The 243,319-nt window shown below is 42.8% G+C and overlaps 35 protein-coding genes across 48 annotated transcripts; 15 read left to right on the top strand and 20 right to left on the bottom strand.

The window, feature by feature from the left end:
- Nucleotides 1-429: 429 nt before the first annotated feature.
- Nucleotides 430-1,046, bottom strand: LOC6545028 (U6 snRNA-associated Sm-like protein LSm2). The gene is made up of 3 exons (XM_001972488.3): nucleotides 967-1,046; nucleotides 838-905; nucleotides 430-770 (listed from the first exon to the last, which is right to left on the bottom strand). Exons 1-3 carry the CDS (start codon nucleotides 967-969, stop codon nucleotides 554-556), a joined length of 288 nt encoding a protein of 95 aa, XP_001972524.2. The 5' UTR covers nucleotides 970-1,046; the 3' UTR covers nucleotides 430-553.
- A 723-nt stretch (nucleotides 1,047-1,769) lies between these two features.
- LOC6545027 (LIM homeobox transcription factor 1-alpha) lies at nucleotides 1,770-8,641 on the bottom strand. Of its 2 annotated transcripts, none has more exons than XM_001972487.3 (3): nucleotides 7,591-8,641; nucleotides 2,651-3,529; nucleotides 1,770-2,527 (listed from the first exon to the last, which is right to left on the bottom strand). In XM_001972487.3, exons 1-3 carry the CDS (start codon nucleotides 8,396-8,398, stop codon nucleotides 2,256-2,258), a joined length of 1,959 nt encoding a protein of 652 aa, XP_001972523.1. In that variant the 5' UTR covers nucleotides 8,399-8,641; the 3' UTR covers nucleotides 1,770-2,255. The 2 variants fall into 2 exon arrangements, with proteins under 2 accessions (XP_001972523.1, XP_015013929.1); XM_015158443.2 differs by having other exon boundaries at nucleotides 2,651-3,526.
- A 15,125-nt stretch (nucleotides 8,642-23,766) lies between these two features.
- On the bottom strand, nucleotides 23,767-27,199 carry LOC113563978. Its single transcript, XM_026978173.1, has 2 exons — nucleotides 27,006-27,199; nucleotides 23,767-23,842 (listed from the first exon to the last, which is right to left on the bottom strand). The coding sequence occupies exons 1-2, from the start codon at nucleotides 27,197-27,199 to the stop codon at nucleotides 23,767-23,769; spliced, it is 270 nt and encodes an 89-aa protein (XP_026833974.1).
- Nucleotides 27,200-42,425: 15,226 nt separating this feature from the next.
- Nucleotides 42,426-47,526, top strand: LOC6545025 (LIM homeobox transcription factor 1-beta). The gene is made up of 6 exons (XM_001972485.3): nucleotides 42,426-42,774; nucleotides 45,450-46,170; nucleotides 46,384-46,598; nucleotides 46,657-46,844; nucleotides 46,913-47,183; nucleotides 47,241-47,526. Exons 1-6 carry the CDS (start codon nucleotides 42,738-42,740, stop codon nucleotides 47,444-47,446), a joined length of 1,638 nt encoding a protein of 545 aa, XP_001972521.2. The 5' UTR covers nucleotides 42,426-42,737; the 3' UTR covers nucleotides 47,447-47,526.
- A 10,236-nt stretch (nucleotides 47,527-57,762) lies between these two features.
- LOC26526949 (inositol polyphosphate 5-phosphatase E) lies at nucleotides 57,763-61,620 on the bottom strand. The gene is made up of 5 exons (XM_015158880.2): nucleotides 61,512-61,620; nucleotides 60,985-61,031; nucleotides 59,389-60,914; nucleotides 58,399-59,313; nucleotides 57,763-58,344 (listed from the first exon to the last, which is right to left on the bottom strand). Exons 3-5 carry the CDS (start codon nucleotides 60,606-60,608, stop codon nucleotides 58,236-58,238), a joined length of 2,244 nt encoding a protein of 747 aa, XP_015014366.1. The 5' UTR covers nucleotides 60,609-60,914; nucleotides 60,985-61,031; nucleotides 61,512-61,620; the 3' UTR covers nucleotides 57,763-58,235.
- A 374-nt stretch (nucleotides 61,621-61,994) lies between these two features.
- LOC6545024 (spermine synthase) lies at nucleotides 61,995-67,604 on the top strand. Of its 3 annotated transcripts, none has more exons than XM_015157688.2 (4): nucleotides 61,995-62,391; nucleotides 65,156-65,264; nucleotides 65,623-65,745; nucleotides 66,239-67,604. In XM_015157688.2, the coding sequence occupies exons 1-4, from the start codon at nucleotides 62,107-62,109 to the stop codon at nucleotides 66,820-66,822; spliced, it is 1,101 nt and encodes a 366-aa protein (XP_015013174.1). In that variant the 5' UTR covers nucleotides 61,995-62,106; the 3' UTR covers nucleotides 66,823-67,604. The 3 variants fall into 3 exon arrangements, with proteins under 3 accessions (XP_015013174.1, XP_001972520.1, XP_026833325.1); XM_001972484.3 differs by lacking the exon at nucleotides 65,156-65,264 and adding an exon at nucleotides 64,056-64,167; XM_026977524.1 differs by lacking the exon at nucleotides 65,156-65,264.
- Nucleotides 67,605-67,794: 190 nt separating this feature from the next.
- LOC6545023 (delta-aminolevulinic acid dehydratase) lies at nucleotides 67,795-69,257 on the top strand. Its single transcript, XM_001972483.3, has one exon. It carries the CDS (start codon nucleotides 67,916-67,918, stop codon nucleotides 68,897-68,899), a length of 984 nt encoding a protein of 327 aa, XP_001972519.1. The 5' UTR covers nucleotides 67,795-67,915; the 3' UTR covers nucleotides 68,900-69,257.
- Nucleotides 69,258-69,445: 188 nt separating this feature from the next.
- LOC6544598 lies at nucleotides 69,446-71,750 on the bottom strand. The gene is made up of 2 exons (XM_001972482.3): nucleotides 71,589-71,750; nucleotides 69,446-71,490 (listed from the first exon to the last, which is right to left on the bottom strand). Exons 1-2 carry the CDS (start codon nucleotides 71,607-71,609, stop codon nucleotides 70,042-70,044), a joined length of 1,470 nt encoding a protein of 489 aa, XP_001972518.1. The 5' UTR covers nucleotides 71,610-71,750; the 3' UTR covers nucleotides 69,446-70,041.
- An 863-nt stretch (nucleotides 71,751-72,613) lies between these two features.
- Nucleotides 72,614-134,796, top strand: LOC6544597 (palmitoyltransferase app). Of its 4 annotated transcripts, none has more exons than XM_026977522.1 (11): nucleotides 72,614-72,989; nucleotides 74,394-74,689; nucleotides 102,028-102,049; nucleotides 121,312-122,634; nucleotides 126,262-126,422; nucleotides 127,014-127,198; nucleotides 128,762-128,873; nucleotides 128,937-129,091; nucleotides 129,315-129,436; nucleotides 129,501-129,702; nucleotides 130,029-134,796. In XM_026977522.1, exons 4-11 carry the CDS (start codon nucleotides 122,444-122,446, stop codon nucleotides 131,169-131,171), a joined length of 2,271 nt encoding a protein of 756 aa, XP_026833323.1. In that variant the 5' UTR covers nucleotides 72,614-72,989; nucleotides 74,394-74,689; nucleotides 102,028-102,049; nucleotides 121,312-122,443; the 3' UTR covers nucleotides 131,172-134,796. The 4 variants fall into 4 exon arrangements, with proteins under 4 accessions (XP_026833323.1, XP_026833322.1, XP_026833321.1 ...); XM_026977521.1 differs by having other exon boundaries at nucleotides 72,614-73,003; XM_026977520.1 differs by having other exon boundaries at nucleotides 72,614-73,139.
- Nucleotides 134,797-136,635: 1,839 nt separating this feature from the next.
- LOC6544595 lies at nucleotides 136,636-138,062 on the top strand. The gene is made up of 4 exons (XM_026977078.1): nucleotides 136,636-136,727; nucleotides 136,780-136,895; nucleotides 136,958-137,145; nucleotides 137,206-138,062. The coding sequence occupies exons 1-4, from the start codon at nucleotides 136,666-136,668 to the stop codon at nucleotides 137,995-137,997; spliced, it is 1,158 nt and encodes a 385-aa protein (XP_026832879.1). The 5' UTR covers nucleotides 136,636-136,665; the 3' UTR covers nucleotides 137,998-138,062.
- Nucleotides 138,063-138,236: 174 nt separating this feature from the next.
- On the top strand, nucleotides 138,237-138,637 carry LOC113563902 (adenylate kinase isoenzyme 1-like). The gene is made up of 2 exons (XM_026977081.1): nucleotides 138,237-138,397; nucleotides 138,450-138,637. Exons 1-2 carry the CDS (start codon nucleotides 138,257-138,259, stop codon nucleotides 138,594-138,596), a joined length of 288 nt encoding a protein of 95 aa, XP_026832882.1. The 5' UTR covers nucleotides 138,237-138,256; the 3' UTR covers nucleotides 138,597-138,637.
- A 324-nt stretch (nucleotides 138,638-138,961) lies between these two features.
- LOC6544594 (adenylate kinase isoenzyme 1) lies at nucleotides 138,962-144,474 on the top strand. Of its 2 annotated transcripts, XM_026977079.1 has the most exons (14): nucleotides 138,962-139,048; nucleotides 139,105-139,239; nucleotides 139,296-139,430; nucleotides 139,487-139,621; nucleotides 139,678-139,812; nucleotides 139,869-140,003; nucleotides 140,060-140,194; nucleotides 140,251-140,385; nucleotides 140,442-140,576; nucleotides 140,633-141,068; nucleotides 142,863-142,946; nucleotides 143,227-143,349; nucleotides 143,697-144,074; nucleotides 144,139-144,474. In XM_026977079.1, exons 10-14 carry the CDS (start codon nucleotides 141,066-141,068, stop codon nucleotides 144,235-144,237), a joined length of 687 nt encoding a protein of 228 aa, XP_026832880.1. In that variant the 5' UTR covers nucleotides 138,962-139,048; nucleotides 139,105-139,239; nucleotides 139,296-139,430; nucleotides 139,487-139,621; nucleotides 139,678-139,812; nucleotides 139,869-140,003; nucleotides 140,060-140,194; nucleotides 140,251-140,385; nucleotides 140,442-140,576; nucleotides 140,633-141,065; the 3' UTR covers nucleotides 144,238-144,474. The 2 variants fall into 2 exon arrangements, with proteins under 2 accessions (XP_026832880.1, XP_026832881.1); XM_026977080.1 differs by lacking the exon at nucleotides 142,863-142,946 and having other exon boundaries at nucleotides 138,964-139,048.
- Nucleotides 144,475-145,728: 1,254 nt separating this feature from the next.
- On the bottom strand, nucleotides 145,729-146,986 carry LOC6544593 (collagenase). The gene has a single exon (XM_001972477.3). The coding sequence runs from the start codon at nucleotides 146,833-146,835 to the stop codon at nucleotides 145,978-145,980; it is 858 nt and encodes a 285-aa protein (XP_001972513.1). The 5' UTR covers nucleotides 146,836-146,986; the 3' UTR covers nucleotides 145,729-145,977.
- Nucleotides 146,987-151,088: 4,102 nt separating this feature from the next.
- Nucleotides 151,089-152,329, top strand: LOC6544592 (THO complex subunit 6). The gene is made up of 2 exons (XM_001972476.3): nucleotides 151,089-151,298; nucleotides 151,363-152,329. The coding sequence occupies exons 1-2, from the start codon at nucleotides 151,186-151,188 to the stop codon at nucleotides 152,300-152,302; spliced, it is 1,053 nt and encodes a 350-aa protein (XP_001972512.1). The 5' UTR covers nucleotides 151,089-151,185; the 3' UTR covers nucleotides 152,303-152,329.
- On the bottom strand, nucleotides 152,270-154,131 carry LOC6544591 (esterase P). Its single transcript, XM_001972475.3, has 2 exons — nucleotides 152,693-154,131; nucleotides 152,270-152,634 (listed from the first exon to the last, which is right to left on the bottom strand). The coding sequence occupies exons 1-2, from the start codon at nucleotides 154,086-154,088 to the stop codon at nucleotides 152,387-152,389; spliced, it is 1,644 nt and encodes a 547-aa protein (XP_001972511.1). The 5' UTR covers nucleotides 154,089-154,131; the 3' UTR covers nucleotides 152,270-152,386.
- Nucleotides 154,132-154,183: 52 nt separating this feature from the next.
- LOC6544476 (esterase 6) lies at nucleotides 154,184-156,044 on the bottom strand. Its single transcript, XM_001972474.3, has 2 exons — nucleotides 154,594-156,044; nucleotides 154,184-154,543 (listed from the first exon to the last, which is right to left on the bottom strand). The coding sequence occupies exons 1-2, from the start codon at nucleotides 155,987-155,989 to the stop codon at nucleotides 154,296-154,298; spliced, it is 1,644 nt and encodes a 547-aa protein (XP_001972510.1). The 5' UTR covers nucleotides 155,990-156,044; the 3' UTR covers nucleotides 154,184-154,295.
- An 825-nt stretch (nucleotides 156,045-156,869) lies between these two features.
- On the bottom strand, nucleotides 156,870-158,299 carry LOC6544475 (inositol oxygenase). The gene is made up of 4 exons (XM_001972473.3): nucleotides 158,187-158,299; nucleotides 157,946-158,120; nucleotides 157,156-157,732; nucleotides 156,870-157,098 (listed from the first exon to the last, which is right to left on the bottom strand). Exons 1-4 carry the CDS (start codon nucleotides 158,202-158,204, stop codon nucleotides 156,990-156,992), a joined length of 879 nt encoding a protein of 292 aa, XP_001972509.1. The 5' UTR covers nucleotides 158,205-158,299; the 3' UTR covers nucleotides 156,870-156,989.
- A 2,407-nt stretch (nucleotides 158,300-160,706) lies between these two features.
- Nucleotides 160,707-164,137, bottom strand: LOC6544474 (carbonic anhydrase 2). Its single transcript, XM_001972472.3, has 4 exons — nucleotides 163,831-164,137; nucleotides 161,921-162,393; nucleotides 161,634-161,861; nucleotides 160,707-161,523 (listed from the first exon to the last, which is right to left on the bottom strand). The coding sequence occupies exons 1-4, from the start codon at nucleotides 163,886-163,888 to the stop codon at nucleotides 161,275-161,277; spliced, it is 1,008 nt and encodes a 335-aa protein (XP_001972508.1). The 5' UTR covers nucleotides 163,889-164,137; the 3' UTR covers nucleotides 160,707-161,274.
- Nucleotides 164,138-168,526: 4,389 nt separating this feature from the next.
- Nucleotides 168,527-179,510, top strand: LOC6544471 (opsin, ultraviolet-sensitive). The gene is made up of 4 exons (XM_001972469.2): nucleotides 168,527-168,973; nucleotides 175,167-175,729; nucleotides 176,251-176,576; nucleotides 176,940-179,510. Exons 2-4 carry the CDS (start codon nucleotides 175,491-175,493, stop codon nucleotides 177,836-177,838), a joined length of 1,464 nt encoding a protein of 487 aa, XP_001972505.1. The 5' UTR covers nucleotides 168,527-168,973; nucleotides 175,167-175,490; the 3' UTR covers nucleotides 177,839-179,510.
- Nucleotides 179,511-179,906: 396 nt separating this feature from the next.
- On the top strand, nucleotides 179,907-186,682 carry LOC6544470. The gene is made up of 3 exons (XM_026977789.1): nucleotides 179,907-180,267; nucleotides 184,087-184,642; nucleotides 185,409-186,682. Exons 2-3 carry the CDS (start codon nucleotides 184,208-184,210, stop codon nucleotides 185,766-185,768), a joined length of 795 nt encoding a protein of 264 aa, XP_026833590.1. The 5' UTR covers nucleotides 179,907-180,267; nucleotides 184,087-184,207; the 3' UTR covers nucleotides 185,769-186,682.
- A 50-nt stretch (nucleotides 186,683-186,732) lies between these two features.
- Nucleotides 186,733-197,131, bottom strand: LOC6544469 (neurexin-4). Of its 2 annotated transcripts, none has more exons than XM_001972467.3 (12): nucleotides 196,652-197,131; nucleotides 194,729-194,845; nucleotides 192,311-192,507; nucleotides 191,402-191,543; nucleotides 190,163-191,341; nucleotides 189,977-190,102; nucleotides 189,580-189,783; nucleotides 188,591-189,520; nucleotides 188,352-188,531; nucleotides 187,944-188,288; nucleotides 187,746-187,883; nucleotides 186,733-187,686 (listed from the first exon to the last, which is right to left on the bottom strand). In XM_001972467.3, exons 1-12 carry the CDS (start codon nucleotides 196,755-196,757, stop codon nucleotides 187,496-187,498), a joined length of 3,855 nt encoding a protein of 1,284 aa, XP_001972503.2. In that variant the 5' UTR covers nucleotides 196,758-197,131; the 3' UTR covers nucleotides 186,733-187,495. The 2 variants fall into 2 exon arrangements, with proteins under 2 accessions (XP_001972503.2, XP_015013928.1); XM_015158442.2 differs by lacking the exon at nucleotides 192,311-192,507 and adding an exon at nucleotides 191,701-191,897.
- LOC26526418 (L-aminoadipate-semialdehyde dehydrogenase-phosphopantetheinyl transferase) lies at nucleotides 193,343-194,444 on the bottom strand. The gene has a single exon (XM_015158788.2). The coding sequence runs from the start codon at nucleotides 194,305-194,307 to the stop codon at nucleotides 193,438-193,440; it is 870 nt and encodes a 289-aa protein (XP_015014274.1). The 5' UTR covers nucleotides 194,308-194,444; the 3' UTR covers nucleotides 193,343-193,437.
- Nucleotides 197,132-197,405: 274 nt separating the features above from the next.
- LOC6544795 (eukaryotic translation initiation factor 3 subunit L) lies at nucleotides 197,406-200,072 on the top strand. Its single transcript, XM_001972466.3, has 4 exons — nucleotides 197,406-197,579; nucleotides 198,260-198,738; nucleotides 198,799-199,771; nucleotides 199,829-200,072. Exons 1-4 carry the CDS (start codon nucleotides 197,547-197,549, stop codon nucleotides 199,961-199,963), a joined length of 1,620 nt encoding a protein of 539 aa, XP_001972502.1. The 5' UTR covers nucleotides 197,406-197,546; the 3' UTR covers nucleotides 199,964-200,072.
- A 73-nt stretch (nucleotides 200,073-200,145) lies between these two features.
- Nucleotides 200,146-204,785, bottom strand: LOC6544794 (rho GTPase-activating protein 68F). Of its 5 annotated transcripts, none has more exons than XM_026977783.1 (6): nucleotides 204,691-204,785; nucleotides 203,510-203,696; nucleotides 202,148-202,273; nucleotides 202,039-202,074; nucleotides 201,785-201,980; nucleotides 200,146-201,716 (listed from the first exon to the last, which is right to left on the bottom strand). In XM_026977783.1, the coding sequence occupies exons 2-6, from the start codon at nucleotides 203,544-203,546 to the stop codon at nucleotides 200,681-200,683; spliced, it is 1,431 nt and encodes a 476-aa protein (XP_026833584.1). In that variant the 5' UTR covers nucleotides 203,547-203,696; nucleotides 204,691-204,785; the 3' UTR covers nucleotides 200,146-200,680. The 5 variants fall into 5 exon arrangements, with proteins under 5 accessions (XP_026833584.1, XP_026833582.1, XP_026833585.1 ...); XM_026977781.1 differs by having other exon boundaries at nucleotides 204,497-204,771; XM_026977784.1 differs by having other exon boundaries at nucleotides 202,039-202,071; nucleotides 204,497-204,771.
- Nucleotides 204,786-205,025: 240 nt separating this feature from the next.
- LOC6544793 (NADH dehydrogenase [ubiquinone] 1 beta subcomplex subunit 5, mitochondrial) lies at nucleotides 205,026-206,068 on the top strand. Its single transcript, XM_001972464.3, has 4 exons — nucleotides 205,026-205,275; nucleotides 205,339-205,568; nucleotides 205,681-205,787; nucleotides 205,848-206,068. Exons 1-4 carry the CDS (start codon nucleotides 205,191-205,193, stop codon nucleotides 205,984-205,986), a joined length of 561 nt encoding a protein of 186 aa, XP_001972500.1. The 5' UTR covers nucleotides 205,026-205,190; the 3' UTR covers nucleotides 205,987-206,068.
- On the bottom strand, nucleotides 206,063-206,732 carry LOC6544792 (autophagy protein 12-like). Its single transcript, XM_015158712.2, has 3 exons — nucleotides 206,532-206,732; nucleotides 206,333-206,469; nucleotides 206,063-206,274 (listed from the first exon to the last, which is right to left on the bottom strand). The coding sequence occupies exons 1-3, from the start codon at nucleotides 206,605-206,607 to the stop codon at nucleotides 206,152-206,154; spliced, it is 336 nt and encodes a 111-aa protein (XP_015014198.1). The 5' UTR covers nucleotides 206,608-206,732; the 3' UTR covers nucleotides 206,063-206,151.
- Nucleotides 206,733-206,880: 148 nt separating this feature from the next.
- On the top strand, nucleotides 206,881-209,853 carry LOC6544790 (protein KRI1 homolog). Its single transcript, XM_001972461.3, has 4 exons — nucleotides 206,881-207,104; nucleotides 207,179-208,680; nucleotides 208,743-208,906; nucleotides 208,972-209,853. Exons 1-4 carry the CDS (start codon nucleotides 206,987-206,989, stop codon nucleotides 209,744-209,746), a joined length of 2,559 nt encoding a protein of 852 aa, XP_001972497.1. The 5' UTR covers nucleotides 206,881-206,986; the 3' UTR covers nucleotides 209,747-209,853.
- Nucleotides 209,781-211,489, bottom strand: LOC6544789 (differentially expressed in FDCP 8 homolog). Its single transcript, XM_001972460.3, has 2 exons — nucleotides 210,634-211,489; nucleotides 209,781-210,581 (listed from the first exon to the last, which is right to left on the bottom strand). Exons 1-2 carry the CDS (start codon nucleotides 211,385-211,387, stop codon nucleotides 209,869-209,871), a joined length of 1,467 nt encoding a protein of 488 aa, XP_001972496.1. The 5' UTR covers nucleotides 211,388-211,489; the 3' UTR covers nucleotides 209,781-209,868.
- Nucleotides 211,490-211,813: 324 nt separating this feature from the next.
- LOC6544787 (larval serum protein 2) lies at nucleotides 211,814-214,152 on the bottom strand. The gene has a single exon (XM_001972458.3). The coding sequence runs from the start codon at nucleotides 214,139-214,141 to the stop codon at nucleotides 212,036-212,038; it is 2,106 nt and encodes a 701-aa protein (XP_001972494.2). The 5' UTR covers nucleotides 214,142-214,152; the 3' UTR covers nucleotides 211,814-212,035.
- A 905-nt stretch (nucleotides 214,153-215,057) lies between these two features.
- On the bottom strand, nucleotides 215,058-215,437 carry LOC113563945. The gene is made up of 2 exons (XM_026977787.1): nucleotides 215,363-215,437; nucleotides 215,058-215,299 (listed from the first exon to the last, which is right to left on the bottom strand). Exons 1-2 carry the CDS (start codon nucleotides 215,390-215,392, stop codon nucleotides 215,081-215,083), a joined length of 249 nt encoding a protein of 82 aa, XP_026833588.1. The 5' UTR covers nucleotides 215,393-215,437; the 3' UTR covers nucleotides 215,058-215,080.
- Nucleotides 215,438-216,152: 715 nt separating this feature from the next.
- On the top strand, nucleotides 216,153-218,069 carry LOC6544664. The gene has a single exon (XM_001972457.3). The coding sequence runs from the start codon at nucleotides 216,153-216,155 to the stop codon at nucleotides 218,067-218,069; it is 1,917 nt and encodes a 638-aa protein (XP_001972493.1).
- A 309-nt stretch (nucleotides 218,070-218,378) lies between these two features.
- Nucleotides 218,379-221,943, top strand: LOC6544663 (nuclease-sensitive element-binding protein 1). Its single transcript, XM_026977786.1, has 4 exons — nucleotides 218,379-218,880; nucleotides 220,020-220,757; nucleotides 220,847-220,944; nucleotides 221,405-221,943. The coding sequence occupies exons 1-4, from the start codon at nucleotides 218,706-218,708 to the stop codon at nucleotides 221,450-221,452; spliced, it is 1,059 nt and encodes a 352-aa protein (XP_026833587.1). The 5' UTR covers nucleotides 218,379-218,705; the 3' UTR covers nucleotides 221,453-221,943.
- A 328-nt stretch (nucleotides 221,944-222,271) lies between these two features.
- Nucleotides 222,272-223,512, bottom strand: LOC6544662. The gene is made up of 2 exons (XM_001972455.3): nucleotides 222,959-223,512; nucleotides 222,272-222,891 (listed from the first exon to the last, which is right to left on the bottom strand). Exons 1-2 carry the CDS (start codon nucleotides 223,445-223,447, stop codon nucleotides 222,481-222,483), a joined length of 900 nt encoding a protein of 299 aa, XP_001972491.1. The 5' UTR covers nucleotides 223,448-223,512; the 3' UTR covers nucleotides 222,272-222,480.
- A 387-nt stretch (nucleotides 223,513-223,899) lies between these two features.
- LOC6544661 lies at nucleotides 223,900-225,329 on the bottom strand. The gene is made up of 3 exons (XM_001972454.3): nucleotides 224,929-225,329; nucleotides 224,634-224,857; nucleotides 223,900-224,540 (listed from the first exon to the last, which is right to left on the bottom strand). The coding sequence occupies exons 1-3, from the start codon at nucleotides 225,238-225,240 to the stop codon at nucleotides 223,973-223,975; spliced, it is 1,104 nt and encodes a 367-aa protein (XP_001972490.1). The 5' UTR covers nucleotides 225,241-225,329; the 3' UTR covers nucleotides 223,900-223,972.
- Nucleotides 225,330-225,672: 343 nt separating this feature from the next.
- LOC6544660 lies at nucleotides 225,673-227,585 on the bottom strand. 2 transcript variants are annotated; one of them, XM_001972453.3, is made up of 5 exons: nucleotides 227,512-227,572; nucleotides 227,175-227,431; nucleotides 226,424-226,830; nucleotides 226,229-226,356; nucleotides 225,673-226,163 (listed from the first exon to the last, which is right to left on the bottom strand). In XM_001972453.3, the coding sequence occupies exons 2-5, from the start codon at nucleotides 227,403-227,405 to the stop codon at nucleotides 225,772-225,774; spliced, it is 1,158 nt and encodes a 385-aa protein (XP_001972489.1). In that variant the 5' UTR covers nucleotides 227,406-227,431; nucleotides 227,512-227,572; the 3' UTR covers nucleotides 225,673-225,771. The 2 variants fall into 2 exon arrangements, with proteins under 2 accessions (XP_001972489.1, XP_026833515.1); XM_026977714.1 differs by having other exon boundaries at nucleotides 225,674-226,163; nucleotides 227,175-227,435; nucleotides 227,512-227,585.
- Between the last annotated feature and the right edge of the window lie 15,734 nt (nucleotides 227,586-243,319).

The raw sequence follows: 243,319 nt of genomic DNA, 5'->3' as shown, positions 1-243,319 counted from the left end.
GGTCGAGGTCCAGAAATTAAAAGCATTCCGCCAGGCTCCTCCATTTTATTGCGGATAAAAGGTTGAATTCGAGGGCCGCACAATAATAGCAATCGTAAAACGGGCTGCAAGTACATATAGTACATATAATCGTGTAACATAGCAACCCACTGTGGAAACCTTCTATGACTCCGTGTATCCGGTGATGTGTAGACAAGCCATCCAGCCATTCAGACATCCAGACATCGAGTACATCGTTACAGCAATTATACAAATTTATGGACCATTATCAACATGACACAAACTTGGCCTACAATCCACATGCTCCATTCAAGCGTGGAGCGATAAAAACAGGGACAGTGCGTAGGTGGAGGGAGGAGCACCCACGGAAACCTCGGGACTGACTCATCGAAACCTGATGGGCCGTAAATAACGTAAATAGCGACTTCGTACGGGGATTCCTCTTATTGGTTTTTGCTTTAACAGAATTTCATTAGTTTTTTAGGGCAGATTGCTTAAAAATGGATAGATCCACGGCAGTTTCTATAGGGTAAAGGTTCTGGTTCTCGGCTCCTTATCTCGTGCTCACAACAGCCTCCTTCCGTGCCGCATCCTGCAGCAACTGGGTGTCCACCTCGTCGCCCGGCAGTTGCACATAGCGCACCACGGAGCCCCGGATGAAGCAGTTCTTGACGCTCAGCATGTGGGGATACTTGTCCGGGTCCGTGACACTGATGTCCGTCAGCTTGATGTTCAGGTACTGATCCACCGAGTGCAGGGTGCCACATATACTGTTTGTTATAAACAAAATATTGTAAATTAGCTGCCTCGTTTTGCCGGCAAACAAACGCAGATCACCTGAGGTCGTTTTTCAGTTCCACCACAACTTCCTTGCCCACCAGCGACTTGAAGAAGGAGTAAAAGAGCTGCGGATTACACAAAACGTTCAAGTTAATTGTTAAATTCCAGGCAATTCCCATTTTATACCATTGTTATTGTTTATTGCGATTTTGCCGAACGCGTTGTTCTCTTAGGGATGTGCGATATAAAAATAACAAACTATCGATATGTCACCATACCGCTATATTGCATTACCCAAATATGGCAGTAGCATTAATTTAGAAAAGAATGGGCTCATAAAGTGTTACGTAGTTACTAATTTATAAAAATAAACTCCAATAAAAACTTAAAACTGTGGGACTAAAATAAAATTTGGCCGTGGAAGAGCTGCCATGGGTATAATATTTCTGTCCATATGGCAACGCCATGTATCTGCTGTTTTGCGAGTTTCGTAGAAACCAGCCTTGTACAGGAAGCCTTTTTGGCGGAATAAAAAAGTTTTGAAAATCGAAAATAACAACACAAATTTACGAAACTTTACTGTTCAAGGTATTTATAGAATTCAATAATCCAGGAATGTGTAGAGCCCCCAAAATGTAATTTCGTCAAGAAATTGCGAATATATTTCCAATAGGTGCAGCAAAACATAATGAATTTTAACCTCATATTATGAGTATATTTACTTTTATTATGCAAGACCAGAATTTTGCTAATTCTGCAAAAAAAAAAAAAATTAAATCGAAATCATCCTCGATTTCTTCCTTAATTCCTTGCTTAAATAAGTTTGAAATAATTAAAATATAAATATATAAAATAATAACTGCAAAAGATAAAAATTAAGCATATCATGCTAAATAATATTAAAAATAAATAATATTAAAAACTAACAAGCCGCCCACTTTTACATAACGAAATTTCAAAGATAGGAATACAGCCATTAGCAAGAATTCGGTTAAGATGTATATTTTAGGGGAACAGATTAAATTGCACTTGCTAATACAATTATTGACTTTTAAATTACATTTAATAACAATTTTCTCGGGTGGTTAAAACTATTTACAAACATAAGGGGGCGCATAGACCACTTTACCATTTTTCAAGAAGTTCTACATTTATTCTGTTTTGCCTCTAGAGTCTAGACCAACAAAAAAATGTGCTGCCCGCCCCGTTTTCGCCGCGTTCAAATCGCCAAGAATCTTAAAATTTCAATTAGCTTAAAAAAATCACATTTGATGTATCTTGTATCTGGTTCTACGACTCCAACTTAATGCGCCGAATGCGGAAGGTGCCAACTACGCGCTACGTGTAAAGTAACAGCAAGGACCTCGCGTCCTTTTTCGATCGGATCCTGCCACTCTAACGCTAATAAATTCGTCTCTATCCCCCGATCGCCTCGGTGCTCCCACGTCTCCCATGTCTCCCATGTCTCCAATGCCCTAATGCTCCGAGCTGAAGTACGAGTTCTGCATGAGATACAGCTTGTCGATGGGGTTTATCAGGCTGTTGTTCAGGTTGGCCAGCATGTCGTGGGGATTCGAGTGGGAGTGGGAGTGCGAGTGCGAGTGCTGGTTGCCCGAGGAGCTGGTGGACTGCAGCTCCAGGTTGTTCAGCGACAGCGAGTCCGCATCGTCGTCCAGCTGGTCAAAGTTGCTGCCATCCAGCGAGAGGTCCGAGCTGCAGAAGCTGTCATTCGAGTTGGCCGGATAGTCTGTAACAAATCGGTCCATTAGTATTTGCAGTTGGCAGACAGAGTAAGACTTGACTAACTAAAACTTCAAATCACTCCTTGACAATTGTTTTAGTATATACAAGTATATGATGTTACACTTACCATCCGGTGAGAAGGGCAAATTGGGATTCAGTGGCTGGCTGGCGAAAGTGCTGTCCAGTCCGCCCAGATAACCAGAGCTATCTCCGCCGAGTTCCTGCTTGACGCACTTGTCCTCCTTCTCGTTGGTGTCCTTATCGTCGGTGGCGCTGGAACTGCCCGTGCCACGCCCGCTGCCCGATCCTCCGCCGGAGCCACCATTCTGCTTGGCCTTGCGCTGAATCTTCTTCATCTTGGCGCGCTGGTTCTGGAACCACACCTGCACCACACGCACCGAGAGCCCGGTGTCCTTGGCCAAGGCTTCGCGCACCTTGCGACATGGCTTGGGTGACTGATCGAAGGAGGCCTTGAACTGTTTGCGCTGCTGCGACGTGAGGATGGTGCGTGGTCGCTTGGGACCTCTCCTCCCGTCGCGGGGCCTCAGCAGATCCTCCTCATCCAGGCCGACGAACCCGCAGTGCTGGGCAGCAGCGGCCGCCAGGAACATCTCCTTCTCCAGATCGTGGCGGTAGCAGAAGAGCTGGCCATCCCGCAGCATGAACTGCTCGCCCTTCTGGAGCGGCAATCGGCAGGCGTAGCACACGAAGCAGGGCAGGTGGAAGACAAAGTTCGGTATGGGTCGCATCACCAGCTCCTGCGGCAGGATCGCATGGCAGCAGGAGGAGCACTTCACACCGAACAGCCGGTCGTAGTCCATCTTGCAGTAGAGCTTCGAGTTGCGCACGTAGCAGGTGTGGTGCAGCTGCATGCCGCAGTAGCAGCAGGCCAGGCACTGCTCGTGCCAGTTGGCATCGCCCACGTTCATCAGGAAGCGGTCGTGGATCTTCTGGCCACAGCCCTCGCACAGCTCGAAGTTCTTCTCGCACTTGATGTGGCCCACTTCTGGGGATGAAAGAAGCGAAAATGGGGGAAAGTCGCGTTAGTAAGTCGCAGAGTCCATTTTGAGTAACTTGTGCACTGAGGTTAAAACCATAACAAATTGTAATAAATTAAATATTTTATAGAACAAAGTCTAGCAAAATTAACATCATTTTGTAACACAGCATACTCGTACATATATTTGATTATTCAAGCCGTACTTGGAAAATATCTCAAAAATGTCTTGAGAACAGCAGCTCGCATCCCAACAAGTTCAGCAAAATACACAGTAATGTTTCCCAGTGCAGCTCAGCTCATTCGTCACTACGCGTAGCCTCCTGCGATGGGCGTACGTGGCGTATACGTGACGGCAGCACATGTCGCTGCGAAATTATCATGACATGTGCTGCCAATGGAGCAAGGAGCGCGCTGCCAATCGAATCGTGTGGAAATGCTTCAACGTCTCTCTTGTTTTTCCGTTCGCTGCTTCGCACTTTCTGTTTGGGGGGAAAAACAGAAAGGAAACTCTTCGCACGAAAAAATTATCTGTCGCCGGTCTGCAACAGCTTGTATTGAAAGCTTATTGATGCGTAATTGAAACGTAAAGTTTTCTGTATTTGTTCGCTTATTATTGAACGGTACCATCTCGATTATCAATGCATATAAACAGCCCAAAATGTGGCTCAGTTGATATTGCATATGCCACCGAACCTAAGCGAAGTCCCTTAAAAATGCTAATCTCCCATTGAGGAGCTGCTGGATTTCAGCGTGCCTTTCCCAAAATAGAACGCACCTAATCCTCCCGTAGACGGAGCTCTTGAAACTGTAAACCAGTCATAAAAAGTAGTACCCGAAAAACACAACAAAAGCTGCCTGCAGTAAACATAAAAAATATATGACGACCGCCAGCGAAAAATGTATGGAAGCATTTGAAAAATGAGCAGCGAGCTGGGAAAGTGTGGAGGGAAAGCGAGGAAAAGTGTGAAGGGAGCTGGCAATGGCAGTGGAGTGTTATATTATATGGCTGTGGCTCAGTGGCAGAAAAATGTGCATGATTTATGGTTGGCACAATGGCCTGCCCACACACACACACACACACACACATACACACGCAGTCGCCATATCTACGCAAATGTGCATGTGTGGGTGAGCAGGGTCTGGGAATAGGGACGAAAATCCCTATGTAAGGGGTCGCTAAGCCAGTGCAGCGGAAAGTTGACAATGTCCTCGGGCATTTTGGCATTCGTTTTTTGTCGGCTTGCATTTCATCCTATTGTGCAGTATCCATATCCAATCGCATGGGCGATAAAGGTTTTCGCACGGGCCGAGCAAAAAATCGAGAATGATTCATTTGATAAGCCCCAAAGGGGCGCTGCGTTTTGAATTTGGCCGCTGTTTTAGAGCTTTGAGCATCGATATTGTGACGGGACTTCGTTTGTGTAATCTAATCGAAATTTATGGCATTTGCTGCAGTTTTATGAATGGCTTTTTTCCAATTCGCTGCATTGTTTTGGTCAACAAAGGACTCTTTATTGAGTGTGTGCCTTGGGGCTTGAATGGCGGAGCCTTGGCGAAACTTGTCCAAAAATCAACAAACAACAAGCGCAAACAGTTGGAACAAGTGCGGCACACTCATGTCAAATACATAGATTAAACAGCAGATAAATCCAAAATCAACTCGACGATAAACATAGAACTAATAGGGCAAAGTGTCCTCGCCGTTATCGGCGATAAAGCGGCTTATCTGCCCCAATGCCCCTCGATTGTCGCACTGTATGGTGCATTTATTGACACATTGACAGCAGGGCGGCGTTATATGGAGATAAATCGGCAGACAACTCCAACTTCTGGCATTAATTCGGCCACTAACTGAAGTCCAGTCCACGTGCCGCGCGGATTTTGGCAGCAGTTCGTCGTTGACAGACAGCTCATAATTCGACAGCCTTCATTTCGGCTGACAAACTGGCCTTTTCAAACTCTTTCGTTGGCTCTACACAATGGAAATTGGGCTAAACTATAAACCTATTGATATTAAGCTTACCATAAAGGATGCAAAAGTTGAAAAACCAATGACCTATTAGTATAAAAAATAGCACGGACTTCAGTAACCAATGACCATTTATCAGTACAAGATACAGATTTGATTACTCTAAGCAGACGTACTACAAAATATAAAGACCTTTGCAAGCCTCGTCAAATGCAATAACTCTCGTTAAGATAGTAAGTATCAGAGTTGTGTTTCAGTGTAGGGATCTCAACGCAGAGTGACACGGAGCTATGCGTATGGCGCATACTTCCGCCACACAAATGCACACCTACTGGCGACTGAAGGGGGACAGGAAGTCGGGGAGGCGGGAAGACGGGCGAAGTTGGAGCCGCCGCAGAAGCCAGATATGTATGCTGATACGCTCGGTGGAATACCTGACACTGAGTGTGCTCATTTCCGTGGTCTGCCCCCGAGAGCACACCTCCCAACGGCAGCCCATTCGAAATTCCTCGACCTCTGCAGAGTGTGGGCCACCGATAGTAGTTTAGCAGTCGGCAGCCAAGTGTTTGCCGAGGAAAATGGAGTTTTGGAAGGTGGGGGCTTGTGGCACGGCGCAGCGGAAACGGAAACTATTTGCTGCCATTTGGGCAATGGCAAACGGCAATGGCAAGTGGCAGAATGCGAGCATTAATAGAAATTTCATAGGCAAATGCTGAGTTGGCCATCAGGTGAGCAGCCATTGTGGGCGAGTGAGTGGCGGATGAGGGGCACTAAAAAACCAAAAACACAATCCACTTAGACTCGGACGAGGTCTGGCCTGCATATGCATCACACACATTGTTTGCACACTTTGCATTTCGGAGGGAAATTCGCAAAAGTTTCCCCAGCAACACTTCCGTTGCAACTCAGCTGAAAAGTGTTGCCTATTTTGAGGCTGTCATACATGCGAGCGTGTGTGTGTGCCTGCATGCCAACGCACCAGTGTGTGTGTGTGTGTGTGTGGGAGAGTGGAGGCAGTGCGGCATGCCTTAATAGCCTTTTATTGGTCGAGCCACGCCCCTTTTGGCCGTGCCGGGCGGATGTCAGACAGGTTCATTGTCAAAATTATTTTGTGGTCAACTTGCGTTCATACTTTTGGAAATACTTTCGCCCTGCATGCCACACAGCCGACCACTGAACTATCCACAACATGTGTGCGCCAGCACATCTACAAATTCATAATTTATTGTCCTCTGTCAATACGAGCGTACGTGTTAGCCGGAAATTGTGCATTTGCTTTGCCTGTTTTTATTTAAATGTGCAATCTACCTCGGGCTTTTGTAGTTTGTAGTTGCATAAAAAGTAAATCCAACTCTTTGAGAGCGATGGACATTGAGTTGTAATTAAGTCCCAAGTTAAACATGGCCTTACACTAATATAGACAAAATATTATTGACCTCTGACCAATCCAGCATACCACATTTTTAGGCCTATTTGTTTTACCAACATAAAATGCAAGAGCTAACAAATAAAAACTTCTCATTCAAACTTTCAGTAATTTATATTTTTTCAACGAGTATTAATTCAACGTAATTTTTAGCATACTACAAAAATGAATATGAAATATAAATATATATGAAATATAATTTCTTGTGTTTTACTTCATACATATACTGTCATACTTCAACTTTAAAACTTCATTTTCATTGACTAGCGGCCCTTTGAATTAAGTGATACAAAATCGACAAAAAATATACGTATAGTGAACTTAAAGAAAAGTTGTAAGAACAAACACCTTACTTTATCCGCAAGGAAAAACAACGCAAATCTATATATTTCCCCTGGAGGTGCATTCCTTTGGCCCCGAAAAGCCGAGCACATCGCACGCAAACTGCCGCCATACTCAGGTGTGGGTGGTCGAACACAATCTGGAGCCCCGTCCGACCAACTTGGACTCACGGAGCTCCGGACCCGGACACGGATGCGGATGCGGATACAGATACGGACCCGCAGGCCGGGCACACGCAAGTATGCCAAAAACGAAAAGCGTGAAAACCCCAGAAGAGGAACGAGCCGGTAAATTGCTCGACTGCCGGTGCAAAATACTTTTGGAACATACCTGTGCGTCCGCTGCAATCGGCAGACAATTTGGATGCCGCTGCTGCCGAGGCCGTTGCTGCAGCAGCTCCATTCCCAGTTCCACTTGCACTGCCATTTCCATTTCCATTTCCGTTACCGTTGCCACTGCCATTGCCACTTGCATTTCCGCTTCCTGCGGCCGCTGGGCCCGTCGATGTTGCTGTCGTCGCAGCGGCAGCCGCAGCAGCAGCAGCAGCAATCGCCGCAGCAACTGCTCCGCCTAATTGCGAGGTGGCTACTGAGGTGGCTGCTGCCGATGGAGCTGCCGCAGCAGCGGCAGAGGCGGAGGCAGCGGCAACAGCAGCAGCTGTTAATGTGTTGCAGGCAGCGTGGAGGCTGCTGCTGCTGTTGTTGCCGTTGTTATTGTTGTGGTTGCTGCTGCTGCTGCTGCTGAGGGGGCTGTGTCCTGTGGGCGTGGGGCAGCTGCTAATTGGCACTGGCGTGCTCGAGGCAGCGTGTTGCTGCTGGTGTTGCTGATGCTGCTGGTGGGGATGTTGCTGCTGCTGATGGTGCTGCTGGTGCTGCTGGTGCTGCTGATGCTGCTGATGCTGCTGATGCTGCCCCGTTAATGAAGCCGTTGCCGTGGGACTATTGTTGCCGGAAATGCTTGCTGGCAGATTGTTGTTGGTGCTGCTGCTGCTGAGGTGCAGGGAGCTGCCGCTGCTGGCGGTCATGCTGCCGGGATTGGGATTGTCCAGGAATCGCGCGCCGCCATGATTCTGCTGCAGCGAGTACAAGCTGCCGCCGACTGGATTCAGATTCGTGGGCATTGGGTAGAACTCCAGCATCTTATACAAGTTGCCACAAAACACCGCTTTACTTTTTAGTTTCGAGGCGCCGATGAAGTCACATGCAACACCGCACAAGAACACGCGACACACAAGCAAAAGGGCTCTCAGTTTCAGTTGGAGTTCGGTTCGGTTTCAATGTTTTCAATGGCTTATTTTTCCGCTGCGGAGCGAGGACAACCAGCCGCGTTCGCTGTCAGTTGGCGTGTGATCGAACCATCAGCGGAATCAAAGCATTTCACTTTGCCCACCCGAAAAATCCCAGCTGAAACGTACCCCCGCGCACTGCGCCTGCGCCTGTTTACAAAAGCAACGGAGCAGCGGAGCAACGGAGCAGCAGAGCTGCGGCGCAACAACTGCCACTTGGGCCGCTTGGCCTGCGGCAACAGCAGCGCTTCGTGCTGCACGTGATGCCGGGGGTTGTGCCGGTGCAAGGGTTGCAGCAACCCCTCTCTGCCGCGCCACTGCGCAGGTCTCAAGTGATTATTGGCAGCGAGGGAAATTCTGGCGGAGAGCAAGTCCCTCGCGAATCGCTGGCCACACCTCAGCCGCGCTGCGATTGGCTGTCCATTTCCCCGGCGTCCATTTTGCGGCACGGCGCATGTGCGCAGGGGAAGTGCGATTTTTTCTGTTTCCTGTCCTTTACTTCTTGGTCTTCTTATATTCGCAGATGTCTTGGCTTTAATGCTAGACCAAGTTGGCTTGTGGGCGTGTGGCAGCTGCATGTTGCTGCTGTTGCTGCTGCTGCTGCTGCTGCTGCTGGTGGGGCACAAAGACATACTTGCACTTGCACTCGCGGCAACTTTGGCGTGTTTGCCGCTCGACGGCGACAATTTCCTTGAGTTGTTGCTGCTGCTGTTGGCGCTTTGAGTGGCACGACTGGACCAGAATGCCAGCAACAACAATGGCAACAAACACAGCTGGAGCTGTGGCAGTGCCAGTGGCAGTGGCGGAGGCAGAGTCGGAACAAAACAATGGCCTTGTCGTTTTTTACGCTTTTTTGCACTTGCATTTTACTTTTTGCGGGTGCAAAAAGTTGGCAATAAACAAGCTGGGAACGGGTGCCTCTCAATAGCTTGGGCAGGTAATTTAAGGACCTAATGTCTCACAGCAAAGGTTTTTTGCAATTCTTGAAGGATTCCTCCTTTATGGGTGAACTAGTTTCGACTTCTGTATATTGATTTCTACAACATTTTATTTTATTGTCTTCAGCTTTGAAAGTTAATGTATTATTATTTAATGCACATAGTATATCTGAAGTAGAATCTCTTTATTATTGATTTTTTTTTGCACTTCCCTAAAAAATTATCTTCCTCAAACGTTCAGCAGATTTAGGGACATTTTTGTGTGTTATTTAAAATAAGGACTATGGTGTTAACATATTTGTATTATTTTAATGACTGCTGCATTTCAGAAATGAACAGTTATCAAAAATATAGGAAGTCATAAAAATTAGTTACCTTGGTTATATACTTCCACACTTAACAAATTGCAAATAAATGAATAGAAGTTCATTTAAGCTTTACTCATGTGCATGTCCCGCTTTTTCCCTCCGATTTAAAGCGGAAGTGGTAATGTCACCCTGTATGAGCATCAAAAGCCCACCGACAACTGGGAGGCAACCCCATTTCCGGCGCCCCAACTATCCGCCCCACAAACACGCACACACTGAAGCACAGACACTAACACAGAGAAAGGACGAAGAAAGAGAAGCCCGAGCGGCAAGAAGAAAAGCGGAAGCTGGAAAGACAAACCAAACATGGTGCTGTGCATAAAAGTTTGGCGCTACTTCTGGAGTCGCAGCTCGAATTCTTGGCCCCCTTTTGGGCCAGTTCCACCTCCACACCATCTCCTGGCCGTAACTTCATGTTTGGTCCTCGGCTTAAGACTAGGCTTTGGCTCAGCGGGCTGCCAGGCGTGGAAGTCCTGGGCCAAGGAGTCGCCTCCGCTGGATATGTGCTCCGTAGCTTAGCACGGATACCTGGGAAGCAGGCGGAGAAGCAGTTGGTTGCCAGTTGGCCAAGTGGGAGAGTGTTCGCAAAAACTTGTTGGCATCGAGCAGCGGCACTTGTGCAAGGAATCGGCATGGCTCGCTGCTTTTTGCCCTGTTTTTCCCGCTTGCCAGTTGCTCTGGTTCACTTCACCTCTGTGGATTGTTGTTGCCGCCAGTTTGTGCAACTTTGAAAACTTTATTTACCGAATTCGACTGGCACAAAGGCCACCGAAGCAGGAGCAATGTGCGCACTTGCTGCGGAATTATAACAAAGGCGGCGAAAAGTATCTGCTTCTGCTGCACGAATTTCCCTCAATTCCCTTCAGATGCTTTCCTTTTTCATATCCACAGAACCAAGTCGCTGCCAAGTGTGCGCTGAATTTAAAGCAATTATTAGAAGTTTAGGACGGCAGCTTTCGGCATCTGAATCCAAATCGGTGGCATCAACGGTGGCAAGAACTAGGGGGAAAGCAAGTCGTTTGAAAGAAAATAATAAACGTTAATATGATAACAAACATTATCCAATAAATTCTGCCACCTTTAAGCAAAAAACAAATGGGTGTAAAATATATACCACAAGTTAATAGATTTAAGATTGCCACACAATTATTATAAACTTAAATTGAAATAGACCTTTTCAATTGTCTGTGGGATGGTACCATAGGTAATGCTCTATGATAAAGTAAAATGTCAGTGGACAACGCTATCCACCGATAGCTAAATAAAGCATTTACGGCTATTTCACGGCAATCACTCAACTTATTCGTCCAAAGTCCACCTCCAAATGACTGACTTTATGACGCCAATAGACCAAAAATTCGGAGGCGTGTGCATAATTAATCCTTGGCCGTAAAACCCCTTGGACGGGGATCGGTTGGCGATAAGGTTAATGGCCAGGGCCAGGCCATCACTAGTATCCTGGCCACTGCTGTGGCGAAATTATGGTTTACTGGCCCCCCAATAAAGATAGTCACGAGTAGTTGGCTTATATACGAGTGTGCCCACCATATCAGCTAGATGGCAACAGGAAAACGCGGCTGAGCGAAAATTCAATTAACCTTGACAACTGGCGACTGTGCGCCAACCCAAACCCAAACAAAAACCAAAAACCCATCCACTAATCGTGGTATCATAGTAATGATGACAACATTATGCACTCGATAAGTTGGAAGAGCGGTAATAACATCAAATCGACAATGGCAAAAAGTGGAAATTGTCATAAAACTCGACGCAAACAGGATTTCGAACTGGGGAGGATAATACCAGGGCACTGGAAACAAATTTAATAAAACATCCGAAAACAAATGGCAAAGGGTAGTGCTCGGGTTGTTTTATTTTGGTTTGGTTTGGCTTGGGTTGGGTTGGGTTGCCATTTAGATTCTGATTCGGGTTTGGGTTCAATGCATCCATTGTGTCTATGTACCGCTCTGCCCCTTTCATCAATGGCAAGCGACTGAGTTATATTGAATAACCACAAGAACAACAGCAACAACACCGAGGAGAGCACGCTCGGAAGCCTGAGGATAAATAGTTCTTCTGTGGCCCTTCAATTACCATTTGAGCATGATAAGCGCTAAAGAGGCACAGACATTGGCATTGGAAAGTAGTAAGTGGCAAGTAGTGAGTGGTAAGTGGTAAGTGGTAAGTCGCCGTGCGGCAAGAAAGAAAATCCAGCCGAAGCAACCGCACAACAGCAACCGACTCCTTGAAAATATGCCTCAGGACCTCGAGGAGGCCAGGACCACCATCCCAGCAGCAGCAGGGGCAGGAGTTAGGGATAGGGGTCATTAGATGGAAACATTTACTCCAGCTCAACAGCTCGACTATTGGCGTCCAGTCAAGGGGAAAGCGCCCAGATGGAGCGGGTGGTGTCATTGTTTGTTTTGGCAAGGGTCGCCAGTCGGCAGGACCTGGTCCCTAGGCAGATTCATAGTTCATAGAAGGACACCGCTGCAGCTGCTCAACCGACACTGAGCCTCTGCGTAAACTGTCAACACTTCTCGCGCCTACTACACGGGGCGAAAATATTATAAAATAAATGCATATAAAAAATAATATTCCTTGACTTCCTTGGGAAATGTTCGTAGCATCTGATGGAAACTTCATAACAAAGGTATTTACCATTCAGGCTGAATAAGGCAGTTTAACTACTATTTATTCAATGTGTACCTACTGCCGCCACCAAGCATGTAGTGTGTAAACAATGGGCATGAGATATGCTGCACTGCACCCGCCACGAGAAAGGAGTCCTGGGCGATGGAAGAGCGGCAAGAGGGAGAGCGCGGAGGACGCGCAGCAGGATCGACCCTGAAGTGGGCTAATTTGACGGTGCCCCGCGTGGCAAATGCAACCCCAACAATGGGTTGTCTAGTGTCCAGGCCGAAGAAAAGTGTTAAAGGATTTATGCGCGTAATTTTGCAGATGTTTAGATTTCGCTCTCCACTCGCTGCAGCGCAAATGCACTGAGAAACAGTTCTGTATTACTTGCTAGTATTGGGTTAAATTAAACGTACTGCTTAGAACAAGTAATACGATTTTAGCACACGTCTCTAGGCTTTTTTGTATAGTGTTGCGCTGGAAACTATTTAAGATATATGTATTATAGGGCAAACTAAACTAAACCTTAGCTTAGCGAAATCTTCCCTAAGCCTGTTAAACTACCCACAAATGTGTTAAATAAACTCTTTTTATCAGCAGCTAGTTTGAAATTGTTTTGAGCACAGCCTGCGATTTTTTCCAGTGCATCGCAGCGCAATAATTTTGTGCCTGGTGCGCCGATCTGTGTCAACAACCTTCGCCCCCGCCCACGTCCACGTCCACGTCCATATCCATATCCATATCCAGCCTCTAACCCCCGGATTCCAATCGAGAGTTCGGCTTCCGACTCTGACAGACATGAAGTCTCGCCTCACTCATAACAGGACATGCAGGACCTGAAGGACACGCAGGAATGGGACTCAGGCCAAAAATGGACCTGGGACGAATAAGTCAGGGCTCAAGTGGATCTGGGACTGTGAAGGGGCGCAGCATGTGCTCAATTTAGTTTTGAATATCGTCTGTCATTTCGAATAATATTCCCTGTTTGCTCAATGTCCATTTCAGTGCCCACAGCCCAAGCTGCCCGAATCCAAATCCCTGTGTACGAGTAATTACCATGATGACTCCCACTGATTCTCCGTTTATTATTGGCTGTTGTGGTTTATTTGTCTTTGGATTTTGCTCTTAGGCATTGTTTATAATCGGGAATCAAACGACTGCAGAAGATGTTTATACGAAACTCTGGCTTAATTTTAATGAGGCTGGTTGGTGTGTGGATGTGAGTGTGAGTCAGAAACATTCATTTCGCAATAACATTCGCAACTGCATTCCAGCGCAAAAACAAACAGTTGTGAGATGGTGTGAAATTTTGGAATTCTGTAAACTCCCATCTGTGGCCAAAGTGAGGTTCCAAATCCCTGATTCCCAGCTCTCGTTTCCCCAAATATTTAAGCGCCTGTGGGCCTTCGTCTATAGCCCCCTATTCTGTCTGTCAAAATGAAAATGATACTTTGAAGTTTTCGGGCAACGACAAACGCCAAAGACAAATACAAATATTGGCAATACGCTAAAGCCAAAATCAAATAGAACCCCCAGTTGGCCAAACCGAAACCAATATTCATTTGGCGTTCGCTGGAGCGGCAATAAATTGCTCAGCTGCCAGTGACCGGCTACGCCGGAGATTTCCAGATTTTGGGGGCTGGTCAAAGGTCAGCGGGCGGGGCATCAGCTGGGGGTTGAGGATTTCGGGGGAGGGAGGGGGCTGAAAGGGCGGGTGCGCTTTTCATACGCGTGTTTAGAGCCGCCCAGCATAAGCCATAAAACTTATATTTCCAAATGGCCAACGTCAAAAGCAGTCGAGCACTGTGATTCGCATGTTAAACTGTCAAACAAAAATTAAACAAAATTTTAAAAATATTTATTTCTTCTAATAAGGTAATATTTATGTACTATATATTTTACTTGTTGCTTACTTATTTACTTTGCATAGATGTAATCAGAAATGCAAGACTTCTGCACGTTGAAAACTGCTGATTATATAGTCAGAAAATAGAAATACATTTATTATGTGTCTTTAAAATTACTTTTTAAATATACTTGTGTAAATTACCAAACAAATACCTGGTAAAATAAATTCTTAATATACACCTAATATGATCAAATATCTTTAGTTATTTTTGCGTACTTAAAAATGATTAAAAAACTTTTTTTCGGTATATTTCAAATACCTTCAAACTGTGTATTCAATTGTTTGGTCAAAAATAGTCGATGTTCATGAAAATATTATTCAATACCATTCAGTTTCAGGGCTCTATATTTTCGGTTCATTTTACAAAATAATTAAAATCTATTCAGAGCACTGTTCTCAGCTGAATCGATGGCCCCGCAAATTGTTTGCGTGCTGCTTCTGCTTGACTATTTTTCATTTTGCTAGTCGCCGATCCAGCAGAACTGCCCCTCCCACCAACTAGCAGCCCCTCCCTCTGGTGGGGCAGAATTTTCTTTTTGCTTGCCAGCACATTTTCCAATTTCATTTGCGTTGAGAACGCGGAATGTGAGCGCGAACGGGCTTTTGGACGCATTCATCATTGGCAGGGCGCCATCATCAGTTGCAGGCTTGGCATCATCGCCATCATGGCCATCATCGTCACCCCAGTTGCTATCCCCAACCCCGACCCCAATCCTAACCCATCCCCATTCGAAACCTCCATCTATTTCGAAAAGCTGGAGCGGAGCAGCATCATCATGGGCAGCCAGTTGGCCGTTTGAAAAAGCAACATTTCAGCCATATTTTTCTTGCTTTCAATTTGGCGTATCGCGCTTTGGCCATTTTTCATACGGGCGCTTTGATGCGTAACCCGACAAATGCCCTCCAGCCGCCCACTTTGGCCACCCACTCTTTGGATCTCCATCCGTGCGTTCTCTCTTGCTGATACTTTTTTTTTTTTTGATTTTTTATCCCGCTTCTGGCCAAAACGCAAACGCATAAAACGCGTCCTTTGAGCGATTTGAAGTCAAGTGTAAAAAGCGTTTATGCCAAAAAGCGGAGATCAACAAATTCGGGCGCTGCAAAGTGTTTTAAGTTTAATTTGAAAAATATTTGAATTTTGCGCATTTCTTGGGTCAGTGGTCAGTCAGTCATTAGATGTACCCGTGAATTGGTTGGTGTGAATTTTCGTCACTATCCATTGACAGAGGTTATCGGCTTACGAGTGGGAAATCTACTGCGATACAATTCACTCGCTTTGGGTAAATAGTTTATATCGCCCTGGGATTAATGGGCGCGTTGGCAAACAGCAGGGCAATTTTGAAAGTTTCACAGCCCAATCCTCCCCCAAACTGCCGCCCTATTCGGCCTTTCTGAGTTTGCCAACTCCAATCAGCCGCACAATCTCTGATTGCGACTCGTTCTCAGCACAAACGATTCAATATTTACACAAATTGCCTTCATAGGCATTCCCATTCGGATACGAATCGCATCTGTGTCCGCCCAGCCGTTAACCGTACTTCATGGCCAATCTGCGATACTAAAAGTTGTCATTTCAATCTGTCCCCGAATGTGTGTGATTCGGCCCATGGGAACGATTTCGAGGTTTGTTTAGTGTGGAATCAATGAGGAGGGAAGTAGCAGGGGCACGTTTCTCAAAACAATCCCCATGACCATGGGTGGCACGATCTTCTCAGATGCAGGATATGACTGTTAGTCTCTTGACAGTTCATCTAAAGCAGCGCGATTCCAGCTAGTACTGATTTGATGTTAAAAATTAAAAATCGTGTGATTCCTTACACTGTAAATGTTTATTTACTGATTATTTCGAAACCGACATAATCCCTTTGTTAAATTGCATAAAGCAATTGGCAAAGCCAAACCGTCTGGGGTTCTGCAAATGTGGCCAATGGCTAGGCGGCGTTTATAGGAGCAAAACCAGCTTGAGGTCAGCATGAAAATCCGAAGGCATAAAAATTCTGCCCAAGAGTGAATAAACAATAAAAAAGGAAAAAATAGCGTCGCAGTCGGTAGTGGTAGTTTTCCGTTGGCCGTTGTTACCACTTGTTGTGGTTGTTGGAGTTGTTTTTATTATTATTCTCAGTGCAAAGAAGGCAATGGGGAAATGGCCAGAAAAAATACCAATACATGGCTAACACACATGCACACACACACACTGCAAGGCTCCATCTCATACATATTCCGTATACGTAGCCCGTTCGTTTAACTGTTGTTTTTATGCGCTGCAGACAAATATTTGCTTTCCGACAATAGTCATAAATACCAAAAGCTACATGCTCGGCATACTTAGAAATACTCTGGCACACACGCTCACTACTGGCTAACACACACACTCAGGCACACACACACCAACGCTCGACCGCCTGGGGCGCAAATAGAAATCGAGGAAAGCAAATAGCGCACAGGATATGGTTTTGGCAGCACCAGGATAGTGGCAAAAAGGAGCAGGACGAAAAAATGCGATGCCAGCGAAAAATGCTTGCGACTCGATCCGAGTCGAGTGCCAAAGGGAAAGGCGGCGGAGCAAATTCCCAAAAGGGGCAGGGATCCAACAAAATGGCTGCGCCAAAAGCGGCAGCAGTCGCCAAAAATATTAGAAGGAAAAAAGTCCGCTGGCCAAAATGGCAGCGCAGCCATAGTGGTCACACACACCAGCGAAGCCAAACGAACAAGGCGCTACATCCACAAAAGCAACACAGTAATGGTCATAAGGACATGCCAAAAGGTTGAGCCGAATGGCTAAAATGGAGACTACAGTGGCTGGTTAGGGCGAACCTTTTACTTATGAAGGGTATTTAAATATTCTCAATTATTTATAGTTAACGTATTTAATTTAGTTAATTTAAATAAGAATTCCATTTCATTTCTAATCTAATCTAAACTAATCTAATCGTATGTAATCTAGGTATCTACGCTGTTGAATTATTATTTAATTTGTTATTTTATACGTATTCAGTTGGTAGCAGAAATGTGTTGCTCGTGTAATTTAATGTTTACAAATGAAAGTAAATTTTTACTCTCCTTGTTCGGGAAACTAATTATGTTTATTTACGTTGTGAAATGAGATGACTCAATTGAATTTCTGCCCGTCATTATTAAATAAATGTAATTTGTTGCTCAGTCAGATAAGCACTTTTAATAAATCCAGAACAAGTCCCCACTGTACGATCGATTCCAACCAACTTCAGCGTTCCGCAAAGTTTTGACCTCCGAAATGGAAACAAGAAATGGGAAATTGTGCAACAGCAAAGGCAGAAAGCTTATCCATGTGAAAAATCTGTGCCGCGTGTCCTGAGCACGCGCTCCTTGTTGTCGGTTGTTGCCTTTAACATATTACACCTTTCCAATCGTGGGCACCATAAAAATCGGGAAATCACAAAATCGAGAAGTGAGGAGTGAGGAGGAGCGGCTGGCCAGCCAGTCCGGCGAACAAATAAACAAACAGAGTGCTCACGTGCCTCGCCGGAGATTATCCGCGCATCACAATCGCAGCAGCAGCAACAAACAAACAACCCGCGGCAGAGGATGCGGATCCGCATCGCAGTCCCATCTGAAGTTCCCAGTCCCAATCCCAGTCGCAGTTCCATTGTGAGGACCTGTTTGACTTGGGAAGACCACACCCCGCTTTCGTTTAAACTCCCCTCGCTATTCGCTTTTTTCGCTTTATGCGATGCTAATCTCGGCGAAATGTTACAAAATGTTTAACAATTAAGTAGCGACACGCGCTGCCACGTTTCGAGTGTGTTTGCCTGCCCCTGGGAGTTTTTTATTGGGAGATATCACTGCACAGATATGGGCTCGCATAAAGGATTATTGATAGAGATACCCGCCACTCGATGCTCGATTGAGCGGATGGCGTAGATGCTGATCGCAGCGATAAAAAATGCAAAGAGCTAATCAAGAGTTCAAGTTGCGCGGCGCTGACATGTGTAGTCCTTGAGGTCCTCGAGGACAAGTGCCCCAGTATATCGAGGATGTGGGTAGAGGAATCGTGGGGGAACCGCGAGGAGACAATACCACAATGGCATTATGCATGAGCCACTTCTCGCATTTGTATTCACTTTCAAATCGCACTTATGATGGGCACAAGAGCAAGTGGGTTTTCGAGCCATTTATGCATCGGAAAATAACCAATTCGATTTTACCAAAACTTGTATTATAACTCTACTATCCAAGTAAGCTAGAAGAATAATTCATGACACATCGGATGTACGATTTTTAGTTTAAACAGGGGTAGCTGACACAAAAGAGCACCAAAAAATGTGCCATCGCTTGACCAAAATTGATTTTCAGGATCCCGAAACATATTAAAAAACGGAATGCTGAAAAAACCAGCCAAACTACTGGCGCAGCCGCAAGAGAAATAAGAAAAAGGACTCGAGCACAAACAAAGGAGCCAGGATACGCTGGCAGGATGACGACGAGGACGACAAGGAAACGATAAAAGACCAGCGACAGGCGACAACAAAAACGAGAGCATCGACGACAAAGTGCGGGAAGTTTGCACAAGGACATTGCATGCACACCACATGCATGCACACAAGGATATGAAGGTCCCTGCACACACACTCTCGCACTCACACACACACACAAGGCACACCGATACGAAAGCACTCGTTGAACCGCATGGCAGGCAAATGACACAAACAACAACCCAACGGAACGAAGTGTAACCAGTGAAAAAAACCAACATGGCTTCACTGGAAAATCAGTTAAACGGCCATGGCTTTTTGCCTCTGCGTGGTTGGGTGTGCGTGTGTGTGTGTCCTGCCGGCAGGACAACCAATTGAGGCTCCACTTGTCATGCACGTACGGACATGAAAAGAAACACCGACACTCGTGTGCGTCCCATGTCAATATGGCTGGTTACATTTCGGCATTACAGTAGCAGGGGCTCCAGGACTCTGGATTCAGGATTCAGGACCCCGGGAGCTACTCCATCGCCCACTCGAAGCCCCCCACCCATCCCCACTGTCCACTCGTTGGCCGCCTCACTGCCTCCAATGACAAACCAAATATGTTTCGTGGTTTTTACGCAAGACTCGTTGCCGACCATCAGAACGGATATGTATTCAAGCCAAATGTACACCGTCAACGTACGGCATCCCTTTAAACTAATGTGTTAATGTTGCTGAACGGGATGCATAAAAATTGGTATTATTTTATTAAATAATACATAAAATGCAACCAAAGATAAATGTATATTGCCTCTTTTATACAGCTGTCCTTACTTCATGCAATATATATTTCGGCATGAACAAATAAATAAATAAAAAATACTCCAGCCAATAAATAAATGTTAAGATTGCGGTATTGAAATGATGTACATTTCGGCTTATTTGTTTGAAATTACGGTTACATCCTTTTTTCTCGGTGTGCGGACACGCACTCGAAATCAATCAAACTCTGTGCGCAGGACATGTTCCATGAGCGCCCAGCCCATCGGCATCATTCAGTCAATGTAAATGTAAATTTGCGCCTTTTTGTGACTGCCACTGCGACTGTGGTGAACTCCGTACTCTGGATCCGGGATTCTGGACTCGGGACTCTGGACTGTGGACTCCGGTCCGGAGTCGTGACTCCGCCGTGATGAAGTGCAGGCATGACGTCAGCGGGGGCAGGCACAGAGGAAGGGGCAGTTGAAACCGTTAGCCATTGTTGACATTTCGACGTTTGACCACCGGCCGCCTGACAAGGACACACATATTTGCTCCTGCCACGGCCACCGCAGAAAACTGGGCGCATGCAGCATGGTGCATGGTGCATGGGGCATGCTGCGTGTGGCGCAGGCTGCCATTCATGTCCTATGCCACTTTTACGGCCACTGCAAGTGTTGCAAAGTTAATTACCAACTGGACTCCAGATTCGGTTAGTGCAGATGCACCCGCAGGTTGTCAAAGGACTTGCAAATTGCTGGCCATTCGTCAGAGCCGGCAGGATATTATGGCATCGGAAGTCAATCGTTCATGCGCCCAATTGCTGTTTGCATTGAAATCGAACGAATGGAGGGTTAAGTTAAAGATTCCACTTTAACTATTAACAAGACTCTAATAGACTATATAATGCAATAAATTTCGTGAACATTTTATATAAAGTCAAAACTATATAAAAACTTCGACAGATTGTTGTTTTAAAATGTTCCCTAGCGGCCAAACTTCATCACACCTCATTGTCATCAAGGATGATACTTAGGTGCTAGCGCGAAGTGAGTTCAACTTTAGGAGCTACTTGCTACCTGCTACTTTCTGTCGTAGGAAAACACCTTGGTGCACGCCACACGTTCCGCAATCCAACACTTATTAAAATTCATACAAGGACCGGAATGACTCGGAAAAGCCCTCCGTTCAGGGGAAACCCCCAAAAGCCTCCTCGAAGGAAGTCAACATAAACAAAGGAGTTGCCTTGGCTCGACGCAAAGTAAACATAAATAAGAGCAAACGGAAACGGGAAAGGCAAAGCCCACGGAGCTCCGATTAAGCAAATAGGAGGTGAGCAAAGGAGTCGCTTCAAAGGATTCGGGGTGCCAGGACATCTTAATGATGATGTCATGAATAAATTAGTTGGCATGTGACTGCCTGGAAAACTACAATCGTGTCCGGATGGGAAGTTAAATCATCTCCACGTGGCGGGGCGTTACTACTCGTACATACAGAAGTTGGAGAATTGCCGCAAGTTAATGACAAAAACGAAGTGAACCGCAAAAGGTGGCATTGCGGTTCGATAAAGGGGCGTGGCAGGCTCCCAGCTCGAAAAATGCGGCACACGTGTGAAAATACCCAGAATTCAATGTATTCCATTTAACCTGATGAATCCATTTAAATTAAGTTGCAAATTATGCAAATGTAGAACGCCAAGCTCAACCGCCTTGCGCCCTGCTAAAAAAGGGAAAGGGATCGTCCTTTTTGCAGGTGGCCACCGGTTTGACATCATCGAGGCAGCCACGCCCCCTGCCACACCCCAAACTGTCGGTGTCGCAAAATTAATTAGTTGCGCCTATTTTGGCGATCAATCATTCAATTTTCTGCGCCATAAAATCTCGCCGACAAAAAAAGAACAAGGCTCTCCGCAAAACAAGGACGCCACTTGTCCAACAAGCTGCCTCATCGCCCCCGACCTTACAGCTCCGTTCCGCACTGTCCCTTTGGAAACAGCCTCGTCATTTATGCGCTACGCTTTTTACGATGCGAAGTGCAACCACCCGATTTCGAATTTTCGGATTTTTGGCTTGGGGTGGCGATGGGTTTTCCCGGGTGTTTCAGGATGTTCCAGGATGACGCTGAAAATTGAGCCCGAAATCAGACTTGTCAGGCGACGCACTCTGTCACCAGCGGAATTGTAATGAGCAGAAGGGCAGTCATGATTTTCTATGGCAATTCTAAAAAATAATGTATTGCTACGTGTAATTGATGTGACATTCGAAAAGGGCAAGAATTATAAAATATAAAATATAACATAAATATATAGTGACTATAAAATAAAATTTAAGCCGAGGGTAACTGATAATAAAAATCTAGTCAAATTGAAGTATTTTTTAAGAATAATAAGATCACAGAGTGTCGTTTTATTAAATTAAGAATTATGTGTTTTAAGTTGGGCTTTACTGTTCAGTTTTTAAACCAGTTTGATTGTCCTCTTAAAAAGAATCAATTAATTTGATTAGTTTTTAACATAGTAACATGCTACTATTTAAGAAAAATGCAATTATTTAACTTTTTATATGATTAAATGTACTTGTTACTTTTTGCTTTGTATGTCTTGTTATTAGCAGAACTCATTCCTATCCAAGAACAGTTCTATACAAATTCATACCTCACCAAATCGAGGTATTTTTACGGAAAATGTAGACCTTTGGTAGCAAATTGTTGTATATAGAATAATTCGAAATATTCGAGCCCGCAGTGAAATTAGCCAAATTAACACCTTGCTAAGTCTGGCTGGGCTTAACCCGGCAAATAATTGAAATATTTTTTGCTCTAATAAAAGGACCCAAGGTCGAGAAAGTTAAGCCGGAGTTGTGTGGCACATTTAAATGAATTTGGGGTAAAAAAGGGGGTACGCTGATGTGGGTGCATGCAAAAAAGTTGACCTTTTGTTTCTCCCCGAAATCCCTCACTCAATTACGACGGACACGCCGCGGGATTCAGGATTCAGTATACAGGATTCAGGATTCAGGATTCTCTGATCCCGACCAACTTGGCAACAGCAGTCTATTTGGGCGAATACTTCGAGCCATTTAAACAATTTCCATTAACAAATATGCGCAAATTGCCCATCGGCGGTTTTACAAATAAATTTCACAGAAAAATATTTGTCAAAAATGGGCAGCACATGAACCGGAATACATGCTCAATCTTTTTCCAACCCAAATGCACCAAATATTTGTACAAATTATTTTTGTGCACTTCATTAAATATTTCAGCAATTTGGAAGCCCCCCAGCGTGGAAAGCTGGAAAAGCAGCCTGGCGCACTTTAATCAACCGTAAAATGTTGACCTTTTTTTGTGGCCCGGCCCGCAACATGTTGTCGAAATTTCTGGAGCACCGAATGGAGGTCCTTTGGGTGGGCGGGTGTCATGTGATGTGGTGGGGTGTGGTGAGGGTAAGGATTTTCCGGCGGGCAGAGCGTGTGGTGAGCCTAATGGACCGTCGACCTCCGACTTGCACTAATAGTACGGATATATGCCATGCCCGGATTGAGGCAGCTCCCCCAGTCGGCATTTACATAATTTATGCCGCCTGGCGAAAGGCGAAAGGAGTGGCGACTGGAGAAAGCCATATCTCACTTTATGACATCCTTCTCATAATTCTCATCATTTCCACGTGGCGACGGCGAGTGACTTTGAGGTTTTATGGCCAAGTCACTTTAAATGAGAAACATTACAATATGAAACAGCGCGTTCGTCAGTGGGCATTGTCAGCGCTAAATGGAATATTTAACACTTAACATTTATTTATGCGCATATAAATGCACGGATATACTCGTATATTCAATGGCCATTCGCTGGCACATGCATTATTTATGCATTTATACGTGCCACAAAATTCATAAACATTTGTTGTGCAAACTTCCCTGGGATGTTTCTCACGCCCTTGCGCTGTCCACCACCCTTCCAGAATTCGAATTTCGAACCCCATTCCATTTGCACCTCCTCTCATCTCTGGCGATTGCCAATAAATTCACATCAAAGGTCTTTATTTGTATTTGCTTAGCAGCGAGCCCCGAAAAGGATGCTCCCAGGACTCACAGCCAGCGGCCTGGTTGGCCTGATTGGCCTGGATGGCCTGTGCAAATATCATTTTCGTTTCAATTGAGCATCTCGGCTTAGGGCATTACTCCGTCTCCATTCCAGGACCTCCAGCGACACTGCCGTCATCGGCTAATCCCGCTGCTCCTGCTGCCTGGCAACTGGAAAATCATTTAGCAGCAGCCCACAAGGATACCAATGCGAGCACATCCTCCACGATGCGGCCGACACGTGTCAATTGAGCGAACCTGAAGGTCCTGTTGCACTGACAAAAATGCCCACCACTTCTCCCTTTTCCACTATAATTTTAGCCCGCAACATAACAACTGCATACGGAAAAATAAATGAAGAAAGATTTAACTATGGGCAAACTATTTTATTTGCACAGTATGGCACAGCTTCTAGAAAAAGAAAATTATAAATTTAATTAAGGAACATAGCAGTCTATACTAGAAAAGATGTCACAGATTTCAAGTATTTCTTAGTTATTCAATTTATTCAGATACATATCTATAATCTTTATGTACAGCATAGATACTTATTCAGTATTCTTATTAATTTCTAGCTACTAAGTTCATAATCAAACCCTCAGCATGTAGCAATTATTATTTTATAATTATTTAAAATTTGAGTATTTATTGCTGATTATACTACCATTTCGTATTATGATATTTTTTCGAGTGCAGGGGTGACTGGGACCGTTCCGAAAATTGTCGCAGGCCCTGCATTGCAATGAACTCAACACTTGAGCCGCCGGACTGACAAAGTAACTCTCGGCTTAAGTCGAATGACCGCCAATGGATTTTTAAATACCCAGCACACGCTCCGAGGAGCGTCCTTTGGTGGGCGGTGGGCGGTGGGCGGTGGGCGGTGGGCCGAAATGAAATGCTCTGCCGCCCTCGGCGAAATGATGCCCAAATAAATAACTCAATTGTTTTGTTGACATTTTATTTGACACGTGACTTTGACTGGTTAAACACACGGCCCTGCTCGCCCCCTTTTTTCGGCCCAGTCCGCTCTGAGCTGGGCTTAATGCTTTGTTCTTTTTGCGGTTCATGTGGTCGCCATAGTCGTTACTTGGTCGTAGCCGGGAGCAATTAATCTGGAAGGTGTCCATTAAGGCAGACACGCGTTCGCCGGCTGTGAAAACTGAACATACAGGTAAGGTGGTGGCCGCGGAGGGGGCGCAGGATTTAGTGGGCGTGGTGAAAGGGGAGGCTGCTGCGAATGGCCGTGTAATAGTGTCAATTTGGTATTTATGGCCTTTTGCCGGCTGGCCCATTCAGTGATTTGTGTTCACTCCTTAAAGCGAAGACATCCTCGGCATTCGTAAAACAGAGGGTTGAATGCTGAGAAGTAGTTTTAACGAGCGTTCTTATAGCTCAATTAACTAGGTATTCCAGACAAAGACTAACCACATAATGCCATTTCCTCTTAATAACTATATGCAGTGCCATATATGTAGAAAGACATACTTAAGAATTCTAGATCATTTGCTGATTTTTAATAGATTTAATAGATTGTTCAAACATATATTGCCCAAAATTATTATGATACAAATTCTAGATTCACACAATTCTCAATTTTTTAAATGCCTTTGATATTCTGTTTACATCCTAATATAATATAATAATAATATAATATAATGTGCGTGAATATAATATACATAACAAATGATTGAAATAGTTTTAAATGCTTATATTTATAAGCTTTCTGATTCTCTATTTAGGATCCTTAAAGGTCCCAAATGATTCCTTCGCAAAGGGTTTGAATATCAATCGGGACCTGTTAAACGATAAATGCGAGAAGGAAGTGTGGTTTTTCCTGCACCGAAGAAGTTTTCAAGTGAAATATGTAAATGTGCGCAGAGTTTCCGGCAGGACTAATGTAAATTTCCTCAAAATAACCGACAGAACATGCGAGGCAACAAAAAATTAGCATACGTACATAAGTGTGTGTGCGTACTTGTGAGCTGGAGCTTTTGCACTTGTATTGCCAGGCAGCGGAAACGGAAGTGTGTAGCACTCTCACTCACACGCGCACACACACACGCACACCGGCGTATGGCAACCGCACACAGGCAAACAGATACACACGCACAGAGCGGGGCCGAAAAATGTGCAGGACTTGTTTAGTTTGAAAAAGTTTTGTCCGCCCGAGCTACCTATTTGCCATGCCGCCCATCTTTCTTGTTTGTCTGCAAGGACCTTTGACTTTCTTTTAGAACAATTTGGCTTTGTATGCCTCTGTTTGTGTTCACCGTATGCGTGTGTGTGTGTGTGTGCGTGTTCGTTCGTGTGGTTGCTGACACAAACCAAATTTTAAACAAAAGAAAGCTGAAAGCATTCGCCGCTGCTCATATGAGACAAGCCAACTTAGGCTGTTGGCTAACGGAAACCGCACTCACACACATGCCCCGCAGACTCTCCCGCTCACACACACACACACACACGCACACATAAACATATATCCCTCTAGTGCTAAGTGACTCTTGGGCTTTGTTGGTCCTTTGAAGCGGCAGCAGCTCCGCACGGCACTGAAGTATATTGTTAACAGGATATATAATACACAAAATAAAGTTTTCAGCCAAAGTTACACAAAAGTATTTTACAAGTCCTGCCGCCCGCCTTCTTTCCCTTCATTCCCTTCTGGCTTCTCCCGAATCCCGATTTCGGTCCTGCCCAGGACCCTGAAGATGGAAACGTGCATCACCTTTCAGTCGTTTTGTGTGTTTGATTTTTGGTATTGTTTTACTTTTGTTGATTCTACGTCCTTGCCCGCAGAAAAGCAAAGTCGAGTTGGATCAAATAAAAAGAAGAAGGTCTGTCCAGCACTTTTGGGGAATTTTCAAATGGAAGTATGCAAGCTATCGTTAAATTTGTATTTCTTCTCTGAAATTTTAGTTTCGAAACATATAAAGGGGGTTTAATTTTGTAATTTAACAGAGAAAGTAACTTAAATCACATTTAAATCACATTTTTTTGGAAGTTCCTTATACTTGCTTCTATATAACTCGAGTTACGATCGTGATAACTCGCTCGTTTGTTTTATATTTATGATGGTTCCTCCAACAGTGGCTTACATATATTGCGAATAGAATGGGGACAGCAGAGGACTCCCATTGGGATCCATTTGTCAGGATACACTCCAGTTCCAGAGGATGGGCAAAAAATAAACTGGCAACTGGCAAGCCTTACGTATTGAAGCATTCGTACGGGCCAAAAATAAATGTTTTCAAATGTTTGACGCGCACTGACAACAAATAAGCACATCCTAGTGCCTTGCCAACCCCTCACCCACACAAAAACAAAGACACGCACACACTCTTTTTGGCAAGGATGGGTAGCTGAGTGTGCGTGTGTGCGTGCGTTTAATGTCTGTAATTTACCGTTAAGTAGACAAGTATTAATGGTAGAATACCAACGGAATGCGTAGCCGAACGCAGCTCCACAAACATACAAAACAGGGCCATAAGAGTCACAGACAAGACGAGAGCAGTCAGCAGTCATGAAAGCCATGGAAAAGCGGCAGTGCACTGAGAGAAACTCAATATACAACGGGATACAATCTACTGATGGTTTTAATAAATCATAATCATAATCACAATCATAAGCACAATCGAAGGATAGAGTAACTTCGCAAACTCCCTTTACTATAAATATTCGAAGCTTGTTTAGCAATTTAGCTGAAGGGATAGCTTATAATTATTTTTTATCATTTGAAATGAAAAGAAACTAATGGCATTGGGAACTATTTTCTATAATTAAAAAAATCTAAATAATATTGCCATATTTCACTGATAAGTATATATGTTTAAAGAAATACAATGGTTTGTTTTGCAACTTCTTAAATTGTTTGCAAAGTGAATGGCAAGAACAGTGCAGCATTGTTCAATATTTCCCTGTGTGCCATTGGCAAAAAACAAAATGGCGACTAGGACGGGGACAACATTCGTTTGACTTGACGTTGAAGTTACATGTTAACTGTGGCACTGCCACCCCGCCAGCAGCAGCACCCTCCCCCTCCCCCTCCCACAGCAACCTCTAACCAACCACCCACACACGCACACCAGCACAAATAAGCAATTGTCATTGTGGCGCGCGCATGTTGCCTCCCCAGCAGAGATGTCAAAAAAAGGAGGAAAAAAAGAAAGCTGAGCCACGCTGGAGCAAAAAAAAGCGGCAAGAAATTCCAAAGAAAACTCAACTTTGGATTGTTGGCATTTTTGTTGTGTGCTTTGAATGCCAAAGGGGGTGGTACTGGTGGGTGGCTTGGGGGAGGTGGGGGCTGGGGGCCATTGGGAAAATGGGGGCTCGAAAGGCAGAAATACTTGAGCGTTAAAATAGTAGATAAGGCGAATGACAAGAGGAAACGACGACAAAACAAACGCGCCATTTTCCCTGACGTTTTGCAATTTGACATTTTACGTGATTTTGGACCGGGGCCAAGGATCCACGTATTTTTTTTTTTTTTTTGTTAGTCTTCTCTGCACGACTATGTGACTTGCCATTTGCCGAAAATTACAAACTGCCAAACTGCTGGCTGCGCTTATGTAATTGAGTTCGAAAGCGTCCAGCTCAACCACTGAAGCAAAAAAAAAAAAAAAAACAAAAGAAAAGCGTAAGAAAAGCCCACCCACAAGTCCGCCCAGTCAAAAGGAGCTGAAGAAAGAAGCTGGAGCACATTTTTCACAATTCATTTCATTTAGCGGCGTTCGCTGCGAGGCAACATTATTACAAAAAAATATTGCTCAAAATAGAAGAAAGCTGTGAAAGCTGCAGAAGGGAAACAAAAAAAATGGCAGCATAACTTAAGGCGCTTTCGCATAAAAACACACAAAAAATAAGGAGCGCTTTAAACACAAAAAAAAAAATGGGAGAATATAAAAAACTGGAGCCGGGCGAACAAATGCTTCAGAATAATTTCGTTTTTTGTTTACATTTGCTCCGGCAACATTTCAAAGTCCTCGTTGTCGTCTTTCCCATCCCCATCCCCATTCCCATCCTTATCCTTGGCCATATCCTTATACCCATGCTCATCCGTATCCTTAGTGGATGTGACTAGACTAAGATGGATTAAGCCCCAAGTAGAGCACCCAGGCCATTATTCTCTGGTAACTGGAAGCTCAAGAGTGGAGCGAAAGAACTAAACAATTTTTCTTGATTTCCCCGGCTTTTTTTTTCTTGCCTTCGTTTTCATTTTTTGTTGTACGAGTATTTCTTTCGCCCAACAGCCATCCATTTTTTGCCTTCGGTGCCTGGCTTTGTTTGTGTCTTCGAGCATTAGAAAATAATATTTTATTCGCTTCACTTACAATTTTTCTTGTAGTGTTTGCGCTTGACTGCATCTTCCTCTACTTCTTCCTCTCACATCGGGCGAAGTTGCAAACCGGAAACGCCGCCATATTGCGGGAGTTGTTGATGTTGAAAAATGTTACATGCCAGAAATTGCTGGTTACCCACATGGAAATTACGTTGCATGTTTCATTGAGGAAGCCCAGTCACCAGTCACCAGTCACCATTCTCCATTCACCCAGCAAAGTGCAGCTGTTAGCTATTGGCTGGCACTTTTTACACGACTTCCAAAGGCATTTATCGTCTGGCATTTCAGCTCGCAGTCGCCAATATGCAGCCATGCATTCGAGCTACTAACATTTTTCGGGATGACATGGCGTATACGTGACATGTGTCATGCCACGCAAATTAACAAAACTATCTCCGTGCATTTGCCATTTCTAATCTACTTTTTTTAGAATGGTTACCCTCATAATACTTCTTAATATTGTTTCTTTCTGTATCTATGCATATGTGTATATACAAATATTTAGGTTCATCACTGCAGTGCGAAAGAAAACATTTTGGAATTGGTGTATAAAATAACACAATATATGAGAAATACCTATTCTATTTAAATTCCCAAAAATACTTTACTACACCCTAATATTTTATTTTTTTCTTTATATGCTTGTACTTTTTTAAATAATCGTTTGAGAAAATGTAAGGTAATTCCACGAATTACGTGCACCTGAGTGAAGCAAAGCGAATACGACTAATCCGCATACCGGCGAAAGAATTTGCAGCCGGGGCAAACATTTCGATCACATGTAGCCCTCATTTTGCAAGTGATTTTGTTGGGCCGCATAGCTCGGTTAGTTGTAAACCTTTTTGCATTTAATTTTCCAACTATGCATTGAAGCAAAAATTCGCAATATGCGCGTGAACGCAGGCCTCACACACACACACACACAGATATACACCCACACACGCTCAGTGTGGTGTAAGCCAACAAAAATCAATTTTATTTGAATTTAACAATTTAACCGTAAAACCACAGCAAGCATTTTAAACGCATTTTTAATAGACTCAAATATGTGTTGCATAAAACGCGGATCCCGGGATCCGGCAACCGGAAGGGGCGGCTGCCAGCGGAAGGGGCGTGGACCGCTGGCCACGCATCGATACTTCCGCCATTTTGTTTTATTTGTTACAAAATTTGCGCATTTACAAAGCGGCCTTAAAATATCGTTTGTTTTTCTCCTCCTGGCATCAGAAGCTGCAGTCCCGTTTTTGCCGCTTTTCCGCCACACACACACGGACAGTCTTCTCTTTTATTTTGCTGGGGAAAAATTAGTTTTTCCAAACACACACACACACATAGACGGATCTACGCGCGAGTGTGTTTGCACATTGTCTGCATACTTTCGGCGCTGGCACAAAGTCGCGTGCCTTTTTGTTTGCCATCCTGTACGCGAACAGCAAATATTTGTGCAATAAAAAGCGCCCACCTACGCACTCAAACTAAGCGGCTTCCATCAGCAGCTTAATAAGCGATTCGTCTGTGGTGCCCACTGGAACTATGTGGATAGTGGGTAAGCACTCTATAAGTGGGGCAGCCAGTTTGTATTTTGCTACTTAACTAAACACCAGCTTAATAATAAATCAGATATTTGCAGCTAAGAATATTTGGGTAAAGAGTATAACCTAAACTTCCATGGTTAAAAAGATGCAACATATATCCTGCCTTTTAATAATCAAGCATTTATATTCACTGAAAATATTTTCCTCTCTATTAAAATTAATATGTATGTTAATTAATATTTAATGTTTACGCTTGAATATTTACACTATTATTTCCATTTTAATATGAGTTTTTATTTAGTCTGATTAATCTGACGTTAACATTGAGCCATGTATTTGTTATCATTTTTTTTGAACCCATTTGCAAAGGACCTTCTCGCAGGGAAATGGATCGGGTGACATCCACAACCGCCCAAACTGCAAACAATCGCATTGGGCACACATGTTGCTCGACCCGAAACCATAATGCCAACTGACCATGAAATGAAAGTGCATAAAGTACTTCAATGGCGCTGTTTCTGCTGACAATTGCACGTTGTGCGGTCGAATAGAATGGAAAACAATCGAGGCAAAGACGAAAAAGGGGAGAATGGGTTCTGGGTAGCCAGGACAACCTAGGCAGTCCTTGTGTCAGGAATGCGATATCAAAAGCGGCGAGAGCTGTAGCTAGGGTGCACCCATCACCATATCCGAATCCACACTCTCATCCTCACTTTGTAGCTGGGGAGCTGACGAACCCCAAACTCGCCTTCTGCCCTGACAATTTCAACATAAATTTCGTCAATTTTTACTTGCGACAACTACGCTGAACGCTGGGGAAACATCTGTCGCCGCTTGCAGTTCAATGGAAACATATTGGCAGCTGGGTCGGACTCTGCGTCACTTCTATATAAATACTTTACTATATAGCACAGTACTGGGGGCCAGAGCAGCTGGAGAACACCATGTCAGCACCACGGGATGCACAGGAGGCTATCGACGCTTTTAATTCCAGTCTAAGCCTGTTTTCTGTACAGGGTTTTATTTCAAAGATACAGTACTGCAACCTTTCCTGAGAAAAGCATAAATTCACTGGAAAGGTTTGCAACTAGAAAGTGCTGTTTCGGTTATATGTGGCTGGAAAGCAGATGTAAGATTTTATATTAATTCTATCAATATGCTGTCTAATCACCCTGTTTTGCGTAACGAGCACACTTAATATGTAGCTCAAGTAGCGGCCCAGGAGAACAGGACGATCCCAGAGGAAAGGCAGGACGTTCGGCGAAAGGCAGCAGGTATACGGCAATCCAAGAAAATGCTACAAGCTTACACACTGACACTTTGACTTCTGGCTGCGCAGCCGGACTTCTGTGCCATTTCCATTTTCTACGTGCCAGCAGGTGTGTGGCGGCCAGTCCTTCGTCCTCCGTCCTCCATCCTCCGTCCTTGGCCCCTGGCCCAGATAGCCAGGCAGTTGGCAGGACGTTCAGGACGATGGGGATGGGGATGAGGATGAGGGCGAGGATAACAGAGTCACGGCAGAGGCACTGGAACTGGCACTGGCACTGGCGTCACGTGGTCACAACATAAAAACGTGATGAAATTTCACAAAAATAAAAGCTCTCACCCATACGGTTCCTGGCCGACAAACGACTCACGACCCCGGAGTGACAACCAGAATGGCCAATAGCACACGGAGAAATGACTTCCTTTCAATTCAAAAATGTTGTATTAAACAAATCGTTATAAGAAAGTGGATGGTTGGGAAAGTACAATCCTATTCTTACATACTATTTCTAATAAATTGGGAATTACTAATTTATATGTATATTCACAAAATAAAGTAAATTATCATAAAATATCATAATAATTTAGCTATAAAATCGAAAAGCTCATACAAATGCTTAGATCCTATTTCATTTTGAACCTGGTGCGCAGTTTCTCTCTGTGCACTGCGTTATCGAATGGGGGCGAGGTCTGGGCTTTTACGACCTGGGCTATGCGATTGCTTGACACGGCTAAATGCCCGTAGTGGCGTAAATAAGTAGTAAAAAATTTATAGGATTTGCGTTTTTGGGGCTCGGCCAACAGCTCCAACAGCTCCAACAGCTCCAACAGCTCCAAGAGCTCCAACAGTTGCAGACGCACAACACGAGCTGGGGCAATTAATAAAAAAGAATCGCAGGCATCACTTGACTGGGGAGCCAGAGAGCCACATTGCTTGGAGCTGCACAACCGCGACATGATAAACAATTAGAAATGTCCCATGGACGAAGGGAAGGGGGACGAAGAGGGGACTATATACAGCTGAAACCATAATAACGTAAGCTGGAAATCCACGACCCATAAGCGCAGCTCATAAAAAGCCAAAGGCAACAAACAAAATAGCAACACCAAGAGCCCAACAGCGAAACTGAAAAAGGGGAAAGAGTGCTCCGTGCGGGTTCGTCCATTTTTATAATCGCATTTTTATGATTAAGACGCATTTTATGGGATTTTAACTGCTATTATTCTCGCTTTTAACTGTCACAATAAAGTCAAACTTAAAGACAGCAAAAGCTGCACACAGACTTCCTTTGTTTATGCGGCCCATCTAAAGACCCTCGTCCCCTGAATCTTGGATCCCTTGAATCCGTTTTCCCCGGGAATAAATGCCTTAAATCCGAGGAAGGCACTGAAAGTTGAAAAGAATAAAAGCTGCATAAAGCAGACGATTCATCTTGGTGGAGCAAAGTTTGCTATGCAGATTTGAAAAGCGGTTTTCGTCGAGAATTGCGCCTGGTGCGATTTACTTATGCCCCGCATATTGAATGGAGTACTGACCTCAGGAAAAATATCAGTCAGTTCCTATGTTTTATACAAATTATGAAGAAAATGCACAATAAAAAATTAAAGAAATGATGTAATGCACTAATGTTAATAGTGACTCCTATAGAGTTTGTATTTTACTTTTCCGAAGTCTGGAGAAGCGAGTACCCGCAATTAATGCTTTTATGAAAAGACCGTTTTATCTGCTCCGGTCGAAGCCAAAATGGTAAATAAATATTGTTGTAAAATTGATGTGCACTTCGCTGCTGACTGCTCCACATTAAAGTTAACGGCTGGCCAGTTAAAAGAAAATCCGACGACGAAATGGCCCAAATGGCCGGCGACTCAGTCAAAATGCTGCGATATGAACTCTTTTTAATGAGGTGCTAAAAATGCAGTTATTGTTATGACAGCAAGGAGGCCATTCGCCGACCGCACAGCTCGAAATCAGTCAGGACATTAAAGGAAACTTTTTCCGAAAAGGGATGCGAAGCCACTCGGGACCGTTTAAGTTGTCTTTAAACATCGATTTGTAAATTGTTAAATGATTGCCGGCTAAATGCGCGTGGCTAATGCTTTTGGCCGGAACAACCCCCTGGTTTTTCCGACCTTGTATTTCCATTTCCATGCTTTTCCCCTTATCCCTTTTTATTCCGCTCAGTTGGCAAGGGTTGTTGGGATCCGTGAGACTGGGTTTTCGCATCGCATTCCCAACATTTTCTTGCAATGCGCTCGCATTTTTTCGAACGTTTGCGAGTTTGATTTTGCGATTTCGATATCGCAAGTGGGGTTCCCCATTTCCCCATTTCTCCATTTTTTCTTCGTATTTTACAACTCTCGAAGGGAGATTCTTAAGGTCCTCGGTCCTCGAGTCACTTGCTGGGAGGAAGCGCTCTTGGCGACCCCAAGTGCTACTCCAAGTCGAAGGGCGGAAGTCGGGCATTGAATATTCAAGCGGTGGAGATGGAGCAGCGCCTTGTTTCATTGGCGGTTTTTATGAAACTTTCTGGCAGCCATTTAGTAAAAATGTTGTCCACTGGCAAATTGAACTGGCCATTTTCGTGGGATTTCATCTTATTCCGTTCCACATTTTTCCATTCCCTGACAAACAAAACACTTTGCAGCCGTAGCAGCAGTTGGCAAACAAATTTGAATTTATATTAATTTATTAGCATAGGAAAAGCGCAGCTAAGTGTTAGCCGTAACTTGAATCGCCGCAGTTGACACAAAAAGTTTTAGCCACCGGCGTGGCTATAATGAAAATGAAAAGTAATTCCAGAATTCTTAGCAATGAACTTGCTAATTTGAAATGTAAATTGCCGTGCTAAGCGGCGGCCAATAAACGAAAGAAATGCCCCAAAAAGGCAAAGTAAGCCAAATGAATGCACTAGAAAAAAATTGCAGTTGAAAGTCATTTCAGCTGCATATGCGAGACTAGAAATGAAGATGGATATTTCAGAATTATACACAAGAACTTGAAGAAACTACATATTTTTTGAATGAAAACAAGGTCTTTTTAAACTAGATTGTTCAATGTTTATTAGAAAAGATTATTATCTATCAATCAAATGGTTTCAAATATTCAGTTTAAACATGTTTTTTTCACTGTTTTAGCCCTGCTAATGAATTTTCTTTTTGTGATTGCTTCACGAAATGGACGACTTTCTGCACATTTATTAATACACGCATTTCTCACGTCGGATTTGCATGAAGTGGGGTCTTAGAGAACCCAAAGCAGCGACTTCATTTTGCGTTTTAAGTGGTCCCCAAAAATATGCAGCACTTGTGTGAAATATGCGCCACAAAGCCAAAAGTGCCAGCTAGCTATGCAAAATTATGCTAATGCCAGGTGGGTATCCTGGGATCCTTGCTGCCGCCTCCTGGCTGCTGAATCCTGAAGCTGCGGGGGCATTTGGCCAAATGTCAACCGTTTTGGCAACAGCATGCAGTTAGCAGTGGAGAAACGACCCCAGGTGCAAACACCACGAACTTTAACACGCCCATTTGCACTTTAAAGCCCTGCCCACAGTCGCACCCCCAACATTTTTCTCGGGCATTTCCCCAACTCCTGCTCATTTTCCCGCTCCAAGCGAAGCTTTGCTCACTCATAAAATGCGCATTAAACACACGCAGCTCGGCGCTCGGCAGCTCGGCAGCTCGAAACTGTTGCCGGCTTGGCCAAATCCAAAGGATTTAGTTACGCCGCAGGAGGCGGTTACTTCATGCGCCATCTTTGCATACAGACGCCCAGGGAACCATTGGAGCGTCTAACCAGTTGTACACCCATCCACCCACTGGCACACACACTCGGTGGCAACCTTTGCGCCCCAGCTGGTAACATCAATGGCTTTTTCATCCATCAAACATGGCGTCAAACGTCACGGGCTGCGAGCGCAAAAAGGCGAGCTATTGTCGTCTAATACCGCAGCGACAGCCCGGCATCCGCATCCCAGCCCGCCTCATGGCGCTGGCCCAGCAGACGGATCCCCGAACTCCGAACTCCGAACTCTACACCCAACCAAACCCAGCCCAACCAAACCGTAACTCCGGTCCCAAGCTCCCGGCGGACCGCACCCCATGCATCACATCACATCACATCACTTCCGCTGCCTGCTGGCACTGCCGCTGGAGGCGAGCACTGAGAAAAATCACCGTCTTACTTCAGCTTAATTGGGCTTATCATAGTAATTACTAACAATTACTGACCATTCTTGCAGCGTAATTATAGCTGATATTTGATATATTTGATATATTATAGCCATTTATTTGTTAAATTACTTTCCGTAAGATTTCTTATTTTTATTTTAATAATTAAGATTTTTAAACAATAATATTTAATGAAAATATAAGACAAGTGCCAGCATCTTTAATAACCCTTGTTCTTAAATATACTCGTATCTTTCACTGTTTGTTATGAGTAAATAGTGTTTATCGCACTACTCAGCATTTCTTGTAATCACTCATAGTAGATTCGAACTATAATTCTGAAGTTTTACTCTTACCATTTACTGTCACTATTTTTTGCGAGTGCACGGAATGGGTGCGGCTGCCACCGCCGTGGGCCACATAATCTTGCCAGCTTAATGTGTGCTGATGACTTGCTGAGCCTCGAAGATGGAGATGCGAATGGGCGGAGGAGCAGGGCAGGATTGGATGGAGCAGGATCTATGGCCGAGGTCGGCCTGTGGTGCACTTTGTTGCTGCTGCTCCGAAAGTGCTGACTCGGATTTTGTGCCTGGCCGGATTTGCTGTGTGGCTCGAGGTGGGGGCGTGTTGCTCCGGCTACCGTTTGCTATTCCAGTTGGCTCAGCATGTTGCTGGCGTCTAAATACATGGACACACACACACACATACACACACACATACAGACACACTGGCACTTGCATAAGCATTCATATAATGCTTGTAATATTTGCGCTCAGCCTTTGGGGGATTCGTTTTGGCCCCCAAAAGCGGGCTACACATATACTCACCGCCCCATCAAGTCGCTGGCTGTCCGGTGGGGGCTTGCTTTTTTGCTCCAAGTGTCCTTGGGGCCTTCAGTCGAGTTCAAAATGTTTATTTTGTTGTCCTTAGGTTAGTCGTTTGCTCATTTTGCGCCCTGCCATTCTGCCATTTTGCCATTCTGCCGTTTTGCCATTTTGCCGTTTTGCCAGCTTGTTTGCAGAAATGTTCGCTCGCATGTTGGCAGCTAAATGTGGATGTGCAGTGCTTTCCCAACTTGGTTGTGTGCCTGTGTGTGCCTGTGTGTGTGGCGTGTGTTTGTGCTTGTGTGCTATTTGATTGGAACTGTTTGCATTTGGCGCTGTTTACATTTCTCAGGAATATCTAGCCCGTGCCTCTGGTAAATATCCTTGATCCATTTGCAAACAGTAGCTAGCAGTCCAGTTCGCCGTTTAAAGTTTCCTCTCGCATCAAGTGAGTCCCAAGTTGAACTTATGGTCTTATTTGTTGGCTGCAGCCGGAGATTACCTTGTCCGGAGTTTAATATGAGCTATAGGTATTTTCTAGGTAAATTCTCTTAAAAGAAATGCACGTAATATTGGGAAAAGATACCAAATCAAACCGTTAACTAAGCTAAAGCCAAACATATAGAATTGCTAACAGAATTTCACAATCTTACTGAATGAATGTTTCCAAATATTTGTTACTAATATTTTACCACGGCTAAGTTAATTAAATTTATGAAGCATGCCAAGTAAACAGTTAAGTAGTTACTTATTAAAGAATTCTTGGCAAGCACCTTTGTTAGGTTTCCTAAGTAATCGTACTAAGCCAACTTTTAGTCGTCCAAAGATTTCTATTTAAGCCCTTGTACCCTAAGTATGTCGTGTTAATGCTTTGCTCTAGACTTTTCTAAAGTTGAAGAAATTGAAGAACCAAAAGCCCCTCCCATCTAAATGCAGATTTAGCACAATCTACAACCAGGACATAAATCGCCTTTAAGTGTCCATATCCCCCAGAATCACTTCTTGGGCAGCACAATGGAAACGGCGCAATCAGCAAACAGTTTTGAGCTCAAAAAAGATTTGAATGTCCGTCATACTCATAGCCATAGTGGTAGCCAAATGCCGTGTAATATGAAAAGAGTGAGCCACATAAAAGGAGCACAATGCTGACGCCTCATTCTGATTCAGATTCTGATTCAGAATCTGATTCCCGGCATGGGATGCCCAAGGAGCTGATGCGGATGGTGATGGTGATGGTGATGGTGATGCCATCCTGACGATGATGAGCGCAGAGCACAAAACGATGATGCACAAATCCTTTAAGAGCGGATTTGGAATTTCAGCGAGCTGGTAGGTGGGTGCGGACTTCCTGGGCTGCGGAGCTGGAGCTGGAAGCTGCCACACAAAGATGAGGCTTAATCGGAGTGGGCGAACGTGGCAATATAAGAATGGGGCGACAGGCTTTAAAGTATTGTGAAATGGATGCCATCCAAGATCCGTATAAGCCGCCCGCTGGGAGCCAGCGGGACATCATTGCGACTTGGTTGCGAGTCCATGTTGCCGATATGATATGAGGTCTCCAGCGCCTCAAAGGAAGTGTTGTATTTGTAGTGCCGCAAACTATTTGTTTTAACCCGCTGTGCGGCGCTGCAAGCGAAATGCTTGCCAATCCGGGCTATCAGCCATTCGTAATGGTTATTGGAAACGCAGCCGAAAATGGCCATCAAATATTGACTTTGTCTGGCTAGGTTGCTATTTGCCATTCGGCAAATCTGGTGCACAGAGAAAAATGCAGCAGTCTTGTTCAGAAGTTAGTTAGAATAGGGCGTATACAATGTTCTTAGTTCTTAGTGCCAAAAATAAAGTCGTATCATTAACATCGCAGTTGTGTTTCTGCTTCATCAGCAGAATGTAAACTCCTTATTTATCACTCGTAATTACTCATTATCCATTATAATTTCCAAGTTAATTACATGTGCCAAACGTTTACTTTGGCAAATACTATGTTTTGTGCTATAAAGTGTATAAAATTAGTAAAGTAGAGTGCCATAGATTTATTTTTGCACTGTGTGCTGACGACAGTAACCCTGGCAACTTTGCCCATTTCTTTCACTGCCAGCCATGAACTTTTATTATGCCTGAGGTAAATTGCGTTATTTATTTTTTAGGCCTGTCGCCAGCCACACAGCAATGAAACAGTGTCGCCAGCGGCGCAGAGTCCTTGGTCCTGGCTCCTCCTTTCTGCGTCCTGGTCAACGCATAATTCAGCGTTACTTCGTTGCCACAAGGCCACACAGCCACCCACCCACTTCCACCACCCACTGAGCATACAGCTTCCACAATTCGCATCCCTTTCGGCCCAAACGGCCAACAAAAAATCGCAACAATTTGTAATGCCAAATATTTTATTCATTCTGCGTTTGCCGAGCCGCCTCCTTGGGCCATATAAATAAATACATATTTGTGCATTTATTTATTTATTTTGGCCCTGTCGGTCCGATTGGCTCAACAGGTCAGATCCGGAACTGCGGGTGGTACTTCTCCCATGTGAGGACATTTATGGGCAGGCTCTTCCTGCATACAAATGCAGCCGGGAAAAGCGGAAAAGCGGAAAAGTCGGGGCACAGAAATTTATCACGCCATTAGTGGCGCACAGTTTACCGGAAAATATGCACAATTTGTTCATGTCAATTGGGTGTGAGCTTTTTGCTGTCAGATGGTTAAATAAATGTAACCTTTATTGCTATTTAATTATTTATTTATAAATATAATTTCTGCTTCCATGAAGTTTAATATCTGCAAATTGGCGTTTGCAAAGTACTAAGTAAATGTTTAGTTTTGGATAGTTCTAATGTTGTTATTTACACAAATGTTCCCATTTATTAATTTAAATTGGAAGCCACTTATTGCATAGTTGCCCACTTTTTTCACTTTTTTGTAAAGTTTTATAGATTTGCCAAAAACTTTTTGCCACGCCCAATCTAACGCCCACTTTAAATTTTAAGTTTTTTTTCAATTTTTTTATTTTTTTCCCAATTTCTACCGATATTCCATATTGAAATTTCTCGTTTGCACTTCCACTAGCTGAGTAACGGGTATCTGATAGTCGGGGAACTCTACTATAGCATTTTATCTTGTTTCTACATATATAAAAATAGGCTAGCAGTGAAAGAAAAACCCCCCTTTTGAGTGCTAATTATGGAACTGCTCCCCAGATGGTCCATCAGTTGCGAGATTTACGACCTGCGAGCTAATGACGCTATCTGGTCACCAAAACAGCGAGTGCCACTTTGCAGTGGGGATTGCAATTGGGACTTCATAAACGCATCGGCACGGTGGCAATTCGAGCATAATGAACTCAAAGCTGGGGCGACGGGTCATTTGTCTATTATGGCGCATTGATTAGCGCCTGACCCCCATTTCGCAGTTCACACTTGCGGGTCGGATCGCCCCACCCCGCCAACAAATGCACGCAATGCCACACATGTCGTGTTTAATTAACCCCGAACAATTTCAGTTTCCGCTGCACGCCGCCAAATTCCCTCCGCCAGTGGAAACCTACACACACACACACATCCACACATGCACTTCGGCTGCACACTCACTCATGCAAAAGGCACGCGCATAATATCCATACATATGTGTAGTTTGTGCCCTCTGACCCCTATTGTTCAGCCAAATCAGCCGGATCCCTCGCAAATGGCCCCCATATCGGAATACCGTCGGAAACACAGTGACCCAAATTAATCCTCGTCATTAGCAGGGGCCAACTGCAAGTGTCGAGTGGTATGCGATCTCCAGGCCCCTGCAAGGCGATGACATCGGGACTTCGGGATGGATATCCATCCATAGAGGAATGGAGGAGGGAGGAATGGAGCCGCCCTCGAGTTTCCCTGTCTAGGCTCCGCGTAGACCAAGTGCCAAAAGTTGGGAAGCCGCTGAGAGATGAAGCTGAAGGGGCAGAGAAGTTTACTTTCAAATTTAAAAATCACATCATATTTCAAGAAATCTGCAACAATCTGTCCTCATCATCATACATGTGTATTTTCCAAAGTTTCCATAAATATTATTAGCATTGATAAGACGTCATTTAAATTAGCAACTAGAAAAATATCAAAATTTATTGCTCAATAATCAAAATATGCATTTTTTAGCTAACACAATTAAATTGCCAGAAGATGGCAAAAAAGTATATTATTTTAATATTCAGTGGCATTCAAAATTATAAAAATAGAGAATACAGCTTTCGATTTTACAAAATTAAAATTTGTACAAAAATATATTTGGAAAACTAGTCAAAGCTTACGTACCAATAGTTCTCGGTATCAAAATGTAATGCAAATGGTTTACAAGTGCCAAGATTTATTTTATAAAAATAACTTATTATACCTTTATATAAAAGAGAAACCACAAAAGAAGTACCCATCTAAAAATCCCCAGGATCAAGCATTTAATGTAGCGCCTTTGTCCTTTAAATTCCCTGCACATCCCCCGTGCTCCGTGTACTGATTATGAATCGCAAAGATTACCGCACATAATTATTATCATCGTCGGAGTTGGGAAAGTGGGTTGGGAAAGCGAAAGGTGGCTGGCTGGCAGTTAAATGGTCCGCCCGCACACTAATTGTGAGTAACACGTTCGCGTTTACGAAACTTTTCTGGGAATTTTCGTCGGAAAGAGGCCAAGAGCCAGGAGCCAGGAGCCAGGAGTTTCGGCCAGACAAGTCCTCATCTCGCCAACTGGTAACTGGCAACTGGCAACTGGGAACTCTGAACTGGGAAGCTAGACATGCAGTCAGCCGGCAAAGTGCTTAGACATTAAAGTTTTTGGCGCCCTGGCTTAATAGACCAGAAAATTCATTTCGGCCAAGTTTAAAGGGCCGCTGGCCCCTCATTAACAGCTAGCTAACAAGGTAGCCCGAAATTCTCCTGGACATGGGACCCAACCCCTAATTAAAGAGACGGGACTGGTCTTTAAGCTTAGTGCTTTTTATAGCGTTCGAAAATCAATAAATTTAAAATGTACAAGCCACTGCGGAAAAAGGGAATAAAATCCTAGGCAGCTCACACACACACGGCGAAAATAAAAATAAGAAAAGTGGGCAACAAAATTCCAGCCATTGAGGGAGAGTCCTGGTTTTTTTTTTGTTTTCGGGGGATGTTGTTGCTGAGGCGACAAAACCAGCCAGCAAGAAATCGCCGGGCCAAACATCCTTTTATCAATACAAAATACGTACGTACAACAAAACAAATAAAAGTGCCCACGAGCAAAGACAAAGACAAAAGTCAAAAGTGCAAAATGAAAAATCAAACAACAAAAAAACCAGCAAAACACAAAAGCCAAAACAACTCAGAAGCGCCACCCGGATTCGAAAACGGCATTAAGCGGATGAGAAGAGATGAGATGAGATGAGATGAGATGGTATGATATGGGGGTTCCGATCAACGCATGCGCCAAAAGCTGGCGAATCTCACGGAAGCTGGGGAAAGCAAATGGCTGGCTCTCAATGGTTTTCACGGGGATGGAGCCAAAAAGGATATGGGAGCACAGGATGTGCCGTAAAATGGCGCACACGCACACACAGACACACACACACACACACGCACGCACATTTCTCCTTCGGGATGGAGAGAATTTCCTATCTCGGCAGCAGATGCTTGTGCATTTGGCCAAAGAAGAGCAAATGATTTTTAACAAATTTCATTAACATCAGAGGTCCGTAATCATTCAAGCATCGCGTTTCGTAACAGGGCCAGGTCAGAAGTCCGATACTGGCCGCCCCAAAACAACAGTTGCCAACTGCATTTCGAGTCCCAAAATGGGTCCTTAGGCGTCCCTAAAGCCGTGCTCGCAAAATGTGCCAAGATACGCAGGAAAATCGCGTGAAAAGTCCTGAGAAAATTATATAAATGCCTGTGAACGTGATTGCATAGTTTTCCTACTCCGAACTGAACGACTTCAACATGATCGACGAGCATCATCCCATGCAGATCGGAATGTGTAAGTATGGGCAATCCCAAGGAATAACAAGATTCCAATAACCGACGGCTTTCCACGTCCAATAATCCCAATCCCGTCGGCATTTTTTCAATAGTTTGTGATTTATGTTATAGATTGTTCTTTATTTGAAGGGAAATAGGTATTTTGAAGTAGAAGAGTAAAGTTATTTCAATCACTATTACTCTACAATGTTGCGGTCCTTCATAACATAGTTTAATTATTGGCAAAAGTCTTACTAAATTTGTATTATAAAAATGATTTACCCACATATGTACATGCCCGTTGCACATTTTCAAAACGATTAAAGTGGATTTTCCTCATACGATACTATGATTTTGATATACAAGCTTGCTATTCCTTATTACCAACGAGTTCAGTCTATGTTCTATATAAAGTATTCAGTTGAAATTAGTTCCCACCCAAGCAGAGTAATTTTGATGCGAATTCTGTGAAGCATTGTATTCACATTAATCCACTTTACACAACACAAATTCAAAGTTTAAACATTGCATCTAAACACTGTTGCCTTCAGAGAAGATATTTGGCACCAAAAGTGGCAAGAATGCATAGGAACGACTGCACAAACGCCCACTTCAATGCGACTGGCTGAAAGCCAATGAAAATTACAACATATTCTCCAGGGCAAAGCAAATTTTGACTTCTGTCAGAGATTAGGCCAAAACAAAGCATTTGCGCTGCGATTGCTGGCACAACAAAACGGCAATAGCACCATAACTCTATTGTTTTCTCAAATCCGATTAAATAAAGCGCTGTCAGTTGCTGCCGAGCGAACTGCTGGCAACTGACAGCGGATTCGGAGGCAGCACACAGCATCCTGGCATCGCAGCCGACATCCTGGCAAGGATTTCCAAGGGTTTCCGCTCACCCACTCGCCCACTTGCCCATCGACTGTCGACTGCCAACATATGCCGCCAGCCGCCGAAACCGAAATCCTGATCCCCTCCAACCTCATGCTCCGCTTGTTTGCTAAGCCCGAGCATATTTTCCGTAAGGGTGGAAATCCGCCAGCTAAACGCCCTCGGTTAGCCCCTGGATTCATTGAAATTCGTTTATAATCTACATAGTTATGAGCACTGCAAGGGGTGGCATTTCCTCATTTCCCACCCGCCCCTCGATTTCCGCTGCACATTAGAATCTAATTAGAGCGTGGGCAAGTGGAAGGACTATCAATGTCGGCTTTACACTTGTCGTCCCAAATCCTCGAGCTGGACTCTCTGACATGTCTGGCAAACATGTTGGAATATTTTCGAATGTCAAATGGCTATGACAAAGCACTAAAAGTGTAACAGGTGTGGTTGTTGAGCGGATTATTCCGCTGCACATCTTGGGAAATAACCCCCCGCAGTTCCGAGTGTCACAAGTTAATGGCTATCGGGGTGTGGAGATCAGGACCTTGGAAAATGGGTAAGACACTGCTGGAGTCTTTAGTTGCTATGTTGCTAATCAATCTGTCGGCAAATATAAAGATGCTTAGTCAAAAAAAAATGTAAATACAAAAGATACATAGAAATTCTGAGACCAAGTTCATAGTTCAAGTTATAAATATTTTTTGAATAGAGCAATGTTCTATGGTTTCTCAAATCAGTACATTTATTATTGTGCAGGCAATAAGACCAAAAGTTTATTTAAAGTAATTTAGAATGCCAAATGGTTTTATGTACAATTAAATTTGGCAGACTATTTTACAAATCGTTTAATTGGTTGACAAAACAACACTGTAGGATTCCTATTTTCGCATTTATTTTTTGCATACTTTTTCTATATTCAAATGGCAATTAAATGCAGTCCAATTAAATGCACTCACAACGGCAATTGACTATTTTCGCATTTATTTGCCATTCGGCTGAACGAGACAAGTGCAAGCTGACTAAAGCAATTCACGTCAATCTCTGCAAGGGGTGTAGCAAAATTGTTAATGTAAACGATGGCTGAAATACTTTAACATTCTGGGCATATTTCTGGCATAAATTGGCATGCCAGTTATTATTTTTGCAAACATTTAATGAAATTACGCACACATTTAAATCACTCAAATGCGAAATGACAAACACACACGCATACGAGAAGGACACCAGTGAAAACCAGGGAAAAACCAAACAAAATGAACGCCATACACACAGACAGGAGCACAAAAGCTGAAAGCTGGAAACAAATTACGTTGAAATTTCAGCAATTTGCCATAAATTGAGACAACAAGGCACAAAAAGCCAACCAGTCAGCACCGCAAATGTACAGTCATTTTTTGCCACCAAGCCGAACAATCGCACATACGCATCGGTTACGCATACGCCACGTTGGTCGTATTTTTTACATGCCACATTTCGCATGGCATTTCGGGGAATTTCGAGTGCAGTCGCACACACACACACTCACTCCCTTTTCGTTGGTGGAAAAGTCATTTCAATAATTGCAAAACCACAAATTTACTACAACTCGAAACGGTTATGGCCGCAGTGCGAGGCAGATGGACAATGGTCCTGCCGCAAAAGCGAGAACCCTTTTTATTCTCGATGCCCGAACCATAGTTGTAAATTGAGGTGGCTCTCGGCCACATTGAAAATAAAAATAACTGAAATGTTTCTCATTTGCATGCTCCTTTGGATTGGGTTGTGGGGGCCAACTGGACCAACGACACGACCGCAAAACCAAAATAGTTCCGATGGACATAAAATGTCAACAGCAGCAACTGGGAGCTGGCCAACTGCCGCAAACTGGGGGCCTCAATCAACTGCTGTTGAACGGAAATGAACGCATGTTAACAACACCAACGACAGCAGCAACATCGGTGGTGGTGGCAGCCGGAAGGAGCACGAGTGCCAAAGCCGGAGTAGCCCACAATGACAAAATGGCGTCAGTCAGCAGAAATGTCAACGGAAGTTGCAGCAACCACAACAGCAGCGGCAGCAGCAGCAGCAGCACCAGCACAAACAGCAGCAACATGCCCATAAACAAGCAACCGATGGGCATGGGCTCGGGTACAGGAGCAGGAACAGGAACAGGAACAGGAACAGGACATGGTCCAGGACCACCCAACCATACCCACTGCAACCGCATCACTTTGGGCGAGTGCAGCCTCAATGGAATGGACGGCTTTGCCACGCCGGCAGCACCTCCATCGGCATCCAACACACCGCAAGCGCCTCTGGGAATGGCCTCCCATTCCGGCATGGGCATGGAGCTGGGCCTGGCCATGGCTCCTCCGCAGCTGAGTCAGTGCGCCCACTGCTGCCAGCCCATTTGCGATCGCTACATCATGCGCGTGGTGGAGAACTCCTTCCACGAGGGCTGCCTCAAGTGCACCGCCTGCTCGCTGCACCTGGTCCACTCCTGCTACGCGAGGGAGGGCAAGCTCTACTGCCGCGTCGACTACGAGAGGTGAGTCCTGATTACCGAACTCTGCCACAGGGGCACTTAAAACAGTCGAACAGTCAACAGTACTTGCATGATACTTGTATCTAAAATATGCATATAAAGTATGAGCTTTTGCAAAGTGTTGAACTCAAAATAAGAAGTAAATATCAAACACCCCAGCAATATGTTACTTTTTCCTGATTATTTTTCCAAAAACTCACTTCTACTTCGCCACAGACTCTACATCCGCAATCACTGCCTTGGCTGTGGCCTCAAAATCGCCGCCGATGAGCTGGTGATGCGATGCCACGAGAACGTCTTCCATCTGAAGTGCTTCGCCTGTGTGGTGTGTGGAGCTCTGCTGAAGAAGGGGGAGCAGTACGTGGTCAAGCAGGGACAGCTCTTCTGCCGCTTCGACTACGAGAAGGAGGTGGAGATGCTACAGGGATACGGTGGGTGACAGCCTTATTTTTGACTTGGGTGCACAATGATAATCGTGTGAATAAATAGATTTCTATGGCGATGAGCTTTTCCCGCCCAAATTGGACGGTAGAAGAGGACCCAAGCGACCAAGAACCATTCTAAACACGCAGCAGAGACGAGCCTTTAAAGCCTCATTCGAAGTCTCACCGAAACCCTGTCGAAAAGTGAGAGAGAATCTGGCCAAGGATACTGGATTAAGCCTGAGGATCGTGCAGGTGAGTAAAGGGGTTTAAGTGGAAATTAGTCAGTACACATGTAATTAAAACGCACCTCTTATTTTCAGGTTTGGTTCCAGAACCAGCGAGCCAAGGTCAAAAAGATTCAGAAGAAGGCCAAGCAGGAGCCGCCCAGCAAGGGAGCCAGTGACTCGCAGGACTCGCAGGAATCGCTGGACAGCAGTCTGGCGACCAAAATCAAGGACGAGGCGCACAGCGACAGTGAGTCGCAGCTGGAATCGCCGTACTCGACGAACTCGGATGGACTGACCCGGATGCGATGCACCATTAAGGACGAACAGGAGCAAGTGCCCTTCAACTGCATGGAGACCAATAAAGGTGGGTTGTGCCCTTTAGGGATACTTCTGTAGCGAGGAATATACAAAACATTTACAGAGAACTGCAACAAGAACAGCGAACCCATACTGAACACCATTCTGGGTCTGAGCTACGCCACCTTTCAGCAACTAATGGGTCCCTTTGCCCAGACGCCCATGATCAATCCGATCGACCGACTTTATAGTATGCAGAGCTCCTACTTCCGGCCGGAGGAGCTGCAAACCTACGGCGAATGCGGCGTCAAGGACTCCGTGGATCACTAGTCCGGTCGGCGGAGGCCAACGAATTTTAAGCCCAAATCAAAATTAGACCTTGTAAAATAAAAGAATGTTAATGTGCTAGCAATCGAACCTAAACACCCCGCCCTTGCCAATCAGATTTACCTCCCTCGTCCTCTTTGGAAGCCGCACCACTGGCGCAATCACTCCACCGGCTGGGATGGTGGTGCATCCCATATTGGTGGCTCTGCAGGTGCAGCCTTGAAATTAGTTCCGCTCGGTTGACAGGCACAAAGCATTTGCCACAGCAGTCGCAACCCCGGTGAACTGGGCCATTCGCATGGGAATGGGCGTTAAATGCCGATTCGTCATGCATAGTTCAAAGGCTCGGATACGAAGGGATCCGGAACCGTATCCTCCCCACGATGACGTGCCGTTTGACAGCGTTGACGACATGAATGCGTTGCGAATGCCGCCCAAGGGGCGCACTTTTAACTAGCATCCTGACTGAGCGGAGGCACTGCATCGGAATCCCAAAATCAAAAAAAATTCGGGAATCAATCCGTTAGCCTACAGAAAGCGCAGAAAAAATAAAAGAATCTATTAATAAAGCTCTTAAACAAACCACTTTAAGATTCTAAGAAAAACCATATTCTGTAATATCAATTCATATCACATCATATTAGCAAATTCAATTCATAACCTTTATAAGAAATTCTTAAATGCGGCCAACCTATCGAGAAATGGAAATTCTAATTTGGTTTGCTGCTTAAATTTTAATTAGTCAACCCATTTGCAGAGCCATTTGCCAACCATCGTGTTCAGATGAACACCTCGCGGAAATCAAACACTGAATTGCCAGATTTTGTATAAGGGTTATCCGTTCGAGATTAGGCCGATGCAGAATTTAAGAACTTGAATGGAAAACACTTGGACAATCGGTGGCTAATTGATTTACGAGGAACTGCAACACGTGTTTACACAACGCCGGATGAATCCAACCCCGCCGAGGAAGGAACAAGGACCCCGCCATTCCGCCAAGCTCCGTACAAGTTTGTGCAATTTGTCACAATATGTGTCACATTAGCCACAGCAATTGTGCTTAAACGTCACCGTCTCGCCGGGTATCCGGTTTTTGTGCCTCCTCCCCGGATGTCGTCATCGTCGGCAGGGCCGCTAACCAGATTAAACCCCAATCGCGACACCGATACGGCCAAGGATATCCTTACGGCCCTCGAAGGGGATGTTTGTGGTAGGGGTCGCTGGAAAAGTGGGCAAACAAAGAGCCCGGACTCAACCACCGTTGAGTTTTGGCACTGCCACCACCACCGGCACCGCCACTACCACCACCACCACCATCATCATCATCGCCGAGGAATCTGCACGCACCCCATGTCCTTTGCAGGATATCCGTGTAAGTCGTTTGCAGATACACGCATTAACTGCGGCCGTAAAAAAGAGAGCCAGTGTCCGCATCATTAATCAAAAGCGGACAAGGCCAAACAAGTGCAATGCCCATTCGGAAAAAAGCTGTCCTGGAAGTCCTTTCTGCAGTGTCCTTTCGCCGTCGAGAGCAGCACTTGCACCACTTTCAAGCCTCGCAACCACGTGCTCCTCCGCTGGATGATCTCCTTCCGCTCGTTAATGTGTGAATTACACAATTAATTACTGTGACTGCCATGGATAGTAAAGTTATTCAAGTGCTCTTTCGCTTTATTTAGAGCGCACCTTTTCCACCGAATTTAGCTTTTCTAGGCATTGACTAGTTTCAAAAAGTATTTTAAAACTACTTACCTAAATAGACATTAACAATTGGAAGCCAGTCAATTTTAAACTCCCAATCGAAAGGCAATTTCTTGTTGAACATTTACAAACTCGAAATCAAACACCAATTTGGTGTTCCCTAAAATGCCCCTCAAATTGCAGAATGACTTTTATGGGAAAATCACCCAGAGCAAGGCTTTTAAAATTGAATCAGCTCTAAAAATCGTTGACAAAAGTTGCTTTTTTATATGGTACTTATGAATTTCCAGCTCGTAATACTTGCCGTCAGCATTTTATGTAAACAATAAAATCAAAAATCAATTCTGTGTTCCCATAAAAGACCATCACAATACTCAGTTCACAAAGAGTGGCAAATCGCATAATAAACAAAATGGATCTCGGGAAAAATAAATGTGCATTTGCTCTTATTTTCATAGGACGCATGTGTTGACAAAGGCTAAATTGCGATATTGATTGTGGATTGATATTTGACAGATAAATGCAAAACCATTAGGCGATTGATATGGCAAATCAATTTTGGGCCAACTGAATAAACGACTGAAGGGAAGTTGCTCTTAAACCAGTTTTAAAATAAGTGCGCAATAATTTAATTTATTAATGGTATACGTTAATATGTGGATATAGATTTTTCGGGAAAAACTTGCGATTGCAAGCCGAAAAAGTGGGTAAAACCAGGACAGCAATACCAGTAGTTAGTGAAACTATTTCGCCGGGAAACCGAGGAAAACGCAGATTCTTCGTCGCAAAGTTTCCACTTATAATTATGTAAATCGGGCCCATGAACACGAGCGAACTTCCCACCGCAGAGAGCTGCACAAATTGTCGAGCAGCAGATGTCACTCGTTGGCCTTTTCCTGACCAAACCAGTCCGCAGAAGTCACTTGTGGCAGTTGTTTGGCATCATTGGGTTAAGGGGTTTTGCGGGGATTGGAGAATTGGGGGGAGTGGGGGATGCTGGCCGCTTGGAGTGGGGCGCAATCTAAATGCAAATGGACGGCCAGTGACTAAATGCGAGCCGCTGGCCCAAAAAGCCACAAAGCCATAACCAGGAATCTCTCGCATAATACACAGAAACCAAAAGGGGGTACCAAAGTGGGGCTCGAAATGAGGGGGCGGAGTCACTCAATGTAGTTTCGGTTGGGCTTGCCAACCAGTGTGCATGTGTGCGTATGTACGTGCCACGTAAGTGTTTCAGTTCGACATTTGGCACAAAATTCATAAATGCTAATTTCAACACATTGCGCACACGCTACAAATATGAATATTTACCATAACTACGCAAACAGCAGCACGCACATACGTAACACACACACACACACACACTCATGCACTTGTGCTCGAAGGCAAATCGACTTCGATTGCCTGGGATCCTTGGAAAAGCATCCAGGACACTCGCTCCCACATCCCCCAATCCTGCCTCCTGCCAACGCCAAACAGCCTGCCACTTGCCTTTATCGACCAACACTTTGCTTCGGTTTCAACTTCACTCGGCTTCGGGTTTAATAAAATCCTTTTGCAAAATGAAGCAATTGTGCATTTCAGCCTGCTGCTGCCTCGCACAGATACAAAATGAGCACTGAAAACAAATAAGTATTAGGAATATCACAAATAAATAAAATCTATCAAGCTAGAATTCCTGATCTTTACTGAATCTGTAGACCAATGTAATGGGGTTAGTTTCTGAGGGGTCGTATCAAATAATGTTGCAGCGAAGGAAAAACACCTCTGATTTCTCTGCCTGTACCAATGCGAGTATGAATGAGAATGAGAGTTTGGGTGAGGTAGTTTTGGGCCCGGCAAATATGCGTCAAAATCGCACAGACGCACAGTTTTTGAATGCCAAATGGAGACAGGATGGGAATGCATTACGTGCATAGGCATACAATAGTCTATATTTGTCTACTTGATGCCACAGATTGAGATTGCTATTGGGCCCACAGCTCGTTGGCCTGTGTGCCGCATCCGGAATCGAAATTGGCCACTTGGCTGCCTCCTCGAATCGTCGAACCGCAGGAAAGGCGCCACTTGCCACTTGCCACTCTTTCGGTGCCCCGGAGATTTCCATTGTGCGCCAAAGCCGGCGCCACACTTTGCCGTTAAATTGGAAAGTTCTTTCAATTGAGCTGCCGATGGCCAGCAGACGAGGCCGCCACATTATTAGTTCTAACTTGGCCGTTTCGGGCGACTAATGAGTTTCTAATAGGCCTAAAAGTGGATCCTACAGCTTGTTACGAATCTTCAGCATTCATTGGCATCTAATGAAAAAAGTGGGCTTGTGACCATATGCTGCAGTAATCATCACCCATAATATACATGTTACTCGTAGAGTAAAAGATACGCCCCAAAGCTGAAGTTCTAAACTCCATAACTCAACTTATCCTAATCGGATTTTTAATTGGATTACATTTAAATAATTCTTGCGCAATTCTCTAAAAATCTGCATTCAAATTTTGAAATTAATTTTTTTGTAATTTTTTGATGTTATGATGTGTAGAAATTCAAAAAAAGTAAAAAACGTCCCAAAGCTGAAGTTCAAAACTCAATAACTCAACTTATCTTAATCGGATTTTGATGTGGCATACCTCTAAATATTTCTATCGCAATTCTCTAAAAATCTGCATTCAAATTTAGAAATTTAAATTTGTAAAAAATTTTTGTATTTTTTTTGATGTGATTATGTTGTAGAAATTCAAAAAAATTAAAAAACGTCCCAAAGCTGAAGTTCTAAACTCCATAACTCAACTTATCTTAGTCGGATTTTGAAGTGGCATACCTCTAAATGTTTCTGTCGCAATTCTCTAAAAATCTGCATTCAAATTTAGAAATTTAAATTTGTAAAAAATTTTTGTATTTTTTTTGATGTGATTATGTTGTAGAAATTCAAAAAAATTAAAAAAGTCCCAAAGCTGAAGTTCAAAACTCCATAACTCAACTTATCTTAATCGGATTTTGATGTGGCATACCTCTAAATGTTTCTGTCGCAATTCTCTAAAAATCTGCATTCAAATTTAGAAATTTAAATTTGTAAAAAATTTGTGTATTTTTTTTGATGTGATTATGTTGTAGAAATTCAAAAAAATTAAAAAACGTCCCAAAGCTGAAGTTCAAAACTCCATAACTCAACCTATCTTTATCGGATTTTGATGTGGCATACCTCTAAATGTTTCTGTCGCAATTCTTTAAAAATCTGCATTCAAATTTAGAATTTTTTTTTGTTTTAATTTTTCTGTACATTTTTTTGATGTGATGATGTCACTTATAGTCGGCGAATTCGACTATAGCATTCTATCTTCTTTAAATTTAAACTTGGCTAATTTGTTAGTCGAGTAAAAAAGCTACATTAAACGTTAAATGTTTCTGAGTAACTAAGTTTTAATGCCAATTAAATAAGTAATTGCATATATAACGCTGCATAATATATCGACCACCTCTTGATTAAACAAACCAGACCTAGCAACAATTGTGTATCCCTTATTCGGTACCCGTTGCTGAGATTAATTGTCTCCGAATTTTGACTGTAGATACTCGCCCTTGCTGGTGTCACCCATGAAGTGAGGATGCTAAATTTGAATTGCAAAGCTCGACAGCTGGCGAATCGAACACGAACTACCAGAATGTGTGGTAACCCCAATCCACATCGTCGCCTTTTGCCGGCTTTTGCCGGAGTTTGGCAGGCGAGTCATCAGCAGGATCGGAATGAGAAACTGCATCTGAATTGGCAGCAGGACGAGGACCAGGACGAAGACCAGGACCCGTTGACAGGGAGGGCAGACAGCAAAGGGGCGTAGTTCAAGGCAATGAATGTGTAGCAGCTCCAGCTGCACAAAGATTGACGTTCGAGGCAAGGTGTTGCCGACTCAAAGCCGAAATCTAAAAGCCCAAAAGTCGAATGCAAATGAGTGCGAGTCGTTCAATATGCAAATGTTAGTACATTTTTAAAGGGAGTTTCAACTTGCAACATTTTGATGGCCGTCCGTAATTTGGCTAAACATAAAATCATGAAAAAATACAGAAAAATGCATCGCATATTTTTGCATATGACTGGAATGTTTTTCATTATGCTGCCCAATAAAGCCAAAAAAAAACGAAAGAAAAGCTAGCGCACATCAAATGGATTCCAACAGTACGGATGAGTGTTCTAAGTGAGTGAAGAACCTACGCGAGCATGTATTAAAAATATCTTGTAGATACTTTACAAGCGGCAACTGCGCGCTCAGTAGCTCAAAGCCAAGAAGTTGAGTCTGAGCCACTAGAAATCGGCTGCAGCATACGGAAGGAATAAGATGTTCGGCTGCAGCCGCTGGTAAAAAATGTTTTTATTACATTTCGCGAGCGTATTTTGCGCTACTCACGAAATACTTGAAAAAGCGGGCAGCGAGTCAAAATAAATAAATATCACGGCACACGCAAAAAAGGGAAAGGGGAGTGGCTGGATACCCACCATAGAGCGTATAAATAAAAACCCCACTGAACAGGGAAAAATAAAAAACATCAGTCACACTGCCGCACAAAGCCACGCGCATCAAAGCGTATTCACAAGTGGTCCTCCGAGCCGTACTGATTTTCCAAAGGCTAAAGGATATTTAGCCAGAAGTCCCTCGACTTTCTTTCTGCCTTACCATCCGCGAACCTGAAGGAGTTGTCTAGGAAACTTTGCTGCCAGCTACTCAAGTCGCTGCTCAAGTTGTCGGTTGAAGCTGCCAGGGAATCATGAAAAATTCAGAAAAAATTAAATAAAATGCGGAAGGGAAATAAAACGCAACCAGATACTTGCCAATGCCCCGCGGTTCGGGTAGTAGATTTAATATATGAACTGGCGCTCAAATCATTCAAGTAGATAAGGTTCGATTGGCATGAGATATTTGAATTGGTTCCATGAATGATTGCTAACTTATATTCATATGAAACAACAATTTCTATGCGAAAAAATATATTTACATCACATTAAAACTGCATAGCTGTTTGGGGCGAGATTATTTTTAGCAATGATTTAAATTATCAAAGCTTCAGCCACATTTTGGCCAATTACCACCACACTTAAGACCCCTTGAAATATTGGCAAGCCAATTCCACTCGAAAAATTATGATTACCATCTGACATCGGGTAGAGGGATTTGGCGACCAACAAAAGCCCCTGAAAAGCCCTTGAGGAGACCTGTCGCCATTTAATGCGATTTTTCTGCAGGATCTCCTTGTCGCTGAGATTCCCTTTGTTCAGCGCTTTTCACTCGCGGCTTCCGGCTTCGGCGTTGGCTCTCCGATTTTCTTCTTTTTCTGCTGAATGCAGATTATGTTTTCATTAAATTATGGTAGCTATGGATACTTTTATACAATCCAAAGCTACTTCAAACGCGAGAGTGGTGCGTGCGAAGCAGTTGCGACCCGTCGCCGCAGACTCACTCCCTTTTTTTTAAGGACGAGGGACATCACAAGGAAACGCCAGGATATTCGCATAATAGAAGCAGTTGCTGCGGCATGGGGACTCCAAAACGATGGGTTTGGGTGAGTGTATGGTGCAGGACTCCAGAATAGTCAAACTAAATCGTAGTTTATTTTTATTACATATACTCGTATTGCAGGACTCCCATTTCTCAGCGCCCACATTCGTTACCATGCATTTGCATGCATCCGGATCGTCGGCAATATCCTTATAAGAATAATATTACTTGTTGATAAAATTAAACCACATTAAATTGTTCCCGTTCAACGCTTAGCAGTATTATAATACAAAAACTTACTTTTGAATGCCGCAAAAATAATTATTATTCTGATATAGAAAATTATTAAAATTGAAACAAAACTGCAATAAAAACAATTGAGACTTCTACATTTCCTTTGTAAAAATTTTTAAAATTTGAAGATTTGTTTTAGATGTTAAGTGTAAGCATTCGGTTGAAAAGTTGTAGTTTGCTAGTTCTTCGCATCATTGCCTTTGAAGGATATTTAAGGACTCGACCATTCGAATTTCTCCTCATTTTTTCGCGCTAAATTGACACGAGACGTTCCCGTTTGCGAGCGAGTTGTGTGTGAGTTTTTCCTTCTGCTTTTCCGGCTGTTGTTGTTAGTGTGGCACGTACATTTATTACTTTTCCCCTTCTCCTCACGAGCACACACACACGCACACAGAAGCAAGAGCGATTCGCAGTCTCCTACAGATGCATGCAAAGCGGTTTTCATTTTTTATTGCGAAAATGTAACGTGCCGCATGCGAATTGGTTGCTTTGAGTTCAGCTGCCTCCATCCTTTGGAGCACTTCTGCTCCTGCGGAGGGAAAAAGTCACTCCGGCAGCCTTTTCGGCACCGCCATCGCTTTTAATGTTAACTTTTTCCGTGCCCCACTTGCGAAGAAAATATGAAAAATATTCGTAATAGAGTTGTTTGAAATGTACAATAAGCATTCAAGTGGCTTCGCCGAATGCCGCGTATATGCCAAGGGGGCTTATCCCGAAGGGGGACTTCAGGATGGGGTTTTGTAAATGGGAACTTTCGTTAATGTGGAGCCAGAACTTCGCCGAGCAACTGGCTAAAAGGAAGTGGGACATTACATTGGAGGAATATGCATATTTAACTTAAAAGTATTTAAGTATAGGCAAATGAACATAGTAATATTGCTCAGAGGGAAAGATTATCAAGCTTTATATTTTGGGGTAAATAAAGAAAGTAGCTGCATAATATTCAAACCCTTTATAACATTACGCATACGCACTGTTGCCCACTGTCTTCCTACGCAAAGCACCTAAAGGACTCCCATCCATCAGGCCGCCGGATCACCTCCTTCCCATCGTTCCGTGGTGCATCCGTGGCATCTCGCAGTTACATATGAAAAAGTTCCGTCTGTGACGGTGCAAACGGGTGCCTGAGATACGAGTAGGGAAAATTTTTAATAATTTCTGCATCTCCGGCGCTGTGAATGAAAATGGTTGCTTTGATGGCGGCAGCAGCGTAACTAACAATAAAACTTTTTAGTGTGAAGCGGCGAGGACAAAAATATGGACACATATGAAGTCATAAAGTCATATTAACACGTACGAATGCGCACAGGATATTAATGTTCAGTGCACACCCAGTCAGACACATGAAGGCAGCCAGAAGGGGCATAGTTTTTATATTCGCCAAGTTGCCCGACTCCAATGCTAATATAATTTCATATATTGTGGTTAAATTCTCGCACCGGCCCTGCAGCCGGAACAGGAAATGAGCTTAAGCCTTTTTTCCCCACTTTTCACATACTCGTACAATATTATTTCGCAAAGTCGCCGCAAACTAATTTCAGCCAATGCCCGTGCCAAAACCAAAGTGAATGCATTGCACCAAAAACTTTATGAATTACAGCAGTTGCAGCAGCGAAAAAAAACAATAATACTCAGCAATGCCATCCGCTGACCACAGCTGAAAAAACTGCATCCGAAATTGTTTTTCGTTTTTTTTAAACAAATATTTCCCGGGCCCCCAAAAGAGTTCCCTGAGCTCCAGTGGGGGCACTCAAAGCGCAAATGGCCAATACAAACGCATTCGAGTCCGCCTGCCGGGGCATTTCAATCAGCGACATCTTCAAAATCGTTTTCGAAAACGGATTTTTGACAAGTGGTGGGAACACTTGAATGGTTGCCCACATAAGCGAGGGATGTTTGCTCAACAGATTCTAGATGGTCAGTGAAAAGCTAAAAAAAAAGTTGTGAAGTATGAGTTATATATTATTTGAAATTATATTTTTAATTATATTTGGACTATAAGAAGTTGCTTTCTTAGAATACATTTGGTCGTGAACACTCCCATAAAGAGCTGAAGATCACCAAATAATTTGTATTGCAAATGAAATTGTTTGAAACTATTTACCTACATTGAATCGCATACTTTAAATCTAAAATCGCTTTCCGACAAAAGATTCAAAACATCACGATAGGCCCTCGCCAGTCGAACTCTCACACGCATTTGCAGCAACCACAAATGGCAACCAGCTTTTCTGGGCGGACTTGCATGTGCTGGGCGGGATTGGGAGGACATGGGTGGTGGGGTCATGGAGGTTGGAGACCGCGAGGCCACTTGTTTGGCGCACAAGTGGCGGTGCCAGTGGCTGTGCGACTGCAGCATGGCCATCGAGCGCCATCCAATCGCCATGGCCATCCAATAAATTGCTGCCCCCGGAGTGTGTCCGATGGCAACCAACTCAAGTTGAAATTGGTCAAAAGTTTAACATATTTGCGTGTGTGTGTCCGAGGGGCGTATTCGGTGCCGCGGGGAAGGGGAGGAGCTGGTCGTGTTGGTCGTTCCGGTCGTTTTTGGCGCATTTTCGGGGAATAAACGACCCCACAGCATATACGCTTTTGTTTTTGTCGAGTGCCTCCCCCAGCAATTTTGGAATTTAAGTACGCAAACGGGGAGCTCAGTCGTTTAATCGTTTAATAAAAGTAAACAAAAACTTAAGGCTTGCTTGAATAAAGTTAAAAACTTCATTTGGATTGCAAATTATAAAAATAATCAGCTTCACTATACATAATTCAACAATAACTCTTACAAAAACTAAATAATAATTAAATAATAAAACTAACAATAAAGAGTATTGAGTATTTCAACAAGTAATAAAGCTCTTCCGTTAGACGCATAAAATATATTTACTGCTAGTTAACATTACACATTCAAAGTAATTCATATTTCGATTTCATTTCAATATTTGACTAAACTTTAACTATCAGATTTAGCTTAACTACGGACTAAGCTTGTGCTTCAGAGTAGAGGTACAGAATTGTTGCTCGAGTATGTATTAAATAATCTCATAAGGAACGTATTACGACTAAGGCCTCGAGGCGAAAGGCAGCGCCTAGGATCTACCGCAGCATTGCAGGGTAAGTAATGGTGATATCGTACTTCGATATCGCCTTCGATATCTGACGGCGCACTGGATAACATTCTAATCGGGGTAGTACACAGGCGTCGCACAACCGTAGGAAAGCTTTGACTAGCACTTTGAGATTCGAGTAAATGACTAAATAGATTTCAACGTGGGTGGGCGGCCATTAGGAAGCCTAGCTTTGGTTAGCATCTTAGTAGTTTACTGTAACACACAAACGGCCGAGGCGCCGCTATACTGGTTATTCAAGCGTCGACGCATTCCCTCCAGATAAATGTCGCGACTGAAGAGGCCAGCAGCCAAGGGAATTCTGAAAAAATGGAAAGTTCATAAGCGTTTCATTGTAATAATTCCATTTACTTACGCATCGGTTCCTGCACGGATGAGCGTTCGGAAAAGCGCCCACACCGGCTTGTGATCCGAGGTGGTTATCGACGGCACCGAGTCGTAGAGCAGACATTGGACGTGGGGCTGTGTAGGTGTGGAAACACCAGGCACAAGGGTCTGCCGACGGATGACAAGTCCCTGCATTTGGCGGTACTTGTAGAGAATGCGATCCGTGTAGGCGGGCGCCCGCTGCTTTGACGAGGTATCGAAGTTCTGGCTGCCCGGATCGTACTTGTACGTGGGTGGAAACGTAATATTCGCCTCCATAAATCCTCGAAAGGCGGCGCCATCGGCCAGAACAGAAGTCAACTGATCCGTATGCATGTAACCGTGCGGTAAGTGCGACGGCAGCGGGAACTTGGTGTTCTGAATCCACTCCAGCAGCTTCTCACGTGGCTCGCCTAGTCGAAAGTTAAGATCGCCGCACCAGAAGACATTGTCAAAGTTCTGCGTGACATCTTTGTTCTTATGCCGCTGATTGGGCAAATTGCGAGGCAAGTCCAGAGCATTGATAATCCGCTTTACGTCCGACACACGCTCTTTCACCTTTTGCTGGTGCGCCGTTAAATGCGAGGTCACAAACAGCATGGAAGTGCCAAACAGGCAAAAGGATATGGCCACGGCTCCCTTTGTCCGAAAGGCGGAGCCCGTGCGCACCGACATAGAAGCATCCTCGGGTACGGAGCAGTACCAGATCAAGTCCCGTCGCATATACACGGCCAGATGGAGGGTACCCAGAGTTGTGGCATGGAAGAGCACGTGGGAGGGACCTAAGGTCTCCTGAATGGTGACCTCCCATTCGAAGCGGTCTGGGGTGGACTCCTGTGTGCCCATTACCACAATGTCGGGAACGTGCTCCACATTGGCTGGCAGCACAAAATCATTAAGTTGTCTGCAATAAAAAATATTAGGTTGACAAGGTCTGTACTTAAAAGCGTTGCGATTTAATACACCAAATCGTACTTACTTGGGTGGACTGTGGCCATTCATATTCCAAGTGCCCACAAAGACGGTGATCTCCTTTTGTGGCAGCACGCGGCTTAGCTCACTGGGACCCAAAAGCGAAGTTGATCCCAGCCTGCCCTCCAGGTAACTCCGCTCCCTAGCCTTATCCGCCGGGATAAGGTTCAATGCATGTGCCGCCATTAAAGTCTGGCGGGCCAAATTAGATCCCGAACCCTGTCTTTGGAGTGTCATGTTCTCGTGCGACATAAATCTCACGCCTGGCTGCTCCTCTATGTGTTCTATTCCATCTGGCTGAGTGGCTATATTGGGCGAGGACATGTGCTGTGGTGTAGTGGCTCTTTTAATGTCACCAGGCTCATTGGCTGCCTGAAGAGGAGGTAACTCTTGTCCAGGTGGATAGAGCTTTAAACGCAGTCGGGAACGGCAGGCTGATACTGCCATGGGTCGAATGGGCGACCGATTTTGGAGGCTTTCGCTCCGTGCCACCGAAGCGCTGGCCGCCGCTGGGCTGCATTGGGCAAAAAAGATTTTGCTTGCCACCGGTGATTCTGGGGCACTGGCACACTCACTGGACGGACGCGGTCGGTGAGAGGACCCTTCGCTAGAGTGCAGCGATCCCGAGTTGTTGTCCACCATGCTCCAGCTTAGCGAGAGGTTATCGCGCCGCAAAACACTGTTGTTATCCGGTATGGAGTTATAACGCACGGTCACCGGCGGGGTCATCGGTTTCTTTTCTGCCTTGCAGCACAAACTGAACTGGTGGCTAAATCGGTTGTGATTCGGTGACCGGTGCTTGGGCGACTTGCGCCGCATCACCACGTCTGCTCCTCCATCGCTTTGGGAGCCCGCATCCGTACTGTGCCGGTGCGAGTGGTTTTTTCCTTTCGAGGAACTTGGCTTTGCACGCCTGTGGAAGCTGATCAGCCCGCTGTGCGACTTCTCCAGCGGCAGGGTTTGGCTCTTGAGGGTGTTGCCATTGTTATTAACATGGTTTGCAGACGTGTCCGCATTGCACTTGGCGAAACTGACATCGTATTGCCCACAGGCGGACACGGGTCTCTGTTGTAGTCTTGGCGATTCGGGAGTCACGGGATGTGGCTCCACTTTACTAGGTCGCTTGCTCAGCAAACCGAACAGGGAGCTAGCGGACTTGTGACCGGATCTAGGGCTGCTGGTGGAACTGGTTATCCGCTCCTCACTTCCCGTGCTGCTGTGCTGCATGTTGGCTTAAGTCCGAACAAAATGATTCTATCATCTAAGGTGAAGGTGCTAAGTGGCCCGCTTTGCCCGCCTTTGTCAAGTTAATTTGCGCTATCTGCCGGATCTCTCGAACCGAGCTCATTGTGCGATGGCCTCTGGCTGCGGGCCATATAAATAGTAAAGCCAGACGTCATCGAGCGAGCACAATGCAAATGCGACTTTGGTCCGGCGTTCTGGCTGGTCGCAATGCAAATTATTTTCGGCCCGGCGATGACGTACACGAAATCAGGCTAATTGGGCTGACTGGCGGGGATTGCGTGCGCGGCTCTGTAAGATTTTAATGAAGGCAAACATTTAGGCGGGTTGGTAATACCAAGGGTATAATACACTTGCTCACCTGCAGGCAAATAAAATACATATGTGGGCAGATCCTTGGGGCGAGAGCTGAAAGGATTCAGAAAATCAATATACTGGGTAACAACTGTGGCGACACCACCGCGATATATAAAAAGGGGAGGATTGTGGGCGATCTGGGGGGGTGGTTGGTCGAGGAAGGGTGGTCTTTGGCGACGACGTAACAACATTGGCATGCTGCGGCGCCCACACATCCGAGCACTGAGCACTCAGCATCTGAACGTCTGAACACGAGCACAATATCCGTCGTCTGCTGATTCGATTCTCTCTGGGATCGAGAGATTTATAATTAGCAGACCATTGTTCCCGCCAGCGCAGCCTTGTTGTTCTTGTGTTGTTGGCCTACGTCTAGCATAAAAGCAGCAACAATGGCACACATGCGACATTCAAGTTCAGGTTCAGGTGCGCATTGATACTGCTGTTGGCGTGCTTTTCATGTTTCGCACTGTACGCACTACACTTCGACGCTGCTGTCACCTATGCGATTTATGTAATTTTTGTATGATTTACCACGTTCTAATGTTGTTTACACCCAAAAACTCGGAGCAAGTGCGGACCGTGCCGTGGGAACTGCGATTTAGGGGTGGCAAAAGTCGACAGCCTACTGCCGATAACTGGCAAGCTTTATCGATAGTTGCGGGGGTGTTTTGGTGCCCGGTTCGTGACACGAAGAATACTTTTTAACCATAATCCAAAAGGAAAAAAAATACATATTTTAAAGTATCCAAAATATATACTAAATTGTCGTTTCCAGAAAAATAAGTGCCAAGCCCAATGTGATATCAATAGGGCAAATATAAACAACAATTGTTAAATTACCCATATAAGAAAAATAACTATGTAATATTTTGAGAAGTGCGCCAAGTGTTATTTAATTCACGAAAAACTAATGTATAATATTTTTATCATAAACATATTTGAAAATACCCTTGCCTTTAGTTTTTAGTATTTATTTAAGAAACGATAGAAACAATATACAGCCACACTGAAAGTGCAATCGAAATCGACTTGCTATCGGTGCTCGTAAGCCGCATCACTAGTATTTCGTTTCAGTCGGTACGCGGTTCTGCGGTTTTGTTCAACGGATTATCGCAAGATTAGCACGATGGCGGCCCAGACTATACTGTTTGATTTTACGCTGGACAAGGACAAAACGGCCGACGAGGAGGCGCGCCTCCAGGTGGCCAAGATCCTGCGTAACGAGCTGGAGCAGCTGTTCCCCCAGCTGGAGCTGGCCTACTCGATGGAGTCGCTGGAAAACGGCTACTTTGCGGTGCTGCACGAGAACAAGGACACGGTGATTACCTGCCGCATCTTCCAGCACGGCCTGCTGACGCTCAACGTGGAGTACTTCCTGCCCGACGGAAAGGAGCCCATCATATCCTTCGACGTAAGTACCTAGTGCCATGTTGATAGATTCCTCGAAAACTAAAATACGAAGGATGAAAAAGCAACCAAACACCCAACAGTAGCAGCAGCACCACCACCCACATCTTACTTAGCCTCCCAGTTTCCGTGTTGCGGCTGATTAGTTTGGGAAAGGGTCTTCCGCCCACCGGGTAAAATTGATTTTCCGCGCACTTGGACCCGAGTGTTGTTGGTAAATGATACGTACATGTGGGTGTGTGCATGGAAAGTGGGCAACTGGGTGGGTGGACTGTTTGTGTGTGTGTTCCTGACCACTCGCCAAGCTCAAATACCCGGCACTTGGTCAGGGTCAGTCCGTCCGTCCTTGGCCTCAAGTGATGGCTGCCCCATCGAAGCACTTTCCCTAGTTTCTATTATCTAACCCTCTATAACACAACACACATCACAAAGCATTTTCAGCTGGGCTTTGCTAGGTTAGCTCGCCGTTCCGTCCCCGTTTTTATATACTTTCGCTTTTGAACGAAGCACGTGGGTTCGATTCGCATGGGGCATGGATGATGAACCCCAAATAGGCAGCCCTTATCACAGAACCCAGATTTCAATTTAAACCCTTAGCTCGCTTTATTTCGTGTATTAGGAGTGTAATTTGGTACTTGAAGTTTCTCATTACTTTTTACTCTACGTGTGCATGTGCATATAAACAAACCTAAGTCAACATGAAGTCTGTTGATACCACAAATCACAAGGTTTTTAAAAATACAACCAGCATATGTATTTAAAATAACGAAGAATATAAATTTTGATATTAATATTCCGATTTTCTTTCTCATTTATTTAAGTACGTCTAACCCACACCTACGGTTATCATAATAGCACCAATAAATTTCAAAAGCTGGCAAAAAGTCGAAAATTGACCGGTTCTTCTATAACTAAAAATATTATTTCGTGTTAATAAAATGTTACGTATATTTTGAATATAATAACCATTTTTATAAATGATCAAAGTATCATGTTATAGAGCTCGATTGAAAGCAAAGAGAATGTTCTCAAGACTCGTCTTTGTGCTTTACTTTAATCAAATTATGGCTAAAATCAAAAGCAAAATTAAAGCTGTTCTGAAAACTAGAATAATAAGTCTGCTCCCATATTTCCAGACCCATTATTGTTTCCTGGTATCATTTGAAATGCCCATATGCCATAAGTTATTGAACGCAACTGTTTTATTCCGGAGTGTGGAACTTTCCTTATCTAGCCGGCATCGTTTTTCTGATTACGACTGTTTGCTGCTGGTTTGTGGATATCGCAAGCCGCCGTCTGTGTCTGAGCTTTATATTGTGATTTTTGTGATTTTGCAATATGCCTATGCCTGCTGCACACACAAATAAACAAATATGTAGCCAGAATGCATATACTTGCATGGCTCGCTATATATTCCCTTTTTCGTTTCGTTTCGTGCTGTTCACTTTCCTTTTTCATAAGTATCAAGTATTTGGACTAAAAATAGTTCTTGGGCCGGGCTGCCTGTGTCGTCGATTGGTGTGAGTGGTGGGCCGTTTCAATAGTTTTCCGCCTGGCGGATGAAGGTCACCTTCCATTATTATAATTTATTCATACTGAGTGCCCCGCCAGCGGACATGCACATCCGTCGCCTTTGCAAGGACCTAAATAATGGAATTACCATTGCAGACCATGCGCACCATGGAACTGATTTTGCGGCAGAAATTTGAATCCGATCGGTCCAAGTACTTGCCCCCGATTAAGCGCGGTGGATATATCGACATATACATGACTAGCTCAGGTTGGTCGAACTCAATGCAACTTATGTACAATCAACCAAATTCAACCAAATCCAGTTTAGTTCCTGCTAGTTCCATTTGCAATGAATATATACATATACTCGTATATCTATCTACTCGAACTCACTTCACATACAACCTACAATTACAATATATGCCGAAATTCTCTTTCAAAATTCCACTGCAGAATCTAGAACACCCGTGCAGTTTTTCCACTAGTATTTCCGATTGCCGCCACCGCAAAGAAAATAAATAATATTAAAAACCCTCATGACCATCACATAATTGGACACCGTATCTCAGGCGCTGTAAATTCACCAAGTCGTCATTTCCAATCCAGAATTTGAACCGCCTCCCAAGCTCTGCACATCGCCAAACCCACTGATCATGTTAGCCTAGCGTGTTACCTCCTAGGGGATTACTTTTCCAGGCAACTCCTGCATGCTAGTTTGTCTAATCATTAAAAGGAGCCTTTTACCTTGTAGCAGTGGTGCCAAATTGTCAATTTTTTTCGCTGGATTTAATAATAGTTCAAAACTCCCTACTCTTTATTTTTGAATAATAGCTTTCATATATCCACGCTAATTTTATAGAAGCTCCTTGGCGCCACTGCCACTTAGCATACCCACAGTTCTGAGATTATTATTTAATTCAAATTACGTTTTATTTTCATATCTATTCCATCGACACTCGACCGATCCATCGACCATCATGAACAACCGCTGCCACATCTCCTGGACCAAATTACTCACCAAAATTGCCACGAACTTGTGAATAAATGTGTAAACTATTGAATTATACTTACGCCCCAACGCACATGTGTCACCTGCCCCGCCTCGAAATCGATCTCGTACTCGCTCCACGTCGTACGCTCGCTCATAAATTGGTTCCTCAACTATTGACTATCGACTACAACAACACCCAACTACCACCACAACACGGTCTAAAAAATAAATAAAACTATATATAAACACGAACGGACATCCGCAGAGCGGTAAGAGCCTGGAGAATGTCCTGGCAATCAAACTGAAGGCCATCAAGGCTCAGAAGCTGCCGACGCTGAAGCGCGGCGATGTCTCCAGGTACTTTCCATCGTCAGGTAAGGCAATCCCAATCCGTTTGGTTAACCATATTGCAAATAGAGCAACTACTACTCGTACTACCGCTACTGTATGTCATCCGAAATGTGTGATCGTATGACCGTTGAGCGTATGCAGCACCATCGAGCTGATTGTATCAGAGTTCTTCTAGTGGCACCCAGCATGATAGATCATTTCAGTCATTTACTTCTGATTTACCGCCTATCTCTTTTACTTTCCGTAAGAGTGCGTTCGTTGGTCTTAAACTTATTTCTCTGCATGCGCCGCCTAACAATTGAGCCGGAATCAGTACTAGTAATCAATATCGCATTTAATACGACCACTGAGGCATCACTAATCCATGGCACTCTTCCGCAGATGAGCGCATCATCGAGTACGACATCGACAAGGTGGTTTTCGAGGAGCGCTCGCCCTTCCAGAAGATTCAAATCATGCACTCCAAGACGCTGGGCAACATGCTGCTACTGGACGAGCTGCAGAGTAAGTATACCATGCTTAGTATAGGCATCAGAATGTGATACGTTCCACATTCACACATGGATGCGCCAACGGTGTCAGGGTCACCAATCGATTGGTGGAAGTGCCGCACTAAAGGTCATGTGCAATTGCCTTAAAAAGGTCATCACGAATATAAAGGATTAGGGGTTTTTAATGAATTGTTTTTATTTTTGTTCGCTTTATGTTTAGTTTAAGCACTCGCATAAATTACAAAAATAAATATTCCACATCACGGGCTGTTAATGTTGTGTTAAGTTACAAATATTCTATATCACGAGCTCTTATTTGCTTGTTAAATAAATAAAAAGAAGTATTCAAGATCATGGAAGTTATTACTCCCCGGCTGGAATTAAAACTGCATAATATTAGGTATAAAATATCGGTTATAAAAAAGGAATATTTGACTAGGTAATGGTGCCTTCTAGTCTGCCGGTTCTCTCTTTAATATAATTAATTTTTAATTTTCCCCCTTCAGACATTGCAGAATCTGATCTGATCTACACGGAGACCCTGATGTGTCGCGGTGTGGAGAACTACGAGGGCAAGGAGATCTGTATCCTGGGCGGCGGCGATGGCGCGCTGCTGTACGAGCTACTCAAGGAGAATCCAAAGCATGTGGTGATGCTGGAGATCGATGAGCTTGTGATGCAGACCTGCAACAAATACCTCAACGTGATATGTGGCGATGTGCTGGAGAAACGCAAGAGCGATCAGTACGAGATCATTGTGGGCGACTGTGTGGAGTACTTGAAGAAGTTCATCGCCGAGGGCCGCAAGTTCGACTACGTGTTTGGAGATCTTACTGATATACCCATAACCGATGCCCCGGAGGGCGAGACTTGGGACTTTATTCGTACCATCTTTGAGCACTCTTTCAAAGTACTGAAGCCCGATGGAAAGTATTTGACTCATGGCAATGGCTCCACCTGCAAGGTGCAGCTGCGTCTGTTCGAGGAGCAGTTGAATTTGCTGCGCCCGAAGGTGAAGTTCACCACCACCAAGGCGTTTGTGCCGTCGTTCATGGAAGAGTGGCTCTTCTACCAAGTGACCTTCGCCTGACAAGCTCAGGTGGAGTCCTCAGCAGCAGCAGTAGCTACTTCTAGCGCACCACCAACCGCCAGTCACACACCAGCATCACACAGCAAAAGTCAGGAACCAGGAACCGTCGGGGAGATGCTCCAGCTGCACTCCTACACAGTCACTATCCACGGAGCAGCAGTCGGAGTTCAGGAGGAGGAAGTTATGAATAATGGAGCCGTGGGACAATTGAAACCGCGACCAAGGCGTCGAAAGAAGCGGGTGCACTACCACCACACACTGGTTTCTTAGTCCAGAAAGCACGGAATCTGAAGCACAAGCTGATCGCCATCATCGAAACCATCGCAACAAAACCCAAACAGAAGAAAACACGCACTTCCAATGGCTGTTACTTACAATTGAAAACCAAACCAAATACTGAACCCAATTCGTTTACGCTTAAGTTAGGCTTTAGTTCCGTTTCTCGTCCACTGATTTCAATGCTAAAACTAAGTGAAAAGTACAACCTAAAGGCTAAAATAACTTATGTATTCGTGTTTATTTGAATTACGCCTAAGCATAGCATGTTGGCCAACTATTTGTAATATTTCGTATAACGTGTAAATCTATATATTGTAGACCATATGTTTAGTTATCCATTAACAAACAAACTGAAGCGGGGAGGGCCCGATCGAGGATGTGTGCATGTGGGTGTGAGGAAGCGTAGCAGAAGACACCAACTTTTATTGCTGTAATAACGATTAATACCAAACATTTTAAGCGGGAGAACTACAAGTTAAATAAATAGTCGTACGCAGAAATAATTAGTGTTGTTTCACTTAATATTCAAGTAATATTACTCATGCGCACTGTTGACGTGTCTTACATTAACGTGGATAATTTATTTACCTTTCCCCACTAAATACTGAATACAATTGATTTTATCTTATCATATTGGTTTATTTGATCCTAACTTAATTTTGAATTTTATCGAGAAGCACCCTACCCCCCGAATGGCAGTGTTGGAAAAGCGTGCAACAGAGGACGCACTAAATATGCCCACGCGACAAGCAGTTGGACGTTAGTTTCACTTGTTACGTTGGTTTTAATTTTCATCTGGAGCTAACAGAACAAAATGGAGCGGAAACTGCACAGCGGAATGCACCATGCCACCCTGCGGCAGCTGCAGGAGTCGGGATGCGAGATAGCGCCGCACAACCTCATGTATCCGGTGTTCATCGTGAGCAACGACGACGATGTCCAGCCGATTGCCAGCATGCCGGGAATCTCGAGATTCGGACTGAATCGTCTGAAGGAGCACCTGAAGCCGCTGGTGGCCAAGGGATTGTCGTCGGTGCTGCTCTTTGGCGTCGTGGAGCCGGACATGAAGGATGAGCAGGCCTCCAATGCGGATTCCGCAAAGAATCCAGTGGTTCTAGCACTGCCCAAGCTCCGTGAATGGTTTCCAGATCTGCTAATAGCCTGTGATGTGTGCATCTGCCCGTACTCCTCGCACGGTCATTGTGGCCTTCTGGGCGAAACGGGGCTGGAGAATGGACCCAGCATAAAGCGGATAGCTGAGATTGCCGTGGCTTATGCCAAAGCAGGAGCCCACATAGTGGCTCCTTCGGACATGATGGACAACCGAGTGAAGGCCATCAAGCAGGCCCTCATTGATGCCCAGATGAACAGTGTGTCCCTCCTGGCGTACTCCGCCAAGTTCACCTCCAATTTCTACGGACCCTTCCGGGAGGCAGCGCAATCCGCACCGAAATTCGGCGACCGAAGGTGCTATCAGCTGCCCAGTGGCTCTAGGAGCTTGGCCATGAGAGCCATTCAACGCGATGTCGCCGAGGGAGCAGACATGCTGATGGTGAAACCTGGAATGCCCTATCTGGATATCCTCCGGTCCACAAAGGATTCCTACCCGTATCACACGCTGTACGTTTACCAGGTTTCCGGTGAGTTTGCTATGTTGTATCATGCTGCCCAGGCGGGAGCCTTTGACCTCAAGGATGCGGTACTGGAGGCCATGAAAGGCTTCCGGCGAGCTGGTGCGGATTGCATCATCACCTACTACACACCCTTTCTGCTGGACATTATCGGGAAGGTCAAATAATGGTGTACCTACCATGTCCGACGTGCGATGTCTTTATATCATGTTCATGTACATACATAGTACATATGGAGATTAGAGTGGACCTCTTAAAACAACAAATTATATGCCTTTTGTAACAGATATTATAGTAAAATTTTTGTAGAATTTTTAAAATATTTATACGGAGCTCTCCATAGACACGAGTTTACTTTTAATAACAATTAAGAATTAATATTCACTTGTATTTAGGGACCAGCACATTAAGTTTACCAATTAAGAGGCTTAAATAAAACTCAAAGCTTTTACTTACATAAATATAGAAAATATTTTGATACAGCAGGATTTGTATTCAATAAAAGAAGTCCACTCTAATCTTGAATCACCATTACTAGTACTTTTGGAGTGCCGCGCTCAAACACACACACTCTGGAATGTATATTTTGATGGTCTTATCTATCGTCCGTATTTGGAAGTCTAATGGCCTCGGGAACATTTCGAATTTCAATTGCATGGCGAAATTAAAGCGGACGAACCGAACCGGTCGATCCAGTAGAACAAGGCAAAAGATTTTCGTTTTGTGATGGCACTTAACACTTTAATGTGAAACTCTTTCGATTGCATTTACAAATGGGCTACGGTGAGCATTGAACACTGGCTGGAGCTTACTTGCTAAATTGGTACCAGTTTAAGTCTTACGAAAAGATAAAAATCACAAAATCAAATGCATTAAGTACGTAAGCAATTGGATTACCTCTGGTTTCTGCTAAAAATTGAGCCAAAAGGATTTGGTACGATTAGTTATAAAAACATTATCTGATAAATAAAAATATATGGTAACATGTCCTAAGCATTTCACAACTTTCACTTTACGGGATATTAAGGTGATGTTTGGACCTCTTATACAATATAAGTAGTATAATAAGCTTCAGCGATTTCGATTCAACAAAAGTGTTTAGATCGGTAAAAGGAAACTGATTAATATAAAATTACCTAAGCTCCAGTTCGACCAAATTCTGTTTAAATTGGATATAAAAACATTTGCATATATCATTTACGAAATCAAAACTAACTAAAATTAGAATGTAAACTAAAAACAGATTAACAAACAGAAAATACTGAGTGCATTAAGGATAAATAGTTTGGAATACAAAGGATCCGCAGCTTTAGGGACTCTCGCTGCTGTGAATGCGGCTGTGCTCCAGAATGTCCGTGTTCTGCATTGGCTCCAGATCCGTTTCAGAGATAATCTCCGCCAGCCACTGCTCGATCTGGACGGGATGGAATGAGTCTTCATCGCCGCTGTTTGCCTCGAGGATGATCTTGAGATTCTCAAAGTTTTTAAGAATTAGCCTCTTGCCCGGCTGCAATTGTGGTCCCGATTCGCTTTGTGTTAGCGACGTGGTGGTCGAAACTGGCTCTTGTTTGGCAGCCGTCTGCTTAGGATTGGAGTTGGCATCGCAACTGGAATCGGCAGCCGAGGTTTGAACGGGCTCTGCCACCTGGTTGTAAGTCCTGCGCGGCTTCTCCACCATGCTCTTCTTTATCTCATTGAGGAGGCGATTGTAGAAATCGCAGGTGACATCGTGAATCTCAGTCTCCTCGTAGCGCTGGGCTTGTCCAGGCGTAGGAGTGGAATCCGAGCTGGGTTCGCGGTCGATCTTATCTGGCTTTTTGTTTGCCTTTTGCTTTTTGGACTGCGAACGGGAGCTGGCATTACTTGAGTAATTGGAACTGGAGGCCGTGGTGGTGGGCGTGGAATTCGAGGGTTCGGTGGTGGTGGTACTGGAATCAGCGGATTTGGCTAAGGGGATCTCTGCACTCACCGCCTCTTCGCTGGCGCAGTTTATGGTCAAGCTAGCAATATTGCGTAGGTTGATGGTTCCATTGCAATTGTTTATGGTGATTTTTGGCTTGAAGCGCTGCTTGCGACTCTTGGTTTTCGGTGGTTCTTGTACGCTGCCCTTTGATTTTGCAGAGGTTTCACGCCCCAAGCTGGAAACGGCTTCGGCAATCGAAGATTCCAGTTCGTCATCTAGTTCCTCCAAGTTTAAAGGTGGCACATAGGTATCCCTCTTGATCTTGGCCTTCTTTATCAGATCCTTGGCTTCCTGCAGTGTGATGTTGATGATGGAGCGCTTGGCATTGTCTTCTACGAGAGTTCGATTGCGGGAGAAATCCACCACAATGGCCTCCGGTGGGGCGCCGTCTTCGTCCAGGTCGAGATATGATACTTGCCCATCCTGCAGGCACTTGTACATGGTCTCATGGTCATCTAGAGGCTCTATGTAGTCCTCGTTCCTCAATCCCGTGGTTCGGTAATCCTGCAGCGCCAGCTGCATATCACTGTTGTCCAGCAGAAAGTGCCCGAAGCTTCGGATGGCGGTCAGTAGCTTCTCCTCCGCATCCTCGTTTTCTCCGGGAATGAATCGCACACCACTTCCTTCGCGATCCTTCTCGCCAATCGAGTTCTCCACTTCGAAGGGGGACTTCTTCAGCAATTGCTGCTGCTGTCGAGTATTCGCTATGACCTCCAGTTGCCGAAGCAGCAACTTCTCGCGCATATGCAATGCAGCACGGATTTCATTGAACTTCTTTTGTACGGTGTCTTTGACCTGGGCGATGGAAAATTGGGGCGTGTATCAGTAAACAGGAGTCTTAGCACAGTCCATTCAGTTTAAGGGGATAAGTACAAGAAAAGTGGAGTACAAACCTCATCCAGATTCTTGTCCATTTCGTGCGTGCTACTAAATACTTTCTCTCTCTAAAAGTTGAGCATTTTTTTTTCCTAAATTCTTGTGTATCAATATTTTTTGTTTGATCGATCAGCTGAGTTGCGAAGTGGCCGCCGTTTTCAGCCACGAAAATACCAGTGGGCTTAATAGCGCTGGTCCCTGTAGTTGGTCACACTTTAAATTTGGCGGGAAAATTGTATTCGCATTTTTTATAAGACATTGCTTGTTTATATTCAAGGCGAACGGGATTTCATAAATGATAGCTTTATGTAAATTTATAAGTGGCAAGAACAATTTCATATTGTTCCATTGCGTCTTCTTTTATTTTCGTTCTAGAAGAGCTAAGGCAAATGCTACCAAAATAATACAAGTAATACCAATAAAAGTAAAACTGATAAAGAGCACTGCGTTTTAAGCGAGGCATAGTGAAATAATAATTATAAATATGTTTAATTCTGCTTTTCTATTATTATTATTTTTTAAAATATTAGTATTTTGCCGGGCATGGAATTGCCAGCGTTGCCACTTTTTTTGATGCGTTTAACAGAGGATAATTCTTATGCCTGTATGACACAACATTGTTGATCCCATTACAATGGGGATTATTGTTTATTAAAATTGCAAAAAGTAATCTTCTTATGGCAAGTAATTGTAACGCAATAACAAAGGTATTTTAGATGGAAAACAATTGAGATCTGTAAAACCAGCATTGAATAAAAATCCAATGCAGTGTCACAAGCCCATGAGCGGCTTAAAAGTGTGTGACCGTATGGCAACTGCACAATAATCCCCTTTACAGAGCTCTGTTAGCATTTCACATGTTTTTTTTACATACCCGAAATTCGGACACACCATCGTCAGTTTGTTTTCATTTCAACGTTGCGTCGGGTTCACTCTGATTTTTGCACCGGAGGCGCGCATTTCAATTAAATTCGGAAGAACGCTGAGTGCGCACGCTGTTTCGTCAACCGTTCAAATATTTAAAAACGTAAAATTGGTAAATAAATTTGGTTCTCTTAACAAAAAAAAAAACGAAAAAGAATCGCACATGTGTTAAAAATACATCGGTAGATCCGATAAATCACCGGGAAAATATGAAGAGATTTTGCCGCCGATAGTGTTAAAAAAAACTATTGATCAAAACGTTAAAAAACCTTTTTGTGTTGGAATATGGATTCAAGAAGAGCATAAAATAAGAATTTACGCTCAAAAGCTAAAGCAAAACAAATCGAAATTCACCGCTTCCACGTATTTCTCAGCTGTCTTTGTCTTTGTCTTTGGCTCTGCCATCTCTTTTCCACGCGTCGCGGCGCCCTCAAGTGTTTGGTTTTGTAATTGCCTTTGCTTCGCGAAACTGTGCTGATTTAAATGTTTTAATTGTACCGCTCTTAAAGTATTATTTCCCCAAATGCAGTTGAAACATAACAATTGTCGCGTGGCTTTTGCAGCGTAGAGAAGAGAGAAAAAAGCAGCCGTGTTTAAATAACAATAGTCATCGCCTATTGTTGTTGCCCCAACTAATTTGAACTGTGCGTGTGTGCGAGTCTGATTGTGTTTGTGTATGAAGGCGCGTTGGTGTTTGTTGTTGTTGTTTTTTCTTGCTCTGCTCAGACACAAAAAAAAAAACGAATGAAAGAAGGAAATATTCAGAGAATTTTGAGTTTGTTTCTCATTCTTCCTGCCAAAGAGAGAGAAGCGTAAAAAGAAGCAACAAACAAGACAAAACAATAAAAAAATCAAGGGAAACACACATGCAAAGCAACAAAAGAAAGGCAAATAAAAGAGAGCGAGAGAGCGCGAATTGTGTCAGTGACGCCAAAAAATTTAAAAATATCAATAATGCCCACTAGTGTTTTATTTTCGTTTCGCCAAACGGCTTATAATTAATTAACTGCAACTATATTTAATTGGTTTTGTGTCCGCATTGTTTTTATTGCCATTTCGATTGTGTTTCCACGGCTTTTGCCGTCGTTTTAGCTTTGCGATTGCGAGACTGCCTTTGCAAATTGTCTTTGCGTCGGCGGGTCGTGACTGGATTCCATTGAATATTTCACAAACAGATGATGCATGTGGTTGTACGTACATATGTATGTTTGTTTGTTTGTCGCCTCTAAAACCACATGTGCTTGGGCTGATTTCTTTAAAATATGCTCTATAGGAATACAGTTAGTTGCTGCTTTTCGCTTTCTTGACTAGCTTTTTTTATCGCTTCTAGTTTTCTGGTTTTTCTCCCTTTTCTCTCCCCTTTTGTGTTGCTCCCATCTTGTTATCATCGGCAGAAACCTGTTTTGTTTTGTTTTGTTTTGTTTTGTTTTGTTTTTCTTTTTTACCTGGTCTCCGGGTTTCAAATTCGGAATTACCTCATTTTACACTTCAATCTCTGTGCTTTTCATTTAGTCGCTGCGACTAACCCACTAAATTAAATCATTTTTATTTCACCCGCATTTGTAGGTCGCTGAAATGTTATTACACTTTCGGCGAGTTCGAGATATCGCGTAAATATTTATCAAATTCGAAATAGGAAGAGTAAATATCCAAAAATGTTTTGCGAATATCGAAATCAAGTCTATAAAAATGCATACCTGAGCACCGTAAATTGATTATCATTCGAATGTTTAGTTGTAGGAAACCAAGTATCCGCCTATTTTACCCATAAAATACGGAAATAAACATGTGAATTATTATAATGTATAATTTTGATAGCAAAAATACCCATCATAAATTTTTTAATTTAATATAGAACTAAAATGTTTAAATATTTTATTTTCCAACATTTAAAACAGCACAGTGAAAACCTATAACTACAAAATAAACACGACAACCAAGCTAAAACAAACCAATAAGTAGTGCATATTATTTTAAAAACACTATAAATCTACCATTATTTTAACCGAAAATCTGTACAAAGAAAGCCTATGAAACTATATTTTCGTGAAATTAACTAAGCGCGTGTAATCGAAAAGCGTACGAGTGTTTAATCATCATCGAAGGCGAGTGTCGAAAAGTGTTCCGAGGTCAATGTTTCTGTTTCTGCTGCTGGCAACTCATCGCCTAAATTAAGTACACAATCTGCAGCGAGGTGAGTTTTATTCGGATACATTTATTTGCCATTGCCGCATTACATACCCCTGACCCTGGCCCCACTTATTTTGGAGTATTTCGAAACGCCGCCCACTTGTATTTGCCCCATTGAGAGCTATTCGTAACTCCCCCCATATCTCTACCACTATCTCGCTGCGAATCGTGTGAAATCGTGTGAAATACTTGCGCTATTGGCGACCATGTGCGATGAGTAAGTTCAATACAAGTGGGCTAAGTACACACAATACTTGAATGGATCTGCTAAACATTTTATACAAATCAGTCGATATTAACTGAAGCAAATACGTAATTATTTGCCTGGTAACTTAAATAGGTTCAGTTTTATTGCACCACAATATTTTTACCTTAACTTTTGTCTCAAATTTTGAAAGCTGATTTGCTATCAATCTCTACCGTTATTATTACTCCATTTTTATTTGTGGTTCACTTCTTATCGAATCAAGATTATAATGCCAGATAACTTACTTAACTTTTCTAGACATTGAACATTTTATTGGATTCAAGAGAGAGTACTAATGTACTTATAAGTAAAGCATTAAAAGTTCAACTATTGAATGTGAATTGAGTAAATTGTGTACCATCATTATTTATTTGTTAATTCTGGAGCAAATAAAAGTCGTCAATAAATTCAATTTCGCAAATAATGAGCTCAACAAGCATTTAAATCTTAATTTTTTATTTACCATTCGATATCTGGAACAAAAATTGCAATACTCGGTTGAATTACGTTAATTTTGCATCTTTGTTGCCAGCGATAATTAATGCATATTAACTGCACTTAACGCGACATGGCAGTTCACATAGGTATTCCTTTTGTTCGCATTGCATTAATAGGTTCATTTCGACACGCGTAATAGAGTTCACATCGAAGATGCGTTGAATTGAGTGGCAATTATTAAATTGTATACAATTGCTAGTTACGATGCAATTAATTAAATCGCTGCATTCGATTGAAATCGAAACCGCTTTAACAACTGGAAATTTGATTGTCCGACTGTCTGAGAAGTAGCATCAAGCCAATAGCAATCCCATCGAAACTCATCCAAACCAATCCAATCCAATCCGAACCAAACCACATTCAACAATTTCAGAGCTATCTGTCCGTCCGTCCGTTGGAAATATAAATTCATTACTCGGCTTTAATTAGTTTCAATTTGCACACGCCATCGAGATATCGACGGGTTCAGAGTTGTAGAATTTCAACCAATGAATTCAACCAATGTATGCAGTCCGATTCAGTTTTCCGAATGTTTTTTGCCAAATTATATTTCAGTTTGCGCAATCGAATCGAAAGAACAATGTGCAATATTTTGATTCACACAATTTTAGCCAGAATTCTGGATGGGCGGCTAAAATAAAGTAGAAATATGCATGGCCGAATTAATTGTAAATAACTACTGGACACAAGTGAAACAAAAGTAGAAATGTTTGTATTTAATTGTAAGCTAGATGTTGCTATCTGGTGCATAGAAATATGTTGCAATAACTTTGGCAATTGTGCACTCTGATATTTAATCCGTACTGCAAAGTGGCTTTCGAAATGTTTGCCGTTTGCCAATTACAGACTTTTGACTTGTGAATTTTTATTACAACCTACCCCCGACTATCATCTGACTGACCCCTGATTCCTGACCCCTGGGCACTCCAGTTTTCCACTGAGAGCTGGCAATTTGCATAACAAAGCCGCTTAGCCCCGAGTAACCGAGCGGCATATTTTTGTATTCATGATTGATGTGCTGCGGCTTTCCATATATTGTACTTAAACAGATATGGCTAAATGCATACATGGTCAGCAAGTGCTATACTTTTATCTCTCCTGCAATTAAACTTAATCACTTGTTCGCAATTAGCATGGCAGCTGCGATAATTCCGGGTGTCAGTGTGTCCGTGTGTCCGTGTGTGTTTATGCCCATTAGTAGGACATAAAAATCCAGTTTTCCCCGAAATGAAATGGCCGGAATGGAGCCCATTTCAATGCCGACTGCCCGCAAGCACCAGAACATAAAAATCAAATCAAATTACATTACTAATGCGCCGCGTTGTCCGCGACTAGGCCACATTCACGCAGGCATTTGCATTTATTTAGCCAATTTATGCGCCGCAATCCCCTAGAAAAATCCCCCATTTCTCCAAATTCGTATCCCATTCTAAGCTGATTTTATTTGTATTTTTTCCCTTTTTGTTTGTATTTTCCATTGACTTTCTAGCGTTACCTTCGCGTGTGCGTGGACGCCAAAAAACAAGCTGGTGACTCATGGAAATGTACGCCGCGTTGTCCTTTTTCCCGAGGACGACGGCTGTCCCGGTCGTTTTGCTTTTTTTTTATGGCTTGAATCATGCATTTTTTAGCATTCCTGGCTTTTTATTGGCTCCCTTTTTTCCCGAAGCGAATGCGTTTAGCTGGGCGTGGATTTGCTTTTATTAGCGGCTCTCCAACGGGCGTTTTGTAAACAGCTTTAGCACAGATCATAATACTAAACTCAAACGGTTTTACTACACCAAGGGGACAGCTCAAAGAAGCTGGGTTCGGAAAAATGGAATTTTTGAAATTTGAAAGGTGGAATCGTTTGCCCATCGTTTGCCCATGTTTGCCCACCAATTAGTTTTTTTTGCCCACGTCCAGTTTTGAAGATATGAAATTTCGAAAATTTTCGAAAATTTTCGAAAATCAAAAAGTTGACTTTTTTGAACTTTTTTTTTTTTAAATCGCAATAACTTCGTTTGCCCACGTTTGCCCACCCTTTAGAATTTTGAAAAAACTTTTAGTTTAGAAAATATAAGGCCTTAAAGAATTATGCATTTTCCACCTACTAAGACTAAATATTTTCAAAAAAAATCTTTTGCCCACCCTTTAAAAATGGTTCTAAACGTTTGCCCACCCTTTAGAATTTTGAAAAAACTTTTAGTTTAGAAAATATAAGCCCTTAAGAATTAAGAATTTTTCATACCTCAAAACTAATTATTTTCAATCAAAATCGTTTGCCCACCCTTTAAAAATGCTTTTTATCGTTTGCCCACCCTTTAAAAATTGTTTTTTTTCGTTTGCCCACCTTTAAAAAAAAATATTTTCGTTTGCCCACCTCTTAAAACTAAATATTTTCAAACAAAATCGTTTGCCCACCCTTTAAAAATGCTTTTTATCGTTTGCCCACCCTTTAAAAATTGTTTTTTTTCGTTTGCCCACCTTTAAAAAAAAATATTTTCGTTTGCCCACCTCTTAAAACTAAATATTTTCAAACAAAATCGTTTGCCCACCCTTTAAAAATGCTTTTTATCGTTTGCCCACCCTTTAAAAATTGTTTTTTTTCGTTTGCCCACCTTTAAAAAAAAATATTTTCGTTTGCCCACCTCTTAAAACTAAATATTTTCAAACAAAATCGTTTGCCCACCCTTTAAAAATGCTTTTTATCGTTTGCCCACCCTTTAAAAATTGTTTTTTTTCGTTTGCCCACCTTTAAAAAAAAATATTTTCGTTTGCCCACCTCTTAAAACTAAACCTTTTCAAACAAAATCGTTTGCCCACCCTTTAAAAATGCTTTTTATCGTTTGCCCACCCTTTAAAAATTGTTTTTTTGGTTTGCCCACCTTTAAAAAAAAATATTTTCGTTTGCCCACCTCTTAAAACTAAATATTTTCAAACAAAATCGTTTGCCCACCCTTTAAAAATGCTTTTTATCGTTTGCCCACCCTTTAAAAATTGTTTTTTTTCGTTTGCCCACCTTTAAAAAAAAATATTTTCGTTTGCCCACCTATTAAAACTAAATATTCTTGCATCTCACAATTCGCACGGAAATCTTTCTTTTTCTCTTTCTTACTCCCAACCGTAAAAAAATTGTTTTTATCCTTAAAAAAAAATATTTTCAATTAAAACTTACTTTCAGTAAGTTGTGGCGCCAACTCGCTTTAGGATCTGCCTATAGAACACATGCATACGCACACGTGGTACTTGCCGCATTGGCTATGCATACATACATACGTACATATTACAAAAACAATATTGTGTATTCTGCTTATTCTTCACTAGTTCTGTATGATGAGCAACAACAATTTCACATGCTTAACCGTTAAGTTGCTGTCCGACTGAAAAGCTACATAGCTAAAAATCAGTTGTACGTTTCGTTGCTAGCAAATTGTTTTTCATACATACAACCCAGAAAAAAAGATATTATTTAAAAACAAATATGTGTTTGCTTTACCATATTATTATCTAAAATAATTTGGAGTTTTTATAAGCATTAAAAATATGTATTTTCATTTTTTATTCAATTTGATTTTTTCAGTGCAGATAGCAGAACCGAAAATGTGTATGTGTGTTTTATTTATATGTATATGTTGGTTATATGCAAAGAAACCTCAAGTCTCTGATCGTTTTTTGGGAGTAAGAAAGAGAAAAAGAAAGATTTCCGTGCGAATTGTGAGATGCAAGAATATTTAGTTTTAATAGGTGGGCAAACGAAAATATTTTTTTTTAAAGGTGGGCAAACGAAAAAAACAATTTTTAAAGGGTGGGCAAACGATAAAAAGCATTTTTAAAGGGTGGGCAAACGATTTTGTTTGAAAAGGTTTAGTTTTAAGAGGTGGGCAAACGAAAATATTTTTTTTTAAAGGTGGGCAAACGAAAAAAACAATTTTTAAAGGGTGGGCAAACGATAAAAAGCATTTTTAAAGGGTGGGCAAACGATTTTGTTTGAAAATATTTAGTTTTAAGAGGTGGGCAAACGAAAATATTTTTTTTTAAAGGTGGGCAAACGAAAAAAAACAATTTTTAAAGGGTGGGCAAACGATAAAAAGCATTTTTAAAGGGTGGGCAAACGATTTTGTTTGAAAATATTTAGTTTTAAGAGGTGGGCAAACGAAAATATTTTTTTTTAAAGGTGGGCAAACGAAAAAAACAATTTTTAAAGGGTGGGCAAACGATAAAAAGCATTTTTAAAGGGTGGGCAAACGATTTTGTTTGAAAATATTTAGTTTTAAGAGGTGGGCAAACGAAAATATTTTTTTTTAAAGGTGGGCAAACGAAAAAAACAATTTTTAAAGGGTGGGCAAACGATAAAAAGCATTTTTAAAGGGTGGGCAAACGATTTTGATTGAAAATAATTAGTTTTGAGGTATGAAAAATTCTTAATTCTTAAGGGCTTATATTTTCTAAACTAAAAGTTTTTTCAAAATTCTAAAGGGTGGGCAAACGTTTAGAACCATTTTTAAAGGGTGGGCAAAAGATTTTTTTTGAAAATATTTAGTCTTAGTAGGTGGAAAATGCATAATTCTTTAAGGCCTTATATTTTCTAAACTAAAAGTTTTTTCAAAATTCTAAAGGGTGGGCAAACGTGGGCAAACGAAGTTATTGCGATTTAAAAAAAAAAAAGTTCAAAAAAGTCAACTTTTTGATTTTCGAAAATTTTCGAAAATTTTCGAAATTTCATATCTTCAAAACTGGACGTGGGCAAAAAAAACTAATTGGTGGGCAAACATGGGCAAACGATGGGCAAACGATTCCACCTTTCAAATTTCAAAAATTCCATTTTCCCGAACCCAGCTTCTTTGAGCTCAAGGGGACACTTATTTTCAACGCACGTTATCTGTAAGTTTGCAAGGTTAAGGTCTCAGTTAGCCAGCTTTTAGGGTAATTGTTTAAGATGGTCGACAAAATCTTCAGTAGCTTGTTTTTTGTTTGTATAATTCTTAAAAGATAATCGATATAAATCTTATTTCGTATTAAACATTTAAATTTTTGTATTGAATTTCGTTATAAGCTTGAATGATGGATTGGTTTTTCATTCCTCGAAATTGTTTTGGCAAATTTTTCAATTTATTCATTTGTCGCAATTTCGTTCTTTAAGTTTCAATGATGGATGTGAGTACTGACATATTTATTCAAACCGTTTTATGGCATCTTGGATAGGAAATGGTCAATTTAAGTTTTTTCTCATTCATCTGCGACCGTCATTCGTAATCTATATCAGACTTCACAATATGTGAACTATCCAAACTACTGGCTACTCGATTGATGCAAGCCAATTTACGGAAATACAGCTTCTAAAAAAATGGTAGAAGTGCATTTTTTGCGCAGCCAATACTAATGCGCCATGATTTATTAAAAAATCGGCCACTCCACCGCACACATGACCGAATACCTAAGCGAACTGGGGCTGATTGGGGGAATCGGATGGCATCGGATGAAATGGACAGGGACCATAGAACGAAACCCACTCGACGGCAGGAGCACTCGACTATTCATCTAGAGCAGACGGTCCGACAAGTAATCTCCTTAAAATGCAATTTGTTTTGTTGCAATCAACGATTTTTGATGATGACGACGACCACGACCAGAACTGTTCGACCAGGCGGAGCAAAGGGGCAGCAGCAGAGGAGCCTAAGGAGCAAAAGGAGCGGAAGGAGCAGTGGGTCAGGACCCGGCGATGATGGCGATGATGACGATGATGATGGTGATCGAATGCGAGTTGGGTAACAATTTGCAGCGTGGCCAAATAAATTGGTTGTTATTCGGCTCGAATTCTGCTCTTCAGCTCTTCTGCTCCCCGCGACCTTACCCCCATCATACCCTCTAAAAAAAATGATGGAGATGAAAACAAAATTCGTAGGATGCTTCTGGTTTTTTACGAGGCCCCCACACTTGACCCAAACGCTTCGCTGCCATCCTGATGCATGGCCATGGCAATGCGGTCCGAGCGTTGCGACAGCCTCCCAAAATGCCCAACTGATGGACAGATGGACGGTTGGATGGATGGGTGTATGGATTGATGGTTGGAGCGTACCTGAATGACCGGCCAATGAAATGAATGAATCACTAGCTGTGGGAAACCCTCACCTCTTGGCAAAAATGCAACGCACACAGGCGGTTTGAAAAAAAAAGTAGAAAGTACTAAAGCATGCAGGTTCATTCGTTCTCGTTTGCCACGCAAATTGGTATAGAAACTCATTCGGCACGAATGGCGATTAATTTTTAATTCAAAACTTCATAGAAATGGCGATTATAAATTATATACAACTTGTAGTTGCTTTTTGTGAAGCTTTCCACTTGATAAGGGGGAACTGAAAGACGTCATTCGCGCTCATAAGTTAAATTGCAATTTCTGAATATTCAGTTCAATTTTGATGTTTCCAGGAAAATCATACAGTACTCCACAGTAAAATATAAACGTTTAATGTTAAACCAAAGAGTTTATTAAGTAAAATGCTATATTCATAATCATTGTGAAGTCGAGAGAGTGGTTATCGGCCTAAGTCTGAATACATTTTACGATGAAAGATAAGAAAATGACTAACGTTTGCAATGGCTGGTAGGCAAAGGCAGGCAGATTGTGTTTATCAATTTAATTAAGATAGCAGCAGACGCAAGTAAAAATATCATTTAAGTATCTGCAGGCGAGAATAATTGAAATGTTTACAGCGTCGAAAGGTGATTGCACACCTTTGCACACCTTCGTTTATCGGCCTTTTGAGTTGCGAGCTACGAGGGTCACTTGGCCAGTTCCTGGAATGCCACCTTTGCCTTCTTACCCCTTGCCCCTCGTTGCATAGTTTATTGCGTGTTTTCCAGTAACACATTTGTTTGCATTCCCTTTGTTTGCTTGCTCAATCCCCTATCTTCCCTCTGCACTTCTTCCCTGAGTTCCCCTGGCCGCCGTGAACTATTTTATTTGCCTGCACGTATCAGAAGCGTGTTTCAATTTGCACAAAAATTCACATGTCGATTGCTGCTCCATCCATCCGTCTATCTGAGATTGATTTCTAGCACGGGTATTTGTCTGTCCTGCCTCCCGGTCTATCTTTCCAGCCACAGTTCTACCCATTGGTTTGCCTGATGGTCTGACTGACTGTCTTTCCATTTGCGCTCGGCTGCCAGCCCAACACCGCGTATACGCAATGTGAAATTCCCTTTAGCATATTTCTGCATACGCCATGTGTGCATTACATGTTCTACAGTTGAGCTTCGATTAGTCCAATTTCCATTTATTCTAGACACTTCAATTCTATATCTATTCATTCGTGAACGCTAACTTTTTAAATATAATTTTGGTAAATCAAAATTTGAAAATAAATTAAAATAAACATAGGAAAAGGGGTTTCCCATTCGATTCCGTACAATTTAATTGTATTTGTAAATTATTCTTTCCTATCATAGTATACTATATATTATAGTATCTATAATTATTTATATGAGAAATGTATTTCTTTAAATGCTGTTGGCAACTCGACGAGTGCTTTTGTTTTTTAATCATTTCTATGCAGAAATATTTTAATCAGAAAAATGTACGAGTATAACAAATCGCTTGGGGGTATATGTATACATATTTGAAAAAAGCTGGAATCAAAAGTTGATTATGAGCAGTTCAAGTACAATTATATTTATATAGCACTTCCTTTACATTTTGTTATTCATTTTCCAATTTGTTCAATGTATGCAGTTTCGCCAGTAGTTTAAATTCTAGTGCATTGTTGAGCAAACATTTTGCTACCAGCTGTCTCCCGGCTGAAGTGACTCCTGTCGCACAATGATATGTGCATTTATTTGGAGTCCTCGACAAATGGCAATTGATTAACTCGTTCCTCGCTCTCGACACCGGTCCATCGTCGTCTGTCAACCAATGGCCATGGTGTCCATGGTGCCCCAGGTATGTACGTGCCCCAGTCAGCCCATCAGATGGTCTGATATTCCGATATTGCGATACAGCGTGTGTATAAGCACCATGCTTATCGACAGTGCTTATAATCGCACCCACACCCACTGCGATATATGTATTCCGTATTCGCCGAGGGACCGTAAACCATATCGGGCATTGAATGAGATGCCCTCCGCTCCACTAGCCCCAAAATGCCACCACTCTTTGTGCTCGACTCTGTGTTTTTTCGCTGTTATTTCAACAATTTGCTGATTAGATTTCATTTTGTGCTCACCCTCGTTTTTTCTTCTTCAGCAGAGAAAGTTGGTTTTGTGCGCCGAGAGTTTCTTAATTGAAATAATTTAGTGCAATTTCCATGAGTTTTTCCTTTTTCTTTTCATTTTCACTTAAAGCTCGCGTAGGTAAAGCTACCTACGGCCTTTGTCTGCCTATTTCATTCTTTGATCGTTTATCTTGTTTACCTTGCCGCACCCACAAAGTTAACGGAAAACTGAGGAATAAATACACGCTGTGACGTAGAAGTGGAGGAAAGCTGCCCCAGTCATCGGTAACTAATCAGTGCCAGAATTAAGTTGACAAAATGCCATGACCAGGCACAAAGCAGAGCTGCGATAAGCCGCTTTTATGTGGCAGTTAGTCAGTAACCCCCGTCGACTTGGGATGTCATTTCCAAGACTCATTTGCAGTTCAACACTCGGAAAATGTTAATCAATTTGCTGGCAGCGAGTATATTTTGATTAATGGCTTTCCAGATTCTAAAAGGCGGTCTGCAACACTTCGGAAGTATACAAAATATTTAGGAATTTGCTAAAAAATGTATATTTTAATCATGTTTTATTAGAGGAATTCTAATTTTACATAAGGCTTTTTTATTTGATAAATTAATACAAAGTGTATAATTGGATTCCAATTAATTCACACTAATTTGTTTAAAATTGCACAAAAAGTTTTCATGAATAAATAATGCACTTTTTAATTGACCCCAGGTAATAAAATGCCACTTTGTTCTGCTGGATTATGCAAATGGTCAACAAATACTGACAGATATTAATAAATTAATAGTATTTCGATAAATCTAAGCGGAAAGTAGTGAATATTTCACGGCTTATCAAGACGACTATGTTAATGTCCTGGGACACTGCATCCTTGTGCTTCCTGCCGCTGGTGGTATGCGATAAATCTAATCTAATCTCGGAACACTCACTTGACGCACAGAGCACTCACGTTCTGGCATATGATTAAATATCTATTAGCTGCCATAAATGGAACGTATGTTTTGTGCAAATTATGCAGCAATTGCCCGACAAGCTGAGCCTGAGCTCTCCCACATTGAGCCAACAAAATTGGCCAACTCCTCTCCTGGAATCCAATCATTCATGTGCCAAACGACATGAGCGATTACGTCGGCACATGGGCGGGAAAATGGGCTCTCAGTGCGAAGCCGGGTTGCCAGGCTCCTTGATAAGCAAGACAAATGTGCTGGTTGAAATCTATAAAAGCCATGTATTCCATAAAGCTGTGTGTTTCGGTTCACCAGTGCCCGACGTGCATGCACATCATAAAGCATACGTTTCGAACCGGGATGTGCTGCTAAGTCAGCACAGAGCCCATCCTGCGTATACGCAATATTTCGCCGGCTTAGTGGAGTCGGCATGCAGCATGCCGAGGATATGGAAGAACATAGCCCACACCGACAAAAATGACAAGGAGTGTCCTAAGTGATTTCTGATTTGTTTGTGATGTAAATTAATCGATATCTAACTCAAAAATTAAAAAAATTTACCTATTCCTATTGCTAGGTTAGAAATGCATAAAGAAAATTAGTTGAAAATGAGTAAATTGTATGTTTGTGCTATTTTAGTCGGCAGTCTTAATCATAGTAGTTATATTACATAGTATTTTATTATTTGGCGAGTAACATTGATAACAGTTTTTCTGTCTGTGCATTGGAAAAACCAAAGCTAAAACTGAAGCCAAAGATTGGCTGTCGCTGCCATGGTTTATTAAATTTATGTTATGACATTTTCTAATGCATATTTTGCCGGAGCTGTGTGCGTGCCTGAAATATTTTCTACCCCGTATCGAGCGATATTTTCTCTGGTCTCCTATAATGTCCTGACATACTTGTGTCACAGTCACGGCAAAAATTCGGGGGTAAGGAAAGGAGGGAAGGTGGAAAGGTAGTTGGGTGAGGCCGGAACATCACCTGAACTCTGATGTTACTTGAAAGTTGGCTCAACTATTTTTCTAGTGTTGTGATTTTCCGTTGTCACAGCGAGAGGAAGGTGCCACTAGCTGAGCAACTTTTGCGCTATGCCAACCATTCCAACTTCCTACTTTTCACTTTATATCTGCCTTTTTTCCCTTTTTTTTTTTGTCGTTTGAGAACTTGGCCTGACAAACATTTTCATTCCAGCCGAGAGCAGCTGGAATGCATTTGGCCTGCAGTTGTCGTCGTTGGCCTGGTATTCATTCCCTTCATTTTATTTCAACGCCGCCACCTTTAAGTTTCGCCTCCAGGCTTCAAGGCAAATATTTGCGCCCTCCGATTGAGTCATCGAAAGTCAAACATTTAGCTGGCTGGCTTCGTTTAGCTGCGATTCGTTTCGATTTCAATTTGCCAGGGCGCAAATTGTCCATGGCCAGTTGACAGTCGACTGAGTCGTTCGTCAATCTCTTACACACTTTTCCGCCGGCCATCATTTTCCCCTGCCCGTCCAGAATTTTCTGGCTTTCGGAAAACGCACATTCATATCCACGCACACTCATTGTGTCATTGTGTGCGTTCTGGCCATTATGTGTGCATTTTCACTAGTCCGCCTTTGTTTGCCTGATGCGTCTTTATGCTTTTATACCGCATATTGCTATGGAATTAGGGGTATGACGATCCACTTTTTACCTTATAGAACAATTTAGCTAAAAACTGATTAGGAAATCTAAACGGTTCCGAATGCGCTTGCCAAATATTTATGTATTTCTTTACAAAAAAGGTCTAAATTTGTTATATTACTTCAATTTATTTGAGTTGGAGAAAGAATGTGACTTTGATTTGTTTACTTTTTGTATTGTTTAATATTTACTTAAACGTTGTCTTACGTTTCTAATTGTTTTTAATAAAAATGATTTTATTTTCCTTAATTAACCCCAAAGAGAAGGTATGCCATAGTCGCCACTCCATCATCCAGTTCACCTCTTCTCATTTCCTTTTGTTCGCCATCGTTGACCACATTTAGTCGTTGTGTGCCTGTGGCTGAGGATCACATCCTGCCGTCGTTACTGAGAGTTCATAAGGTACTGCCCCCCGGAACCCCAACCTCCGCGGCCCCACCTCCCACCGCTCAGCTCCCACACCGCCGACCGCCAATCTTTTTTCCGTCGGCAGTTCCTTCTTCATCTCATCCGCAGACTGCGGGCCATTGTTCACTAATTTTGTCACGTTTGCAGCTTTTGTTAGCAGTACTTTGCCATCTTTCACTTACTTTTCTATACTTCTACGCCTGCCATTGGCTTGATGAAGGGGAGAGTGAGGTCGGTGGGGGAGCAGTTGACCTTCCCCACCGCCATATCCCCACCCACAACCATACGCCCATCCAACGAAACTATGCCTTTGGGCTTGTTTGTTTGATTGAATCTTTCTGGGCGATTTGCTTTTGCTGCACTCGCCCTGGGCAGCTTTTCTTCTGCTTTGGCAGGAAGCTGCTTTCTGTTTTCTCTATTTTCCGGAGGTCTGCTCTGAGTACTTCCCACACTACAGAGAAGAAAATGAATTGTTAAATATTTCCATTGTGAAATACATATCACCACCTTGAAACTTAACGCAACAGTGCTTATTCCCACAAATATTTATCTTTATACTTTATTTAATAAACTTAACCAACTTAACCACTTACATGTTTGTAGTTACTTTTATTGCCCGATTCATTTAAATAAGCACTTCCATTCACATTTCAACAAACCAATCGCTTTTTAAAACTAGGATAATATTTTTCCTAACGTTTGGAAGTGAATGAAACTCCAATTGACTGATTTGCTTCTCTTTTGGTCCATCAACTGTAATTTGCTTGCCTTAACTGCGGCGAAGCTACCAGGAACATCCTGCCCAGCCCACAAATGATATGCAAACATCCTGGTGTGCCACATGCCACCTGGTTGGTTTTGTGCAAAAAGTTTATCCTTACGAGGAGGTCAGCACGTGACTCGCCTGCCCCGCTAAGCATGCTGCACATTTTTGTTGGAGGCTTTCCCGTCAGGTTTTCCATTTAATTTTTTTTTTGAGGTATTCCCACATTTTTTTGTTAGTCATTTTTTTGCTGATGCCATGTGCTCGAAAATACATACTTTTAAGCGCATGTTTTGAATATTCGTGGCATATTTGGAGGACGGGGGAATCCCGTTCCCTGTTCCTGTGTAAAATCTACGCAGTTTATCTACATGCTCCCCCACGAATGGCCTGCCATCATCATAGCTATAAGCTATAAGTATTTTTGCACAATTTTCCGCTGCCACACCGCCACTTTTCCCCACTTTTCCCCACTTTTCCCCAACTTTTTTCTCAGCTTTTTGGCGCTGTCGCGGGGCCTTTACATCTTTTTAATGTTGAAAAGCTTTACTCGCTTCCGTTGCCAGCGGAGCCAGGAAGCGGAAGTTTAACTTTTGTTAAAATTTTTAGTGATTCGTGAGGCGCAGACATTTGCCTGGCTACTACTGGCATTGGTCCTGGTGTTCTCATTTTATTATTCACTGTCATCACTTTTATCTGCGGAGAAGTTTAAAAGTAGCCTAGTTTAGTTGTAGACTTCCGTTTGGGGTCGTAAAAAATGTTAAAAATACCCTGCTCCCTTGTGATGTTTTGATTAATAACCTAAACGGATTATCACGTTTTTATTATAGTAATTTTAATGTTTAAGAAATACTTAAATGCCGTAGAAAAGAAGTAAAGAATTGGTATTATTGATGTACTAAACATACAAATAAATGGGCTTTTTTAAAAGTCTCTTTAAAATCATATTGATTAAGAAAGATTCTAAATTAAAAAGTGCTTTGTATAAATATGAAAGAATTGATGTTTCTATCCGTGTGGCTTTATAGTTTCCATAAATTTATCACATTAACTTAAGTTTATTAACTGTAACTTCAGTTAGATTTCGCTCTTAGAAAAAACATTTGAACAAATAGTGCAAAATCGGTTACCCCTTTTTTTGTACAATTTTTGTTGACACTTTTTCTGAACAACAACACGATAGTTTCTGTGTTATAAAGCTCTTTATCAAAACTTTATTTAACAGGGAATCCATAAACTATCTACGTTATTGTGTGTCGAGTTCGAACTGCTGGTAGATGCTTCCTGGCCCGTTTCCTCCAGTTGACCCGCCCATCCGAAAGCCTTTCTTTTGCTTTTTTGCAGGCCATGCCATAGTTTTTAAGCCCCGGACTTAAGTAGTTTTCAGCACATTTCGAAATCATCTCCACTTCGGTAGCTGCCACTGATTTGGCCGGCACTGACCTGCTTATAACTTTTGCAACGTGGAAACGTGGAATCGTGGCATAGTGGCAACGAGGCAACGCCCGATTCCCCATTGAATTTTCCACACGGCAAAGTTCCTGTTCCGGGCTCGCAAAAGTTGCAAAAGTCGGCAAACAGCCAGGCTAACAAACCGGCAGAAGGCAGCAGGCAGCAGAGGGCTCCTAACTATTATTATTATATCAGCCATGTTCGATGCGTGTGCAATCCGCCTCCGCCGCCTGCAAAATCTGGCGGGGATTTTGGCGGAACCTTTTAGCTCTTAAACAAAAGTAGCTGCAGATTTGGCGTGAACTCCTGATGATTGCGTGCAGCACGACGACGGTCATGGCTTTTAGCGTTGCATGTTGTTGCAGCCGGAGTCACGCCCTCACACAGATACTCACGTACACAAGGGTACGCCCCCCTAAAACCCAGACTCACACAGGCACACATGGCTATCGGAAATGCATTTTCAGTGGCCGTCAAGAAGGCAAGAGAAAGCCATTTCACTTTATTTTACGAGCATTTATTGCGCGCCCACGACGTAACCGTTTTATTCCCTCTAGCCGTTTCAATTTTCGCGGAGTTAAGTGTAATCACAGCGGATGTGGGCCTGGACGTTCTTATGGGTTTGGTTCTCTGGCAGCCGAACTTCAACCAATTTTAAGATCTCCCTGTCGGGGAAATCACCTCCCCTTCTGTCGATTGCACATCAATGTTTTATGCAATTTAAATATGCACCTCTGTAGAGCTGAGTTTTCAAATTATTAGCATGGGTCCATGAAATATTATGTTATTTAAATATTATTATATTTAAAAAAAAATGCATATTTAAATTAATATCAGTACTAAACGAAATAGTGCTTATTATAATAAAATAAAAATAAAATATATGCTTTGATATACAGCCACTTAAAATGTATGCTCCAATTTTGAATTATTGTTTGTTTCCTGGCCAAAAAGCAACGAACCACGCCATTTCAGCCGGCAGCTTTAGCCATCACAATCTTATGCCCCTGGCGATGACATCATGACGTCGCTGCTCAGTAAAAGCATTATGGCAAATTGTTTTAAGCTGTGCGAAAATGCCATCAAAATCAGTTGACTATGCAAAGCAGGGGGATGATATCAGTGCAGGAAGGGGAAACCCAGAGGAAGCGGAGAGTCTAGTCAAGGGAATGGAGTGGAGTGGAATGGAAAGGGCAGGACATTTGTTGCCATGGCTGGCCATTGCATTTTATGGCATGTGCTGCATGTCAGCAGCCATTGTTGTGGTCGTTTGGAAAAGGCAAAAGCGATTTCTTTAGCTCCAGCTCCAGCTCCGGCTCCAGCTTTTCCTTTGGCTACAACTTGGCCGAGTCTCGAAGGAGCCGGTGGTCATTCTCGAGGTCCATTCTTGGTCCCCTTGGGCACCCACAAAAGCAACAGCTTAGGGAACAGATGCCACCCATTTTCCTCCGTCTGCTGGATGCTCACTGTTTGACTCCCTGGGATTTGTAAACATATGCGGGGGATACCCGACGGAAGCGGTTTGGATGTGCAACAAAACTAATTTGATTGTCATGCAGCTGGACATTAAAAGGAAAGGATAAGGCAGCCCAGAGCATGACAAATAGCACATTTCCATGCTTTATGTACTCGGGATGTGGTATTATAACTTTCAGCTTTAAGGGGGATTAATCCATAAATGGGAGAAAGAAATCGCAATACCAAACAAAAGCACCCATCTTCGCAAACATTCTTTAATTAAATAACAATGCAGGAAAATGCCAAAACTAAGCTAATTAAATGTAAATACACGCTTAATGTATTCTATAAATGTGGAATATAAAGCCTTGATTTTCTATAACATTATGCAGATTTTTAAACAGGTACTACAATTTTCCCATATCTTTTGTCCGCCTATTTTAATAAAAGCTAGTTTTTTCTGTTGGCCAACACTACTACTACTACTTAGCTTGGTTATACATTTTTAAAATGTAAGCGAGTGCCTTTGAAATATTTATTCTGTTTCGTGTGAAAACTCAGTCGCTGCGCTCTGCTGTAGAGTAAAAACGGAAATTATAGCCTTATTTGTTATTTAAATCTCGCTCTCCTCAAATGTTTTTTATCTAATTTCCGTTATCAGTACGCTCGACCTGCTTCTTTTGCTCTTTTACGGATTTATCCACCTGTCGCCATGAATAAGTGACTCCTCCGCTCGAGTTTCAATTTAAATTGCACAAATTCTGCGCATCAACTTGAGAGCCCCTCGAGATCTCGACTCTGAGGTCTGTGGGCCCGCAGTTGTTCACGCGATCTGGTTTTTATTTTTTTGTATTGTTTGTGCGGCCCTCCAACAAGCACCACCCATTGCACCCATTGGGTTTCCCACGCCCATTCTCACCCACCACCCACCACCCACCTGCGTGTGAAATCGCGCGGCTGCTGACACTTTTCTTCCCTCTGAACCCTTTACCTGCGTTTACCTTCGCCGTATGCATAATTTAATGCAAATAATGCACTTGTTTCGTTTCGTTTCATTTCACTTCACATGTTGCCTTAAACACTCGCCCTTTCCCTGGAGATGAAAATGCGGAAAAAAAGGGGCGTGTCAAGGGGATATATGTATTAAACGTATATGTGTTTATATATATATCCAACTGACGGACTGACAAGGCGGGCAAAGTGCACAACTTCATTTCACATTAATGCAGTCGCTTTAACTGAATTCGTCGGCTGGCTGTCTGCAAATTTATGCAACAGAAAATATTTTAAACAGTGGTAGCAAGCTAACAAATAGAAAAATATATTTAAAACACCCTTGTGCTATTTTGCATTGATTATTCTCTTGCAAAATTGTTTATTTAATTGGATGAAAATCGTTATTTAATTGAAACGATATTTAATAAAATCAAATTTTTAAGTCCGTTTAAAATGTTTATTATTTTATTCTGTGCGTAATAAGGTATTTATATTTGTATAGTATTTGTTATAAAAAGCATATTGAAATTGCCAGGGACTTTTTTAGCCTGACAAGATAAAAGCGAAAATTATAGTCGTGAAATTTTATATTTATGTAGGACAATAACGTTCTTTAAATGTGAATTATAGTTTTAAAGGCCGTAAAGCAAGTTTATCACCTTGATAAACACTCCTCATTAAAAGAAATCATATTACTTTCAATTTCGAGATCCAAGTGAAAATGCAAACGGGGAATTTAAAGTCTGACTCACTGGCGGATATGGCTTGGGGATACGGTTGCTGTTTTCATATAATTTTCTGCATGCACTCGCGTTTATTTAGCATATTTTTCCTCGGTGGCCTTGTACATCAGTTGGGTCGTGAAAATGCAAAGGAAAGGCGACGCCGTAAACTTAATTTCCGCCTGACGTCGCCGCTCGGCTGCTCCGTTTTTAATTCCTTTCGGTTGCCTCGGTATTTTCCGCTTTTCCCAGTGTTGCTTGTTGCCCTTGTTGTTCTGTTTGCAGCCATAGTCTTAACAACTTGTAGCTCTCGCCAACCCATACCATTTTCCGCACGCGGCAACGCGTCTCATTTCAATTTAATTTCCCTCTCGAAATGCGCTCACGTAGCCAGGCGTCTGTGGCATTTGCCATTTGTGGTTACACTTTCAACTGCCAAGCAATTTTCATCATCATCTGTCGCTCCTGTGTTGCATTGCACTTATTTTTTGGTGTAAGAATAGAGGGCAGATGGTTTGGGGGGTGGGCATTAAATGAGGGAAATTACTTTTCCTAGCTGGCCACGCTAATTGTTAGAATTCAAGGCTGTTTTTCCTGTCGGAAATTAGGTTGAGACTTTTCCAAAGTGCCCATTGAAATTCACAAGAGTCTTGTTGTTGTTTACTGCTAACGACTTACGTATTTTGCAGTGCTGAATTACTTGTATTTATGCGTTGCGTCCAATTGTCTGGATGGCACACGCGGCGTATGCGCAATTTGCACAGTTTATTACCGGTATTCTTATAATTGACTTTGGCATTCGCCACCTTCAACATCAGCATCATCATCATCATCACTCATACGCCAGGTGGGCCGGCAATTAAAATCGTTTGAGCACAGTGAATGAGGCGCATTTAAGGGGACAAAGACGAGTTAATTAAACCGCAATATTTGCATATTTCTTTCATTACTCCTCCGGCAGAAGGAAGGACGCATCTGGCGATGAGTGGCCATCTCATCACCCCCAAATCCGAATCCAAATCCGCACCCACCCAAAATGGCAAACAGTCACGCTTGCTTAACTCACATGTGCGGGTGAGAGGGGTGAGGGTTGAGGGGTGCGCGCAAAGTTTATTGCTCAATTTCCCAAAAACTTTTCGCCAAGCAACCAACCTGCTTTCGGTTTGCTTTTCCCGGAAAAGCAGGAGGCTGCAGCGGAAGGCATTACCGCCAAAACCCACGCACATCGAGTTAACATGCAAATTTCAGATACTTTCGCAAACTGAATTTTGCCAGCCTAGAACAACTCCTGCATTCTAGAATCCTTCGGCTGCGAATTCTCCGGTGATAGCCCAAGGCGTTGTAAACGCAGATAAGCCGCGACAATGTTTGAACAGTTGCTGCGTCGTGTCAATGACTTTTACGTGGCAGCCAGATTTTTATTAGCGCAACTTTGTGCCCCATAAGCATGTTACTTAGTCATGCGGTGGTTTTTGCCTAACAAAAAAATAAAAGAATTTGCAACAAAATTCTTTATCGAGTTTTGTAATATCTGCAACTAAACCGGGGAATTTCTTTCGATAGTGGAGAATATTCAGAGTAAAAATGTCTATAATATTGAAAAACTAATTCAGAACGTGGTAACTCCGATCAAATTAATTACAGTTTTCATTCTATTTAATATACCTATAGAAAATTAACCCATTTTTATGTACTTGGTACTGAAATTACAACTACTTCTTATTTCAGTCTATTGAATTTAAATTGCGAGAACATGAAATTTTCTTCGATGAATACTGGGAAAGGAAAGTTTAGAATATCTAAAACTAACTAACAACTATTGTAACTCAAGTCAAAATAGTTATTATTTGTAGAACAATTAAAACGCCATTAAAATGTAATTAAAGTACTCTTTCTATTTTTTTCAGGTAATTAAAATGGGAAAATAAAAGCCATCTTACAGTCCATTGAATTTGATGAATTAATATGGTGAGAACATCAAAATAAGTTCCATAAATACGAAACCGTCATTAGAAAATCAGTCAAATTCCAATGTTAATTTTTTTTAATAATAATTGGAATCTTATAGATTTGAAGAGTGAAAAATAATATTAAAATAATGGTGACGCATTTAAAAGTAGCAGTTTAAAATAAATAGTGCTAATAATAAAGGGTCGTATTCTACTTGTAATCTTATCTGAATGATCCAATCTTTTTTGTTAAGCCAATTTTGAGAGGCAGGTATTAAATTAAAATTATTATTTATCTAAGTCCTTAGAAGTCAAGCAGCCATGGCGATAATAATTTATAACTTTGACCTTGGGCCAGAAAATAGACGCTGCAGGTTTTCGAGATTCCTTTCGGTTGGCCACCTTACGGACCCTCGCCAATTTTCCGGGCGCTGCAGTGTCCACTGTGATTTACAGCCAAACCTGCCTGCAATGACCTGGTCGTCTCAATGTGGCCCCGCACCTTTACAATTCGCCCTGCCGCTTCGTCCTTTCGTCCTTTTACCCCCAACACAACTTCCGGGGCAAACGTGCGCAAAAAGTTTCCGATTCTGACCGCCGACCGCAACAAGGACATTTATGTTTTGCTGCAGGCCAATGTTATTCTTCCTGTTCATGTTTTTGTTTTTACTTTTGGACTTGTGTTGGTATTTGTTTGGGTCCTGCAGCCCAGAAAGGCCACAATTACACAAGAGCATTATGCGCTGCTCGGTTTCAAGAATTCTATTTACCTTGAGCAAAATAAGCCGACGTAGTTGAGGGTCCTGCGTTCTGCTGCCTCTTCGCAAATATTTCGTTATTTCATTTTGTGTGGGTAATTCCATGTTTCGGCCGAAAATGTGGCTGCCCCATTCGGGATTTCCTTTGTCGATGATGCCAGGAATGTGTTGACGATGTGCTATCCTCTAATCTCTGGGTATTAATTGAGCCAAAGAATGCTTGGGGCATACATTTAATTACAGGAAGATAGAAAAAATGTACGCAAGTTTATTAACTGTTGGGTGGTGTTACTAATCTTGTGCCTTTTAACTAACTTAAAGAATGTTGTCAAACTTGTCAGATGTTCAAGAAAGTTAAATAATCTTGTTTTGTACATTATTTAGTTAATTTCATATTCTCAGCCTTTTAAAATGATAGAAATGAATAAAATTTGTAATAACTTACTTTAAATACCTCTTTAAACATTCAATTAAAACGTTATCTTCTGCAATATAAAAAGCCACTGAAATTTAAGCCAAGCTTAACTGGAGATACTTCCCCCATGGGAAGCTCTAATTTGGCCTGTCGTATTCGGGTCTGTTGCCATTCCCATTTTTATTTATCGACGTCTTATTTATGGACCCGGGCCATTCACTTCGACCTGGATGAGGAGCCAAAAGGTTTGTGCGTGCCAGAAGCTGTTAATGAGCCAAGTGCTCAGCCAACACACTTGGCCCTAATCCACTCAATGCCAGTCGTCCTTGTCTTCGATTCCCTTCACCTCTCGAGAAGTGAGTATTGAGAGTATTGGCTATCCACAGCTAAGCCATTTGATTAGCCATCGACGAGTAATTCCAATTTCAATAGTTGGATTTTCCGGCTGGAGCAGGGGAAATCCTACCCTTCCAAACCAATTTGCTGGGCGTCTGACAAATATATACCCAGACTCAGTAGCAAGTAGCCGCAAAATGCTGGCCAGTTGTTCATTTGGGGTCCCAAACTCCACTACTACTACTGCTACTTCCCATACCACTTTCATTTCCAATTCCAATTGCAAGTTTCAAGTTCGGTATAGTTGTATTTTAGCAACTGTAGAATTTTATAGAACCAAATTAAACACTGCACGTACTGCTGGACGCTTCTTGTTTGTATTTGCTTGGGTTTATTTTCTGAACTTGCAATCGCCATCGGCATCCCTTTGCTCCACTTGCAGTTTAATTTGTACATCGATAAATTTTTTGAGCTGTCAGGATACCCCCCACACACATACACATACCCACGATTGCAACGTGTGTGTGTTTGAGTTGGCCAAATAACCATAAATCGCCAGCTTGCCGTGCGATTGTCGCTTTGAAATATCGTTTAACTTGGCCGACTGGATGCTGAAACGCCGAAAGGATTTATCCTGGGCCACTAAATGTGCAGGCATTTCGCTAATTAGCCGGCCATTAAAAAATATGTAAGCCCTGTTTCTGCTTTTCCTGCTGCCGTTGCTGCTGCTGCTGCTGCTGCTGTTTTCATTTCCATTCATAATTTGCGCAGTGGTCCGGACATTAATCAACTTGCCCAGTCCGAAAAGTCTGTCAATAGCAGCCCCATCCTTCAATTCAGTTCGCCTGAATACGAATTTATGTATAAATCCCTCCCCCTATTATGCGCTAAGCGAACAAAGAAAGTTTTGAATCAATTCAAGTTGTCCAAAGTTAAATCCGCGCACTGCATCGCCAGCTTTGCACTCAATTAAGTGACTTGTGCCCGGAGTTGCAAGTGCGTGATGAAGGCGGCTTCTTTACCAGTTTACCAGCAACAGCTAAGGAAAAACAATTTTCCCGCTCAGCACAAATGGGTGAAGAAGATGGCAGAAAGGAAAATCGAGAAGCGAAAATATAAAGCAAGCAAATCCACTTCAATGGGGAAACAAGAAAAGCAACGGCAACAACGACGGCAGCAACTTGAGTGCCAACAATTGAAGCAGCTGGCCCGTCAAAAGTTGCCACTTTCTTGGCACTGTCCTTGCTCCCAGGACTCACAGGACTCCTAAGCACTACCCATTTCCATCACCATCATCCCAGCCCCATCCTCGCCAGCACACGTGAGCTGGCAAAGTTTTAGTGGCATTTTACCACTTTTGCCCCGACTTCCGCCTGATTGACTTGCATCGAGTTGACTTAGCACAGCTTCTTCTTCACGGCATTTTCTTTATTGGCCGGCATGGATAGATAGATCCTCTCCAGCTCTTGGCATTGGTTGCGTAAACTAATTTTCCATGTCGTCACTCGATTGTTTTAAAAGCCAACTTTACTTTGTTGACAATCTACACAGTCACACTCACATACACGTACACCCGCACATATGTGGCCATGGTAAAACATTTAAGCCTTTCAATTGGCCGTGCTGAGATGCAATTTGTCAGTGGGAATGGAATGCCATCGACCCTTCGGGCCATTGCATCCAACTGTTCGATGACTAATGCAGTTTTTGTGTTACGTGTGAACTCCTGGACAGAAGATGCTTTTCCTTTCAGTTAGATCAAACTTCATCTAACGTGGAGACAAAGCAATGAAATTCCACATCGCACCTTTGAATTAAATTATGGTGTTAATTTTACAGAATTTTTCAAAAGGTCTTCTTAAAGCAGATGGCTTTTAGTTATTTTTAGAAATAAACAATTAAATTAGGTTAAGCGCTTCAAAATTGTATTTATTTGTTAGTACGCTAGATAGTTTTTGTTAAGGACTTCTCACCTGATAATTAAATTCTTCTTCCCTATTTGTCAGTAAGCATAAAGAAGCTTTCTATATTTTCAAGCTTACAATGCATCCATATAGCTAACAGAAAGGTCCCATTAAAAGCCAACATTGATACTGAGTAAATAGGCATTAGTAGCTGTTGTAATCTCTCAAAGGAAATCCCTTTTTTATACAAATCGCAGGATTAACGCGGTTCCATGCTGCAAAACGTATGAGCTATAATGCAAATATCCTCAGCTGGTGTCCTTTTAAGCAAGGATATTTGATCGACTGTGCTCCAGACCGCACATTGTTGTGTGTGACTTGAGAAAGGCAGCAGTGCGGGTGCCACAGACATTTCCGCAATGTATTTTGACTTGAGGCATTTGCGAGATGATGGATAATGGCATTCAATTTGCGGAATTGCTCGACTCGAGTTCGATGCTATTCAATGCGAGTGAGTCCTTGTGCGTCCTTGTCTGACTGTGTCTGGCTTAAATAGTTACGTCAATTAATTTACAACGCATTGTGTCAGTCCGTTGTCGTATGCATTATAAATGATTTGTGAGCCGGTCTGCCGATCTGACTTTTGCCCCTTTGCTTTGCCTTGCGTGTTCATTAGCTGGCAGAAGGGCGAAGGGCGATGGGCGAAGGGGCACGCGTTTATGGGTCAACTGCTGTGACCTCGTTTGTGGGTTAACCCTAAACCGTAAACCCCAACCCGCCTGCATTTCGATTTCGGATTGGAGGGAAAGCATGGGAACAGAACGAAACAGTACGGCGACTGCTCTTCAAACTATTTGCAGTGCTTTGCTAATTTTCATTGCCCCACTTGAGTGAATGGCATGTGCCCACAAAAGCCCTTTTAAATATTCATGGGCCAGAGTTGAAGTCGAGTTAAATGACACAAACCCACTCGCAGGCACAACGCCGCTCTCTTATCAATTATCAATTAACCTAAATTTTAGTCTTTGCGATTTTGGCACGGCCAATGACAGTCGTCGCCCTCGCCGTCGTCCTCGTCTCTCGTCCTCGTCTTTTTCCCTTCGTCGCCATCCGCAGTCAAGATTCCGGATTCAGAATGTCATCTGAAGTCGTCGTATGTGCCAGCTGAAGTCGGCGGCGAATCAGATGCCCAACGAAGATGGAGCGTTTTCCAAACGGAAGCTGACAGCCACCATCACAGGTGACTGGCTGGATAACTTTCTGATTAGTGTGAGAGCACTTTCCAGCTGTTGAGATCCGGCTTCTGCCAAAAGCTGAAGTGAATTGGCCAGGGAATTGATTTCGACTAAGTCCACAGAAATCTTCTGTCGTTAAAGCGCTACTTATGAAGGAAAATATATGTTTTATTCTTGAAAAGCATACTTCTATAGTAAATACTATTATTTCAAAAATAAGTATTGTAGTGCATCAACTGCATTGAAGTTTTTAATTCAATTACATCCATTTGGACATCCATTTAAAAAAAATCAACAAATAAAATGAGACTTACCTAATCAGTCTGTTGTTTTCACATAGAAGATATGTACAAATCAATAAAAATTTCTTTTTAAATTAGGAGTACGTCCCTTTACAGAGTATAACCCTTGATTTGGTTCTTCTACTTAGATTGTAATAAAATTCCACAAATTTCCTTTAACTTGTTTACCAAATGAGGCCAAAAGTTTGCCGGTAATTTGGTCTGGTGTTAGTGGTCGATGAGTAAGGAAAAACAAGCTTCTGGTCCGTGCAATACTATTATGTTGACCGCATTTATATGCGGGAGGAGGAAGAGGTCTTTTTGTAGACCTCTTCGTGGCTCTGACGACCCTTGACAATAATCATTTTCATTACTGTAAAATGTCAACAGTGTCAGCAAGTCCCCTTGAGCATCCTTTGCTGCGCTCTTCACTCCACTCGAGGCAGCAGGACATGTAGCTGAAATTTGATGATGCAGCAGCTCGAGCAGCAGGAGCAGAAAAACAGCAGCTGTGCCGAGGAAAGGGATCTATTCTCCATCGCATCCAAATCTAAAACAAACAACCGAACTGAGCTGCATTCTCAGATGAGTCGAGTTAAAACCCAAGACGAGTTCAACTGAACTCGGCTCTTTCAAGGCGAAACATTGACAACATCCTAGTAGGTGCGCCCCGGGGCGACATTTTGTAGCTACTTTTGCTCCCCGCATATCCTTTCTCTGCCATACCCTTTGGCTATGACCAAAAGAAGAAGAACGGATTGCAAAAAAAAAAGAGTAGCGACGTCTAGATGACGTGCATTTGCTCAAGTGGAAATGAATTGAACTCGGGCAGCAGCAAGAGCCGAAGCAGCAGCAGCAGCAAAATGCAATCTCATTCTCTTGTCAACTTAACCTCGACTGCCAGGATGCCAGGATGATGGCATCGAGTCGTCGTCGATGACGCCCGGCTGTGCCATTTGTTGTCCCTTCCATTCCATTGTCGTCAGAGGAACAGCAGCCATTTGGAGCCGGAGGAGCACAGTGGGTCTTAAATAAATGAGATATAAATGGGAAATTACCTTTAAATTAGCTTAGCGCCAGTTCTTTAGAACTTCTTCTTCTCTCTGTTAACTGTGAGCTGTAACTGCTCTTTGTTCTTCGGAAAATTATCAAAACAAACTCATAATCAAGGCGATTAAGAACAATGAAGCACAAGCGTTTCAAACTTGTAAATAGCTCGACCTATTGAAACCCCAGTAACTTAAAAAGCGTAAGCAGATTGAGTATATCTCCCAACAATACTTTGTGACCACATCTGGCACCATCTTTTCGCAGTGACAAGAATTGAATTGTTTTAAAAGATGGCTCTACGATTTCTCAGCTCAATGGCATTTTATCTGCTTTTGATATATCTGTGTGCGACCACTGTGTGACTATTGTTTGTGCGACTGCTGCTCGATTTTTTCTTTAAACAATGGCCCGAGCATTTTTGATTGTCAAATGTTTGCAGAGATAACATTTACTATAGCGGATTTTCACTGGAGCGTAGGAGATGCCATTCCGATGACAGCACAGCAAAATGGAGCGAGTTCTGTAAGCGTTGCTAAGCTGCCTCTGCTCCCCAGACAATTTATATATATATATATATATGTATATAGTTTATATACCGGAGGGTGATAGCATCAATTTGTAATGATCTTATAAGTGGTTGTATTGTCCCTTTGTCTGGTGGCATTCTTCCTTCCTTCCTTCCTTCCATTCGTCCTGTGTGCGGTTTATAAACAAATGTCTCGGGAAAGTTTCCGCCAGTCAATTAAACGGCAATTAGAGAGACTCCATGGTGTCAGCACTCAAGACCCGGGAGTTAGGGAGCTCAGAAATCGAGGGTGTGTCAAGTTCACACTGCTACGCATTTCAATTAAAAACCAATTTCCCTGCGGAAGTGCTTAATTATTGGATATTAGCCAAGAGCTTCACTCAGTCGAACACTCTTGACATCCGATTCTGCAAGCTGACAAACAATTTCCTGCAAGTGTTGATCGATAGCTGCTTCTGGCATTAATTGAATGCTCTCTGAATTTGGAAATTGGCTAAATTCCGGTACAAAGTAGAGAGGAACGACATTGTTGCATACTTTTCTGCGCAATATCTAGCAGTTACGTGAACGTGTCGGTAATACTGCTCTGAATTTTACGCTAATTGAAATTGCAATCGAATTACCCGGCCAGTGAAACTGCGGTGGACGGCATAAGGCATAAAGGCCAATGAAAATATAATCACATTTATGCAGTTTTTATGCCAGCAATGTAAATATTTTCGTAGTAAACATTTGAATGGTGAATGGCGAGTGCTCATGCCGCGAATTACGAGTATGACTGGGCCGTCAGCGACAGCCGTTGGCCATGGCTGAATAACCACCATCATAACGTCACATACAGAGCGATACAGATGCAGATGCATCAGATACAGATACAGTTACAGTTACAGATACGGATATAGTGGCATACAGAGATACAGATCCAATGGTCCGACTGTCTGCGCCATTCTGCGATGATGGTCCTGGCGCAAAGTCCTTTGGCTGTTGGCTGCCTGGCTGCCTGGCCAGCATTCAATAACATTTCGAGTTCATTGAATTTTCGCAGATTTTTCCTGCTCTCCATTTTATACGGACCATTTTTATGCCCCCGTGGATAGTGCATTAATGAGAGTGCAAATCGTAGCGTGAAATTTATGAAATCAAAGCCCCACTTACACATGCGACAGCAGGATGTGCATAAATGTATTTTTGATATAATTGCATTTCTCGCTCCAATGCCTCCTTGTCCACTGATTGCGTAATTTAATAGCCTTATCCTGGCTGAATAATTGGTTTTAGGTAATATGGACATGTGGACTTCAGCTGTTGCATTATTAATGCGAACCGAGGAGCGGCGTTTCCGCTTTTTGGCGGAAATCCACTTGAAATTCCCGTCACATATGTAGATGTACGTATGTGTATGGCATAGGAGCATACTTCTATGATAAATGATATGGCCGGGCAGATGTGTGCTTGTGCTCTGTGCGTTGATGTCACGTTCTGATCATTAATTATGTGAACTTGTTTTTGCCCTTGTCTCTATTTGCAGTTCACCGAGCAAGCGGATAAAGGTAAACAAGCGAAGAACCCTTGGTATTTACGACCCGGGCGTGTCGAATTTGACAAGTGTAGCGTATCGGCGGCCCAAACAAGCATAATCTCCACCAGGTTTTCTGGGCATGATTAGTCCAAACGGGGACGGCGGAATCCACTGACCAGCTGACCTGATGCCCTGCAGACCAAACCACACGTAAGCCAGCCAGTGGCAAAGTAAAAACTTTTAACGAAAACTGACAACCTCAGTGACCAAAGTGTCATAAATCCATAAATCCATAACAGAGCGTCAACAACATCAGCAAACAGTTTGTTGTACGACCTACGACATGTGACGGCGCTCAGGATTCTCCACACAGAGAAAAGCCCGCAGCAATATCAGGTTGAATTATCTTATCAATTTGGCAATACCATTTTGGCAATTACCACAAAATAATCGTTATCTTATCGGTTTGGTCATTTTGCAAGTGTTAATATGAATAGCACACATTTTGTGCTTATGCTGGAACCTCTGGGGATTAATAAAAATGTATGTAGTGCCAAACTACTATGAAACATTTAAATAAGCAAGGATTTCGAGTACTTGTAATGCAATAAATTTATCGACCGAGATAACATTTATTTTGGGTACATTGCACTCGGATAGAATGTTGCTATGCAAAGCTACTAAGGTTCTTAAAGGGTTTTTACTTTGTGAGCAATACATTACATTTCTACATCCTAGTAGGAACTAAATCATTTGAAAATACTTTCCTACATAAACCTTTTAAGAAATATTATATTTCCTGCTCAATGCAGATGTTTTTTCACGGTGCACACTCTAGAGTCTCGGGGGAGTGTCAGCTTGGCGGCCAATGAACTAAATAACCCTCAATTGGGGGGATCGTGGGGAAGGGAGGTCCGTAGACAGGCGGTACACGACATAGTGGCGTTCCAAAAAGCTCTCATGTCAACCGCAGTCAGCGGACTACTGGCAGACAAACATATTGACGACGATGGATTCGATGGTACCCTGCCACTCGAATCTCGACTCGCGTCTGCCAGATAAAATGAAGTATATCACAGGCTGGAGGTCTTGTGTGTTTGGTTGTTTGAACCGGGGTCATGTGTGTGGAAAAACAAAACACTTTTCAGTTGCACAAAAACAACCACAACAACTTAAACGGGGGCGGAACAATATTGTTTGTGTCGAAGTTTATCGATAAGTTGTCGTCGTCGCTTTAGCTCCCTGAAAATCGCATCAGCAGAATGAAAAAAAAAAAAAAAAAAAAAAACGTCGAAAAAACACGCACATTGAGGCATAAATTATATTTCCAGGCTACGTCGACGCGTGGCCATAAAAAAACATAAAAATATATTAAATTTATACGTAGTGCTTACACATAAGATCGCTATGAATTCATAAATTCTCGCCGAGCAGCCGCCGCCATGCTCATCCTCCTGCTCATCGTCCTGCTCATCCGCATCCTCATCCGCATTCCCAGCCACAACCAAAACCGTGGCCACAACCACAGCATAACAACGGCATTGACAGTTAAATGAATGACTATGGGGGCAATGCCGTAGTCGATGCCGATGCCATGGCCGGAATCGAGGAACGTCCTCCTTGAGCTCCTCCGTTCCTGCAGCGGTGTCTGTGCACTCGGAAAAATCAAACAAATGTTATGCTTTAAATAAATGTAGCAAAGTCCTCGAAGTATTATGATTTGTGTCGAATTTTGTACAATTTCTATTTGTACCCACAACTCTTGCATTTGGTAGCTCTCTTCATTATGCATCATGCTAGCAACAAAGTATAAGGATTAATACATATATGCATAAATTTAAGCATGCTGTATGAATTTAGTTAAAGTTTTAGGAACTAAAATGAATTTAATATTACCCATTTCGTCGCTACAAAGCTGATAACTTTTCGATTTCTTTTATTTTTCTAAAAAAGGATATTTGGTTTTAGCCCGCTGTTTGTGTGAACAGTGGATTTGGGTTCAGCTACTTATTGACTCAAGGAAAAGGTCTAGAATTTTTCCAAAGTGCCGACGTGGATGTGGTCCGCCTGTGGCTCGTGCTCCACCATCTTGTTTTGCCACGTTTTGTTTGCTTGGGTATAATTTATGCAAATCTGTTAAAGTTTTGCCGTCATCGGGAAAGTTGAGGCTGTCAGTGGCGGCGCTGCATAGTTTTATGCTCCTCCGCAATTGTAGGGGGACCAAAGTGTATATTCAATTTGCGTTTGTCTCGTACGAGACTCAGGGAATTGAATTGAACACATCAAATCTGGTATTCTGATTTCGGTTTCTTGTTGTTTTGCCATGTGGTTCTGGGTGCAGAAATGGAAAACTAAAAAGTTGGCTCAACATAAAATGTTGGAGTTTATGATTTGCATTTGATGGAGTTAGTATTTGCATATAAGAAATGTTCAATAGCTTATGACTATTTCCGTTCTCTTAAAGTTTAACCAAGATTGCAAATTTGAAGAAATAAGAATAATAAATTCAAATTTACGCCAGGGGTATCGTGTAGTCTGTTCGAGCAACTTTTAAAGCCTCCTCTTCAGCAGTTTTTGTTGCCGTCATTAATGTAATAAATAAAATGGGATTCCCGGTTCCGCGAACCCATGCATATATAAGTGCGTACAATAGTTTTAACGTTTTATCCTTGTTGTTGTTTTTGAAGTTGACATCGGAGCAATTTTTCTTCTATTGCAAAGAGGGTTTCGGGGTCTTAGGGCAGTTTTAATGTATTTATGCTGCTGGCAGCTGCATGAGCTTGTTGCCGTAGTTTTGCTGAATAGCTTCATATATATGCAAAGTTATGCGGTTTAACAGATAAGTCGGCGAAGTTTTATCCAGCGAAGCTAGGGCGGCCTATGTAATAGTGGTCGGTCAGGATATTGGAGCGGATGGCAATCGAATCCGTATCCGAGACCGAGCAAAACTTGAGCTTGATTTGCATGAAGAACAGATTGTGGTGTCCATGATCCATGGTATTTCCAACTATATATTCTACTGGATGAATGGCCCTGGCTAGTTATTTATGTGCGGCCCATGGTCTTTTCATCCTTTGCCGTACTTTTAATTTCACATGACAAACTGTTCCTTCCTCTGGTGCTCTGTTCTGTTCCTCTGAATGTGGGACAAACTTTGGCCCTGCTCTTTCGTGCAAAGTTGCACCACGTTGCGTATACGCAACAAAGGAAATGCCACAGGCCCGCAGGACTTGCATGAATACTAAGTGAAGGGCTAGGTTGCTTCTCTCCCGACCATCTGGCACTCTAGCTAATTCCAAATTATATTAAAAACTTTCGGCTGTGTGTTCCTTTGCCTTGCTTTCTTTCATTATCTAGCGGCCAACAAAGAAGACCTCTGCTAAAAAGGATGAATATGAAAAGAGGCTAACAAACTACGAGTATATAGCCAGTCCAGCCTGCAGGAATGAACTCTCCCAAAAAAACGCGACCCAGCTTAAGGGGCAAGGCTACTTGCATTGTCCGCTTGTTGCTTCCACAAAACTGGGGGAATCATTTGAATTACCCCTTTTCGAGTGAAAACCATTACTTGGGAGCAAATGCGTTTGTAATGCGACACTTGGTCACGACACTAACCTTTGGCATTAGTTGCTCCTAACTTCATTTTCCCAGTGGCAAGCTGAGGTTGATTTCAGAAAATGCTATATACAGCTTCGTTAAGCTTTTAGTTCCCGAGATCCCAGTACCTTATTTGGTATTATATTTCACCGTATCTAGTATAATTTACTCTACGATAAGTTGAAGTACATTTAAGGGTACTAGATCAATGAATAAATGATTTATTAGGTTTCTAATTAGATTAATGCTAAACAACATCGCAATAACCATAAAGCCCTTCTTTTTCGGTGCGAGTAACCAAAGCGACAAGCAAAAGCCTGGACTACGTGCCTTTCTCCACATTGATTTTCCACCCGTTACCAACCCTCTTGCGATTTTCCACCCGTTCTGACCTGTCCTCCTCCTCCGCCACCCCGCTCTTCTTCCCTGGCCGGCAGCACTTGACTGACCTCTTAAATTCGTTTAATGTTTAGTTAGGTCGAGCTTAGGCCCGTGCTCCGGCTGACAGGTTTCGCTGACCTGGTGGCTCACAAATTAATGGACGGGCTGGAGTGTTCTAAATTTTGCAGAATTTTTTCTTTTTTAATTCCTGGCGCACATTTCCCCTTAATGAGTTTTGGCCCTGCAGTTTTGTATTAAGTGTCCTCGAAATGTAATTATGCGATCTCCGGACGTCCCTCACCATTTTCCTCTGGTGTACAAGTATATGGCAGTCATCTTTATAGACATTTATTTAATAAACTCGCATCCATGCAATGGCCACCCACGCTGGTGCCACGAAAAATGCAATTAAATACTTTCAGCTATTAAAATAAAAAACTTTCGCCCGCCCCAAAAAGTAGGCAACGCCCGGCGAAAGGATGTGGAAAATCGGTGTGCGGGTTAAATTAACCCCCCGGATGCATTCCGCTCTGTTGCAGTGGTCGCCCTGGTGTGACCTAATAAAAAAATTATGCCAAGCGAAAGTGAAGGAAATGGGAGCGGGTTGACCCTGTGAAAATTTAAAAGCCGCCTGCATGGAAAATCGGGAGGGAAAATCGGAGAGGAAAACGAACGTACTATGAAATGGCGGCAGCCATTGGCCGATATGCACACTCAGCACTTATGAGGTATTAAGTTGAAAACTTTGCCCGATCTCATCCCATAACATTGGCCGACTTCTGTGTCTTTGCCGATGCCGAAGCATCAGTAGCAGCCTTTGCCTTTTATGCAGCCCAACTCAAGTTAAATTGAGCAAAATAATGCGGTCAATTTATAACGAGCAGGCTGCCGCACCACCAGGCGATTGTGGGTGTTGCAAAGAGAAAGCAAGAGAACTATGTCCACGGCAAGAAAATAATAATGCATTTTATATATTTAAAAGGAATGTTCAGCCTATCCAAATTGCTTTCAATTTTGTTTAGAGTTTATGCTCAGAAACTTAAAATGTTGATCATGAATATTAAATCGTTGGTGCTCCCAAATAATATATAATGGTGTTTAAAAGTGTGCAACAATACTTTTTCAATACATAACACCCATGTACATACAAATGTATTCTAAAATACAACGTTAATTAAACATTGCCTAAACTTAGGTGTACTAATAAGTTCTTAAGAGGTAGCAGTGCTTTCTTCTACACCCTTCAAAGAATCGCATCGAAATATAGTGGTAAAATAATTAGTTCATCCTCCCAAAAGCATGCTATGATTTTGTCTGGAAGTATTATTTTCTCGGTGTGCTTTCGAAGTGCATGCCGGCATTATTCCATGCTCAGGACCAGTGTCAGGCAGCTTAAACAAAAGGAAGTGCCCTGGCTGCTACTTTGTCAGTTTAACTTGTTGTTGGTCTAGCAGGATATTCGGATGGCAGACGAATCAGGAGGATGAGGCGGCAATGGAGGCGGAGGGCAGGACGAGCCCAGGACATCAGGGTTCCGACTGGCTGCGGATGTACGAACGTCGTCCGCCTTGCTGGTGTCATTTGGCTGTCTCTTTGGTGGCACGCAAGTTTGCAAAATTATGGCATCGAGCTGCCTGCAAGTCCACCATCGACCGCCCTCCAATTTATAAGGTTAAAGCGAAATTATGGCCAAATGGCCCGAGTTGACTGGTTGGCTGGTGTGGAACGTGACTGCAGGGGCGACCCGACCTGCTATTGAAAGTGCAAGTGACTTTCTACTGCTATTGGCAAATGACCCAATTTATGGACCGCATTCCGGTCAACGAAGCGAATCGTTTCGGCTTTTTGGGGGGTGGCGGCGCACACGGGCAAAAACACATACACTCGCTCGTTTCCGCCATAAGGACATGGATTAATTTCGGGTTTCACTTTTTAATGAGTTTGCCGAACTATAAAAGGAGTGTGGAAAATTCCGAAACGAGCGATAAGGCCAACCAAATTGATGGCAAATTAGAGGAAACTCGATTGGCAATTGGAAATTACACAGAGGACGCTCTGTGGCCCTGTGAACTGGGGCTGAAGTTGTGCAAAGTGGGTCATGGAGCTTAATCGAAATCGTTTTGCTTACGAAAACCGCCTTCGAGCTTCCCTTTTGCCTTCTGAGCAGCTTTAGTGCACCCAATCTGGCTTATCCGTTCCATAAGCCCGACTTTTCCCGTGGGCTGTATTAAAAAACAAGGCTTTGTCCGACAAAAACAGAGGCCACAGAGCAAAGTACTCGAATGTAAGAAACTTTCGAACACGTTGTGCAGCTCAAATTAATTACGCATGAAATTGCAATTAATTGGTTTAAGAAGTTGGCAAGTTTATCTTAAAGTTTTTAGCCCACAGCAAAGAGTTTAAGTGCTCAGATAAACAAAAACCACCAAAGTCCTGCGAAGGTGTGAGGATAAAAGGAGGGCGGGCTTAAGAGCACTGTAGAGATAGCCGGGAACTACTGCAACTGGCTGAAAGAGCAGGGAAATCTTGTGAAAGTAAAACATCAACAAAAAGAAGGAAAACAAAGAAAGCGTGAGAGTGAGAGCGAAAGCGAAAGCGAGAAAGAGAGGGAACGGGGCTGTGCGATAGGGACAGCAGAAACAATGGTGCAGGCAGCGCGGCAATAAAAATGGCGCACAAGTTCAGAACTCGAAGCACGTGAGTCGTCCGAGGACCTGAAATGTTTATTTGGGTCTGCCTCTGCCGTATGCACACCGATCTCTTTCTATGTATATACATATATATGAATATATATGTATGTGTGTAGGCCATATTCTGCAGCACGGGGAAAACAAAAACACTAATAACAACAACAGCAGATAACTGAGGCTGAGGCAACAGCAGCTCGGCACAACGACACTGTCACAGTAACCTAGATAGCTCCACAAAATTTCACCCAAAATGTGCCACTTTCGCTTTGACCCAGAGCCGTGGCAACGAAGGGCGGCCATCCATGCAGCCCAGCCAGTCAGCCTTTCTGCCTTTCAGTTCAGCTCAGTTCAGTTCAGTTCAGCTGCATCTGCAGCTGCAGCGCCTCCCAGTTTGAGGGTCAATGTGGAGCACACTTGGGGAAAATTATAGCCGAATTGGTCAATAAATATATAGAGGAGATATATACATCACTGCGGCTTCCTTCTATACATATAAAGGTGTCTAAAAGAATGCAGCAATATTACTACGGATTCCCATTCAACTGTCCACAAATGTGCAACAGTATATTCCCAGTCCAGAAAGTAGATTGATTCACTAGGGTTCGAATATCAAGTCCACAGGTGCAGGGATATATTTTATGTTTAGGAGTTTAGGATTAATTTTAGTAATAAGCAGAACAGCAAGGATTTTAATAAGGTTACCATTGCAGGCTGATAAAATAATTTACCTAACCAAAATTTTTTACTGTGATTTCGTAGAAAAGCAGGAGTTTTTGGGTGGTGGGCGGTTGGCAAGACCAACGGGCCGCCGTAAGTCGTATAAGAAATCATGCCTGAAATATTGCACTCGTATGTTGCGGTTAAAGTGCAGCAGCCTAGCCGGGAGGCCATGCAACCAAATTGCTTCCATGCGTCACACACACACATACACTGGTGACAATCCCCCGGGTGACAGTGTGTGTGCGAGTGCGATAGTGTGGGTAAATGTGTAAAACATGCAACGCTGTCTTGTCTGGAACTTGCTGCCTTTACTGACTGCTGCCCCTGACAAATGGTTTGATTTTAAGCTTAAGTCAACACACATGAACCCAGAGCAACAGTGATGCCAAAGACTCATTTTAAAATCCGGCAAAATCAGCTTAAATGTGGCTAAGTTTTACTGTCTGCATTTCAGAAATCGTAGGGTATTAAGTATTTTAAAAATGGAAATCACTTATAAAGCTGCTTAAAATTATGCCACACAAAAAGGAAACTTGTTGTTCTGAAACCATAGCTTAGTGAAAAGTAATTATCGCCTTTAGATAACTTTATAAATTGAATACTGTGGCAACCTTGAATGTGTACGCAAATGTGACATACTTAAATAGTTAAATTGGCATTACTGTGACCCAACTTAACACCATGCCGCCCAAAATGGTCACGCAGCGTTTTAAACACGCCACCTTGGGGAAATTTTCAAAATGACAGCAATTTATTTAGACGTCGAGTGTGTGTTGGTGTGCGAGTGTGTGGGACAGAGAGAGAGAGAGAGAGGGAAAGAGAGAGAGAGGTCGCGAGTGCGTTGCTGTGGTCAGAAAGGATTGCAGCGGTCGGCCCATTGGCAAATATTTAACTTTGGCCGAATTCGCATTGTTGACATTCGCCGCTAACAAATTTCCATGTCAAAGGCGTGTGTTTACGCATAAATAGCTTTGCATAGAGGTCCTTTGAATTGGGTTTTCGTTTTTTGCTCGTTTTTCTGGGCGCTAAAGAGATTCCCGAATTAATTATGCAAAATGTGACCTAATCCAACAATGACAACGGGAAAATTGTCCACATTTTCATGGCTCTCGCTGACTTAACCTTTTCTGATGGCCTTATAAACGTGCTAAAAATAAACAATTTTAGCCACCATTGGGTTGGGTTCCATCGCATGTATTTCGAACATTTCGCCTTAGCCCCGTGGCACTTGACGTGTAAATATTTTATGCCATTTTGGGCGACCCAAAAGGGCTTGCTGCTCCAACTCTTGATTTGAGTTTGGCAATTAGCGAAGGCTTTTCTGCCTTTTAGCCCGTCCTTTTTACGGCTATCCCATTTTGCTGAAATGTATTAATCTAATGGCTTGATGGTTTTTGGTGGCCGTGCTGTTCAACCAGTTTATTGCGTATTGCCATCGAATTGGATATTTAACCTGTTGTGAAACAGCGCTTTTGTGTTTCATTTTACTTATTGGCCATATCTTTTTCTAAGGGTTGTCGTTTTCCAGTAATATTTCAATATATTCGTAAAGGAGTATATTAATTTGCAGATTGCAGGGCACATTTTGTTTGCTTCTTGAACGTTTGGATATGTGACACACATGTTTGTTGGCATAAGCTTCATGTAATTGCCAGTAAGTTCAAAGTAACTTGCACCCAAATGCCTTGACACTGAACCATCCAAAGTCGATAAAGGCCAAAGATCAACTTTGCACGCCATTCCAACTCACTTTCAATCCGCTGCCAATCGTCGCCGAGTGGCCAAGATGTCATGTGTAGCACCACAAGATTGCTTAAAAAGGTCCCCAGTTTGGGTCACGTCCATCTGAATCCAACTTGAATCCCCTGGTAGCCCTTCACCCGTGGATATATCAGCACCACACTGCGTATGAGTGTTTTCCCTTTGGTGGCCAACAGCTCAACGAATCGCAGTTCTCTTTGCACTTTGCCCACATCACTTTTGGTCACTCCCACATTCCACCAGTCCGTCCGCACACAAATGAGTCAACAGTTTGTGGCCACCGTGGGAAATTCTGGGGCGGCTACTCAAACACCATCCGGGTAGCTCTCCATAGTTACAGTGGTAGTGGTAGTAGTAGTCGAAGCCTGCGATTTTCACAATTGGCTCGAGTCGACTTGACGCCTGAAAGTATGCAACGGCATCCAATGCAATGCAATGCGTTTGGCCCACGTCCAATGCATAAAAGTGGGTGGACTGGTTGGTGGGTTGGGATATTGCGCGTCCGCCAATGCAGTCGTGCTGAATTTATTGTGTTTGTTGTGCGAAATTAAATAAAAATTGAATTATGTTTATATCCGCCAGTTGCTGTTATTGTTGGCTCTATAATAGCGCGCTTTGTTTGCCTTCCTCGAGTGTGGCTCTCTCTCTCTGTCTCTCAGTCTGTCCAACTCTATAGCAATGTCTCCATGATCTCTGTCGCTATATCCCCCCCTCCCTGCTCGTCGCCTGTTTTTCATTTTGCATAATAAATTGCATTTTCCATGCCAGTGAGTCGCCGCCTCTCCATGCGGCGCTCTCTGTTTGTTTGGCTGAGTGTCGTCTCCGCCCAGCTTCTGCTTTTCCACCTCCTGCAGCAACTCCCCCTGATCCCTGGACCCATGATTTTCCAGCACACTTCTCATTTTCCAGCTCCATGAAATGCATTGGAGTTGTATTCGCCGTGTGCTCCTCCTCCAGCTATCGCTCTTCAGTGCGCCCTGCTCTTTTTTACATCGCCTGTGCACGCGGTTTTGCATTAATCTCATTTCATTGCCCTGGCTTGTTCTACAAGCAACTTCAACCTTACCCCACCTTTGTTTTTTTCCTTTTTTTTATGTAGAAAAATGCAGAGAGGAAAATAGTAATGGGAATCATATTTATTTAAACAGCAAATAAAGCAATATTAAATCCTAATTGCTCTCAACGACACAAATTATATTTAATAGCATATTACATATATCTATCTTTCTATTAAAAGCACATATTGAAGTGGGAGAACCCCACGTCTCAAATGATAATTGAATTTTTAAATAATTCATTTGTATTTACGATGTTTAAAGGAGGTTTACATACAAGGCATTTAAAAACCATTGTGCTAGGCAGTTTAGAGCACTTTTTGTCCGTGTCCTAGCCATTCTTTCCCGGAACCTTTCTTAGGTTTTTTTTATTGCTGGCTCCTGTAAATCCGCTAGAGGTCCTTCAACCAGCATAACCCAACTGATTCGTCCGGGACACAGCTGCTTCCGCTTGTACGCGCTAAATCAATTTGCTGTTTAAGCTCTGCCAGCTGTCGGCGGTTGGAGCACCTTTTTGGCTTTCGCATCCAGCGTCAGTCAAAGGGAAAATGGGCGCCAAGACGTCTCTCTTCTTCTCCCAGCCGTGGTGGTGTTCATCTGCTGCTCCTCTTGGATTTTTCCCGGGTTGTTACGTGCGTGCTGCCGTTAAGTGATTTTCATGAGTTTAACGAAGTGGTTTTCCACCGCCCCGCTGCTTCGCCACTCCTTTAAAACCAGTTGCCACAAAGGAAAAGAAGCCCACAATAACAACACTAGCAAACAACAAGAAGACGAGGTTGACGTTTTGCCCCTTTTTCTCATTTCACATTTTGCCGGCTTGCGCCTTTGAGTCATCGTGCACAAAAACCCAGCATGATGAGGCTGGGAATATTCGTTCTTCGCCTTCACTCCCTATCGTACACCCTTTTTTCTGCTGGGTAAGCTCAACATGTTTGCAAAATGTAATTACGCATACACTTACGTTGATAAATTCAAAGAAGGAAATCAACATGACACGCAAAGCATTTAAATACCCTTCCAGACAGCTAACTTTCAAGATCTTTTAAACTTAACATGCAGAGTTGAAGCTAAATCATAATTAAATCCTTAACTGCTCGAAATTAGAATAAGATTACTGGAGCAATCATCTCCATTACATAATAACGCCACGTGTACCAAAAATAACTCTGATAACAAAACATTAATACTTTAAAAGCCTTTTATCTCTAAAACAAACCAACCCATTTAAACGGTATGTTTAAAAATATATATAAATTTATATCCCAAAAGGGCATACCACATTCGGTGCTCCAAAAAAGTAGCAAAACAATAGATTTTTGAGTGTTGCCACTTTGTTCTACAATTTTATTGCGCGAATTTCGAGCAAAAAACGCGGCAACAACAATAAAAGCCGCGCCAGCAACAGTGGCATCATAACAAATGGAGCTCCCTTCAAAGAGTTGCCCTTTTTGTCTGTTTACGTCACACGCCGCCACGCCCCTTTCGCCCCCTCAATGCGTGTGTGTGTGTGTGTGTGTGTGTACGAGAGTTGTTTGATGCGCACATTTGAGCAATTTCAGCGGGCTTCTGCTGTTTGTTTACGCTGCTGCAAATGTGTTTGTGTGCGAGTGAGCGCGGCGCGTGTCAAAATTGGTTAAACGTGAGTGGCTTTCACTGAGCCACGCGATTGCTGCTGCTGCTGTTGCCAAAAAACCCAAAGCTTTGGTGGATTTTTGGGGGCATGACCTGGGCCAAAGGTTATCCCGCTGTCCGTTTAGGCAAATTAGCTGCGTAGAACGCCAGTGGCTCTGGTCTTCTTCTGCCCTCCATCGTGACTCCCTGGCTGACTGACTGGGTCGTAAATCATGTAGGGACAGCAATGGCAGTGGAAAGTGGCTACAGGATCCTGGATCAGGACCTAGCTCAAGCTCCGTTCACCGGCTTAATCAAGCAAATGGGCAGCACAAATCGGGAGCTCGTTTATTTTAAGCTGCCTCATAAGCAAGTCTAATTTGCTGCCATTCCCGTGAGTTATCGTTTTGTGGTCTGCTGTTCGGGGAGTCAAGCTGCCAATGGAGCTTAAATGCCATGTTTTGGAAGAGGTTTGTTTAAGTTTCTTGTTGAGTTTGAAAGGTATTAAAATTGTATACAGTGCAGTCCAGTATGAGTATACCCGTTACTCGTAGAGTACAATTCAAAAATGTGGCAAGACTGAAGTTCTAAAGTGCATAACTCAACTTATCCTAATCGGATTTTAAAGTGGCATACCTCTAAATGTTTCTGGAGCAATTATCTAAAAATCTGCATTCAAATTTGGAAATTTATTTTTTTTTTAAATTTTTTTTGTACTTTTTCTGATGTTACGATATTATAGAAATTCAAAAATGTGCCAAGACTGAAGTTCTAAAGTCCATAACTCAACTTATCTTAATCGGATTTTGAAGTGGCATATCTCTAAATGTTTCTAACGCAATTCTCTAAAAATCTACATTCAAATTTGGAAATTTATTTTTTCTAATTTTTTTTTGTAATTTTTCTGATGTGATGTGTTGTAGAAATTAAAAAATGTTCGAAGACTGAAGTTCTAGTGTCCATAACTCAACTTCTCTTTTGCACTTTCACTAGCTGAGTAATATTTTCTGTATAAAAATTGTTACTAAGGTATGTGAAAAAATGTCATTAGTGTATAAGTTGTTACTATTAAATAATCAGTTCAATACCCTGTAATCTCGAAAGAAACAATTTTAAATCCACATATAAAACGGGGCTGAAAAAAGCCATGAGTGAATATTTCAATTTCAGTCTAAACTGGGTTTTATCGCATTAGTACCATTGGCTTTTCTATCCTAAACACTGACAAGGAGATGCTCATTTCCAAATGTGTGCCATGACTTTCTCCATTCCACTTCCAAATGCAGATGTTGCTGATGTTGAAGCGGCAAAACAAAAGCTGTCAACAACAAGTTGCCGGACAATAGAAGCCGCTGTCCGCTGCACATGCTCCTCCGCAACGGTTGTGTGGGCTTTTGTGTGGGGCAAAGACTGGCCAGTAGCAATCGGGCAATCCAACAATCCGGCCATCCAGCCATCCAGCAATCCGACAATCCGGCAGTGGCCAACTAGCAAACTAGCAGCCAGGCGAACAATCGCCCCGACTTGTATGGGGAACTCTTGACAAATAGCGCCTGGTTGGTCACAGCTGGTGGCGCAATCCGGCGGACAGATGTTCCTGTCACTCCGTGAGTCCCTGCGTCCGTGTGTCCCATGTCCGTGTCTCCGAGTCCTTAGTCCTTAGGGTGGCGGTGTCTGTGTGAGTGAGTGCATCGTGGCGCTCATAAAACTAAATTTCTAAACAATCTGCGTTTGGCAATCTTATGGCTTTCGCTGCCGACGTTGGCGCTGCGCAACTTTATTGAAATGTTTGGCAGTTTTTCGTGTCCTCTTCAATTTGTGTCACACATACAGAGAGACAGGGAAAGAGAGAACAGGATAATGGAAAGAGAGAGACAGAGACGGCCTGTCTGTGTTGCAATTTTGATTTTTGCAATTTTCCGTAGCATACTTTTTCGGGCCATGTGTGTCGTGTGCCATGTAAAAGCACAGTTCTCGATTATACACCGAATTTGGGGCCATAAACAATGATGACGAACAACCGCCCATCATGATTACTTTCCCAAAGTATGCATGTCTGCGACATTGGCAATTCATTTAATTTTCGATTGAAATTCAATTGGATCATAATTCAAATTTTCCACCACGAAAGTAGCCCACAGGATTTGGCCATTTCATTTCCACCAGGAGCAGTCGAGCATGAGCGAGGCAATAACCAGAACTTTTGCACATCGATGCGATGTGATGCGAAATCGAAGATAAATAAATGCTTCGAATAAGCAATAATCCCCCCTAAAAAAGAAAGAAAATTGTGGGAGTCGTGCGCGATGGGCGTGGAATAAATAGATAAAGATAAGGCTAGGCAAAAAGGAAAGGGCCCGGGCTAAATAAACATTTGTACATAATATAAATCGTTTTGGGGGTCTGTTTTCTTATCGGGGCAACAGTTTCTCATTTATACATCATAAGCAGTTTCAGTGGGGCGTTTTTCGGTGAATTGAATGCGGGTGGCAAATATGTTTTCCTCAAGGAACTGCCTTGTTTTCCTTTCTATTGGTGGGGTCATAAAGAATCTGTTATCTGTAATCGGGACCTGCCCCATTATGCTCACATGGATAAAGTATTTTTTATTTGCTTGGATCAATATTTCCTTCGGATTATAAATAGCAAATTGTGCACTAAAATCATGATTATGGAATCTTTGTAGTTTAAAAAGTCGATCATAAATAACATTTCTTAGGATAGGGTAACTTTATAAATTTTAATAAATCAATAAAGAAAGTCATAGGGAATCTCTACCTGACCCATTATATTATAAACAACTATAAATATATGAAGTTAAATAATGACAATATACACAGATAACAAAACAAAAACATCGTTTTGTGAATTTTGGAAGTGAATTAAAAATATTAAAAACCTTTAAATGGACATAACGTGTTGCAATTGCTGACCACTTTGCAAATTGTTTCGTAGATGTTTTGTAGGGCAACAGTTTTACAATAACTTTTGCCAACACTTTTGCCAAGTGATTGTCATAATAATTGTCATACTGGGCTAGGTTGTGGCTTAGTTCAAACTGTGCAAATTATAATCGCCCCACGGACTGCTGCACTGCATCTGTGCAAACATGGCAAATGGCAAAGCAAACGACAATTAATTCTGCCCGCTGCAGTGGACGGTGGTCGCATCCAAGTCGACTTTCCACAAATAAAAATCAAATGCTGACTCAGTTCATCAGCAGAAATAGTTGAAAAGTTTCTGCACACAGTAACCAAATGAAAACAAACCCCAGAACAGAGCTCAACCTGAAGCAAAAATAGATAAATACAAATAAAAATGGAAATGGAAATGAAAATGGGAATAGAAATAGAAATGGAAACTAAAACAGGAACAGAAACAGAATCAGAGAGGGAAACCAAACAACGAAGCGAAAGCATACAAAAATATACAAAAGCCCCAGCGAATGGCAAATAGGAAAACAAAAGTTGGCATCTGCCAAATGGAGAGGAATTTATAAATTAAACCAAAACAATGAGCAAAGATTAACAACAGTTACCGACACAAGCAACGTATAAAACTCACATTCCGACGACAATGGTGACGATAGTTTTGCTGTTCGAATGTTTGCTACTCTGGGTGCTGGGTGCACAGAAAGAAAATATTTACCTGAAGTCAATGAAGTTTTGAAACCTCTGAAAAACACCTTTACATCAATGAACAATTTAAGTCTTCTTAACTTGTATTAATAATAAGCAAATAAAAAATTGATTTAAAACCAGAATTTTTATACCAGAAATCAGAAGGCTCTAAAATCATGTTTAATTATATTAAATTAGTTTTTTTTTTTAATGAAAATCGGTGCCAATTTCGAATTAGGAGTCTTTTCTGTTGTCTTTTTTTTCTGTCTTTTCTCTGAGTGCCTGGAATAAAATGTTGGAGAATCGGGGAGCAATCGTTGATGGCGACTTTTGGTTTGACTGTCACAGCGACGGCGACTTGACGGCCTCGGCGGCGTCGGCGACTGTAAATGTGACGGCAGCAATTACACGAACAGCGGCAAAGGGAAACGCTAAGGCAAACAGGACACACTCACACACACACATTTCTGTGCCTTGCATGTGTGCGTGCGTTGCTTTGTTGCCATAACGGAAATGGACGCCATGTCGGATGTTTGAGGAAATGTTCGTGTAGCTGTAACGGCAATGCCGAGAAAATGTGTTTGTGTGTGTTTCCCCTATGCTCTACAGCACCATATATGTGGTCTATTAGTTGGGCGGTTGTTTAAAACCATTAAATTGTATTGGCATTTGAAAGAGTAGGTTGAACGACATTGTCGAGCATCGCCGATTGTTATTACTCAGCTGGCCGCTCTTTTGAAATCAACACTAATTGGAATATGAGTTGGAAATTATGGCTATAACATTATATTTAATTGAAAGTTTCCAGGTCAGCACGGGAGTAAACTAACATCTGTGTTATTAGTTACAAAATTTGGGTTTCTGCTTGTTGCAATGTCGGAAAGTGGTGAACTGGTTTTCATGATAAAACAAACCGAAATTGGTTCAGCTATTTGCTCAATTGATTTCGACCAAATTTTAAATGAGAACGTTATGAATGAGATCTGTATGAAAATGTTTCAGACTCTAATACTCTAATTATCATTGAAAAATCCGTCAATATATATTTAAAATTCGAATATAACATAGCAGCACTCACTCACCTGATGTTAATCCGCATCCAGAGACTTTCCTAATCTGGACCCGTCGCCATCCTCCGGAGTAAGCCAAAGTAACCAAACCGACTTCAAATACGCACAAGATCTCTTCACACACACTCACTCCACTCACTATTCATATGCAGTCCGGTACTCATGCCTGTGAGAATGTGTCTGCTGGTTTGTTCGTTTGTTTGTTTGTTTGCTTGTTTGCTGAACGAGTGGGCGAGTGCGAATGCAAGCGGGGCTTTTGCGTAAATGAATGATCCCAGTCGAGTTGAGTCGAACTGAGCCGCCTTTCAGGGGGGACAGCCAGGGGCTCGACTTAAGCCTGCACTGAGAGAAAAGGATTACGTTAAAAATACAATTTGAGCTCAATTTGTAGTTTTTCTGAATCTTTCAATGCAAGTTTACAAATGTCGCTATAATTGAAAAAATACCTGTTTCAAAAACTGCCACATTTAGTTTGTAGTTTTCCTTTCCGTGTAGCACCGCGGTGCACGCATGGCTGGCGGAGTACTTGCCACGCCCCCTCCGCCCCTCTTGAATGTTAAGTGTGCTCGCCATGCATGCGTATGAGTAACGATAGTGAGAGTGTGGGTGAGTGGGCCGAAGTGGTTGGTTTCAGTGGGTGGTGGTGGGTGTGATAGTGGCAGTTGTGGCTACGGTGAAGGCGGGGTGAGGAAGGGGTGAAGCGGGGTAGCGTCAAGAGCACTGGTGTTCAAGGATTTGATGTATTACAAAATACGTATACGCAACCGCAGCCTACAATTACAATGCCAAGTGTCGGTTAGGTATTTCTGGTTCACTCGCTCACTCACTCACTCACGTCCGGCAAATAAGTGTGAGTGCTGTGCTGTTTATGCGGAAGGATTTCAAGAACAAGTTCAAGAATTTATGTTATTTTGGTTCCATTAAATGACTGATCTATGGGAAACCCATAGTTGGCTTAAGTTAAATTGAATATTTTACTACTTATAGCAATGAAGAAAGTATTTTGTAGAAATCTTTGCTATTATTTTCCAGCATACTGAATTCATGAATTCTTTATAAACTAAGAACATTCCAGCGAGGTGATGAAAGTGATAGAATGTGCCTTGAATGTGCCGCTGCATTTTATTAATACCAACACATGCTTGGCTTTGTTTTGTTTGCAGATTGATAATATATATTACACTTACCAAAGGCTCTTTCACTTTCACTCTTTTGCCGAGCCACACTCTCTATTGAATTGCCGTAAGTGGCCATTTATTTACATATTTGCGCTGAGTGGCACACTTCAAAGTTGGCTCTTGTGTTTTGTTTTTGCTGTCGCTACTTTATGGTTATTGTTTTATGCCGTTGGTGTAGTCATTGTTGCTGGCACTGTGCGTCATTTCAGGCAATTTATGAGTTTATTGAACACACGCTTGTGTGCCTTTAATTGGCACTTCTTGGCGCATGTCATCAGCTGCTGTTAATGTTAATTGGGGGGAAGCCTACCAGTCCATACCATGCCATACCATTCCCTTCCCAGCAAAATGTATGCAAATAATCGCAGTCAGTATATATTAGAGCATTCGGTGGCGCTATAATTGCAACACAATTTGCATAAACATTTGCACCGCCCGAGCAGGCCGAAATAGGCAACATCTGCGAACCGCGTTCCTTTAAATGGGGCGGCGTGTGCCCAATTAACGCAAATTGCAAATGCAAAAGCCATTCACTCGTTTTCGGGAGGCTCTTGTGAGCCTGTGCTTGTGTTTGTGCTGCTGCTGCTGGTTTATTGCCCCCAAAGTGCGCCTGTTTGCCTTAGATAACGGGTTCTGGGTTCCAGAACCATGTTGCAACACACACAGAAACATAAAGTTACCATGCTGTGCAGCCAAAGAGGAGTAACAACTTGCTGTCGCAGGGGCGGCATACAGTGCGTATGCTTAACTTGATTAGCGCCAATTAGCCAACAGTAGTCGTCTCGCATAAAACCGCAAATTAGCGCATTTCGGCTGTTAATAATCCGTGATTTAATCCTTTAGTCGGTTTATGCCGAGCCCATAAATAAGAAACGATCTGGATTTATGTTCGCTGCGAATTTCAAATTTAGCGAGCGGTCTTGAATAAAACAAGTATGCACTATGATCGCTTTAAATTGGGGAAGCCTTTAATGTTTAGGTGGTAAGTTAGATGTTTGCATTTAAATCAATTATATGTCAAACCTACACATTTCAAATGTACCTCCTTGATTTGTATTCAGCGCAAACAAAAACAAGTTACCATTAATTCGAATTAATTAGTCACATTACTCAATCAATGACAACCGCTAAGAATGTGTAAGAACCTACTTTAATTAAAATTTATTAAGTGTCTCACTCAGCCATTTAAGCTGTGTGCTGCAAAAAGAGAACTTTCCAAACCAAAATGTAATAAAGCAGTGACCACAACTGTTTGGCTTAACTTCGTTAAACTTCCCTGGGAAATTAGGAATGAAAATTTATCAGCAAGTTATAACAACTCGATTGTGTTGGCATTAAAAAGTGATAAAAATTCATTTTATGAATTGGCCCATTGCGGACGCTCTCGCTCTTTTAGCCAACTTACAATTCTCAGGCAATGCGATTAAAATTCGATAAAAAAAAAAGTGGCAATAAAGAAATCCCTGGAAGAGATGAGAAGTTTCTCCTTTTCGCTTGTCGGCGCCCGCACAAAAGTTCTTAATCAAAATAACTTAATGATTACATTTGCTTGCAATTCCACAGTTGCTCACTCCTTTCACAAGTTTCTCTCCTTCTCTTTACCATTTCAGGACTGACCCACTCAAACAGGACTAGAACCAGCCAAACCAATTCGACGCCAATTTTAACTACTGTTGGTGGCGCCAGCAGCGAATAGCGAATAATTGAATCATAAAGGACACGGACGGGCCACCCAAAAGGATCCAGAATTCAGGATCAACAAAGCCGAGCAAATAATTGCCGTATAGTGTGTGGGTGTGTGTGCACTGAACGCGGTCTCCCCCCAATCCCCCATTCAGTCCACCACCCAAACCCATTTCCGGTGGGTGGAAAAAGGGGAGTGGCAGCTGCACGGGCACAAGAAGGCGGCTGCAGGGAAATGACAGCCGTCCTGCTTTAATTAAAGCCGGCACGTGGGCGTGTGGGCGTGAGGCCCGAAAGTGTGCGCTGCAATAAAAGGAGGAAACTGAAACGCAATGTGGCTGATGCCGCGGACCGTGGACAACGCAACAAAGTGGACGAAATTGCTTTTGGAACAGTACAGGATACCACTGGAGGTGGATAGCACTGGAGGTAGCGGCAGCAGCGGGGAAGGCATTAATTTTGATTAAATTCACCTGAACATTCGCCTTCAATTCGCAACTAACAAACGAACGACGACTGACTGAAATATTAGCTACGAAATAAAGCATACTAAACTTTAAGCGTATATTTCAAGCAGCCGCCCGGTGTGCATGAAACTCGTAGGAGATTGGGAACAGGATCGGGAGCAGCAGGAGACATCTTGTGGAAGTCGGTTTTGCGTGCCGCAGGCATTGCAACAGCCACACATGAACACGTCCCTGTGACACGAGGAGGTGCGGAGTGAAGGGGGGCGTCGTCGGTTGGGACCCCAGGAAAACAGCATAATTTCGTCAACGGCAGCCGTTTGAACTGTCGTCGCCAGCGCATAACCCACCATTCCCCAGGATCCCAAAGCCCAAAACCCGAATCCCCAGCCCGGCCCACACCATCATCATCATCAGCAGCAGGAGCAGCAGCAGCAGAGGCAGGAAAGGCATCGCTGTCACAGTCAGCGATTGTTGTCAGCAAAGGAAAAGTATCAGAGTCAGAAACCACCAGCAGGAGCAGGCGGAGCAGCAGGACCTGGCATAGCATCACATCCCATCCAAAACTTAATCCCCATTTGCCAGGACCGCCCCAATGAATCTGCTGTGCTGCTGTTGTTGCAGTAACATGGCACCAAACCAGCGAGTCACACGCAAATGGGAACTGTTTGCCGGACGCAATAAATTCTACTGCGATGGATTGCTAATGTCCGCACCGCACACAGGCGTCTTCTACTTGACGTGCATCCTGATTACCGGCACCAGTGCGCTCTTCTTTGCCTTCGAGTGAGTATACGCCCCGTGCTCATTTCAGCCATTTGTCAGTACAGTGGGAAAACGAATTGTCAGTACAGTGGGAAAATCCTATAAAACATATATTGGATGTTTTTATTCAATTAATTTGAGCTCTTAACGGGTATATATATATAGGTATAGCGATAAAGCAACATAAGATAAGATAAATCAATTAGCCTTATTTCTCCCTCTTACTTGTACGCACTCATTCACAGTCGTCAAATAATTTCAGACAATAATTATAGAGTAGGTATGATATACACAATTAATATAATATATAATTTAAGGAACTAGAGTTTCTCTCTGTGTGCCCGTTTAAGTGCCAGGGCGCAGTTGGCCTCCCTTTGGATGCATTGTGTGCAAAATGTATACGTTGCTAATTAAGCATTGCCCAGTAACCCTTTCCGGAGGGCACAGGATAGACGATACCCGTGGCCACCGACTCCATTCCACCGGGTCATGCTTGATTTCCAATTACGCCCACATTAATGGTCTCTGACTTTGGACTCTTGCTCTGGTTTCATCAGTATCAACGGGTTTCTCATCCGGTTTCTCATTCCCGACCGTTGTCTGCCTTCTGCTGTCCGTCTCCGTATCCAATGGCATGTAATTATTGCTGTGCAACGTGGCGTATGCGTTATGCTTGGGCTGGCAAAGGACATCGCTATCCAACTGCTGCTTCTTCAGCTAGATGTCTCTGACCCGGTTGAATCCGTTGAATTACGGGTATCCGTGTGTATCCGCATAAAAAGCGTGGTTAAATAGTTTCAGCTTTTGATTTGTCAATCCGATGGTTGTCCGGCATTCAAATGTGTTCAGGCTACTGGTCAGTGGGTCGGACATGGAAAACCACGGGAAAATTATCCCCGCTCCCTGGGTTTAGTTTAAAACTGAATTTTCATTTCAGACTCGTTCATCCGGGACACATTTCTATTTCCGGTTGCAAAACTTTTCCGCTATTAAACTCTAATGTTGGCGTTTAATGGTTGTAAATTAAAGTTTGTGAAATATTAATATTTCATTTAGATATGGAAAAACCGACCTCTGCGTACCCTCTTATCTAAGCTGCTTTGTGATTTATCTTGGTAAGAACTAAATATGGTCAACAAAGACTTTCTTCTTTGTGACGATAAGTAGTCAAACGACTTTATATATTTCTGAATGGTTTTCTTATGTGGGACAGCACAGTGAAATAAAGCAAACCATAAATTTCCAGGAATATTGTATTCGGTCGCTACTATCACGTTGCTCCAATAATAATTCAAACGTACAATCGATTTGGGTGGTATAGCAACTAAATAAATATCTAAGCGGCATGAGCATCTGGAACACCCACAGCCCACAAACGTTTAACTAGATTCAATTTGGTTTCACATGGGCGCATCCACCCTCATTTTTCCGTAGACTGGCCAAAATAACGCATACGACACGTAGTGCAAATACAAGTAGAACGCAACGTTAAAGTTGCAACCCACCCATTCGCCACGGAAAGTGCGATTAGACGAAATTATGCTCAACATTTTCTGCACGAAATCATTTCAGCAGCCCAGAAAGGAATTACATGTGCGGAGGTGCTGTGTTTCCCACAAAAGAAATTGAAATTCCCATGCCTAGGATCCATATATGTATGCATGCACCTCCTACATATCCAGCTGCACCTCCAGCTCCTCCATTTATGCGCTCCAAATTTATTCGCTTCTGAAAAGCGGTTGCAGCGCGATTTTACTTTCATTGCTTGCTTTACATTAGCGCACAGTCGAGTGGAAGGCGCCCCAGTATGGATGGGCATTACAATATCTGCAATGCCTTTGAGTGCTCTCATAGATATTCCTGCAGATACGCGCACATGTCCTACGAATGCACCCGAAAAAATAGGAATATCTAACCGGAATTGTTTGATAACAGGCTGAATATTAATTCAAAATCCTGCAGTTGGCTTAAGACATGTACGCCTGAAAGCTTCAGGAATTTATTTTCGGATCGAGTTCTGATAATACGGAATCGACCTAACTAGCTTAAGTTTAGTAACTAATCATGTATTAAGCTATCAGGCTAAAGCTAAGGACTGGACTAGACTAAAGTCGAGTTATTTTTATAAAATTACCAACCAACAAGCCGGTTAAAATACAATTTGAATTGATTGAACTACAAGTAAAATATTTTTAGATTTTTTTTGGTTTGCCATTTGAAGTTTATCTATTCCAAAATGGAATCAAATATAATTAAACCGCAACAAAAAATTTACAAAAACACAAAGCGCCCCAGGCCTTAATTTGTACGTACAAATTTATCTATCCCTAAATTAAATGGACCCAAAATCTGATTGCACTCATATATATGTGCATCCAAAACATATATATATTATTTTTTTGCATGTAGCAGCCTGGGGATGTGTGGGCCAAACTCAAATTGTGTTTCGTTCGACGCTCCCCGGCAATGCAAATCGCTAAAAGGTAGCACACAATGCATGAGGGGCCCTCCTTCGTATTTCCCATTTCTATTTTATTTTCTATGGCATTGTCAGCGATTTGCCAGTTGAATGCGAGAAAAGCATTTTTTGAATGCATTCCTATTTAAGCCTTACTTTTATGGCTGGGGGCATGGAGCGTTGGGCGAAATCGGCGTTGTCATGACAAATGTATTTAACTATTTTCGGTTGGCTATGCTGACTGCTCCCAAAATGAGGCAAACTACGTACTCGCACATCCACGTCCATCTGGGACTTGTCACACTTAATTGTCACTGAGCACTCGGGTCCTTTGTGAATTGTTGGCGAGTGAAAGTTGCTCCTGCGAGTGGTGAATGCGGCGACTTTTGCTATTCGCAAATCGTTGGCACGCAACGGGCATTAAGTAACAATGCCGAGCTGAACATTGTCCTATCCCCCAGCTGCTAGTCCTTCGCATCCGTCACATCCTTCGCATCGCAGCTATCTCCGCTGGGATGGATAGTCCGCCCCAATTTGGGGCCATATTTGCTCGGGCCTTTCCACACATTTGGGGCATTGCCAAATCACCGGGGATGCAAATCTCCATTTGCATGCATTTTTGAGCAGGGCATGCCACACTCGTCGCCCACCAAATGCTGCAGTAAATCCAATGGCAAGCGCTGCCTGCATTTTGGCGTTTGGATGCACTGCATGCACTGGATGCCAGGGAAGTCGGAGATTCAGGGAATCTAATTTCAATGGGTGCTTTCCGAGCAGGACGTGAACGCAGCTGAGACAGAATCCCAGGCTCAGTAGCTTTGAAAACCTTTCTAGTTATGCTGTGTTCAAGCAGAGGATTAAAGCCATTTCAAAGAGCTGAGTTGCTACTTTTAGACTTCGTATTGCTTTCTAAGAACAGTGTTCTTAATTAGACCAAGATTTTACTTCATTATTTTATTTGCTCAATATAGTCATTAGAGTTTTTTAAGGAAGCCCCTAATAATATAGTAATAATTCGACTATGCCCATATTATCGCCAAGTTTACTTAGTTTATTTTATTGTGATGCCCCTAGTTTATTACTCCATTTGCTGAAACAATCTGGTCGAATCAAGATGTTGCCACAAACCATAATGACAGAAACATCGTTAGATTAATGATATATTTCTCTGTTCCTCGTCCTTCTTTCAGCTGTCCCTTCCTGGCGGACAGCATAAATCCAGCCATTCCGATTGTGGGAGCGGTACTATACTTCTTCACGATGAGCTCCTTGCTGCGCACAACCTTCACGGATCCGGGCGTCATACCGCGAGCCTCCAACGATGAGGCCGCCTATATTGAAAAGCAAATTGGTACGTTACTCATCCGCCCCGTAGTCCCGCGATAGCAATAGCAATACCAATGGCAATCGCAGTCGAAGTCCTCGCGTCCATCCAAAAGGAAACGTGGCCAAGGTCGTTGCCTGCTGCTGCCTGTTGCCTGAATATCCTTCTCCATCTGCCACGCCCCCCTCCTTGCCAAACACTCGCCCACTCAAGCACACACACACAGACAACACTTGCGTATATATTTGTTTTCACTTCATTAAGTTTGTGTGTGAGTGTGTGTGTGTGCGAGAGCAAATGGGAGGAACGTAAAAAGTAATGAGCGTGGCATGACATAGAACGAAAAAAGCGCTAAAAAAAATGGGAAAATATATATGTTCCGTATAAAAATCATCAAAGGCGAACGCTGCGTTGCCTTTGCACTAATGAGTTGCTGTTGTTGCCTTTGTATAAAATATTTAAAATGAGAAAACTTTTGCCCTTTCCCCCATTTTTGTTTTTCGTTTTTCACTTGCATGTCAACAACGTCGATGTTGCTGATGCTGCATTTCCTCTGCGTCGCTCTGGATAAATCCTGGAACATGTACGTGTGTGGATAACCCAAATCGCCATGAGTAGAGGTGCCAAACTCGCTGAACAGTCCCACATATCGACCGCCGCCGAGGACCAAGGAGGTCCTGGTCAAAGGACAAACGGTCAAGCTGAAATACTGCTTCACCTGCAAGATCTTCCGGCCGCCGAGGGCCTCGCACTGCAGCCTGTGCGACAACTGCGTGGACCGCTTCGATCACCACTGTCCCTGGGTGAGTAGTGATGGTAGTGGTGGCATTGGTGGTAATGGCGGGTGATGGCTGCTGCTGATGGTAGTCGTTTGCCGAGTGGGTCCTTGACAAGGACAGCCGGCACCTCGTTAGCGGTGGCACATTTTTAATCACTTCCCAGCAAACCCAGCAAACCAGCAAGCCTGCTTGCTGGCTGTCCCCAAAGCACCCGTTCCTCATCATCGTCCTGCCCCCCAGTTTGGCCAACTGACATTGAGCCGAGAGCCGCATTAGAGGCTCTGGCGAAAAGTGGGCCACAAAACCAACAGCCTCTCGTCGTCTCTGACTTTAACCCAATTCCAACGGCAACCGCTGAGGTTGCTAATTTTTTAGCAAAAATAATTTCAGCCGAGCGCACGTCACGTTTAAAAAAAAGCGCACTCGGACGCTCTCCCTCGGAATCCTTTGCTTCTCCTCTTTTTTATACCCGCCAGCCACGCGCTGATGCAACAAGATGTGGCTCCCTCTGTGTCTATATGAGTGTGTGTGTGTGTGTGTGTGTGTGTGTTTGGACAGGACCAAGCAAACAAACCACACTTGCACAAACACACACCCATGCACACACTAACTTAAGTAGCCACACTCATATTTCTGTGGTTCTGTTTTTTGGGGGTGTAGCATACATTTTGGGATGGGAACGCCACATACCCTAGAGACTGGAATCATCGCACATACCCTTACGGATGAATGTACTTAACTTTCAACTCGGGTTTCCAATACTCCCAAGCTTTTCAAATATTCATATTCACTAATTGAGTGCTTTGTTTGCCCACCTTTTGTATTTTTAAGCCTAAAGATAACCCATTTACTATTTGCTTGCCTAATTGATTGCTTTGTCTTCATATTTCATTTCCCACGGTGATATGGATTTTAAAATTCCATTCACCTTGATTTTAGCTTTCGCAATTCACAATCAATTTAGCTTGAGGAAGGTCAGTTAAATGATTAAATATTTACACCAAGTTGAGCAATCATTTCGACTTAGGCTGCCACTTTTCCGAGCACTTCTGACATTCTTTGATATACTATAATTGCCGTCAAAGAAAATCATATTTTCATTAGATATCTATGTAAAGGAAAATAGTTTTCTACTTACAGATATTATAAAGTTAAATAAGTATAAGTAGAGGTCTTAGTGAAAGGGTGTAAATTACTCGGTATACTAGATTTCAAAGTCTCTCCCAGTTAGTGTTGCTGTCATGCCTTTGCCATCGCCCCACTTCATTTACGGGGCTCCGGCGTAATTTAAACCCCCGGAGGAGAGAAAGTACGGACACAATCGCATCTGACGGCTTGAAGGTCGACTCGAGCCTTTTGGGGATTTGGTTCACTGTTCGCGGCTTCAAAAAGGGTTGGTTGGCGGCCAGGAGGAGGACTGGAGGGTGCTGGAAATTAAGGCATTTCTCGGTCGTAATTTTGGTAATGCCACACATCTCGTGAAAATGCAATTAACCTTATTATGTTTGGGGGGCTCGTAGAAGATATCTTACCAACTTCATTACGCCTTCAGTGTGTTTATAACCCATTTAAATGCTCTCTTTGCAGGTGGGAAACTGCGTGGGCAAGCGGAATTATCGGTTCTTTTACTTGTTTCTAGTCTCATTGGCATTTTTAGCTGTATTTATATTCTCGTGCTCTGTGACGCATTTAGTTTTATGTGAGTACAATGAAAAACCGAGACATGTAGCATGTGAATTATGATTTGTTTACACACCGGCAGTGATGAAGAAGGAGCACGAGGTCTTTAATGTAATCAAGGCGGCGCCCTTCACTGTGATTGTTGTGTTCATTTGCTTCTTCTCGATATGGTCGGTGATCGGCCTGGCCGGCTTCCATACGTATCTGACGACTAGCGATCAGACAACCAACGAGGATGTAAGTAGAAAATACCCATATATTATATAAATATAAGTCATAGAGCTCGGTGTCATAGTTATGTCTTAAATTTTCCATTAAAGCTTAATTTTTTAATATATTTGTTTAAGAATCTCGCTTACAGTACAAAAACTCACAAATATTATACACAATACACAAAAATGTTTAAAATTATCTAGTGTATACTTGGGAAACAACATTTTAAATCTGCTCCTTTCGCCAGCTCAAGGGATCCTTCTCCTCCAAAGGCGGTCCCCGCACCCAAAATCCCTATTCGCGGGGGAACATCTGCCTGAACTGCTGTCACATCCTGTGCGGACCCATGACGCCCTCGCTGATCGATAGGTAAGTAGCCAGTGGGCAGAGCACCTGAACACAAGCTAATTGGATTACCTAATTGGATTGGCAGACGCGGCATCGCCACCGACGAGTTCATCCAGCAGATGCAGCACCAGTCGAGTCCGCGGCACGCACTGAGCGATGTGCTGAGTGCCTCGCACATGGTCACCACCTCGCAGCCCATGATGGGCGGGGTGGGTGGTGGTATCGGTGGTGCCGGCGGCGGGATCAGCATTGGTGGGGCGGAGCTGAAGCCCCGATTCTACGACGAGGTAAGCGGCCAACCCAGCGGCCACATTGAGCCAATCCAAGCGCACCCTTTCACCACTGAAATCTAAAAATATCTAAATGTCTGAGCACACTGCTTGCTTGATCTCCTTTATATATTTATATATATATCAAATCAAACCAAATCAAATCAAAACTCTCGTACGATGAACTCTTTTATGCACATCATTTTGACGATCTGTAATTCAAATTTTTCTTTTTGTGTTCTATGCAATGTTCTTTTTGGTAATCTACTACTACCTACTACTACTACTCGAATCATACACCACAATCGACACAATCACACCACGAATACGACCACGATAACCAGTCCAATCCCTCCTCCTCGACACTGGAGGGCAACGGAGGTGCCATCAATGGCCATGGGAATGGCCATGGCAACGGCTTCGACCATCCGCCGCCCAGTTACGACCTGGTCCAAAACGGTAAGTCCCGCAAACATCACCAGCAGCGCTGCTCCCTGCAAACCCTGCTGCCGGCCAGTGCCCAGCAGCAATTCAAGGCCAGCAAACACAAACACAAGCAACTGAAGCAGCACTTGGTGGCCGCCGAGTTGCAGCAACATGAGGGCGGTCCAGGACCGGGTCCCAACTCGCCCTCGCTCCTGCGCTCGCCGGCCACGTCCTCCTCCTACCGGCTGAACCTGAAGCGATCGCTGCACCTGCCGCTGACACCGTCGTACGACGATGTCCGCCACTCGCCGCTCCCGCTGCTGCATCACCACGTTCACGCCCAGCAGACCACAGCCATTGGCACGGTGGCAGCAGCGGCGGCGGCGGTGGCATCCGGCGCCAGCGGCACCAATACCGGTACCGGCACCGGCACTGGTGCGGGTGGTTCCTCCTCCTCCACCACCACCACCGCACCCACTTCGGTGTCCGTGTCGTTGGCCACGGCTCCACCGCCGCTGGCGCCACGACGCCCGTCGACGCTGCAGCTGCAGGCCAGCGGAGCGATCTCCGCCAGCAACAGCACCTTGACCACCATACACACCACGGCGCCACAAGCGCCGGCGCCCACGGATTTCAAATACTATTCGCCGCAACGCAGCACCGACTCCAATCTGATGCGGAACTATCCGTTCCCGAAGGCGGCACGCGGAATGCGACGGCAATCGACCATGTCGGTGGACTCGCAGAAGGTTAACATAGCCGGGTATCAGCCGCTGCCGATGAGGAAACCTTACAAGCATCAGGAGGTGATGTTCGAACTGAAATCGCCGACCAACCGGCTGACGATTCGCGAGTGCGACTTTGGCGGTGGCGGTGAACCCTGCGATGACGATCAGTCGATCAAGGACAGCCAGATCTTTCGTGTTAGTAAACGAAATCTTTATATGAATCACCGGTCGCCGTGGAAGGAGCGCGACCGCTACTCCAATCTCTACGAGTATTCGTTTAACATCGATCTCAACTCGATCATCGAGGATGCGGCGGGCAGTGACTCGTCATAGTACGCAGCAGCAGTCCGCTGCTCCGCCGCCCTGGGCCACGGTCACGTCCATCACCCCATCGGTGGACTTGTCCGTCTCCTGGCCATCCTCCTCGATCGGTTGTTGGGCGCTGTACATAAGGCCGGGCCCTGGCCAGCCCGATTCCTAATGCTTCCACGCTTTTGCTAAGGCGCCAAATCGGGTCCAGATTCCGGAATGTGCCCCCCTTCTATGGGTCTTCTCTGTTTAGCTTTAGACTCGAGAGCAGCTTTTCGATTATGGCTTAACTAGGAGTTCATTTAGGATTTAATATAAGGGCTTGACTAGGCTTTGAATAAGTTTTTGATTAGTTTGCAATGTACATATATTTTAATCAAGGCTGCAAGCCATTTGTTGGCCGAACTTTTTTGAAACGGTTCGGGTTAATTTCGAATTCGGGCTGCAGCTACTTAAAATTTATTTTAAAAACTTATTTTATATAGAACAAGATATACACAACAAGATACAAGAGTCAGTTTAAGTTTAAAACCAGATAACACTGTAATTTTGTTTAAAAGGTGCCTTGTTCCACCAGCTAACCCCGTTTTGATATTTACATTTATCAAACTGAATTCCTTGATTTCGATTTGCAAGTAAATATTTTGCTCAACTGAATGTGGAAACTTCGGGCCAAGCCAACGGAGCGAATAAATTTAAAAGTTTGCAGCCTTGATTTTAGCTTTGAGGGAATCTATCACAGTCTGATTGTGGCACATTTGTGAGACTCACCTGGCTTCCAAAATGCGCATAGTTGTTAGTGCAAACTGCTACCCTCTTGCAGCCTGAAATCCGCATCCGTATCCGAATCTCAATTTGTGTTTGCACCCTTTGTAGAAGTCGAACTTGTATTTGATTTGTGTTTAATGTTTGAAACCACCAACCCCGCTGTAGACTTCCCTCCGCTCCAGTTTCCCCCCGAAAAACTTGGTTCATAGAAACTTTTGCGTTTATATAGCACCTGCTTCCCAGGCTAGGTGCGTCGGATCCCTCCTGCTGCAAGATGCATTTGCAATAGGGGCGACTCGGCGCCAGGGGCCGCTAAATGCCACCCGTGTATGTATGTATCCACCTTGGTCTACGTCCCAGCGCCGCCACCTCCAATAGTGAAGACACCAACTAACCATCTAACCAACTAACCAAGCAACCAAACAACCAAGCAACCAAAGAACCTACTAACCAGAAAACCAAAGATCCAAAAAACCAGTAAACCAACATCCCCAGCCAAGCATGTTTGACTTAGTTCGCCTGGTAAAGTGCTTAATGATTTTGCTTTTTGTTGGGAACCTCGTGAGATTTATGTAAATGATCGCAGTCACTTGGGCCTTCAGTTGAATTCTCGATTAATTTGGAAGGTTTCAGTCGAACATAGATTATGAGCGAAAACTTGAACTTGCAATTAGTGAAATGGAAAATTAGCAAAACAAAATAAACAGAAACCAAAAACTTAATGAGCCAAAATAACTGCCATTTATCGAAGCAACATTTTGTTAGGACTTTTTTCATTTTTACAATGAAAATTAAAATTAATTATAAACGTAAACTAAACATGGAATTCAATAAGAATTTGATAAACTATGTATCAGTGTTAAGGGAGTGTCATTTTAAAACTAATAGTGGAATACGAGAAATTGTTGCAAACGAATTGAATATCAAATATCGAATATGTCTTAATCTTGAATATTGGAACATTGCCAAGTGACTGCTGCAAATAATTAGCAATAAACAATATACCGAACAATGCGTTGAAATTGAAATGAAAATTGAAATTGCAAATATTTATACCTAGTTGTAATAGTTGAAAGACAAACATTTTTCGGGCACTAGATTGCTGGACTTTTGTGGAGGTGAAAATCGTAAAGCGTATTAGGTATCCTTGTAAGCCAGCTTAAAGAAATAATTGCGGCTCAAATGCCGCCTACAAGGCTTTAAATCTTGAGCATTAACAATATTATGGGTTCCTTTTATAATTAATTGCAAGTATAATACGCATTAGCCAGATAATTGAAGTTGTAGCTAGTTATATATATTATATATATATAAAAATATATATATGAAAGCGAGTGTTAACTGATGAAAACGTAAATTTATATATGTACTTATATATACACATATGTATGGTTAAATGTTGGGCAATAAAGTGTATCTAGCGTATGTTTAAAATGGATCGAAAGCAGATCTATAACTATCTATAAGTACTAATCCCGATGTTGAAGCGTATCGCATCCTTTCAGGAAGATCGTGAGGCCTACTTACGATCCTGAAATGTTATTGGAACCATAAATGTAACCCCGAATCACGCACACACATAGACACCAAATGAAGGATTCAGATTTTCCGCTCCTCTACATTTTCCATTATCCTTAGGTTCTCTGATTTTGGTTTTGACCGGCTAAAGCGCGTACACATCCACCAAAAAGCTCTAACCCTCCTCCTGATTTATCGCACACTAATGTCAAACTCTTTCTGTATCTTTCAACTTGACTCTGGGATGAAAAAAAAAAAACTAAATACTTACAAATTTGTGTCTGTAACTATTTTGTGAATCTAACCAAACCGTAATAACCCAAACAAAAACTGCAATTGAGCGAAAGTTGTCGAGGGCCGCTTAAGACTAGAGTAAAAATGCATTTTAAGCCTTAATTGGGTGAGTTCTCTCCTAATGCAAAAACATTTGATTGTTGTATGTACCAAAATAAAATAACCGAATATCGAAAATTAATCAAAGCTTTAGAGTTTCGTTTGAAATTAGCTACACCATATATCTTTGAGTTTATTTTCCTGCTGCTTAAATCGCCTATGCGAAATAGCTGAATTACATAATATTCGTTTGATATTCTATTAAGTTGCTCATGCCGATTCGTTTCCAACATAAACCTAGAGCATCACCATCCGAAAGAAACTCCCATCTAACACAAACCAAAAGTCAAAGTTTAATGTGGTATTCAGCAGTAATTTATTGGCAAGCTACAGTTGTGTACACCTACTAATTGCACTCCAAACATTTTGAAAGCATGCTTTAAATTGTTCAATTGGCACCGACTTAACCACTGAATCCATTATCCATTAATTAGCGTCCAATTTCCATCTTTATTTGCGCACACTCTACGGCGTTTGTCATTCAGTTTTAAGTTATCATTGTTGTTTATTGGTTTAGGAGCTTATCAACTGATGGGTTTCGAATTAAGTTGATTTCCACCCAGTTCCGAGGCAGTTCCTCCGGATCAAGACCCATTCTGATTGCAATTACACGTGTTTTTGTTCGATTTAACACACAAAACCCCATTTGATTGAATTACGATTTTAATTTGCCGCCCTTTTCAGCATTTATGATTATTTGCATATTTGCATATTAAATAGTTTTATTTTCCCACAGCTAAACGAAACCGAACCTAAACAAACCATCAACGACCACTAGCAAAAGAGCAATAAAACCACTAGATACAAATGCTCCAAATTGAAATTCGAATTTTAAATTAGTTGGCAAATTTGTTGTAATGAGCATTTCAATTATATACATGCATTAATTAAACATACAAAGGAATGAAATTAAATACCAATTACTAATCACGGCCTTTCGCTGCGCCCTTTTCCCCTTTTTTCGTATCGTTTCCAGGTAATTCCAATAGTCTAGCTCAGTTGGTGGACAATGAGATACCGCTGGCCCAAATGGACATCCCGGCTTATACCCATCAAACGGCCACCCAGGCGCGTCAGTACCGCCATCGTCATCACAAACAGCGCCAGATTTCCAATGGCGGCACTGTTAGCTATGAGAATCAGTTGGCCACCGCCAGCAGCGAAGATGAGTTGGATGATCCCGATGTTGTGGTCGTGGGCAGTCCCGAAGTGGTGGCTGCCGTCGCGGCCATAGCCTCCAATAAGGCAAGGGAAATGCGCAATCGCAGCGGAAGCTATAGCAATCTCTTCGATGCGGATTTCGAGGCGGCACTGGTCAACTCCTCGTTGGCCGACAACCATGTCAGAGGTGAAGCAGCAAGCAGTTCCGGTAAACCCTCTGCGGGCGCAGCTCTATTAGCTGCTGCCATCACCGGAAAAACGGAGAACATGTACAGCAACGTGCTGCCAGTGGACAATGATACGGATGCAGCCGATTCCACCTTGCATGTGTACTCCAACATCATTGATGAACGCAAGCAGCTGGAGCAAAGGGAGCAGGCCAACAATGTGCTGTCCTCCACTCTGCTCTGCGATGATCTCGACCTGGATGATCCGGTTAGTGCGTCGTGTCATGTGAAAAGAAAGTCCCTGGGCGATGGAGCAGAGCAGGTGAAGTCGGCGGAGCGACTGAGGATGCTGCACGACAACACGATGATAGACACGGCGTTGGACCTGGACAGCTTGGATGGCTCCAGCATGGGCAACAACTCGCAGTCGTGCCTGGTGAAGTCGGCCAAACCGAATGCCACCTCCAAGACCTCGAACGTGGCCATAGTCTAAGCGGTCTTTTTTTGTCCTGTACATAAGTGTAGATATTCATGTCAAGGGGGAGAGTATTATTAAGTTTTCCCTACTTTTACCTGAGACGACTATTATTTCCATTTAATATGTGTGGGGTGCGGTGGTTCGGGGGGGATATAATGAAACGACCTATCAGCAGGCAGATAAAATATTACCTTAAAGCGTTACGCATTCGAAACAGAAATATATCTATGCATATATGTAGATGATAATAACTAAAGCATTTACGGATATATGTATGCATATGTATAATACAAATGTGGTGAACAATGTTAACAATTCGAGGGCATTAACAAAGGACAAATTAAAGGAGCAACCAATACTATGGAGAAACTGTTTATACAATACACGACGCATACATATAAATCAGTTATAGGTACATATACATAATGATAAACAATATACAATGTACGGTTAGTTATAGTGTATAATTTTTGTATTTAAGTTTTTACAACAGCAGAAACAGAAACAGCAGGGGTCGTTTCGCAGTTCAGAGTTTAAAAAACATTTGCGGTGTAGCCAGAAACCGAAGAAACAAAGAAAGCCAACTAGAAATATCCTGCAATATACGTGAAGTTGAAATTGTCGAGTCGATGAGGAAATGTTAACAGCATAAGAGTTAAAAGCAACAATGTGGTGTATTAAATGTTCATAAATCTAACAATAAGTGTATTTTCAAGGTGTAAAATGTTATACGACATCAATTAAAACGAGTTCGAGATTGCGACAAGCTCCATTGCATGAGAGGGCAAGAAATGTTAAGCGTATGTTATGCGAAACTAACAAAACTACAATTATACAAAGAATAAAGATTTATAAATAGAGAATACTTGTATACTTATTCCTTTCTGCGAGTTGTCCAAAAATTATAGTTCCAGTCAAAAATTCAAATACGATGACAACCCGCCAAAAGTATCGATTCATCGGTAACAGGTTAGAAATCGGTAAGCTGGTACTTGATGGTATATTTAAGCGGTCTAGCTTTGGTCACTCTGACATGGACGCCAAAACACAAAATTCGGAATTTGTGGAAATTCATCCAAGAAATAGCTATTTAAGGTAACTCCTGACTGAGATTGCATTACCTAAGCTTCAAATCAAGTAATTCCAGTGCCCAGGAGCTCATTGCTCATCGTCACACTGAGTTCGAACCTGCGAGTGGAGGTCTAAAACGAACCCAAAATGAGGGAACTGCATCGGAACTTGAGGAGCTTAAGCGAGCGCAGGGTTAGAATTGGTTATAAATATTGCAAATCCATATATATAAGTAAATGCTGATAACATTTTAGAATATTTGCGAGCCCAATTGTCAGTGCCGCGGATAGAAAGACTTGGAGGAAGGGCCCTTGCCATTTGGAACGAAGAGCAACAAGTGGCCGAAGTCATACGCAAAGATGGTAAATTCGAAAATTTCGGGTACAGCGAGCAGGGAAAGCTGTACTTGGAGTACTATGAAGCAATGTTCCTACTAGAAGTTGTAAGACTCAAAATTGCGCTTTATATTCCAACCATATACATATATAGAACATACTTTTAGGGACGCTTACAACTGGAATATTACGGCTCAGTAGTTTCAATCGAGCAAGCTTATGTGCTCCTCCTGGGCGAGTTGGAAAGCGAAAGGTACACAAACTACCTAGTTTACTCGGCTTTATGCCGATCTGGCTATATCGTCGTTAAACATGTACCTCCTCAGGAAATTCCCCAAGAAATTACAAGTGCAGATTGTATTTGGGCCCTGCTAAAAGAAAAAGTGGCAGATCAACCAGTACCTGATCATATTAGAAATACACCATTTTATCACATCGCAGAAAAGCGCATGGAAGAAATGAAAGAACGTATAACATCTCAAAAGATAGAAGACCCTGATATCGTGATAGAGCCCATTGATTTGAAATTCGGACAACGAAAACGTATGGCTGAAGAAAGCCCAATTGAAGAACCCGTCAGTAAAAAAGAAAAGATTTCCATACCGGGTCGAAGTTTAGTGGATCAACTTAAATCCGAATTTAGCTATGCCAAATTCGAAGAGATCTTTGAAAAGTTCGAATTGGTACAACTTAAAAGCCAAGATTATACCAAAGAAGAATTAGAGACTCCCTCTGCCTTAAAAATAATCTTTGATCTACATCTGCACAATAAGGGCTTCAGAAAAAGTGACCCCAAAACGCCCAACTTTAATGTAATCATACTGCCATCACAGGCGGCGTTTCCCACCCATGACGAAATCTCCAAGATTAAACAACAAAATCTTCGCACCGCCCCATTACTCGTCATTTCCGTAAGCGAATCCAAGCAGATACAGGCCTTTCTGTACTATATTGGTTGATGATTGCCCATACTGCGGATGTGCCACCTTAATAAATTGTACGTGTTAATATTTTAAAAGCTCGAAAAGTTTATTTTATTTACCAGGCATTGTTTATAAAGAATGCAGGCACGAAAATAACAAAGTACGAGCAAAACTTGTCAAAATATCCAAATTCCTACCGAAACAGTTTATTTTTGTATTGATATTAAGGCATTGTTTTTGAAAAATTTGTGCTCAGCTATGGTAGGTGTTCATAATACCCTACAGCATAAATCTAATGCACATATGTATGTTACAGGAGGTTCCTATGGTGTGGATAATGGGCGGTCCGGGCAGCGGCAAAGGAACTCAGGCCCAGAAAATTGAGAAGCAGTATGGCTTCAAGCATATAGACCCCATCGCATTGATCGAAATGGAGGTAATCAAAAACAACATCTTAGGGGATATTTGCTTATAACTACTAAATGCAGATAGCCACGAATAGCCCTGCTGGCGATAACTTTGCAAAATTCATAACAGCAGGAACTCCAATACCCTTGCCACAAATTGTACCCTTGATTGAAAAACAGTTGATGAGCCATCGTGGTGTACTCAAGGGCTTCGTCATTGATGGGTAAGTGAAGCCAGAATTTTGACACAAAATAATCTATATACCTCTTTTCAGATACCCCGCCGATTTGGAGGAGGCCGAAATATTGGAGGATGGCTTCGGGTCGCCGAACTTAATTATTGCGCTGGATTTGGATCAGAAAGCCGGAAGTAGTCGCAGTTCATCCAGTGTCGCTGCGCGTCCAAGTCTAGCAATGTACATAGAGAGCTCTAAAGCGGTTCTGGAAAGATACCCGCAGGCCACTTTGAAAATCGACGCTAGCCAAGAGCCGGACACAATGTTTCAGGAAATCCAGTTAAACATGGATATGATCGTTAAGCGTCAGCAACGCATGGAAATATCACGCTAGTGCATTAGATACTTAACTTAAGCGAAAGGCTGCTAGCACGCCATATACCAACTGAATCGAAATGAGCTCATACACAGAACTAACGCCAGAAAGAGTATATAAGGAACAAGGTAACCGCCCAGTAAACCTGCAAGTGACATTAATCAAACTTGATGTATTACGATAGATCGAACTCGAACTTGATCAGGACTACATGGACTAGTGACCCGGAGAACACCACCTACGAATCAACCACCTACCAACTGAATCAAAATGAGCTCATACACAGAACTAACGCCAGAAAGGGTATATAAGGAACAAGGTAACCGCCCAGTAAACCTGCAAGTGACATTAATCAAACTTGATGTATTACGATAGATCGAACTCGAACTTGATCAGGACTACATGGACTAGTGACCCGGAGAACACCACCTACGAATCAACCACCTAGCAACTGAATCAAAATGAGCTCATACACAGAACTAACGCCAGAAAGGGTATATAAGGAACAAGGTAACCGCCCAGTAAACCTGCAAGTGACATTAATCAAACTTGATGTATTACGATAGATCGAACTCGAACTTGATCAGGACTACATGGACTAGTGACCCGGAGAACACCACCTACGAATCAACCACCTACCAACTGAATCAAAATGAGCTCATACACAGAACTAACGCCAGAAAGGGTATATAAGGAACAAGGTAAACGCCCAGTAAACCTGCAAGTGACATTAATCAAACTTGATGTATTACGATAGATCGAACTCGAACTTGATCAGGACTACATGGACTAGTGACCCGGAGAACACCACCTACGAATCAACCACCTACCAACTGAATCAAAATGAGCTCATACACAGAACTAACGCCAGAAAGGGTATATAAGGAACAAGGTAACCGCCCAGTAAACCTGCAAGTGACATTAATCAAACTTGATGTATTACGATAGATCGAACTCGAACTTGATCAGGACTACATGGACTAGTGACCCGGAGAACACCACCTACGAATCAACCACCTACCAACTGAATCAAAATGAGCTCATACACAGAACTAACGCCAGAAAGGGTATATAAGGAACAAGGTAACCGCCCAGTAAACCTGCAAGTGACATTAATCAAACTTGATGTATTACGATAGATCGAACTCGAACTTGATCAGGACTACATGGACTAGTGACCCGGAGAACACCACCTACGAATCAACCACCTACCAACTGAATCAAAATGAGCTCATACACAGAACTAACGCCAGAAAGGGTATATAAGGAACAAGGTAACCGCCCAGTAAACCTGCAAGTGACATTAATCAAACTTGATGTATTACGATAGATCGAACTCGAACTTGATCAGGACTACATGGACTAGTGACCCGGAGAACACCACCTACGAATCAACCACCTACCAACTGAATCAAAATGAGCTCATACACAGAACTAACGCCAGAAAGGGTATATAAGGAACAAGGTAAACGCCCAGTAAACCTGCAAGTGACATTAATCAAACTTGATGTATTACGATAGATCGAACTCGAACTTGATCAGGACTACATGGACTAGTGACCCGGAGAACACCACCTACGAATCAACCACCTACCAACTGAATCAAAATGAGCTCATACACAGAACTAACGCCAGAAAGGGTATATAAGGAACAAGGTAACCGCCCAGTAAACCTGCAAGTGGCATTAATCAAACTTGATGTATTACGATAGATCGAACTCGAACTTGATCAGGACTACATGGACTAATGGTCTGGACCACCTACGATATTGTACTCAAAATTTGAATTGAAAAGTTCGGGTTACAGGCGGAACGGCCAAAACAAAAGCACTGGTAGGCGAAAAGCTTTGGAGCAAAGCTCGCGTGTCTATGCGCAGTGAAACCGTTAGCCGAATCGGATCGAAACGAATCGGAATCACTCAGTCACTCTCAACTCACGCAACACACAGGGTGGGTGGAAAATCGTCGGGCGGAGCAGTCGAGAATCTGGACGAGAATCGACCGACCAAGTGGCGCTAAGGAAGGCAGGCTACTAAGGCTAAGGCTAGTAAGGCATCCGGTTATCACACCACCGAATATCTCGCGATTTCTTCAGCCAAAGTCCCGCAGCAGCGACGTGTATATCTAGTATACATCATCATCATCATGGTGAGTGTTTCAGTGCGGGCGCTGTGATTTGTGTTTTCGTTTCTGCTTAATGCCCAATTTATTTTTATTTGTTTGTAACCCACACAACCCAAATGTTTCACTACTGATTTAAATCGGCCTTGCACTCCAACCGGGAAAGTTACGGCTACGGCTTGAAATTGGGAACTCGGGGGGGTCCCATCGACCTTGAGCCACTTGCATTGCACTTGACCTCGCAGCCCTGCGATGCAATCAAGAAACTCTGGGGGCCCACAAGCTAGCTCACTCAGCTTTTCAAGCCGAGAATGGGGATGATGTCTTGGGTCGGTCAGCTGTTCCATGTTTACTGCTCTGGTATAAATAGAGCCTCTCCTCAGTCCGACGATTACGAATCTGTGAAATTCCCTGCCCGGACGAAACAAATTAGCATCTGATAGAAACAAACAAAAATAAAAACCGAAATTTCACATTCCAAGCTCGAACGAATTTTGACGTCAAAATCTCGATTTGAATAAATTTATGACCAGTTGTTCGGCACACAGGAATTTCTGGCGGGGCTTGATTCATTAACAAGTCCCCAGCCTCGTCGCCAAAAAGCAGTTTAAATGTGTTTATTGGCGCTACTCGAACTAGACAGTCATGCCGGTTTTTAGTCTTGGTCGCGTCGCATTATTAATTTGTCAAAACAAAGAAAAAATAAAGACACCCATAAAAGAGATCAAGAGGCGGGTTCCATAAAAATTCCTCTAGGTTTGCTGGATAGTTTTTAGTTCCGTTTGAGCGGAAGGAATGTGTGCAGTTATTGCTAGAATTATATAATTATATATAATTAGCGTGTGAAGGATAGTTCCGAATGCAAAATCATTAAACAAATTAAATAAATTAATAAATATGCAATGAAAAACCTTCCTAAAGATATATATTAAGCCGAGTTTCATGAAAATCCACGTGAATTAGCTGAACAGAATTGTTCTATAATTATATTTAAGTATTTGGGAACCTGCACACTTGTTAAATCACCATGTAAAGGTTAGTTCTAAATTATTAACCACGGGGAATCCTTGGAAATGACATTGAAAAGTCACTGAACCACACAATCTATAGACATATGAAGAGGAATTACGTAAATGAGCTTGAAAATCATAAATTCTCGCACGCAACAATATAAGTGCGTAGAAATGTGCCATAAGAAAAGTCGGTGAAAAACAACATCTGAGAAACGGAAAAGCACTGGGCTTATGCTCTGAGAAAAATCGAAAAATCTATAGGTGCCAGCAAATAACCTGAGCATTATCAAGCTGTCCGAATCCGAATTCATTCATTTTCTAGATTCTATTTTCATTTTTTTACCCCATTTTTCGACGGGTGCGACAATGCGGAACAGGCGAAATCGCCTTCTAAATACTATATCAAATTCTGATCTGCACACACGCTATATCTATATGGTCACGGGAACGATGCCATTGTTTACACTTATCTAGATATTTGTTGATGAGATCGAGCCATTATCAATACCATTTGTGTGAATGGAGTAGAGGTGCCAATTGCCCCGAATTGCCCCAAATAGGAATGATATGTGTGACGCAGTGGTTGCCGTTCAAGATCAATGTCGGGGGCCAATGTAATATTTATAACCTACATACTCGTAAAGTTCCCATTTTTGTAGCAAGAACACTATTTTGCGCTGGCAAAGTGCCCAAAACTACTAATGACTACATACATATTAACCAAAGCCAAATACATATCGGATGTAGTTCAATAACACTATGAGTCTGAGATATCTAACCGTCCTCACCAACTGTCTCGATTGTGTAGTTATTTATGTGTCACCAAAAGGTTATGAAGAAGGAGGCCGAGGAGAAGCTCAAAGCTGAGGAGCTCCGTAGGGCACGAGCCGCTGTAAGTAGCCCATCTGGATCGGATCCGAGTCACTGGGCACTATATCCTACTTCTAGGATTAGTAGTATGGCATGTTATCTGTCTGGCCGCCGCTTCACCAAAAACAAACGTTTTTCGATCCGAGAATATTGAAAATTGAAAAAACCTCTTTTGTACCCCAAAATATCCACGCCCCTTAATCCAACTAAGCTTGCGTACGTGTTACCACTAAACCAGCTAATTTTAGATGTTTCTATGCCTCGGTGTTGTGTGCCTGCTAACCCACATCTTGTCCTTACAGGCTGAAATCCCCATCATCTGGATCTTGGGCGGACCTGGGTGCGGCAAGGGCACTCAGTGCGCCAAAATCGTGGAAAAATACGGATTCACACATCTGAGCAGCGGCGACTTGCTGCGCAATGAGGTAATTAAGGCGGAAACACTGGAATAGTCGGGCTATCTGCTGCTTGCAGATGGCAAGGGTGTATTGCGATTCTGGAAAATGATTTTATTTGGATCGGTGTACATTCATTGCTATTTGTTATTGCCCTAAACAAACTATCGAGATAATTACAGCTTCGTATTTATAGCACGTTTGTGTGTTTAACTTCGCATTCAAAGGAAGCTTTTATTGCCTATAACTATTTCAAGTTTATTCAGCTTTGAATTGTAATTGTTTCATGTTTAAAATGGGATAATTACCATATTAATAATGTATACCATTTGATTTACTTTTACTTCCGCAATTTCTAATATACCTCAATGTTGTAGGTGGCTTCTGGATCGGACAAGGGTCGCAAGCTGCAGGCGGTCATGGCCAGCGGTGGCTTGGTGTCCAACGACGAGGTGCTGTCCCTGCTGAACGACGCCATCGTGCGGGCCAAGGGCAGCTCGAAGGGATTCCTCATCGATGGATATCCGCGGGAGAAGAACCAGGGCATTGAGTTCGAGTTGCGCGTTGCTCCCGCCGATCTGGCGCTGTACTTTGAGTGCTCCGAGGACACGATGGTGCAGCGCATCATGGCTCGTGCCGCAGCTTCGTCTGTGAAACGGGACGATGACAACGAGAAGACCATTAGGGCTCGCCTCCTGACCTTCCGGCAGAATACCAATGCTATCCTGGAATGTTACGAGCCCAAGACCCTGACGGTGAGTATTATACTTAATATGGAAAAGTCCCCTAGTAATTAGCACTGTTCAATTTTAATCACAGATCAATGCCGAGCGTGACGTGGACGATATCTTTCTGGAAGTCGTCCAGGCCATTGACTGTGTGCTGAAGAAAAAGCAGCAGAACGCCGCCCAGTGCTAGTTGAATACTCATCCATTTGGAAACCGGTACCAAAGTCAACATTTTCAGTGCACTTTTTAGAGCGAATCACACAATCTCAGAGCTGAGCACAAATGAAAGCGAAACACCAAATAAATTAGTCTAAATCTATATTATGTTACCCATATTTAATGGCATTATTCTTCAATCAATTGCAAGCAATAATTGATCTAGTGCTTTAAATAAATTTACACATACAAATGGAATGTTTAGAAACAACTTTTGTACCCTTCGATCGTTTTGCCTGGGAGATCATAAAATGCTGATAATTAATTGAGTAATGACTGTAATTTGATAGTAAGCATTTTCCCAGCTATTCCATAAAATGCTAATCTCGACTAGGCACGATTTAGGGTTTTAATATTGCTAATTATTCATAAACTAATTGAATGATCCAAGGGCGCGTGTGCTCGAAAGGAAAACATTCGAAAACATTTGCCTTGAATGCTGTGAGTGCCACGTGATTTATTATCGAAAACTACAAGACCATTTTGTTTACTGAACCAGTTTGCTATCAGCATTTAAATGTTGTGGGAGTCCAGTAGAACAAACTTAACCTCGTATCTAAAATACCTTGCCAAATATCTCATTTACATGGGGATTTTCGTAGTGAACGAATACTGATTAATTGCTGCTGTATAAGGAGTTTTATAGATGCTTATGAGACTCGTCCATTTACTTATTTATGGTTAAACGGCGAAGAAGAATTTTATTGAGGCACTTTCCAAATTCTGTGAATATATCTTTGCTAAACATTAACAAGTTGCACCCGATAAACTGCTCGAGTCATAATAAATTATATGGCTTGGTGGCGAATTTAAATCAGAGCGAGTCTTCGGATTAATTGATCTACTGCTACAAGAGCCATTGAAATCCGTTGGGGATTTGTTTCTGAGCCCAGTTAAATCAGAAGTATTTCGGGCCATAAGATGATATCAATTTTTGATAAATCTGCCATCGAAAGAAATCTTCGTCCACTGAAAGAGTGCGTCACGAACTTCGCTGTGAACGCAAAATAGAACTGACACAATTCGAACAAATGAAAATCTTGTTAATATCGGACTGCTCCTCTCCAATCTCCTCTCGAAACTGGTAGTAATAGAATCGTCCATCCGTCACGGAACTAAATACCAGACGTCATCGTGTGGAGCTCCGCATCCAACTGGAGTGGGTTCAAGTCCTTGAAGATCGAGTCAAGTGTAAAGTCAACACCGAAATATTATGTAAAGTAAGTGGTCTTCAGCAGATGCCCCATAATAGTGGGCTTGCTAAATTATGTAAAGATCTCAGCAGGAGGGGGTTCAGAAAACCCCAAGCTAACAATGTGGATAGAAAACGGAACAGTTAACCACTCAGAAATTATCACTTTTATCGCTCGAGATCTCAGATCCCTCCGAAATGCGGGAATTCCAATTCCACAAAAATCAGCATGACTAAACAGACAGAAAAGCCGAGTCAGGTTTCATTTTTTGTTTGATTTTTGTTTTTATTTCTGCGTATACAATTTCTCTATATTTCGCAAACATTTGTTGCTCTCCTTTTGTTTGCGGCTTGATTTGCATCTGCCGCTGCCACTCTTACAACTAAAATAAATATAGATGATTAAATAGTTAAAGCTATCAACAATGAGAGCTACGAGATATCACAAGATTGGAGAATTTCTTTAAAAACATAAAGCTATAAAGATTCAGTCAGTGGTGGGTTGATCCCCAGGGAGACATCTTAAATGAGATTGTTATCACTGTACTGATGGTGATGCTGATGTGGCTGTTGGTACTGCTGATGTGCCGGGCTATGGCCACCAATCTTGCTCTCGATCCAGTCCAGATAGTGCGTCACGCGGGTGAATCCGCCGGGAATGTTGGTTTCGCATCCATCGGCGGGTCCGAAACTGGTTATGCCCACCACCATCTGGGTGTCCTTCAAGACGAGAGGACCGCCAGAGTCACCAGTGCACACTGTCTCATCCTTCAGACCCTTGGCACAGATCACTCCCGCCGTGACCACATCGTACTCCTGGGCGCACTCCGCATTCGAGATCACACTCAGCTCGGTGTACTGCATCAAGTCCGAGTTGGTCATCTCCACCATGGCGCCCCATCCACTGGCCACCACGCTCATGCCCGCGAACTGCTCATGTCGATATCTGCTTGGCAGCGAGGCGGGCTGAATCCGTGACGTGAATGCCACATCCTGCGGCAGCTTGACCAAGGCAATGTCATTGGCCGCCGTCTCCGGACTGAATCGCTCGTGGACGATGAACTTGCTGGAACGCAGCACCAATCCGCCCGACTGCTCCACATCCTCCACGCTCTTGGTGCCCAGATACACATCGAAGTGCGTCACGCCCATGGTGCAATGGCCAGCTGTTAGGATCCAACGCCTGTCCAGCAGAGTGCCGCCGCACAGAATCCGTTTGCGCCACAGCTGCTTTCCGATGAGCATCACCTGGTAGGGGAACTTCTCGATCCTCCCGTACTTCAACTGTCCCACTGCGTAGCTTGCCGTGGGTGTGGGCTTCCACATCATTAACAGGACCATTCCCAATCCCAGCAGGTGGGCTATGCTGTTGTGGTTCATTTTGCGTTTCTGTTTTCGAATCTTTACTGCACTTTTGTTCTCACTGAATCTGTCTCGTTTGGCGAATCTTGAAATCTCGTCTTTTCGGGTTCTTTTATGACGATTTTTGCGTTTCTCTGGGTTCTGCGCGCTTTGAATGTTCGCTTCAATCTAAATCCATTCTGATGGAGCCGTGATATTTTATACCTCGTCGCTCGCGCTCAGCGAAAATATACATATTTCGCCGGCTATCGCCGCCGCTCCGAACTGGACAGATCAGATCGGCAGACGCTTCTCCAGTAGCCTGTTGTTATGACAGCAAGCTGGTCGTAAAATCTCGTTTATAACGCTGGCTGGAATCTCCGAATCTGAGATAGTCGGCCGATTTTCATTTGGCGCGCCTAGCTGGAGCAAAGTTCAAATTTCGAATGGGAAACGGAAGTGGAATTGGGCTTTTTTGATTGCGTCTATCCCGAAATATGAGATTATGTCTATCCAGCTATGAATTATTTCAACACTCTGAAGAGGTTTCCACGAATTTCATAATTTTTGGGCGAGAGAAAATCGAGATAAAAGCCAAGTTGGCGGAGAATAGAACAGGTATACCCTTTTGGTGGATTGAATTTTGTGGTGACAAATACGAATTTATTATGTATAAACTTTAGTGGAATTCTCACTAGAAGACTCGTTTTGCGTTTTCCTTTGGCTTTTGGCAATTGCCAAAGAATTCAGAAACTCAGTTGGAAATGTTTCATTCAACTGGAAAGATGGAATTTTTTTGGATTTATGAAAGTTGCTTTTGCGCATTTCCATCTCCATCTCCATTGGCATTTTTGTGATCCGTAAACAACGGGGGACTCCGAAATATTTATTTTCTGATTCAGTGGCGCCATAAGAGTTCGTCTCAAATAAGTTATTCATTTACGCCTCAAAGTCCAAAAATTGTTGCTAATTCCAAGCGAAACTTTTGGCCAAATTTCGGGAGAACGGCGATGAATCAAGTTTGTTGATTCTTTATTATAAACAAAATTAATATGTAGATTACGCTCCAGATCAAAATCACAACAATGCTGACTCAATCAATGTTATTGTTTAAGGTTTTCTTAGCATTTTCCTGTTTTCTTTTGGATCTGCGCAAAAACTCCGTAAGTCCCAATGGAATCAAATATTTAAAATGGGAGTTAATTTGCTTGGCGCCAGTGGTTTTCGGGCTGTTAATCAAAACACCGGAGATTAGCGATCGCCTTAATTTTATTTACTTGATTAGCAGCCGAATTGTAAAAACAAACAGCGAATGGCTTTGTTTTTCAACGGAATGCAGTACGTCAATGAATTGTTAATCTAATGTTTTATAAGGAGTATATCCAAGCGATCCAAGTAATTACTTTTTGAGGAATATATAACCTAGAGCAACCTAAAGTCGGGGATTTTTGGACCCTCACGACCGTAATGTTTGCACTACTCATTGGCAAGTTCAAGTTTATAAATATACAAACACTAATAAAGTTAATTGGACATGAAGGTGCGAAGCACTTGCTACTTGAGGCATTATATTCCTTGATTTTGATGCGGATCATCCCTTAAAAGGCCAAGAACAGCACGTGTAGGACATATAAATACATATATGAGTATAACTTCCCGTTCGGGGAGGTGCCTTTTATTGATGGACAGGCTAATCTACCAATTAGTTTTCAGCACATCGTCAAAGTTTATAGAACAGGTTCGAATAAAACTTTACTTTCTGGCTTTTTGGGGCCAATTTGAGTTTTTAGTGCCACCCGACGATCGAATGCATATTTCATTTTTCTTCAAATGCTTTGAATAAATTACCCCAAGAACCGGCGAGATTTATTGGACAATTAAATATTAAATTACTCGACCGGGAATCCGAGTTGTAAATTGATGCAAATTGGGGCCCGGGAACACCCAAAGAGGTGTTGTTTTTACCAAAAAGTTCAGCGGCTTTCATCGCTGGCGCCACAAATGTTGCTTACCTTGCCCGAGAAAGTAGCTGACCTTGAAGGAATTCCGATTCCGATTTTGATTCCGATTCCGAGATATCATAGGTAGAAAGCCGAGATCGGATCGATCTGGTGTCTAATTAGGCGCATGTAGAGTGCAATGACCAATATTCTTGACTGGCGTATCGAGAGGGGCACATCAAATCGGCCGTTGACGTCAGCTAACACCATTTGTTTCGTTTTCAGAAAATAATTAATGCATAAGAACCCGCCGAATGAGCTTTTAATATGCAACGGCGTAGAACCAGTAGTCGCCATACCACTTTTCGCCAGGCAGTAAAAGTTCCACTCCCCCGACGATTCCATTTCCTCCGGAGGGCTACCGATCTATTGGGACCAGGCCCAGAGTTTTGGACAAACTAGATCCGGTTGGACCGAATTTAATTTCGAGAAGCGTGGCGAAGAGAACCCCCCGCAATGTGGCAAACAAAAATAAGATAGCAAGAAAGAAGAAAGAGCCGCTTAGAAGAAATTTATGGCTCTTGGGGATTTCCCAAAATAGCCAAATACTGGGCCACAAAAACAAGCTCCCATGACGCGAAGCTGTTGTGTAGCAAACAAAATTCGCTAAAATTCATCAAAGGCATTTATCATTAGTCGGGTGAAAAAAGAAAGAAAGATGATCGTTTGATCGCTTGATCGCTTGATCGCTCGATGGCCGTTACTCAAATTGAAAGAAACTTTTTGGCGCCAGTAATCCAGACTGTAAAATATCTATCTATCTATCTACATTCGACCACACTGGAATTCCCAGAAAACACGTGCGAAATGCCAATCCGAATGGTCCAATAAAAACCTAAGAAAGTCGTCAAAAAACAAATCGTCTTGGAGTCTCGTTTCGATTTGGCATAATACGTCAAGTTGTCAAATTAAATTTGCATGCCATTTATATGCTGCCAAATGAAGCGCAGCTACAGTCGCCTAACAAACTTGATATGTTTTGGCCACAGATAAGGAATTGATTAAGCCGGAAAACCGCATTTCAAACGCCCAACCTGAAGTTCCGAAATTCTAAGCCTTAGTGGGATTCGGGGAATTTTGAATGTTTTTTTTATTTTTGGTGGGGGCTGTATCTAGAATGTGAATTATGCTGCGACAACTCGAACAGCTTTGTGGCGCCAAAACAATTAATTTTAAATCGGCTGTCTCGACATTAATAAGCCATAGGTATTTGCATATAAATTAGAACGATTAGAACGGCCGAGAACAACAGCCTGAAAAATGTGTATCATCAGCACTCATTAGAATTTGTATTAGGTTAATACGTGACTTCTGTATTAATCTTAATATTTAAAAGGAGAGTGAATTCAATTAAACGGGGAGCAGTTAGCAGCTAAATTTAATTGTAATAGTATAACATTATGTGTAACATCAACTAGGTCAATCTTAATCGAGAAGAAAAAGCTTTGTATTTGTTGTATTTCCTAATCATCAGCATGGAATTCTTGATGAAGCCATAGAGTCGTAGAATTTATAAGGTAAATAAAAGCCCAGGTAAATTATGTTATGTTTGATTGGTAAACAACGGAAACCTGATGTTGATAGCCATTTAAATCGAAGCTGCCTATTATTGTTTTCCAATCATAAGTGGGCAATCAGCATTTGCTTATAGGCAAACATGGGTACAAGCACGCTCTCCAATTTTAAAGATCTCTTCAAAATTGACGTCATATTGAAGGCTTTTCCATCACCTGATGATTCACTTCAATCCAATTTATTAATTCAATATTAAACGTCATGGTGGGTTCAGGAATTCATATTTTTGGGCGATTAGTCAACGTGTGTTTCGCCTATTTGAAAGGTCACAGACTTTCTTAAAGACCTGCTCTCACTGTGAATGCAAAAAAATATTTAATTTGCGGAATGCCATCGAACTTTATGTCTGATTAAGGCAGTAATTCCGATTTTAGGCCGCATAAGGCTGTCCAGCTTACAATTAATGAGATTAATCGTAAATAAACATTTACGGTAAGCACTTGTGACATACGATAACTTGAAGCAGACACATGGAGAATAATATTTTTAATAAGGAAATCAAATTGCAATCACCGGCGAACGATTTTGCTCAGATAAGTAAATTTACAATTGGTTGTATTTCCTCAAAAACAAACAAATTTCGAATGATTGAAAACAGGTTCTTTCGTAAATTCAAAATCAACGTTACGTTGGCTAACGGTTGCACGTAAATTTAATGTAATACAAATGCTACGTGATATGCTTACGCGCTTTTCAGTATATTTTTCAAATAGAATATAATATTTTTGGTATATGGCTCAGACACGGTCACTCTAAATAGCCGGCGTAAACAAAGCGATACAATTTGGTTAAAATAATAAAATTAGCTAAAAATATGAAACAAAAGGATCTGAAACGCGCTTACAATAATGTCCTAGCACAGGCAATATCCGCCTCCCATCAGTACCTATTTGCGGGCAATTTATTTGGCGACATTTTCGTACTCAGGTGAGAATCGTTGATTTGGCGCAATTTCCTTCCTATCTTATTTTATTTTACTTATATTTTAAAGAATAAAAGAACTGGACAAGGGTTCCGAGGAGCCACCTGGCAAGCTTAAGATCTTCCCGCAAGGCAGCGATGTCGATATCAATTACCTGGTCTTCCATCGCGATTTCCTAATAGTTGGTGCAGTGGGTCTTATTTACGGATTGAAATGGAACGAGGAGGAGGAGACCCTGGACACCAAACGCTCCTGGGAGGTAAAGATACCGATGCAAGTGGATGCCGTCGAGGTGCCGGATGTGAACTCCATGTGGCTGGACTCGGAAAACAGCATTCTGCTCGCTGGCTGCGGCGACGGAGTGATCCTACAAGTGAGTTTGGAGGACGGACGCATTCAGCGCGAGTACCGCGGACACACAGACTACGTACACAGTGTGGTGGGCAATACCAAGGGACAGATCTTCTCTGGCGCCGAGGATGGCACTGTGCGAGTGTGGAGCACCAAGCAGCAGGAGCACACTGCTATGCTGGAGCCTTACAAGAACCCAAATCTCTTGCGGCCGGATTGGGGCAAATGGATAGGAGCAGTGGCTGTCAACGAGGATTGGCTGCTCTGCGGTGGTGGCCCCAAAGCATCAATTTTCCACCTGCGATCCCTGGAGTGCACACGTGTCTTTGACTTCCCTGGACGCGTGCATCTTTGTGACTTTGTGGACGACTGTGTCTTAATCGGTGGAGAGCACAATCATGTGCAGTCCTACACTCTAAACGGAGAACTGCAAGCCAATATTCCCGTGGAGCACACTGCCTGCTACTCTGCTGTTTGGCAAACATCGCCCATTAAATTAATGTCCATTGCGGGTTTCAGCAACAAGTTGCACATCCTCAAAGATTTCCGCTTTCTAGACAGCAAAATTGATCTGTACGGCAATGTACAGGGTGAAGAAAATGAACCGGAGGAAGACGACGAACTGATTGAGGAACCGCTGACGATTGAGGCGGCATGAAGGTTTAATAAATTTGTTCTTTAATTATATTATTACACTGTTCACATTTCTTGCATGCATACATTTACATACAGCTTACATTCTTTAGGGAAACTCAGCATATTGTTCGTTCTTACAAGCGTTCCGAGAAATTCGCTGCACTTGGTATTCTTCGCTGTTCACATTATTTCTAAAAATACACTCTCCGAATGTCAATGTTCCCTCATCGTTACGGGCGAAATCCTCCAGCATCTTTATAAACTTTTTTGAAATAACTTCTTCATCCGGACGCTTGTATTTTTGGAATAGACCTGGATTAAAAATCAAGAAAAAGTCGTCTCCGTGTACAGTACCTTAAAAAATAAGAAAAAGTTAGAGCATATAATATTTTAAACGCAAGTATATACGCACCAAAATTTACGTCAGTGCGATTGGAAAACAAGTGACCCACTCCGAAGTCGGCAGGATTATCGTAGACAAATGAATAAACCGGACTTTTGCCATGCTTTCGGTGAAGATCTATTGAGCTTGGCACGCTATTCTTGAAGAGAATATCAGTAAACATTCGCTGCACATCCCAATAACTTTCCACACTGAATCGCCGATCTCCTAGATACTGCTGCCTGAGATCAAATGAAAGATCATCCATATCCTTAATGGTTTTCTTGGAGTCCCGATAGAAAAGCATGTATGGAGCCCAGTCAAACCATCGATCATTGAGTAGGTCAATCCAACTCTCTCCGGTGGTTTTGTTTCTTTCCAACAGCTGAGCAGCGTTGTATCCTCCATCCTCGGTGGTGTATGTCACAGCCCAAGGGACTTGCGCAAACTTTCCGCTCTTAATCACATATCTTGGGTCCTGGGTAAGAAAGGCGTCTGGGGCATCTGCTGGCTCCACAACAGGTCCGAAAGCACTGAAAGGCATATAGGAAAACACAAGGAAGCTTCGGACAGCAGAGACTATTTCGCTAGCCGGCTTAGACTTTAAGCAGTCCTTGAGTTCTGCTGAGACATTTGTCTGTCCACAACCGACTATCCGACCCAGTTCAAATGTACGTCGTCGTCCACTCTTGTGAATAACCCAAGGATCCAGGGCATTGCCGCTCACCGAAATTGCTCCCTTGGCCAACTGGCCGAAGTCCTCATGCAGGAGCTGTAAGTGAGTCGAGGCACCGCCTGCAGAGTGACCAATGACCACAATATTATCAGGCATGCCGCCAAAGTGGGCAATGTTCTTCTTGATCCATTGTAGAGCCAGACGTTGATCCTTTAAGCCATTGTTTCCCGGCAAGTCCCTATCACCGGTGCTTGCAAAACCCAATGGTCCAACGCGGTAACTTATTTTTACCAAGAGCAACTGTCCCTCACGCATAATGTAATCCTGTCCATATACTGATCCACCACCGAACATGAAAGCACCTCCATGCAGAAGGACCACGACAGGAAACCTGCTCCCACTGGGTTTCTTTGGCTTATAGATGCTCACCGTTAAGCAGTCTTCATTACCCATCAGCTTATTGTCTTTGGTTTCAAACTGGTTCCATTGTAAGCAGGCAACTGGAGGCCGAGTAGCATTGAAAAGGCCTGTCCAATGATGACTGTACTGCTGAGGTGCCTCGAAACGGAGAGCACCAGTTGGAGGCTCGGCATAGGGAATCGATTCGTAGCTGTAGTACTGGCCATTATCTCTGCCCTGAATTTTTCCATTTGGGATCTCAACAACCAATGGATCCGCTTGTAGGACAACTTCAGATCCTGAGGCTGCTATCCAAAGCAAAGTCAAGCACAACAGCTTGAGTGTATACATAATCTGGAACTCCACAGGGCACAGAACAAAAACTGCGGTCTTATAAACGTGGAGGGTTCTTTATAGCTGCATAAAATGAACACACCCAGAACAAACATATTTTGATACAAACGAGTTTTGTATATATGTCCTTTCAAGCCGGTTAGGAATTCACAAACTTAACAAAAATTACACAGAGCGAATAACATTTTATTTTATTAAAGTAACTTACGGAAATTCAACATATTGCTTATTCTCGCAACCATTCTTACTAATAGATAACAACTCGAATTTCTCACTGCCTACATTATCTTTGAAAACGCATTCACCATATTTTAGAATGCCATTATCACTCAAAGCAAAATCTGCCAGCATATTGATAAAGTTTCTCGAAATTAGCTGCTCGTCCGGTCGCAATTCCAAATCTCTTACGAAATTTTCGAATATCAAAAAGTAGTCGTCACCATGCACAGTTCCTGTAAATGTTATATTAAGTTAAGTCCATTTATAAGTACGATTTCCTTACCAAAATCTATATCCTTGCGGTTGGACAGGGCATGTGCGATTCCTGTATCGGCTGGATTGTCATAGACAAAAGCGTAGGCAGGACTTTTTCCATATTTGCGATGAAGATCCAATGAGTCCTGCGTGCTGTTCTTGAAGAGAATATCCGTGAACAGCTGCTGTAAATCCCAATAGCTTTCGATGCCAAATCTCCGATTGCCCAAATATTGCTGCCTAATTTGCCGCGAGTAATCGTCTATATCCTCGATGGTCTTCTTCGAGTCCCGGTAGAACAGCAGATAGGGGGCCCAATCAAACCAACGATCGTTCAGATCCTCGATGACTGTCCCAGATTTTCCGTACTTGTTCCATTCATTTAAAAGTAAGGCGGCATTGTAGCCACCATCCTCAGTGACGTAGGTAACAGCCCAGGGAACTTGTCCGAACTTTCCGCTCTTAATAACATCGGTGGGATTTTGGGTGAGAAAGGCTTTTGGAACATCCGATGGCTCCACCACGGGACCAAATGGAGCAAAGGGCACATAGGAAAATATCAGGAAGTTACGAACGGCGGTGACTAATTCACTGGCTGGCTTGGTCTTTAGGCATTTCTTCAGGCTGGCCGAGTCCTTGGCCAAACCACATCCCACGATGCGACCCAGTTCAAAGGCTCGTCCTCGTCCGCCCTCCTGGACAACCCAGGGATCCAGAGCATTTCCGCTAAACGAGATGGCCGCCTTGGCCAGCTGGCCGAAATCCTCACGAAGCATCTGCAGATGGACCGAAGCTCCTCCAGCCGAGTGACCAACCAACACGACGTTCTCTGGTTCTCCTCCAAAGCTGGCTATATTCTGTCTAATCCATTCCAGAGCCAGCCGTTGATCTTTCAGGCCATAGTTTCCGGGCAGATCCGCATCGCCGGTGCTCGCGAAACCCAATGGCCCCAGGCGATAGCTTATCTTCACCAGTATGAATTTGCCCTCGCGCATCACGTTCTCGTGTCCATTCAGTGCTGCTGCACCGAACATAAAGGCTCCTCCATGAATGTGAGCCACCACCGGATAGCTGTTCCTGCTGCTATTCTTCGGCTTGTAGACGCTGACGGTCAGGCAATCCTCGGCTCCCGCCAATTTGTCGTCCTCAGTCGTGAACTGATCCCACTGCAAGCATGCCACCGGCGCTGTGGTGGCATCGAAGATATCCAACCACGTCTGTTTGTACGGCTCTGGAGCCTCGAGTCGCAGATCACCAATGGGCGGTTCGGCGTAGGGAATCGATTCGTAGCTGTAGTAGTTACCATTATCGCGACCGCGCAATTTTCCCTGGGGCAGCTGCACCAACACCAGGTCATCCGGATCACTCGCGATCGCACTGAGCCAAAGGCAGCTCAGCCCAATGATAAGTCCCACGTAGTTCATGTTGATCCTCACTCCGGCGAATTCAGACCGCAACTATCTTCAAATGGGAGAACAGCAGCCCCTTTTATTCCGTCGATTGGCTTATCGCCGCCCGGCCACCTGAACAACCAGTCTCAATTGAGATCTGGGCACGCCTTGAGATTTGTTTTCAATGGCCGGCTTGGAAATGGGAGTAGCTCTTGTGTGGACATCCACTTGATAGGCGTGTACGAAATAAAATTATTACACTACGATAGCCGTATACAAATTAGGCTTGTAACATTTAGATTAAAACATTTGACTGCGCTTAATCTATTTTTGAGACATGCATCCCAAGCAATTGCCGATCCCACTTTTATTACACAATCGCTTCACGTCAACTTGATTAATTACTTTATATGCATGCAATTTTTGTGACTTGATGTTTATTCAGATGGACTTGATAATGCACTTTAAATGAAACCGTTTAGTAGACGAGTCGGATTTTTGATATTAAATAAATACTTATTAAGTATCGAGTCTCATAACATACATAAATGAATAAAAGATGAAAGGTATGCATAATTACCTTTAAAAAAAGTTGAAGGCACATTTAGAAAACAAAATACTATCAGAAAGTATCGTCTTTTGGAACATGTGTAGTATTCTGTCCTTTGTATGTTTCCAAATGAGAATTAAACCACATCAGGTATACATTTCAGCAACAATAATACTCACTGTACAATTCGAAGTACTACAACTACTAATGTGAATTCTTAGGATATTAATAATATTCCTGCCAAAAAGTATGCACTCCTTTATCAAAACAAAACCGACTAAATTGTAAATAAAATTGATCAGAATCGCTAGTCAAGTTGTTCCAGCCAATACACCAGCAAATTTTACCCAATCAAGAAAGGAGTAGGGGGATTATTTAGGGATATATATGGCGCATACACATTATATTATATTACAGGTATAAATGTTGTCTTATATATTAAGTGAAAGCAATTAGAAAGCTAAAGGTTGCACGTAAGTACGATTAGAATTCCAGGACACCGGGTAAATATTTGTCGATCAAGGTCTGGTAATATGGCCACAAAGCTTCAATATCCGGAACCACCTCGCTCTTGGTGTACAAATCATAGCGACTGCAAAACGGAATGTTTATGTAACTGGCTAGATATTAGTGTTTATACGGAACTCACTTGAAGATCAGCACCCACTTCTTGGTCTCCGCATCCTGGGGAGCCTCCAGGTGCTTGTAGTCGCCGCCATTGTGCCAGGGATAAAAGGAATGGAACCGAATGATGTTGCAGGCTACATGGGGCAGCTTGGTCTTGTTGTGCTTCAGCACGGAATACATGTACTCATCGTGACCCCAGGACATCAGCAGGTTGTCCACTCCGCAGTTGGGCTGATAGATGCCCAGTTCGGTATTGTAGGCGGGATTATCACCATCGGGATTCCCCTCGAAGCTCTCCTCCCGGTAAACAATGCTATCGCCCCAACGGCAGCCCACGGCGAAGGTGTCGCCCACCACTGCCCACTGCGGCTCGCCGTAGAAGGCCATGATCTTGCCCAGATCGTGGATGAGCGCCGTGAGATGCAGCCAATCCTGCTCCGGGAACTCGGCGCGTGCCCGCTCGGCAGCCTGGAAGGCGTGGATAATGTTGGGCAGATCCAGGTCGGGATCCGATTCGTCCACCAGATCGTTCAGCTTCTCCAGGGCTTCGCGCACAGTCATCCTAATCGTGTTGAACTTCAGCCAGTGCTCGCGACGGCCTAAAAATAAGATGGATCTTTTAGTAAAATGGTTTTCCTACTGAAAATAACATTTATTAAATAGCTCGCATTGTTTAGAAACCATTTAGCTAATCTGATCATTTTAAAAATATACACTTTTATTGTACTTTCACACATTTTTACACTTCAATCTTTCTTAAAACAAACTTAAAAACAAACAAGATTATAAGGTTTAGACTGCTCCTCACTCACCCTTGACGAAATCCACAGTCTGGTTCAGATGCATCTGGCGATAAGTCTGGCGCACACGTTCCTTCAGGGGATCGCTGGTGTCCACACTGTAGTCCCGGAATTTGGAGGGATTCTTGTCCGCAAATGAGGGCTCGGGGCGCATCAGCTCCGAAGGATCCAGGAGTTGGACATGGTGCTATGGATTAAATTCACAAGCGAATAAGCGACTGCAAAAACGATTACCGATCCCGAACTTCGTTACCTCCGCAAGGATTCTCATTTTGAAGATTTAATGTTAATAATAAATACAAGTATAAAAGAAAACTATTTGTGGGTAGTAACCGCTCACTTGAGCGAACGAAACACTTTTGAATCGCTGGACGCAGAGATCTCAGACTTTTATAGTCCGCCGGCCATCGGAAATTCACAATCGCATTCCCTATAGTACACTCGGTCCTATTCTAAGTGTACTCGAAAATGATTTATAGTATGTTTCTTATTTTTCAAAACACGAGAGTCGCTCGCCCCGCTTCCCGTGCGGCCCCTTTCAATCACTATCAATATTACGTCGGAAACCGGGCTCAAATGATCTAACTACCATATAACACTTGGCTTCATTACCCCATTATCGGGAGCCTGGGACGCCTACACGACGCCAACTTATCTGGAGCTGCGTTACATATTTGCTGCCTTAATTCATAAAACTGGAAGCTGCACTTGACTGATAACAAGGAAAGGGTGCCCACAAAAAAGTACCACAATGAATCTGCTCCACATCCCATATCTGAACCAAGTGCAAGGCCACGGCATTGAGTTACGAGACTGATTGTAAAGGTCGTTGCACGAGGACTCATGAATGTATTGCTTTAAAATGTTGGAAACGATAAGAGTATTAGCGGGCAGTGCGTTGCTCTAAGTTTATTTAAAAATATTTAGTACTTTCTATCCCAGTTCATACTTAAATGAAAGTGAGGCTTCAGAATGCCTATTGGTTCAAGGGACCCACCAATCTAATTAGCTAGATGCGTTGACTCACATAAATCTTTATGAAAATACTATTATATATTCTAGGGGAAACTTGTACGTTAATGGGGTAGAATTATGCCACTGATTACTGATTAACTGAATTACTTCGATAGGTGTTTATGTACTGGGTGAGAGTCTTCCCACTGTTACGCATTTGAAGATGACTTTTGCAGATGCTTGAATCTCGAGCAATCTCGTTTCTCCCCTGGATCAAAAGTCACGCCTTTAGCCCCCGAAAAATTTCCTCCCATAGATCTCGGTCTAACCTTGAACAACCGTCAGGAAGGCGGACTAATCCATAGCCAAGAGTCAACGCTCCAGATCCAGCGCTCATCCGAACGTCTAAAAGTAGCAACAAGTCCCCGCAATCTGGGTACACAGTCATCAAGCTGAAGCTTAATGTGCCATCAAGGGGGGGATTGCCTAAAGAAAAGTTATCAGTCGTCCACATGACGTCGATGCGATCCGATCCGATTCGATCCGATCCGGACTCACACACGCCGCAAGTGCGAACTACAAGCTGAGATTTCACACTGCCCACGAAGGGGCGGACTGATCACGGCTAAACTTAGACGGGGATGGTGATGGAGATGGGGATGGTGTTCCATATAGATCTGGGCCGGAGGGGCTTGTTCCAAGTTTCCCGAGGCGCAGTATCGCCGTTCGTCACCATCAAAGGTCAGTTTGTAACGATCGCTGTCAATAAACCTTATCACCTATAGGGGAGCGATTCATTTCGCTTAGAATATGTACGTATGTTGTACATCGGGGAAGCTGGGCGGCAATGGAAAAGTTTCATAATATTTTTATTTCGCGCCAATGCTGGTGTCATCAATTGAGTAAAAACGTGCCGGCGAATGCAGTCACGGGCGGAGAGAGTTGAAAGCCAGTAAATATTATTTATGGTATTGCTATTTTTGCAGCGCATCTAGATAGAACTGCATTGTACGCAAGCTATTGTACCTGTAACTCGTAGAGTGAAGGGGCATGCTAGACTCGTTGAAGAGTTTGTAACAGGTAGAAGTTAGGGGTGATCAATATCACTAGGGGGTCTATTTATTAATTTTCATGCACTGCCCCTGACTAAGCAACGAATATCTGATAGTCAAGGAATTCGAACAATGCGTTCTCTCTTGTTTTTAATTTGAAACAAATTTCACGGATCGATCACATTAATAAACAGCCATGATAAGCTCATCAAAAAGCCACAAATTATTCTATACTTAGGCAGGGATCACACGTAAAGTTCGTAGGTTGAAGAGGACAAGGCTATTAGGCATTTAATGGACCGAATGACAAACAATCCGTTTGAAGAAGTACTGCCTACAAGGTCCTGACTTTTTCCACTATCTGATGCTCTATAATGTAGTTTACTTTAGGAAGGCCCCACAGTTCCTACTGCGGCCTCCAGTCTGTGGAATAAATCATGTCTACTTTCGCCAGACGAACTCTTCGACTTGAATACAAAAGCTGATATTTCGCTGATAGATTTCTGCACATGCTTGCAATAATTCACTGGTATTCAGCTGACAGGTGGGGTCAATAGGTCATCAGTCGGCACAAGACTCTCAGCTTGATATGATTATTATGAATAACGCGGACACTAAATAAAATACACTAGTAGGCAAACAAAACTTTGTTTGTAAAAAATAATTCATCTAAAAATACTTGGCAAATTTCTGAAGGCTGAAATATAAATCCAAACCTTGCCGAAAAGTATACTTCAGATGCTGAATATTCCACAACGCAAGCATAAGTGATTCAAATATTACATTTTATTACGGATTTATGTTTTCAAAACTTAAGCCTAAGGTACACGAATAAAAAGCTCTGCTTGTGCCAAGCATTTAAAATCACAATGTGCAATAGCGAGGATATCCAGGGGGTTCCCCTCGCACTGGCGGGTCTCCTCGGACGGATGGGGGTACGGATACGGATACGGATACGGGTGAGGGTGTAGATACGGATACGGGTACGGGTACGATTCGGTTGACAGTCGCTGTGCGAGGTGCTGCATAATTGATGAGTAAGGGTTCCGTGCCAGCTGAAGCTCCGCCCATTTTGGGTTTAATAATTTCGCCCACCGTCCGCTGTGTGTTTGCCCCTAAATATATATGTCTATATATATATGTGTGTAGATGTGAATGGATGTCCTGACGGCAGGAGAGTCCTTGCCGAAGGAAATTACCGGGACTCGTGTTTGAACAACAAACAGCGACGGCGAACAAGAGCGGAAAATGTAAATTACAGCGCTTAATTGGACGCCTAAGCGCTTGCTAGGCATTTAACGATTTAACCTTCGATTTACCACCGCAGAACTCTAATTAAAAACCCCTGAAAACGGAGGTCCTTGACAATGCAGCGAGGACAACAAGGGGCAACAGCACGGCATCGCTTTGGGGCCTCCACTTGCCAGCCGCATTTTCCGCATCGACGAGTGGAATCGAGCCCATGTTGTGAATCGGAATCTCTATGTAGTTCTTGTACAAGGTGCGATCGTTCAGTGGCTGGATGGGTCGGAAGTTGTTCTTCAGATGATCATCGCTGGCTGTCAGCAGACGGAAGGCGTTCAGCTGCGGAAAAATATGAAATATATAAGTCAATACACAGATATTACTTTATCGCTTCCTATAAAGCAGCAAACTAACTTGAGCTTCATTAAAATGGTAATTGAAATATTCACCTGCTTCTCCGTAATGTCAATGGGCGTAGTGAAATCAATCCAGGTCACTTCCTCGCTACAAGGTGGCGTGGTCAGAGAACCCGTGTAGCTAAAGTAGCTTTCCACGGACTTTGTGATGTATTCGCCCAACGGCAGTGGATTGGTCATGTTTACGCTCTTGCCCTTGCGGTCGATCTGGGCGAGCAAGTTGGTGAAGCCCTCATAGCCGCCAGTTGATTTGTCGCCCACCTAAAGGAATGTATATAAAGTTAGGATATAGTTTCTTAAACTGCCAGCTCAGCTCTCACCTGAAAGAAGAAGGCCATCACGGCGATGCCATGATCCTTATCCAGGGCGCTGGCAAAGTCCGGATACTCGAGATTCCTCAAAACCACGTGCAGCTCGGCGGGATAGGCACGATTGTTGATCAGATCCTCACTGCCAATCGTGTCGTTCTCGCCCCAGTGAAAGTGGAACTGCTCGAACTGGTAGCCCAAAGGCGTTTTCTCCGCCAGAGGACCGCCACGCACACTTGGGATCTCGTCCTCATTGTAACTCATCTTCACCAGCACCGTGTGGCCATTGTTGGTCATCTGAAGATTGTCCGGCACCACCTTGAAGTTGAAAAATTCCAGCTTGGGAAACTTCTTCTCCACGGCGCTGACCAGGTCGATGTTTATGGGACTCTGGTGCTTTCCACTGCAGCGGGCGTAATCCTCGCTCCAGTGCTCGGGTCCATGTCTGCCTTCGTATCCAAAATCTTGAGCCCAGACCAGCGAAGCTAAAAGCAAATTATTAAATTTGTAGTGCATATAACCGCTTAAGATGGCAAATTCATCTCTACGAAACTGCGTCAATATTAATTTCTTCGACGAGGGCAAACAAACAGAGACGGTTAATCGAGGTAGCGAGGTGCTAATTAAATGATAATGTCGGTGACATTTCGTGACATCGAGTGGGTGTGTAATCAGTGATACCTGTTTAAGCGAGCAATCAGCTATTTTGGTCGCAGCGAAAGCTATAAATATGCGAATTGTGTGTCCTATTCATTTTGCACACTTTTTATTCATTGGCTAGCAGTTCAGACAGTTCTAAAATCAAGACAGCCTCAATTGCCCATTCAATTAGCAATAATCGGTTGGCAATTAAGCGTGTAAAGTTTATTTCAGTTTGCATAGAAAAGGGCGCAGCAGTCAGTTCTAAATGCAATCTGTAATTTATTACTTTTTGCGTACAAAAGCCGACATTACTGGCCAATTTGTGGGCCACCAAAAATGGTAGCAAATTTAACATAACATACCAAATTATCCCCCATTAACAAGTTGACTAATTTTGGCCAAATTTACGTTAATTACCAAATAATTTCTATTAGCAGCGTGTTTAGCATAGTGTTCCCAACTAAGCGCACACCGTTGTTAAGTAAAGTGAATCTTAATAGGATAATTAAAAAACCCATCAAAAAATTCCCTTTTAGTAAGCATGGTGATTACTTAACGACAGGTATCATGTGGTCTGGTCATGTCTCATTCTGGCGATCATCGTGGACAATGGTGACGAATAGTCAAGAAACCCGAATGGCAGGTTGAAGGCTGAAGATTAGTCACGTGACCAACTCGTAAGTAGCAAATAAATATACAATTTATATTCCAGAACTACTTTTGATCTCTGAAGATAGTGCTATCATAAAAACTGTATGCTCTGATTTCCTCAAGATATTTTTACTGATTTATAACCAAGATAATCGAGCTGTTATGAAACGATAATGATTTATTTAACTTCTATAACTTGCACGTAGCGAGCTACTCAAATGGTAGTAATTAGAAAAAGCAATGATTCTACTGTTACTGTTGTTTATCTGATCCGCATTCTTTTTCATTCAATAATTGCCTTTTAAGCCCATATTTAAATTTCCTAACATGAAGGTTGCCAGGTAAAGTTGGCGAGTTAAAACCAAAACCTCGCTCTTGAAATGGGCTTGAATCAAATAAGAGCGTTTTAATTTCCTGGTAGTGTAGCAAAGTCCTGGCAATTGCTTAAATATTTGCTGCACTTAGTTGAGTAAACACTTTGCCGCAAGAGATGATAGCGCACAAAGAGCTAATTGCAATCCCGTATCTTGATTAACGCACTTTTGTCAACAGTTGCCCATTATCGGGTTACACCTTCGTATATATGTTAAGTATGTATTTACAGCCAAATAGCATATAGCTTAGCTCACCACAAATCAAGATCGGGGCAATGACAATTGCGAACGGGGTGTTGCGACACCTCCTCATGGTTTCACTTTGCCTCGAACTCACTTTCCCGGCACACACTTGCCCTTATCTGGAATTACTGGGCACTGTCACCAGTCGCGACTAATTTACGAACTGTTACTATTTGCGGCACTGGGGCACACAAATCTAGTGGCTTTCGAAAGTTATTTAGCTTTTCCGACCTAATGACAGTGGAACACTGTCTTATTTCCGAGCTCACCCGCCGAACGCGGCCACACAACTGCGGTTAGGGAATCGGCGACACCGCCACTTATATAGCCTCGTCGAGGGTTTGTGGTGCTTCTGTGTTATTTTCCATGTTTTTTTTTATATTTTCGTAGCTGCCAGTCGAGTTGGAGCCCGATGGTCGGAACTTTCCTATCCACTCGAGAGCTCGAGAGCTGGAGAAGCGACCAATTTGGGCGCCAGGCCAAAGCAACCAAGCAAACCAACCCAAGCCAGCCACATTCCGGTGTCGATGGGAATTTAAAAGGTTAACCATCCGGATGACTTTAGGTTGCCCTAACCTTGCCATTGAATCGCGGCATTCGGGTTACTTGGCAGGCATGTGAAAATAATCCACTCAGCTGGATTCTACGAAGGGTACTGCTTTGAGTGAAATCTTACCTGAAAAATCCCACAGTAATGAGTTTTACTATCCAGGTCTTATAATAATAAACTGTTTATTGCTACACTGTTTAATTAACAGTGCCTGAATGGCCTCTTAAGTGCTTCAGTTAAACTATAAAGTTTTCCAGCGCTATAAAAAAATTAAAGCGCTAAGATTAAATTGTATAAAACTATTTACTGAAATAAATCATTCTGTTGTATATCTTACAGTAAATTGTAATCATGTTTTATATGGATTTTTTTAATTTTCAAGCTGTTCCTAGTGAGGCAACCGTAGGTGTACTACTATACTATCGCCATGAGCTTTTGAAGTTTCCGTTAGTTTAGTTCAACATTATGTCATAGTGTCTCTTTGATAGCTTCTATATGCCGGGGAATTCGAGATCTGAGGTATCACAGGGTATGCCCGATTCGAGGTCCGAAAACGGCGTTTCATTTATAGCCGAATGACTAATGCTGTGCGTGCTGGGCTTAACCGTCGATGAGTAACTGCCGAATTAGATGACTGCGATAAAGATGGTAATCCACGGCGGGGAAGACCGAACGACGAGACTCGAAAGTCAAATTTCGATTGTTCGAGTGAGACTCTTCGAGTCGAAGGCACTCGAATAGGAGAGCTAGGTCTTGACTTGAGGGGGTTACAAAACCACGAAGCCTGCGGCTCCGGATGATCGACAGTTCAGAGTACCGTTTATATGACCGGTGAAATGTGGGGCCGGTGTTTGTAGGGCTTATCTCCAGATCTGTGCGATACTCAGGCTGATTGCTTTGCTGTTTATCTTTGCATCACATGTCGCAGCCACAAATCGCAGGCAATGCAAGTGCACAGGGCACATTAAATGGCATTACTATTGCATGCTAATCGCATTCTGCAGCCTGTTTGCCCTACACTGCGTAGCCATTTCCCCTGACATCGATAGCCATTTCACTTTAATTTCACTCGAATCCCTCGAATGGATCAATAATTGGAAGTACCTTTAAACTGGCGAGCTGATTATTACATTACATTACATTAATTTGGGATCGGAGAACATATAGAGTAGGATCTTTCCGGTTTGCGAGCTGATGATAGGTTGTCTAAATGTGCTCAGATCTCAGCCAGACTAGTCAATCAGATTTAACAGCCATAATTGATCTTAACAAAGGCAAGCTTTATGTCTTCCACGCTAAAAATATTCATATTATTTGCATATTTAATGCGTCATTTCATTTCACTTGGCTGCTGATAACTTCAAAGGGAGATGATAACAGTTTTTTGTTTAAACAACTAGTTATGTTATGTATGGAGAAATAATGGGGATTTAATTGAATGCAAAAAGCGTAATACAATCAAGAATTTTGAGTTAATGAATGCATTGCAATGCCATGCGAATAGATCAATAAAACAATTAATTAACCCTAGGAAGCAGATAATCCACTAGAATATTAATACGCAGTATTCCACACTTTTTTGGTAGCTTTTTTGGGCCAGTTGGCCATCGACTGACTGACTGACGGACCGACGGACTAACTGACTCATCCCGCAAAGTTTGGCTCTGGCAATGGAAATTTTTCACCTGGGCTTGGGCTGTTAAGCATTTTGCATTGTCGTTCATCTGGGCAAGCCGAGGCTCGAGAAATCAGGTGAGGCGTGTATTAAAACGACCTCCGTGATATGTCAAGCGGGGGAACATAAATGTCTGGTTCCACGAGCAGCGTCTGAAATGTGAAATCTGAAATCTGGAAAACTTGCGCTTAGAATACTTACACTTACGCTTGTGGGTATGCCCAAGTTTGCTTTATAATAGACTCTTTTGTATTCCTATTTTTCGTACCAGTCACTAATTACTCTGCTCGGGTTTTTGGCGGAGCAAAGGGGAATCAGCATCTGAAACGCAGAAAGAGTAAGTGCTTTTTGCTTTGCGTTGAATTACAAGCTAAATAATGTATATGTTTATTTGTGTATACTACCAGCCTGCGGCGAATGCGTAAATGTCGTATAATTTAGTGCCACAAAGCAGAACTTTTAATATCTATACCGAAAGTCAGCATGCAATGTTCGGTGGTGTGCTCATGCTCTATATAAGGAAGTGTCTGCGTCTAAGGGCGTTTTTCTTTCACTTCCTTTGAGGGAATGTCACAAATGTCGGTCATAGTCGTAAAAGAATATCGTGTTTGTACATACAATATGTATGCATTTTTAAAGAGGACGTATGGATTCGATTCTTTACTCTCATATCTACATTCTCGCACAGAAATCATTTTAAACGCGCAAGAGTATTAAAATATTCATTTGACAAGTAGCTAACAGAGCCCTCCATTTTGGCCAAGTTAAGGCAACAAATAAACAGAAAGGTGCAGGTACACAAACTAACAAATCGGCAGAATTGTAAAGGTAATCCCGAAGTATTATCCATAATTGTGGCCATGTCCGCCGTAGGTCAGACCACTCAAAATCACAGCCTTTGTTGGAAGGGTCAAAAAGCTGGCTGCAGTCAAGTCATCAGTAGCCACATCAATAATCATTAGACTTGGACTCGTTGGCATTTGCCATGGGGGCGCAAACAGAACGGAGTTGGGTGGGGGAAATCGTATTTATTTTTAATTAAAGTGCAACTGCCGACCGACTGCGGCTGGCTTTGCTCAATTTACGGGTTTTGCTCTCAAATAGTTCATAACGATGCCAAACCAGAAAACCAGAAAAATGCCGCCAGTTTGTCATCGCCGCTCGAACTCAACAATTTTGTACTGCAGTCAAGCGCATAAATTCCTCGAAAAACAATAGAACCCAAGGTGTTTATGAGTGTATTAATGCTGTGTTATTATACCCGATACTCGTAGAGAAAAAAATATACTAGATTCGTTGAAAAGTATGTAACAGGCAGAAGAAAGCGTTTTCGACCATAAAAAGTATATATATTCTTGATCGGGATCAATTCCAAAAAATTAAAAATGTCCCAAGACTGAAGTTCCAAAGTCCATAACTCAACTTATCTTAATCGGATTTTGAAGTGGCATACCTCTTAATGTTTCTGGAGCAATTTTCTATAAATCTGCATTCAAATTTAGAATTTTATTTTTTTTAAATTTTTTTGTACTTTTTCTGATGTTACGATATTGTAGAAATTTAAAAATGTCCAAAGACTGAAATGTCCAAAGTCCATAACTCAACTTATCTAAATCGTGGCATAGAATCAAACATGGAAGTAACGGTCCCTGTTTTTGTTTAATAATTTATTACTTTAATTTCTTTAATTGAATTTAATACCAACTCTTAAACTAAGAGTGAACTATCAAATTTAACATTAGTTGCAATTTCCTCCTAAATAAACTTGTCCTTGACATTACTTTTTAACCTATGATGCCCTGTGTATTATAATTATAAGTCAGTGAAATATGAAATCGTGAATTCAAAACTCGCTCAAGTCTACCTCGTAAAAACGGGACGCCTAACTGATAGCCATTATGTTACCATGCCCAGGCCTAAATTCCTTCTCCTATCACCGCATCAACATAATGGTATTCGGTCAAATTAAAGTAAAATCGGCAATCTATAGGGCTGCGGCTCTTTTGACACGCACACGCGATGCTCTGCAGACCATATGGATTTATCAATGAACACCCACACCCACTAGGTGGCTCACCCACCTGACCCAACCAAACCCAATGGCCAGCACCACCCGAGCTCGCAGAAGCCAATGAATGGCCGGCAAACCTAGGAACACCCACTATCATCTCGGGAGATTCTTCGTCTGCCGAGTTCAAGAACAACACACAAGTGGACGTAATGAAATGTGAATAGCCTTGGCAAACATGAGCCCGGAAAGCCAACTTATGATGGGTATCGTGAAAAACCGCATAGTGCACGGCTAAGAGCGGGCCAAAAAGGACATGCTCTTTGGCTTCTCTGCTCGCTCGGTGGCGTTCTCTTTCGCATCCTCGGCTCGGAAAAAGGATGCCGACAAGCAACAATTTTCATTGATAAAAACACCAGCTGCTGGGTCTTGAAAATCAGTCGCATGCGAGTCCTCAGTCAGTCAGTTTCGAGCTCTGGGATTCAACGGATGCCTTAAATCCACGAGCAGTTTGGCGGTCTTATTAAAAATTGCGTATACGCCGCGTGCTACCAAGTAATTGCTTGACCAAAGCCACCAGGTCGTCAAAGGAATGGCTTAAAACGCTACCTACATTTTTACGTATATAACTTTTCCGGGTAATCGGCGGAAATTGACGTAAAGTTTTGTGTCCGGTTGGCGCCATTTGGCCATTGGTGCTGGCCAACTTTTGGATCTGTACGATGACAAACTGAAAAGCAAACTTTGTAAAGATTCAGCTCCGGACAAAAATTCAAGTGTTTCTGCAAAGAATACAAATTTTTGAATCGAAAAGGACACAGTTCTGTGGAAAAATAGTTGCAATGCAATGCACAATGGAAAATCAGCAAAGTGTCCTCCAAGTTTACGAAAACAGAAAATAACTCAATAATCATCGCTGCAGGTGAGCAGAGCCACTTCTTACAAGCATTTTGTACCATATCTGTAAACGGGTTGTGTCCTTTGGCAATTCCTATTTGACTGGGAATATGATGAACTTTATTTACTCGGCAACAAAGCGATTGTTTATTCTTGCCACAACATCGAGAATCAATCAGCCAACTCAGCGACTATTTACTTACCCATGGTATTGTTTAATCTGGTTTAATGCCAGTTGTAAATTAAAATTTCTTCTTGTACACGATGCACAAATTTACGATCTATCAAAAGCAAAGCAAACACTAACTTTAATCAGTGAATGAACTATATACTATAAATTTATATTGCTCCTTATATTAAACTGCGTATGATCAAATTCCTTTGAAAGAGATTTGATCAAAATTTCCATTTTTATTTTCATAGTACTTTAGGCTTATCCCTGTATTAAAACACATCCCTTGTCACCTAATAGACCAATTAAAAGAAAGTAATGCCTCGGTAATTGTTTCCAAGCGATAAGCCGAGATTTCTGTGTGCATACTTATGTGTTAATTTGATTGAGGTCTGGTGAAGAGGGCCTTATTTTTATAAGCCAAAGAATAAATTCAAACAAAACACTTGAGGGTGGCCTCAGACGGCAATAAGCGGCTTTTGCTAATGGGAAATAAGTGGAATGCCTAGGAATTAGTGGACAAGTAGACTGGCTGCTCTCTTGCTGGCCATCCTGAGTCCTTTCGGCTGATTCGCTTTGGCTCTGAGCCCCATCTCCAGAGTCTTTGTTAGGCTGACACACCTGAGTGCCGATGTTGCACACAGGCACTTTCCCAAACGAATGGAACCCGGCATCTCGCATTTGGTTGCCCCAACGTACCGTAGCCTTAAGCCCCATGAAGTGGGTCCCTTCTTCAGTGGACGTCAGCCGCATTTCTTGGGGCGCTCTTCTCGAGCGGCTGGCTCTGAGATGGCCTCTTCGGATGTCTTGGAGATATGCAGCTCATCCTTGCCTTGCCATTCCATTTCATTTCCCTTGCCAACATACCCGCATGGAACGGTGAGTGCTCTTGACTGTTTGTGCCCACATTCCGGCCACTGCACCGACTGATGCTTGATGGAGAACTGTTCTCCGAACACTAGGTTCGTCTTGGTCGTGGTCTTGGTCCTGGTCACAATGGGAATACGCTGCGTGAAAGGCGCCGAGGTTTTATTCAGGCCAGATTGGATACTTGACATGCTCTAATGCGGCGCAGATCTCAGTTTCAGCAACGTGCTCTCCCTATCTCAGTTACATGAATTAGCATTCATCGCCGCTACACAGAGCAAAAAAAGGACTACCAATTGGTGGTCTGCATACTTAGTGTTGTTAAATGATACACCTGCGAATAAATGTACTGTGGCAGTTATACTATATTGTATTTATTGCTTATTTAAATATTATAACACACGGTTGGAACACGACATGTTATATATGTTTAAACATAACTCAGAATTACACTTTAATAAAGTCAAATTTGTGTTTACCCATCCGACGTGTTGGCTGATATCATAAATTCAATTTCGAGAATGACAGGTCATTAAAAAGTTGCCACCTACACTGTTAGATATTTAAGTAACTAAATATAATATAGTAGGTGTATTTTGGAATTAGCTTGTTTCAAAAGGATTTTAAAGCAACCAATATGCTTTATTTTTATAATATTTTTTGAGCAATATGTTATATTTTGATGATATTTTACGTTAGATCCATTTTATTGAAAACATTTTGATTTGCCATATAAAAAATGCCGAGTTTTATATTCCCGCTGAATCAAAATGTCCTTTGGGATTTCAGAAATTTTTAAAACACTCCCCCTTTTTGTTTCCTGCATGTTTAGGCTGTTAAGAGCCTGTTGATGATGGCGGCCGGGTGGAACTTTCTGTTTTGTCACAGCCTTGGGCTGCTGGCTTTACATTTGGTGGAAAAACGAGACCAGCCGAGCACGTGCGGTGCACGGGGTGAAGGGGTTGAGGGGTGGTGGGGTGGACCGAGGACTAAGGATGTGGCAGGACGAAAGCGCTGAGTGCAGATGAGGACTGCAATAAACTGCCATACATAAGTGAAAATTGTGAAATGAAAACTTGCGCGAGCATAAATCAATACACCCAGGGGGTCATGGGCTCCCATGGCAGGCAGAAAAATAAATATCAGCTGGGAAATACGTATGTTCCCTACTCAGGTTTAGCTACTCTTAAGGCCAGGATATCGAGGACTTGTGTTTCATGTTCCCAAATCAGCTGCGCATTGTACCCCCTCCAGCTGGCGTTATCCTTTGAATGCTGGACACACAACTAAAGTGGTGGCACATTATCGGGACACATGTGTTGATTGCTTGCATGGGCTTGCTTTATTAGGCCAACTCGGGAAAATTTGAATACAAAAACTGGGACTTCGATTGCTAATGCTCTGTAGTACGTGATTTCGTGACTTTGCGACATTTCTGTTAACGAAACCTCTTTTAAAATTCCACATAGAACACCTTTTTGTTTTCGTCATCGATTTAGGCTCTTAAAACTTGGGAGCTAGCCAATTCCCTTAATAAGAACTTAGTAAACCCATATATTTTCACCCTTTTTCATCTAAAGCATTTTTAAAGAACTTTAAAATCTCTCAGGTCCGAAATATATAACAAAATAGCTTACACTTAATAAAATGCACTTGTTATGAAAGTTTCAGCTTTCAGCTGGCCTGGAGTTTATTATATAAAAATTCAGAGCGCGAGGGCCAAGGAATGAAACTAATTTAAGCCCAAATGGTAAACTATTTTCCATGCATGTTTCGTTTGCAATATGCAGCACACTCTCGTTTCTCGGCACACTAACAGTATGATTATTGTGGCAGCTTCTTCCGGTGAATTAACAACCAGCTTAAATTGAATCTTAATTTTAATAAATTGTTTTCATGCTCTTTTGCAGCCGTTGTTAGCGTTTTGCCGCCATTTTACCAAGTGGCTGGATAATTGTATCCGCGCAATCATCCCGCGGCTTTCATTGCCGCAGGATAAAAACCAAACAGCACTGAACAGCACAGAACAGAACTGAGCACTTTAAACCATTTCCACTCGTAATTAAATTTTGAGAGCGGATGAAATTGTGGCGGCTAAATAAAAAGAACAAAATGCATTTGTGCATCCAGCAAAAAGGCAAAAAGGCGAAAAATCGCGCATATCCGCTTTGTGAAAATACGAGTCTAAGTGATGGCTTCCGTTTTTGTTTAGCAGTGCTCAGCAGTGAACGGCCTTGTCGCATTTGGGGCTGATAGTGGGTGCATGGGGTGCATGGGGTGTTTGAATCGCAGAAGTCGGCCCATGGCCGTTAAGGGGACCTGGCCTAATCGAATGAATGTAGAATGGGCACAAACAAGTCACGCCTGCCTGCGCATTTCATCAAAGAACGACGCACAAGAGGCTTGCTAACAGCTCTCTCTGCTCAGCTGGGTCCTTTGAAGATCCTGAATGACACTCAATTGGCCTAATCGGTTCCTAAAAGGCATAGTATAGGCTAATTTCGAATACATAAGAAAAAGGGACACGCGTTTGATATCTAAATTGTATTCAAGACTGGAAAGTTTTGAATGCGTAAGATTGAACCCTTCTAAATATAACAACTGGAAGGCAGAGGGTCAAGCATCTCGACATTCAACAGGTTGGGCCCAGTTACTTAATCAATTTATTGGCGTTGAAAGCGAGTACTTCATTCAAATACTCATGAGTGGCTCTAAGGATAAGCGGATTTATTTGCAGCTATTGCACAACTTGTGGTTTTTGGAGAAACAATTATAATTAAATAAAGGTAAGGTTGTAACTAATATCATGTTAAATTACTAGTACACAAACAAAATTGCAGGCAAAAGTATTAAAGGGATGCAATTTTAAATTGTGCATTTTGCCAGGTTTATTGTAAAATGATATCTATGAAAGCATGAGCAGAAGCCAAATAAAATGTAATAATTAAATTTGTGTTACTTGTGGAATTTAGGAAAAAGAAAATAATTTAGTTATCAAACATGTCATGTAATATGATATTAGGTATGGCAACATACCAAAAATGTGTGTTATTAAAGTCATTATCACTGCCTTTCGGTTTGACGTTTCATGTCCTTGTTGATTTTATCCTGATAAGGGACGCACACTGTTAGATCTTGGTAACCTGGCTCTTTAAACGAGCATTGGAAGGCATCCTGTGCCAATTTCAAATAAGCCTGCACAACTGTGTAAGCTCTTTGGCTTCCAAAAAAGCTGACAAACTTGTACCGGAAAGGCAGCAACGTGCTATTTGCATGATTTATTGCCAATGGAGTAACAGAATGTGCCAGTTATTCGATTTTCAACGAAATTTCGTTGGCATTCAGTTGGGATGAAAGTCAAAACAAAAAGCCCTACCCTTTTGTGAAAAGCCCCAGAGAAATGACAATTTTCAATTGGCCAATTAGTGCTATTTAAATGGCAAGTTACGCCGTTTTCAAAGCGGCAACTACTCGTATTTTGTTTTGAAGTTCCGCGAGTTGTAAATGTAATAAGCAAATTTCCGGGAGCGGCATAGGTCACCTTTAGCATTACCCTGCGTTCCTTTCCAGTTGCTCAAGTTCAGCGCCTTGGCAGCTGCACTTGTTGTTCCTGTTTGCCAGAAAGTTTCTGGCCAAGAATTTGTCTTTGGCCAAGTGCTGCTCACGCTCGGATTCCTTGGGCAAAAGTTGGTGTTTGAGTTTCGCAGTGGGAAAGCACTTGCGGCAGGTCTTCAAATTCTGCCAGCCTGACGGCTCACGTGGCCGCCTCCTGGTTATTTAATAAGCAATTAAGTTCACTAATTAAATACATTCTCCCAGAGATTTACATAATAAGTAATCTACCCCGAGCGTCTTCCATTCCGGCGTCAATTCAATTGGCCGACCGATTGCATTTGCGAAACTTGATTTGGTTTGCTTCTGGTTGCTAGTTGTTAACAAACCATGATGGCTAAAATGGTCAGCTTTGGTATACACTAAAGATTAAAGAATCCTCAAGTAGTGGAAATATTTCAATGTTTAATATCGATCACAATAAGACCTCTTTATACAAGTAGTTTTAAAATGTAAATAATTAATCTAGTTGCCGGGTTTGACGTAATTTAAATGGAGTTCGAACAGCGCACTTGACATCAAATAATCCAATATTAAACAATTTTTAATCTCCCCACATGGGAAAGGAAATCTGATTTCCTAGAATTTAAAAGGAATCGGAATTTAACATTTTCTCGGTCTTTTGTGAGATGCCTGTGATATGGTGACTGTATTTATGAAATTCCCATTTACGTAATTTCCATGAGCTTAAATTGGATTTCCATGGCTGTATTTGGTGGATATAATAAAGCTGAAATATATTTGACAATATATTTTTATATACTGGTGCATCTATGAAATGCTATAGCTTGATTTAAACAAACCAATTCTTTGAAGTGCAATATACTCATTAAACTATATGACACGGTTTTAGTAGTATATATGAAATACATTAGCTGTAGTTTAGAGAACCATTATTTGGCACTATTACGAACCATTATTTCCCGGCTTAGAGACGAACCTTTTTCGAACCTATTCTTATAGTTATTATCACTTACATTTACAAGGGTAGGAAAGCAGTTGCAAATGTATGCACGCTGTATGAAATATGCTAGGCACTCAGAGTATTCACACCCAACCGCACTTGTTACATTTATCAGCAATTGAATTAATTTCAGGTTGTGGTTCAGCCGAGCTTAGTTTGCGAAATACATTAAAAAGTTTAATAATCAGCAGAGAGCGGAGGAAATATTAAGTTCGGCATTGTGTTAAACTTTAAGCGAATAGTTAACACAGTGTTATAGGTTTCCCGCTGCTTTTAATAACTTTCCCTTTCGATGCCCACACAACCCGAGTTATTTTCGCCGATGGTCGGAAGGCTGAAAAAAAAGTTTGGCTTAAGTTTATTGGTTTCACGCTGCTTTCATCAATTGCAGCATTTGCGTGCTTCTCAAAAAAAAAATGCTCTTCATTTATGGCGTTTCTTAGTGCCCAATAAATCCAGATTTAAGCTGGTTGGCCAAAACCAAAACCCGGAACCTTCAACGGTGACTAAAATTTATTACAAGAAGACAGCTCAAACCGGAGGCGGTTAATCAATTAAGAGCAACGATTAAGTCAACTGTCTTTTTATCTGTCCCACTTTTAGGGTCACCCGGTGGACAGCTAATTGCAGCTAACCCCGTTGGCATTTAGCAAACGGAAAATGCTTCGTGACCGCGGCAACCAGACTGCACCACCAGCATCACCAGCATCACCACGGGAATCCACACCGCTGAAACCGAGTCTGCAACTGCAACTGGAACTGAAGGCATCCCAGTGGCGGCCACACACGGAATCCTTGCCAAATGCGGCAGTCGAGGCGCTGGCAAGTAAATAAGCGTAATCCTTTGCGGGCACGTACCACCTCTACCGCCTGTTTGGAGTAGCTCGTAAATATTTGGCTGAGTCGTCGCATCCAAGCCAGTCAGTCATGGAGGCCATCATCATGACGACCCTGCCCACCCTGACAACGGATGCTGGTGACAGCAGCTTCTGGCTAACCGGTGCCCTCTCGCTCTCCGAGATGTTGGCCAACTCCAGCCACGGCCATTCCACTGGGAGCACATCCTCGACGGCTGGGAGCTCGGCCACGGAATCCGCCACGGTGAATGTGGGCAAGGACCACGACGTGGCCAAGCACGTCAATGACAGCGTTTCCACGGGCCTGAGGTAAGGGCTTTTGCCTAGGCTTTTCCAATTCCCTGACAAACACACTGATTCCCATCAAGCTCTTGACTCTGGACTCAACCAGTCATCGCGATAAGCTCGGCTTCATTTCCTGGGCCCAGCATTCAACCAATGTGCTTAGAATTCCACCACATGACTAACATGTAGTGAAAGTAATCAGATTACTGGGCAGCCCAGAACAATCAATACAATCCATTACAATCCTTAAAATAACTGAAGGGAAGAGTTATGATCCTCTTGGTTACGAAATTACCAAGAATATTGCTTTCTAAAGTGGCTTATATACTAAAGAAACAATAAATTGATTATTATTTACCTATATTATTTACAACCTTAAACAGTTGCATTATGACAAGGGGAAATGACTTAAGCTTAAATAAATTATGATGAACATTCATAAAGCCCAGAGCGATCAATGCAAATCTGAGAATGAATTGAAAAATATTCTAATGGAGTTAGTGACTAAGTGAAAATTTAAACATTTGATTATCCCATCTCCGCAGCAATTACAGTAATTACCCCAGCTACATTCACTACAGGGACAAGTACGACCTGAGCTACATTGCCAAAGTGAATCCCTTTTGGCTGCAATTTGAGCCACCTAAGTCGAGCACCTTCCTGGTGATGGCCGCCCTGTATTGCCTGATTTCGGTGGTGGGATGTGTGGGCAATGCGTTCGTCATCTTCATGTTCGCCAACCGCAAATCTCTGCGCACTCCTGCCAATATCCTGGTGATGAATCTGGCCATCTGCGACTTTCTGATGCTCATCAAATGTCCGATTGCCATATACAACAACATCAAAGAGGGTCCGGCTCTGGGTGACATTGGTAAGTGTTTAAACCTGGAAAAATAACTTCCTATATGTCTAGTACATAAGTGCGATTTACTCGGTCTGCGTTTTACTCAAGCACTGATATCAAAATTCGACTAACAAAAAACAATCTGCATATTAAAGCAAAGTAAATTGATTTCTGATTTCTGCTGTTTCTTGTAGTAATTCAATACCAACCCGAAAGCAATTAAACGAATTTAAATTGAGCAATAAAAGTTAAATTTGTAACCGAACCTTCTTGGTTCAGGAAAAACATATTCCTGAATGTAAAGGATATTAACATTTCAGCGAGCTCTTTGTTTGCCCCAAAACCACAACGTGAGGTTAATTAAAAATCCCACTGACTTTGCGTCCACAGCCTGCCGTCTCTATGGATTTGTGGGTGGTCTAAGTGGCACCTGTGCCATCGGTACCCTAACCGCCATCGCCCTGGATCGGTACAATGTGGTGGTGCATCCCCTGCAGCCGCTGAGACGCTGTTCTCGCCTGCGATCCTACGTGATCATCCTGCTGATCTGGTGCTACAGCTTCCTGTTCGCCGTGATGCCGGCCCTGGACATCGGACTATCTGTGTATGTGCCAGAGGGATTCCTCACCACCTGCAGCTTCGACTACCTGAACAAGGAGACGCCTGCCCGGATTTTCATGGCACTGTTCTTTGTGGCAGCCTACTGCATCCCACTGACCACCATTGTGTACTCCTACTTCTACATACTGAAGGTGGTCTTCACGGCGAGTCGCATTCAGTCGAACAAGGACAAGGCCAAGACGGAACAGAAGTTGGCCTTCATTGTGGCAGCCATTATCGGTTTGTGGTTTCTGGCCTGGTCACCGTACGCCATCGTTGCCATGATGGGTGTCTTCGGCCTGGAGCGGCACATAACGCCCCTGGGATCGATGATTCCCGCGCTCTTCTGCAAGACAGCTGCCTGCGTGGATCCCTACTTGTATGCGGCCACCCATCCGCGGTTTCGAGTCGAGGTGAGAATGCTCTTCTACGGACGCGGAGTGCTGCGCAGGGTCTCCACCACCAGGTCATCGTACATGACCCGATCCCGATCGTCGTTCACCCACCGATTGAGGACCAGCACCACTGGTGACGGTGGCATGGCAATGGGGGATCACCGCATGGAGAACTACCTGATGAACAACAACCTGATGATGGTGCCCGAGGAGACGGAGGAGAACGAGGAGATCGTCGTGGTGGCCGAGATCAACAATTCGGTTAGCAGCGTCATGGAGCAGAGTAAGTTCTGAAGGATGTGATCTGCCAGTTAAGAAAATAGAAGTCATATGTATTCCTGTCAATCCGTTTTAAGCATAGTAACACAACCATTTTTAATTAGTTTTAAGTTTAGTACAAACGTGTTTTATATGATTTCAAAATGAGTCAAACTTGTGACCACGATAGGTAGATAATTTAAAACTATGCCGCACTGAAGAAGAAAAGCTATTCTTTCAATTGAAAATTTCAACTCGGTTTTCCCAAAGTCATTTAGAATAACCATTCCTATCTCAATAAGTAAATACTCACTGTTAATTGAAAACGTTTGTGCACTGCAAGGCATATCCACATGGATCATAATCATAAATTGAATGGATCGACTCAAGTTCCATTGTTGGACCTATCTAATTTGTATGTAGAAATAATAGACCGAACTGAAATCAGCAAAAGCGGCTAAATAATTTCGCTCAGCGATGATATGCCAATGGCATTGTTCGTCGGACTGAATGCCATGTCATTGATGGACCTACAATTGACATGAAAATAATAATAATAACAAATAGAAGTGAAGCAGGGAAATCCGCGGAGCAGTGGGAAATTGGCAAGGCACAACGACGACAGTGGTGATAGTAAACATATTTAATGAGCTTATGTGATGTTCAGGCGAGGGGAGTGGATTACTTAGCGACATATACACACATAAATGTATAAGACATCCGAATAGAGGGCCTATTATGGAGGCAAGGCCGAAATTAGTACAAAGAGGGTGGCGTGGGTAGGGCGAAACTGGAAATTCAATAGGCAGATTATACATAATTTCAGGGAAAGTCACTCGGACCTAAGGTCAAGTCGCGGTGGTATTGGATGTTAACAGGCGGATGTGCAGATTGTTTGCATTGTAGTTTAATATTGGAATAACTCACAATCAAAGCAGCCTGCGGACTTGTTCTATTTCTGAAATTGGTTTGTATTGTGATGGCCCTTCAAAGTTATTGACAACTTAAACTAATTGCGTTAATGTCTCGATGTCTAATCCGATGGTTTTCTCAGTATCTTATAGGTATTAAATCGATTGTATACAATGTCTACTCTAAAACCTAACTAAGCAAACGACTTTGATAAAGTCATCGAGTACTTGTACCTGTAAGAAAAGTAAGAACAAAAAACACGACACGAAAGTGCGATGCATTGCGAGTAAGCCAAATATATAACGAATTTATACTCTTGATACTTACTTAGCTGTATCATTTTATATATGTATGTACATGTATATCGGGGATATCTGGCCACAATGGGCCGTAGAACAATGGTAGCCCCAGATGAATAAGTCTCGGCCAGCATTTTAATTACTAGAACACAAATTTAAGCCATTGTTGGGACAAACTTGTATATTTCCTTCACTACGTGAACGAACAATGGACCCTGCTATTTGTAATTGTGCTCAAAATGAAATTGCAGAAAAATACTGAGACGACTCGTGGCGGGGATAAACAAAGAGAAAGCGGGGGAAAACCATTTAATTAGCATATTTAAAATGCACTTTGACATCAGTTTTGTGTGTGCATTGTGTGTGTGTGTTTCACTTAAGCAGCTTGTATTCACATTAGTTTAACTCAGTAATTGTTTGACATGAAGTACCTATTGTTTTTGTTATGGCGGTAAATGTTAAACACCAAGCAACTCGAAATAAATGTGCAAAAACTTACAAAAAACCAACTCTTTTGACGCGTTCACGCATGTCCAACAGGTGTGGAAAGAAAATAGTTGTGACCGAGCGGTAAGTTTAAAAAGTAAATAAGCATTGGGTTTGTATGAATGGAGGATCCACGTGAGTGCATGGCCATTTTTGCTGGCAGCTGATAATGCAATGGGCGGCCACGTTGCGTATACTTAATGTGCAACTGATGAGGAAGCCGCATCACTTCCCGCTATTTTCAGCGCACCTCTTGGCCAAGAGAGAGCGCAGCTGCGAGAGAGAGAGAGAGCGCTGGCCTGCCGGCTACAGTGCGCGACATACGTGCAGCTCCCGGCGCTGTGGAAAACTCTCGTCAGCTGAGAGCTTTCCCCCTATTTTCTTGTTGGGAAACATTGGCCAGACAACGACGCCGGCGCCGGCTGCAAAGACAAGAGCAAAATTTCACACGCAGCATAACAATAATTTCAGTCGCGTTTTTCACGACCTGCCCGCGGTTGTTGTTTCAACAAAGTTTTCCTCCTTCTTTTCTTCCAAACAAAAAAGAAACTCAAAAAATATACACCAAATCGGAATTGTTTAAACAATCGTGTGATAAACGTATACACATATCGCCCAAAGGGGTCCACTTGCTGCTGGGAAAGCGTGAAAGTCGGAAAAGCCGGCGGAATAAAGGGATAACGAGTGCCAGCATCCCGGCGAACCAAGCCCAAGGAACTTTCAACATTAGGTTCGGTTCGCTTTTATGTACACATTCTAGTGCTTTGGGTAATTGTATTTCGATTTTTCACTTTTTTCCGCACCGGAAAGTGCCACTAGATACGTTTTGCCATTGTATTTGTTCTCTGTGTTCGATTGCATTTCCATCTATTCGATGTAATTCGGCTTAATTCGGAGCATGTGTATTTGTGTGTGCTCGCCTGATGCCCAAGTAAATATTGACTAAACAAACTGCATGCGGGCGAGGTTGTTGCCTGCGATTTATCTCAGTGCACGGCCAGCCACCCACATCGTTTACATGGCAGCCTGGAGTCATGCACACTACCAGGCCGAGATGCACTGCGAAAAAATGGCATGCGAAAACTAGGAACTATAAATTTGTAGTCGGAAATGGTAAAGTAATGCAGAAGAAAACTGGCTCTAAAGATAAGTATTGCAAGGAAGCAATGTGCAATTTCGAAGTATTTTTCACTTTAGAATTTTTAAGAAGGTGAAAATATTATGTTCTGAAAAATACATATACTAAACAATTATTCGAGCTTTTAAATGTTATTTCTATCTTTGGACCGTTAAGGTTCAGTATTTAGTATCCAACTGCCTATTTTGGTTACTTTTCAAGAACTTTTTCACGATGTAATCACATTTTTGTTCCTCAACTTGAACTATTTTGGCAGCAACACTAGTTCAATGACTTGTTTGGAAAGCCATATATCTAATTTATTGATCTAGAATTTCTGTTTCTCTCCATGTAAACAATCGTCTGTGCTCACGTGTTTATGTGTTTATGTATCCACCTAGATACGAACAATTCCAGTTCGAGTGTTGCGTGTTTACGACATTCAACCGCCTTGCATGCTCATCACTAGTTCGCTTATCACCGGTGATTGCAGCGGCTATTAGGGTCGTGTGCCCCAAATGTATTCTCAAGTTTTGGGTGCCACATTTCCATTTCCACTTCCATTTGCCCCCCACAAACCCGGAGACAGGCAGACAAAGTGTCTGGCGTACTCCAACAAATGCCAGCAACGAAAACATCAACAGCTGCAGCCCGAATGACAATTGAAAGGGACACAAATGAGCATGCAAAGAACGCCACTCGACTGCATAGACGCCTCTCTCCTGGCAGAGTGGGCGGGGATTTCCCCGCCAGCCAACCACTTGCCCCGCCCATCCGCCCAGGCATTACTCATACGACGCGTTGCCCGTGCGACAAATACTTGCACAACAATGCGGCTCAAGTGTCGACGCGCCGCTGACTGTTGACAGCTTTACCGTCACCCAGACCAAGTTCTCTGGTTCTCCAGTGGAAATGGTTCTTGTTTCCACCGCCCGAGGTGTTGTTTACACACAGCCTTTGGGAGAAATGTGAATTTGTGCACGCGATTTGAAAACGGGGGCAACTATCCCGGATAATGCTCAGTCTGAATGGCAAGTGTTTGATTCGATGTGTTTGTTATTCAGGCAGCACATCACTAAGGTAGCAGCCAATAAAAATGTTACAGTGCTGCTCAGTGGTTTTCCCACTTCGGTTTCAGCCTAAACTGGCATGAGATATCTTGAGATTAAAGCAAAATCATAAATGGCACAGCAAGCCTACAAAAGCATATAAAACGCGCCCTAATTTATGCGCCCTTCGAATTCGATTAAAGTCAGTGTGAGAGTCCATGGTATAGTATTTGCAAACATGTAACACCTGAACAAACAGATTCACATAAATAAAATTCCCTCAAAATTAGTGCATGCTGAACCATCAATTTATTTGCCATCGCATACATTAAATTTTGCGATTTTGCGATGTCTGTCCCAACTCAAATTGATATAATAGGAAATGAAAGTTGGCTCCTTCCGCATGAGTTCATACCTTTGACAAATCAAGGGCCTGCCCCGCACACTCGCCACACTCACACGCATTTATTCACTCTTATTCAGACTGTTTTCCTGACCCATTTTGTGGGTCAATTCAGGAGTTGTGGAAGGAACACCCGCATAAATTCAAACACAGCTGCTGAAAGTTTGGGTATTGTATGTACGATATATTTTGAGTGTGTTCGCTGCGTTCTCCATTTGAAATTCATTTCGAATGCTGCACTGATTCCACTCTTATGCTCAGCCAAGTTTTCAATAAAACGCTAACGATTTCCACCGTGACGTCATTCGTAAATGGTTGCTTCCATTTGGCATTGTTTAGCTTCTATTTCATCTGGCTTACACTCGGTTTTTATAGGGCGCTGTGGCGCAACAAAAGGCGAAAGTCAGGAGCCGAAAAGCATCGGCAATCAAAACAAATCGAAATAGTTTTTCACTGGCAGCTGCGCATCGCAGGGCGATGTATTAATTAAGTTGAGGGACCACCGCGCACAGTACTCGAGGTCTACTTTTCCCGTGCATACCCTATAGACACGGGGGTCTATTATTTTTAGGCACATCTAGAGATTTTGCAGGCCTACAGCTTAGTCACTGAGAAGTACACCCATGAACATCCTGCCATAAAAGCAGTTTAATTTGTTCAGTTGAGAACGTGAAGTTTGCAGGATCTAAGGCTGTGGTGTTCATAGTTCTCCTTGTGCTTCATTTATTAAACTTGAACATAAAGAACACTCTTTAAATTAGAATTCCCAAGGAACGATTGTACTGCCAGTGTATTTTGAAGTTCGCATATATGAGCAGCCCCTTTTTTCATTAGCACCCATCTCTGTTGCCTCAATTGCAGTTGCCCAGCGGCATGTCCACACCATACCCAGTCCCGGCTCCCATTCAGGTTCCCATTGAGGAAGGCTGGCTGGTGGGCTGGTGGGCTGGTGGGCTGGTTGGCTCATCGTGTCCGTACTAATGACCGCTCCGCTTTGCCATCTGATTTTTTGGCAGCCGCCCCGCTGCTTGGAATGCCATTCACCGTGCGTAGATGAGTATGCGTTCCGTGGCCCCTGCGTTTCCCGCTCCTGGTGCACATGAATTTATAATTGCATCATTTTTTGGGCACACCAATGTAGCCGAGGATGGCATTCAGTCGGTCACTCGACTGCACTTGCACATTCACAGTTGTATGCAAATTGTTGTATGCAAGGCGAGTCCGCGAAAAGCCGTGTGCCAATGTGGCAACTGGCAGGCCTTCTCGGGAAAAACGTCGGGGAAAATGGAAAAAGGCACTCCGCTGCACTGGGCGGCATATATTTGGTGCTGGGCGCGCCTTTTTGTTTATTTTCATAACTATGCAAAACAGAAATAACACACTGGCCAAAAGCGAAATATTGAAATATTTACAAATAAATACAAACCATTCTTCTTGCTCTCGCAGATTATCAATTTAAAGCACATCCTTCTTTGTTTAAACTGGCATTTAATACTGGCTTTATATTTTTATTTTCCAACTATTTTCTTGGCGCTGAGCCATCATTAATGTTATTTAATCAAATATTTACTATTACACGATTACAAATTGTAGGAATTTGCCAATTTAAATGTATTCAGAAACTTAAGTTCTTAAGTTAATTCAAGTTGGCTTTAAATGATATGACTAGCGACTATTTGAATAACTTAAAGCGAAATCAATTGTTGCCCGAACAATGAATTGCAAAATGGAAAGCCCCGCGAATTCGATTTTCCAATTGTGATAATTAGTGGATTTATAATTGCAATTAATTGTGCTATATTTATAGCTATAGAAAACAAGCTTGGAATTTAATTTCCTTATAGCTAACGGAAGTCGCAGTTTCATTTGAGGTATTGAAGTCATTTTAGAGCACACACAAATATATGCAGAAATATAGTATCTATAGTCATGTACTTATTCTGTTTCCGTGGACCCTCGCATGTGATAATATATAATTTTACCCATTCACAAAAATTATTATATTATTATTATATCAGTCACTTATCAATCTAGACCAGAACGCTATGAGCGGCGAACTTTGAGGAGGGCTCGGAGGTCAGACACGAATTCGGAACCAACATATTATTAGCCAGTTAGCCCAAGCAGAATTTTTGCAAGATGTTCGACATCACCTGGCTGCCCACCGCCTGCGGATCGCTGGCACCGGCCCTCATCCCACCAGCCCACATCGTCATCCTGTGGTACTTCTGGGAGAACTACGCCCGCTACGTGGACAGGCACTTCTGCACCTGCTCCTGCTGGGACACCGTCTTTAAAGGACCCTACGAGTCGGGCGTGGCCGCCTACAAGCACATGTACTTCAATGCCACGCCCAACAGCTTTAAGATGTGGATTCTGACCGTGTTCGCCGTGATTGCCCTGTACGAGTGCATCAAGAGGCTAATCGCCCTGATCCTCCAGCAGCGCGTGCGGTACTCCATGCTGCTGCTCTTCCTTCTCTCGATATTCTCGCACTACTACGCCTGGTGGGCGTACATCAACTACTACAACGATGACTACTACAATCAGTGGAACCACCAGCTCTTCTTCACGGTAAGTGCAGGACAATAACACGGCAAAAAACCTTGCTCTATAAATTGGAAATTAACTATGTTCTAAACGCATGTTTCCACGTTATGTATTTTATTTTAAAATGTATGTAGTTATATGGTAATCTATGGTACACTTTTTTTAAAGTAATGTTATAGAAATCATAGTAAAAGTTTCCGAACCAGCTGGCCACTAGATATTTACGAATTTTTCAACGTGTACAAGTTCAAATTGCAACTTACAAGTCAATGTCAAATATCGCAACTACGTGCCGTCATATGTTTGTGCCCTAAGCCATAACTGGCCATCAATAATTTATTGGGAAAGTTCGTCCTGCGCGAGTGCGCTCAAAACTTGCACAATATGCGCTCAAATTCGAACACTTTCCCGCACAATTTTCGCACTTTTCCCGCACTAGAGCGCCCACCAGCCACGCCCAGCCCGGCCAAGTCTACATAGCCATATTCACGGAAATAGAAGCATGGCAGAGTAATAAGTTTCGAGAGCAAATCCATCCATTCGACCAAAGTTTTAATGAGTGGCCTGCCCTAAAAGTGCGAAATGAAAAATGGCCAATAGCTAAAATTAACAGTCACGATTTCGCAAGGAAAAATAATTATAATTATGTTTTTCATTTACCAAAAGCCTAAAATAAATTATCCACTAAATTGATCCACTCTATAACATATATTAAAAAAATCGACCATTCCATTATTAATTAGGAAAATTGACTATTCCATTTCACAGCTACGAATTTTCTTTCTTCTAGGTAACCGAGTTGTTCTCAACGGTGCTAGTGATGCACCTGGCCAACACCACCAACGTGGTCACGCCGAAGAAAGTGTTCTGCATCGTTGGCATCGCCCTGCTGCACATCCTGGCCAGCAGCTTTGACCAGTTCTTCATGAATGTGGTGCGCGGCGAGGGTTACGCCCACCAGATAGTGCGGGACATCGGGTTCATGGTGCCCGATCTCCTCCAGCTCTTCGTCCCGGTTTGGCTGCTCCGACAGGCACGTCGCGAGTGTTATACCACGCGGCCCTTCCACCGAGATCGGAAACTGCATCGTGATATTGTGATGATGCTGTGCCTGGTGTCGCTGCTCTTTGTCATTTGCACTGTTTTGTGAGAAAGGATCATGCTGGAGGTGTACGAGGAACGATACGGAAAGGTCGTGCCCATGCAGGATGCGGCGGTCCAGCTGCTGAATCGCTACCGGATGCTGGCCAGTGGAAATGTGCACAATTGAAGGTGAATGCTTTTGGTACTGAACATTGTGGGATTGTGGGTGGACAATAGCGGCACTTGCCCAGCAGTAAGTGTGGAATATCCTGTATTCCTGTAGAACTTTGTATTTTCTTTTAACGTTTGTGATAGTTTTTTTTTCTGTTGAGACAAAGTGAGCTGACGACAACCATATCGATAAGCTTAATTATCAACCTACGATGGTACATAATCAATACAACAAACTGTAATCTTCCATTTAGAACCGTTGACCGATACCGATCTTAAGTGCATTATCATTAACCCATAGTTGAACTTAGGTACGATGTAGTGAAATCCATTCCTGGACATCCCGGGAACTTACGAGTAGATGGGTCTAGCCCCAATAGTCACAACGATAAACAGTTATTACAGGCATGAACACATGTGTAGATTAGTTATGGAACAACGATGCGGATACTTAATATTGATAAAGGATTGTGGAAGCGGAAGTGGAAGTGGAGACCCACCCAGTGTTATACTACCTTAAATCAGTTACATGTGACTTAGACTGTTGTTAGATAATAACAATATTATACATGTTCATCACGACAAACCAAAATATTCCAGTACATCTAGTAGATAAACCACAAACAACTAACAAATAACACAAAACCAAAATCGTAGTAATCAAAATTAGCGTTATACTATATTGTTACGATTAACTTGACATCAAGGAAATCAAAAACATGCAGATATTAATATTTGGAATAGCCTATACTTATACACATATATATTTTAGTATACAAAATTATATTGAATAAACTTTAAGAGACTGAACATCCAGTAGTTTCCTTAGATTGCCAAAACGGTGAGTCCAACACAACCCATTTCAATTATTTGTAGTTCTCTTTTATTGAAGGATAAAAATTTTAATTTTTTCATTGTCTCTTTTTTGTAATTATATATATTTTTTTATTGCTATATATATCTATATACACTTGGTAATGTATATTTGAAAATTTCAAGTCAAGACGTTCAAAATGCATTTTCCAAAAATACAATTTGTTTTTAATGCTTTGTGTTTCTATAGTAGCCGACTTTGTTTAGCCACAAAATGATTTTCATGTTCTTTTGTGTGTAAAGTAGAAGACATTTTAAATTAAACGTAAAGCGTGAAAACATATTAAAAATAATGGAATGTTCGTTCTTACATACTCGCGCGATAGAAATACATAAAATTGGCGGCTTTTCGTAAGCTACTCGGGCAGCTCTCTAAAATAAGTTTTTAACTTAATTTCGCAAACAAAATGTTCATAAAATTAACTAAAAATGGACGGTATTCGGTGAACATAAAGAGATTTCATAGTTAAATAGGGCGAAATGCCGTCAGACAGAACCAAAGAATAAAAAAATCATAGCATAATGTAGCCAACCAATTATAAATCAAATCGTAGCATTCACTTGCGCAAAACAATTGGCAGTGCGTGGAAAAGTATTTTCTGTCTGTAATATGTGATGTGCCTTTTCCGTGTTTGTTTGATTTTCACTTCGTTTTCATCTATTTTTTTATCTTTTGGTAAGTCTGAGTGGTCGCTGTTGCGTGTCTAAGGCGATTTTAAAACGATTTATGTGCATACTTTTGCGACCGGTTTAGATAAAGATCTCTGTTCGCTTCCTGACTTGATGGCCAGTAGTTGAGTGCAGGACAGCATCGTCTGGGTCGTCAGCTCCATCGGCACCCTGATCCTCGTGCGTCAAGTAGTCGCCTTTGTGCCGGTGCAGATAGCGACCGATAAGGAAGAACATAAGGATGAGCAGCAGGAAGAGAATTACAAGCAGACCTGAAATAAAGTTTTGTGTTATTAATTTGTTTTAAGTGCCGAATAATGATTTAACTTACATGCCAGCAGCACAGAGTTAACTTCGTTATAGGCCTTGCGCAACTTCTCCTCATCCACCAAAGGTGGTGGCCTAGTCTCAATTTCAATGGGTGGATGAGTAACTGGCTCGACTCCGCAGAAGTCTTCTGTCAATTGAGCTGTAACATTCAATATTGTTTAGCTTGTTCTACTTTGTTTCTTTAACTGCATATACTTACTGCCCAAAGACTTAACATTTTTGGGAGGATTCTGCTGGAACATCAGCTTCAGGGGATAGATATCATCGAACTGAACTCGCGACACACAACCCACAAAGCCGTCTGTCATAGATTCATTTTTGCCAATGTACATGTACTGAATATTGTTGAATTGAGCATCCGCTGAGGCCTTAATATCAAAGTTGTACTCGACCGGCTCGTAGTTGTCGACCTTTAAAACCACGGTGGATCCACCATTTTTTCGCATAAAGTGCATATCGTGGTACTGACCCAGGCCAAAATGTTTTTTGGGGAATATGATTTCCTGTCTCTCGAAACCAAAATCAAATACGCAGCGCAAATGGCCTAAAAGAAAACGAGTTGAGCATGAAGTGGTTTACACTTAAAAGTGTGTGCAAATCAATTTACCAGAATTCGATATTTGAATAGTTAAATATTCGCCAGTTAAGTTGGAAGAGAAGCCAAGCAGGAATCCCTTCGGGATGGTGGTGGTGAAGCCGACGCGAATGTTCTCGGCAATTGTGGAACGGAAGGAACCCTCAAACTCGTAGCGAATAATCGAACTGGAGCGTAGGTTGACACCAATCTCTGCAATAAGTAAATGCAAATTGAATAAGATGCAATTACTGCAACATTCAATTACCCACCATCTGCGCAAATAGGTCCTTTGAATGCGCTCCAACGGCAATCGCAACTGTAGCCATCGTATCGCTCGATACACGTGCCATTGTTTAGGCATGGATTTGATTCACAACGACCAACGCATCCGGTACTGATGCCGTACAATCCACGCTTGGAGTAATCCTTCAAGTCAACCATCTTTCCGTTCAGCAGCAGCGCACGAATGCATCCTACGTAACCATCGCGGTACTCAGTGGTGGCGCCGATCACCAAGTCCGAAGTTAAGTGAAGGGCACGCACCGGACCAAGCGGCTCTCGAACCTCAGCCTTGATGGACCCATCAACCACTAGACGTGCCTCCTTCCTGTTGCGCTCGACACTCACCGTGTGCCAGTTGTTGTCGTTCAGATGGTAGCTTGTGCCCACATTAACGCCTAGTGGTCCACTTCCCGCCTGATACTGGAATTGCAGTTTGTTGCCACCATTGAGACTCAGCTTAATGTAATCTGTAGGTCCGGTAGCATGAAAGATCACAGAGTTCTCTTGTGTGGTACGGAATTCCAGATAAATATCTCCAGAGTGACCCATGTCGAATGGTGGTAAGTTAATAGAAGCATCGGCAATGCGGAAGGTTACCACATTACTGAAGAGATCATCGCCCTCACAGCGCAGCGGTCCCAGAGTATAGCGACCCATTTTCTCGTCCAAAGGAGTTCCAGTATCACCAAACTTCACTGCTCGCACTGGAAGATACTCCTTCTCCCGGATATCACCACCATCCTCCATCCATTCCAGACTGTTCGAATCGCAGTTGCACCACTTTGTGGGATCGTGACACTTGCCCAGAATTCCACACTCGCACTTACGAGATCCAGGAAGAGCTCCAGCCCAATAGTCCATCGGCTGATTGTGGCGAGAGATCCACCAAGAGAAGGGGCGGAAATTACCGGCCTCAGCTGAATACAAAATTCCATTATAACTCTGAATAAACTTAGGGAATCGCGTTACTACTCACATGGAGAGTTGAAGAGTCGGGAGGAGCGGCAGGAGTAGCTAAGGCGCTGCCAGCAGCTATGGGAGCGATTCAACAAAGCTTCAATTTGCAGTTGGTTGGCATCGTACATGATGGACTGCTCAAAGGAGCCAGGCTCCTGGAATCCATCTACAGTTGTGGTGTGCTCTTGACTGTGGCTGAGGGTGGTAATCACGCGTCCATCCGCTGCAAAAACATCAATCAATGTCATAAGTTTATAAAATTACATATTTAAAGAAGCATACACACATATTTTCAACCATAAAAGTTATCTAAATTATTACAGAGAATAGAATAACTTGATTGATGGTAATTGTTTTTCAATTTAAGGCATGAACAAGTTAAAATAAATGGAAGCGACTGAGTGATATCAACTTACAGTAGAATTCGCAGGTTACTGGGAAAGGTTCCAGAGGGCCACTGCCATCCACGTCGAGGTTCAAGTTCACACGCTGCTGCACATGCTGCACATTCTTGAGGGCCAAGCAGGACAATGGATTGTTAGCTAGATAACAAGATTAAAATAATAAGTCAAATTATCGAGCAATCATTTAAGGGCACTCACAAGTATGGCAAACGGCTCCGGCATAGCCAGTGTGTCCGCAATCACAGAAGAACTCCCTGGAGTTTTGATGACAGAGACCTTTATGCTGGCAAGGATTTGGATTGCAGCGATCAATCATCTGGCAGGCATCGACGACGACATCATCGCCACAGCAAACTTCCTCGCCCTTCACCCAGTCCTGCGGTAATTTGTAATTTCCATCCACCGAAATTAGCCGCATGCAGCCGACGAATCCGTTCTTGTCCTTTCCACCAGCAATATAGTACTGTGCTCCAGTGGCAATCTGTAGGCTCTTTGTTGTGGTCATTGGTCTCTGGTCAATATTCAGAATCAAACGATTCTTTTCGATGGATATAATGAACGAATGCCATTTGCCATCATTGAACTGATCGTCGTAATTGTCCAGAATAATTCGCGCTTTCTCCTTGATTTTGAGGTCGATCTTCACCTTGCCAAACTCCAAGAAGACCTTAACGTAACCACCCGAATAGAAGTCGTGATGCAGCATTACTCCAGTTTCCTCGTAAGTACGGAAATAGAAGGAGACGTTTAGGCGCTGTGAGTTTTCATAACCCTTCAAACGGACGAACGACGATCGGGTAGTGAAGGTCACCGGATAAATCGGAGGCGATGGACACGCGTAGATGGTGTTTACCCTAGTGAAAAGATATCCTTCTCCCAGCTCAGTGCTGTCTTTCATTACTCGAATAAAGTTGGTAGAATTGAAGTAGATGTTTTCTAAGCAGCCGGAGAAATTTTGTTGGACGATCAAGCCCTCCTGGACGTTGGGCACTCCACCTAGATACAGCTCCCGATTGAGATTCAGTCGCGTGAAGTCGCCCTGGATGCGTCCTCGTACGATGACACGATCGACCGAAAAGATAATGTCCCTTTGATTCCTTGAGATCACTACATCATGCCACACATTGTCATCCAGCAGGCTGCCCACCGATAAGGAGGTCATCACCCGCGATCCCAGATCCAAATTCAGCACCATCTTGTTGTCCTTTAGCTGCAGAGCATAGTAATCGCCCTGTGTGCCACGCGAATACATCATCACTCCGTTGGCAAAGGCCGTCTTAAAGCGGAATCGGATGGACTCCTTGGTGGAGGTAATAGGTTCCCGCCTCAGATCATAGCGCACCAAGCCAGTGCCATTAAAGTACAGGTTCTCAGAGACTGCAAGAAAATGTTTGGGATTAAAAATAAAACAAACCCAAAACTCCATTCATCACTTACTGTAATCGCAGCCGTAGAGCTCGACCCGCATGGAAATACGATCGTGCCACCTGGTGGGATTGATCCTAACCCATTGGGCAATAATGGGCACCTCGAAGACGTTGTAGTGAATAGAGTTGCCATCCGAGTTGCCCTTGAACATCTATGATGGATACCATATTAATGTTATACATTTTGTTCAATATACAAATATAAAATAGTGCAAAGCCAGAGCCTGAAGCATTAATCCATCACCATCCTTTAAGCCAGGATTAGTTGTGTTTTTTATTGTAGTCTTAGACTAGGATTAGTCACAGTACCTGCGGCTCGCTAGTAGGATTCACGTACGAGCGCCAGAACTCGCCATCGTCCGAATACTGGACAATGTACTCCGTCACGAACTCGTCCGTATGCATGCGTCCCATGGTGGCGATCTTGCGCACCGTGCGCGGATCCCCCAGATCGAGTGTTAGAAAGTGGTTATATGTATTCTCGACCGGTGTCCAAGCAGCTTTACCTGCACAAGGTGCATTTACCAATCTAGTTAGTCGCAGTGTCAGAGTTTAAAGAAGGGTGTGGGTGTTTTTTAACAAAAGTAATCTACAGAACCATTAGCCAAATAAGTAACAAATGCATGCGGGATGAATTAAATCATACAGAACCAAGCACAAAAGCAAGCAAAAGTGTTAATGAATTTATGTGAGGATAATCCGATTTAGCGGACCAAGGATTCGCCCAACCACCAATGGATTTCACAGAGAAAAAAGTAATATGTGTATCCCTCGATATGATATAGGGCACAGAAGATAATGGAAACATACAAATCCATAATATTTTTTGTCTGTGCAATAAACCACCACCAAAAGCGTTCAATTCCATTTGGGATTAGCGACACACATTTCCAATGGTACGTGGAGATCAATTGTTTACCTTGACATTGCCGCCCGGCTCTTTATAGTCGGCGAACTCTAGATCGGTTATGCCATAGCTAATGCTGTACTCGGTGACGTACTCATTGCTATGGGGTCGTCCTTGCAGGGCGATGTGCGTCACGTTCCGCACCACGCCCAGGTCAATAATCAGACGCTGGTCGAAGTCCGAGTTCTTCGCGGACCACGAGGTGCCAGCTGGGGTTCGCAAATGGTCATGGGATGATGGGCAATAAAATAAAAATGATACAATTTAAACCAAAACAAAGGCAACATAAAATAAACCTTAAGTGGGCAAACAAATGGGAAGTCTACGCTCTATAATTGCCTAAAACTAAGGGGTTTAAAATTGCGCCAATCTCTAGCAGGGGGTGTTTTCAATTAATAAACCATAATTTAGGGGCGATCGCAATTGACAGCTGCAAGTGGTCGAGGTCCTTCAGAACAAGGATCAACCCCTGCCAAAAAAAAGGATTTGGGTAGCCCGAGGGTTGAGTTGGTGGCAACACAAAATGGGAGAGTTCGCAAATGGTTAAGCATAAACAATTGCAGTCGTTTGCCTTTGTTTTAATTGCTCAGCGCGCCAAATTGCAAACAGGTGTGACAAAATAGTGTGAGAAAGTCCAGACTGCAGGGATTTCTCAGCGCAAGTTCCATTCCCCAATATTTTTATGCCGCATTCGAGTTTTCTTTGTCCTCCGTTGGCAACGTGCATATCAGCCAGCCATCGTGTTCCCATCGATAAAACTTTGGGCAATGCCAAAAATAATTCAAATAAACGAGCCATTCAGTGCTACCCTTGCGGATGGTTATCCTGTTGGCGCATAAATTCAACCAAAACCAATGTCTGGCCCCTGTCTGAGACCCATTTACGGGTTCCTAAATTTCGGTTTATGGCCTTTTAAGCATATTTCCGGCTTCGTTTCGTAGCGTTTGTTTATCCAGTGCCAGGCAAACAGACGATTTCTGTGGGGTGTGAGCGCAACATGACAACACAAGGATTACAAACTATTCCAAATTGGGTACACAACTATTGAGAAAGTATAAATGCTTGTTTATTCTAGGGATAACAATGCTGTTTTTAGGAGCTACGTTTGCTTGGCTTAGATTCCTTAAAGTTCTTATACATCATGACCGCTTGTAGGGCTTAAGAAGTGCCTTTTGGCAGTAGCTGATCACTTCCTGTAGTTCCGAATCTTCACTCTCTACGAGAAGTTCCTCAACTCGCAGGAACTTAAACCTTCCATGCTCTTGTGGCAAACAATTCCGGAATGCAATGGCCGCGCAGTAGTCCTCCTGCAGTAAATGCTCTTCGAAATGCCAATTGTCCATGGGTTTGTCGTGGCAACGCAGGCTTGTACCGATTAGGGGGGAAATATCCGCCTCCAAGCTTCGAGTAGTGTCCACTGAGAAGCTGATCCTTTGCAGGTCCACAGTGATGCCGACTCCCAGCTCCTTGACGTAGGCCTCCTTGAGGCACCAGTGACGCATGAACGCCTTCACCTGTTCCCGCTCATCATGGTGTGGTCTTCCAATGTAGTTCCATTCCTCTGTCGAAAACTTGCTCTTCATCAGGCGAAAGAACTCCGACAGTGGCTTACCACCACTGTACTCGATCTTCATAACATCTGTGCCGATTCCAAAGTCGGGATCACTACTCTCGCCGGTAATGCCGGCCAGAAGTACCAGGCTTCCCTGGTGAGAGACATTGAAGCTAAGAGGTGGCCCATCGTAGCTTTCCCTCACCCAGTAGGGTTTTCCCCTCACATCCCGGGCGAACTTCACTTCGTGAGGCGGCAATCCGCTGCACGTGCTCACATATTTGCGCATCAGAAGGCGGCCAATTAGTGAGGACAGAAAGTCATCTATGAAGTGGAACTTCATCAGCCGAGCTCGTTCCTCCGGTTGAATTGCGGCCACCGCCCGGCTCAGTTGAGAAAGTGTGGGACTCCAGCTGCCCAGGTCAAAGGCCCATCGGGTGCAGATGTGTTTGCTCATTTCGATGCGTTTTATAACTATCTAATTGCTTTCCATAATCATTGTTTTCGGGGCGTTTTCGCTTTGCGATGTTGTTTTTAATTCGCTATTGTGATGCAGTATGGCCACAAGTGGAGAGGGTAAAAATACCCCAGCGATTACGCCTTATAAATATACTGCAAATATACTGCTCCACCAAATTCGGGGTGTTCCCATTTCCAATTTAGATAATGGAGAACTTTTAAATGACTTTTTTTTCATTTTTATACACGCATATTGAAAATAAAGGGAAAGTAGCTACTTATTTGGATATTAAAATGAAAACACATTTTTCTAGGGGCGCAGCATTTTGAAATAATAATTGCTAATGAAGCAACTGAAAGGCAACTCAACTTTCGAACAAATAACTTTAAACTTAGTCTTTTTAATCAATATTACTCACCGTTTAGACGAGCCATGTCGGGACCTCTTTCTGTTAAGGATGATGTCGCCGTGAGGACGGCTCTTTCCATGAGCGGCTGGTTGCACTCGTAGTCGGAGAAATAGTCCGTGAAGGCGTCTGAAAGAGTGCAATATCGATCTATAAATATCCGGAATTCCATGACCCATATACAAGTGTACATTGTCGGGCGAAAAAGTGAACGCAAACTGTCACGGGCATAATTAAAATTGAGATATGAAGAATCTGTTTGGATGGCGGCCAATAAGCTGAAGTACTTCAGCCGAAACATAATCATTGGCCTCCTTTTTATGGGCACATAAAGAAAGCCACATCTATAAGGCAGCAAGAAGCAAAAAAAAAACAAATCAAGTCCCGTCTGAAGGGTAAATATTTGCTATTTTATGTGAGTCCTTAATTCTCTGTTTTCTGGGGAAATGAAGTCGTACAAGATCGATCGAAATTGCTTGTGGTAAATAAATCAGTACTAGGGGAATCCCTATGAAATTAGACAATCTGTATAAAATAAAATATATCCAGATGGAATTGGTTGGACTATTCGCAATGCATTACTATTTAAGATGTATCTGTGTATGTATCTAACTCACTGTTTAGATTAAATATTTTCTATTTTCCCTATTAAGCAGGTACCACCGTTCTAAGAGGAAGATTCTTGTCTCATATTTGCACCACAATATTTTCCGTTGACGAGAGTCTTTTGGCCTCTAGGATCCATGACAAGAACGTGCGGATATGGGGCCAGGTCGTGTCGGAAATCCAGACAATTGCCCCTGTCTGCAGCAACCCCCACGGAATTGTTTATTATGGGTGCAGCCGGAGCTCCTCCTAGGCAAACAGCACACTGGCATTTTCTTATGGGAGTGGGGGAAAACAACCCTTGCGAGGTCATTCGGAGTTCGTGGGCACTTTAAGCTGACTTTGAGCCTTGGGTGGAGTGGAAAAATCAACCTGATAAGCTCGAAAGGAAACCAGGGAAACACGCATGACAATCTTCTGGTAAATAATACATACATGTATTTATTTAGCCAGGTTGAACTACTTTTTCGCTACATAATTGCCCAATGGTGATTAGAAGGAAAATGAAACACAAAAAATCTGGCTAATGTTCTAAATGAAACAAATATGACGAGGTCTGAAAGGCCATTTCCGTACATCTGGGGGAAACTTGAAGTGCGAATGATGCTGTTTTCGAGGCAATAAGAACAGAAATAAATTATGGAAATCGACCAAAGTCTGGGAGGATATACATATGTCGGCTGTCTGCTTTCGACGCTTCAAGGCGTAAAAGTGGCAAATTAATTTTGTGGCATTGTTTATTGTTAGTCATAAAAATGTTTGCATATGAACGTTGGATTGTTTACATTGCATGAAATGTTGAAATTTGTGGGGAAAGCGCTTAGGTCTGTTGACATATGGAAGGATAATGATAAAATCACGTGCAGCATCATCAATCAGCAGATGCTTCTAATTTGCCGCATGCGCATTTGAGAAGCCGGAAAAAAGACCAGAGCAACTGGGGATGCAACCGGCAACTTTTGTCGTTTTCGTTTTCCGGGAAGCTTCATTGAACATACGGAAATCAAGAATCCAACGTCTTTGCCCAAAAAGAACGAGTAAAAACGGGCGTTGTTAATCGGCGTTTTTGTTTTGCCACTGCTATTCGTAAGCAACCTTTCGATCGCTCTCCGCGCTCTCAGATTCTCTCTAACTCTCGCGATCGCAAAGAGCGAGTTAAAAAGCAAACAACGGGTCAAAAGAAAATGGAGGAGCGAGTCTTCAGCTTTGGGGAACACGCCCAAAAAGTTGGCTTACAAACAATCGACGTTTTGTCACATCTGGATTGGAATATCGACCAGAAAGGATCTGAATTCCAGGGTTATTCAAGGGGTTTTCACTGGTTTTTACCTGCTTGCACCGATTTAATGCCATTATTGACCAGCAATAAGAGGCATAACAATCCAAACTGAAGCGAGAAAAATGCTGTTTTCGTATTACTCCTGGGCGGCCTCATCGTGGAGGCTGTTAATTAAACACTATAGCTGGATGGTTTTATAAACACATCTATATCCGATTTTCCGATTTCCGAGAAGTGTTCAACCAAAATGCACTTTTCCGCTGAAAAAACACCGTGAAAAGCTGATAATTTATGGCAACGCGTCCGCGGTGTTCCAAGGTTTGGACTGCTCTTTACGTTCCGTTTTTAATCGACTTTGAATTTATGTAATTTATCAACCGGGTGTACGGCTGCAGCAGATCACGCCCACTTTGAAAGAATTTCGTTGAATTAAGAAAATAATTATCGCAACGCGGATGACACACGAACAGAATGTCTCGCTGCCAGTGTGACCATGACTCAATCGTGACAAGATGCCGCCAACTGAGAGCTTATCGCGTCAAATAAAACTATCGAGTTTTGATATTTATTTTGAAAAGTATTTTAGTAAAGTATTTAAAGTATTTTTTAAGCTTAGAAAAAAACATTGCAAAAAAAATACAATCTTAAAAGAAAAGTGCTAAAAATGTAATGGCAAAGAAAGCCCATTACATTTTAGATATTTTTAAATCATCTAGTTTTCATATCTACCCAGAATTTCGAACTTAAAAATATTTATACAAATTTTCCAAATACCAAATCGATAGGGGCGTGAAAACATCGATAGTCTAGCTGGAGCGTTATCGATAGTTGGTCACACTGTTTCTCCCTCTTTTCGCCAAAAATTTGTTGGCGTGTTGTCAATTTCCTCAGCGTTTGAACGGTTTTGCGTTTTGTGTGTTACCCGGAAAGAATAAAACAGCGACAATGTACGGCGGAGACGAATACGCAAACAATTCGGTGAGTGCAGTCAGCGAGGAATGATTCATTTTCTGATAACCAATCCCGGTACTCCGCCGACAACATAACCCATCTTTTGTTCCCCTCGCACAAATACAAAACTCACTGGAATAATTTTAAAGTCGTATGCCTCGGCATAGCTCGTGTGTAGATCATTAATGCCACTTACCCACTGGTAATCCGTAGACAAACACTTGAACAAGTGTCTTTGCCGTTCGGAAACGGATCCTGTATTCAGGTGGAAGCTCCGCCGCCATGTGGTGATTATTGGTATTGGGTGTGCATTTTATAAGTCATAATACTTTTCAAATGCTTTGATATGAGAGTACTTTTATTTTGTTGATGGCAGTTTGGGATAACCTCCTGAAGGAGGAACATGCATGTTCTAGCTTTCTTCTCAGGAATGCCTTCTGAAGAAGCAGACCTATAAATAGAGTTTGGTTGAGGCAGCTGTGTACCTTGAGATACTGCTCTCTTTAGCTCGAGCTGGACATTTTCCTTGGCTAAAACTCTGTTATCTAAGCTACATTATGGGGATTGATTGTATCTCTGCCTTTTGAAGGTCTAGGCAAGCTTCAACTACACGGAAGCGACTGATCTTTATTTATTAGGTCACTTACCCAGAGAGTAGTAGATCCGTATTTCATGTGGTTGTCTAATTCGGTTTTTCCGAATTTCAGGAGTACTACGATGACTACGCCCATACCGGAGACCCCCAACTGGACATGGAGTACGAGAGGAACTACTACGCCGCCCGGATGCCGGACAACGTCAAGTACTTCCTCATCAACTTCTGCCAGGCGATCAAGGAGGGCAACTTGTACGACATCCAGAATATGTACGAGAACACGTTCCCGCAGATCAGTGACCACCACTTTGACAAGACTGCTTGGCCCGAGGAGCAGGAGGTGGCTGCTATCGTGGACAACGACAAGGTCTTCCTGATCTTATACAAGGAGTTGTACTATCGCCACATCCATGCCCGCATCTCCGGTGGCCCCAAGTTGGAGCAGAGGATCAACTCGTTTTTCAACTACTGCGACTTCTTCAACTTGATCATCTCGGCCCAGAACCCTGTGATGCTGGAGCTGCCCGACATCTGGCTGTGGGAGTTGGTAGATGAGTTCGTGTATCAGTTCCAGAACTTCGCGCAGTACCGGTATGTAGCTGTTTTTGCAGCTTGTGGATTCCGATTAACCTTCCGTTTTTGTTTTTGCAGCGCCCGCCTTACGGACAAGTCGCAGGATGAGATCCAGCAGCTGTGCGTGAACCACAGCAACGAGTGGAGCATTCTCTGCATCCTCAACGTGCTGCACTCCCTCGTGGACATTTCGAACATCAAGAAGCAGCTGGAGGCCATCTCACAGGGCGTTGATCCCCAGACCGTAGCTGGTGACTTCGGCAAATTGTCCTTCTACAAGATGCTGGGTTACTTCTCCCTTGTTGGACTGCTGCGCGTTCACTCGCTGCTGGGTGACTACTACCAAGCCATCAAGGTGCTGGAGCCCATTGAGATCCACAAGAAGTCCGCCTACTCGCACATCCCCGCCTGCCAAATCTCGACGTCCTACTACGTGGGTTTCGCCTACATGATGATGCGCCGCTACGCTGATGCCATCCGGACCTTCTCGGATATCCTCCTGTACATCCAGCGTACCAAGCAGCTGTACAGCACGCGTTCATACCAGAACGACCAAATCAACAAGCAGGCTGAACAGATGTACCACCTTTTGGCCATCTGCTTGGTGCTCCATCCTCAGTGCATCGACGAGTCCATCCAGCAGGTGCTCAGGGAAAAGAACTACCATGACGCCATGTTTAAGATGCAGTGCGGAGATTTGGAGGTCTTCAAGTCCTTCTTTGTGTTCGCCTGCCCACGTTTCGTGAGCCCCTGCCCACCAGCTGCAGACGCACCCATGGAGGACTATGTCAAGGACCCTATGGAACACCAGTTGCTGGTTTTCATGGACGAAGTGCGCCAACAGAAGGATCTGCCCACAACGCGCTCGTATCTGAAACTGTACACTACCCTGCCGCTGACCAAACTGGCTTCTTTCATCGATCCCAACGCCAGCGAGGATGACGTGTCCAAGCTGCTGATCCGCCTGCTTTGTTTCAAGCACAAAATGCGCAACCTGGTGTGGAGCAAAGGACCCAGCGGCCTGGAGGGAACATTCAAGTCTGGCTCCGAGGTGAGTTTTACATTGAAAGTTTCTAGACACATCAAATAATATACGTTAATATTCTAGTTGGACTTCTACATTGACGACGACATGATCCACATCGCCGACACCAAGGTTTCACATCGGTATGGCGACTTCTTTGTGCGTAAAATCCTTAAGTTCAACGATCTGAATCGCAAACTGAAGAACATCAACATTTAAGCCGACTCCTTGTGACCCTTAATGATACATTTAATATTCCATACTGGACCGATTTGTTTTGATATCAATAAAAATCGCTTGCGATCATGCGCAAGTTTGGTCCCCAAAATCTGTATTGTATAGGAATTACTTGTCTTGGATAAATCTATATAATTTTTAATGATAGCGTAAAAGGCGAATTCGTTATTTTAACACTTGCTTTATTTTTAACAATACCGTTATTTTATAAAAATTGTTTGTATGACTATAAGGAAATTCAAGACTACATAGTACGATTTTTGAGTTCGCCACAACTCCACTTGTGCTGTGCATTTACATTCAGCAACGCAACCAAGATTCGTTTTCGGTTATGGGGAAATGTGCGTTGAATTAATACGTAGTATAATAATAACATCTCATATCGAACTTCTCTTCTGTTCGTCGCGGAGCGAACACAAGCAAATTTCTTTGGTAAATCAATCGTATTTAGCGCTTATGGGGTACATAATTGTGATTGGGGGGAGAGTTGGCGTGGAGTTGGGGCTACAAGCAGTTCCACACATACACACAGTTTAAAATTGAACTTAGGATTACAGTACACTTTATACACGACATTGCATTCTGTTCTAGTTTCTGTTGCGTTTTGTGTGCTCTCATTAGCTAACCATTGGTTCACTTAGAACTAACATTAAAATCAAACAATTTACAATTACGGACTTGTTGGTGGCAGGCCAGTCGTTAGTCGACGGACACTGTGCGCTGATTGACGTCGATCAAATAGATGTCCTTATGGTTCTGCAGCACAAAGTCGACGAAAGCATTGATGGGAGCGATCTCCTCCAGGGAGGTGGTGGTGTTGCGCGACCACAGGAAATTGGGACCGAACACGATGGCCAGGTTTGAGGAAGTCATCTTGTTGAGATCCTCGCAGTCCATCACCCTGACCAGGAACTCTACAATGTACTTGAACAGTTCATAGTTCTCCTCTGGCAGTTTTTCGCGTATCAGTTGCGTCACGTTCCTCGAACGCTCTTCCTTGGGCCAGTCTAGAAATCTGGTCACATCCTCGTACAGCTCGAAGGTGAGCAGCGGCTCTGCGAGATCGCGCAGGAAACTCTTCAGTAGGCCGGCTATAACGTGGACATTCACGCTCTTTAGATCTACATCCTCGCCTCGGTTGACGCGCTCCTTCAGTGCCATGATCTCGGAGTGATTGCCCGATCGACGAAATATGCCCTCCGTATCGATCACGCCCGTTATGGACAGCGAGTCCACACATTTGCGCACAATTGGCGGAATGGAGTTTAAGCACGGACTGTTTATCACGATGAATTTCAGGGGCACCCCAAATTGATGCGTCGTCGCCATTTTGTGCTGCTGCTGCCGGGATGCATTTAAAATACTGCTGGGCGGCGGTGTCGATGGCTTCCGGCTGGGGTTCAGTTTGTCATCCAGGTCGCAGATGTTGTCCGGCAGCTTCAGCTTGTTGAGGCCGAGCGCTTGGCGCAGCTCGTCCAAGCCTGAGATGTAGACTAGCTTCTTGCGGAACTTGTCGCTGATGAACGGGCTAAAGAAGTTCCAAATGACCCGTATGAACCACGTCGGATGAACCACATACAGCGTCTTCAGGTTCTTGCGGAAGTTGCGATCGAGCTCTTTGTACGAGTTCCACAGGAATTGTGCGGATGGTTTGTTATCCTCCTTGAGGCCTTGATGGAAATATACCAAAATGTAGTCGTTCTCCACAAATGGTTCGATCTCCTTGATGATTTCCCTGATGGATGGATGAAAATGAAATACAGTGATGATTAAGAAACAAATGAACTCAAAAATTGATCCTACCGAACAAATCCTTCCAGCTGGGACTTTTCGGGAAAGCGGGATGCATAAATGCCGAAGATATGGCGACCCTGCTTATCCGTTCCCAGAAAATCGCACTTGTTTCTGGGGGTCTGAAAGTTTTCAGATTGTTCCCTGAGTTGGTCCTCAAAGTCGTCCTCCAGCGGATTTACATCTTCCTCGGGCTCAAGATCTGTATCTGTTCGTAATGGGGATACATTATTCATTGGCCAGAAGGAATCGATTCACCCACTTACCTTCGTCCAGAACGAAATCCCCGACCATAACATCTTCTGGGAAGAAGTCAGAGAATGAGTTTCAGTAAGGTTTACAGATTTCTTTAAGGCTTTCAATTGTATTACTTACTTTCTAGGGGAGATGGGGCCAGCAGCTCGGTATCATCAAACTCTAGCTTCGGCTCGAAGTCGTGCAGATCGGAGAGACTTGGTTGCGGCTCGTCCGAGTTATCGACAATCGGATTGATGGCGGGACCTTGGGGTGCGAGAGGAAGGCATTTATAAATCTCGTAGGTTTCCCTGGCGCGGACTGGTATTCCAAAAACGTAATCTTACAAGTAATGCTTTCAGTTAAGTATTTTGACGGCCTGAGGCAACAAGTTTAGTTCGGATTGAGTTTGAGTAAGTGAATAGACATGAATCAGAGAAATTTCATTTGATAAGTACATTGGCATCTGATTGGTTAATCAAGAGTCTTACGGTTTCGATATAATTGGCAGACGATTACTGAACAGAACAGAACAGAGACGATTAGGAAACTCTAAGCTAGGGATTAGACTATTTAGGCTAGGGCAAACACACGATCACAAAACACCTGGTAACAAACATTGGCAACAACACAGCTAGCGAAAAGTAGTTAACAAATAGGATCCACAACAAACCAAGCAAACACTTTGGATAGTTTAAAATGCGAGTTATGTATGTACAGAGAGACGGTGAGCTGCCCACATAGGCTGGATTATGCAGTTTGAAATGGGGTTAGTAGCGCAACTTGATACCAAAAACAAAGAACTCGGTTAGGGGGCGGTTGGGGGTTAGGCAAGGCGGCGGGTCGGGGCACAAAATTAGTCGTAATTGCTGGCTTTAGCTGTTAGTTCTCGAACGAGGGCACTTCTCCCCCCTCAAAGAAACTACGATACGGCAATGAAAACAAGAAAATAAAGCAGCGCAAAGAAATGACTCCCAAAACTTGAAACACAGATTGGAGGTGAGGTATTGAGAAAACCTGCCCTCATTTCATACATATATTTTTAGGCCCGTTTTTGTAATTATGCGTAGGGTAATTAAATGAGAAAGCTTTAAAATGAATAAGTAGCTTGCCTAGAGTATAGCCACAAGTTATAATTATTCATTCAACTTTAAGCTCATTGACAAAAACTCACTGAATCTTCGTGGAAACTAGAATTAACGATTATATGTTTAATTACTCAGTAATTTATCGTCAATGATTATTATATTATTTAATACAAACTTCTCAGAATATGAATGCAAAAGATAGGCCAAGAGCTAATTAAGTCCTTAATTAGAAGACTTAGTTAGTGTTAACAGAGTTATCTGTGCCTCTTAATTTTGGGAACTATTTCTGATCGCTAAAAAAAAGCAAATCACTGGCAATTGCGCTCAAAATGCTAAGCAGTAAAGGAACGAAAGATCAAAACTAGATATATTCGAATCGAAGAGCATGACTTGGCCGATCGACCGGCGGACTTACCTGGTAATCTCGGTGCGAAACGCGAATGGGCGTCCATGGCGGGTGGGCACGATAAAGTGGAGGTGGATTCAGTGGATTCGGCAGAATCAGGTGCTAACCGTTCGATGTGATTGGAATTCGCGTGGTGACGCAGGACGTGGCTCAGTCAGTCGTTGGGCTCGATTATTGGCATGTAGAATGTATGCGGCTGAAATGTGAGAATAAATTAGCCAAAAGCAGCAGTTGCCAGTACTCTTTCGATGACGTCATTAGCCAGCTAGTTTTCTTGGCTGTTTGATTTGTTTTGGGTTGCTTGTTCGATTGTTATTTCTTGGTATTGGATATAGTACAGGTTATATGGCATCGCTGATTCACATTCATTCACATCAATGGTTTTGCTCCAAGTCTTAGTGGTAACTTGGCCCTGAAAGACGCCCACCGCCTCCATTCCTTGTGTTCATACAAGCGTACATACAGTGGGACATATGTATAAAGTGAATGCATTGTTTTTCGGAAAGATAACACAAACACAGAATGAAATGTACAAAGTATGCTATCGCGATGTCGACACTAATTATAAGTGAAACGTAGTTGGCTTTCTTGCTTTTTTTCGATAACAAGACTAACAAAATTTATGAAGAATTAAATGTGTCTAACTATAGAGTGTGCACCGTACATACAGCTTTTATCACTTTATTTCAAATACGTGATTTGATTTTTAACTGGGGAATAAATTATTAATTTTCAAATGTAAACTGTGATTAGTACACACTGTAGTGTCTCATTCATGCCACCACTGTTTTAAAGGGTGACAGATCCTTAAGGAAGCCACTGTGAAAGGGAGTAGGCTCCTTTGTCCCGCCACTGTTTGGACATACACACACGCAGGAGTTGAGTAAAAATTGCACAAGTTTCTTATCTATAAAAAGGGATATTTCCGTGCAACAAATACGGACTAATTGCAAATAAACTGCGCATTTCAGTCCAGTTGTCTTAAATGATATTTACTTTTTTTGTATACTAAGTTACAAACTTTTATCAGTCACAAGAAAACATCACATTTTATACGAATGATGAATTTGCTTTAGTCCCGCTTTCGTTTCTGATTTCCGTTAAGTTTTCACTCTATTTGTGAGTCAGATTTTGCGAGGAAACTAGCTTTTATCAGTAAGGGAAAAAATCTTCGTTAATTTTATACTAACATACGACGTTGTTTTTGTCGATGGTTAGTGGTGGTAAACTTTGGTTTGGCGAGCCCATTAGTGCTGCAAAAAAGCACAAATCGAACAGAATCGAAGAACTTGTTGTCACGAATAGACTTGCACGAGATATCGTTAATAATTATTATCTTGTGACTTACACTGTAGTCTGATGAAAAATATCATTATCTAAACTTAGGCTTCCCAAAATCATTACCAGGAATTACATAATAAATGTATATAGAGAGACAACAAAATATAGATCGTAATAGTCGTTGTAATATATTTTAATCAATTGTTCACCACATCATCTTTATCTAAATAACTTGTTAATTTTTTTAAAACGTTTATGGTGCAGCCAGGCCAAAATCACTCTGCCATCCCTGCTGTTATCGATATATCAAAACAGGCAAACGGTCTACCAAAAGTGTGACCGTTGCTGCTCGCAACTTCAACACGACCAGTTCCAAAATATCGTGAGATTTACGCAAAACTACTTGAAAATGGTCGGTTGGAGCCGTTTGCTTTCGCCGGCGGCGAAGTTCGCCAGTTACCGGGCTGTCCTGCAGGAGCCCGCTTGCCGGAATGGTGAGCACTCCTTGGATTATCCACCGTAAACACACTTCACATTACGCAACCATATATTTCTAGCACTGCAGCAACAGCTGCGCAGGATGGGTGGCGATCATGGACACCACCACATGACCATCAAGCCATCCCGCTTCCAGTGGGACAAGTTCAAGGATCTGATGCACTTTTACGTAATGCTCGGCGTCATCCCTGTCACCGCATTGGTTCTCTACGCGAACATCTTTGTGGGACCCGCGCAGCTCGCCGAGATTCCGGAGGGCTATGAGCCCAAGCACTGGGAGTACGAGAAGGTATGCGTTCAGAACGCTTGTAGATATTGAGTTAATTTCTAAAGGCGTAATATCCCTTTATTTATTTATTAAATTTATGATTGTAATTCCAAGATTTATCTTTATTCTCTAGAACCCCATCTCGCGCTTTATTTCCCGCTACATTCTGAACTCGGATCAGCAAAACTACGAGAAATCCCTGCACTATCTGTACGAGGAGAATGAAAAAGCTCAGATGCGGTATGGCAAAAGGATACAAACAAGTTATATCCCATTGAAAACCAATATATTTCCTTTTAGGCTCCTAGAGGAACAAGTACGTCGCAAGATGTCCGAGCGCAACGATTACCAGGCCTACTACTACCGACCATCGGTGGCCAAATACCACAGGATTTCGAAAGAGGCTGCTGACGAGCTGGAGGCCCTGCGCGGAGACTAGACCCCATGTAATATTCTTTTAATACCATTGTTAGGCTCCCGTTTTGTGGGAAATAAAGTGTGAAATCGACTTCACATCAGCATTCTTATTCACATTTAATAATATACAAATTACACAGTAGTCGAATAAATACTTAAGACTTAGCAAAGTCTTGTGCGTATCGATTTAGCCCCACGCCTGATTCTTGCAGTAGTAGAGCACCAGTTTCCCGTTGGTTCCATGGCACTCGTACAGGTTCTTGATTATCTGATCTGGGGCGGGTGCGAATGTCTGATTAACGTAGAGGAACTGGAAAATTAAGATGACATTTGAGATAGGGTTCCCTGGAACTTCGTTTACTACTTGCAATTTGCTCGCTGGCATCAAGTTTGAGGAACTTGTGGATAAACTTCTGGATCCAGCTGACGGTCTTGTTGGGATCCACGGTCCAGGTTCGCTTTTTGATTATGGGCACATTGCCAGTGGCGTTTAGAAGAATGCAAACTGATAACGAAGCCTTTATGATAAAACAACCCAAAGCATGTAAAGTTGGCTTTGATTCTCACTCTTGGAACCATCCTTATCGGCAGGTGTGGAGGAGGAAGTGCTCAGGGCTGCCTGGGATTCTGGTGTCTCTGCCATTTATTTGGAATGTGACTAAATCGGATAGCTCTAAATTAATAGATTAAAATAGCCAATTGTAAATAAAATAAAATCTGTTAGAGATCAGAAAACAATGAAGAAAATATCGATAGGTTTCACAAGATTGGCGATTTAACTAATTACTTAAAGAAAATATGCTGCAATTATCAGATCATGTTGCGATAGAACAATTAGTTATATTTCTTTTTATTTTTTAATTACTCAAATTTGTTTTTGTTTTGTTTGAAACTTTGAAACCTGCAAAAACTTTGTTAAATTGTCCACCTCTAGCGATAACAGCGGCTATGCTATTTAACATTCGGCTGTTATTGTAACACGTGTGGAGTTCACTAAACAATCCAGGAAAATAAACAAAACTATGAATAATAAACTTTTTGAGGGCTCCGACGACGATGGGGAGGATCTGCAGTTGTCCACCAACAAGGACTATGCCAAGACCTACAACATCTTGCGCAAAAAGGAGCTCCTACAGAAGTGTAAATTCAGAATCCGGTTCTACGATCATTTGCCATTTTTTAGTTACATACATATATTACCTAATATTCCGCAGATAAGGATCGTGGCTTGGATGTTTCCGAATCGGAGTTCGACAGTGACAGCTCGTCATCCGAGGAGGACGAGGTGGACCCCAAATTCGACCAGGACTTCTTTAAGACACTTTCCTCGTTGAAAAGTAAAGATCCACGTATTTACGACAAGGGTACAAAATTCTTCAGTGAGTCCTCCGGCGATGAAGATGATAAGGATGGGGAGTCTCCGAAAAAGAAGAAGAAACCTAAGCCAGTCACCTTGAAGGACTACGAACGAAAGGTAATTTTGGAGCATAACGGAAAGTTTGAGAGTTCGGATGAGGAGCAGCAGGAAAAAGAGCATGAGGAACTCCAGCGAGCCCAGTCACCAAGCGCCGTGGAGGAGGAGCGCCGTCTGAAGGCTGAATTCCGGAAGGTGATGAACAAGGACGACGACAGTGAGGATGAGGAATTTGGAGGTATATTCAAGAAGCGCAGCAAAACCAAGGAGCAAACAGCTGCCGAGGAGGCAGACTTTGCCAAATGGCTGGCGGGAAAACAAGCGGAAATTCAGCAAACCGACAAGGAGCAGTTGGAGCCTCTTAAACAGTACTGGAACAGCAACAAGCTGACCCAGGGCGAGAGTTTCCTCAGGGATTACATCCTCAACAAGTGCTACGCAAACACGGATGAGTCTGCCATTCCCACCTACGATGAGATCGTGGGAGAAGCTGCCCCGCTCTCCGAGGATGAGCAGGAACTTGAGAAGCAGGCAGAATTTGAGCACAAGTACAATTTCCGCTTTGAAGAACCAGATGCGGACTTTATTAAGCGCTATCCCCGCACCATCGAACAATCCCTGCGTCGCACGGATGACAAGAGAAAAGAAAAACGCAAGGAGCTCAAGGAGCGCAAGGATCAGGAGAAACAGCAAAAGATGAAGGAACTGGAACTCATTAAGGAAATGAAGCGTAAGGAGATCGATGAAAAGATACGCAAATTAAAAGCGGTCACGGGCAACGATGAGCTCGGTTTTCGGGACGATGAACTCGATGAAGACTTTGACCCGGCGGCCCACGATCGTCGAATGCAGGAACTTTTCGACGATAATTACTACAATGTGGACGAAGGCGAGGAGAAACCTGAATGTCCCTCGGATATCGATGAATTGGTGCTGGAAGATTGGGATAACTATGATCCCAGACAGCACCCTAACGGGGGCGATGAGGATTATGAAGGACACTGCGAGGACGACGACTTCAACATGGATTGCGAATACGATCCGTCTACCGCCAAAGAGCAACTTCAACAAGAGCTCATTGAAAACACTCGTGGGCGCAAAGGACGAAAGGGTAGACGAAATCGCTTCATGGAGATGATCCAGGCGGAAAAGCCTGCATTCAATCCTGAGGACGAAAAGACGTACAGTGAATACATCGACGAGTACTACCAAATGGACTGTGAGGATATCATCGGAGATCAACCCTGCCGATTTAAGTATGTGGAAACCACACCAAACGATTTTGGGTTGACGATAGAAGAGGTACATTTTGGATTAGATTTGTTGAATTCAACAAGTGATACGTAATCCTTTTACTTCTATAGATCTTGCTGGCCAAGAACAAGGAGCTTAACCAGTGGGCTAGCTTGAAGAAGGCTGTACAAAACAGACCGGAACACGTAGAGAAAAAGGAGCAACGTCTTTACAAGATGAAAGCCAAAAATGAAGACCTCAAGCGAAAAATATTCAAGAGTCTTTATGGAGAAGGGTAAGTAATTTTAAATAACCCTTAAATATAGAAAGGGTATCTACTAAAACTTAACCATCATGCAGTTCTGACGACGAGGAGCAGCCAGTAGAAGAGCAACCAGCGGCTACACCAGCTGCTGAAACGCCAGCGCCAAACGAAAACGGTCAAGTCTCGACGGAAGGTTTGTCCAAATCAAAGAGGAAACGCCTTAAACGTAAGGCTGCCGCAACAGCAGCAGCTAGTGCCCCTAAGGTTCCAAAAGAGGAACCTGCCGTCAAAGATCCAAAGCAGGAACCGGAAGGATCTACAGAAGGTGTACAGGCAGAAAATTCGAAGAAAAAAGCCGATCCTTCCCCTAAAAAAGGTAAAGATGACGGAAACCAGGAAACTAAAACCAACACAACGAGAAACAATAAAGCTTTTAAAAATAACAAAGAGCATAATAATGTGCAAAATGGATTCCAAAAACCCCAAAATAAATCAAACAAAAATGCAAAGACAAAGTCAAACAACGCGTTTAAAACTACGGAAAATGCGCCTACAAATGCAGAAAACCCAAATGGAAATAACCCTTTCAATAAGCCACAATCCAAAGCCCATCAAAGGCAAGAGCTGCCTCCAATTCATAAAAATCAAGGGGAAAGCAAAAAGGGACCCAAAAACGATAGCGGTCGCAATCCCTTCAAGAAATCAAACCAAAAGCCAAGTGCCCCCTTCCCAGCAAAGAAAACGAACAACTTTAAGGCGAAAAACAAGCAAAATAACAACAGTGGAATAACCGACGATCGATTAAAGGCATATGGTATAAATCCCAGAAAGTTCCACAAGCGGGAAAAATATGGAAAGAAGGATACGTAAAAAGTAAGAATAAATATAAGAATAAAACTCGATATATAGTTATACACTTTAACGTTACATTCTATGTACATATGATAACATATTAAAAACCAGCACAGCACAATGAACTCTGATTTGATCAGTTATTCCGCGGGAGTCACGTCATCATCGGTGGCCACCCCGTCATCATCTTCGGTGCTCTTCATGCGATCCAATTGAAGGCGACGTTCTTGGATGCGGATGCACTTGGGGCAAATCATATTTTTGCGCGTGAGGCAAACTCGGTGGAAGATGGAATTGCACTGATCACACTTGATGCAGCCATCGTCAAAGGGAAAGATGACCTCGTTGTTGCTACAAATCTCGCAGATGTACGCTTGGGCAAGGCACATGGGGCAGGATCGTATGTGATCATTAAATGCCTTGAAAACTCCTTGTAGGAATTCAATGAGCGCTCCAGACTCCACCTGGCTGAGATCATTTAGGGAATAGAACTCATTTGACTGGGCCAGATGTCTCCTGACGCCTAGTTGCTGATCGACCAGCTTCAACTCGCTGGCGATCTTGCAGGCAGCCAGATAGTGGCGCATATGCACCAGGTTCTGGCGCAGTTTCTTTACCGCACACAACTTTTCTACGAACACAAACAGCTTGGGATTGTCCTCCTCCAAGCGGATGAGCGGTTTGTTTAGGAACAACCTGATCTCTTGGAGCGCTGTGCGCGAAACTCTGCGTGGTGAAAAATCCCAATTGTGGATAATGCGGGCTGGTATAAAGTTGCTATCGTTCCAGTTGCAGCGAGGGCAGTAGTACAACCCACTGTAGTCGCATAAGCGTGGCTCAATCCAGGTATTCTCTATAAAAAGAAGTCGAATTATTGGGGACTAAAGTGACGGACGGCAACCTACTTATATTGAGCATCGTTCCGCATTCGGCGCACTTGTACCCCTGGGAGGCAAGACCGATTTCTGGACATATCTCCGAAATGGGATGCTGGCGCTCTGAAACCAGAACATGGGCACAAACCCTCTTGACGCTATCGATGCACTTCTGATGGACCAAGAATCCGCAATCGCTGCACACGTACGAGTTCTGCACCACGCTCCAAATAATGGTGGTGCAGTGGTCACAGTAGTGCCTCTTGGCGGCTGCCTGCAGGCGATTCCGTTTGCCGTGATGCGGATGGTGGGGCACAAAATGATGACCCACCACCGCACGAATGGCATTCATGACGACCATGTCTGAGGCCAGGGAATGCTGCTCCTGGGCCTCCTCCAGTTCCTGCAGCGAGTAGCGCAGATCCACCAAGTGTCGCACCAGCCAGCGACGCTCCTCGCTGAGTTCCTCGCTCAGCAGGACGAGATCCCTGCAATGGGCAATGGCCGCCTGGAGATCCTGGATATTGGCATCGCTGGTGAAGATTAGGCGCCATTGCTCGCGCACCAAGGAGGCGGGAATGGGCAACGCCCTGTACTCTGCACTTTGTGGGCCACTTTCCTCGCTGCCCCCGCCCTCGGATCCAGATCCAGTGGAGCCCGAGCCTCCAAGGCCAACTGTTGATCCCAGCGAGGATGAGACGTGCAACAGGTTGCTGGCGCTCTCGTTAATCAACTGCGCCACTGTGCCCGGAATGCTGGTGAGACTGTCTCGCCAGGAGCTCATTTTTGGGACAGAACAACAAAACAAGTCTTTTGTGTGTTTTTTTTCCAGACCAGGGCTGCGAGCAGTGGTGCAAATGGGCGAACTAGTTCCGCAAACTGCAGGTGAGTGCACGCATCCCTGGAATGCATCCTATTACAGTGACATAAAAAAGGCGCACGTTAACAGCGGTTTAATTATTCATAAATATTTGTACTCGAATTTTGGGCAACGTGTATATTAAATAGTAAAAAATAGGATAACATTGTTCTTCTTAAACATATTCAATAATAAGTTGCGATCAAAAAAATCTGTTTATCATATATTTTTCTATTCGAAATGGAAATTTTACAAGTTTGTGGAACTTAAAATACCAGATTTATCCTTGCTGCTTCAAATAAAAGAGAAAACTGGAAAACTGAAAATATTTTGCAAAACTAAAGAGGGAAGTACTAGTGTTGAATACGTTTATTGTTTGATGGTCGCAAGGTGGACTGAGAAGCTGGAAAAACTGAGTTAAATTACGATTTCTATGGGGTAAGTGGATGCAAACAAAGATATAACAAGGAAAACACGTAATCTATCCGATATACATAGTTAGTTCGTTGGTAGTGATGGTGCTCGTTTGGGATTCGTATTCGTATGCGTTGGGTCCAGGTCCAGCTCGAGGATCTAGACTACGTTGGTGTGCTCGTCACGATGGAAGATCTTCACGTCGAAGAACTTGAAGTTGTTGACATCGAAGTAGTAGTCGTGCTTCACCGGTCGGTTGAAGGGGAAGCCGAAGGGCAGGGCGTCCACGTAGCGGGATCCGTGTCCCACACCGCAGCTGACCACCGGATCGTAGCCGGAGAACTGGGCAACCTGGGGCTGGTGGTACGGGTAGACCATGTAGAAGAACTGGAACACCTGGCCGCCCTTCTTGCCGCGGGGCAGCATCATCCTGTTGGGCACGCCGCAGTGGGACTCCGACTGGTCCAGCTTGAACTTGTAATCGCTGTTGGTGGCGTCCAGCAGCTTCTTGTAGAGTTCCAGGTAGGTGGTGCGATCGTTCACCCAGATGGTGAAGTCACCGCTGGCACGCTTGATGTGGTTAACGCCCGCCTCCAGATGCACCTTGTAGTGCTCCAGCTCGAAGAAGTTCTGGTAGTTGTGCTCCAGTGGGATCACGTGTCCGTGCTCATCGTACTTGGGCCCAATGAAGACCTTCACCACGGCATCCTGCGCCTTGTCGGAGGTCACGTCCAGGGTGAACTCGAAGGGCTTGTGGTTGAGGCGCTGCTGGCGCGCCTTGATCACATAGCTGGATCCCTTGTAGTGGGAGTTCCTGCCGAAGATGTACAGCGGATCGGTAGCTCCCTCCACGGCGGGCTCCACATTCACGGCGTTGCTGATGTCCGAGTCGAAGTGCTCGAAGTAGGTGGTCAGGCTCTCGGGCATGTGAACGGCATCGATGTGGACACCCTCGAAGGCGTAGTCCTTCTTCTGGTACTCCGGATAGGTCGCCATCAGATGCCAGTAGTGGTTCACAATGGTCTTGTACACCTCGTAGAAGATGGGATCGCGCATGGAGGTGTCGTAGTGCATGAACAGGCCGGGGAAGCTCTCGTCTCCATTGCCGTAGTGGTTACCCTCGTTCACGATGAAGCGGTACAGCTTGTCCAGACTGCCGTAGAACTTCTTGTCCACGCTGTCCGCATTGCCCTGGATGATGTTGCCCAGCACGTTGATGCTCTCAACATCGAACTTCTCGTTCTTGTGGATCCAGTCCATCACGCGCTGCGTGTACATCTCCACGTGCTCGATGTGCTCGTAGTTGTGCTCGTGGTAGAAGCTGTGGTGGTTGTCCCGGTGCCACTGGGGCACGCCGTAGTAGGAGCGCAGGTTGCTGGCATAGCCGGATTCGCTCGGCACGTACATGTTGAAGGCGGGCACCTCGCCGAGATCGTGGGACAGACGCTCCAGGTACCAGCGGGCCAGCAGTTGCCAGTGGACAAACAGGTAGAGCTCACCGCGCCGATCCTTGTTCAGGACATGCTCCTCGCCGCCCTTGGTCCAGAAGGGATAGTCCAGGTTGAAGTAGTAGTAGAAGGCATTGAAGCCCACATCCTCCAGGTAGTAGGCCAAATCGTGGTCGTAGTTCAGGGCGCCGTGCACATTGGAGTAGTTGGTGCGGATGACCACGTTGTAGATGTTGTCCATCTGCTTGACATGGTGGAAGCCGTGCATCTTGTAGTGCTCGGCCCATTCCAGAGCCTGGCTGTCGAAGAAGCTCCATGGGTGGATCTCGTAGTGGGCCGGCAGGATCACTCCCTGCATATCGTCGCGGAACAGACTGGCAATGGTTATGGCGTAGACGAACAGCTGCTTGTTCACGTGCTGACGGGCCCAGAATACGGCGTGCTGGAAGGTCTCCCAGTTCTTGGCGAAGTAGAAGAGGCGCACCAGACCCACCACGTACTCCTCGTGCTTCTCGTACATCACCGACCACACCATGTCATCGGTGAAGGGCTGGTGCTGCCACAGCTCGAAGAAGTGCTCCAGCATCTCCGGGTGCACGTAGTCGGCGACATGTTCCCACGGCTTGTACTCCATGTAGGTGGCCGGGAAGTGGGTTGTGAACACATCGTCCTGGTAGATGTGCTGCAGGATCTGGAACATGAAGCTCTGCTTGGTCAGGAAGTCCTTGTCCGCCACCTTGGAGTCCAGGTGCTTGGCCTGGCCCAGAGCAGCCAGCAATGCCACCGCAGCTACTGCAATCACCGTGAACGACTTCATCTTCTCGAGTCGATTCGAATCGTACCGCTGCAGTGATCGGTAGCCAGTATTTATACCCCCGGATCGGCGATACGCAGATTGCAATCCGGCCAATGACCGGTCGCATCCGTAGCCTTGATCCGACATCGCCGGATCTGATCGACCCGTGGCGCTCGGAATCTCAGCGCCAATGCTGCATCCATAATTGCAGGTGATAAGACCTCCGATTAGGCGGACATTCGCGGATCAATCCGACATTATCTAAACTCAGCAGCTGCAAGATCCAGATACACCTTTTTCACCTGTCCGCATAGGACGAGTTGCAGTCCATAGAAAGAATGCCCCAAGTAGCACGATTCAATGTAAACATGAAATGCATGTGGGCTACTAATTAGTTACTCCCACTTGCATTTGCAACTTCAAAAGTTCATGGCACATGTCATTGAAAATGTGCATAAGTTCACCTATTTTGTCGCTGTGTAATGACTTTTAGTTTTCTAGACTTCAAATCGATGACTGTGGTTTTTTCCACATATCAACAGGTGACGGGCCCCTGATTAACACACTTCAATAGCGATTAGGATTACATGGCCGCAGATCACCTGTCAATTGAGGTGTTACTAGGCAGCTCCTCGATAGCTTTGCAGTCCGCTTTGTTCGCCTGGTCGCTCTTTATCAACCCATGCTAAAAATATACCCAATTGCAAAACACGGAGCATCATGTTCACGGACTCAACAAAGAACAATGGACCATCGGATGACCCGAAGGTCAATGCATAACACATTTCATTTCATTCTTCAGATGTCACTCCATATGTGCAATACTACTATGCAGATATTCTGGAAAAGATTCTCTTCATTTGCATAGAAATAATTACCTATGCTGTAAGCCTAAACAATCCTTGGTTTTTATAGTGTAAACAAACAAATAACTGAGTGCACAGGAAATACAAATTTATTTTACGAAAAGTACCCATTTCGCAGGTAAATACTGTCCGAATTATTTGGGGGCTGGATGCGAGGAAGTCTGCGAGCGGCCTCTCGATTCTCGTCGGGAGTTATGTTGAGCACCTCCGCCGGATGTTCCGCCCGTTGACTTTGGCACGAGGCTCTGGGTTCCGGAGACTTGTAGAACTCCGTTGTCCTGCGGCGAGGATACATCTCGCAGGTGTCCAGGATCTGCGACCGAAGGATCTTCATCGAACTAGGTTCGAAGGGCTAAGTCAACAATGGCGTACTTACGGGTTGGTTTGAGGGCGTACCGATATCCATAGTTACAAAACTTTTATTTTAACTTGAAAAATTTTAAAAATTTAGAAATTTCGCATTGATTTTGTCTGGTTATTCGAAAAATCTGGAGAGAAACCAAACCGAAACGGGCGGAAATAATTTGTGAGAATTGAAAAACAAAATCAAGGCACGCCTTTATTTAATGATTTGCGTTTGATGATTTAAAAGATGAATGAAGTTGAAGATGAATGTTTAAGTAAGCATTGGTTTGTTGCAGCTTTTACATATTCTTTGAATATATATTTCTAACATATATCATTCAGACTTCGAGAATACAAACGTAAGTCTGGTCGATTCAAGATGACTACATAGTCACACACTTGCAGACTTCAAAATATGATTCATCCGATTAAAACCGACTATGCAGCTTCAGAATAAACAACACCTTATCAGTACAGGTATTCATAATTTCAAAATGTTGTCAGGTGCTTATTGCTAGTCAAAATAATATACTTTCTTTTATAAGTATACTGCTATTGGCTTGGAGGAATTTAAAATAAAGTAACCATTGCAACCATTCAGTTTACTTTCTTAATTTTCTTGAATGTCCATTCCTTTTATATTTATTGTGTTGAAATCAGTTTAAAGAACTTTTCTTAGCTACGCACCCCAAAAAAATTAGCTGCCTAATGAACTTCTCACGCAACGCTTTTCGTAATTGGGGATTACGGCTCCCAAGGGAGAACCTCCACAGGTTGGGGTCACCCGAAGCATAGTTCCCTGGTTAGTCCACTGCGGCAACATGAGGTCTTTGGTTGGTTTTCTGCTCCAATTGTATCTTCCCGGGATCTATTCCTTGGCCGGGACTGCCTGTCGAATAGCCGTGGCGCAGAATGTCCAGGTGACCTATCTGTACCGCTGCGCCAGCTGCCCGGCATCCTTGGAGGCGGATTACTCTGCCTTGGAATTGGAACTCTATCGGTGTGTGGGCAGTCGATTGCCCGTAATCACAAGGAACATCGAAGCACATGAGTTGGAACCTTTACGACAAACGGACAGCCTGAGTATCTTCCACATTCCGGCTGGAAAGAAGGGTGATTCCCTGATTCGCCGCATCCTGGACATGTTGAATCCTCGCCAGAGGCGCAAGCATCTGCACAAGTATCTGTTTATTTGGCCGGATGCCAGAAGGCACCAGTTACTGCGACTTTTTCGTGCCAGTTGGGCCAAGAATCTGCTCTACGGATTGGCCATTACCGGTAGCGAAAATGGCACCTTCGACTTCGATCCCTTCGCCTGGGGTGGTCTCCAAGTGGTTCAGCGGATGGATGGGAATGTGCACTACCCAAGAAAGATGAACGACTTAAGGGGTTACCCATTGCGTTTCTCCATGTTCACGGATCCCTTGATGGCGGTGCCCAGGAATCCTGTGGAGACTGCTGGCTACATGGCAGTGGATGGCGTGGCGGCCCGAGTTGTTGGCGAGATACTGAATGCCACCGTAACGTATGTCTTGCCGGTGGACAACGAATCTTACGGTCGCTGCCTGCCAGATGGAAACTTCACCGGAGTGGTCAGAGACATAATCGCTGGTCACACCCACTTTGCACCCAACTCGCGCTTCGTGCTCGACTGCATTTGGCCAGCTGTGGAGGTGTTTTATCCTTATACCCGTCGCAACCTGCACTTGGTGGTTCCCGCCTCTGAAATTCAACCGGAGTACCTAATCTTTGTGCGTGTCTTTCGGCGAACCGTGTGGTACCTGCTGTTGGTCACCCTTTTGGTGGTAGTGCTGGTCTTCTGGCTGATGCAGCGCCTGGAGCGGATGATTCCCCGTCGCGGAGTTACCCAGTTTCAGGCAACTTGGTATGAGATTCTCGAGATGCTCGGCAAGACACATGTGGGGGAACCGGTGGGCAGGCTGTCCTCCTTCAGCTCGATGAGGACGTGCCTTATGGGCTGGATCCTCTTCAGCTACGTCCTGTCCACCATCTACTTTGCCAAACTGGAGTCTGGCTTTGTGCGACCCAGCTACGAGGAGCAGGTGGACCGAGTGGAGGATTTGGCGCACTTGGATGTGCACATTTATGCGGTCACCACAATGTATGATGCAGTTAAGATCGCCTTGACGGAACAGCAATACAATCTGCTGGAGAACCGGAGTCATCAGTTGCCCCTGGAAATAAGCACATCCTATTACCAACCATTGGTTCGGCGAAGGGATCGACGAGCGGCGTTTATAATGCGGGATTCTCACGCCCGTGACTTTCTGGCCCTCACATACGACTCGCAGGAGGAGCGACCAGCCTACCACATCGCCCGGGAGTATCTGCGCTCCATGATATGCACCTACATCTTGCCCATAGGATCACCCTTTCTGCACCGCTTGGAGTTCCTGTACAGTAGCTTCCTCGAGCACGGCTTCTTTGAGCACTGGCGTCAAATGGATATGATCACCCGGGTTGGTGCGTCCCCGGATGCCGAGGAGTTCCTCGAGGATCTGGGCGATCAAACTGACACCCCCAGCGAGGTGGCAGCTCGTAACAAGAAGGTGGTTCTCACCTTGGACATCCTGCAAGGCGCCTTCTATCTTTGGTCAGTGGGGATTGGCATTAGCTGCATCGGATTTGCTTTGGAGCAGGCTCATTGGTTTTGGAGCAGACAGACACTGCGGGATTTGGCTGAGTCCAGAAATGACTTACAAATCTATTATAATTAACATTTTACTACAAAATGTATATGTTTATATGTCACTATAAACAAAATAATAGTTTGCTTATGTGGTTTAATAAATTTTAGATTTGTTTTTAAGGTTAGGTAAGTACAAGAAATCCAAGAAGTAAAAACATTAATACATATCATGATTTACAATGCGAACTACTTTTATTTGATGTTGTATTTAACGTTTAAATTTTAACGTTTTTTTTCAATTCAAGTGTAACGACTTCTTGAGCAGTGCTGTTATGGCTTTACATTGCGCGCCGAACAGCACGCTAGAGACACAACAGCGCCCTGTAACACAACATCGATAACACATATCGATAATAAGAGTGCAAGCAACCCTGCCTCCGGCTGTCATGTTTCACTTCCGGAGCTTGCGAACAAAATAGAATCGCTAAGGCAAAGAAAACCCTGCGAGTGGCGAGTGTTTTAAGATCACACTCACAAACAACATCCAAAGTGGTTAGTGGCAGTTGAGAGAGTGCCCCAAGACCCCGAAAACCAGCCGGGCAGACACAAACAACACCAGCACCAGCACCAACAACAACATCGTCCGCAGCAGCATCAGGCTCGCTAGCATTTCCCGCTTTTCGTTTTCGTCGCAGAACAACAAATAACAAAACCACGACAAACGATGGCCGATGCCGCAGAGAGTAAGCCACTGGCCGCCGAACAGCAGCAGCAGCAGCCGCCGCAGCCGGAGCAGCAGAATCCGCCGAATCCGCAGGAGCAGGACCACGAGCAGGAGCCGCTGGACGAGCTGCAGGGACAGCAGGGCCAGCCTGCTCCGCCCACCAAGGAAGTCATCGGTAAGGCTGAAACTCGCATGTTAAACCAAAATCCCAACCAATTTCATTCATGTGCCGCGAACACATGGCGGCTGCTACCAAAATAGCAATGAAAAAAAGGAGGAAAAGAAGAACAAGAGCATGCCTCCCTGCGCTCGCCTCTCTATGTGTGTGTGTGTGTGTGTGTGTGCGTGTGTGTTTTGGGTCTTAAAATATACGCGGGTCGGCCATTTTGTGCGGCTAAACGCAACGCATGTATATATGTATGTGCACGAATGCTCGCGCCGCCGGCTAACCAAATTGAAAATTCTGCCTTTTGCCGGTCGTCTGTCTATCCACCCACCCAACCACCACCACCCCGACCCCGACCCTCCGCTCCCCCCTTTAAAAAATCCCCCCCATAGATGTACACACACACACACATGCAGAGCGGGCCAGGGCAACCCAAATTGTTAATGCGCGCGCAGCAGGAGTGCGAGCGAGAGGGCAGACAGCCGGTGCGGGTGTGTGTGTCATTGTTTTGGTACATCTATTTGCACACACACACACACACACACACTTGCAAGCACATTTGGCTATAAGGCGATTCCAAAACACGAGACCACAATGCAACCAATAAGATACGACAAGATCTGGCGATTACTACCATATATTACCACAAAATTTGGGATACCACTATATTTTTGCTCATTTAAGTATATTATGTGCACATACTTATAATTTAATCGCAACTTTGGTAACCATAGTTCAAAATAATTGTTGTTACCCAATAATTTCTGGTATTTTCGCACGCTTCAATGAGTTACAAACTGCGTATTAGGTTAGTTCGAGATCTATTGCGTTTTGCTCCTCCTGTATAATGAAAATCTCTAAGGTATTATTTCAAAACTACCACTATTGTATACAATTTTTAATTTAAAGGTTTTCTAATGCGACTTTTTGGCCAATTTCACACTTTAAATTAACATGGTATAATTTATATCCTTTTATAAATTTTATACTTATTCATACAGAAGAATTTGCAACAGATCCCAAACAAGTTTTACTCCATATGAACTAAATAAATGACCATTATAGTTTTTGGAATGACCATAACAAATATAATAAATATTGCGATCCATTAAGATTATTCATATTTTTTCTACCTTTGCCATTTGCAGCCACCAAAGTCACCGGCACCGTCAAGTGGTTCAACGTGAAGAGCGGCTACGGCTTCATCAACCGCAACGACACCAGAGAGGACGTCTTCGTGCACCAGAGCGCCATAGCGCGGAACAACCCCAAGAAGGCAGTCCGCTCGGTGGGCGATGGTGAGGTTGTTGAGTTCGACGTGGTCATTGGCGAGAAGGGAAACGAGGCGGCCAACGTGACCGGTCCCTCTGGTGAGCCGGTGCGGGGCAGTCAGTTTGCGGCAGACAAGCGCCGTAACTTCCGTCCCTGGATGAAGAAGAATCGCCGCAAGGATGGCGAAGTGGAAGGCGAAGACGTTGAATCGCCGGTGCAGCAGCAGCAACAGCAGCAGGCGGCTCCATCCGTTGATGGGCAGCCCCAGCAGGTGCAAACCGGACCGCGTCAGCCACGACAGAACTTCCGCCGAGGACCACCCGGTGGACCGCCCGGAGGACCTCGAGGTGGCCCCCGAGTACCTCCCGGCGGAGCTCCCGGTGGCCCCCGGCGCTACAACAACTACTATCCGCGTCAGCCGCGACGCGGTCTGGGCGGCGGTGACGGCAGCGCCGAGCCCGGCGTCCACGATCAGAACCCGGAGGGTGTGCAGCGAGGCGAGGGTCAGGGACCGCGTCGCGGTGGTGGCCCACCAGGCGGACCCCAGAGGCGCTTCTTCCGCCGCAATTTCAACAATGGTCCACCGCCACCACGCCGCGACGGCGGAGAATACAGTGAGTATAGCCCAGATCTAAGGTGTTGACTATACTATACACACTTATAGTGATAAATATTAATACTAATATTGCCTCCTTATTTGCAGTTCAAGGCCAGGGACCGCCACGCCCTCAACAGCCACGTCAACGTCGCCAGAGGAAACCAAATGGCCCTGGCGGTGGTTCGGAGCAGCAGCCACAGCAGGTAATGAACTAATCACCAGCACGACAGAAACAACTGAAACATCTTCGCCAAAGCAAAACTACGATAACAACATCTAACTAGTAAACATCAGCAACAGTCAACGGCAACCATAACAACAAGGTCTACAATAATAACATGGTGGAGGCCTCTTGAAAACTGAAAAACTAACAAAGTGCATTACAGTTGCATTCATAAATAACCACTAACAATCAGAACAGCCACTCGCACCGACACAAAAAGCAGAGAAACAGCGATAAAGCGGAGAAACCCTAACATTTAACACTTAACTTAGAGGCTTTGGGTCTAACATTCGTATATTTTTAGTTACCTGTGACCAATTGGCTAACAAACACACATTTAAAAACGAAAACCGCATTTTACTTTCAACCATTTTAAGATTTTAAGTTGTACTTATGTTTATGATTTCTACCCCTCGCTATGTTCCCACACAAATCCCTAGAACGGCGCTCAAGAGCTGCAAAATACAACCACAGAGAGCACTGCATAGAAAGGATCGTCGAACCTTCAAAAAACCGTCAACATCATCAGCAGTAGCAGCAGCATAATACTACCATCGCAGAAGCAGCAGCTCATCGTCAACATCAGCGATCACTGCAAAATGGTGCAACAAGATCAGCAAATATTGCAGCAAGTTTGCTAAATGAGCCGCCGCGTTTTTTCGGTTTGTTTGCTTTTTGTTTTGTTTCGTAGGGCAGCAGAATGAATTGTAGAACTTATAGGAAACTAACATCGTAAAAATTTATATCAAATTCAAAAGAATCCAATTTCCATCAAACCTGGCCGTCAAAAGTTTGCATAATTGTGGAATTTTATTGTATGAACAACCATAACAAAGAAACATTTAAATTACACAGCAATTTAGCGCCGGTATACCTTAACTATTATTACAACTTTTATTTATTCTGAAAGCATTGTTACCGTTGTGCGTTAAGCAAACGTTTCTCGTTTTAAGGAACATTAAAAACCTATACAACCACACGACTTGTCCCATTTATACATCATCTCGATTCGAAACCATGTAGCCATCAGGCGGAAAGAAGGCCCACTTAATGTATCAAAAATGAAAGCAAAGCAGAGCAAACAAACAAGCGAAAGAAATCATGTAATTCACAGCAAACAAACAAAAAAACTGTAAAAGAAGCAAAAATATACAACAAACGCAAGATGGCAACAAAAGAAAAGTAAAAAAAAACTTTAAAAACGTATTGGAAAAAATAAAAAAATTGAAAAACACTTTGGCATTGTTTATTTGTGTAAATTCTAAAGTAATTTAAAATGATTTTTTTTTAATGTGAAGCGTAAATGCTCCTGAATATAATATGTCATATATTGGTATTTTATATTACAATGGATGGATTTATTATAAAAATGGCTTAGGAAAGTTATAAGCATGATTTTAGTACCTTTTTTTTGGCGTTTTTTTTAAACACAATCTACGTTAAATTAGCAAATCATTTAGTCTGCAATATAAATTAATTTTTAGGCTAATTTACACTCTTATGGCATGGTGAGGTGCTACAGGTTTGTGGTCAAGGATGTGACTGTGGAAATGTTCAGTCGCTCCAGACGACCCAGTACTAGTAGCTCATCAATGGAGCGCTTGGCGTAGAACTTTTGGTCTTCGTTTAGCCGCAGGAAGGCGTGAGCCCAGGCTTTGGCATAGGATTCAGCTTCGGAAATAGCACTGGCATCGAAGTGGTAGCCACTTTCCTCTGATTTGGGCTCGATTACATCATGGCTTATGTCCGAGGAAGTATGGTGGACGTCAGATAAGTCCAGCTCGATAGGCACCTGGTCTTCCGTCTCCGCAGTCTCAGCCTCACCCTCGTCTTCCAGCTCCTCTGGCTCAACCGACAAGTTCTCCTCGGAAAAGAGCTTTAGCAGTGGTCTGGAATTGGAGGACTCCAGTTCACGCTCGCATTCCAGCTGCAGGATAATACAGATGATATAGTTTATGATTGCTTCAATATACCAAGCAAGGTGCAGCACTTACAGTGCGCTCCTCTTCCTTAATGTCATCCTCCAAGTCGCTATACTGGGTCAGCGGATCCTCATAGAACTGTTCACACTGGGTGGCATAGGATGGCTGTCGCTTGGTCTTCGGTTTCTGGACGCGCGGCGACTGTTGGCTAGCTGGGGTCGCGGGAGCATGGTTGTAGGAGTGACTCCCGTCGGTTAGATGGGCGTTCTGCTTGATATACCGCGCGTGGCACTTGTGGATGCGCAGATTGGAGGTGGTGCCCCCGGTGCTCTGCATCACTCTCTTGCAGCCCATGCAAAAGTATCGCCATTTCAACTTTGTACCGTCCGGACGAGCGATTTCCCGGTAGACGTTCCACACGGAGCTGCGCTTGTTCTTCTTCACTAGCCGATACTCCCCGGAGTTTATCTTCATCAGGATGTCCAGCTGCGCCTCCGTGCACTTCTCCTCCTCGGGGGCGTGTATAAAAAACATATTTCGCCTTGCAATCCTGATGGTCATGGCAAAAACTAAACAGACGAAGCTCAGAACCAGGTGGCATCACCGGCAAGTTGGTATCGATTTTTGATTGCAATCGAAATCGACATTTCAGAAATTATAATTTATCGAATTGAGGAAAGTACAAAATATTTTAGAAAGAAAAACAAGTGAAATTCAAAAACTAAAAATATAATTAATTCAAGTATTTTAAAATCAATCAACTAATTGTGTAAAAATATATAATGTTTTGAATACATTGCTGCAAATGTTAAAAATGAAATATTTTTATAAAAATTGTATTTATAAAATTTTATTTTATTAAATCTTTAACTTATCTACTGATTTGTAAAAAAACGCAATAAATTACAAATCATTTTATACTTAACCATAGGTGTTTTATTCTTGATTAAAGAAATTGAGTAACTTCATAAATAATTATTAATATTACGTCGAAAGTTGAAAACTAAACACCGTTTTCAATACAATATCGAAATGAAGATTTCTACATGTTTTATAAAAGTAAGAACTTTATTTGCGAACGGGTATTTATGAATGTGAGCCTTCTTTGGGATTACTAAGAAGATCCATAAAGTCTTTATGAAACGACGACATCTCTCGTACAAAAAACTTCATCAGTTTGCATTTTTTCTTCTCTATGACCAGCTTTTCCTCCTCTATTTCCATCATTCTAGCGGCTCTTTGGCGTTTAGACCTTCTCATTTCCTCAGTTTTCGAATTCTGTTGATCGAGCTCGTCTTCGTAGTTCTCCTGGGAATGCACAGTGGATGATTCTTCTATTTCCCTAATAATGTTATCCTTCAGAATGCGCAGTTCATCCACGTCTTCTTGTACGTCTTCCGCACATTCGTTTCTATCGAAGCCATCCCTTTCCCTGGTCTGTACATTTTGCGACTGTAAGTAATTGGACACCAATGGTTCATCAAGTTGACTGCCAAATGAATTCTGTTCGCTGGTCGTGATGGGTACATTTCCAGAGTTTTCCAAGGGCATACTGTCAATAATGTTACGATCGGAAGTAAATATCATCTTTAGAGTCTCGTAGTATTCCCACTCGGATTTGTGTCCAGTCGTTTTTTCCATGTGCGATTCTCGTCTAGAAACACATACATTTTAGATAAGTAAATGCAAGTAGAGGATGTAAAATAGGAGAACAATTTTATGTTACATCAATATTGGCGATTTTTACCGATATTGTTGACCCATGTCGTCAATTTTGTTCTTGATTTCCGTGAACGTGAATCCCAGTGTCTTCATCTCGCCGGTCATTTTCCAGATAACCTTGACCCGCTTGCGTGTGTCCCGCAAATCGACGCAGTGTTGTGCCCAGAGCTCGAGGAGCAGTTCGACTGCGTGGAAGGACCACTCCGCCGGCTGAAAGTTGTTCCAGCTCAGGCGGCGCTCCAACGAATCCTGCAAGTGGGACACGAGACAATTTGTGTTATCTTCTGGGAATGAGTGAGCCACGATGTGGTCGTACGTACGTCTAGCTTAGGAGAATGGATTTCCGCGATTCCATCCTCGCACAACTCCTCGGTGCGCAGGTAGTCCACATGGCACTTGTGGGTGCGCAGATTGGACGTATTGAAGGATCGCATGACGCGCTTGCAGCCAGTACAGAAGTAGAGTCCATTGATTATGGCACCGTCGGTGCGCACGATTTCCCGGTAGACCTTCCAAACGGAGCCGCGTTGCTTGCGCCGCAGCAGCCGGTACTCGCCGCGGAGCACCTTCGACGAGATCTCCTGGTTGGATTCGAATTTCGACACGTCCTGCATCGTGCAGGCATCAATCATTTCGTCCTTATGCTTGAAATGTATAAACAAAATGTATCTAGGGATGGACAGCAGCGCAAATTCGATTTTTCTATCGAAGTTTCTAGAAGTGGCCAGCATCGGTGTTGCATACATATCGATAGTTTTATGATATCGTATTTTTCAATTCGAAATTTTAAGGTTAATTATTCATGTTAAAAACATCCCGAAAATCGTGAAACTAAACAAATAATTTGTCACAATCGCATGCCAACGGAATCAATAAATAAATAATTTAAATAATAATAATAATAAAATTAATAATAATAAATAAATTTTAAATAAATCAATATCATTTTAATTTAAAAAGTTTAAAAACACCTAAAGACTATTATTTCATTGCATTTATATTTACTTAAAATAATTTGTATTATTTTGTACGGTCAAAACAATGCAAATTTGTATATTTGTATATTTAGGTTACTTTGAAGTGACGCAATATTACATTAAATATTTAGTTAATATTCTGTTGCAAGAGTGCAATCCTATTTTCTATAACACTTAATATTTAATTTACTGATTTTTATGCTTAAGCAAATAAACGATATCTTTGTGAAATGCGTTGAGCTCCAGCAGAGCCTCCTTCATAACCTGCAGCTTCTCTCGCTCGATAGCCAGTTTTTCCTCCTCTATTTGAAGGAGTCTGTCCGAATGGCTGCTCGATTCCGTTCTTTTAGTCTGATATTTTGAAATCGGCGATGGGGATAGATCCTCTAGGTGCTCCTCCACCTCCTCATCATCGAGGACTTCTGGAACAATGGGTGAGGGAGTTCGCGTTCTTTTCATGGCTTTGCTCGCAACCACTTCATCTTCAAATTTATTCCCATGGTCGTCGACCATAGCTTCGTCTTTTATTGAAGCCGATTCTTCATGCTCATACTCCCCATCGCTGAACAGAACTTGAGCTGCAAAATATGCGTATTTGTAAGATATCATTTTATAAGCAGCGTTTATTGCGGTTTGGTTTTACCTGGATTTTCGGCGATGATGTCCTCAAACACATCGACTGCTTTCGTGCCAATCAGAAGTGCTTGCAGCTTATGGAAGTGTTCCCACTTGGATGGAATTCCAGTTTCCCGAACTCTCTCAGCTTCTATCCTGTAAATTACAATATAAAAGTTATGATAGATATTGGTCTGCAAAATGTAAGATATATATGACATACCGATACTTTCGCGACAAATTGTCCATTTTGGTTTTAAGCTCCGTGTGACTGGGTCCAAACTGGCTCATCTCCTTAGCCATTTTCCGGTAGATAAGGACATTCTTGGACTCGCCACGAAAATCGTTCAAGTGCTGTGCCCACAGTTGCAACAACATTTTCTCCGCATCCTTTTTCCAAACGTGCCGCTCCGTTTTCGTGTAGTAGTCCTCAAATTTATCCTCCTTCCCTTGTTTTTTCGGCAATGGAGAGATGCTATTGGCTCCGTTCGCCGGCTCAACGCCAACTTTCTGTGCGACGTTTATCTTTCCGGCTCGCTGTGCTCCCACCTTGGGTCCATCGTCGACTAGCAGTGCATGGAGCGAACTTCTCATGCGCGGTCCTGGCTTTCGACGCTCTGGTGTTATTTCCTGGAATAATCCATTGGTTCAAGAATTAGGATATTTGGCATATGTCCAGGCAGAAGCGTACTCATGCAGGCAAGTAATTTAAATAGATATTATACAAATATTGTCCCTGTCACTCCCAAAATATATGAAATGTACAGACATCCTAACGAACCTCATTTCACAGTGCAATACCTCACTATTCTGATATAGGAATGTACGTTTAATCCCTATGCAAATGTAAACAAGTCTATCAGTGGACTGGCACAATATAAACAAGAAATCTTGTTTGATAACTATCCAGACAACGGCAATCAGCTTGATTAGCATTAGCCTGAATTGTAGCCCATGCGGGGCGAGGGACTCACTTCCTCCGGCTGCGAATCCTCCGCCAGGAAGACGGTCTCGTAGAATTTCTCGTATTCCGATTTTGGCGGGAACGACTGCTGCGACTGAGATGCTGCGGCTTTCTTTTCGGCAGCAGCTAGGCTGCGATTTCGACTGCTTAGGGCGATTCGCTTGCTCCTCGGGCCGATGAGTGTGCTCCGCGCACTGTGTTCCTTGGCGCCGCCGGCATCTGCACTTGTTCGCGATGGCATAGTGTTGCGCTTCTTGATGTACAGCACTTGCTAAATGCAATTGTTCAGTTTTTATTATGATAATTGTGCTTAAAACTGATTAAAAAAATATTTTGTAATTTCTCACGTTTGTTGTCGTCACTAGAGGTGCAAGAATAACTGATAGTTCTGCAGTACTATCGATGGTCGCTGTAGGGGAAACTTCTCAGCACTGGCTAGCGGCGTGTGATATCGATAAGTTGCCATTAATGCACAGCCCTGGTTAGCGTGGCGGTCAATTTAAAAATATGTACTAAATTGGTTGGGCTGTTGTAAAAATAAAAGTGAGGCGGTATGTCGACATCTATTTGAATGAAGTTGTTCAAAGTCTTCTTGTGTGAAGATTGTATTAACCTAAATAAGTATCTTTTAAACTAATTTTCATGCGTAAATAATTTGATTAACTTTATTAAGGAGTATTATCAAGAATTATTATTAAGGTGCGTTTCATATACCTCTGTATTTATATTTGATAGACACCGTCCGTAATACAATAGAGACAATTTAATTTAAATGAATTGATGTAGGGACAATTACAGCAGATGTTTGCCCATGTGGATTTCGCACGCACTTTTAGCTAATCAAGCTAGGTCAGCCGGCATTTGGCGCAGCAAATGTACATATCTGCATCTGCGACTGCGAACAGCATCTGCATTTGCATCTGTATCTGTATCTGTATCTGGAAAAAGCACAAGGCACAACGGACGACGGCAATCAGCGACAATTGCCCAAAGATTGCGACTAATGGTTATAGTTGGCCCGACGCACGTCGTCGCATCAGACAGAAGGTGCCTGTGGGAGACTTTCAACCGGTTTCGAATGATTCTCCTGTCTTCCGACTCTTGCACTTTTCACATGAAGAAGTATTTTACGAATCCGGCCAACAATTGGGTTACAATATTTCAGTGTGATACATTTTCGAAAGCAAACCAATTCATCTGGGATTCATCTAGGCATTGTTCCACTAATTGATACATTTAATTTGTAACCCCCAAGTGCCAGGAACACCCTTAATTATTATTATTATTTATTTTTCTCAGTGCAGTCTCCTGGTTCCTGCTTTTCGGCCGGCTGCAAAAGTTTGTGGCTCGTGCTTGGTGATTGCCAGCTGCTTGTGGCCAAAACTTATGGGTTTAGCATTTAACCTGTCACTTAATCGAAAAAGCTGCCCTCTGCCATCCAGAAGTCTTTTTTTTAATGACTTTTGGCTCGTGCCGCAGCAGCTGCTGTTGGAGCAAAAGGTTCCAGTGGCTTCCCACTGTTAGATGGCCCAGATAAGAAGGAATATCAGGGCAATATTGAAAGCACTTTAAAGAACACTTCAAAATGAAGGGAAACTTTTTCACTTAATTGTGGAAAATGTTTACATAAAATTTATTTAGCATGACATCAAGAAGTGAAGTATAAATATGGCAGAATTCATAATTTTACGACCTGGAAACGTGTAATAATTTTCCTCGTAGGAAATCTGCAACCTGGAGTCCACTCCATACCATTTCAGTACCTCTCCCAATCCCGAACCCGAACCCGATCCCAATCCAAATCCAATTCAGGCACCAGAGCATAAAGTCGCTGATCCAACTGTCTTGTTGATCGTAGCTTTCCTCATTGTGTCGAGCCAACTTAATTGTTTCTTGCGGTTGCTGACATTGTTTCTTTTTTGCCATCCGCTCGACAACCCCATCGCATTTGGAGGAAAAAACCCGACAACTGTGGCCATGACTTTGTGCAACTGGCGACATCACAGCCACTGTTCGGCACTCAAAACAAAACCTAACTAATCTAACTGATAAAACAATCAATATTTCAAGTACTGGGAGCTTAACAATTAAGTTGCATACAATTGATTCATTTTCAACATGCATGTAGAAGAATGATTCTGAAGGCAGAGTAAGAATATTTTTTCAAGTGCATGAACATTAACAACTTGCCGATGGCCTCATGGCATCATTATGAGACGGGTTCCGAGGTTGAGACTGGGCGAAACCTTATTTGTTTGGCGCATAATTTAAGTTAAAGCCCGTGCATTGTCGCATTGTTGAATGTTGTCTGTTGCATGCTGCATGCTGCAAGTTGCATGCTGCAAGTTGCCAGTTGGTCGCTCGTTGTTGCTGGCCTACGCGTTTTGTTGCTGGCAATTGATGGCCAGAAAAAGACAATTAAATAAAATGAGGATTCATGCGATCATCCAAACGAACGGCAAAGGGACTGAAACTCATTTTATTTATTTTCAATGCAAATGAATGTGAATTATAGCATGTCCATATAATGCAAGGGAATAAGCTATAGGTTTTGAAATTGTTATGAAAAACTTCAGTTTTGTTAACCACTTAGTTCAACTTAATCCTGAGTTGCTTATAGAAATCTACTGCTAATTTAAATGTATTTTTTTGGGTGTACGGATGCCTTGGTCCAATCCGAATCCGTTGGATATGCCTGCTGGCGCTTGATTGCAGGTTGTCATGGGCTCGGCGCACTCGACGCGCATCCATTCAGTCAGGAGTGACAGATCCACATATTCACATATCCCCACAACCTATAGGATGCGATCCCCAGCGATCGGAGTGTGTATCTCTCAAATTGCATTTATGTTGGCCATGTCCCTTTGCTTGACGTGGGTCGAAGTCGGTCCGTTCTTATGTGAGTGTTTCCAACTGGTTTTCGGATCAGCCGGGTGGCAAGGTGGCATGGGTGTACCCACAATTTGCTGGATCGTATTATATTATTGCATATTGCATCTTTAAATCGACTTCAGATCATGGTAATAGTTTTGTTGGCGGCCACGAGTTGCATACAGTTAATAGAATCGGGAATATGTATTATAAAATAAAAAAATATTTTTCACAAATGTTTCAAAGGAACTAAAGTACATATTTAATTTTACTTTAGTTTATTTTTCATTTAAGATATAATATAAAATTCGAATAGATTTCTTCAACATGTGGATGGTATGATTAGCATACTTTTGAACTTAATTATACAATATGTCTTTAATTGGAGAATAATTATTTTGTAGCCTAGAATGTGCGACATCTTTTTTTCGGTGCACTTCATAACTATATTGACACAAGTCTGGCCGTAAAGAAACACAACTTATGCGGACTGTGTGCGGTGCACCACGTGTGTGGGTGGGTGGTGCAGCCAGATAAGATATGTGCATATGCCTGCCTAAGCCGAACAAAATCTGCATAAATGTGCCACAGCTGAAGCGTTCCAAACGAGGCTTAAGTGCTTTTTTTCGGCCCAAAGTCGCCGAAACCGCAGACTTGGGAAAAATCAACGGGTTTCACAACAGTCGGAAAGGCGGAATATTACTTTCACATGGCGAACTACTTAGAAGTATGTTTATCTAAGTTTCAGTAAACATTACCTGGTATATACTGAATTTTATGTAAATATTTCGAGGATCTACGAAGATATTAGCTTATTTAACTTCACCTTATAATATTTGTAGCAACTAGAAGCTTGAAGGTTTCAAAAGAAGAAATACTGGGTCAGCTTGTTAATCCACAAAGGTAATTAGTATCTCAAGCGAAATTTATGATATACTCACTCCAATAGGATGAAGTTGTTTTTGAGATAGCAGCTACACCCAAACTCTATTCATGCGTAGGACATACATTTCAATTAGGCGGACAAGCCCAACAAAATCAGTTGATTTCGTGGGCTGAGCTTAACCCAATTTACCCGACCATCTTGCGGCGGCCTAAAAGTTCTGGGAAAAGAAGAATAACAAATAATTTCCTATGGCTATCAACTCAATCTAACTGTGAACAACATTAAATGAGACTATCCCGCCTTATGTGAAAAGTCGGGCTTACAGATAACCATTGGAGATTCATTTAAAGGGGGAAGTTCCTTAAGAAAGAAGCTGTAAACTCGACTTTGGGATACCTCGAACTAAGTTGGTGTGAAAGAACTAACATTGCGCCAGAAACATAGAGGTATGCCACTTCAAAATCCCATTAAGATAAGTTGAGTTAGGGAGTTTAGAACTTCAGCCTTGAGACATTTCTGTATTGAAATTTAAGGCGGTATACAGAAAAATATTTATAAAATAATATTATTCTTACTTACAAGGTTGCTAATACAATCACAAGATGTTTAGACATACTTAAATAGACATATTAAAATTTTAGGAAATACTTTAATAATTTTCCTTTCTTCTTTTAGTAATTCCCCTTCCTCTAAGTAGGGTAAAAACTTAGATTTTGAGGAAAGTCAATTAAGCGTAGAACCCGCTCACAACACAAGACCAATAAGACGGCTTATCAAAACGATTGAACGTGCCCCAAACAGTTCGCGTCCATTGAAATTAATTACGTGTGTGCACTGGCAACAATTTAAAATTCTTTCTAAAAAAGCAATAATTCAAAACTTAAGTAAACATTTTTTTTATTTGTTAACCGTTATATTTGTTTTTATTTTATTTTTTAATTGATCAACATTTATATATTCGCTTAAAAGTATGCATTCTATATATTTTAAGACATAGAGCGCAAACTTTGAAACTGAATATAAGTTCAAACATTATAAATTATTGAACTAAAAGTATCTACATGACAAAAATAAGTTTTTCGTTAAGTGTGTGCGAGTGAAGGGGGGATAGTCGGCGATGAGGGAACAGTAGCCGTTAAAAGTTTAATGAGCTGGAAAGAGGAAGAAAAAACCCCAACTACAACGAGCACAAAATCGACCGCAAGAAGAACAGGAACCAGAAGAACTCCAAACAAAAACAAAGAACGAACGATTGATTGTGCGACAAGGACAGGGACCCAAAAGAGCGATCAGAAAGCGAAGAAGGAGCCGCAGAAGAGGAAGAATGAAAAACGATGGAAAACGCGACAACGGCTTTTAATTTAAAAAGTTGCTGCTGCAGCATAAGTGCATAAAGCATAAGGGGAGCGAAAGGGATGGAGCACCGCCAAACAAACTGGTTTTACACTCCCACACACACACGCACAGTAACACACACTCAATCCTTCAAAGACTCTCTTCTGCGCACAGACTCTCTTCTCGAAGTCTTACTTGGGAATCTCTCCGTTGATATTCTCTTTGGCCAATTCTCTCTGCCTAAAGCTCTCTTAGTGTTTATGGTTTGCAAAAAACTTACACATTTGTTATTAAAAACCGTAAACGTAATATATATGTGAATTATGAACAAATATGAAATAGAAAAGGCAGAAATCTTTATTCTTTATATATATTATAAGTATTTCATTTATAAGAAAGATTTCCTACGATTTCCATTTAAAAACATGACCTAGACAACATTTTTGTATTGCTTTCAAGTAGTTAAAAACCTTTGGACTTGATTCACCATCCAGACAACGTAAGAATGGATTTTATATTTTACTTCAAAATATTTGAAAATATACAACAATATATCAGTAGAATATAATATATCAAGGATTAAAGAAAATATGTTCCTAAGCATAATAGTAGTGATATATCATTTCCTACGCTGTTACTATGACGTCTCAGTGAGGTTTCAATGTTCATACATTTTCTACTCGATTTTCCCATTTTCCTTCTAGCCGATGACCTAACTAGACTTTCTTTTCTTGTCGCATTCATTTGACAGCATCCCAGATCTACTTAGACAATCTTTTCTCTTGGCTGCTTTATGGGGCTGCGACACGAGCCGAAAAGTGGGTTAAATTAATAAGTTAAGGCGGTTTCGGTTCAGTTTTGGGCTGAAACTGGCGTCATCTTTTTGGCCAGTTTGCCAATCTCTGGCAAAAGTTCCTTTCTGCCGTCTTAAATCGTGACTCGTTTTGCGTGCAGTTGCAGAAAAGCAAAAATTAAAAGATCGGGGCACCAGCAGATATAATTGTTCGATTGATAAAGTTGGCAGCGAGCTGAGAGCCAACAAAGTTGGTCTAATTTATTTTTCCTTGAAGTTCCCGCCCCCCATTATCGCTGGCTTTTGTTTTCGGTCAGCAGAACGCCATAAAATCGAATAAGCCCATAATAATAAAGTGGGCACCCACGTAAACCACCAGTAGTCTGGCATGTACTGACCCCATAATTCACGAATTCTCGGGCTTAATTGATTAACTTCAGGTATGTTGGTGGGTGTATGAGTGATGGCGATATGCAAAGTACTTCGAGCCCGCTTTGTTTCTTGGAGCCTCCACTATCTACTTCTGATAGAGGTCGATATCTTTTGACTTCCTAAAATGCGCGATAGTTCTCGGTTTTAAATTTCGCTTATCACGCTTTCTTGTTTCTTTGTTTGAGCATAAGCGAACTTGAATATTAAACAGCTTTTGTGGAAACAATGTATTATTTCCTGTAAACAACCATAATCGTTTTTTTAATATCAGCAAGGGAATTTATTTGAAACTAATAACTCCGATGGGGTTCCCAACTAAGTGCATTTTTCTCTGTATGTAAGGGAATACAATAAAAGAATTTTAATCAAATTTTCCAAGGTTATGCAGTTATTCAAAATATTTAAGTTTAAACATTTCGTTTTTATATACATAATTGGATGTGGGTTTATAAAACTAAGAAAAACATTTGTAATTTTGAAAGAACTGATTCTAATCAATTTGTGTTTAGTAGTAAATAGTTAATAAATTTATTACTTATTTATAATAATATAAATATAACAAATATGCTTTTAAATCGTATATAACCATCTGATGTTGCATCTGTTTGTGCTACTCGCTATTTGACAAGAGAAAGTTCATGCCACATGCCCCAACATGATGTGCTACTAATATGGAGCCGAATCCTGCACAGAAAATAATTGGTTGTACTAAAAATATATTAATTTTGCAAGCAAGTAAGCAAGAATTTATATGAGCTTTTACTTTGCCATTATTTTGATGATTCATTTAGCTTATGTATAGTCGCAACTTTATAATCGGACTTAAGTCGGAAAAGTTGCTTCTCTGCCCCATGTGTCATCTGTGGTGCTGTTCAATCGCCCGGAGACGGCGACTTGTCACTGCGACTTGTGGAACTGCATCGCACCGCATCACCGCATCGCTTGTCACTATATTGACCCATTTCGGAGCTTAAGGCGATGCCACAAAAGATGCGGCATGCAGGGAATGGGAGTGGCAAACCAGTACCAGACTGACGGGCCTAGGAGCAGATTCTTGGGCTGCGATGGGGGAGGCGAGACTCGGTTGCACAGTTGCACTGTTGCACTGACTTGTGCATGTTGCAACATTGAAGTGCGGTACAGCCGATATGTGCATACATGCCTGCAAACATTCTTTTGGGGCACACGGTAACGCGGCAACTCGGCGTCTCGAATTCTCCGGCTGACCATTGCATTCTTATCTTAATATGCACATTTCTTCTTCGTGCTTCTGGTTCTTTTGGATCTCCGGATCTCGCGGAGCGGCCTTACGTGCGCTGCTTACTTACGAGCAGCTTTCTTCCCAGTCCCCAACGCCCCTCCGCCCCACCTCCCCAAGTCTCCTCATTAGCAAGCCGGGTAACGGTGCACATTGTTGGTGGTTATGCAACGCCATATAGGACGGCAGTGGCCCCCAAACAGTTACGGTCAGAAAAATGGGAGTTCCAACAGATATTCATACTTCATTTGTTGCAACTACAAATCAATAAAGAAGATACGAGTATAAAGACCGCTTCAAATCAAATCTTCTAGTTGTGTGTTGTGTATTTAAAAGGGTGTTTTGATTCCCTAATGAACCTAAAAATATATCTCTCAAGTATAGTTAATCAAATTTGTATATAAAATGTCAAAACAAAAATCCTAAGCTATCAAATAATAACGTCTTCAGCTCTGTTATCCAAACGAGCTCTGTTTTCCTTGATCATTGGGTAATGACATAGATTTTCCAGCCTCTGAATCGTTTATTGAGGCCCTAATTATGCTGATGAGTGCGCTTTGGCAATTATTATTATTCTGCCATTTGCAGTCCGGCAATTTTCAAAGTCAGCGTTCGGAACGGCAAAGCATTTTTGAATCAAAATTCTGGGTTTCCCCAACAAACAAAACTCTCGTATTGGATGTACATTTTTATATTAATATAAGAAAAGATATATGTTTATTTGTTTTTTGTCAAGATAAAATCGAGCTTTTTATGCTAAAAGTTTCTTTTTTTAAACTTTCTCAATTCAACCCACTTTTAAGCACTGATTAATAACATAACCCATTTTCATTTGAATCTATGTCAAAAACCAAACAAATTCGCAAGCCAGCATAAATCATCTGCCTTCGTGCCTTTTGTCTTCCAGCGGAGACCCATTTAAGATAGATGATTATGCCACCAGGTGACCCAAACCGCAAAAAAACTTAGAGCAAATGGGATTATCTACAAATGAAATCATAATTTTTGCTGCAAAGACCAAACATACAACTTAATTATTACCTCTTTTCGGTTTTTCGGTTTTAATTTGCATAGTTTCCTGTGGCAACTAATTAACATTAATCATACGAGCCGAAATACAAGTCGAAATGCTCAAAAACCGTACAAAAATTCACGGTCACTCTCACTCTGAATATTTGAAAACATATGCTGTAAAAAACCGGCAAAATTGTGCCGCCTGATTTAATGGACCGCGAGACATTCATCAAATAATTACGAATTTGTTTGGCCAGAGTTGACTGAACCCCATGAGCTTGAGCTCATGATTATGGTATGTAGCCAGCCCTTTAGGCCTAGGCCAAATCACTGGCAGTAATTAAGCCAGAGTTAGAAAATTGTAAAAAAAAATTCATTTAGTATTCATGTATTCATTAGTGAGTCAGTTGGTAGTGATTTTTCTAACACAATCTTTGGGGTACCCAGAAAATGAACCGGAAAGCACGCGATGTTGATCTTCAGTTGGAACAAGTTGTTCATACTTTGCCTCAAATAAATCCACTTTTGCTGTCTTGGAAAATCAGAATATTTTATTTTTCGTTGAAATATTTGATCGGATTTGGATAAGCCGCAGCAGGAAGTCGTTTCAAGGCAGCCAGATGCTAATTTGCATAATAGAAAGCCCTCTGCAATTGATTAGCTCCGATGGCAGAGATTTATTCTTTGATCTTGGCATATCCAATCGCCAATTCAAATGGATGTCAATTATTCGCTTGCCTTCTTTTATTTTTCCTACACTTTTTACTGCGCAATCTTGTCGTTTTAGTGACACAGATTTTGTCATTTCTCTTCAATTGTTTTTCACATTTCTCTCTTCTTTTTTATTTGTTATTTATAAGACTTAAGCTTGTTTTATGTGTGAAAGAGCGGCTCGGTTGTTTTCATAATGATTTTGTAAAATATTTTTTGTTTAATTCTCATTGTACAATCATTGGGACATTGTCTATTTGGTTTTTACTATTTTTTCGGAACGTGAGATAGCTGTGGGTTGCGATGTTTGGGATTGCAAATTGGTAAAAGTTCGCAAAAGTGTGGGAAGAAATTAGAGAGTTGGTGACTGCAAAATACTGGTGTTTCCAAAATATTCACTGGATACTTCTACTGGAATTAGCCACGAAGCTGGCTTACCCTGCATATAAGGAATTCCTTTGCAATTATTTTCTTTAATCGTTTTACTCCGTAAGTGAGCGATTGGCTAGGAATTTCCTTTATGCTCATGTGTGGCTACAAAATATCTTTTGCTCCATGGCAAGGTATTTATCTCAAGTGGAAAGGAGAACGTACTGGAGGGGGAAATCTGAAAAGGTGTCAGTTGAGATTGCGATTGCACGCAAATCGAAGAATTTCCAACGTGGGAAAACGAGTTCGACATCGCCCCGAAATCAAGTCAAGCTGAAAAGCGTTAAAAGCGTAAACAAACAGCAAGAGACACGGAAAGAAATGGTGATACATTGGTGCTGATAAGTAAGTAAATATTACAATAATACCTGACATAGGATCCTTTAAAACAACAAAATTATAAGAGTGTTTCCCTAAAAAGAGATATTAATATAATATAATGAAAATGTTACAAATGTATTCTACAGATTACATATAAATGTAGGAAGATGTCAAACGGGAAAATTTTTGCCGTGCATGAATTGCTAAAGGAAAACCACAAAAGAGACAAGATACAAGCTATCCGACCATGCAAAGATACAGTCGTTCGATGGCATCGATTGCAGCTCATCTGAGACACTTTTTTCGGCTACATGCGAATTGTTCCAATTTCCTCCGATCGGCAATTTCCAGCGTCACCATTAGCGAGCCCCATCCATCGGCATCTTCGATCTGGCCAGCACTTAATTGTCTATAATTATGCATTAATGAATGCATCTGGCCGAGAGCACGAAATCATGTTTGAGAATTCTTGCATGAAACGTTGCATGCTCTGGCCAAGTTTACCCCCTCTTCCATCTAATTTCCTATGCAGATCGCATTCGGCTGTTGGAAATCGATAAATTCGCAAATTGCACGCTTCGATCGCATGTCGCTGATAATGATCGCTGTTCCAAATGCTCTTCTAGCTCCAAGTCATTGGCCATGGATATGGATGAGTATACTGGCTCATGGGGGCATTTCGACTCACATCGAAATCCATGTGGATCTATTGAATCATTTTGCTGAACTACTTTACAATCTTACTTAAGTGCTTAGGTGGATGCAGTATCTTCAGCTTGCAAATAGTTACAGCCTATCTAACAGAATCCCGCTTCAGCTTTCATGCACTCCTACCAACAATTTAAATGAAGATGTGCGACTTTCAATTATTGAAAGGAAAAGTTAAAGTAAAAATTTTAAAATAACATTAAATTTTTCTAGCAACATTGTGGCATATTTAATCATTTTTCTTTTAAGCCTGGGAGCAAAAAGTCGCTCTGGTCAACTTTACTGTCATTCGAAGTGGCTATGGCCCGCACACATTCAACCTTCTCCACTAATTGCGGCCCACACAGCAACCGAACCTGGCCCAAAACCTCGCCAATGAGTGAGTGTGATTGCGAGTGTGAGTTTGAGTGCCGGTGCGAGCCTAAGTACGAGTATGAGTACGAGTATGAGTGCGAGTACGAGTACGAGTATGAGTACACACTTGCCTGCCCGGTGGCTGGAAAAACAATTTACCATTTTGCACGTTGGCGACAGATTTGCATCTGAATTTGCAAGCCCAATAAATTGTTAGCCATGGCAAATGCAACAATGTAAAGTGCATACTTTAATGCGGCATTTTGTCTATTTAATTAAATTTTGATTAATTGTCAATGCGCCACGAAACGTTCATTAGTTATAATGAAAGATTGTGTGTGGGCCACCAGAGTTTCAGTTGATATGGAGTTTCACTACAAATCCATTTTTTATAAGAGAGGAAAAGATTTACTTTATTTGTGATATAGGGAGATATGAATACAAATCGGGCTTGAATACATTTACTTAACTGTAGAGCTACCTGTCGCATGCACTTTTTTGTATAGCTTTATTTGTAATTTATACACATTCCTAAAGAATATGTTGTAATGCCTCTAAAAAGAGATTTTTAAAAATGGAATACAACCTAGAAGCGCCATACAAACCGAGTATTAGAAATCACTTAGCGACGCCCCAAAAAATCGACTCAAAGCCCTGTTCATCATTGACCTTATCGACATTCGGGGCTGTTCAAGTTTTCAAGCTGAAATCAACAAAATATTGCCATGGCTTTGCCGGCCATATGAAATGCGGCAAATGTAATTACCATAACAAATAAAAATATTCTCGCCTAATTGCCTAGAGACAAAAGTGGGCACAATGGCAAGTGTTCCAATGGCGATATGGCTTTATGGGGTTGGGGTCTGGTGGACCTTCAATTGGCCATTTCAGTGTGATCGTTGCGGATCAAGACTATGCAAAAGATCAACTGCTTTTGAAGTCAAGGTTTCGTTTGCTTACCAATTTTTATGTGTTGTTTTGTGGGTGCATTCGACATTGTTTTTTCTGCGCCGCCATGCCATTCACAATAATTATTATAATTATTGAATTTAATAACAGGGCGAAAATACATTTTCGGGTTATTTAATGACTGGTAGAATTTTATTGAACATTATATTATTTATAAACACAATCAAATGTTAAGTAGGAATACAAGTTAAATTGATATTTTTTTGATTTTTTTCTTGGTGCTAGCAATTAATTGTTTTACGTCTTAATTTGTGATTTGCATTTGTGAAGCATTATAATTGGCAAAAAAGGCTTTACTATAAAACCTTGCGTAATAGCGGGGTATAATAAAGAAGAAATTACTAAATTTTTATTGGTTTTTTACAACTTTATTAAATTTGTATTTTCCTTTACATTCCCCACACTTTTTCTTTTCATTAATACACTAATTTGGTCAATGCCAAAAACATCACTTATTGTCTATTAATCTTCAATTCCATTTTTCCCACTGCTGAACTGCTGTTCCATCTTTTTGACCTTTTAAGCGACGTCAGATTTGGCGATTGGCCATTCGCCCCACCATCTCTATATGGTCGATGGTATCTCAGCCTCTCAAGTCGCTAATCTCCACTGGTCAATTAATGTCCGCTTCGATTTCAACTTGAGCAGATAAAACGTCGAGAGATATTTTTGAAAATATCTTGTGTGATTTGTTGGTCTTTTTTTTGGGTATTTATTTTTATTTTGATTTTTACCTAATATGCCGCAATTACGATCGGCGATTGGCATTTAATTAAAACAAATATCATGGGCTGGGGAAAACGCACTCAAGGGGGAACTGTCCGGCTTTGAGGTTTATCTTCCACGATATCGCGGATTTGACAGGTTTAGGTTTTTGTGTCTGTCTGGTTGGCTGGCTGGCTGGCTGGTCTGATGTTTATTTATACAGCCGCCTTGTTTTTGTTTTAATCTGCAAAGATTTGCATTTCTGTCTGTGCAAATGATTTATGCTCCGCGATGTGGTTGTTGTTCCTGCTGTCAGCGCCGTCGTCAAATGGATTTCCATCATATCTTCCATGGATTGTGAGCAGTCTCTCTGTTTTCATTGAATCCGGCAGCTTATTTGCCTTTCAATCAAACCCACTCGGGCGAAGGAAATAAGTTTAATTTGGCTGAGTTTGCTGATATATTTTTTGTGCTGTTTGCTTTCAAGAGCCACTTCAATCCGACTTTACAGTCAGTAAACCAGTTCCGGACTTAATATCGAAGGTCTGGGTCAGAGCTCAGAAAGTTATATAAGTTATATAAGGAGGAAGTTAGATGGAGGGAGGAACAAAAAATTACTTATTTATATAGTATTTTGTAGAGAGAAATATAAGTATGATTAATAACTCGCAGTTTGCCTAATCTAAAAATATGTATACCCCACTCTTAGGTTAATCCCAGCAAATATCCCCCATTTCTCAATAGTTTCTCCAAGCGAATTTCACCCAACAAATGAATCCCATTCGCTGAACAAGCTGAAAAATGAACACAAATAGTATGCAAGAAACACGGAGATATAGATATCGCATCTATCAGTGTAAAAGCCGCACCTTTGATAACAACATTACGTTTATTATGATGTATTTTCATGATTTCTGACGCAAAACAAGCTAAACAAATTATTTTTAATTGCTACATGCTGCACAGCAACCATTTTCGCAGAGCCCGAGGAAAGTGTGAAAACTGGAGGAAATCTGCAAGGCCTGCGAACGGGTATAAATAATAGAAATGTTGTCTTAGTCCGAAGATCGGCACTCGCGATTTAGCTCGCAAGAGAGCGGCTGAACAGTTGCGAGAACGCGGAATACACTGAGAGAAAATATGGTTTTGGATTAGAAAAATGTAGAATCCCTTTTATAACTATAGCTTAATAAAGAATGCAATGAATGTGTAACTGCGGTGCTACATAATATAAAAAGCTTAATCACTTAATCTATAATTTGTACTAAGCAGACATCTACTGCCAATGCAGGTGCTACTACTTCTAATAAATAGTGATTCTTTTCTCAGTGTAGTGAGACTTAAAAACCGACATGATCATGCCGATCTTAGCTAGCCATGGTGAGTGTATGTGTGCACAACAAACTCCACATGTGGTCGCATCGGATCGGATAGGATAGGATGGGATGGGATGGGATAGCATCGGATCGGATCAGATGGAGTGGCTTGGGGTCGGCTGGATTGGATGGGAGTGGATCGGAGTGGAGTGATGACGTCGGCCACTTAGGCAAGAAAAGGAGAGAGAGTGCAGCCAACAAGATCTGCGTCACAAAGCCTGGTTCAACCTAAATGGTGTAGCATAAACAAACCGACGGGGGAAATCTTTATAGGCAAGTATTAGGGAGGGTGAAGTGGATCACTGGGAGTGGGAGGTACTTGAGTTAATGGAAAATGCGTTAGAACTTGAACATACGTTAGCTAAAGTGGTGAAAAAGTTAGTTATATATAAGCAGCCTTTCGCTTAATCAATAAATAAAAAAAAATTTTGAGAGTGAGTAAAGCAATGAATAAAGCAATCTTCCATCTTGACTGAGTGAAACAGCAGCTGAACTGGATTCATTTCCTTTGTTTTCGATCTGAAAGAGAAGCTTCTGTACATATAAGACTGAAGTCCAAAGAAAGATGAGAATGGAAAAAGTGGAGGGAAAAATTAAAAAAAAAAAAATTCGCAAAGGACCTTGAGTTGAATTGGAAGTGGGTTCTAATGAGTTCGGTTCTTTTGGGGGCAGATAAAATCGAGTGGCCAGGGGAAGGCCAAAGAGATCTTGGGAGGAGACAAGTGTCAACATTAATTTGAAGATATCTGAATGTTAATTCACAGCGCGAATATCGCATAAATTTCGCATATGCACATTTTTTATCTCTATAAGTTATATCTTTTCGGTCCGCAACTTCGTGGCGGTATCTTTTCTGCATCGAGCTCGTCGTATTTGCCACTCCCTCGGCTCATCTCAAATTTTATCCTCGGTTTGTTTGGTCTGTCAACTCGCATAAACAAACAATTCGCTTGACGCCTTTGCAGGCCGGGCTTAAAGAATACAAAACAACAAAATACACAAATAAAACACCAACACCCCAAAAACAGTCACAGAACGTAGCATAAAATTAAAATAATTTTTGAAATTTTGTTTTCATTCCGTCCGTGTTTTGTGGTGTCATTTGTTGTCTCTTGCGGAACCTTGACTCTTCTCAAATCCTCTTCACGCCCAGCATGCTAATTTTCTGTTTTTCAATTCAGAAAAACCGCGCTTCAGTTGTAAAACTCCAATCGGTTATGTGGAATAGGATAGGGTACTACTTCAAAAATACTCAATATCGGATTGATAATGTCACTATACTTCAAATATAAATTGATTGATAAATAAGAGTGCTTTATAATAATACATAAATAATATTTAAACCAATCTTTCAAAAACCTTTTTATCTGCTTATCTCTTTGTTGAATGCTATCTTGAATGTAAACTAACGTAGAAAGGATGAACTGCAGGTAAACAGTTTTAATTTTTTCAAGTGTGACATGTTTAGAATGCAATCAAGTAACATTTTAAAGACGTAAAATCCAAAAGCTCTAAAGGCACACTTTCAATATAGTTTATGGTTTTGTCTAACATCTTTATCCAGAGTCACCTTGTTTTTTCCTTCAAGGGGAGCGTTTCGCTGCTGCTGAGTTCAATTTACGAGTGGTCCATGTGCTTCAGATATCATTTATATGGGATGTGGGGGATAGGAGATGTCCAACGGTGGGATTGCTTAAGCTTGAAATTAATGCGACATCCCGGCTGCTCGATATTACAGAGCTCTTACAGCCCATCCCATACAGAAGTGCGATCCCAATCCGATCTCGGTTCCAATCCCTTTTCCAATCCCTGCTCATGTGCGCGAAGAAGTTTGCATCTTGTGGATGCTTAAATTCTGCTTAATGATTTTTTATGAATTTATTGCCAGAGCAGTCGGCGAGCAATTTGCGCATGCGTTGCCTCCAATGAGCCCGAACTGAAAGATGAGGGGCTTAAAAAGGGATTCCTCAAGGGGACAGTCCACATAATCCAA

This window comes from Drosophila erecta, unplaced genomic scaffold (genome assembly GCF_003286155.1).
Source record: "Drosophila erecta strain 14021-0224.00,06,07 unplaced genomic scaffold, DereRS2 tig00000021-arrow-pilon, whole genome shotgun sequence".
NCBI lineage: Eukaryota > Metazoa > Arthropoda > Insecta > Diptera > Drosophilidae > Drosophila > Drosophila erecta.
This window is presented reverse-complemented; position numbering and strand designations above follow the sequence as displayed.

What these genes read in the sequence shown, in the direction of transcription:
- LOC6544592 (XM_001972476.3), top strand. Translation starts at nt 151,186, where the DNA reads ATGAAACAAAAGGATCTGAAACGCGCTTACAATAATGTCCTAGCACAG. An exon ending in GGCGACATTTTCGTACTCAG is followed by an intron (nt 151,299 to 151,362) that starts GTGAGAATCGTT and finishes TATATTTTAAAG; the next exon opens with AATAAAAGAACTGGACAAGG.
- LOC6544591 (XM_001972475.3), bottom strand. Translation starts at nt 154,088, where the DNA reads ATGTATACACTCAAGCTGTTGTGCTTGACTTTGCTTTGGATAGCAGCC. An exon ending in TCGCACTGACGTAAATTTTG is followed by an intron (nt 152,635 to 152,692) that starts GTGCGTATATAC and finishes TTATTTTTTAAG; the next exon opens with GTACTGTACACGGAGACGAC.
- LOC6544660 (XM_026977714.1), bottom strand. Translation starts at nt 227,405, where the DNA reads ATGCCATCGCGAACAAGTGCAGATGCCGGCGGCGCCAAGGAACACAGT. An exon ending in AATTTGTCGCGAAAGTATCG is followed by an intron (nt 226,357 to 226,423) that starts GTATGTCATATA and finishes TGTAATTTACAG; the next exon opens with GATAGAAGCTGAGAGAGTTC. An exon ending in CATCATCGCCGAAAATCCAG is followed by an intron (nt 226,164 to 226,228) that starts GTAAAACCAAAC and finishes CATATTTTGCAG; the next exon opens with CTCAAGTTCTGTTCAGCGAT.
- LOC6545025 (XM_001972485.3), top strand. Translation starts at nt 42,738, where the DNA reads ATGATCGACGAGCATCATCCCATGCAGATCGGAATGT. An exon ending in GGAGATGCTACAGGGATACG is followed by an intron (nt 46,599 to 46,656) that starts GTGGGTGACAGC and finishes GTGAATAAATAG; the next exon opens with ATTTCTATGGCGATGAGCTT. An exon ending in CTGCATGGAGACCAATAAAG is followed by an intron (nt 47,184 to 47,240) that starts GTGGGTTGTGCC and finishes AAACATTTACAG; the next exon opens with AGAACTGCAACAAGAACAGC.
- LOC6544594 (XM_026977079.1), top strand. An exon ending in TCCGTAGGGCACGAGCCGCT is followed by an intron (nt 142,947 to 143,226) that starts GTAAGTAGCCCA and finishes TTGTCCTTACAG; the next exon opens with GCTGAAATCCCCATCATCTG. An exon ending in ACGAGCCCAAGACCCTGACG is followed by an intron (nt 144,075 to 144,138) that starts GTGAGTATTATA and finishes TTTTAATCACAG; the next exon opens with ATCAATGCCGAGCGTGACGT.
- LOC6544593 (XM_001972477.3), bottom strand. Translation starts at nt 146,835, where the DNA reads ATGAACCACAACAGCATAGCCCACCTGCTGGGATTGGGAATGGTCCTG.
- LOC6545028 (XM_001972488.3), bottom strand. An exon ending in GAACTGAAAAACGACCTCAG is followed by an intron (nt 771 to 837) that starts GTGATCTGCGTT and finishes TATAACAAACAG; the next exon opens with TATATGTGGCACCCTGCACT.
- LOC6544794 (XM_026977783.1), bottom strand. Translation starts at nt 203,546, where the DNA reads ATGGACGCCCATTCGCGTTTCGCACCGAGATTACCAG. An exon ending in GGCCCCATCTCCCCTAGAAA is followed by an intron (nt 202,075 to 202,147) that starts GTAAGTAATACA and finishes ACTTCTTCCCAG; the next exon opens with AAGATGTTATGGTCGGGGAT. An exon ending in CAGCTGGAAGGATTTGTTCG is followed by an intron (nt 201,717 to 201,784) that starts GTAGGATCAATT and finishes TCCATCCATCAG; the next exon opens with GGAAATCATCAAGGAGATCG.
- LOC113563902 (XM_026977081.1), top strand. Translation starts at nt 138,257, where the DNA reads ATGCACATATGTATGTTACAGGAGGTTCCTATGGTGTGGATAATGGGC. An exon ending in TCGCATTGATCGAAATGGAG is followed by an intron (nt 138,398 to 138,449) that starts GTAATCAAAAAC and finishes TACTAAATGCAG; the next exon opens with ATAGCCACGAATAGCCCTGC.
- LOC6544793 (XM_001972464.3), top strand. Translation starts at nt 205,191, where the DNA reads ATGGTCGGTTGGAGCCGTTTGCTTTCGCCGGCGGCGAAGTTCGCCAGT. An exon ending in GGAGCCCGCTTGCCGGAATG is followed by an intron (nt 205,276 to 205,338) that starts GTGAGCACTCCT and finishes ATATATTTCTAG; the next exon opens with CACTGCAGCAACAGCTGCGC. An exon ending in AATGAAAAAGCTCAGATGCG is followed by an intron (nt 205,788 to 205,847) that starts GTATGGCAAAAG and finishes ATTTCCTTTTAG; the next exon opens with GCTCCTAGAGGAACAAGTAC.
- LOC6544790 (XM_001972461.3), top strand. Translation starts at nt 206,987, where the DNA reads ATGAATAATAAACTTTTTGAGGGCTCCGACGACGATGGGGAGGATCTG. An exon ending in AAAGGAGCTCCTACAGAAGT is followed by an intron (nt 207,105 to 207,178) that starts GTAAATTCAGAA and finishes AATATTCCGCAG; the next exon opens with ATAAGGATCGTGGCTTGGAT. An exon ending in TTGGGTTGACGATAGAAGAG is followed by an intron (nt 208,681 to 208,742) that starts GTACATTTTGGA and finishes TTACTTCTATAG; the next exon opens with ATCTTGCTGGCCAAGAACAA.
- LOC26526418 (XM_015158788.2), bottom strand. Translation starts at nt 194,307, where the DNA reads ATGAGCAAACACATCTGCACCCGATGGGCCTTTGACCTGGGCAGCTGG.
- LOC6545024 (XM_001972484.3), top strand. Translation starts at nt 62,107, where the DNA reads ATGGCGGCCCAGACTATACTGTTTGATTTTACGCTGGACAAGGACAAA. An exon ending in CATATACATGACTAGCTCAG is followed by an intron (nt 64,168 to 65,622) that starts GTTGGTCGAACT and finishes ACTCTTCCGCAG; the next exon opens with ATGAGCGCATCATCGAGTAC. An exon ending in GCTACTGGACGAGCTGCAGA is followed by an intron (nt 65,746 to 66,238) that starts GTAAGTATACCA and finishes TTCCCCCTTCAG; the next exon opens with ACATTGCAGAATCTGATCTG.
- LOC6545027 (XM_001972487.3), bottom strand. Translation starts at nt 8,398, where the DNA reads ATGCTGGAGTTCTACCCAATGCCCACGAATCTGAATCCAGTCGGCGGC. An exon ending in CGATTGCAGCGGACGCACAG is followed by an intron (nt 3,530 to 7,590) that starts GTATGTTCCAAA and finishes TTTCATCCCCAG; the next exon opens with AAGTGGGCCACATCAAGTGC. An exon ending in TTTGCCCTTCTCACCGGATG is followed by an intron (nt 2,528 to 2,650) that starts GTAAGTGTAACA and finishes GATTTGTTACAG; the next exon opens with ACTATCCGGCCAACTCGAAT.
- LOC6545023 (XM_001972483.3), top strand. Translation starts at nt 67,916, where the DNA reads ATGGAGCGGAAACTGCACAGCGGAATGCACCATGCCACCCTGCGGCAG.
- LOC113563978 (XM_026978173.1), bottom strand. Translation starts at nt 27,199, where the DNA reads ATGGCTTTCATGACTGCTGACTGCTCTCGTCTTGTCTGTGACTCTTAT. An exon ending in ACCCATCCTTGCCAAAAAGA is followed by an intron (nt 23,843 to 27,005) that starts GTGTGTGCGTGT and finishes ATGATTTTCCAG; the next exon opens with TTGCCAGGCAGCAGGAGCAG.
- LOC6544597 (XM_026977522.1), top strand. Translation starts at nt 122,444, where the DNA reads ATGAATCTGCTGTGCTGCTGTTGTTGCAGTAACATGGCACCAAACCAG. An exon ending in CTATATTGAAAAGCAAATTG is followed by an intron (nt 126,423 to 127,013) that starts GTACGTTACTCA and finishes CGCCATGAGTAG; the next exon opens with AGGTGCCAAACTCGCTGAAC. An exon ending in TCGATCACCACTGTCCCTGG is followed by an intron (nt 127,199 to 128,761) that starts GTGAGTAGTGAT and finishes CTCTCTTTGCAG; the next exon opens with GTGGGAAACTGCGTGGGCAA.
- LOC6544664 (XM_001972457.3), top strand. Translation starts at nt 216,153, where the DNA reads ATGAGGTCTTTGGTTGGTTTTCTGCTCCAATTGTATCTTCCCGGGATC.
- LOC6544795 (XM_001972466.3), top strand. Translation starts at nt 197,547, where the DNA reads ATGTACGGCGGAGACGAATACGCAAACAATTCG. An exon ending in ACGAATACGCAAACAATTCG is followed by an intron (nt 197,580 to 198,259) that starts GTGAGTGCAGTC and finishes TCCGAATTTCAG; the next exon opens with GAGTACTACGATGACTACGC. An exon ending in CATTCAAGTCTGGCTCCGAG is followed by an intron (nt 199,772 to 199,828) that starts GTGAGTTTTACA and finishes TTAATATTCTAG; the next exon opens with TTGGACTTCTACATTGACGA.
- LOC6544471 (XM_001972469.2), top strand. Translation starts at nt 175,491, where the DNA reads ATGGAGGCCATCATCATGACGACCCTGCCCACCCTGACAACGGATGCT. An exon ending in AGCGTTTCCACGGGCCTGAG is followed by an intron (nt 175,730 to 176,250) that starts GTAAGGGCTTTT and finishes CCATCTCCGCAG; the next exon opens with CAATTACAGTAATTACCCCA. An exon ending in TCCGGCTCTGGGTGACATTG is followed by an intron (nt 176,577 to 176,939) that starts GTAAGTGTTTAA and finishes TTGCGTCCACAG; the next exon opens with CCTGCCGTCTCTATGGATTT.
- LOC6544661 (XM_001972454.3), bottom strand. Translation starts at nt 225,240, where the DNA reads ATGATTGATGCCTGCACGATGCAGGACGTGTCGAAATTCGAATCCAAC. An exon ending in TCCATTCTCCTAAGCTAGAC is followed by an intron (nt 224,858 to 224,928) that starts GTACGTACGACC and finishes TCCCACTTGCAG; the next exon opens with GATTCGTTGGAGCGCCGCCT. An exon ending in GACATGGGTCAACAATATCG is followed by an intron (nt 224,541 to 224,633) that starts GTAAAAATCGCC and finishes ATGTGTTTCTAG; the next exon opens with ACGAGAATCGCACATGGAAA.
- LOC6544469 (XM_001972467.3), bottom strand. Translation starts at nt 196,757, where the DNA reads ATGAGGCCGCCCAGGAGTAATACGAAAACAGCATTTTTCTCGCTTCAG. An exon ending in AGTAACCTGCGAATTCTACT is followed by an intron (nt 189,784 to 189,976) that starts GTAAGTTGATAT and finishes ATGTTTTTGCAG; the next exon opens with CGGATGGACGCGTGATTACC. An exon ending in CCGACTCTTCAACTCTCCAT is followed by an intron (nt 189,521 to 189,579) that starts GTGAGTAGTAAC and finishes TTTTGTATTCAG; the next exon opens with CTGAGGCCGGTAATTTCCGC.
- LOC6544662 (XM_001972455.3), bottom strand. Translation starts at nt 223,447, where the DNA reads ATGACCATCAGGATTGCAAGGCGAAATATGTTTTTTATACACGCCCCC. An exon ending in TTAAGGAAGAGGAGCGCACT is followed by an intron (nt 222,892 to 222,958) that starts GTAAGTGCTGCA and finishes ATTATCCTGCAG; the next exon opens with CTGGAATGCGAGCGTGAACT.
- LOC6544476 (XM_001972474.3), bottom strand. Translation starts at nt 155,989, where the DNA reads ATGAACTACGTGGGACTTATCATTGGGCTGAGCTGCCTTTGGCTCAGT. An exon ending in CCGCAAGGATATAGATTTTG is followed by an intron (nt 154,544 to 154,593) that starts GTAAGGAAATCG and finishes TAACATTTACAG; the next exon opens with GAACTGTGCATGGTGACGAC.
- LOC6544474 (XM_001972472.3), bottom strand. Translation starts at nt 163,888, where the DNA reads ATGAGGAGGTGTCGCAACACCCCGTTCGCAATTGTCATTGCCCCGATC. An exon ending in TGCCCCGATCTTGATTTGTG is followed by an intron (nt 162,394 to 163,830) that starts GTGAGCTAAGCT and finishes ATTTGCTTTTAG; the next exon opens with CTTCGCTGGTCTGGGCTCAA. An exon ending in TTGACATTACGGAGAAGCAG is followed by an intron (nt 161,524 to 161,633) that starts GTGAATATTTCA and finishes ATTTTTCCGCAG; the next exon opens with CTGAACGCCTTCCGTCTGCT.
- LOC6544663 (XM_026977786.1), top strand. Translation starts at nt 218,706, where the DNA reads ATGGCCGATGCCGCAGAGAGTAAGCCACTGGCCGCCGAACAGCAGCAG. An exon ending in CCGCGACGGCGGAGAATACA is followed by an intron (nt 220,758 to 220,846) that starts GTGAGTATAGCC and finishes CCTTATTTGCAG; the next exon opens with TTCAAGGCCAGGGACCGCCA. An exon ending in CGGAGCAGCAGCCACAGCAG is followed by an intron (nt 220,945 to 221,404) that starts GTAATGAACTAA and finishes ACAAATCCCTAG; the next exon opens with AACGGCGCTCAAGAGCTGCA.
- LOC6544789 (XM_001972460.3), bottom strand. Translation starts at nt 211,387, where the DNA reads ATGAGCTCCTGGCGAGACAGTCTCACCAGCATTCCGGGCACAGTGGCG. An exon ending in CGGAACGATGCTCAATATAA is followed by an intron (nt 210,582 to 210,633) that starts GTAGGTTGCCGT and finishes TTCTTTTTATAG; the next exon opens with AGAATACCTGGATTGAGCCA.
- LOC6544595 (XM_026977078.1), top strand. Translation starts at nt 136,666, where the DNA reads ATGGACGCCAAAACACAAAATTCGGAATTTGTGGAAATTCATCCAAGA. An exon ending in CCAAGAAATAGCTATTTAAG is followed by an intron (nt 136,728 to 136,779) that starts GTAACTCCTGAC and finishes AAGTAATTCCAG; the next exon opens with TGCCCAGGAGCTCATTGCTC. An exon ending in CAATGTTCCTACTAGAAGTT is followed by an intron (nt 137,146 to 137,205) that starts GTAAGACTCAAA and finishes ACATACTTTTAG; the next exon opens with GGACGCTTACAACTGGAATA.
- LOC6544475 (XM_001972473.3), bottom strand. An exon ending in GACTGTGGATTTCGTCAAGG is followed by an intron (nt 157,733 to 157,945) that starts GTGAGTGAGGAG and finishes TCTTATTTTTAG; the next exon opens with GCCGTCGCGAGCACTGGCTG. An exon ending in AAGTGGGTGCTGATCTTCAA is followed by an intron (nt 157,099 to 157,155) that starts GTGAGTTCCGTA and finishes TCCGTTTTGCAG; the next exon opens with TCGCTATGATTTGTACACCA.
- LOC6544598 (XM_001972482.3), bottom strand. Translation starts at nt 71,609, where the DNA reads ATGGACAAGAATCTGGATGAG. An exon ending in TGGACAAGAATCTGGATGAG is followed by an intron (nt 71,491 to 71,588) that starts GTTTGTACTCCA and finishes TCCATCGCCCAG; the next exon opens with GTCAAAGACACCGTACAAAA.
- LOC113563945 (XM_026977787.1), bottom strand. Translation starts at nt 215,392, where the DNA reads ATGGATATCGGTACGCCCTCAAACCAACCC. An exon ending in GTACGCCCTCAAACCAACCC is followed by an intron (nt 215,300 to 215,362) that starts GTAAGTACGCCA and finishes CTTCGGTCGCAG; the next exon opens with ATCCTGGACACCTGCGAGAT.
- LOC6544792 (XM_015158712.2), bottom strand. Translation starts at nt 206,607, where the DNA reads ATGGCAGAGACACCAGAATCCCAGGCAGCCCTGAGCACTTCCTCCTCC. An exon ending in CGATAAGGATGGTTCCAAGA is followed by an intron (nt 206,470 to 206,531) that starts GTGAGAATCAAA and finishes CTTCGTTATCAG; the next exon opens with TTTGCATTCTTCTAAACGCC. An exon ending in TTGATGCCAGCGAGCAAATT is followed by an intron (nt 206,275 to 206,332) that starts GCAAGTAGTAAA and finishes TTAATTTTCCAG; the next exon opens with TTCCTCTACGTTAATCAGAC.
- LOC6544470 (XM_026977789.1), top strand. Translation starts at nt 184,208, where the DNA reads ATGTTCGACATCACCTGGCTGCCCACCGCCTGCGGATCGCTGGCACCG. An exon ending in ACCACCAGCTCTTCTTCACG is followed by an intron (nt 184,643 to 185,408) that starts GTAAGTGCAGGA and finishes TCTTTCTTCTAG; the next exon opens with GTAACCGAGTTGTTCTCAAC.
- LOC26526949 (XM_015158880.2), bottom strand. Translation starts at nt 60,608, where the DNA reads ATGCAGCACAGCAGCACGGGAAGTGAGGAGCGGATAACCAGTTCCACC. An exon ending in AATGGCCACAGTCCACCCAA is followed by an intron (nt 59,314 to 59,388) that starts GTAAGTACGATT and finishes TTTTTATTGCAG; the next exon opens with ACAACTTAATGATTTTGTGC. An exon ending in ATCCGTGCAGGAACCGATGC is followed by an intron (nt 58,345 to 58,398) that starts GTAAGTAAATGG and finishes CCATTTTTTCAG; the next exon opens with AATTCCCTTGGCTGCTGGCC.
- LOC6544787 (XM_001972458.3), bottom strand. Translation starts at nt 214,141, where the DNA reads ATGAAGTCGTTCACGGTGATTGCAGTAGCTGCGGTGGCATTGCTGGCT.